The following is a 288,358-nucleotide window of genomic DNA, read 5'->3' on the forward strand; positions in this document are numbered from 1 at the left end:
GTAAAGGAGAATATGAAATGAAATCCTGATAGCAGTATTTAATCTTTAGTGAAAAATTATTCCAATCTCTTGACATGATAACCATATGACCACAGAATTAAACCCCTAATAGTATTTCCTTACATTTTAGCCAAAATGCCATTTTAGAGTCAAATGAGAGTAAAAGCCAGTCTTGTAATGACTTAGCCTATATGGTGGAGCTGACTATAATTTTCCTCTTTTACCTTGTCATTCTTGCCTCAAACATGCCAGCGTACTACTGCTTGAGGGATGTTGCACCTTTTATTTCTGTTTTATTTCTTCTGTTTGAGGCATTATTTTGTAGGAATTCTCATGGTTTATTCCCACACCTTCTTAATGTCTCCAGTAGTGTCTTCTCTGTTGACTTTCACAGACAACACAATTTCTCACTGTACCCTCCCTAGTTATTTCAGTAGCTGCTGTCATTTCCTTGCCCCTTTCTGGATATATTTTGCTTTACAACAGTATTGTCATACTTGTTAATCATGTCCGTTGCCTCTTTCCTGACCACCACATAGTGAACTGCAAGGTTCAAGAAGTTAGGGTTTTTGTTGCCTGATAAAAGTTCAGCATGTCGTACTTTGCCGGGCACATAGTAATGTACTCAACACAAAATAGTGGATTGAATAAATGAAAGCTAATAAGTCTAATCTGCTTGAGAGTAGAGTAGGGTGCTTAAAAGAGGTTGAAAAATATTCTATTATTTAGGTCAAAAAGACTATAGATGAAAAAGCAGGAAGTAATGGTTGGCCCAAGACTCAAATGTATCTGCTTGATTATAGGACTGTGCTACTTTATACCATTACAAAATAATTTTAAGGATGTCATTATTTATTTTTTTCAGTACTGGTGCTTGAACTCAGGGTCTACACCTTGAGTCACTCCACCAGCCCTTTTTTTGTGAAGGATTTTTTCGAGATAGAGTCTTGCTGGCTTTAAACTGCAATCCTCCTGATCTCTGCCTCCTGAGTAGCTAGAATTATGGCGTGAGCCACCCACCTGGCTAATGGTGTCATTTTTAAAACAATCAGAACAAGTTGGAATGATTATGAAGTCTCATAGAAATTGTGAGGAAGAATTTAAATATAATTATATATTTATTAACAAAATATACCATAGACATCACCAACAATCTGCCATTATCTTATTATTAACTATAAATGCTGCTGAAAACAGTACAATATATTTATATTTCAAATACATTAAACTCTCTCCCAAAGCAAGTTCTCTTTGGGAGATCTTAGGGTAGGATATACATGGGTTTATTATTTCTTTTGAAATGATTTAGATAGAAAGGCAATTGTGTAGTGAGAATAGAAGAAGAAAACATGTATTCAGTAATAAAGGATTTTTTCCACTGGAATTTTGAGGAAGAGCTGAAGAGAAATATGGATATAAAGAAGAGAGCTTCACCACAGAATGAAGATGCTCTTAAGAACTGTCGGAAGATTATATACTCTGACTTCTGGGGAGAAAGATGAACAAAAACTGTGAAACTCTCTGCTCCTGGTATCTTAGCTGCTTTGATATCTGAAGATAAGGTAGAACCAACATTGATTATATTTACCTGTAAGAAGTTCCCAGGAAACAGGACATCAGAGACAGGAGTCAACAATTTAAACAAAATGCAGTGACTATTAACTTAGTTTGCTGTTTTTCTTTTTCCATTATTTTAGTGGCTATAAAAATTCATAAAAAGTGGACGTAAAAAGTTCATTTTATTGCCCATTTCCATTTTTTCCATAAAGCCTATATTATTTGAATGTCAGTGGGTTTAAGTAAAAATAAGCAACTCAAGGTGGCTCAAGAAGACAAAAAAAAAAGGGACAGTATTATAATGTTACTGCATTATGTTGCTTTATGTCACAGAACGCAGGACGTGAACAGTCCTGGGGCCCGGAGAGAGGGGTCAGGATCTAGAACATAATTAGGAACAAGGGTGCAGGGCATCGCTGTGTTTCCTGTTTTCTCTCTCAATGCACAGGTTTTTCCACTCTGCTTTTCTGCCTTCTATCTTCACAGTAGAGCTGAGCTTTCCAGCAGCTCCCAGGTCTACATGTGAGAGTTGTAGCCATATGCAAAGACTCACCACTTTTCTGAGTTCCTATTCCAAATTTGATTTACTTCTATATTTGAACATTTCTTAATTCTTAACTATGCATTTATTTAGAAAACCTGCTCAGGGGAGAGGAAAATTATTAGTGAAGTAAGTTTCAGTTGAAACAACTGTGTATTTCATAAAGTACATTCAGAAAAATATTTATCAAAACATGCTTTGTTTAATGAACTTATCTTGAGACTACCAAGAACCTAATTCTTTGAAAAATGTCACATCTATTAAATATAACATTACCTTCACTTAGTATGGTAATATAATTTGAGGTTCCTATTAATCAGTTAAGTTAGACAAATGAATAAATTATAAATGTGTTTTTAACAAGTATTTTATATATTTATTATTAATACTGGCTATTTTTGTTCAACTCATGGAGTTGAAAATGAGTGTAATACTCGACCCACATTTCAAAATGAAAATTCTGAAAACTATTTCTAGCAACAAGAGAAAGAACTTACCAGAACCTGACAGTCTTTTCAACATTGCATTCATGTGAATTACCCATGCGTGTTATCTATCAAGACACAATTCCCTTACTCAAATGCTGGTTCTGACTTTGCATTGCTGGCACAGAGCTCAGGCAGCTCCACTCTGGGTTTAGCTAAAGACCTATGGTTCTTGCTAAATTAATTTGTTTTAAGATTAATTTGTTTTATTAAGATAACCTTAACTTTAGAACTATTACATAATTGATGATAATATATATTTGAAATGCTCCCTTTTTTCAAAAGGAAAATTATGATTCAATTAAATATTGCAAATGCTTCATTAGATCTTAAAATGATCTTATTTAAATAATGAACATTTTTAGAATACTGAGATGGCAATTTCTCCATGATTAAAAATGCTATCTCCATTCTTAAAACTTTAATTTCAATCATTATCCTGCAGTTGTCTTTTTGCTGTTAAGGGAACAGCACAAAGTTTATTAATAACTTCTTAGATAAAACTCTGAACCCAACAGGTCATTTGTGGAACTGTCTTGCTTTGGTGAGTGCTCATAAATGTCAGTATTTTCCCTTAGGAAAAATGTTCTGTGAGCAATAGCACAAGTACCCCATTAATTCTATCATTGGCAAAGTGTAATAGAGGTGACCCATCAGAGATATAAGGTTTTATTTGTAAATGAATGAATACTTTCATTCTGACTGGAAGGCAGTATCACTTGATAATGCTGACGATCACTAACATATCCTCCCCCAGGGAGCTTTTGAGATAGCCATGGGGTGCAAATAAATATGTATTTTTCATTTTTGCATCTCTCTTTCTTGGACTATTTTCAGGAAGCAAGTTTGTTTAACTTTTATTTCTTATTTTACTCAATTTACTTTTCAGCTCACTTTGTGTATGATGTCTCAGGGCTCTCACACATTCCTGATCCTGGTCCTGTGTCTTCATGCACATGGGCTGCCAGCAGTGCTGAAGTCCCTCTTCAGACTGGGTAGGCTCTGAGCACCTTTGAGCGCCAAGGCCAAAGATGAAGCCATTTCAACCTCCTTGGCCATTTCTTCTGGCCCTTGAAAAACCTCTTAATAATCAGGGTAGTCTTTTCTTACACAATAAGATATGGAGTTTTAAATAAAACTATCAAAAAGAGCCAAATTTTAAGCTAAAATTCACTGCCAAGGCATGCATGACTGACAACAGGTCTTTACTCTGGAATAAGGAACACTGTGTTTATTTGAACAAGATGACCTATGACTGTTCTGACAACAATGATCAATGATCCCCAGCTATAGTTTTATTCTTTCTACACAAAACATTAATTATTTCTTTGCTTTCACTGTTAAAAATCTGTCCAGAAAAATCAGCGTCTTTTTTTTTTCCCTTGCAGTGCTAAGTTTCAAACCCAGGACCTTGCACTTGCTAGTTAAGCACTCTATCCCTGAGCTAAATAATCCCCAGACTTTAAAGTAAGTCAGCATCTTCTCATGGATCATTTGATTCACATTAAGCCATGGAAATGGCTAAAATTAGAAAGCAAGTACTTTTTTGGATCACAGACTGTAGAACACCAGTGATAGTAACTACTACAAAACAGTGCTGAATATTTTTAAGTGAGAAAGTGGGTCCTAAACTGAGAATCTAAAGACAGCACTACCAGTTCTAGAATTTTATATGGTAGGCTCTAATCTCTTGGAAGCTTGGTTTCTGTTTTAATACAGAGATAATAACATTTACTCTCTTACTGTGTAGATTTAATTGTGATCATTCCATAATGAAGGCAATCTGAAATATTAAAAGTTATGGAAGGAAAGAAATAGTTACAGCAGCCAGACAGAAGTAATTCACTACCTTTACTGTAGGGATGCTCCAGGGAAAAAGAAAAGAAGGCCAGTAACTTGGTCTAATTTTCTTGTCCACAGACCCTCTGGGCAAATAGACTAATGATACTTGCTAGAAGGAAGAGAACTTTTCTCCAAAGTGTCCATAGCAGAATTCCTAGAACAAGAATTACTTCTAGTAAATAGAACCCAAAGTCTGTGATGCATAGGTCCCTGGAGAGTGCCAGGTAGACTGCACAACTCTCCAGGGATAAGGAAACATGATACATTAACTGTTCTCTACTATGTGAGGAAACCCATTAACATCTCTTAGAAACTTTGTCTATTCTGGGCCAGAGGTACATTGTGACCAGAGGAAGTGGCTGGGAGAGGCTCTCAAAGTCTAAACCTTTTTCTGTTTCTCTAGGCCATTTCAATACTTGTGTCTCTACAATAAGAAGAACTCCATGAGTCATCTCTCTGATTTGTGTGAATTTGATTTGATAATACTATCCTATGTGTTTGCATACTATAAAATATTGCTGTGGTAGTCCTGTATATCTATCTATCTATCTATCTATCTATCTATCTATCTATCTATCTAATCTGTCATCTATCTTCTATCATCTATAAGTTTTTTCTTGTAAATTTATAAGAATTTAAAAATTTATATGTAACACTTAAAATAAGTGGAATTTTGACCCATAAAACATAGGGCTATTAGTGGGGTTCTTTTAAAAGAACAGTTTATGCCATGTTTAATCTGTCTTATCTCTAATAAATCTTATAGAAACTTTATGAAATTCCTTCATGTAATAATTACCATCCCTTATTTCTTGATTCAGATTATTTCTACATTCATATCTATGATCAGTGAGTGAGGATTGCAGTGGGAGGAAATCTGTGGAGGAAGGTGAATTTAGTTAAAAAATAACATTAGAGAACCATTTAAATTTAAATATTTAAATTGTATTGTGTAGAAAAACAAAGTCTATTGTAAAATGCTTAAAGTAAAATAATGCTAGGAAGACTATTTTAGGAAACTATAAATAAAAGCAAGTATGTTTTTTTAAATTGTGCTGGATGGGGGTACATTGTGACATTCATAAGCATTCCTATAATATACCAAATGTATCATATTTGAATTCACCCCAAGTATCATTTTTTTGATATCTTCAGACAAAAATCAAGGATGAGAATATGTACCTTATGTAGTATTTATTATGAGCAAAAAACTATCTTATGTACCTTACAAACATTATTTTATTTACTCTGTCCATCAGCCTCATGAGGTATTATTATTACTATTTCCATTCTATCATTGAGAAATTATGGCACTAATGAGTTATCAGAACAATTACACATACCTCATAAAAGAGAAAGGATTAAAATCTAGCAGTCCTAGATTGAAATACATTTTTCAAAACCTTGGATTTATTAAAAGCTATTTATTTCTTTTTGATTTGTGTAGTGTTATATTTATTTGTAAGTGGTATGCTTCTGGCAGGGTACTTTGTGTAAATTTTCAGAGAGAAAAGCTCTGGAAATCAGAGTTTGAAACCCTGAAGTTGCAAAGTGTGCCATTCAACAAACTCCTTTCTCCACATTGATTAGTCCATGCGTATAGGCATGAATGCAGGGTACAGACATGTAGCAATGCCATAGGATTGTGAGATCTTCAAAATGGAACAACTAATATATTTATGGATGTCTGAAATGCTAAGGGCACTTGTAGCACCAACTCTGTTTCAAGGTATTGATTATGGCAGAGATAGCACAGATCTATGTATCAATCAATCATCCATCATCTCTGAAGTTTGTATTAATTTACAGAGCAGTTAGTCCACATCCTACCCAGTCCACTGCAACTCATTTATTTGACAAAAAGAAAACCTGTGTGAAAATGTAAAGCACAATTTTGGGAATAATAAATCTTATTAAGAGTGTACTCTTGTCTTTTTGATATTTTCTCCTGTGGTCAATCTTTGTTCTGGTGAAATATGATAAATAAAAAGGGGAATAAGAAGGTCCAGTCAGGATTATGGGGAAAGAATTCCTTTTCATAGCCAGGCATGGTGGTGCATGATTATAATCCTTGCTACTAAGGAGGAGCATCATGGTCTGAGGACACTTTGGCAAAAGTATGAGACCCTATTTGAAAAGCAAACTAAAAGGCAAAAGGACTGGGGCATGGTTCAAGTGACAGAGTACTTGCCTAGCTCGCAAAAGTCCCTGAGTTTAATACCAAGTATGGTCAAAATAAAAAAATAAAAGGAATTCCTTTTCCAAGTAGTTACTTTAATCTAATTCTGATTGTAAAGTCACAGTGTCATGTCAATCAAAATTAGATCAATTCACTTCCTTGATTAAGCACTCATCAGAATAACAGCTCTAAAAACCAACAAGATAGTTTCTAAGAAATAACTTCCATAAAAATATGTGTGAGAAAAAGGGTCATATTTGTGAGGAAGTGAAGAGGAAAATACTGCTGAAGAATTAAGTATGTACTTTTACCTATAAGAAAATATTTCAAGGAGATCACTGGAGACAGATAAAAGGAGGAATTAAGTTATCAGAGACTAGAAGGGAAACTGAAAAGTGATATATTCATTTTGGATTTTAAATGATGCTATACCCATAACTGTGGCATTAGAACACAATGCCACAAACATCTCATGAACCACAAAGAAGTTTTATTGGTGTTCCAAACTTTACATTCAAAATCTTACCATGACAGAACTTTAGGTTATACTTTTAATAAATTGATATATTAAATAATTGACAAATTGTTAAACCCATAAAATGGATGATTTGGGGGGTTTTTTTGGCATTAAGGAAAGAAATTTTATCAGGAGAAATATAGCAGATGCTCAAACTTAGTCAATAATTTTGGAGAAATATCTGTCTGGATGTTGTCCTTAGGCAAGCACCAATTAGTCTTGCTCTATGGTGGATGACCTGAGGGGCCTGTAGTATCTTTAGGTGGTACGTTCCAAGATGAATTCATAGAAGAATAGAATGTAACTGAGTGTTTTAGAATTTGTGACCTCCTTTTCTCTTTTTCTTCCTCCTTATTTTTCTTTACCCTCTTCTCCCATAAATCCTGCCATAGAAATCTGACCATTTATTTGTTAAGTTGAGCAGAAAACACTGCCCCGCCAAAGTTATTTCCTTTCAGACTCTTCAGGAATTGACATAAACAATATACATCAAAGACTTGAATCTCTCTGTGCTTTATAAATCAGGTTGCATTTCTTATTTCTTTTCTACATTTTAGTACCACGACTTACATAGAGAAAGTACAAATAATTTTCCTCTGTGTTTTTGGTTATCTCTAGTAGAATTTTTGTGAGTCAAACAATTCACTACTTTATTTTTTAAATAAATAACTTTTAACATAATATTTAGAACAGATTTAAGAGGAAACACATATTAAAGTCCACTTCATAGCTATTATGCAGATTTTATGAACTATAAATTGAAATTATATAACTTACATTTTAAAATACTGTAAAAACGTTGCTTTAAACCAGATAAAATAAGTATACCTTACAAAAGAGAAGATAGCCTTTAGATATAAAAAAAAATAGATAAATACATCATTTGAATATTTGAAATAGATGACAGGCATATACTGGGGGGGTGTACTGGACATACAAGGTGAATATTAGAGACTACCTTATGATATAAAATGTAAATAAGTAAATGCATTGATCCTGTGTTATGACATTTTTATCAATCACATTTTCTTATTATTTCTTAATTCATATGTTCACAATAGTATGTGAGGAACATGAAACTGTACAGATCTTTTCTCATAAGACATATTTATTCTGTTAATAAATCATTTTTCTAATCCATTTTAGTAGTCAATTTTACTTTTCTTATCTTTATAAAAAGGATCCATTTTAATAAAATCTCAGTATATTTTCAATACAAACCATCAGCAATTTCTACTCATATAAAATGTTACATAATGATTATAAAATTTATAAAAAAAGGAAAATGAACTATTTAACAGAAAGTGAGTACATGACTAGAAATCTAAAAAAATATAGTGTTTCAGTTAAGGATAATAGAACAACCATTTCAAAATTGATTTTTATGAATTCAATGAAGTTGATATGTACATACTTTTTTATTAAAATGATTAAAACTGTCAATGATATTGTTTTAATAATACATGAAATTACAGAGATAGGATACCAATTCAAAATAGCATTATCTCAACTGAGTAAAAATGCTAAATTTAATGAAAATCCTAAATAGTTCGAAGTAAAGAAGTGTCAGTTAATAGGAATAAAAATTTGTTGGTGTTCTGGCAAGATTTTAAAATTTATTTCTGGTGATTTCTTTTTTTTTTACTAGAAGAGCAAAATAAAATATTTTTGTAGAATTATGTTTTAAACTGTTTCCAGATAAGGGCACTCTGGTATTGCTGAAGGACTGTATTGCATTTATTATTTGTTTGCCTCCATAACTCAAGAAGCCTGCAGAGACTGGAGCTAAGTTGGGATAAAGAACAATAAATAATAAATAACAATAATAATTTGCATTTATCCGGCAGCCTCCAGCTGTAGAAGCCAAAGCATCTCACATCATTGATTAAACGTCACAAGATTCCAGCAAGGGAAGCAAATAGTGCTTTCCAGATGGGGAAAATAAGGAAGTTAAGTTTTTAGGTAAAGGTCACAGATGCATTTGAAATATTCCTCAGGTTTTTCACATCGAAAGTCCTCTTTCTAACTTTTGATTACATCTTTTTATATTTTTCAAGTATTGAGATTAATTTATGAAAGAAAATTTTCCAAATATGTTTGGTCGTCAAAATCACTGAGCGACAGTTGGAAGCTTATTCTTGACATTTTATTTCATATATAATAGGTTTGGTTCCAGTTTCCATGACTATTAAAATGTAAATACCATTTTCCCTACTCTGTTTATGATTGGGTCTGAACTCAGAAGGGAACCAACTCTATGAATAGTTTGATAGATAATGTTTCTTACGTTAGTAACCACCTATGAGGTCTTCAGTTGTTAAAATATTGAAAATAGCAATAAAATAGGTTAAAATTTAAGAAGTCAAGTAAACATTTGACTATCCAACTTTTCATTTATCTGATAACTCTGCCACTGTATTAACTAACAACACATATTTTAAATAACAGGAACTAATATTCTGAGCTGCTCAAATATAAGTGACATTATAATTCATTTATAGATTTCAGAACACTCCTTATTGAGGATGGGGAGGGGATTTGACCTGGCTGCTATGTCTATATAAAAAAAATTGCTATGATTGTAGCAAGGAATTAGTGCGCTTAAGTATATAACTGTGGTTTGACCAATGAGAAATGTGATATTTTTCATGTTGCAATTTGGCCCTCGTTAATACATTCTATAATGTCAAATAACCACACATACACAATATAGCAATAAACTCTAAAGCTGTCAGAGTTTTACACTAAAACACTTAACGTTTAGTGTTTTATAGCTAGTGTAAGAAAATTAACTTAATTAGCACCTGATTGCTCTATGTACCAATTCATTCATCACAAAGATTCTTTTCTAAAAGCAAGATCATCTAGCTGCTCATGAGAGACACTTAACCAATAGAACCTCGCTGAGTGTATATAATGCTTTCATCAGGCTGTTTTGCCAACTGTGAAAACACTATTTGGTTCAGCCTAGCCATCTTCCTAAATCTGAAATGTCTGCTTTTTTCAGGTTAGAAAATTATGAACAGAGATAAAGAAAAGTTACGTTTTCTAAGGTTTTCTCCCAGAATCAAAGAATGCAAAATTAAGTGGGGTTGAGGAAATGTTTGTTACCAAGGGCAAAAGCAAGAGAATGTAAAATCAGGACAGTGGGGTGACTGAGGAGTAATTTTTTTTAGAAGAGAGTAAAGGAGTTAGCAAAAAGTTTGAGGCTAGAGAGACTTCAAGCCAATTCCCATATGACTGTTCCATTAATTTCAACTCTTTGGCTAATGATCTACCTTTACATTTCAGAGGAAAAATAGTTTCTCAAACCAAACTTGGTCTTTTCATTCTAATCTATACTGAATAAACATAAATTCAAATTAAAACAAGCATACATATATAAACAGATATATATGTATATGTGTGTATAACAAATGTGTTCTTTTCCTCAAAGACTTTGTAGACAGCAGACCTGAATTCTTTGCAAATATACAATAGGTGCTCTATGTACTTTCTCTAATACTAAACAAGGAAACACAGAAAAAATATCTTCATAATGCCCACATACACCAAACAGAAATAATCACAGCTTGAGCAATTAATGTATGTCTGATTAAGAAAAATTGAAATAACAAAGTAAATACCTAAAGAACAAGATTGTGCAATATACGTAATTTCATTTCACATTATTCTGAAAGATGTCATAAAATTGTCTAAATGGATTTTAGCATTAGCATCTCTAATATTTTCCAGAAAACAAATCTCTGATTTCTATAGATTGTTGAGCATAAATTTTCAAGGAATATTGAGTTTAAGTAGGACAGTTCACCAAAAGTGATAACATTTAAATAACATCAAAAATGATGTTATTTAATATTGAGGATGTTTCTTGGGCACTATTTTGATAGTTACTCCATTTTGACTCTGGAGTGAACCTCTGTATACTTGTTTTAGCAATGAAAACGATGAAGGCACTAAAATGTCTTTTAACATATATTGTCACACATGTAACTTAAATTAGCAAACTATTCACATATTGTTGGAATTCAGGAAGTGTTGCAAATGAAGCACACTTTTCTTTTGTAAACTGACATAGAATTCTATAATTTAGGGGGTGCAATGCAACAGTTATAATATATATAAATGATCACAATGATCAAGCTAGTTGACACTTCTATTAGCTCACATAGCTAGCGTGTGTACATGTACATGTGTGGGTGGTGAAAACACGGGGGGGGGGCGGTGTAGTCTTGAGATACTGATTTCATTTCCTCTGGATATATGCCCAGTAGTGGGGTTACTGAATAATATGATAGTTATACTTTAACTTTTTAAAGAGCCTGCATACCATTTTCCACATGATTGTATGAATTTACATTTTTTACTGAGAATGAAAAAGTTTCCCTTTTCTCCATATCCTGCCAACACTTGTCTAGGCCAAATCTCCTTATGCTTTTGCCTTGTATTTTCTGGATGAAATGCCTAGTGGTGTTGAACATTTTTTCCATATGTGTGTTGTTCAAATGTGTGTTTTAAAAATTGCCTATCCAGGTCCTTCACCCATTTTTAAATTGGATTATTTTTAGAGGAGAGCAGAGGAGCTGGGTGAGCTCCTTATGTATATATTTGGGATAATAACTTTTATTAAACATATTTTTTGCAAATGATTTTCCTTCATTCCATAGGCTGACTTTTCACTGTGCCGATTGTTGCATTTGCTATGCAGAAGACTTTACAATGTGCTAAAGTCCTACTTGTTTCTTTTTACTTTTGTTTTCTATGCCATTAGTGTTGTAACCAAAAATGCGCTTCCAAAATCAATATGTCAATGAATGTTTCCCATGCTTCTTCTCAGAGGGATGTCCACCCCCTTTTATGATTTCAGGTCTTACCTTTAAGTCTTCAATCTATTTTGAGTTAATATTTTTGCATGTATGTAATAGGGGCTAGATTCCAATCTTCTGCATGTACATAACCAATTTTCCCTACTATTTATTAAAAAGAATATCATTACCCATTGTCTATTGTTGGCACTGTCTTCAAAAATCACTTGACAGAATAGTCATGAGTTTATTTCCGTGTTCTATATTCTATTCCATTGGTCTATATGCCTGTATTTAGGTCAATACATTGTTCTGGCTACTACAGATTTTTAATATAATTTTAAGTCAGAAAGTGTATTGCTTCCTGCTTGTTTTTCTTTCCCCAAATTGCACTGTTTGTTCAGTCTCTTGTAGTAGTTCCATACAAATTTTAGAATTTTTTTCTATTTTTTTCTTAGTTAGACTAGAAAAAGATTTGCCAATTTTACCTAACTTTTCAAAAAAAAAAAATCAGCTCTTGATGACTTCTACTGTTTTTCTCACTTTTATTTCATTTTATTTCTAATGTAGTTTTTATTATTTCCTTCATTCTTCGACCTTTCTGATCATTTCTTTTTTTCTTCTTTTATTAAGGTCTTGTACAAAAGTGATTTATGTATTGACAAATTCATTTAAATATCTTAAGGGAAGTCAGGTGTGGTGACTCACACCTGTAATCTTAGCTACTTAGGAAGCAAAAGTAGGAGGATTGTGGTTTGAGGCCAGCCAAGCCAAAAAAGAAAGTTAAAGAGAACCTATCTCAAAGGCAGATACTGGCGTATGTCTGTAATTCAAACTATGTGGGAGGCATAGATAGGAGAATCACTGACTGAGGCCAGTCTGTGTGAAATGCATAAGATATCTGAAAAATAACTAAACCTGAAAGGGCTGGGGATGTGGCTTAAGTGGCAAGCACAAGGGCCTGAGTTCAAACCCCAGTATTGGCAAAAGCCAATAACTAAAGGAAAGAAGGATTTATTTTGGCTCATGTTTTCAGAGTTCTCAGTCTATAGTCATTGACTATGTTGAGTCTGGGTCCATGGTACAGAAGCATATGGCAGAGGCTACTCATTTCATGGTAGGCAGGAAGCAGAGAGTGAGAGGAGCTTGCGACAAGACATGCATCCAGGAACCCACTTTATCTAGCTAGGTCCCACCTCCTAAAGTTTTCAGAACCTCCCAAAATAGTCCCCAGCCAGGGACCAAACCTTCAACAAGCCTGTGGGGGACATTTCATGTTCAAAACATAATATTATTCTCTTGGACCCCAAAGGATCATGTCCATCTCAAAATACAAAATGGAATTAGTCCATCGCCTCCAAGTTCCCATATTTTTTTTTATTTGAGATACTAGGGTTCGAACTCAGGGCTTCACACTTTTTAGGCAGGCACTCTACAACTTGAGCCACTCTGCCAGCCCTGTTTCATGTTGGGATTTTTTGAGATAGGGTCTCATGAATTATTTGCCCAGGCCAGTTTTGAACCACCATCCTCCTGATCTCTGCCTCTCAAGTAGTTAGGATTACAGGCATGAACCATCCATGTCTGGCAATTACCATATTCTTCATGGTTCCAACATTATTCAAAAATATAAGTACAAAGTTTCTACTGAGACTCAAGGCAATCTCTCAGCCATGAGCACCTGTAAAACAAAAAACTGTTTATAGATTTCCAATATATGTCACAGAGTAATCATTCCCATTCCAAAAGAGAGGATTGGCAGCATAGAAAGGAGAAATAGTACCAAAGCAAACTAAAACTCAGTAGAGTAAACATTCTTATAGATCCGTGTCTGACACCCATGGCATGTGGTGGCATGATACAAGCTCCATTGGCTTGGGCAACCCTACCCCTATGGCTTTGCCGTTTGTAGCCCACATGGCCTCTCTCTTGGGCTGGCCTCCCCTAATTGCCTGCAGTTTTCCTGTGCAGACATTCCACAGTCCTGCCACCTGCAGCCTCCTGGTATCATCACTGCATTTTCAGTTTCACTCATCTTCTTCTCAGGAGATACCTGCTGGGATCTTGACTCCATCAAACATTGCCTGGCTTCCCAAGTCTTCATTTGAAATCTGTGTGGAAACCTCCATGATCTCATAGCTCTTGCATTCTGTGTGCCTGCAAACACAGCATCATGTGGACAGTGACAAGGTCTGCCATCAGCTTGAGTAGTAGCTGTGTACTCTTGGATCATGGTCACAGCAGCCTCTGAGTGCCTGCAAAATTGAACAAAGTGAAAGGAATTGTGGGGAAACAGCTTTCTAGGTGGCCCTGTGTGAGAAATGCATCTTTCAAATGAGTTTACTCTTTCATATCCTTGAGTCTTCAAGGCATCTTTTCTATTGTCCTGTGCAGAATAGCTAACTTCTTAATAGTGTTAATCTCTTCAATAACTTTATCTTCCTTAGTCCTAATGTTACACAGACTTTTCTGACCAAACTTTAATTTTTTTCAAGTCTTTCTGCTTTGGTTTTTGCTACCAATTATCGCTATAAACCTGGCTAAAACCAACCAGTAATAATTGTGCCATAGTCTGAATGCTGGAATGCCTTGAAATTTCCTCTGGCAGCATCCCTCAAAGTTTTAGGGAATAGAAAAATGTGTAGCTGCTCTTTTGCCAACATAAAATGTGAATAACCTCTACTGCAATTCCTAACATACACCATCTTTCTTTCTGAAGTCTCATAAACCCAGTACTGACTCAATCTTCCTATCAGGATTCTGGTCTTGGGAGCTTCTACCAGAATTGCCCATTAATTTCTGCTTACATCTTATGCCTTCTAAATTTTTCCAAGTTCCTACTGCAAAGCAATTTCAAAATCACATGGTCAGGGATAATTATAACAATGATCCCACCTCTCTGGTGCCAGTATTCTGTGTTTGTCAGACATTTTGTTGCTATAACAAAACACCCACCTTAAAGTAGGATTTATTTTGGCTCATGGTTTCAGAGATTTTAGTCCATAGTCAGTGACTCTGTTGATTCTGGACCCATGATGAGGCAAACATCATGGTGGCAGAGGCAGTTGGCACTTGGCACTTGAAAAAGGCAGTGCCTTTTTCACCTCAGGCTGGGTAAAAATCAGATAGTGACAGAGAGGGGGCCAAGACAAAATACAGCTTCCAATGACCTGATGTACTTCCTTCAGCTAGGTCCCACCTTCTAAAGTTTCCAGAACCTCCCAAAATAGTGCCACCAGTTAGGGAGCAAGCCTCAAACAATAAACCTGTGGGAGACATTTCATATTTAAAACATAACATTTTGCTTATTTTAGATAATTTTTCTTAACATAAGGATTTGTTGCTATAAACTTCCCTCCTAGTACAATTTCTGTCACATTCTAAAAGTTTTGATATGTTGTGTTTCCATTTTTGTTTGTCTCTAGATTTTATTCCCCTTTTGAATTTTTTGACCCATTGTTTCTTAAAGAAAGAGTTATTTAATTTTCAACATATTTATGAATTTTGCAATTTCCTAACATTAATTGGCACTAATTGCATGACAGTATCATCAAAAAAGATACTTGGTTCAATTTCAATTTTCTTACACATGCTAAGACTTTTTGTGGTTTAATGATCTAGAATGTGGAATGTTCAGTGTGTGGTAAGAGTAGATATTTTGCTGCTGTTAGATGGATCATTCTGTGTGTGTATATTGGGTCCATTTGGTTGATAGTATTGCTACAGACCTCTTGTGTTGTTATTGATTTTCAGTGTGGATATTTTATTCATTATCACCAGTAAGGTATTGGGTCCCATTTTATTATTATATTGCTATGTATTTCTCCCTTCGGTTATTAATATTTGCTTTACTTATTTATTTTATTTGAGGTTAGAGACATATATCATAATTACTATTATTTCTGCCTTATAAATTGACCACCTTATCATTATATAGTTACTTTCTTTGTCTCTTGTGGCAGATTTTGACTGGTCTGCTTTGTCTGATGTAAGTATAGCCACCTCTGTTATCTTTTGGTTACCATTCTCATAGAATTTTTTTTTTCTGTTCTTTCACTTTGACTCAATGTATGCCTTTAAATCTAAAGTGTGTTTTCATAAAAAGCATGTTGTTGGATCTTGTTTTCTAATCTATTCACTGCCATTCTGTGTTTTTTGTTTGGAGAATTTAATCCATTTGTGTTTAAAGTAATTGTAGATTGGTAAAGAATTGTTACTGGTAAGGATAAGTAACGAAATTGTATTGCCACTTCGTTAATTGTTTTCTATCTTTTTTATTGTGCTTTTTGTTCCTTTTGTCTTCTTTTGTAGTTTGCATTTGTTATTTGTTGTTTTTTTAGTGGTACATTTTGACTCTTTTCATTTCTTGCTTAATGGAATGTCCTTTGTAATTGTCATGATATTTACATAAAAGTTCTTATAGTTCAATCCAGCTTAAACTCACACAATGATCAACATTCAAGTACTCTACACATTTATTCCCTAGGACATATTTTGCGTTTCTACTGTCACATTTTACATCTTTTTTATATTGAATATTCTTTACAAATGATTATAGTTACAGTTCTATTCAATATTTTAATCTTTTATCCTTTAGACTAGAGTAATAAAGTGATTTACCAACCCCTGCTATAGTATGAGAGTATTCTGAATTTGATTATGAATTTATCTTTACCAGACAGTTTCACACTTTCATGTATTTTCATAGTCTTAATTAACATCCTTTCATTCAACTTGAAGAACTTCTTTTATTATTTTTGTAAGGCAGATCTGATGACAAAATGCCTCAGCTTTTGACTTTCTGGGGATATCTTTCTCACTTGTAATCTTGTCTGGAAACAATTTTTTTCTTTCACTACTTTAAATACATTATCCTACTCACTCCTGGTTGCATGGTGTCTGCCAGTAGATGCATGGACATTCCCTCATAAGTGATGAGGTGCTTATCATTTGTTGCTTTCCAAATTATTTTTTAAAATTTTTGGCATTTTGATTATATTGCATCTTGGAGTAATCTTCTTTGGAATGATTCTACTTGGCATGCTTGAGCTTCATGTTTCTGGCTACCCACGTTTATCCCAATATTTGGCAATTTCTTTAAACAACTTTTCCTCCTTTTTCTCTCTTCTCAACTGTAAATTGAGGTTATATAAAATGATTATTTTAATTATTTCTTATGCAAATCATGGATCTCCAGTCTTTTAGATACAGCTGCTAAAGCTTCCTTAGTTTCCTTTGGTCATACACTGCTTGGTTGATTCCTCATGATCTGCGTATATTTGCAGTTTTATCTGTGAATTTGAAGGAGCAATACCTTTCCTAGTCTTTACAGACTGCTTTCAACAGGTACAGACTTTCTCCTGCCAGATTTCTGGGTTTATAGGATTGCCCTTGTTATTATGGATGAGTTGGATTAGATCCAGGATATATGGCTATTACTAGACTTTCTATGTAGGTCTTGTTATAGTAGCTCAGGTGGGCTTGTCCCTGTCTATGTAGACTGCCTTTTGGACCATGTTCAGTCAGGTTAGTGCTGGCACAATTGTCTTCCTCAGGGTCTTCAGTTGAAGCAGTAAATAGTAGGCCTGTTACCAGATGTGCAGGAGACCAAGGCTTATGCCAGACCACTAAGTGTGTCCCTGAGAAGGAAGGACCTGACCTAGGCCACAGCAGATCATCCCTAGAATTGAGCCACAGAGCTGCTCCAGGATGCATAGCTTAGCTTGGATAATGTCTTCAGGCCTGTCTCTGGTGGTAGAGATACATGTGCCCCCTTCATGTCTCCACAGAGTCCAAGAGTGCTCCTGGACTATGGATGAGAGGGTCTGGATCCTGGTTATGGGACCACTTATAGTTGTACCATGGTCAGTAGGACTGCTTTTGGTGGCACACAAAGCATGTTACTGTGAATCTTTGGATAGGGAAGATTTCTCCTGGGTATATCAAAAGGCATGTCTATAGTTGATCTTTGGGCAGACGTGGCTGCTGCGAGGGTCTGGTGACAGGTTATAAGGTTCCATTAAGCTGTACAGTTAGGCCTGTCTTTTACTGAATAGATGGAACTAAGCTCAACAGTATATTTCATTTAAAATTTTTATGGTACTCATTAGAAATCTTTGACAACACACATTAATTTAGTCCATTAAGTGAATTTCACTTTTTCTGTGTTTACCTTTTAAACTAAATACGATGGAAAATTTTATAGCCATATAGAAGGATCTTTTTTCCTTGGGCATGGTGGTATCACACTAATGACAGAATATTTACTCCCTAATGTGATCACTATAGACCTATTTTTTCTGTACACAGTGTCCAATTAACTACACAGCATGCATGCCAATTTTCATACTAGTATAGTCTCCTCAGAAACTGTTATTTATCATTTTCAATCACATAAAATTTAGAATCCAATTGCTTTAAATGTTTTTTGGCATTATCTTTGACAGTACTACTGCTTTTCCTGAATGTATGTAAGTCAACAAGTTATTTTTAAAAAACTAAAATAATCTGTACTCAGGACATATTGATGAATTTCTTTAGGCAATAAAACATGGTTGATTTTTTTTTACCAGAACAGCAAAAATCTTACACTGTAAGAACATTTGTAAATGCTACAGTGTACCCCCACCCAGCAGAACAATAAAAAATATATACATATATTTAATAAATAAATATTTAGGTTTATCATACTACCTACGAATATTTTACTTCATTAAAACACATGTTTGTGTTAAAGTTTGATGCGTATCATTCACCATACAGTTTCCTTTTTGTTAAAAAATTCCAAGTAACTTAAGAAAACATTTTTACTGTTTGCAACGCCATGTTATTGAGTCACTCAACAAATACTTACTGATTTATATCTAATCTTCCTGATAGACTACCACAGATTCTGTGGCAGATCTTATTCTGTTATCATTAAACTGATGGTTGTCCTTGAGACATGACCATTTTCATTGCCAGTCTGCATCTTGAAATCAAGGAAACAATGTTTGTGCCATGATGGAAGACATGAATCTTCAGAATCAGAAAAATGATTCCTTCTGTATGTGATTAAAAAGAAGTAAAGAGATCTATCTCTAACATGGTCCTAACATAAAACTAACATCACAGTCAAAATAGGGATAAGACAACATTCTAACCAATGGAAAAAACTAGATTGACTGGTGACTTCAAAATAGTAACTGTAATAGTTATATAATAATAATAATTGCTACTAGAAGGAACCTTAAAATTCAGAAGATACTGACTTCTTAAAAGTTCATCTAAAATTACACATGGCACTAAATTATTACAGAAAATTAAGGATGAAATTAAATTATTTAAACAAGTAAAATGCCAGCCAATTTATCAGTCATGGTCAATTAATAAGGAACTAATACAAAAAATTTTTTAAAAAGGAAGAAAAGACAGATTTCAAAGACAATATTGAACAAAAAATTGTCAAATATGTCAGCAAATCTAGATAAGTATGTTTTGAATATAATTATAATAATTATGGCTATTTTCAGATGTAGAAAAGCAAAATGAAATGAAAAAGTTACATTAGTATACAAGCTAAGAGCATAGTGATGGAAATTAAAATGTTCTAATATTTTTTGCTGTTTTTGAAGCAGGTAGATTAGTAAGTAAATTAAATTTTGCTGTTTTTTAAAGTAAAGCATGCAAGTAAAAAATGTGACCTTGCCTACTAAAATTCTTCTGACTACTATTACTGGCTGAAATTTACTTGCTTGCTTATCAGGGTATATGGTCAGATTAGGCTATGATCTATTTGCACATTAAGTTAGATTAAGTGTACAATTTCCAGAGACTGCTTTCAACCACATTTTATCTCCATATATAGAAGCCAGTTTAGGCCAATTTTCACATTCTTTCAATAAGAAGGGAAATGATTTATCTTATTTAAGATATTTTTAAAGTCTTCTCCATGTCTAATTAACAAACAATCTGGAGATGCAAAGAAATCCACATCAAAATCCTAATGACATTCTTTGCAGAAATAGAAAAAATAATCCTAAAATTCTTATGGGAGCAGCAAGACCTTGAATAACCAAAGCAATTGTGAGCAAAAAGCATAATGCTGGAAGTATCATAGTACCTGACTTCAAACTATACTGTAGAGCCATAGTACCCAAACCAGCACAATACAGGCATAAAACCAAACAAATAGGCTAATAGAAAAGAAGACCCAGAAATATGCCCACACAGCCACAGCCATCTAACTCTTGACAAAGATGCCAAGAACACACATTGGGGAAAAGTCAGCCTTTTTTTAACAAGTACTGTGAAAACTAGATATTTACATGTAGAAGACTGATGTATAGATCCCTGTTTCTCCCTCAGTACAAAAATAAATTCAAACTGGATCAAAGGCCTTAATGAAAGACCTGAAATTTTGAATCTACTAGGGGAAAACAATTTAAGATATAGCTATAGAAAATAAATTTCTGAATAGAAATCCAATACCTGAGAAAATAACATCAATAATTAACAAAAAGGATTGCATCAAATTAAAAAGCTTCTGAATAGCAAATGGGCACAGCAAAAGAAACAAGTTTTAGAATGAAGAGACAACTTATAAAGTGGGAGAAAATCTGCCAGCTATCCATCTGATAGGAAATTAATATCCAGAATATATAAAGAACTCAAAAAATTAAACACAGAGCAAATAATCAAATAATAAATGAGCAAATGAACTGAACAGACACCTTTCAAAGGAAAGCTCCAAAATGGCCAATAAACACATAAAAAAGTGTTCAACATTTTAGCTACTGGGGAAATGCCAACAAAAGTATATTGACATTCCATCTCACCCCAGTTAGAATGATTATGATCAGGAAAATAAAAAAGCAACACATGTTGGTGAGGATGTGGAGAAAAGGGAAACTTATATACCATTGGTGGGAATATAAATTAGTGCATCCACTATGCAAATCATACCAGAATTCCTCAAAAATGAAATAAATAGAACAACTATGTGGTCCAAATATACTGCTTGTGAGTATATACCCAAAAGAATCAAAGTCAGTTTACTATAATTATGCCTGTATACCCATGTTTATCTTGGCACTACTCACAATACTAAATTATGGAATCAGCCAGGATCATCAACAATGGAGCTTTATTTATCCAAAAGAAAAAAAAAGAATAAAATCATGTCATTTGCAGAAAAATGGATGTTACTGGAGATGATCATATTAAGTGAAATAAGCCAGTCATATAAAAGTGAATGTCACGTTTCCTCCTGTTAGGTCCCTGGCATTCTTGGGGCAGGCGGAAAGTCCCAAGACCAGCACTGAAACCAGACCCCCCTGATTTATGACTGCTTGCCAAACTCCCCTGCTTGCTTGTTTCTCTGCTTACAAAACTCAGGAACTTCCAGTTACTCAACTAACCAGGCATGTTGACCTGTTCCATCTGGTGATGACAGATAATCAGAGACCAGAGACTCTCTCCCTCCCCCATGGCTTGGCCCCTCCTATAAAACCCACTACTTTCAGCCAAGCCACTGCACTCTGAACCCGAGAGTGACAGCCCTGTGGTCTGGTTCCAAATAAATCTTCCTTTTCCACACCTGGCATGGTCTTTGTTCGGCACTTCCTTACACTGCCTATATGTGGAATTTAGGGAGGGAAAGGCTATTAGGTGTATGGAAGCCCAAAGAGGGAAGGAAGAATAAGAAATGGTAACAGAAGGGACAAATGTAATCAAAGTACATTATATACATATGATGAAATGTCACAAAGTTATCCATTACTTTGTACAAATAGTAAAAGCTGATAAAAACAGAAAAGCAAAAATAAATGTAGAAAAAAGCTATGTGAGATTGTGGGTTCATTAATAAACTTGACTGAATCATAATACAATGTAAACATGTATCAAAACCTATATCATACCCTATAAATATGTATAAATATTATTTATTCATTAAAAATTAAACTTAAAGTGTCTTATTACCCAGCAGACACTTCTTAAATATTTACCTTTTTAAAGTTTCCCAGTGTGTATTTAACAAAGAAAAGATTTAAGAAATAAGGGATGGGGTTAAAGAAAGTGCAGAACACATTTCAACCTTTAGTGTGGCCAGAAAACATAACTTTCTTATAAGTCAAGGGGGATTATTCTTTGCCTGAGAAGTTTTCAAGCACTAAAATCAAGAAAGTTAAAAAAGTCATCTCCAGTAACAGGAGCTGACATGTACTGGATGATGTCAGTGTGGAGACAGATTTCCTACATTAAGAAATAGCTTCTAGCCAAGATGAAATAAGCAAGACTATATTTATCATTCTGCATGAGACAACTAAAAACATGACAAAATATATGAAATAATAGTTTTCAGACACTGAAAATTAGATAGCAGAGGTTAGCAATCACTGAGGAGAAACAAAATAATTAATCCTATGATGGACCCATTTTGCTGCCTGGAGAGATTTTTTTAGGCCAACTAGCTGGAGGAAGCAAATGAGGCATGCCAGGGGTCTCCTTGAGTAAAGTAGAGAGAGCTGACTGTATGGGTAGATGAAGGTAGCCAGAACTTGCAAGACAATGGGGAGCTTCATGAATTTGCAGAGGGTCTTCTTTGAGTCTTCAACTAAGAACTGATCAAGAAATCAGGCGTGGTGGACTCACTCCTATAATCCCAGCACTTGGGAGGCAGAGGCAGGAATTCCAGTCCACCCACCCTGCACTACATAGCAAGTTCCAGACCAACACGGGCTACATAACAAGACTCTATCACATAAAAAACAAACAATAAAACCCAATTTAAGAACAAAAACACAAAGGAAAAAGAACTGATCAAGAAATTGATCTGATACGAAGAAATTATTTGATGCCAGGAAAAGCAGAATCATGAGGTCACGTATGGGCTGGGTTTATGAGTTTGTGTTTCAAAGAGTCAGATTGGAAAACTTTAAATTCACAGCACAATGATAGGTTATGCAGAAAGTTACTGTCTCATTAATGGAGAAAACAGTATGTGTTCTTTTTGTGTAATGTCTTTTCACAATCACTATGTTTTTGAGATTCATCAATGTTCATACTATAGCAGTTCTGCTGAACTGTATTTTATTGCATGAAAATACCACAATTTATATAGTGAATGCATTACTGAACAATATTTGGGTTGTTTCCTGGCTTTGGCAAAAACATATACAGCTTTATAAATGATCTTGTTAATTCTTATTTGTATCTTTTGGTAAAGATATGTATGCAACCTCTGCCTAATAACATTTCTTTTTCCAAAGCATTTGTATCAGTTTATGATCCTCAAATACAGTATTTTCTGTTGCTTCATATAACTAATACTAATTATTTTACTTTACCTATATTTGAGAGGTGGGGAGAGAAAAGATATTTTAGTGTCATTTTTGTTTTAATTCATGATTTCAATTTGTTCATCTGATTTTCATTAAGAATGTTTGGAATTTGGAAATGCTTTGCGAAGTTCTTGTTCAAATCATTTGCCCCCTTTTTTATTGGTTAAATGTGCCTTTCTTATTGGTTGCTGACATTCTCCTTTATAGTCTGAATGTTTGTCTTGGTTGTATTTATTGAAACTATCTTTTCTTTCTCCAGTGCTATCTTGTCACCACTTATGCTATTTGGTGAACAGAAATTTCTAATTTCAAGACAGTTCAATTAACCCATTTTTCTACTTATTTACTTGATCTGGGGATCTTTGGAATACAGAAAATACTTTGAGGGAAAACCTAAATATGGTATGCTTAATGTTCCTTTTTGTTGTTGAGAACTTGGTCTTTTCACTTTGGCTTTTTTTTTTTTTTGACAACTGTAGACTACAATGTTATCCTTTCAGGCTAGTCAGGTTGAAAAGGTATGCTGTAATTTCCCTTGGCACTCTGCCTCTAGTTAAGCGGCAAAATGGTTAAATAACCTGTGGATAAAGCAAATTGGAGATTTTAGGATAACCTCTCCATGATGACCTTGTAGACTGGGTAGCTCTCCAAAGCTGCAAGCAGATGCTCTCTCTCTCCCCTCTCTCTCTCTTTCTCTTCCTCTCTCTCCTCTGTCACTCTCTCTCTCTCTCTCTCATTTTAGATGTAGGTTTACAACTGTTGCAGTTTCCTCAATTGTTATGGTTATGTGTAATTATCTCCATTCCAAATGACACCATATTTTTTCTCTTTCCTCTCATTATTTTGGAAAATATATGCTTATTTAACTATATCACTTTATCTTTCGTTTGTCATGATATTTTTCCTGCCATATAGGGAGATAAATAAAGTGATGGCAAGGTGCACTTACTTCATGAGCAAGTTTTCCACAAGTTTTAAAGAAATATCCTGTGTCTTTCACTGACAATTAGATTCTAAAATACTGCAACTTTTTAAAGAATGTTTTTGTCTTTCTCTTACCTTAATGTGTAGAGTTCCAAGACTTAGTATGGTAGTTTTGCTCAATGTGATCACTGTCGAAGGAATCCTTCTGTCTGTTGCTTTACCATTCCCTGTGGTGTTTTTGTCTGCGTGCTAAGAATTATTTCACAAACACTATATAAGCACTATATAAGCTTCTAGTCCATAAAAAAGCATAAAGCATAAAGAATTCAGGTGGAAATTGGGTGCTTCTCTTTTTTTTTTAAGTGTCTCTTGAAAGTGCAACACATCCCTTCTACCAATAATTATTTGACTGATAATTGATTAACCACAACTAATAGCAAGAGAAGCTAGGGAATGGTGCTTTAGCTGAAAGCTTGCTCTGCATAACACAGGGAGGCTATTATCAAATCTAATTGATGATAATGGATACCAGAGGTCAATTATTAGCTTTTTTGCTTCAAAATGAAAATACAAAATTATCTCCATGTTGCTCCAATTTAGTATTCTTTTACTTCCCATCCCTGCCCTTAAATTCTAAGACTTACTGATGGCTTAATACTTTATTTTTGGTAAGTCATTTTAATTGGTTTTGAGTTTAGTGCCAAGATCCTTTTTATTCATACTTGTCTCTCAAGTGTATCAGCATAACCATTTACATTTTGGATATGCAAGTTTCAAGATAGTTTTTCAAGGTATATTCCCCAAAGAGACATATACCTATTTGTCCATTCACTTCTTCTAATTTTTCTTAAGTACCAAGAAACACTATTAAGAAATGATCATCAAATGCTCACTGGAATACACCAAAATTTAATTCTGTTATAGGACATTTTATGCCTCAGGGCCAAACTCCTGGGTTCCATAGGTCAGGTCCAGTCACTCATCCGAAAACACCAAATAACAAGATGAATGATGGTGATAGACAAAGAAAGGAAGTTTATTACATGGTACAGGAAGCTATGGGAAAAGGAAAAGTTGCATTTCAACCCGTCTTCCCAGAACAGACATTTGCTTTAGGTTTAAATAGAAATAAGAATTTACAGCAAGGTATGCATAATTTCTAAACAGCCCCAGTCACATGTGTGTTCCAGTGATTAGAGGTGGTTGCAGGTGGTCTGGCAGTTCATTGCCTCTGGATTGGTCAGGTGGAGTCTTGTTATAATGTGAGCCATTACTGCCTGGCAGGTGGTGCGCCTTGTGGAGGCTCTGCTATTCTTTTTCTTGGGGGAAGTCTCCTTCATCTCTATCTCTTGTGTTATCAGTCGGTCCTGTCCTTCCTGGACTCCAATATGGCAGCAGGAGAGAATGGTTCAGAGCAAAAACACAGAGATAAAAATGGAGACTGAGATGTCTAGCTTTTATCCTGCTTTCAGTTAATTTGTGTATCCAACTAAGGAATCAGTTCTCCTCAGAAAAAAGCAGATTTGGGGTGGATGGAGTGGCTCAAGTGGTGAGGCCTTGAGTTCAAACTCCAGTGCCACCAAAAAAATAAATTAAATAAAAAGAAAAAGCAGATTTTAAGCACTTATTTCAGTTACATTAAAATCTATTTGATATAATAAAGGCATGTTGCAGGGTAAGGCCCTTCAAATTCTGAGTGAATGGGAAAACACTGCATAAGGACAGAATAAGAATACTTACTCTGCATCCCTGCATTGTTTCCAGTTCCTTATTTCTCCCTTCTCAATCACAGATGATCCCCAGTTTTTGATGTCTTAATCTGAGATTTTTTACTCTAAAATGCTTCAAAGAAAGAACGTGCATTCAGTAGAAACCATATTTCAAAATTTGAATTTTAACTTTTCATAGGCTAGCAGTATGCTATATTCTTTTCAAATTCTGGGCCCCAGCAATGAACCACATTTCCAAGGTATGTTTTACTCTTGTGATAGCAAGGGTAAATACCTAATACACTATAGAATATTGTGTCAACACGTATTTTGGGTATTTGTACAAATATTCACCCTCATTTCTTTTGGGTAAATAACTATGATTACAATGGCTGCATTATATACATGATACATATTTACCATTGGAAGGAACTGCCCGAGTTTTCTACCATCCTTAAACCTTTTAGCATCCTCAGCAGTAGGATTCTAAACAGTTCGTGGATAATCTCACTTGTTCCATATGCTCATCAACAATAAGTACAGCTAGAATTTTTAAATTGATCCATTTAGGACAGATGGCCAATTTTAAAATTGGCCATATGTTGTGATAATAATTTACATTATTATGAAGAAAACTATAGAGCATCTCATGTATTCATCTTTTGTACACTTTCTTTTGTGAAAATTTGTTGAAGATTTTTTCTGCTTTTATTAAATTCATATTTCTTACTACTTGCATATTATTGAATTGCAAGAATTTTATACATATTATGGACATAAGCTTTTGAAATATATATATATATTACAAATATTTTATCAGATTCCTTGTTTGGCTTTTTAGTTGATTAGTGCTGGCTTTAAGGATTAAATTTTACATCTTGATAAGTACTAATTTATTATTTTTTACTCCTCTATCATTCATTTTTTTGTCTTATATGAGAGCTATTTCCATTTCAAATTTCTAAATAACTTTCTCTGTTGTTTTCTCCTGGAAGATTTATAATATATCTAATAATAAATGTTAGGTCCCTGGCACTCATGGGTCTAACTCCCTTTCCTCCCAGGGCCAGTGGTCTCCCATGTTGGTTCCCCGCACACATAGCACGAAGTGACATTTAGTGTCTGGGCTATAGATTCGGACAGTGTGAGGAACAAGTTTTTAGTTGAAACAGAAATGGGAAATTTATCTGGCATTTCCTCATAAAAGTAGTGGAAGACCTGGCATGAGGAACTCTCATGGGTGACAGTTGTTAACTTAAGGTATAACAGGGTCCTGGAGTGAAAGCCTTGGTCATCTATCCTTATGCTAATTATCTGTCCCTGTGTCCAATCAGATGGCTTAAGTACAGTGAAATTTACAGGGTTGCAGGTGCCTTGATTGCAGTTAAGGGTAGTAGTGCCCTTTTGAAGGAGGGCTAAGTGTGTAGCCCCGTGCCATGTGGCCCATGAAATGCAGCTCCAATAAGGGCAAAAATGATAACCCTCATTATTAGATGGCCAAGAGTTGTCTCCCCAACACATATATTTTTCATTTGATGTATAGGTCCTTTCCCAACCCAGGCCCCCACAGCCACAGCCTGTACCTCCACCTAGTTTGTCTATGGCCACACATGCATCAAACAATAATGACACTGGTTTTTCAGGATCAAACACCTGGGTTCGAATAACAATGTTCCCAGCGACGTGGCCACTCCTGAGTTCTAACCATTGCTCCACAGGACAATAAGTGGGGTTGAAGCAGGTAAATTGATTATCATGGGAGCACACTTGATAGATGGTGTGATTATGAGTGGATGACCTGATAACAGAGCTGCACAGGAATAGTAAGTGTGGAACAGTAAAGTCTTAGTAACAATAAGTCCTGCCCTCACAATGCACATGCATGGGTCACAAGAGGAGGATTTCTGGGCTGTAAAGGGAAAGCAGATTGAGAGACAAATGAAGACTAAGAGCTTATGCAGGAATGGGAGAGAGTTTGCAGGAGAGGTGTAGCCACGTGGGACCCAGCAGTACTCAAGAGTACTCATCCTTTCTTGTAGTTGAAGAGTCTGAAGTTGGTAGGCAATGTTTTATCCTTGAAAGGTGCCTCCACTGGGTTATCCCATTGACCTTGACAGCGGTGGGTGTTGTGAGGATGACCAGAGGAGGGCTGGTCCACTGAGGTCCCAATGGAGAGAGGGTCGAAGATCCTTTAGGAGAACAAGATCCATGGTTTAATTGAAATTGTTATAGCGTGGGGCAGGATCTGGTCCACATGCTCTCTGAGAAGTTCCCAAAGGAGGTTAAGATAAGATAGTCAGCTAGAGGAGCAGAGTCTGTTGGAAGCAAGTTTCCCAAGAGAAATGGGTGGCCATACATTAATTCAAAGGGGCTCAAGAAGGAAGGGCTTTGGGGAGTCTGTCCCTTTAAGAATACACCGAGGTAGGTGATCTATGGGAAGCAGGGGCTGATTGTCAGGATTTTGGTTAAATGTAATACTTTTGGATAAAAGGGAGATTTAGCTCATTATTTTATATGAATCTACATTTTTAACTTTGTAAAGGTTTGTACCATATTTAAGTAAATTATAGACACCACACTATTACAAGATAGTCATTTAAGACACATGAGCATATATGTAAATGAACTCTGATTTAGTAGTACTTAAAGCTTGACAAGATCAGCAGAAAACACAAATAATTTCTTTGATAAAATATAACAGGATTTCTTTGTAGCTATTACTCAGAGCAGAACAATATTAAGATAACCTTGTTATTTTATAGACATAGAAAATTTGACTTTAGTTTGACATGACCTTAAAAAATCTTTTTGGCAACTTTTAGATTATAGTCAAATTTAACTTTGTCACACATTGAAGTTTACCTATCTATATCCTTTCCAGTAGTTTACTTTTTAGCTTGTATTTTAAAATTAACTTTTATAAGAATTTTAATTTTAAATAAAACTGTCATTCATTTTTGGCTGGTGAAGGAGACCATCCACCCCCACCATGGAGATCTGTGAAGGATAAAGTTTACCCAAGAAGTCAGGTAGCACCAAGTAGGTGATTGAGGCCTACCTGCTACTTGGATGGTTACCCTGGGCTCCTTCAGGGTGATCTTGATGGGGGCTGAGGTCCCAGGGCTGCATCAGTCTTCTGCTGCCAGGCCCAAGAGGTCCATGAGGCCTTCACTCTGTTGAGAGTGGAAATGGGAGACTGACCTACCTTGCAGAGACAAACATGGGCAGGTGTCTTTCCAGTGTCCACTTTGGCCACATTGTGGACAGGGTCCTGGCAGTGGGTGAGGTGAAGGGCAGTTTTTTACCCAGTGTCCCATCTGGTTGCATTTGAAGCAGGCCCCTGGAAGAGTTGTTGTCTGGACCATCTTGAAGTTGGACGAGGTGGCCTCAGGGCAGCCGCCAAGAGCTGGGCCTTTCACTGGTCTCAAGCCTCATCTCTGTTATTAAATACCTTAAATGCCATTTAATCCCTCAAATCCCTGGGGGGTTTGAGGGCCATCCTCTGCCTGTTTAAGTTTTCTTTGAATATCAGGGAAGGATTGGGAAATAAAATGAGAGTTGAAAATAATTATTCCATCCTTGGAAGATGGGTCTCATGCCAAATCATATCATATGCTTGGGTTAGGTATTTAAATTTTTTAATATAAGAGGCTGAGTCATTTGAGAAGGAGTTAAGTCTCTTTTCAATTTGAGAAAGGTCACTCATGGAAAAGGGCACATGGGCTCTGCTAATGCCATCAGCTCCTGCCACCTCCCAGAGTGCTTATAGATGGGCTGGGTGTGCTTGGGAGGAGGTATGAGAGCAGGTATGGAATGCAAGTAGGGAAAGAAGGGTGAGGGTGTAGCAGGGGCTGAGGGTAAGGCTGGCAGTGTTGGTTCCTGAGGAGCTGATGGCTCAGGGTCAATTGTGATTACCATAGAAGGGGAATAGGGTGGCAGATGTTTGGGAGAGCCAGCAGGGGTGGAAGAAAGGGGGATCTGAGTCATGGGAGGATAAGGTGGGAGAAGAGATTGATGTAGAGGACTGGTGAGAGGAGTTGGGAGGCAGGCAGACAGAGCCTGTGAGGTCACAAGTAAGAGAAGAGTTTTCTGGAGAGGAGTTCAGTGGGAGGGAGAAACATAGACTTTGAGAGGGGTTTGTCGCTGGCAAGGAAGATTTGAATGGCATTACAAGATTGGAGCAGGGAGGGTCAAAAGCAGAGAGAAAGGAAAGCTTGGATGAATGGAATTTCAGATCACTTGCCACTGCAATGGCAGAAATTGTCAATATCTAGAATTATGTGAAAATTAGTCACTTAGATTATGTAGCATCTTGGAGACCAAGGGGGAGGGTGCATAGAAGGCATCCCAGTGGGTGTGTCTAATGTAGACTGTGTGGTCCCCATAATGTAGAAAGAGAGAGAGAGAGAGAGAGAGAGAGAGAGAGAGAGAGAGAGAGAGAAGAGAGAGAGAGAGGCAGGTGCCTTGGCAAGTTTACTCTTCAGGCCAATATAGATCTAGGTCAAGATCTAGCCTCCCTTATGTGACTCAAGCAACGAAAGCAGAATCATCTGGTTTCTGTTTGGTCAAAGTAAGCTGGAGGGGCTGTCGAGCTCTTACCCTGGGCAGAGGAAAGGAAAACAGGGAGGGAGAGCAAGAGAGAGAGAGAGTGAGAGAGTGAGAGAGAGGAGGAGTGTCACCCAAATAGGTTACCAAGGTTGGACATCCCTGGCCTGGGTTGCCGTCCAACAGAGAATATCCCAACCGGTTATCCAGGTGTCCCCGTGCTAAATGGTGTCCCCTCTCCCAGTGGGCGGGAGAGGTGTACCTGATGTAGCTATGACTTCCAGACCAGGCAAAGCAGGTAGCCCTGGCAGGAGAGTGACACTTACTAAGTCTGTGGAGTAGGTCAGGTGGAGAGCAGTGGAAGAGAGAAACTAATGATGGATGGGAAAGCCAGCAAGGAAGTATGGTCTGAAATCCACAGTCTGGAGGCACATGGGATCAATTCAGCAGTCTGGGTCTGGGAGAGGGCAGGACACAAAGGCCAAGGGAGCAGCTCTGGGTTGCTGTTTTATCTGGTTTTCCACTCTTCTTTTATCCTATGTTATTCTTATATTGCATATCAGTTCAATCTTGTTTTTCTTTTTAATTTCCAATCATTCAAAGTCTATTTTATGGGTATGCCTTCATTTGCAATTAGCAAGTATAGGAATGGGCCTATCTAGAAATTTAAGAGTTCCAAGAAATTGGTGTTTCAGCACCAGATGTAAGTAAGGTACTGCTGAATAAAGACCACGCCACATGTGAAAAAGAAAGATTTATTACAGACTGCTGGGCTGACCCTCAGGTTCAGGGTGCAATGGTGTGTCTGAATTGGGTATTGGGCTTTATAGGAGGGGCCAAGACATGCAGGAAGGAGAGAGTCTCTGGTCTCTGATTATCTGTGACCACCAGATGGAACAGGTCGGCATGCCTGGCTAGTTGAGTAACTGGAAGTTCCTGAGTTTTGTAAGCAGAGAAACAAGCAAGGAAACAATTAGGGGAGTTTAGCAAGTGGTCATAAATCAGGGGAGTCTGGTTTCAGTGCTAGCTCCAGGACCTTCCGTCCGCCCTAAGAATGCTAGGGACCTAACAATAAATATAATAATATGCATAATTTATTTAGATTTTACATTTGAGACTATGATTCATTTTCAGTTATTTTTTTATATGTCTTGAGGGTCATGTTAATATTCATTTCCATCTATGTAGCCAACTATTGGAGTACCATTTGTTGAAATAATTTTCCATTCCAATTAAATTTCCTTGCATCTTTGTTGAAAATCATTGATTTTCATTGATTGTCTACTTTTAATTTCTCTGTCCTGTTTCCTTAATGTTATTGATACTACTATGCCTTGATTACTAAATCTATATAGTAAGACAATGGAGTCTATAGTTTCTGAATATATTTAAGTTTTATAATGTTATTGTAGCTGCTTTATTTTCTAAATTTAGACTGTTTTAAATTATATGTTATTTTAAAATTATGATACACATAACTTTTTGATTTGTCTTTAGATATGTTAGATTTTAAATATTTCAGATTTTAGTTATATATTTTTATATGTATTTATAAACATCTATGGAATATACAAATGTGTGTACACACACACACACATACATGAGTATACAGTCATGGTCTTAAATTTAAAATCTAAAAGTAGAGTTTTCTAGGGGAGGAAAAAAAAACAACAAAGAAAATCTGTGTAAAACTGAGTAGGCAAATTCTCTTACATTGAAGACAAAAACATGAATCTCAATAGCCCTCTCCAGTGCTGCTGGCCTGGAATACAGCATGTTTTACTACTACAACTTTAGTACCTGGTATCTTCCCTCACTGCCATGACTGCAGCTTCTCTCAGGGTGAAGCTACAATGTACTAGGGCAGAGCTTACTTCATACTTTTCATAGCCCCAGGTTTTATCTCCCTTCCAAATTCTGCCAGCTCTCATTCAGTCACTAGTCTTCATGTGTGCACTAATGAAGTTTATTGCTTATAGTTGTTTTCATGATAATAAAGCAGACACCACTCTAGAGTTAGTTCCACTGCAAAGTTATTCCCTTTGTCCACTGCCTTGTAGGTGGTCAACCAAGTTAGCATATGGTGGTGTTCAGGGCAGGCAACACATCATTAATACTTGGCTTTCTACTCTTTGAGGGTGGTCCTTCTCTCAAAATCACTCACTTGGTTTATCCTCCCCACCTGCCACACCTCCATTCTTTACATCATCCTCCTTTTCAGAGGAGCAGAGATTGTGTCTTTGGTACAATCTAGATTATCTTTATTTTTATTTTATTCATTTATTTTACATTAGTTAGTTAGTTATTTTGGTGGTACTGGGACTTGCTAGAGAAGCACTCTACCATATAAGCCCCATCCCTAGTCCTTTTTTTTAGTTTTAGTTATTTTTCTGTTATTCTCCTACCTCTTCCTCCCCACTAGCTGTGACCACACACCTAGCTTGTTTGTTGAGATGGGGTTTCCCTAACATTTTACTCTGGCTGGTCTGGCACTGCCATCCTCCCAAACTCTACCTCCTGAATAGCTAGGATTACAGACATGAGCCACCCTGCTTGGCCTTAATCCTACTTATTTTAACAATTTACTCAGTGGTATCTATAGCTGGATTAAATGCCTCTTTATTCTCAGGGAAAAAAGACAATTGAACACTTTCTCTTTAGAGCATAAGACCCATTCAAGATAACAATTAATAATAATTTTGTATTATAAAACTTTAAGTATACAGCCTGGAGGAAATTATTTTAAAGTATTTAACTGCTCAGTACATATTTTATTTTCTACTTCCTATTAATAAAATTTGATTTTCAAATATTTCCCAAAATCACAACTCATAGCTCACTTCCAACTTGTTTTATCTGGTTTTCCACTTTTTTTATCCTATGTTATTCATATATTGCATATTAGTTCAATCTTGTTTTTCTTTTTAATTTCCAATCATTCAAAGTGTATTTTATAGGTATGTCTTCATTTTCAGTTAGCAAGTATAGGAATGGGCCTATCTAGAAAAGTAAGAATTCCAAAAAGTTGGGAAATTTACTTTTCTCGTAGAAAAGCAAATACTCTTGATTTATGTGACATGTTATTCTTGATTGGAGTTAGTCAGAAGTTCATGACATTTGAGCATATAGTATTCTTCCTCAACTCTGATGTCAAAATAAATGCTATGTCAGTAATGGAGGCTTTTGCATCAGGATGCTGACATTTGCTTTCACACATATCTGAACTTTTCAAGATCAATCTTTTGTAAATCCATGCTTACAAATACTGTGATCACTTCAGGAAGATCATTCCAGCAGCACACTTTTCAGTTGAATATGGCATGTCTGTTTATGCCCTCAGAGTAGCTACACTTTACAGTGAAACAATGAAGCATAATGAATTTTAGTCTCAATTCACTGAAACACCAAATTATAATCAACTAAAATAATACAGGAATTATGCATTTTGAAAATAAGAATAGTTTTTAAACAACTGAAGAAATGTTCAGCCATATTTACTGAATGAATGCTGTGACAAGGGAGTCTATATTTATGTCAGGCTACACATCTTCCAACTATTTAAAAAAAAGTGTTACTGATTGCAATACCTTATTTAATGTCACAGAGTACATTCAAATTTAGTAAGAATACAATAAAAACCTTAGATGCTATCTAACTGAATAAATGTTGAAAATGAGCAAATAATATAAGTGGTATCTAGCAGAAGTTTTCATCAAAAATGTCACTTGTAGGCCCCAAAGTGACCACGTGGAGAGGAGTGATCTGGCCAAGAGATTCTTTATTGCCAGGTGGGAGAGGGAGAGAGCCGAGAGAGAGAGAGAGAGAGAGAGAGAGAGAGAGAGGTGCAGGGGCTTAAATACCCCTCAGTGAGACTCAGCATGATCTGATTGGTTAGGATCTTATGGTTCATGCTGATTGGAGGTTGGGGCATATGGAGAATTCAAGCTAGACTTGAGGCAGGACCGTGACCCTGGGAAACAGAAGCTTAAGGGTGCAGTAAGAACCTAAACCTATTGGCACCATGATTGCCAACATTCCTCCCTTTTTTGTTTGTTAAGGAAGGGGGGTGTTGTGTTCACTCTGACTTCTTTGAGCTGGCAAGGGGTGGCATAGGGGAAGGGAGGGTTAGTTGGCAAATAATGTTGGACTGGTGAGTCTCATGATGGCATACACCCAGGCTCTGAAAATGAAAATTTCTTCTTCCCTGAAGTTGATGAAGGTCCCTTGCAGCCACAGGTCATAAAAAGTCTTGAGCCAATCCTCTGACCTCCTCATGGTGGGTATCAGCCAACTATCCTCATAGTAGGGAGTTGAGGAATTGTAGCAGGCATCCTGTAAGGGGGTCTTGATGTAACCTGGTGCCCTGGTAGGGTCCATTATAGGTGTCCTCTGGTTGTGCTATCAGGGGTTGGTATCCTTGTAGGAGAAGCTGGTTAAAGGTTTGGTTAGAGATTTTGTTGTCCTGGGTTTGTAGAAACTTTAACAGACAAGGTAGGAGGGTGCAAAAGGCAATCAGCATGAATATAGGCCCAAGGAAGGTTAAGACCCAAGCAACGAGATATGCTGGAAGGGAGTGTTGTATGGGGCAGGATCCTCAGGTTCCTGTGTCCTGGTGGGGGCCCTCATAGCAGTCCTCTAGATGGTTTTGGAGAGGTTGGTATCCCTAGAGGTACAACTGGTTAAATTTTTGATTAGCAATAGCAGACATGTAGTATGATTCAAGAGAGGAAGCTTAAGAAAAGAAGAGCAAGAAATGTAGGCATTAGGATGGGCATTGGCCAGGAGAACCACTGTGAAATGTTGTTCCCTACACAATTTCAAGAGACCTCCAATTCTCTTCTCCATTTTTCTAATTGTTTCTTGAGAGGTTCGACCATTGGGGGATCCCATTGAGCTTGACAGCAGTGGGTGTCATGAGAATGACCAGATGAGGGCTGGTCCATCGAAGTCCCAATGGAGAGGATAGAAGATCATTTTTGGAGAACAAGATGCCCTGGTTTTTCTTAAAGTTTTTTCAAGCTTTATTTTACCTCAGGATCTGTTTACAAATTTCTAGATTGCCTGGAAATTCACTCATCCTATATCACTATTTCTTTCTTTTATTGCTTTATTATTCATATGTGCATACAAGGCTTGGGTCATTTCTCCCCCCTGCTACCCCCTCCCTTACCACCCACTCTGCCCCCTCCCTCTCCCCCTACCCCCTCAATACCCAGCAGAAATTATTTTGCCCTTATTTCTAATTTTGTTGTAGAGACAGTATAAGCAATAATAGGAAGGAACAAGGGTTTTTGCTGGTTGAGATAAGGATAGCTATACAGGGAGTTAACTCACATTAATTTCCTGTGCATGTGTGTTACCTTCTAGATTAATTCTTTTTGATCTAACCTTTTCTCTAGTTCCTGGTCCCCTTTTCCTATTGGCCTCAGTTGCTTTTAAGGTATCTGCTATAGTTTCTCTGCATTAAGGGCAACAAATGCTAGCTAGTTTTTTAGGTGTCTTACCTATCCTCTCCCCTCCCTTGTGTGCTCTCGCTTTTATCATGTGCTCAAAGTCCAATCCCCTTGTTGTGTTTTCCCTTGATCTCATGTCCACATATGAGGGAGAACATACAATTTTTGGTCTTTTGGGCCAGGCTAACCTCACTCAGAATGATGTTTTCCAATTCCATCCATTTACCAGAGAATGATAACATTTCGTTCTTCTTCATGGCTGCATAAAATTCCATTGTGTATAGATACCACATTTTCTTAATCCATTCATCGGTGGTGGGGCATCTTGGCTGTTTCCATAACTTGGCTATTGTGAATAGTGCCGCAATAAACATGGGTGTGCAGGTGCCTCTGGAGTAACCTGTGTCACAATCTTTTGGGTATATCCCCAAGAGTGGTATTGCTGGATCAAATGGTAGATCAATGTCTAGCTTTTTAAGTAGCCTCCAAATTTTTTTCCAGAGTGGTTGTACTAGTTTACATTTCCACCAACAGTGTAAGAGGGTTCCTTTTTCCCGGCATCCTCGCCAACATCTGTTGTTGGTGGTGTTGCTAATGATGGCTATTCTAACAGGGGTGAGGTGGAATCTTAGTGTGGTTTTAATTTGCATTTCCTTTATTGCTAGAGATGGTGAGCATTTTTTCATGTGTGTTTTGGGTATTTGAATTTCTTCTTTTGAGAAAGTTCTGTTTAGTTCACTTGCCCAGTTCTTTATTGGTTCATTAGTTTTGGGAGAATTTCGTTTTTTAAGTTTCCTATATATTCTGGTTATCAGTCCTTTGTCTGATGTATAGTTGGCAAATATATTCTCCCACTCTGTGGGTGTTCTCTTCAGTTTAGAGACCATTTCTTTTGATGTACAGAAGCTTTTTAGCTTTATGAGGTCCCATTTATCTATGCTATCTCTTAGTTGCTGTGCTGCTGGGGTTTCATTGAGAAAGTTCTTACCTATACCTACTAATTCCAGAGTATTTCTTACTCTTTCCTGTATCAGCTTTAGAGTTTGTGGTCTGATATTAAGATCCTTAATCCATTTTGAGTTAATATTGGTATAGGTTGGTCTACATGGATCTAGTTTCAGTTTTTTGCAGACTGCTAACCAGTTTTCCCAGCAGTTTTTGTTGAAGAGGCTGCTATTTCTCCATCGTATATTTTTAGCTCCTTTGTCAAAGACAAGTTGGTTATAGTTGTTTGGCTTCATATCTGGGTCATCTATTCTGTTCCACTGGTCTTCATGTCTGTTTTTGTGCCAGTACCATGCTGTTTTTATTGTTATTGCTTTGTTATACAGTTTGAAGTCAGGTATTGTGATACCTCCTGCATTGTTCTTTTGACTGAGTATTGTCTTGGCTATTCGTGGCCTCTTGTGTTCCCATATAAATTTCATGGTAGATTTTTGATGGGAATTGCATTAAACATGTAGATTACTTTTGGGAGTATTGACATTTTTACTATGTTGATTCTACCAGTCCATGAGCATGGGAGATCTCTCCACTTCTATAGTCTTCCTCAATCTCTTTCTTCAGAAGTTTATAGTTTTCCTTGTAGAGGTCATTCACATCTTTTGTTAGGTTTCACCTACGTATTTGATTTTTTTTGAGGCTATTGTAAATGGAATTGTTTTCATACATTCTTTTTCCGTTTGCTCATTGTTAGTGTATAGAAATGCTAATGATTTTTCTATGTTGATTTTATATCTTGCTACCTTGCTATAGCTATTGATGATGTCTAGAAGCTTCTCAGTAGAGTTTTTTGGGTCTTTAAGGTATAGGATCATGTCATCTGCAAATAGGGATATTTTGACAATTTCTTTACCTATTTATATTCCTTTTATTCCTTCTTCTTGCCTAATTGCTCTGGCTAGGAATTCCAGTACTATGTTGAATAGGAGTGGAGATAGTGGGCATCCTTGCTGGCTCCTTATTTTAGAGGGAATGGTTTCAGTTTTTCTCCATTAAGTATAATGCTGGCTGTAGCTTTGTCATATATAGCTTTTATAATGTTGAGGTACTTTCCTTCTATTCCTAGTTTTCTTAGAGCTTTTATCATGAAATGGTGTTGAATCTTATCAAAGGCTTTTTCTACATCTATTGAGATGATCAAGTGGTTTTTGTCTTTGCTTCTGTAAATGTGGTTTATTCCATTTATTGATTTTCGTATGTTGAACCACCCCTGCATCCCTGGGATGAAGCCTACTTGGTCATGGTGCATAATCTTTTCAGTTTGCCATTATTTTGTTGAGGATTTTTGCATCAATGTTCATTAAGGAGATTGGCCTATAGTTCTCCTTTTTGGAGGTGTCTTTGCCTGGTTTTGGGAAAAGTGTAATACTGGCTTCATAAAATGTGTTAGGCAGTTTTCTTTCCCGTTCTATTTCGTGGAACAGTTTAAGGAGAGTTGGTATCAGTTCTTCTTTAAAGGCCTGATAGAATTCAGCAGAGAATCCATCAGGTCCTGCACTTTTCTTTTTGGGGAGATTCTTGATTGCTGCTTCAATTTAATTTTGTGTTATAGATCTATTCAGGTGCTTAATTTCCTCTTGGTTCAGTTTTGGATGATCATATGTATCTAGAAATCTGTCCATTTCTTTAAGATTTTCAAATTTATTTGAATATAGGTTCTCAAAGTAGTCTCTGATGATTTCCTGGACTTCCATGGTATTTGTTGTTATCTCCCCTTTTGCATTCCTGATTCTACTAATTTGGATTTTTTTCTCTCATTTTAGTCAGATTTGCCAGGGGTGTATCGATCTTGTTTATTTTTTCAAAGAACCAACTTTTTGTTTCATTAATTCTTTGTATGTTTTTTTTGGTTTCTATTTCATTGATTTCAGCTCTTATTTTTATTATTTCTCTCCTTCTATTTGTTTTGGGACTAGCTTGTTCTTGTTTTTCCAGGAGTTTGAGATGTAGCATTGGGTCATTGATTTGGGATCTCTCAGTCTTTTTAATATATGCACTCATGGCTATAAACTTTCCTCTCAGGACTGCCTTAGCTGTGTCCCATAGGTTTTGGTAGGTTGTGTTTTCATTTTCATTGACCTTCAGGAACTTTTTAGTTTCCTTTTTTATTTTATTGATGATCCATTCTTAAGTAGTGAGTTATTTAGTTTCTAGCTGTTTGCATGTTTTTTGTCATTACTTTTGTTGTTGAGTTCTACTTTTACTGCATTGTGATCAGATAGTATGCATGGTATAATTTCTATTTTCTTATATTTGCTGAGACTTGCTTTATGCCCTAGGATATGATCTATTTTGGAGAAAGTTCCATGGGCTGCTGAGAAGAATGTATATTGTGTAGAAGTTGGATGAAATGTTCTGTAGACATCAACTAGGTCCATTTGATCTAGTGTATATTTTATATCTTGGATTTCTTTATTGATTTTTTTGTTTGGATGACCTCTTCTCCTTCTTCGATGCCCATGATTCTCAAATTTGGTCTTTTGATGGAGTCAGTGAGCTCTTGTATTTTCTTTTCACAGATCTTGAGTTGTTTAATTAATAGTTCTTTGGTTTTTTTCTTTAATTACCATTTCATCTTCAAGTTCTGAGATTCTGTCTTCTGTTTGTTCTATTCTGCTGGATTGGCCTTCCGTTTTCTTTTGCAGTTCTGTTTCATTCTTTTTTTTGATGTTTTCCATATCCTGGGTGGTTTCCTCTTTAATGTTGTCTATTTTTGTCCTGAGTTCATTTATCTGTTTATTCATCGTGTTCTCTGTTTCACTTTGGTGTTTCTACAGTGCTTCTATGGTTTCCTTTATTTCTTCTTTTGCTTTTTCAAATTCTCTATTTTTGTTGTCTTGTAATTTCTTGAGTGTCTCCTGTACATTTTGGTTGACCATATCCAGTATCGTCTCTATAACATTCTCATTGAGTACCTGTAATATGTCTTCTTTTAAATTATTCTTGTGGGCTTCATTGGGTCCTTTGGCATAGTTTATCTTCATTTTGTTGGAGTCCGGATCTGAGTATCTGTTTTCTTCATTTCCCTCTGGTTCCTGTACTAATTTTTTTGCTGTGGGGAAACTGTTTTCCCTGTTTTTTCTGTCTTCCCGTCATCGTCTTTGGTGTTGTTACTGTCCCTGAACTGTGTGCAATTAAGTATTTTCTAGCTTGTAATAATAACAATGGTAATATTTGGAATGGAAGGGTGAGAGGAGATGGAAGCAAGAAGTTAAAGAAGAGGGAAAAACAAATAAACAGGCAAGAAGGAGAAAACAGAACAGGGAATCAGACAAGAAAATTTCAAAGGTATAAACAGCGTGCATTAGTGTACTAATTGACAGTAAGCTGTACAGACATTAGAGAGACAGAGAGAGGATTGAAAATTAAAACTAAAAAAAATAAAGAAAAGAATAAAAATAAAAAATAAGTAAATGAAAAAAATATCTATATGTAAAAATAAATTAAGATAAAATGAAAAATAGAAAATTAAAAAAACCCAAAAAACCAAAAAACAAAAAAACTTCCAAGTTCAAATGCAATGAAGTTTCAGTCTTAATAATTTGGGTGTCTGTCTCAGTCTCCAGTCCTGGAGATGGTGCCTCAGAAGTTGTTCTGTAGTTGTTTCATCAAAGGGGATGCATAAAGTAGAACAAAACTACACACACACACACACACACACACCCACACAAAACCCACCAAGTGTCCCAAGTTCAAATGCAATACAGTTTCAGTATGTTTTTCAGCATGCATGTGTAATTTGGTTGTTCTCTCATCAAGGGTAGGGGCAAAAAGAAAAGAAAAGAGTCTGGAGACTGTTCTGAGAATGGTATCTGTGGCTGGGCTTGCCTGCCCGCTGCTGTCAGCCTGCTGTTGCTGGAGACGTTATTTATGCAGATCTCAGGGGTGAGCTTAGCACTCACCTGGCCCTGCAGGCTTTGTTTCCTCAGAGTTCTCCTGTGTGTGAGCCTCTGCTACAAGCTTTTCCCTTTCCAAGCTCACTGGGAAAGGTGACACTGCATTCATTTTCTCAGGCCTGTGTGTTTATTTACAGTTCATGTGGGAAGTGGGTCTTCCCCCCTCTCCTGTGTAGTTTGCCTCCCACCACCACTTTTACAAGCTTTCCTGCTCCTGATTACTGGGCGGTGCTGCTGCTCCTGCCAGCCGCCATGTTTGTTTACAGCTCAAGTGGGAAGTGGGTCTTCCCTCCTCTCCTGTGGAGTTTTCCTCCCTCTGCCACTCTCACAAGCTTTCCCACTCTTGGTTGCTGGGTGCGTGCCCCCCCTCCCACCAGAGCCTCTCCGGCCCACCCGACTTGTTTATTTACTGTTCCGGGAAGGATTCCTTTCCCCTAATCTTTGGTGCACAGTGTGCCCCACCCTCTTTCCCATGTGTCTTTATTGTTCTTATTGCTTATTAGTCAGTTTTTCTTTTTTTCCCGGGTGGAAGTCAGTCTGTCCAGGGGGCTATGCTGCTCTGGCCCAGGGTTGTCTGTGGGAGTACCGCAGTACCGCAAAACTCACCTTGTCTGCGTCTTTCCAAGCCATCTGAGCGCGGGCAACTGGCAGCCCGGGGACCCTCCTTGTTTTTCTGTTTAATGTGAAGTGGAGATTCTCTACGCTGGTTGGAGGTGTGGAGGGGTCAAAGTTTTGCCTCTTCTCAGTGATTATGCCTGCAAAGTGTGTCTCCAGCATCTCTCCAAGATTTCACTATAGGATGCTCGCTTTCGGCTTCCTCCCTCTAGCGCCATCTTGGAACTCAAGATGCCCTGGTTTAATAGAAATTGTTATAGGGTGGGGCAGGATCTGGTTTGCATGCTCTCTGAGAAGTTCCCTGAGAAGGCAGGTAGTCAGCCAGAGGAGCAGAGTCTGTTGGAGGCAAGTTTTCTAAGAGAAATGAGTGGCCATACATTATCTAAGACCCAAATAGGAATATTAGGAGGAGCATAAAAGGTGTCTGCTCACAGACTGCATACCTAGAGATCTAAATTCTGCAAAATCCTATAACTGCCAGGAAAGCTGTAAGCTGTCTTGTGGTGTAGGGGTTGGGAAACAGAAGATTGGGTTGATGCATTTATGACTCAGGGAGTGAGTCTGTCCCTTTAAGGCCACACGTAGGTAGGTGACCTGTGGGAGGCAGGGGCTGTCAGGATTTAAATGTAACACTCTTGGATAAAAGAGAGCTTTAGCTTATTATTTTATATAAATTGATACTTTTGAACTTTTAAATGTTTGTACCATATTTAGATAAATTATCACATAACACTGTTACAAGGTGGTCATTTAAGACACATAAGCAAATATGTAAATAAACTCTGATTTAGTAGTACTTAAATCCTGACAAGATAAGCAGAAAACACAAATAATTTCTTTGATAAAATCTTTCTCTGTAATGGATTTTTGTAGCTGTTACTCAGAGCAGAACAATATTAAGATAACCTTGTTATTTCATAGACATAGAAGATTTGATTTTAGTTTGACATGACCCTAAAAGTCTTCTAGGCAACTCTTAGATTATATTCAACTTTAACTTTATCACACACCAAAGCTTTTATTATACACTTTTCAAACTTACTCAGACCTTCATACAACATACTAAACCCTTTGATGGTTTGTCCTTATCCTTCCTATTTGAAACAATCTTTAGGACAAACCCTTCTTTACAAAATCCCTTCTCATCTAAAAAAGCATTCCATTTTTCCTTTAACTTCTCAAAAAATACATTTATTACCTATCTATATCCTTTCCAGTTGTTTACTTCATAACTTGCATTTTAAAATTAACTTTTATAAGAATTTTTAATTTATTATAAGGGCTGAAGCAACTAATTAGTAGCCCTTATTGTTTTAAGGAATTTATGATAGGCATAGGCCTCATCATCTCTCAGGCTTGAGGGATATTGTTTTAAGTGTGGAAACTGTGAGGGATTTTTGAGTTTTTTTTGAATAGGGAGGGCCGTCCTGGCTCACCCTACACTCATCTCATCAGTCCACACTGTGAAATCTCTTTGTTCCTGAAGGAGGGGGCAGCAGAGATAGCTGCCTGGGGGGAGGAGAATTTGAGCTTTTAAATGAGATAGTAAATCTTGTCCCAGCAGGGACACTGGAGTTTTAGGTATTATGAGGAAAGAGTGACAGAAGAGGAGGTCTCCCCAAGAGCAGGCCAGAGGCCAGGTAAACTAGCACTCTAGGGGCTGGCCAGATTTGCCCCAAATGATAACTTCTGTCATTGGACTGGGGACCAGGAGAAAAAGATAAAGCAGGGAAATGGGCTCCACTGTCTAGGAGGAAAATGGCCTTTTGTTTTTCTGACATTATGGCTCCTCAACATTGATGCCAAGAAGTGGAGTGTGAGACAGGAGACTGGGACCCATCAATCCATAGAAGGTGGCACCTCACCTTCCATCTGGTGATGCGGGCACTTAGACCTCCAGTGGTTATCCTTGTAGAGGGCAGAGTCCCGGTTCAGGGCAAGGCTCTCTCCCGGGCTGTCCACCCTTAAGCATTCTCTGCAGAAGTGCCCCTCCTGCCCACCATGGTAGGAGGTTCAGGATACAGGCCCCAGTAGGGTGGGGCCCTCTCTGAGAGCAGCAATGAGGCCATGGTGTCTCTTATCTTTTTCTCTCCTATTAGTAATGTCCCAGACAACAGACATAGCTATAAACACAGACATGGCTAGCTGTATTACTTGGCTCAATGACTTTTCCCTTCAGCCACAGTCTGAGTTTTTTACAAATATCTGGGGCTGACTGTTAGAAATTTATCTTTGAGGAGAACCTCTCTCACCTGTGACTCTGAGTCCACCCTGGTTTACTTTCTGATAGCATCCTTAAGATGTTGTAGAAAGGTAAGAGGATTTTTTTTTTTTAGGTTGTTGCTGTAAAGTAAAGTTGTTATTTCATATTGACACCTGACACTCTGGAGAGCAGATCTTTGAACTGTTGTGGGCCTCAGTTTCTTCACTTGAAGAATGAGGGATCTGGTCTAGGTTAAACTATGTTTTTCTACTATGAGATGGCTGAAGTGACATTAATGCCACTTTTCTTCTTTACCATTTTTTTATTTTTTTAGTAATGCTGGGGAATTGAACCCAGGGCTTTGCACATGCTGGGCAGACATTCTCCCATTGAGCTACATCCTCAGCCCCAAATATTATTATTATTATTTTTACTTTGGCTGTACTAGGCTTGAACTCAGGACTTTATGCTTGTAAAGCGGCACTCTACTGCTTGAGTCATATAATCATTTCCAACCTGAGTGAACTTGGCCAGAACCCATTGCTTTTCTAATGAGAAAAGAGTCTGGTCTAGTAGAAACATAATATCCTTTCATGTCAGTTGAAAGGTTTGGATCACAGAGATAAAGGCTTGAATGTATTTGTCTGGGCATCAGTACAGCTGTTTAGATGTTTTTAAATATCCCTTAGATCTAATAACTGGAAGGGGACATAAGACTTCCCCTCTTCCTACCATTGCCTGTTGAAGAGGGAAGCACTCGTTAAGAGGTTCTGAATATTGGAGTGGCTTAGAAGGTAGAAATTTGTATAGGGGACCTCAGTTTACTTTTTTACTTTTATAGAAAAGGTCTAATTAGAGTATGTTATTGTAATTTAAGGAACCCTGTGAAGGCCACTTCTCTTGGTCACCCAAGGCATGCTGAGGCCAACCTCAGTACAAAGCTTCCAACATCTACCAGCCAGAAGACTGGAAGATGCAGATCCCATCTAGAAAGAACAAAACATTAGGATCCTGTCTTTTAGCTAACAGCAGGCAGCCTCTTTAATAAAGTCTACCTTTTTAACAAAGAAGTCATTTGTAAAGTTAGAGAAGGGCATTCAGAGGGCATTTCAAGCCAATAACAGTACCATACGGGACAACTAGTGTTAATATTTGGAGGGAAAAATTTATGTTGAGGCCAAAGGTATAGAAAATTCTAAATGAGAAGTTTATAGACCACAGTAATGTCTATTTTGTTATTTCTGGAATTATAACCTTCAGCTAACAATTGGCTTACAAGGTCTGGGTCTGATGCCCTGAGGTGTAAGGTAGGGTTAGGAGCAGGACTTGTGCAAGATGCCACTCCCTCCACACACACCTGAGACAAATGACCCTGACTGCCTAGGCCTGATCCTGTGGCCTGTCGCTCCTCCCCCCTTCCTGTGTACTCTGTGTGCGTTTATTCTAGGAGAAGTGGCGGCGGGCTGCAGCCATCGCCATGTGTGGCTGGTGACCCAGGATGTGCTGGGTCCTCTTTATGGATTTTCTTAGCTATGGCAGGCATTTTTGCTGTGTCCAGAAGCCAGCATCCTGTGCACAGTTGCGCCTGTTTGCTTTCCTTCCTCCCCTTGTGGGGGTAGAGTTACAGTGTGAGTGTGGCAGCTGCAGTTTTTTGTAAGTGCTTTTGTAAAGCAGCTGATTCAAAGTTACTTTACTCTGAGAGGCCTGGCAAACTAGTTGGAATAACTTAAGTCATAAAGTACCAAGGTACAAGTTTTTCATGGGAGGCAGGGTCCCAGTAAGCCCAAGGAGGGGAAGGCAGACAGAGACAAAGGACACATGGTGAGACCATGGAGGAGGCAGAAAAGGTGTGCTGACATCTTAGGTAAGGGAGGGGAAGGCGGAGCCTGGAGGCATGACACACGCCTATGGGATTAGCCATCACCTGTGCCTCTAGATTGCTCCCATTTATTGGTACTGGCATGCTTTCAGCAAAACGAAACCTCCACTCTCCAGTCACTGTCTCAGGAAAAAGGGATATTAGATGGGAGTGGGGGTGGGGAAAGAAGCAGTCATCAGATGCCATAATCAAACAGGACTCCACCAATGTAGCATGAGGCGTACCCGAATAAATCCAGGGCTTTGTCTCAGCCCACAGGAAGGGAGCATGAGCTCTCCCAGAGCTGGAACCACCTTGAAGCCAGAGTTGGCAAGGAGTAGCTTGCTTAACTCCATGATGGGGAAAGTTTTTCAGGAAGATAGGAGGAGATAGGTATGGTAAGCAAGAATTATGTTTACATTGGGAAGGAGGAGGTTTTGGAGAGGAATTGGCTGATTTAGAAACTGGTTTACAGGGGAACAGAAAGAATAGAGGGAGGGTTTGAAGTACATGTTTTGGTTTGCAAGTGCTGCAGAGAACCAGATTTAGGCGGAGGTATGAAAAGCTTGGACATATGGAATCTCTCCACATCATCCTGATCACTCACAGTAGTTATATGTCCTGTAAAAGGTTGGGATCTAAAAACCCGAAAAGGGGCCAGTGACTTTGGTTGCCTAAAGGATAAGTGGGCCAGATTTGAATGCAAAAGAGGACTAAATTTTTGGTTTCATATCTGGGTTCAAACCCAAGGTGTCTAAATTATTGAGGAGGCATCTGAGTGGGGAGTCAGATGGCAAAGAGGAGGTGGCCCCCATGGTGGGAACCAGTTGGAAGGATATATGGAATTGCAGGGCATCCCCATGTGGCTTGAATATCCTCAGAATGGTACAAGGTGCATGAGAAGCAGTTGTCACTGTGTTCAAGTGGCTTGTAGGGCCCCTGGGGCCCAGAGGCTGTGGGTCACCCAGCACCAGGCTTTGTGGATGGGCAGTCTCCAAGACTGATGACAAAAATAGACTCAAGCCGGATGGAGGGAAGGGAACCCCCCTCTACCGTCTGAGTCCCAGAGATAGCCAAAAAGGGGGAATGTTTAAACCCCAGAGGCACCGAAGGGAGAGACCACAAGGGGAGCCCAAGAAGGGTAGGTGGACTCATCAAAGGATGTCCATTGTTGGATGTGAGCAAGGGCAATTGGGAGGATGAGTCCTGGCCAGTAATGCCCTTGGGGTGGTTGTGGGGTGAGTTGTAATCAGGGTTCCACCAGGATTAGTAGGGAGACCCGATCCAAGTCATGGCACCAAGTGTAGGCCCTAAAGAGACCATGCAGAGAGTAGTGATCTGGCCAAGAGATTCTTTATTGCGGGGTGGGAGAGGGAGAGAGCCAACAGAGCGAGAGAGAGAGGGGCAGGGGCTTAAATACCTCTCAGTGAGACTCGGCATGATCTGATTGGTTAGGATCTTATGGTTCATGCTGATTGGAGGTTGAGGCAGAAGGAGGATTCAAGCTAGACTTGAGGCAGGACGGTGATCTGGGGAAACAGAAGCTTAAGGGTGCAGTAAGAACCTAAACCTACTGGTGCCATTATTGCCAACATCACTTATCTGAGTTTAGCTGCTAACTCCTTGCTAATAAAATTAAGTAGAATGCTGAACATAAAAATAAGAAATATTAATCCCATGTTTAAATCATATAACAAATGAAACTTTGCTTTCTGAGTCACAGGTCTTACAATCACTGATCATTTTTTGTGCACCACTATGAGATCTTAGACTAAGGACCACTAAGGAGATTTAAGTTAGGGAGTTCTTCAGTATGAGAATATTCAATCTACTCTTTGTACTAGTTTTATACAAGTATACAGAAAACTAAATTATGAGGTATCTCTAGTCTCTCCTGATTCTCTTAAATTCTCTATAAAGTCATGAGATTCTGTCAAGGACTCTTCCTTCTTATGCATGCTTCTCAAATGCTAATAAGGTCTGGAAAGCATTCTTGTCCCTCTTCATCCTCTCATGTAATGATCTAATAATCACACTACCAAATTTCATCCACATAAAGGGCTGCAATTATTGTCAGTGTACTCTGCTTGACCCCTCTTCTGAATAATGTACTTTATTTCAGATTGTCTTGCACTGTACACATCATAAAATTACTAAATTGACTTGACTGTAACCCCCCAGCCCCCCACACACACTTTGCACAATCCAACCAGCTCCTTTTTCTCCTGTTTATTATGTTTTAGTGAATGTCACCATTCTTCCTATCACTCAATTGTCCACTCAGAAATTATCTCTGACTTCTTCTCCATATTCAGCTAGTTACAAATTCTGTCTTTTTATCTACTCAGTGTATTTAAACTTAATAAGAATACAATGAAAACCTCTTAAACATTATTTAACTGGATAAATGTTGCAAACGTGTACATGATGTAAATGGTACCTACTACAAAAAGTTTTCATCAGTAAAGCCACCTACCTCTTCCTTTTCCTGCCTCTACCTTTAATGTCTAAATCCAATTCTTTTTCTCCCTCATATGGATTACTGCACATTGAAAGTAAACTGTTTTCATTTATATACCAAGTATTCACTGAGCACCTCCTCTGTCTGTTTTAGATTTTAACAAAGTGGGAGAATAAAAATAATGAAACCAAACCCATATCAGTTGTTAGGACTAGAGATTTCTAGGTAAAACAATAACTAAGATTTACTACTATGAAATAGAAACCAGGCACTTCACATTCAGTATCACTAACCATAACAATGATTCTACCAGTAGGCATTATTAATCCTTTTCTAAGGGGAGATTAAATTGAATTCTTTGTTTTAAGGATAACATTCAAACCTTTGTCTGGCTCCAGTGCCTTTTGTTTTTTCATATACCTTTCAAGCTTAATTTGCAATGCTTTACCATGCCTTTGTCCTTTTAAATAAAACATTCAGACATCCTGGAATACTTTACATCCTATTGGTTACTCATGAACTCTGATTTGTCCTTCAAAGTTTGCCCTATGTATCATGTGCTCTAATTAACCTTCCATGATTGCCCCAGGATAATTTACACATATTCTTCTAAGTGTGCTCTTTCAGTTTAAGCTTGTACCTAGAAGAAAATAGTATAATGCATTACAATTATGTTATTTCCTCAGTTTCAAACAACTGGACTCTAAGAAGGCATAGACATTTACACATTTAACCCTATCTTTCTATCAGCTGGAATGTGTCATGGATTTCAGAGCCTTCAGTTGGTAAAAGAATTTACCAAGATATAGAGTAGGAGAAACCAAAGGTTTCTTAGGATGCCATTAAAAGAAGGGAGAATGGTGCACAGTCTGCTAATATAAAGTTGAGAGCAGTTAGACTAGCTCTCTTTTTGTGGACCTTACTGATTGGTTGTGTTTTTCTTGGATCAGGGTTTAAATTTGGGGGCACTGAAATATATCTTCAAGCTTGGCTTTTACTTCCATATTCAATCTGACAAGCTATTGGTGCTTGACCTACTTCAATGTTCTATCTAGCCCCTTTGATGGGCTTGGTCTACTTCTGCTTTCCATCTGTTCCTTAGTATTTCTTCATCCACCATGTCTCCTTAAAATGGCAGACTCCTCCACATTCACCCTGATAGGACAACAAAACTAATCCTGGTTTTAGTGGGGCAAAGGTTTCATCTCTTTATAACTGCTTTGTGCTGGATAGAGTCATAGAGATGTCTTGCTTACATATTTGTTGTTCTGGGAGAGGATTATAAAGCAGTCCACAAGCATACAGAGGGATCCAACTGAATATTGGAATAAAATTGTAAAGAAGCCTAGTCCAGGTGAGGTCAGCTGGCAATAGAGATTTTGAGATTCTGACTGGTACCATGAGGCATAGCTTTCCCCAGTGCATTTCATGGTAAACTCCTTATCTCAACCCAATACTATTGTTCCCAGTTGTAAATTTCTTTTCAATTGTGAAATCTTAGCAGTTGCAGAGCCCTTTTCAGTTGTAAATTCTCTGCAGTTGTAAGACAGGAAGCCTTAAGGAAATTCCATCCTTGATTACCTCTCAGGAAACAACCCTTTGCTTAAAATGTGACTACTGATTGTGCCTCACTGATGTAATTTAAATACCTGAGAGCCAACATTAGTGCATGCACAGAGTGTCCCATGCTGTATGACGAGACCTTGTCAATCAAACCTGTCAATCCTAGCCCAGCCTGCAAAAACTGCCCAGATTTTTCCTACACTTTGACTTTTCAATTTATAAAGTCCCTTTGAAACAAAGTTGTATGCACTTCTATTCTGTCTGGAAGGGGCCCACCACTGCTTTCTCTTGTGGTGACTTTGTTATAGGAAACTCAAACAGAGTTATGGGACTCTAAGGTGAGGAAGTAACACTTTTTGTGCAGGCACAGACTCAGCAGACTCATGTCCAAAGCCTGAGCCCTGAGAACAAAGGGGTCTCATCTTATATACCCTTGCAAGCAGGTTACAGAGGCAATAAAGTAAAAAAAATTTAAAAAACAAGGTTTAACCCATATATGATTATATGCAATTCTGTAGGCTATTTCACCATAGTGCTAAGTGCCCCTCTAAACCTAGTGTTATGTGACCTTTTTTATATTCAGATTCTTTAGGTTTTATCTCTCTGCTATGCCATCCCTTTCCTCCTGCTACTTTATTGGAGCAAAGGCCTGTCTGTTTCTCTTCTGGTCCTCCTCCCTGCTACATTATTCCCCCCTTTGATGCTTGGACCCTCCTATGGTCAGAGCATCACCTTGATTTAGGGGTTTATATTTCCATAGCATCATTACATGGGAGGCTGTTTTTCTTTCCATAATGGTCCTGATAGATTGCAATACCTGAGGAACCAGGCAGGGTAACATCAGACACACTCCCAGGATTAGACCCATCGCTCCTATCACAGTTTTCAATCTGGCCAAGGCAGAGAACCACCCACCAAACAGACTGTTTGAGTCCCATCCTTTCCATACCTGTACAGGTACATGTGCCATCTTTCTAATATTATTGGCAATTTTTGTTATTGCTTGACCATTGTCATCTGTGTGGAGGCAACAGTCTGATTGGTTGAACTTACTACATACTCCCCCTTCCTCAGCTAAAAGATATTCCAGGGCCAGGCTATTTTGATATATAGCAGCTCAAATTTGGGTCTGTTGCTTAGCCAGTAGCTCCAGGGCAGAGGCAGTCTGGTTGGTAATAATTTCCATGACTGCCCATAACCTAATAATTCTGTTGAATACAGATAGGAGTCGAATAATCCCAGCTCCCATCTTGTGCCCAGGTGGCTGGTCCATAGGTCTCAATAATCCTCTGTAGAGGCCATTCATCTTCTCCCCATCTGTCAGCCTCCATCTCGAGGTCCCTTTTTATTCTGGGCCCAAGTTTCATAAAGGGGAACCACCAGTTGTTCCCCTTGGAGATTGGGCAAAAGGAAGAACCCAGGCTGGATAACTCTTAAAATGCAGCTTCCCTTCCAAATTCTAGGGAGTTTGGTATAAGCTCGCTTCCCACATATCCAAAATAACCCATCTGGTGCCCTCCACCACTCCAGGTCAGTATTGGTGAGGTTATTCAATATTTCTCAATTTCAGGGATGCCTGAGAATGGATTTGCTTTGTTGGTAGTAGAACAATTTAAGAGGCTGTCATTGGTTGGAGAATCATGACATTGGGAACTGTTTTCCAATGGGGGCAATGTCCAATATCATTTAGACTCATTGGGCCACCAAGTTAGAATAGTTCCATTCCAAGAAAGTACCCTTTTACAAGAGGTTTCCCCCACCCACTTTCATACTCTGACCCAGTTGTTTTTATACATTCTTCCCCTATTACTGTGGATGTGAGAATCCACGACTGAGGTCGGTTACCCTCTTGTCTAGTTATAGATTGGTTCCACAATAAAAGTTGGTTTAAACTGGTCCCTTTCCAAGGCCCACATGAGGGAGGAGTCCCTCATGTGGGTGCGTACACACACCCAGCAGTTTGAGATATTTAATTCTTTAGCAATCCTTTCTGCCAGGTCTACAAAAAATTTTTTTCCTATTGTCAGGAGGTCCAATCCTTTACCTAATTCATCTCTGATTTTATTATACAGTGGCCCAGTGCTTTGGGTGGCAGCTGGCACCAATCTGGGTGAGAGTACCTTTGACACCTGGTGTGCTGTGTCTTTAACAAGCTGTTCCTGAGCTATGTCCTGGACTCCCCCACCATCAGAGCTTCCTCAATATCCTAAGTAAGCCCAGCAGACCCATTCTCCCTGCTTTCCATGACAAATGTAGCCTGCATTGTTCCCCTTACTCTGGGACTTCCAGTATCACCTACCAGAAACCTCCAAACCTGAGGAGTATATGAGCCAATGTAACATCCAACCTATTGGTGGGTGTGTGATACAAAGTATGGCTGTGTGGAGGTACCAACAAGGTTCTCTTATAACATTCAGTACATGGGGGAAACCTTGCAAGGTCCAGTTCAAATAGTAAAAGTCCAAGTGTGTAGAAGAAAACGGGTGCATCCCATGTTTGAGCTTCTGCCACGCACACACCAGTCAGCTTCTGGAGTGACTAGAGCAGGGCTGTTGTCTCATTGTTCATAGTCCCCTTCTGTATCCTGGACAGCAGGGGAGGTGCGATGTTGTGGAGAAGTTGGGTTAACTTGACTGTAATGGATCAAAGGAGCTATCTCTGCTACTTTGATTGCAGTAGGGGTAGACAAAATAACAACAAAAGGGCCTCTCTAATGAGGCTTTAATCATTGGAGATTCCATTCCATTACCCAGACGGCATCTCCTGGCCTGTAAGGGTGCATGGGAGTTGTCAAGCTGACAGGAAGTCTCTCCCAGACCCAGTCATTGATCATTGAGAGAGTCAATTTAAAGGCCTGCATCTGCTACCTCAAGGTGAGGTCACCTATTTCCTTAAGGTCCCCCATTATGCCCTTGATCGAGGGGGATGGGCATCCATAAAGGACTTCAAAGGGTGAGAGCCCTGTCCACTTTGTGGGACTAGACCTAATCCTTGGTAATGCTTTGGGCAGTAATTGATCCTACTGCAGATGAGTCTCCTGACACAGTTTTCCTAACTGTAACTTTATGGTTCTATTCATGCACTCCACTTTTCCTGAACTCTGGAGGTGGTAGGCCTTATGCAACTTCCAGGTGATTCCTAGGCCCTTAGCCATCAGTTGTACCACCTCTGCCACAAAGGCTGGCCCATTATCTGACCCAACTGACACAGGTATTCCAAACTGAGGGATGATTTCCTTTAACAGACATTTGACCACCTCCCAGGCCTTTTCAGTTCATCTTGGGAAGCCTTCCACTCATCTTGATAAGGTACAAACACCAACAGATATTTGCTTCCTTAAACTTGTGGCATTTCAGTGAAGTCCACCAACACTCTGCTCCTGAAGGAGTGCTCTCAGCCCATGTCTGGAGTTATTTTAGCACATGGGGTACATCTCTCACATGCTGCCTTGCTTATGCTGGAGAGCTTGGGGACATAAAAGTGCTGAGCCAGGGTGGTCCCAAGGGCTGTTCACCCTGAATGAATGAGGGCCACTTGTTTGGTCTCTTTATCAGCTTTCCAGTTTCCCCAGGAAATTGTTGCATCTCCCTTCTGGTGCCTCGGCAGTGTATAACTGCCACCTGTTTAGGGACCCACACAGCATCTAGCAATTCAAGGATTTCCTGCCCATACTTGGGCAGGGTGAGACATTAAGTAAGGGATGGAGCCCACATTTCAGGATCATTTATAACATTATGGCCTTAAGGCAGGAAGAAATAAATCTGGTTAAAGCATTAATAAAACAAATAGCAAAGGCAAAAAAGTAGTAAAATAAATATTAGAGATCCCCAAGAAGGGGAGAAGCCAGGGTAACCGTGACCAGGCATTTGCCCTTGAGAGTCATCCTGAGGTGGCTTGTTTTCTAAATTGAGAGACTTGGTGAGTTAGTTCATGAATATTAACTTATACATAGTTAATTTGTAAATCTGTGAGGGTTCAAGATATGCTGTGTAGGACATTGGCTATCTCTAGTGACAGAATTTTGTAGATTAGGAAGAAATAATTCTCCCATTCTGGTCCTTATGCCTGATCTAAATTTGAGGACTATTAGCAGAGGTATGAGTTGGATAGTCCTCCTTTTTAAGAGGTTGTGAATGTCCATACATAAGAAGGGGCACCTGGGATTTTACTAAAGTTATAAGAATAGCAAGTGAGTTGGAAGTAGACAGGCATGGGCTTAGACTTAGGTAACCATGTATATGAACCATTTCTTTACAACCTCTGTGCTCTAATTGCCTTGGAAGGTCTGGCACAAGTGACTCTAGTTGGAATATGAGGATGTTCCTCTTGTTTTAATAGTTATGTGGGGTTTTATTTTGTTGTTGTTGTTGTTGTTTTTGTTAACTGTCTCTGAATAGTACCTTACCCCTGGGGTAAACTCTGTCCCGGTAGGTCTTTTCTTATTGCCAGGATGAGATGTCCATGTTGGAGGAGAGGTGACACAAAGGTCAGATGAGAGTTCATGCCAAATTTAAGCAGCAAAGAGGTTTGGAAGCAGTGAATCTTAGGTTGGGCTTACTTGGATTCCACTAGGTTTAAGTTTGTTAAACTTGTTTTATAGGTGACATCCTAGTATCTGAAAAAGACAATTGCTCAAGCTGTGATTGTTCGAAGCTGTGCTCAGTAGAATGTTGATAGATAACAGTTACAAAGTTTTACAAGGGAACTACAAAACAATACCTACCCTAAACAAGTATTTAAAATCTCACCAGTTTGATAGATAAGTATTTGCTAGTTATTTTCCATGTGTTTGATTATAAATATTCCAGAAGGGACAAAACTGCAGTGACAAAAGACATAGAATAGCCATGGTTAAAATATTGAAAGACAGTTTAGTAGTGCACAGGTCTATTTGTAATTTTTTCTTTTTAAACTTGCATTTTGAAATAATTTTTCTAAAAATTTGAACTTACACAAAAATTTTTAATGAAATAACCAACTTTTAATGTCCTATTTACACACAAGCTCCTTTTAGACAGCCAAAACAGTTGCTTGCATTTTAAAATGGCCAACTTTTTTTTTAGTCCAGAGCCTGAGAGTTAATTCCTAAATGCCTGCATTTTAGTTAGACCTGATTAAAACAGATAACCAATTTTTAGAAGTGATAACAGAATTTACATATCTCTTTTGCCTGTTTATAAAAATAACACATATAAATAAATATATTAGTTTACCATACTCTCAAATAGACCTTTTAGCCATAGATTAATTATAATCCTCCTTAGGGAATAACAGGATGGTGCAGACCTTGTGCCTGCCCTCCCTGTGCTGTTATATCTGTGAAGTTGGGGTGTTGGAGGAGCCATGGCAGCCCCTGCCATGGTGACATCTCCCTGCTGACTTCCCAATAATGAGTCTGTGACCACAAGGTTTCCCTAAGGGCTTTCAGGTAGAATATAAAACTATGTTACATACAACATAGAAGCACAGAACAGACAATAAATGGGAAATTTTCTATTTTCCTTTTGTTTGGGCTCCCACAGCTGAAAGGAGGTAGAGCCAATTTAAGGCTCTCTGAAACTAGAGAGTCTTGTTCTAATTTCTGATAGTGTGGGGAGCAAGAAAAGATAAATGGTAGACTTGTGAATCTGCCTGGACTTTCACCAGCAAAACAAAAGGGAAAAAAAATCTGAGGATAGTCAAAGACATTTCCTCCTGGGAGAGAGTGGAGCACCGAAGTTTGGGAAGTTTCCATGGGAATGAAAACAAGTAGGGGAATTTAATTCCACAGGAAACTTATCAGAAATGGACAGGGTCCATTGGACCTATATGGAGTTTTAAAAGTAGAGAAGGTCTCCGTAAAAACAGACCATCAGCCACTTTTTGACTAGAGATGAACTAATTCTATAAGGTGGATGAGAGAAACTACAGAGAAAATGCTAGAAGAGGGAAGAAAGACCAGGGGACTGTAGATGGTGGCAGGTAGAACAGAAGAGATCTGGGGTCATGTTGATCTGGCATGGTGTAAGCTGATCATACCACATTACAAAGAATGTAGCCTAAGGGTGAGTCAGAGGGCATCAAGGGGTAAGGGAAAGGTTTTCTAACACACAAGTTTCATTGGTGTCCCACTAAGAGAGAAGAGGTTCATGGGAGGTGTGATTTGTGATAACAATGTTTGGTCTAGCATTAGGACCTCCAATGGTAGAGTACAATCCTCAAAAAAAGAAGAGACTCCAAAGACTCAATATTTCGATTTTTCTAAGTCTCTTTGGGATGTCCCACAAAGAAAGAAGGTACCTAAAATATATACAGGGGGTCAAATTAGGGTTAATGTCCTTCTAGGGCTTCCCACCAAGTCAGAAGGAGCCCAAAGTCAGGTAGCAACTCCCAAAGATAAGAGGCTGGCCAAGGTATCACTCTCAGAGTCGAAAGGAACATGAAGTCAGAGTGCACATCCTGACCAGAGAAGGAGAGGGACTAAGGGAAAAGAGGAACTCACCATGTTAGAAATAAGACCCCCAAAGTCACAACTGAAGACACAGAAATGGAGAATTGTCTCAGCAAGGCAAAATTTACTTCTGCATAAAGGTGTACAGGCACACGGGCACAACATTCACAAAGGGGTAGACCTTAGGTCTGCATTTTTATCCTTGGTGTGGTGGGGCCCTGCACCCTTTACTCAGCTTGATCAAGTTCGGGTGCACAATTTGCTCATGATGGCTAACTCTACACTTGGAATTTGTGGTGGGGTAGGTAGTAATTTTAGCGTGAAAACAGAGCCCAGTGAACAAGAACCCGGAACTCCAAGCAGCTAAGATGGTGACACACTTGATTAAAAAGACTGTTTTCCTCATAACCCCTAGCTTGAAACATCTTCCACAGAAAGTCGATGAGAGGATTTGAAAGTACAAGAGGATGGAGAGAATTAGGGTCTCCTACAGCATAAACAGGTTCACTGGACAAGCTTCTACTGCCAACTGTGTCAGGTGTTACAAGTGGTTACTTGAAAATGGAGGAGACAGGCAGGCTCTTCACCCTCATGGACTGCAAGAATAGATCCTGTTTTCCCAACTGATTTTTTTGGGGGAGGGGCGGGGTTGGGAAGTTCACCAGAAAGTTGCCCTGGCTAGAGACCTACAAATTTCAGAAGTAGGTCATTTGACCAAAGGGTTTGTATAAGTCTCAGTTCCTTCATACCTGTGTACAATGGGTTTCAGACACCTGTGAAGAGACTTTGAATCTCATGTTTTATTTCCATCTTGCTATAACATTATCCCAGCATGATGTTATCAGGTGGGATGGTGAATTATCATTGACCTATTTCCTGCATTCCTAATTGAATGTAAGCCCCATGAGGCTAGTGCATTGCATATTTGGTCCATGGATTATCTTCAAAGCCTAGAATAGATCCAGGCACATAGCAATCCCTTAGTAATATTTACCCAATGAATTTTGAATAACCATATACAATACTAAGACAATGATCATGAGGCAGGCTAGCAAAACGGATGTTGGGAATCTAGCAGGCACCTTGAAATGTTTCCCAGTGCATTTCATGCTAAACTCCTTACTCAGCCCAATTCCATCCTTTGCATGGTTTACACAGGGTTCTACCACCTTTATGTGTTGCCATTACAGTGCCCTCTTATGTTAAAGCCTGCAAAAGTGTAAAAATTCTAGAATTCAAAGGATGTCCATTGTGTTCTATTTTTCCTCTGTGTGTATGACTGAAACTTTGATAGTCCTTAATTAAAGAACTCTGTAACTCTTCATATTATAATGTTTATATTATAATATGAATTAATAATCCAATCATACTACTACAATCATATTTAGTCACTGAGCTTTTTGTTACACTTTAAAATGTTTTATTTGCTTCATTTGATTAGAAAATCCAGTTGGATAAAATGTGTCTTGAATCATCTTGGTAGGTGCCTTAACATTCCAGCAAACTTGCATGTGCCCACTGCAAGTTGGTTCTTAACACTACTTCTGGCTTTATGTCAGAAGAATTTATAATCATAAACTGAGTTTGCAACATTACAATAGTTCAGGGAACATCCATATGTCATTTTTCTTAAAAGAAATATTTATAATAAAACAATTATTAGCTAATTCAGCCACCATTTCTTAATAAGAATAGAAAATCCTCTGTTCAATGTGTATCTTTTCTCAGCTGTAAACAATTTTTGGTGATCCATCACTGTTACTTTTGAGTAATATAGTTATTAAGAGGTACCATAACTAGAAGTCACCTGGTAAGTTATACAGACCAGCCAGCCTTTTCCCTCAAGGAAAGAAAATATAAAATAAGCCCTAGCCTGTGCTAGCTCCAAGCATGTTCTCTGGCACAAAACTACCTTTGAACAGTGTCATGTGCCTGATCTTCAGGTACAGGCCTCTAATAATTGTAAAATTCTTTACATTTTTGACACTGTCTTCCACGGATTACTTCAGCACAAATTGGATGTTAATTACATATTCTGAGTACTCCTTTTGGCTTTGTTGGAGCAACTAAAGAGATGAGCGACTACTTGTCATAGCCATTTCATTCATCTCTGTATACAGATAGCGCAAATACGATTTTCTTTTAAGTTACAAAATGCAGGGTGAACTAAAAAGAGACTGAAGGACATTTCTTGTAATAAAAGGAACACAACACATAAAATCCTCTATAATGGATTCAGGGCTGGAAGTAAAGATAAATAGCCCCTATCTGTAATTCTACTTCAAATGTATCTCATAGTGCAGTGTAACGCCATGATGGAGAGACTTTACTTCAGGTGAGAGAAATGGCAAAGATGACAGTAAGAGTGCTGGCCTTTTTGTCCATGATAACTTCCCCTGCAGTAGAGTTCATATGAGGAGACTTTCCTCTAAAGCACTACACCATCTCTTTGCAGCCAGAGCAGGAGAACACTGCTCATGCTGGGTTGAAAAGCATTCATACTGGTTGCTTTCTTCATGTTCTTGAAAGTGCTATTCATTTCACTCTTCAAAAGCGATGACTTCCCTCGACTTGATTTGTAAAGGAAATGTGAGTGGCTAAAAATGCATGAGTACTAAAAAAGAATTGAGTAGAACTACCTTGTTCTTTCTGATTTCAAAAAGATCTTTTCACTAGGCATATAAAAGGGGCTTTAGAAATCTATTTTGTTTGTCAAGGGTGTGTGCAGTTTTTAAATGTCTCAAAACAGCTGTTTCTATCTTCTTGGTTTTTTTAAAGTGAAATCATGGAGGCCTGATGCAGCATAGGTAAACCAGATGGGAGTTATCATCACTCATTATCTCTCCATTTACCCTTTCCTGGTGTACATTCACACCTAGGGACACTGGGTGAGCTGTTAGAGAGTCAGAGGCATCACCTACAAATATCATATGTAAATTGACCTCTGGTTTCTTTCTTTCACTACCCAGTCACCCATGATGGATTTGGAAAATGATATTTTTATGGAACAAATTTTGTAGCTATTTAGGTGAAAATAAGGAGATCCTGCATTTTCCAGGTTTGCATACCATTATTTGTATGATGTTATATCATTTGGGGAAGATAGTCTATACCATAATGGCAATTTTCTGTTCATAATAAATTACAAAATTTAAAGGTATGAAAAATAGCACCGAAAAAGAAAATCAATAGTGATATGCCAAGAGTGATATAGTAGAAGGCTGGTTTACCCTAAGTGCAAACAATAAAGGAATAATTGCACGTAGAAAATTTAAAAACAATAAAAGTAACATGAGTAGTTTTTAATTGTTCACATTCAACAATAGTAAACAATTCCAGTGATAAAATCTTCCTCCCACCAAATAATTAGGAAGTGATGTACTCTAAGTCCTAAACAGTTGGCTACACTCAGAATCACCTGTTTCCATTCTCCCACTCTGCTTCTGAGAGACCATTGGCAAACCACACACAAAGAATTAGGTTATTAAGTTATTCATGCCTTTTAACTTTCAAATTTTTATTGATTGAGGTTAGTGCTTTTCAAATTTTAATGTGCATAAAATTGCTTATTGTTAGTATGCAATTTATTATTTAGTTGTACAAGATTAGGTATTTCTAAGAAACTTCTAGATGACTACTGCTCTGGTTCACAGAACACAATTTGAGTATCAAGGGTCTAGGAAATATTTACTAGGAATATTAAGAGAGCAACTACTTAAAACTTTCAAAAAGCAATGAACACAAAATCAGTAGAAGGTCTGGCATTTTCAGTTTAACTTGTTGAATAAAAATGTGTATCTTATGTCTTATTGATCAGCTAATATAATTCATTGGACTGGATTGTATTGAGTTATATGAGTTTTCTTTCCCTTTTTTCCTCTTCTTAATCCTTGATTTAATTTCTTATACATTTAGCCAAGTATTTTGAGTATATACTGTGTTTCAGATTCTACTTTCTTGTTGTTTGCTTGTTTAGCTATGTAGCTATGGAACTTGTGATCTGCTTGTCTCAACCTCCCAAGTGCTGGAATTATACATAGGAACCTTTACAACTGGCACTTTTCTGGTCTGGGTTTTGAGATGACATCAGAACGCCCCAAAAGTCATATTCCTGCACTAAGAAACTTACTTTTTTTTTTTTTTTTTTTTTTGGTGATGAAGGTGGGGTGGGATACAAACAGTAAACAAAGAAAACACAAAGAATAAACTATATCACATTTCAGAAGGCAAAATATACACAACTCTAATGCGGCAAATTACTAAATTAATATATGAGCAAACTCTAGGAGACAAGAGAATGGTTATGAGGACTTCATTTGAAAGTTATCCTATGAAGAGTCACTTGCCAGGGCACAGGCTCTGAAGCAACAGGTATCTGGTATATTCAAAAACACAGAGATCCCATACTTCAAAAGGAACAATGGAGAAAGAAAGAAGATGATTTCAGAAAAGTAGTATTTGGCCAGATCTTGTATAGCCATTAATGGCTTTGTTAGAATTCTTACATTTACCCCAAGCAAAATGGAGATCATTGGAGGGCTTTTAGCCAAATAATTATATGAATAATACACATTTGAATAGGATTGTTCTAAGTGGTCTTCAGGATGGAGTCTTGGGAAACAGGGAGGTCTGGAAAGAGTTCATTATTATCTAGGCAAAAGATAATCTCCTTAAGAGTATTCTGATTTTTGTTTCTGAGACTGTTTTGTGAATCAATTTTTCTAACAGCAAAGATAATATTAAGAAACTATATTTTTGTCATCCAAAATAAAAGAAGTAATGGCATAGCAAATCTTTACAGATTTAACTTCCTCCAGTGAATTTAACAGAAATCAAAACTGTAATGTTCCTAAAATAAAGGGCATTACGCATTGGTGCTATTAAAAGAGTAACACTGTTAAATATGCAACTTTTAACTAGTAACATTTGCAACAAATAATGAAGGTTTCTAGGACACATTAATTTAAAAAAGCATTTTGAGTGTTCTTTTGTAGGATTTAAAGAGCTATTTGTATAACAGTGAAAATATGCAAAAGTAAAATTGCTTGCCTATTTGTTAATCTTAATTCTATTATAATGTGTGAGGCTCTTTGTTCCTTGTCTGACAAAGAGGATAAAATGACACTTGTGCTTCCTATACTTTGCATGAAGATGTAGTCTTAACAAAATACAGATGTGAATTTACTTAGGCAATTCGATGTGAATAATTTAAATATACATTGCTGATGCCATTAAATGATAATGTGGTTATAATCAATTTAAATCACCCTTTTTCCATTGTCAAGTTTTCCCAACATTTATTGAACATTTACTATATGCCAGCTATGGCACTGTGTGTATAGAAACAAAATAAATAAATATTGATTCATCTAAAGAGTTAGTTGGACAAATAGACAACAAGCAGGTATTCAAGGTACAGTGATGATGATAATAAGAGTGTTAAGCCTCAGATGCTGTTAGAATATATACGTGTTATATAACCCATGTACAGTGTCAAGAACGACTGCTGTTTTGAAAGCTATAAAAATCCAGTCAGAAAAGAAGCTGGTAAAGATAAGGAACAGAGGAGTAATACACAGGACATTCCAAGCTGAGAAAACAGTTTACACAAAAGGATGAAGACATGCAAGGCACAGGTGACTTACTGGAAGTGCAGGGTGGAGGAGCATTTTGATGACTATGAACTGAAGAGTTACAGACAGTTTTAATGGTTTTATTGTAAACCATTCTCATTGTAAGAGTCTTGCTCTTCCTACTAAAATTAATCAAAAGACACTGGTAGATTGAATAGTGTGAGAAATTATAGGTGAGGAGACTAGAGAGCTCTGTAAGAAATCAAAACAAGTAATGCAGTAGCCTGAACAAATCCATTTAATGCAGATATGTTCTCAGTACTGAGCTGAGAGGCAGTAGAAGTGACCAGAATTGAGGACTAGATGCAGGATGTAGCACATGGAAAAGGAAAAGCTGGCTAACCATTTCTGAAAGAAATAAAGGTTTCTTTTCCTCACATAATATGCCAAGAGATAAGGATTGCTGAAGCTCAGTCATGCAATTAGGATCAAATTTTCTCTAGCTTTCTGCTTTATGATCCTTATCCTGCTTCCTTTTTGCTATTGCTTATGGTCTCATAATCACAGGCTTGCTGTACACTGGGCCCCACAACCACTCTTTAGGCTAGAGGAAAGAGGAAAGGGACAGGGGCACCTCAGAAATTCTTCTGTATTTCATTGGCTGGAACTATGTCACATGATCAACCAATATTGGAAGGGAGGCTAGGAAATCAAGCACCTTTAAAGGCTGTTTGTTGTTCATTGGGAATTTTGCCTTGGTATATACCTGTACATGTCTTGTGCTTAAGTCAATCTTAACCTCCTTCCACTGCACTTTCTCACCTTTCCCCCCATACCCTGCATTGTTTAACAGTTTTCAGTGTGTTTTGTTCCTGCACAGATGTGATACACTTCATTATTATTCATTATATTTCTTTCCTTCTTTTCCTTGAGAGAAAAGAAGTGAACAGAAGATGGTATTTGCCAACCTATGCTTTCTATCCCAGGGATATACAGAAAAGTGAGTAATCACTGAAATGACAACCTCACACACATGACAGGGGATGACATGTGAAGCATATAAACAAACAATCTTAACATCTTGGAGTACATGTGCTTTGCTGATAAAGAAGATAGGTGCCAAGAAGATACAGGCTAAAGCAATTAAAGAAACTTACACAACACATTGCAATCTCTAACTACTTTGACTATCTACAACATTGATTGACTACTAGTTGTTTTAGTGGTTAAGAAAGGAATTCATTGCAATGATCATTCCTGATTCCATCCATATGTGGGTGAGTGACTGCTGTGGGTATGTGCATGTGTGCGTGTGTGTGTGTATATGTGTGTGTTGTGTATGTGTGCAGGTATGTGTTTTCTCTATACTTATAGTGAGGATGTGTTTCCCTCAGCATAGAAAACCAAGGTAATGCAATTTGTTTTTACCTCATTACACATGTAGAGATTATTTTTCTAATATACAGCACTTGAGTTACATAAAATCAACTGTAGGCAAATGATTTCATAAAGCACATAAAATGGGTTTAGAGATGTGGAAAATTTTTACATTATGTAAGGAAAACAAAGTCAGAAAAGAATCCAAGTAGAATGTGGTGTAAATCATATTCCCTGGTGATGTGTAATGTGGTAGTTCTGAGCACAATGCGCACAGCAGCCCTCCAGGGGACAAAGACCCTGGCTTTTAATTTCAAGAATTTTTGTGTTTCCTCTTGGCTCAGCTCCTATTGTTTGATATTATTTGCACTGCTTCTTTCTTCATTGCATGATAATTAGAACTAGAAATCTGTTCAAAGACATAAAAAAGCATCAGAATCCTAATACAATGTTTGTGTATAATCATGGGCTATTTAAAAGATTTAGAGCCCATGCTAATTTTTGCAGTATAAAAATGTGCACTGATGTAACTCATGTTAATATGTATAAGGTGGCATACTTCTGAAGGGCACATCTCTGAGAATGTTTTCCAATTACTCTCCCATGTAGCACATGTTGCTTCTTTTTTAACACCAAAGAACATTAAGGAAAAGTGGGTTTTTTTTCCCCCCTGGGCCACAAAGAAACTAAAAATGCCAGAAACTAGAAAAGAAACAATGTATAACTTCTGTACAATGGGTTGTTAAAAATGTAAACAAAAATTGACCTTGTATACAGACATACATGCATATATACCTCAAAAAAAGAAATAAAATATATAACTAAGGGTTGTAAGTATAATGAGATGCAATCATTTGGAAAAAAAAGTATAAAATGTTAAAAGCATTAGAATCACTCTTCCATTTTAATCTTGTATTATTGCTTTTAGTATTCCTGATTTGTCATATATTATTAGAAGTGAGTGGATATTGCCCACTGTACTTATAAATATTCTTATCTATCATTTAAGTTATAAGTATTTAGTTACAGATTTGAAGCTACGCTATAAAGTTAACAAACAATTGTAATTATTATTTTACATCATTTATTCATTTAAAAAGCAATTTTTTAGCTCTGTTTTACGTTAGGATTCCAGGCAAAGAGATCCTGAGGTAGAGATTTTTGTTTAGAAAGCTACTGGAGGCATCTCTCACATGCCATACCTACTGAGGAATGAAGGAAGCCAGATTGATAGAGAGGGAAGTGTGGCTCAGATGCAGGTATAGCTGTGGCCTCACCTGGTCCTGTGGGGGGCTCAGGATCCTCTGGTGATCTCTCAGAGCTGTCCTGAGTTGGGGTGAAGAGAGACTTTACATCTTCACCTCATCTGGGCATGGGACTGGGGCTCCCTGCCATGGTGGCATGATCTTGGGCAAAGTAGGTCTCTTAAAACTGAGGGTTGGCCTAAGAGATTTTTGTTTTCTGGGTTATGCTGATTTATATGAAAATTTATCTGTGCTTAATATCTGTAGGATTTGAGATGTCAAAGTCCTGTTCTTAGTTCTATTTGTGATTTCCATTAAGTTTTTCAAGGTTGATATTTAAGCTTATATTTCTCTCATCACAAAAAATAGAATACATAAAGTGATTTATGATAATCCCATTGCCCTGTCCTCTGCTGACAGCTTCCAGTCTTTGATAAATTAATATCTGCTCATGAATGTAGACTCTTTTTACACATTGTTAAGAAAAAAAACCCCATATTAAATAGTTTTGATTGAATTCTACTTTGTAACCAGCCTTTTTGTTTAGTTATTTTTCAGATAGGGTCTTCTACTTTTGCCTAGACCAGCCTTGGACCTCATGCTTCCATTTTCCCCTTACACCTGAGTATCTGGGATTACAGGCATGTTCTACCATGTTAACTTGATTTTTTGAGATAGGATTTCATTAACTCTTTTCCCAGGCTGGCCTTGAACCCAAGTTCCTCTGGAATTACAGTCATGAGCTATCATACCTAGCCCAGACTTTCTTTTGATGTCTAAAATTACAGGAGAAATGTCGAATATTAGCTTGATTTTTGCTTCTTTATTGCTACACTGTATTGTATATAAAAGTGACACTTTAACATTGCAGCAAAATGTTTGATCTTCAAGAATAAAGGAATTGATTTATAGCCAAAGTTCACTCTTCCATTTGGAAAATTTATCTTTAATTTTGTCTTTGATTTTGATTTTGTTTCTACTCCTCTTGTGATGAGTAGTAGAAACTTCTTGTGATGATTACTTTTACTTATTGCTGTCATTATTTTGTCATTTTCTGTGGTATTTTGGAATGGTTTCACCCTTTATGTTATATGTAATTTTATACAGAGTTAAGTTTGTTCCTTACTACCTTGATTGCAATTTTTAAATTTTGTTCTTTCATTTTGGGTTGTCTTACAATTTTATCCTTTCTCAAAGTGTTTTCCATCTTTTCGGCCTACTAACCGATCATATTTTGGAGAAGTTCATCTAAGCTTTTGGTGGACTCAAATGTCTACTAAAATTGTCATCAGTTTCTTATAGGAAAATAAGTTACGTAATGTGCTTTCATCATGTATCAATACATTGTATTATTTTCAATATGTTGTATGCTTTGGGAAGAGGCTTGTGCTTTGTGTTTATCTTGAACAGAGACAGATCTATTGACATTTGATGACTTTCAATTTCCAGTGCTTAATAGCCATTCATCAAAAAGTTTAATTGCAGGCATCACTACAGAAGTGCTAATGCTACAATTTATAGTTTCCTGTGAAAACAACAGAATAATTTCCCTATATTTATCCTGATTTCAATACATTTCCTTCAGCAAGTTGGCTTCTAGGTGTAGCACTTAGAGTTGTTATGAATTGAAGGGACAGATGTTTGGGGAGAGGAATGGACCAGACAACATGCTCATCCTTGTTTACTGAGACAGATGAGGGAAGAGAATGCCCATACTCCAGACATGGATCAGCACACTAGGTGAGTTGAGGTTAGCATAAGTAATGCCTTTCCCTGAAATACTTACTCTGTTCTGATGCAAGAATTCAAGTGTATAGTAAACATTTCAAGTGTATTATTCTCATTGCATTGTAATTAAGAATATAATTAACAGAAAATTATAAATCAACTCTGCCACAAGGTCTTTAAACTGTGTTTTACAGTTGTTTAGAAAATTTCTCCTAGATTTGGCTCCATGAACTTTTAAATATTCAGGTTGAATAAACAGACACTTTACTTCTAACTATCATCATGTTAACCTAAAACTACAATGAAATGTTTTAAGAAACAAAAGGATTTTAACAAAATACAGTTCCCAAATTTATTCTTCATACAAGTTTATTTCTATATTTAGTTTTTCAAGTATCACAAAAATTCCTTAAATCATCTTCTACAATCTGCTCCTTAAGCTAAGTTATTGTGGAAGGTGCAATAGAAATAGATTATGTAATTTTTCCAGGACGATTGAGCAATATGGAAAGACTTAAGAGTTAGAGCTCTTACCTCAGTTCATGTTCTCTGTACTCTACATTTTTCTTCTAAAATAAGATACATCCATAAGTATATTTAACAAATATTATACATTTTGTCACTTTAGATCACAAATAAAAATGTTCAGACAGTTCTTTTCACATGAAGATTATTGCCAATCTTTAATTTGGGTGTACTTAAATTTACCTAATAATTCCATCAGTATTTCCAGATGATCATATTACATATACAATATTAACAATTTAGAAAAACATTCACATATTTCCTACTCCATATGATTTTTGTTATAGAAACGTGCTATAGTAACCAGTAGAGGACAATTACTATTCTACTTTCATATAATGCATGCTTCTAAATTCTTTCATTTAATTTCACTCTACTTTTAAAATTCTTCAAATTCTTGATGGATGCTCTTAGGTTTTTATCTTCATTTCACATAGTTTTGCTCTGATAATTAAAATTTATCAGACTTTATAACATCATACGGTAATTTAAAAACCCCAAATACAAATAAGTATTTATAATGGTTACTATTTTTGGACAACTTTCTATCATTTAATGAGTAAGTAAAGTTTGTAAGGAGAAGAAAGACAAATGCACAAAAAGAGAGGAAACATGCAGAAAGAAATAGATACAAATTTTGTCAAAAGTTTTCCTTAAGACCTGAAATTTAGCTGGGTACAGGTGCCTCATGCCTATTATCCTAAGCTTCTTGCTACTTGGGAGGTTGAGATCAGAAGGATCATGGTTCAAAGCCAGCCTAGGCAGATAGTACATGAGATCTTATCTCAAAAATATTCAACACAAAAAAGGACTGGTGAGGCAGCTCAAGTGATAGAGCCTCTGCCTAGCAAGCAGGGCCCTAAGTTCAAACCCCATACCACCAAAAAAAAAAAAAGACCTGGAACTGCTCATTTTCAAATGAGAGGCAGTCTTGCAGTTATAAGGATGAGAGTCCCCAAACTAATGATGTAGGTCATCTGTAGGATGTAATAAGTTGAGGCCTCTAAAATATTAGACATGAGTATTTCAACTGATTAATTTTTTCACTGACTTTGGTTTAAACTACTCAAAGGGTGTCAACCAATGATTTCAAAAGAAATACCTAACTTTGCTGCAAACTTTCTTTTAATCTAAAATCTCAAGGGGGGGTTAGAATAATAATATATCTGTAATCACCACTAAAGGGACCATGAGATACTTTACTTCATTTATTTGGCTTGCTTGTCTAACAGTGTGTTTCTCTCATTGGCAGAAATGGCATTAATATTAATATTAGAGCATCCATCCATACAGAACAGAAATGGCATTAATATTGGAGCATCTGTCCATACAGAATAGAATTTTTGGATAATGGCAAAGTGATTATGTTTAATTGATGGAATGTATACTTTGTAAATAAATGAATAACAACAATGTTGTTTCAAAAAACACTCAAAAAGCTAAATTACGGGAACACCCCCACATGCATTTACTTAATTCTTTGGTCTGTGAGATTCTTAATTATCACTAATCATATACAAGAATTTCCATGTAAGAGAGCAGATAATATTAAAATTTGATTACGGACTTGCAATCATATTAAGAACTTGGAGGAAAGATCTCTTTGTCTAATTTAGAGTAGTCAGAAAACAAATGTGGTTGATTAACATTTTTGTCCCTAGCCCAATCTAATTATTCTTGAAATTCTGTTCTTCCTTCAAAAATATCTTGCATTCTTAAAAATGTGCTTCTATTCTCCATTTCCCCTGCAGCAACCTTCATTTAGGCTCTGACTTCCTTATACACTGATGTTTGTCATAATGTCTTACTCTTCTTCCTGACTCTTGATTCTCTATGCTTTGCCCACTGCCAACAGATTCACTTTCCTAAAACTTTTTGTGATGTATCTCTCCTCCTCCTTAATATTAATTTAATTCTTTATCCTGATAGAAATCCTTCTGTTCTGCCAATCTGTTGCTGATGGGGTAGTAACATAATCTCTTCCTAATATGGGTAATTCCTATTTGCTCCAACACTATTAATGAAATCTACTTGTTCTTCCTCTCTCCACTGTCTGTCTCTAGCAGTACTTGCTCCGCTTTTCTCCCACAGATGTTCAGCATTCCTACCTGAGGTAATTCCTTGCTCAGAATAATTTCCTACTTTACATTTCTTCACAAATTATCATATAGTAGTGTTTTTTAAATCATATTTTATAAATATATAATCAATACAAAAAAGGTAATTAAAGTATTTAAATAAAAGAAGCTTTGATAAATCTTCACAGTAAAGATTAATGTTTTGAACTATATTTCATTATTAATTCTGTATTTGTTAGCATGTTAATCACTAAAACTGACTTTCAAATTTCAGAGGTACAATCCAACAAAATTTTATGTCTTGCTCATATAACATTCCTATATTGCATTAGTCATGATTTGGGGTAGAACTCCATGTAGTTTTGGAGTGCCCATAAAGACAGATATTGCCATACTGTACACAGAGCTTCCTAAATTTCCTTGGGGATTGACTTGTGACTAGTAGAAAAAGGAATAGAATGGAATAGCAAAACATGGAAGAGATTCCTAATGCAATGTCCAGTCTAGAAATGGTACACAGAAATTGTCCTCACATTCTATTGCCTCAGGCCTAGTCATATGGCTATACCTAACTGCAATGGAATCTGGGAAATTTAAACTCATTCTGGGCCTTCATCTCCAGAAAAAGAATTTCTTTGTATTTGAACAGGGAAGTTGTATTTTTGACAGCTGACTCTTTTCTCTGCTACAGCATCCATGTAGAGTTATATATGATGTATATTTAAATGATGTATATTTAAATATCTGGGAATAATTATCTATTTCCAAGTTAGATTTAAAAAAAAAAAAGCAATGCTAGAGACAAGAATACATTAACCTGTATTAAGACAAGGCACTCATCTGCTCCTGTTACAAGAAAACCTGAGAGTACCAGTTTTATTTTGTTTTAGTATTTTCTCAAACTCCCACAATATTATAGGCTTTGGTTTATAAGAACTATTTTATTGAAAATAGTATACAGTATTTTTGTGGACTTTTGCTAAAATAGATTTATTTTCAAAAATATTTGATTACTGAAGAATATAAAATGCATAAACTCCCACTTGGATTTAGTCCACCTCTGTTAGGAATCTGAAATCTCTGTAAACAGTCAACTCTTTTCTATACTCAGTGGGATCTCATTCTTCAGCCTCTTGGGAAATTACTTTCCTGTCCTACTCTGGCTTCATAATCTCTGCTAAAGTTAAAATAGTACGTGGTTCTTTAGAGAAAGAAGTTTAAAGTACAAATGGAACAAACTCCTAGTACATACTTAACTTGCTTTTATGAAGATGATTTGATATGCTTGGAAAGTACACTGAGACAAATGTTATTTTATTAGGCTTTTGACTAATCAAAGCTCACTGATCACCTAAAATAATCTTGTGCTGGTGGAGTGGCTTAAGCGGTAGAGTGTCTGCCTAGCAAGCATGAGGCTCTGAGCTCAAACTCCAGTACCATCAAAAAAAAAAAAAAAAAAAAAAAAAAGAGAAAAAAAAACCTCACCAACACATAACCTCATAAAACAAGAACGGTAGCCTGCATTTGATATGGAATGCTGTCCTCCACACAAAATTAAAGGTAAATGATCAACAAGTGTGACATTCACACTCTCCAGTAAACATAAATGTACCTTATTTTAATCTTTCAAATCAGTGAGATTCTCAAATTTTATGCTGAGATTATCTGAGAGGAAGTTTAAATTAAACTAAGGAAGATTAGATGAGGCAGACATGATTGGAGTATTTTTATGTTAGAAGAAATCTGAACATTAGATTTATTGCTACATTCAGTGATGAATAATGATATCATTTTTATGCTTTATAGGCTTAATATGTGAATAAAATGAATTAGAACAGTGCATTTAGAATAGTACCTGTTTCATAAAACATAGCCTATTAATGTTAACAGAGATTCTAGCACATTTTATTTCAACTCCTTGGATGGGGAATCAATGGCCTCCTTTTCAACTGGGATTTATGCCCTCTTCTTTCTTTCATTTACAGATATTGACCCCCAGCAGTGATGTGAACAACTTGACAGTCACTCAATTTCCTCTCCCCCTTCATCATGACACCCAAGTTCCTTTACTTGAAATATCAGAAATAAAAGATTCTAGTTTAAGTCTGAAATGGTGCATTTAAAGGAGAAATTTTAAGTACTCAATTGATGGAGTAAACCATTTCCATTTATACTGATTGGGTACGGAATCAGACTTGTCAAGAGAGAAGACTAATCAGTTATTCAAAATATATTAAAATATATGAAAAAATATAGGAAGTAGAAGGCAGAAAAGTCCCCAAACTATTAAGATCTTTAATGTGGGTTCTTAGTTTATATATAAAGTTGGATTATAATTTTCCTCATTTTCTTCCACATAATATAACTTGAAGAATTGGTTCTTACAATTTATAATGATTGAGCTCTCACTATACTACATCATGAGAACATGGGTAATGTGCAGGTAGAAAGGTTCTCAGAGTGTGTAGTAATCTTGTTTATAAACCTAGTTTATTCCAAATATAATTGTGCATGAAATTTATTTTCTCCTCCAAAGAATATCTCCAAAGGAACAGTGGTCCTTGTCATTACCTCAGTTAACATTGCTATATAAAGAATATATTTGCAACATTTCTCTTGACATAACTCTGTGAGCTCTTTTATGGTACTGGACAGGCCAAGTTGTCGAATGTCTACCTCACTTTCTGGGAAAATTTGACTCTAATCCATCCTGTGATACCTAAGAATTAATATGTTGCACCTCAAGACTTCAGCATATAGGCTCTCAAATCATAGACCGGCTCGTGTTGCACCTTGCAGAATGGGAGAACTGAATGTATTGACATAGTACCCACTCTCTCCAGAATTCGAACTAGAAAGTACCAATTCTATTGTAGACTAAGACTGAAAGTGGAAGATTTCTTGGGAAAGAGTTAAAGCCATTGAATTCATTGCATGTTATTCTACAACTACTGGCTTTTCTGCTCAGTCCTTCTAACCACTTCTCCTGACGGGTGAATTTCCAGCAGTCCTACTGCACTAGAGCCATATTTAAAATTGGAGACCCTCTCTCAAATCTGAATTAGAATTTCAGGAAGGGAGGTTCTTTGTATTGTTGGACTTTGAACATGGGTTTGGGAACTCTAGGGGGACATATTTCAATATAGCTAGGAGAACAGAGGAAAAACAAAGAACAAAGAAAACATATGATGAGAAGCAGAAATGAATGTTCAGGAAAAATACTACTGGTTTCCATTCCTAAATACCAGCTTCATATTTTCCTTCAGGGTCGTATTATTGTACATTTTTAACATCTCTGCTCCTCTTAAATTTAAGTTGTTTATAGTTAGATGTTCTTATATGCAATCAAGAATCCTATTATAAACAGCACAGGAAATTTTTTTTTGTAAGCAACACAGACTATCATTTAAAAAAAAGCTAAGCTATAAAGAGCAGAAATATAGGCGAATTATCAATATCTAGAAGGAGATGGAAAATTTGTACTCAAAAGCAGGAATAACCCAACAGATCTCATGTAGCCAAAGAGAGAGTGAATAACTAGTCCCTAGAGAATGAATAACTGGTTTCTTGCACCCAATTTTCTTAATGAAATCTCAGTCCAGAGATTTTTCTAAAATACTTGCAACCTTTTTTTTTTGAGGTAATTTTAGGGGGAGCAACTTTATCCAAAGCAAAAGGAATAAAGTTTTCAGCCACAGAAAGATTACAGAGAAAAAAGTGCTTTGATCCTTTACAATTTTCACAGTCCATCTCTCAAATTGGATATATAAACTACAATAGTACACATACCTGATTAGCAATCTCCAAGTAAATATTATGTGTAGATATTCTTTGGGCAAAATGTCACAAACTCTAGAGATACTCTTAAAGGAAGAGACATTTTTAGTTTAAGACAAAAGAAACATAAACTTTACTATTTGAAATTTTGTTCCCTTGAAATTAACTTTATGTACTTGCTTCCCAGTATTTAATACTTCAACTTCTTTTTAGTGTTGGAAAGGAATACAGAATAGAACTTTTAGGAGGAATTGTAACTCTTTTATTAAGAAAAGTAAATAAGAAATATGAATGTTAAATTAGTTGTATCTTTTTCTCTCATACAAGTTTAGCATTTTAAAATGCCATTTTCTGACAAGAGAATAATGCTTTGTATCTGAGGGCACAGGTAATCACATCCAATTGTATTAAAACACAGAGCTAATTAGATTCCTAATTGCTGTAGGATCTATTTCTTTTCCTCTGTGTATTGTACAGTGCCACACCCAACATTATCAGTTTGATTTTGCCAAGAAGGAAACTTTCATTTAGTGGTAGAATTTAATTTTTTTAGTGGCACATAGCCAACATACATATAACTACTGCTGCATAACTGAATGGATTTTTTTTTAACTAATCCTGTACTATGAATGTTCCCTCCCTAAATTCATGTTGAAATTGAATTGGCAATATAAGGTATGAGGAGGTGAGGTATGAGGACATGAGGGCTCTGCTTTGAAGATGGATGAAGGCTGTTATTGCAGGTGTTGGTTAGCTATCATGAGAGTGGATTGTTAGAAGCAACTTTAGCCTACTTGACTTTCTTTTGATCCTGCCCTCTGTCTCTCAAATGCTCTCTCACCATAGGATAAACCCCTACTTTGTTAGATGCAGCAAGAAGGTTTTCCTAGACATGGGCATCTTGATATTGGACTTCCTGACCTCTAGAATAATAACAAAAAAATTTCTTTTTGTTTTTTAATAAATGAGTCAGGTTGTAGTGTTTGGTTACAGCATTAGAAAAAAGACTAAGATATCATGGAACTATAACCTAGATTAATGATAAATTATTGCTTCCCAGACCCAATTATTGTTCCCTTTCAGACACAATATTCCCTCCTCCCTAAAGTTAACTACTATTCTAATTAAACTCCAAGGGTTATCTCTGTCTGGCTTGTTTTTAGAGAAATGCAGCTGAACAGTCTATACTTCTGTGGTCTGGCTTTTTTAACTTCAGTGTTATGATTGTTAGCTTCATTCATTTTTTACATGGTTGCAGTTCATTGATTTTCATCACAGCTTAGTAGTTTATGATGAAACTATCCCACATTTTATTTATTCATCTACTGGCAATGGACATTTTCTTTTTTGGGTTTTAAATCTGATGATTGTGCAGGGTTTTTCATCTAAGCCAGAATCTTGTATTTGAACATTAGCTAGAACTTAAAAAGAAATTTTTGAGTGTCTTAAAGATTGAGCACCACATTGTAGAATCCTGATTAGATATCAGATTTGGTACCAATAGATATGACAATGTGTCTAGTTCTGGACTGACTGGCCAGCCATGTCCTTGTCATGGAATTTTGAATCTGTTGCCACCTCTGCACTTGTGAGAAGAAAGTGTGGTTCAGATTTCCCCTTCCCTACTACAATGATTCTTCAGCAGTTCCTTCAATAAGTGTTTTTACAACCATTGGTAGGATAATTTTAAAGAGAAAGTACAACACATAAGGCAAGTTTATAAGAAAAAGGGGAAAGCTTGAATAGCAAAACGGATCTCAGAAAAGTCTTTTTTTTTACTAGCTTATTTCTGAAAATATTTACCTACTCCAACCTATGGAAAAACACAACCTTACTCCAATGAAGGCCTTATATCCTGAGTACATTAAAGGCCTCTGATTTGTTGCCCAATTGTGATTCATTCCGATTTTTAGAATGAAATTATCTTTCTGAAGAAGTTGCCTTTAAAAATTACCTGGATAGGTACATCCAGGATAGTACTTGGATAGGTACTATTCTGGTACTACCTGAGTAAGGTACGTGCAGATTTCAGAGACTGGCTTCTGGGCCAAGAGCATCAGTGATATCTTACTGGATTTCATCTTTTACTGGTTGTTCTGTTCAATTAAGCATATGCAGTCCCCAAGCAAGCACTGCACTTGTCATAGTTTTTGATGCTGATAATTGAGAAAAACTGTGTCCTCATTTAATAAAGCAATCTGTACTTTCTGTGAACCAGTAATCCTCATTTATTAGAAATATAGCTTTTGTGTTTTGTTTAAGAAGATACCTACCAGAATAATAAATGCACTAAGTTAACCCTCTCATTGTTGTTTTAGAAAGAGCATCGTACTCATATTTTAAAATTCTAATATCTTCTTTGTCAATTTTTCTCAGTAAATTTTATTCTACATTATTATTATTAGTTGCTTATGTTTTCTAACATTTCAAATGTTAACATCTTTGATATATATGAAATTTGGAAATTGTGGATCATACCACGTAAGTTTTTAGGTAATAGCGTCATATACAACGCAGGTGCTCAATATTCATTGGCTGACTATCTGTACAATTTTAGTATCTCATGAAGTGAAATCTCACATTAAAATAAATGAAAATCAAGAGGAGAACTTTAAAAAAATTTTAGAGGACTAATAAAGAAGACATTTAAAAAGACATAAAATTATAAATATATAAGTTTAAATCTTCTTGTTTTACTAATGTGACATATTGTTTATTACATGAAAGCACATACATGTGAATGATTTTTTCATGCACAAAGTAGTTTCCTCTTTCTATCAGGAACAGAAGTAGTTCCACGGATTCCAGGTATGGTGGTGCATATCTGAAATTCCAGCTACTCAGGAGGGAGAGGTAGGAGAATTACAATGTAAACCATCCTGGGCAAAAGCACAAGACCCTATCTGTAAAACAAACTTCAAAATAGTTAAAGAACCAGGGGCATGAGTGAAGTGTAGAGCACTTGCCTACCAAGAGTGAGGCCCTGAGTTCAATTCCCAGTACTACCAAAAAATAAATAAATAAGTAAAAATGCACAGAAAATCCTAAGTAATAATTACTCCCCCCCACACACAAAGTTAGCCATTGCAGTGATTGCAGAGGTACAGAAAAGTTAATATGCATTATTCTTGATGTCAACAACAGGGAATACAGGCAACAGAAAAGTCATTAGTTTACTCATTAAGTGAGTCTATGTGATGTCAATAAGGAGAGTAGAACACCTATATTTGTTTGAAGAACAGAGAAACATCGTGATTTTCATGGAGATTGAGCTGAGACCAAGGGGTGAAGAATGATTTGCTAAGTGAAATGGTAGAAGAGTGTATTTCAGGCAGAGGATAAAGAACAGGAAGGCATAGAGGCAGGAGGAACATGGCATTCTCGAGGGATTACATGAAATTCATTAGTACTAGCAATTACTATTCAAGATGTGATCCCTGATGCTCATTATGCAGTTCCTAGGGTTTATAGACTCAAGAATAGATTCTAGAAAGAATGCAAAGTTTCAGTTTGACCTCATTCTTAGTAATAGCTAGATTACATTACCACACAATGTAATATTTAGAAAGTACATTTAAGGTTATAGGTTGTTTCACTATAGAGTAAAAAATACTAAGATCTTAGTTGGATTTGCACTATTCTCCATGTATAAGAATTGTTGTCAGAAAAATGGATTATTGAAAGGACATAGAAATCCTGATCTGAGAAAAAAGACCTGCATTGCCTCTATCCCTAAGAGACAAGGAATTTGCAAAAGTTGTTGTCAGGGCCCAACTTAATCTGATCAGGATAATCAAATGACTTCTCCCCTCAATGATCAGCTTTCCATAGCAAGAATATGTTAGTACTTAACACACCTCACATATGGTGGTTGTATTTTGTGGAGAAAATCTAAGCCTAAGCCTTATTAACTGAAGATGATAAAGGTCTAATATTGGTTATAAATATATTTTAAGAAAATCTTTATACTGTATCTGTTATCTTCCAAACTATATTTGGAAGATACTTGGATACTGATGCAATACTGTCTTCCTTATATATCCTTAAACAAACTTCCACTAGTAGAGGCTTACTCTGTGTGCCTTAATTCCTTGCTACTTAAAGAAACCAACACAATAAATATAATTATTTCATTTCTGAAGAGCAAGTGGCTGGTTCTGTAATTGGACTTGCTGAGACAAACAAGATAACAAGAATAGCTATATCACACAAATTCAAGAAATAAAAAGTCTAATGTTTGATGGGGTTAAATGACTCATCCACAAGCTTTGGAATATATAGTAGGGGAGCATGAACATAAGCTCATTTCCTTAGTCCTTCAGTTACTAGATTGTATTGCTTGTAATCTTTCGTTTCAGGTACTGCTTTAAATATTACTGTTTCTATGTGTTATCATTGCTGTTATTAGTATTATAACACTATTGTTATAGATACTGCTGTTGTTATTTGCATTATTAACTTGTTATTATATTGATGAGTGTCTTTCATGTGCCAGGAACAATGCCTTACATACTTTATTTTAGTTTCAAAAAAAATCCCTCCTGGACCACCAATATACACTTAAAAAAAATGAATGGTAGGAGGGTAAAACAGATCTATTCCAGGAATGGGTACCAGTGGAAAAGGGGTAGGTATAGGAAAGGGTGAATGAAGGTGAATATAGTGGATATATTTTGTATTCATATATGGAAACAGAATAATGGAACCAGTTGAAATTATTTTAAAAAGGGAAAGGGGGAGAGGGAGAATGACGGAAAGGATAGCTCTAGTAAGATATATTGCAAGCACATATGTAAATATCACAATGTGCCCCCTGTACAGCTAGTATATGTCAATGAAATTTAAAAAAAGAAATATCATGAGGTAATATTGTCACAGGATTTTTTTTACTAGTTTAGATTATGCTTTTTGAAAGTAAATGGAATATTTATAACTTCTACATCCTGTGGAAAAAATACCTTCTTTTTCTACTTGGCAGTTTTTCCTCCTCTTAAACACCGTGATGTTTTAGACAAATACACATCGTCATGTAATAAATTATTACGTATGTCATAGGACATTTTGGCAAACATATTTCTACCTCATTAGATATGAGGCTCCTCAAGTACAAACTACATTAATAATGTGGGTTCAATATCCCCTTTCCCAAAGGTGATGAAAGTAGCAATCCATCACCTACTCTGATTTGCCACCCTAGTAACTTAATTTCCCACTTCAACTTAGAATGGCTTAATTTCTTTCTTCATTGATCCTTTGTTCTTAAAGAAGATAGATTTATCTTCATTGAAACATAGCATATTTTAATGGTTGTTTATTAGCTACCTACAATTTTAACTTTTTCTTCATTCTGAATTAAAAATAAATCCTTATTCTTTCATGACTTTTTAAAAATACAACTCATTGTTATTTCATTTTTCTTGTTCACCTTCCTAGTTGAGGCAAAATCTACAGCAAATACACACCAACACAACCTGCATGCAGGTTGTGTTCTAGTTTTACTCTGAAACCTAACTCTTAAGACAAGAAACTGTTTTTCCTTTTAAACTACAACACTTTTTCTTCTTCTCAGTGTGTGTGCTCAGTTCTTCAATACTTGACTTTACTTGTCTTCAAGGTTGATCTTTCTAAAGTTGTAAGATTTGTTTTGGTGCTAACTAGTTTGCAGTTTGATTTCTAGATTACTGTATGTCAGATTTAATCATAATGCTGTCAGTTGGTCAAATGGCTCAACCACATTTTTCTACTCCACTGATTTTCTTCATTCTAGCTTAAGTCATCATTCCCTGTAGGGGATTTGACAGACTAATTCCAGAAGTCGGCATTTGAGTAAGCCGTTATTCCTGTGTCTGTTTCATGATGTGAATCACATGGTTTTAAGTTAATATTTAGATGAATTTTATTACTCATACTTTTGTGATTCTATTTTTACTTATTCTAATCATATAAAGTTATTTGAAACATATAGAAAAAAATGTGAGAGCTGGGTGCCAGTGGCTCAGGCCCGTAATCCTAGCTACTCTGGAGGATTGCGTTTTGAAGTCAGCCCTGGCAAGCAGTTGGCAAGACCCTATCTCAAAAAACGCTTCACAAAAATAGAGCTGGTGGAGTGGTTCAAGGCCCTGAGTTCAAGCCCCGTTACTGCAAAAACAAAAAAAAGTGAGAAATTTATTAATAAATTTAAAATCTTTATTTTACATATTGATGTTGGCAGTCATTAAAAAATTTGTGTAGTTTTAAAAGTAGTGATAAAGGCAGAACAGGACCTGCTTGGAACTGAGGGAGAGAAGGGGAGAGAGGGTGGAGGAGGGCAGAAGGGGGGAGAAATGACCCAAACAATGTATGCACATGTGAATAAAACAATAAAAAAAACCCTGAATTTATTTTTATATAGGGAATATCAAGGAAGCACAATCTTACCTTTTGTAAGCAAATATATATATATTTATATTTAAAATATTATAAAATAATATTTACTACTGAATTATAATGAAACTTTCCCAATATAAGCAACAGATGTTATAATTTCCCTTGTAATTATATTTTTGAAAGTGAATTGAAGGAAAATTGCCATTTTTAGCTCTTTCAAATGTATGAAACTTGTGTGTATGTTTGATATATGTGATGAGTTACATTCAAATACACTAAAGAAGCGGAAAAGAAATTGATAGTTCCCTTTACTCTGCACATACAGCCCAATCAACTTCTCAGCTTAGGCAAATGTACGCTCCTATTGGGAGCAACACAGAAGAAATTATAAAGTAAGAGATTTTGGACAAAGCAGTGGTAGTAGAAATTGGAGTCCATTAGCCTAGCGCCCTGCATCTGTTGATGAAAGTCCACACAGTGGTGACTTCATAACTATTCCAGTCCTGGTATATACAGAACTTCTCAGTATCTCTGAACCCCCGACCATTTTCTTTAAACTTCTGTTGATTCTGTGAACTGCCCAATGGATAAGCAGAATTGGTTTTGGTTGTTTTCCAATCAGAAACTGTAACAAGTATCTTATTTCTCTGCTCCCTAAACTTGTAAACAATCTTGTGAATGTTCCCCTTCTTCTTTCTTGGGCTGACATGCACACCTTGCTTTGTTTTTAAATTCCTTCTCTTAGTTATAGAATAATGTTTCAGGTAAGTACTCAGATATTCACAATAAAGACCGGAACACTCAGGTTCCATTAGAGCTAAGAATGGTTATGTATGAAGGTGTGTCCAAGAAGATGCTAGTGAAAATGATGTGCACACATTTCCCCTTCCTTTCCTTATTTTCTCTTTTTTCCACTTACTGGAATGTAGGCATGGTAATAAGTCATCCTGGAAAAGAGTGCAAGCCTTACATTGTAGGAATAGAGCAGCAATAAGTTCAGAAAGTACATGCTTTTTTTTTAATTTTAATTTTAATTTTTTTATTGTTTTATTATTCATATGTGCATACAAGGCTTGGGTCATTTATCCGCCCTGCCCCCACCCCCTCCCTTACCACCCACTCCGCTCCCTCCCTCTCCCCCCACCCCCTCAATACCCAGCAAAAACTATTTTGCCCTTATCTCTAATTTTGTTGAAGAGAGAGTATAAGCAATAATAAGAAGGAACAAGGGTTTTTGCTGGTTGAGATAAGGACAGCTATACAGGGAATTGACTCACATTAATTTCCTGTGCATGTGTGTTACCTCCTAGGTTAATTCTTTTTTATCTCACCTTTTCTCTAGTTCCTGGTCCCCTTTTCCTATTGGCCTCAGTTGCTTTTAAGGTATCGGCTTTAGTTTCTCTGAGTTAAGGGCAACAAATGCTAGCTAATTTTTTAGGTGTCTATCCTCACCCCTCCCTTGTGTGCTAAAGCTTTTATCATGTGCTCAAAGTCCAATCCCCTTGTTGTGTTTGCCCTTGATCTAATGTCCACATATGAGGGATAACATAAGGTTTTTGGTCTTTTGGGCCAGGCTAACCTCACTCAGAATGATATTCTCCAATTCCATCCATTTACCAGAGAATGATAGCATTTTGTTCTTCTTCATGGCTGCATAAAATTCCATTGTGTATAGAAATCACATTTTCTTAATCCATTCCTCAGTGCTGGGGCATCTTGGCTGTTTCCATAACTTGGCTATTGTGAATAGTGCCGCAATAAACATGGGTGTGCAGGTGCCTCTGGAGTAACCTGTGTCACAGTCTTTTGGGTATATCCCCAAGAGTGGTATTGCTGGATCAAATGGTAGATCAATGTCTAGCTTTTTAAGTAGCCTCCAAATTTTTTTCCAGAGTGGTTGTACTAGTTCACATTCCCACCAACAGTGTAAGAGGATTCCTTTTTCCCCGCATCCTCATCAACACCTGTTGTTCGTGGTGTTGCTAATGATGGTTATGCTAACAGGGGTGAGGTGAAATCTTATTGTGCTTTTAATTTGCATTTCCTTTATTGCTAGAGATGGTGAACATTTTTTCATAAGTACATGCTTTTTGACTTAACAGAGCAGCTACCATTCTTCTTAAATTTTGAAGTGATAGAATAATGTCTTTGAATTCAACAAATGTATAATAAATGATACCCAATCTCACCAAATTTAAACTACCACCTCTCACCTCTGATAGACTTTTAACCTTTCTCCCAGATTTTAAGTGAAGAAAGAAATAGTTCTATTTCTGATAAAGGAAAATCATTTACTTGGAATATTATTCGCAAAAATATAATCTCCTCTGTCATTCTCCTAATTCTCAGTCCAAATATATTACCTTTTCTATGTGCTTATATATCTCTGAATGGCAATCTACACTATCCTTCTGATTCTGCTTTTCATGGCATATTTCTCCTGTCAGCAATCCTTGCTTCCTGAAAAATATTGCATACTTGCTTTTTCCTTGAAAGATTCTTTGTTTTCCAGATACTTTCTGCTCTTCTTCCTAGCTTGGGCTGGGTTGGCCATCTTCTTTTTCTATCCCTTTCTCTTTGTTTTAACTTCCTGTGTCTGATTTTCTAATCTTACAGCATATCCAGAGTCTGGCTCTTTTAATTATTTATCCTTTTGACATTATTATGCATCTTTCTATGTTTTTTATTTGGTGCTACTTATCTCATCCTTTTAGATAATATTCTAAATGGAAGGACTCTTTAACTTGTAAGATATAAAGAATAGCACAAAGACCTAGAATTGTGACAAACACACAGCATGTCTAATATTATTTACTCTCACTCAAACCAGCTATAGATTTTTACATATGCCTAGTGTTTCATTTTCTAGAATAAGCAGCTAGATAACCATAATGAGAGTAATGCACACATCTTGGCAAGGAGGGGGTTGGGGCCCAGTGACAATTCTAATAAGCTCACTCTTGGCTAATAATCACTGAGCATGTCTTAAACCACTGGCAAATAATTCCCCAGATGATATGTGTTCTGTCTTCAGCCATTGGCTGGATTACTGATGAAAATCATCCCTAAATTGAAGAGGCTCTAGTGCTTAATTATGAGGCACACTCATTATTACTGTAATCTGGTGCTGGTGATTTCTGAATATTGGCTACATAAATTTAAATGGTTCTTGCTATTTTCATGCAGATAGAGGAGATGGTAAAAGTAAATACTTATGTTCCACTGGAAATAAAAATTCACCTTAGAAAAAGAGGAAATCTTATTTAATTCAGGTAAGAAAATTTCCTGACTATTTAAGGATCATTTTCTAATGAAGATTTAAAAATAAAAGAATCTGACAGTTTTAAAAACCCACAGTTATTTTGGTGACAGTCTCTGATGAAGTTTGAATGTAGCAGAGAGGTTTAATTTTTCAAGATATGGTTGGTATGGATAATTCATATATTTCATAATAAGTTTAACAATTCAGGGCCCAAAGCTGTTAAATAATTGCAACTGGATTGCCAATTGGCTTTACTGAAACCTAAAAGGGGACCTTTAATGTACTTAATATTTTGCTGAAACATAATTCAGTCTCAATGACTTTGAAAGGGACATTAATAGTTTTCTGAAAATATAACCTTGAAAATTAAATCCATTATATATTTCCAAGATTATGGATGGAACTACTCTGTCAAATAAGTCATTGCATTAGCATAATGAGGTAAGAGGGGAGATATAAGTGAGAAACAGCAAGCAAAGGTACTTTGTACCATAATTTGTCTACATTTAACCAAAATGACCTTTAAAAGCAGAGCTGAAGGGTCAGGTTTATCATCACTTTTCTAGCCTTCAAGCAATATATTTCTATTTAGCAGAACAATTTGCTGAAAATTGCTGTATTAAGAATTATGCTTGGTCCAGCTCCCTACCTGTAATACTCAGAGTTGGAATGGAAGGAACTTTCATGAACAGCAGTTTTCAGCCATCACTTGCCCGAAGCAAAACACCTGAAGAATACACAGGGCTATCACTTCCCTCCAAAGAGCAGACAGGTCATTAAAAACACATTCTGGAGTTTACATATGTTGAAAAAGAAAACAGGAAAACATGAAAAAGCTAAATGGTGTGTATGTCTGTTTTACTGACGCTGACAAATGTCAAATTGCCTGGACATTCAGCTTTGAAGATGTTTTTTAAGCGTTTGCCCACAGAATATGTGGACATAAAATATTCAATTGAAGATAGTAGATTAATGGTACCAAGTGCATTTTTTCATGTGTAGTATTTAAAGGAGATTCTCCCTTTCCCCACTCCCAATAGTCTGGATATTCGTTGACTTGAGAAAATACCTTCAGTTCAAGGACAACTGAGAAAAATAATGTCCAGTGTGTCTGACCCACAGCAGGCATTGGTATTGTTGAGTGAATATTGAATCCATGAGCACTGATTAACTTTAAAAAAGGCATCATGTTCACAGATGACTTTGGTTAAACAAATGATTGACAGAATCCTCTTGGGGTTTACAAGGTATTTTTAAGTTTTTACCATTCTATAAAAGTGATATTGGGAGTGTCTTTTCCCATTTGGTAGCTCTTGTGTGATAATGCTTGTCAAAAACATCAATTTCTTTGCTCTGTCACTGACTTTTAAGAGAGGACAAAATTGAAACTGAATCCACACATTGTAATGGTGTTGATGATAGGGATAAAAGAGATCCAGTGAAGCTGTTCTCCTTGACCTTTATTGGTAGGTTTTGAAGTTAGGTAATCACTACAGCAAGAAATCTTATCCTAGTCCACTGTGGACTTGAAATCAGGATGGGAGGAACCACACTGTTTATAGATCCATAGCATCATCATGAAGTTACTTTTTTATTTAATTTGTTCCTACATTAAACTCACTTGAGGCAGTGTATTAAAGAAACTAACTGCAAAATTTCAAAATATAATCCAAACTGGGTGAGAATAGAAGTAATGCAGACTCTGATTGAATGTATAATTAAAAGAGCTGTCAGTAAATGCACTGTTCACTGGATGGTATAGCTCACCAGTCTGAATAGTTTCAGGTAAATGAGATGTAGTAAAATCAGAGGTACAATTCCATAAGTCATAAAAACTCTGTTATTTATAGAGCCATAATAAACAATAATGGTAAAATGAGTAATACAGAATAAAAGATTTTAAAAGTATATGGCACTTTTAATTTGCCTTCTGTCCTTTGAGTAGTGACACTTAACTTTGGTAATCCACTGTGGTTTTGATCAATTTATATGATAGTGACAGTAAGTTATTGAACAATGTAATTATTTTAGACTTAGAGTATTTCATATAATAACCCCACTTGTTCTCATGAATACTTATAAGAGTTTGCTTCACTGGAAAGGGAAAAAAATAGAGAACAAGAGATTGTATAATAACCTATAGCCCTTTGTAACTCTTGAATGTCTTTTAATCTGGTAAATTCATGGAATATTTTATTCATATATGTAATTGACATATGGATTTTAAAAGAAAAAAATAATTTATTCATGTTTTACATACCCATTTTCCCTATGGTGTGAAATTAAGCCAAGAAGGGGATTGTACCAAGTTCAGTTTGGAACTCTCTGGCAAGCAAATTTACCATCTTCTTCATTTCTGTGCTTCATTGTTCTTGAAATAGTTTCCTTTCCTTTGCATATTGTTAGCTTCTTTTAGAATGAGCCAGTAGTGAACGTTCTTCCAAATTATCAAGCACTCATAACAGCCATTAAACAAAACACAAGTGTATGAATTAATTAAATGCTTTTTAAAAAAGTATTTTCTCAATCGTAGACATGTACTAGAGCTTTGGAAAGCAGTTTAATGACCATATGAGGCAAATAATAGTAAACAAGCCTTTAGTTGGAAATTCTAAAATTCAGACTTATTTGAGATCACAAAAACAAACAGAGTTGGTACTGAAATTGATCTCTGCGTAGATCATGGAGCTTATCACCATGATGAAAGTCTTGGATTTTTCTTCCTGGTTACTTATTTGCAACTATACAGTAGGTAAAAATAGAAAATTGGGAGCTACTATGGTCTCCTTATGAACTTCCTTTTTTTCCCATACCTGTGAGATCTTCTATGATCTCCTATTTTAATTGCTAATCCCAGAATATGTTATTCAGATTTTTTGGTGGTACTGGGGTTTGTCAAACTTGCAAGGCAGGCACTCGACTGTGTTATTCATAATGGAAGCTCTTCACCTTAAATCTAGTTGAAAGCATCAGCTTAGGCTGGCTGAAACTGACAACCCGTACTAGAAACTTAAAGATACTTAATTATTTTTCATTTCCCTACACATAAAAAACTGAATATTGTTCATCTTATAATACAATTTAAAATGAAAGATTGTGCTAACTTACATTTTACCTGTAATTTATTATTTACCTAGTAAACCTATAATTGTGGTAAAAGAAGAAATAAAGTAGGTACATAACCTGCAAAAAAATCTATGAACAAAATTAGAATTATAATTCTACTCACCCCTATAGCAATAGTAACTTGATCCAAGATTATATCTGCAGTAGTTCAAAGAAGTTATAATTTGTTAGAAATCTAAAATCTTTTCACAAAGAGATCAATAAAGACTCTTAAAAGAATAGAATGGCATTTACTTTTTATTGCTCTAAAGATACAGATTGTTTGGGGTTCACTTTTTTTTGGCAGTAGAGAGGAGTGTGATATAAGGAAATTCATAGAGTCATCAAAATAAATCTGAACAAATCTGAGCAAATCCTGAACAAAGTGTAACTAGAGGAAAATGTTTTATATCTAGAAATTTGAAGATTGTTCCATTAGAAGATTAAAAAAATGCTTAAATTGCAACAACTTTTATCATTATTTATAAAATTTTCCCTCAAATGAATTCAATGAGATTTATGTTTTATTGTATACAGATATGTCTAACTATTAATTATCTTAGTAATAGGCAACAAATGTGATCACCTAAGGCTCCCAGGCTAAAATTAATTACTTTAAAATTTTCTTAAGAATTATTTTTTATATTTAATTTATAATGTCTACTTTTTATGATATTTTATTGTAAATAGAAACAAATTTAAATATATTCAGAAGAAAAATTATTGAAATCACACTAATTACATGTATGTTCCACTTCTGCTTTCTGTCTTGTTCAGTTTCAAAATAAAAACAACCTTCTTAAAACATGAAAATCACTTGCTTCTTGTGATTTCTAAGTAACTAGGAGTGAAGAACTTATATTAGAAAAACATCTGATGTTTGCCTTATCTCTGCAAATGGAAAGATTTAACAAACACCATATATTTGTACCGTTAAATTTTTTTAAAGGTAGACTGTATCCTGTATCATAAGACAAACTATTATAATTTAAAAAAACACAAAAAAGTTATTTGACTATGATGGAATTAAACTGAAAACAATCTAGGAAAGTTTGTAGGGAAATAGTCAATAACTTGGAAATTAATTAATAGAATATTATATAACCCATAGAAGTAAAGAAGAAATCTCAAGAGAAGTAAGAAAATATTTTGAACTAACCAAAAATAAGTTCAACATATTAAAATATGAGGAACATAACTAAAGCATTGCACGGGAGAAATTTACAGTATCAAATATCTATGTTAGAAAAGAAGATACCACACCAATAATAAAAAGTTGTGCCTTAAGTTAAAGAAGCAAATGAAAAGAGAAGTAAATCCAGATTTGCTAAAAGACAGGAAAGAATAAAGAGAAGAGATCAATGAAATTTAAAATAGATATACAATAGAGGAAAGAAACAACAAAATCAGAATCTGCTTCTATAAAAAGCAATCAAAACAACAGATAAGTCTCTAGCAAGACAAAGGAGACAGAACTACCAATATCAGCAATGAAGGAAGATGTCACATTAATTATAGAGATATCTGAAGGATAATTAGGTGATATGTACAACTGTAGGCACATGGGGCAACTTAGATAAGCTTGATTCATTTCTGATAAAGCACAGTCAATCTAAACTGGGCAGAATAAAAGAGAATTTCTATGATTATGATAGAAATTTATTTGTAAAATATTCTTTAAAAGAAATTACTAAATGATTTCACTGACAAAATTAAGCAACCTTTACTGCACAGCATCATTATTCATTAAGGAATACAAAAGTAAAACATGATAAGCTATACCGCTGTTAATTAGAATAAAAAAAATTGTGGCAATGGAAAATACTTGAAAGGATGCTGGGCAAATAGATTAATCATTGATATGAACGCATAGTAGTACAGTTGCCCTGGAAAGAAGTTTAGCAGTTGCTTAAGCATGTGTTTACTATTTGAACACTATTTACTCTAGGGTAATAAAAAGTTATGCTCTCACCCAAAACCTGTATGTAAATATCCATAGCAGCTCTACGCATATTGCAACAAACTGAAAATAACCCAATGTTTCTCTGAAAGGGTAAATGCGTGGACAGAATGGATACAAGGGAACACAAATCAACAATTAAAAACATCAGAATCAAGGCCCACCAACTTGATACATGAAACAATTTGGATGAATTCGAATGCTTATTGAAGAAGTCAGTTTCAAGTGTTTATACAGGGTGTGATTTGATTTGATTTATATGCTCTGCTATCAAAAATTATAGTGACTGAGCGCATATGAGTGTGTAAAAGGGGAAGATTGTGACCATAAACAGATAATTCAAGATCAATTTTAGGAGCCAGATAGCTATTTGGCATCTGATTTTTGGAATTGTAACAAAAAGAGTCAATTTTATTGTATGATAAATAAAAATATAAAATCAAAAGATTATCTCTGCCTGTAATGTACTACATAAAAACAAATATAGTTTTGACAAAAACCTTTATTATGTCAAAGTTATTCTAGATTTATCAAGAAGTAAGGCAGAAATAAAAGTTTGATTTTCTGTTGTTTCACATAAGCTGATATATTCTACATGAGATAATGATCATTATAAAAATTACTGCAGATAAATTTCTAATTGGCATTTGAACAGTAATATCAATATTTGTTCAGTTTTAAGGAAAGGGGATTCTGGATTGCTGTGTTTTAAAATGCTTTCCTTACTCTATCCTGACATGCAAGCTGGAAGTTGATTAATCCATGCATTACCAGTATTTGGGCAATTTGATTTTACTTATTTTGCAGCTGCAGACTTCTTCTTTCCAAGGCTATGGAATATATTGATATGATCTTTTTTCAAAGAGATACATGCTAAATTAAAATCATTTAAAGAGGTGGTGAGACACGTAAGAAATGCAAATGTGAGCTTTGTTACAATGATAGGGTGTATTTTTTATTTTGTATTATATTGATTACTAAATGGTTTATGTAGTAATTTTAGTAAAACTTGAAAATAAGAATTATGCATTACATCTAATTCTGTTTCCAACAACATAATTATACATTCTGTAGACACGAATAAACTCTGAAAGTAACTAAAGGTGAGATGTTCTTATTGAAATATTTGAGAAGAATTAGTGTATTTCTTGTGCTTAGATGTCTATAACAAGGGATTTTCCTACATGGAAATCTATGCAGTAGTTTCCTATTTTCCTTGCTATAGCACTTAAAGATACAAAGACAACATTATTAGGTGAAAGAATCATTTTTATTAGTATTATAATAAGGAATTATAAAATGAATTACAGTTTTAGGCTGGTTATTATGGAGACAAGTTCATTCAGTAGTTCTAAGATGTGAGAATACTTAATTAATATTCCAGAGGACTAAAATCAGAATAGCAGTCCCTGATTATAATTGTCAAAGAAACATTTTAGTATCAGCCATGTGAAGTGGGAAGAAAATGTGATTATTGACAAAATGATTTCAATTAAGTAAAGAGAACAGCTTAAGTTTTCAATGTCTTTTTTTATTAAAAGATTTTTTTCACTTCAGACTTTTCTTAGCAGACCCCTGTTTCTAGACTTCTAGTCAAAAACTGCCAAGGATACTGAGAAAAAAGTACCTATGTTAAAATACAGTGTTCAGTTTCAAAAAGAATAAATTATATGTGTGACTGTTATTGCTTCATTTTACCATTGATCAAGTTCCAATGCCCTCTTTTGAGGTCTAAAACTAATCTCCAATGCTGTCTTTCATTCTGGCTTCTCATTTGATCTATTCAATGTGAGGTACCATTAGGAGATACTAGGAAGAGAGGAAGAAGCATTTGGGTCCTTAGTTTCCTGCTGCAATCATGGTTAGCAGTGGTTGTGTTTGTTTTGTTGTCAGTAGAGTTCCTGCAGTGAGGTGCTCTCCCAAGACTACAACTTTTGTCTAGTTTCTGGTTAGAATATTCCATACTTTTGTCCTTATATACCTAGAAGTGTATACACTCATGGTCTCTTTCTATTCTTAATTACTGTATTTCATAGTATAGTATTGTTTCTCTTATACTTGACTACACATACCTTTGAACATAGTTTCATTTGAATTCTCTTTATTTGACCCTTTAAATATGCTATATCTAGCATGACTTTGGACTGATAGAGAATGAATGAGTGGGGGGCATTCATCTATTCTGTGGTTAATGATTTTATCTATTGTATTTCAAAACTTAAAGCACTTTTAAATGAAATATATTTTGATGTATGTCATTTGATTGTGAATATAACCCAAATCTTCTTATTTGCTGTTTCAAATCTATTCGAATGGGAAAACTTTTGCAACAAATCTTGAAATGAAGATACTTCTAAGAAAGCACTGGCTTTACATGATCTGCCAGTATTTTTCTTTTACACTAGGGTAAAGCTGACCTTTCTTCAAACCTTTCTCTAATGGATGACATTATGAAGAAAAGCATCTTCTGCCTCAAAGGGCACTGTTTGGTCTGGTCTTCATTCAAAGAGTATAGAGTCCAAGATGAAAGTAAACCTGGCACTTTTACCTGAGTCATTTGGGGGAAGATGCCATTTAATCTACTGGATAATGATGGGAAGAAGTCCCAGAGTCATTTCCTAGAATTAATGAGAAAAAGGCATGAGGGCACAGCAAGTTCCTCCCTTATTTATTTTGCTTAATTGGCATACATGTTTGTTTGGGGAACTGTAAAAAGAAACTTGGCAATAGATATGTGACCACATAAAGAGATTGAAGCTTGGATTGCTTATTCTTCTGTGAGAGTTAAAGCTGGCAAAAGCACTAAGTTTATTTTATAGCAATTATTTGGAGACCAGCACAAAAAATAAACCTTCCTTTATATCTTTCTGGCTTAGTGCATTCCTCTTCTAATAAGCTTCAAAGACTAGTTCTTCCCTCAGGACATAAATTACATATTTATGTTATTAAATTAATTGTTTAATTAAAATAACATTTAAATTCTATATCACATACATAATAATATTTCTGAAAGAATGGTATTTTAATGTGATTTATCTTAATGGCAACCTTTTACTAAGGAAAGTATAAAATGCTATTGATATTTAGCTCCTCAATAGAGATCAGGTATAGACTTGCAGAAAAATATATAACACAACACAGATATAATAGTATGGATATACATACTTTATTCTTGAACATATCTGTACAAATAAAGAAAGTGGGTTTTTAAAAATTATTCTATTTGTAGTACATTTAATTATTATGAGAATATTCAGGTATGTTACTAAAATGTAGGCAAGAATTTAAATAATCAGCAATAACCCTTTAATGGTCAAATTTTCTCTGCTATATATATAACTAAGCTAATTAAACCCATAAATATGAGATTGGAATAGTAATTCTATGGTTGAATTTTCTGTTGGTGTGAGTAAAAGGTTGTATGAGAGACTAACCTTCAAATATTAAGCTGGGGACAGTCTTTCAAAGAAATGATAGTGATAAGACTTCAGGAGAGAGAGACAACAGTAGAATAAAAGTTCAACATACCCCAAAGGATTCTGACAGTGCATGATGGCTGGAGGCCTAAAAGCTAATAAAAGATAAACTTTCTACAGAAGAGCTGTTGAAAATAAAAGAAAAAAAGAGCAAGAAAAGTGACTAAGAAATAGCCCCAAGAAGGAAAACCTGGGCAAGCTCTCCTTTATAGCAAAACAGAGAAAAGATTATAATAAAGATACATTAAACTATCATATGATTTTCTACGTTTTAAAATGCATTTCCTAGAAGTGACCTTTACAAAGTTTATGTCTACAGTATGTCAGAGTCAAGATCACTGATAGAGCTATCTTAATTCTTCAGACTTTTGTGAAGGAAGGAATAATGAGGGCAGTTTTTCTATATTTATTTGGAAAGCACACTTTTATGAAGCCAGAGGGAATAGTAAGGGAGTGGGTCAGCTAAACATTGGATTATTCTCTTTTGAAGCACCTCAGCCAGGCCTAAGCCAAGGAAAGAAATGGGCTGTTCATTTGTCTTGTCCATGTGTACTGGCTCACATAGTGTTTTTCATGTGTTACAGAATAGTTCTCTGATCTCATGTCTTGGAAATAATCAGTTCAATAGAAAGAAAGATGTATCCTGTGCTATTAGAATGGAAAAACAGTCAGAACTTCAGAAAAAGTTGGATTGGAATTGAGCGAGGAAGCTGGTCTGACACTCCTAGATTAGTGGAAACTAGCTTAAAGAGTCAGCCAGGGGACCAGGTCAGACTCAGGCATGTGCCACCTATCTAAGATCCTGTGCTTAGACAGGCCCTGTGCTTAATTTCAGGCTCTGCTCTCTCAGTCCTGAAAGCCTTAATACTTTTCGAACAATGCAACTGCATTTTCATTTTGTAGTTGATTCTGCAAACTATGATATGGTTTCTGTGTAGAAAAAACATAAGCTTTGTTAACTGGATATATACTGAGCAAACTTAACTGTTTAAGGAGCATTTCCTTCCTCTTGTCAAATACAGGCTATTCTTGGCCCCAGAACTTGGGTATAATTGTGGCCAACACATTTCTTTGGGTATCTTTTCCTTCATACTTATTTCAGAGGTTCAGCATTTTACTTAGTGCTGCACTGGCCAGAGGTTCCCTTGACGGTAAAATCTTTAGGCATTTACAATGAAACCCTAGGGTCTAAGCCTTTTGTCTTTTTCTCTATCACATTGCAGTGGTGTGTGATGGGAAGCTGATAAATCACAACATCTTCAGTGGAAAGTCACATTCCTTTTAAAGCTAAATGAGAGAAGAGTCAGTCAATAGGAATTTATTGATCCCCATGGGCAGTTCAGCGGTATAGCAAGTGCTATCCCTACCTGTTTATACTTCTTTTTACTATGGTTCTTTTCCCATGAAAGTTTTATGGTCACATAAAGGTTCCAAAAGGCAATGAGGCAATATAGCATATTGGTTAAGAGAATGAACTCTTAAGTTGGAGGACTTGAGTACAATTCTTTGAGCCAGTACCTGCTAACTGTGTAACCTTGAGGAAATTCTCTTTTCTCTATGTTTCAGTGTCTTCTGCTATTAAAGAGAGTAAATAGCAGTACCTACTTTCTAAGTTTATTGTAAGATTTAAAAGTGCTCATATAGTAACTGCATTTAAAACTTAAGTATTATCTGCTATTACAATTATTTGTATCATGGAAATTTCAGGCAGGAGTTTTACATGCTTTTGATTTTCAGGTACATGTAAAATATTCCTATCCACTAAAATAATCTGATAGCAAGATTGAGTTAGGAAATGTCACAGTTTTTAGCAGCTTATTATAATATTAAAGATAACCATATATCTTAAACTTTTTAGAACTTTTTAGTAGCTTTAGACACAGAAATTGAAGAGTTATAGTTTAACTGTAAAATTAATTCATGGGCTTCTGCAAGAGAAAAAAGGTGTCTCTTTCACCCGCCAGTGGCCTATAATTGACTGTAATTACCAGTTTGCATAGGACTATATTGGTAGGAGGGTCAAAGATCACCAAGAACTTTCCCACTGCTCAGCCTCTAAAGGGACACAGCTGCAAGGGAAATAAAACCGTATAATTAAACTTTAGTCTCTTTTGTTCATTTCTTTAAGAAACATAGGTTCAATTTTCCTGTCACCAAAGAGCTAGGGAAGAAATATTCATATACTATAGGGAGAAAGAGTCTTTTGAGTGGTGAAGTCTTTTTCATCTGGGATACTCCAAGTGGCCTCCACCAACTTTTATTGATTAAATTCTGACCTTGGTTAACTGTTCTTTGGTTGGGAGCTATTCTTAAGATGCATTAATATTTAAAGTATCTAAGAAAGAATAAAGAAGGAAAGAAAAATCTTAATATTCCAATAGATCCTCCCTTTTCCTTACCATCCAGTTTGCAAGTGTTATCTAATCTCCACATGTCTGTGATCTACAGAATGAAAAGTAAAAGGACTGAATGTGTTAGACATTTTCTAAATGTTGTCTTTTTCTTCTTCTTCTGAACATAGATGAGTCTTCCTTCACCATGGAAATAATTTCTTTAGACAGTAACATAAAATCTCCTCACATCATTACTAATTAAAGCACCTGTACTCAAGCAAGCAAATTTCATAATTCACCAATGATCTTTATGAATATACTTTGTTTTATAGTCAAATATATTATATAAAAACTGTTACTTCCAGGGAGTTGGTTACTTGAGAGCCAATCTCTGTTCTGTAAACCATTACCATTTTTATTAGATGTTAATTTTATGTTTTTTTCTGATTTTAACAGTAAAACACATTCATTGTAGTAATTTCAGAGGTTCTCCCACCCCTTACAAATAGGAGGATAAAAAAAATAAAATTTCCTACCTAGAAAAATATTTTTATTGATGGATATATTTCCTTACACTCCTATGTACAAATACACCTATAAAGATATACACACACATGCACACTCACAAATGGGATTTATATTTAGCTTATGAAATGCATATATTTAAAAGAATATATGATTCTACTCTGTTATAATACATCATACTTTGATAATTATATACTATAATAATGACTTATTACATGAAAACATAAAGAAATATCTAATGTTTGTGTAACCTATGCAAGTGGGAAAAGAAGTTATTTAATTTTTTATTCTTGGAATAGAGATCATGAATTTTTAAAATCAATTTCAGCAGAGCTCAATCAGTGAAAATGTTTTTACTTTACAGGCTAGTGGTTTAGGGAAAGTTCATTCCTCTGGAGATTAGGATAAAGTTCTGGTGAAAGTAAAGTGACTTTTGTGACCTCCTTAAGCTGATATTTTAGCCTTTTCTCTTTCCTTTTGCTTCACAAGTCAGCCATGCTCTCCATTTCTGGTTATATTTTCTATGGCTTTCCTAATGAAATCATTCTTGTTTTCCTACTATTCCGTTTTCAATACTGTGTACAATTATTTACTTCTATATTAAAATTTGCATTCTCCTTTTTAAATAGTACATTGTTACATAATCACATCTAATAAACATACATTTCTTAATATTTCTATTTCTTAATAGAAATAACAAGGTATTGAATCAAATGATATGGGGATTTCAGAGATGAGCTATGCACTGTCCTCTTCTCAATAAGCTTATTATTTCTCGTGTAAAAATGTCCCAGATAATCATAATAAATGAAGGAGTAGGATCAGTGCAATAAGTGAGGACAAATACACTTCTGTGAGAATCACCTGCCAGAGATGATTAATTATGGTTTGATGAATGTGGTGGGAAGAAGCTTCCACAGAAGATGCACCATTTCATTGAAAATGACAAGGCCATAGGAGGCATCGAATCTCTCTCTGGGCTTCAGGTATTTTTATTTTTAATAGACTTTTTAGAGAAGTGTTATGTTCACAGCAAAACTGAGCAAAAGACACAGAGATTTCCCGAATGGAGTTATAACCACACATTCACAGCCATGCCTGTTATCACCAGAGTGATACATTTGTTACAACTGATAGGTTCCAGGTTCTTTAAAAAACAAATAACTGCAAAGTGTCAGGAATTATCTTATGGTAAATATAAATATAATCAGACCGAGGCCCCCTGAGTCATTTGTCTATGGGGACTCAAATGTTGTATGTATCATGTTGATGACGTCTATCAGTCTACAATTCCTGAGGCCATACTTCTGTACTCTGGAACACACTGACAGTCAGTAGACCACCATATACGTTAGCTGATCTCTGCAAGATTCTTTCACATGATTTCTCTTATTGGAAATCTAACACTTCCCTGTGGACACTTGTTTCTCTGGAGTTCTCTCAAAAAGAGGTAGCTTTCCTTCTTATACCTTTCATACTTTTTCCTGAAGACAGGTGAATCTTCTTCCTGATTTTCTTTATTGCTTCCTTTTCACGTTCTCTTTTCCATGAAGCCTCAGCAAATGTCATCAGACATTAGTCATCAGACAATGTCAGTTTGACATTGTGTTGCTGTATTGTGATTTCAAAACCTGGGTCATTCTCCCACATTTTTTTGTTTCTGGTCACTGTCACTGTCTTTCATATTGCTACCATAATTCTTAGTGGTTAAAATCCCCAGGGTGGTAATTTCAGTACTCAAGGCCCTCATTCCATTGAACTTCTAGCCTCCAATAAATAAACTTCATCTCCACTTTTACTCAGCTACTTATTCAGTGGTCTCCCCTTAAATGTCATCATTTCAATAATTGCAAGTTCTTTATAATTTCAATTTCTATTTTCATTCTCTTACTCTACTACCTCCAAATTTTTTAGACCATGCTTTCTAGTGACCTCACCATTCCAATACTTCCCCTTCATTAGTCCAAATCTGTCATTATATTATCATTATTCTCACCTCACTCCTATTCTTAATCTCCCCCTTATCTTAAATTGCATGGTTAATGATTATAATCACACTATTCTGCTTTCTTTTGTCTTTGTCCCTGTCTCATTTCCTTGTATTTGTTTTTGCAAAGCCAATATGGTATTAAAATAAAACTCTTCTTACTCTTTTCCTAAATGCAGCAGCTCCATTTAGATGGTGTGTTAGCCAGCTTTCTGTCACTGTCACAAAATACATGAGGAAAATTAATGTAAAAGAAAACAGGTTTATTTTGGCTCATGGTTTCAATTCATAGTTATATAGCTCTGTGGTAAGGCAAAACATCAAGGCAGGGAGCATGTGTAGAGTAAAGATGGTCATCTCATGGTGAAGACGAAGAAGAGCCAGGGACCAACTATATTCTCCAAGGGCACACCCCCAGTGACCTACTTCTGAGGCCCCACTTCCTAAAATTTCCATCTCTTCCCAATAGTGTCACCAGCTGGGGGCCAAGACTTCAACACATGCATCTTAGAGGAACATTTGAAATGCAAACTATTATATCCCAGCCATAGACCCCAAAGGCTCTTGCCTGTCTCAGAATGCAAAATGCATTCAGTCCAACTCCAAGAATTCCCAAAGTCTCAACAGTTCCACCGTTGCTCAAAAGTCCAAGTCTAAAGTCTCCTCTGAGACCAAACACAAGGTCTTAACTGTGAGTCCTGTAACAATCACAAAATCAATTTACTTACTCCCAAGATTCAATGACACAGAGTAAACATTTCTATTCCAAGAAGTAGAATTAGGAGAATACCAAGGAAGAATCAGACCAAAGCAAGAATGAAACCAAGCAGGGCATACCGTAAATCCTGACAGACTGAATATGGGTGTCTAAGGACTTAGGTGGCCTCATTCCTATGGCTTTGATGACTGAAGCCCATACCGCCATTCTCTTGGTCTGGCTCTGCTTGCTGCCTGCAGCTTTCTTGGACAGACGGTCCACATTTTCAGTATCTCTAATTTCCTGGAGTCTCCCTTCCTCCCTCCTTCCCTCCTTCCCTCTCTCCCCTCCTTCCTTCCTTCTTCTTTTTCTTTCTTGAGGTAGTGGGGTTTAAACTCAAGGTCTCACCCTTCCTAGGTAAGCACCTTATCACTTGAACCACACCCCCAAACCTTTTTGGCTTTCATTATTTTTCAGATTGAGACTCACATTTTTGTCTAGGTTTGGCCTTGGACTGTGATCATTCTTACTTACCTCTTGTGTTGCAAAGATTATAGGTATGAACAACCATCACTACCTTATTTGTTGAGATTGGGTCTCTGCTACCTTCTTACTTGGTCTGACCCCTTAAGCCCTATGTCAACTTCTCTAGTAGCAGGAATTACAAGTGAGAGTCCCTATACCTGGTAACATCTTTCTGATTGTCTCAATGCAAAAGTATTTGGCTTAATTTTAATGGTACTAATCTCTGCAGCAATTATGTCCTACTTGGCTAAAACTTTACATGTACTTATTTTCTGGCCAAACTAAAAGGTTTTCATGTCTTACTCCCAATTTTCCCTGTAAATCTGACTAAAAGTAGATAGCAATACCCTTCCCACAGCCTGAATGCTGTACTGTCTTGACATTTCCTCAACCAGATAAACCAGCTCATTGACTTTAAACATAGCCTCATGCAGTCTCAGGAATGGACAAAATGAACACAAGTCCTTTGCAAAAATGTGACATGCATGGCTTTGAGTTCAATTTCTAATAGATTTTTCACTGGCATTTGAAACATTATCAATGCAGTCTTTACTACCCATCTTCCTAATAGCATTCTAGTCTTTTGCAATTCCAAAACAATCACCCATTATGCTCTGCTTACAGCATCTAAGGTTTCTTTTGCCTGCATCTCCAAACTTTTCTAAATTCCTCCTGCATACCAGTTCCAAAATTTTCTGAAACACCTTATTTAGGTATAGTTACAGCAATAACCCCAATTTTAAGATCAATTTTCTGTGTTTGTCAGTTTTCCAGTATGACAAAACGTCTGAAAAAGTTCAACTTAAAAGAGAAAAATTTTTTCGGCTCAAGGTTTCAGATGTTTCAGTCCATGGTCACATAATTTCATTGTAACTGGGCTGTGGTGAGGCAGATCAACATGTTATGGAGCAGAAGTGCTCAGCTAATGGTGGTAAGAGAGATATCTGTAGGAAGAGACCAGGGTTCCTTACACCCTTCAAGGGAAAACTCCCAGCAGCCTCCTTCCTCCAACTAGGCCCCACCTCTCAATGGTTCCACCACCCACCTAGGGATCAAGTCTTCGATTCATAAGTAGGTTGTGTTATTCCAGATCCAAATTATGACAGATGGGAAGAATGCACAGCCATACTGACTGATATTACTAAAAATTCATGAGTTTTCTCCTCTGGTGGGCCATTAATACTACCAGGATATCCATATTTTCCTTGTCAATTTATTTTCTCTCTCCTCTTATTGCATGTATCCTACTTACTCCTCAAATCTCAAGTTCCCAATAGCACATACAGTTATATATTTCCCTTATGCTGAGAAAATACAGAAGAGAGTGTCCACATGTTATAGGAAATACCACTTCTATCTCCCTACTTAAATCTCATGTGACCTCTGCTTCACTTCTCATTTCTATAATTTAGCCATGACCAAACCATTCACTGATTTATAACATCCCTTTTGTTCTCTGCTCTTCAGGACATTGCTCCTATCATTATCACTCTCTCTCCTTCATCATAATTTTTACATTTATAATGAATAATCTTCATTTAGTGTACATATACATTATTTTCCCATGTTTAAGAAAAACAAAATGAAAATATCAGCCCTTATCTCAAATCTTTTCGTATTTCACTCCTTTTATTTACAGAAGAATTTCTTAAAAATTATCTGTACTTCATCTGCCTAAGATTAATCCTCCAATTGTGGTTTTAATCCACTATAATGAGACTTAGATCCCACTCTTTTATCAAACTGTTTAGTAAGTTTACTGATGACTTCCATATTTTTAATTTTAGCAGTTATTAATCCCTCTTCATCTTGTGAATCTTCAGTGGCATTTGCTTTATATTAACACTTTTTCTTCATTTGCAAACTCATTCTTTTAATGATTTCATCCAGTCTGACTTTGAATATCATTTATGTAGTCATATGTTACAAACTTATAGTGGTAGACTAGATCTCTACACTTAATTACAAATTTTTATCTTAGCTTGTTCATTAATCTGGGGACATCTGAGGTATTGTTGGGCATCTCAAACGTGACATACTCAAAATCGAGCTCCAGCTATTTCCTTTCATACTTATCATACTCATTGTCTTCTCATCTTAGTGAGTGGAAACTGTCCTTCCAGTTGTTTAGGCCCGATGCTCACCCTTCACTTATTTCTTTATTGAGACATATTCAGAATAACTGAAAATTTGTTGAATGTAGCTTCAAACTCTTATGCAGAATCCGAGAAGTTATCATAACTAGTTGTGCCTATCATCATTTTCTCTCATTTAGAATGCAGCAATAGCCTTGTAACCTTTTCATCATCTGCTTTTTCTACCTCTCTAGGTCAATTACCAGGACAGTGCCAGAATAACCCTGTATGAACTTAAATCAGATTGCATCATGCTTTTGCTTAAAACTCCTTAAAGCTTTCCATGTGGAAAAGAAGCCAAATCTTTACCATGTATTTCAAGGTCCTGCACTATATGGTCTCATCACTTTTCTGACCACATAGCCTAACATTCTCGCCTGTGCTCACTTCATTTTAATTTTAACTTATAAACACAGAAGGCTTGTGCTTACCTCAGAGCCTTTCCAATTTGCAATAATTCTCTTGGCATCTTCTTCTCCCAAATAAACATATGGATCGCTCCCTCAAAAAAGTCTCAAACTTTTACCCAAATGCCATTTACTCCAAGATTTTTCACTTATCATTCTAATTAAAATTACAATATTTCACCTTCTTTTCTCCTTCCTAGCTTTATTTTCCTTGATGATAATTAATACCACCTAGCGTGCTTTAGCGAGTATGAATTTTTTAAGGAAACTTTTATATGTAAAACAAAAAAGTGCACACTTTAGATTATAATTTATAGTCCCAGTATGAATAACTCAAATGTACAATTAATACAAATAGAGCGAAATAGAGCGTTAGACATAATGATTGGATATAAACTGGAGAAGAGGAGTTAAATGCAGATGAAGAGAAACCTAAATGATTTGATTTCATTTAGTAGTCATTGGGGTGCAATTATATTTTGCAGAACCAAGATAAAAAAACGAACTATTGGCTAACATATTACTTTAAGAATATGAGCACTAACTTCTACTAATGTGTCCAAATTTATAAATTGATGCAATACTATCTTTACAGAATGATTTACAAAAAATATTGAGAAATGGACTAATGCCAACATTTGAGCTGTTTTATAAACTACTTTGAGAAAGTTTGAGAAAGTGTGTTTCTGAAATCCTTCAAATCATATCCCAGTTGAAGAAAGTGAACAAAACCATGGAATGCTGATGGTGACAGTTTAGGAGCAGAGCATTCACCTCAGGGTGTAGAACAGCCTTGAAAACCACCTACTGTTCATGTTTGCACCCAGTTGCAAGAATATTGAGTTGAGCAGGCCCCCACTCCCAGAGGAATAATGTAATGCCATGTTTAGCAGTACCCATTCTTAATATGATTTGTTCTGTAGATGTCAACTGAAACAATTTTCATAACTTATCTGTATGCCTTTTCACACATATACCAAGTGGTAACTTCTTTATTCTTATCAATTTACATTTATTATTTTTTTAATTATAAGATTATATTCCTGATTTCTGTAAAAGGAAACTCACTACTGAGTTGTTGATGTATGTGTTTTGCTAATGAAAAACCAACATAATGGTGTTGGTGGTAAGACTATCAGGACTCTTGTAGGTAGCATCTTGCCTGAGGACTTAGATTTTATGCTAGTCATACAGATAGACTGTAGGACTTAACAAAGATCATAAGGCAAGTAATTATGAAACATTGCAATTGAAGGGATTTTAGAAATCACATTCTTCAGCATTTCATGTGAGGATCAGAGATACAGAATAGTGTTTAAGGCCCGTAATGATTTGGTTCTCATAAAACAGTGTTGAAAAGCAGTGGTTTATTTCCATTGAGACACCATTTTTTTCTGAGGCTAGCATATTTGCCTTTGAGATTCTAGAGCTTTTCAGAAATATTTTTTTCTAGTATCAGAATACACAGCAGGTGTGAAAAACTAAAATATCCAGATTAAATGTATTGGTTTACTATTGTTATAAAAAACCATCCCAAATCTTAATGAATTGCCTAAAAGAGCATTTATTTTTACAATTTGTGTGAGTTAGTTCAAGCAGCTCTATTTATGTATGTGGCCCAGCTGTGCTTTTTGGGAGATATTCTGGACTCTTCTATGTGTCTCATTCTCTGTGGACTGAAAGTTATAGTTATCAGGTATGTGCTATTTTGCTGGGAGATAGCAGGAGCAAATAAGAGTGATGGGAAACATTCATTACCTCTTACAGTGTTGGTTTAGTGTTGGTTATGTTACTTCTGTTCAAATGTGATTGACCAAAATAAAAAATAAGTAAGCTGGCTAAAGGGTAGGGGCATGCAAAGGTGCTTTACGGTAATCCAAACTCTCGTAATTTATTTGATATTTGAAATTAACTTTGCGTACTTATATAATAAATAGAGCATTTTCTTTTTCCTATGGATTAACAACTTGTCTATTGAAAGACTGAATTCAGATCTTAGAAAATCCATAAAACTTCTCATATCCCATTGAAATAATATCTTAATTTTCTATCAAATGTGCCTTTTGCTCATTATGTAACAAGAAAGAGTTTCTTTCTTCTCTGGGCTTTCTTTTCTTTCATTTGAATTACTTTATTTATCATTCTTTTTTTTTCCCCTTGAAGAAAACCTCCCCTGGCTTTTCCTACTCTCATCTCTCATCTCGTGTCAGTAGAAAGTTAGTTACTAAATGGGGAAGTGCACAGAATTAATGAGGCTATAACAGTATTCAAGCCTTCATGTTGAAGAACAAAAATCTATTCTAAGGTCACAGTTTGCATACCAAGGCCCAGATCTTTGTGCTAATTACCCACACTTTTTGCTTTTAAATCATGAATGGCTTAATCTTAACACAAACCCAATAAAACAACTGAAAAAGCACACATTCTATTGAAAATAGATTAAAGTTGTCACCTATGGAACCAATTGACAATGTATTTATTATGCCTACGATCATCCTTTGCAGCATGTAGTAGAAAATTTCCTCATTCTGAATGCAGAAGTAGTTTTCTACATAACCACAGAGCATCATAAAAATGATTCTGTATCAGATAATGTCAGTGCTCTGCACATAGACCCTTGAATTCCTTTAAGATTTTTATGCACAATCCATAATGGTGCTTTCATTTAAAAAGTAAGCATCAGAATTTCATTGTCAGACTGCTAGAAACCACTTTACTTTTGCCCACAGATATCCAAATATCCTTGTAAATCTACATATCTACCTGAGGGACAGGAGAGTATGAGTGGAAAAATCTGAGGTGAAATCTATACTGTTTCCATAGTTCCTCCCCCAAAGTGAACCAAAGTTTATACTAGTGAACTTTACTTCATACTATAGAAATTCTTGCCCCTTCCCTTCTTAGTCCTCTTTTCCAAGTCTTGTATAAGTAAAACATCCTTAAGATCCATTCTTTGGTATTCTTTCTTTTTTTTATTATCATGTATCAACTCCTGTAACCTTTTTGATCAGTGATTCCTTTATTTCTTTGATGAGTTCTAGCTTTCCCAGTAGTCTTGCTGAAACATGACCTAGTCATTGGATGAATAGCTATGAAGAGCAGATGTCAGATTATGAGAAAAGAAATTTTGAGCTTAAATTATGTACCTGGCACATTTGAATCATCTGTGTAATTCTCAGGCTTGAAGCAATGTTATTGTATAACTAGACATTTAGGATGACCAATAGGGTCCAATATTCACCCAGATGTTCCTTTCCTGAGTCTCAGAGCCTCCTCTCCTATCTGGACTGTAACATTAGCATGAGAGACTTGCTGAGGTTGTGAATACAGCCCTTATTGAAGTTCTGCTACTCTGTCCACCAACCCAAGGATTGAGATAATTGATCTGGTCATGTTATACTATTAGAATGACTCTTCAAAGTTTGGAAAACTGATGGTTTATATTAAGGGAAGCAATGATGCCAGAAATTCCCTAGCAGTATGTTGTAGAAGGAAAGAAAGATAGTCTAAATAAGGTGGGTATGATAAAAAAACCAATTATGAAAGACCCAGCAACCTCAACTTCCTGCCCTAGTTGTCTTTGTTCTTTAATATGACTCAGAAGACACAGCTTTCATTAAGGTTATAAGGAATTAATTGGGAGGGGGCAAGTGCAGCATTCTAAAGAATCCTTCCTATAGATTAGCATAAATGGTAGAGGTTTTATTACGATCCTGGACTCACCACTGATAATGAATCTAACAAGATTATGTGCTATCAGGTCTAAGTGGTAGCAATAAACCTTTAAAGAAAAGGGACACTGAATTGCTGTAGTATGAACATGGTACACTAACTTCCAAGTAGTTCTAAGATATAGAGTTCATACCTTAAAGGAGAGTATGAGTGTGCATGAGAAAGGCTACTCATGGCAAGTGACTATGGTAGGAATTCCTCCTGTCTGTCCCTAAAGGAGACAGATGTGTGACAAATTTGTGACCATTTGCTCACACAGCTGTTTCAGATGTGTTGTTCTGACTTGAACAGACCAATATGGCATCTGTCACTTGTATGCAAAATGATATATAAATGTGTTTCTTAGAAGTAGTGTGAACACATGGGATGGCCATTTATACACATTTATAGACTTCACATGATGTTATAGTTACTTGCCCTTTTTCTCCCAAGTTCCCATTCTCCCTTTTTCTTTCCATTTTGAGTACATTTTTTAACATAGCACTTTTCATGAATATTCTTCATGAAATGTTCCATTCCATGTGGAAACATTTTTTTTTTTTTTTTTTGCAAATTGGCCTAAATCAATTTTGGAAGAAATTGGGCAGTAATAAATAAATGAAAAAAAAAAAGAAAACATTTTCCTCTATATTATGAGATATTCCTGTTCACAGAAACTATATTTATTTTGGTCTTTTTAATGGAACACTCACACTCTGGCTCTTCTACCACACCAAATGTTTCCAAATACAGTCCCTAAGATCCAAGGAACGTTTCCTAGTGTGCTGTATCTCAGATTTAAAGGAGCTTTTCTCTTCCTTTATGTCTTCAACAAACAAACAAACAAAACTTAAATCATCTGTGGGTTCTAAAGAAAGCAATAAAATTCCTTAATTTAAAAGAGAGGACATGAGTGCTTAATGAATGACCTGACAGTAGCACTAGGACATCAGGGTGCATCATGCTTCATTTGTCAATGTAGATATTAGCCCTTGGAGGATTAATTTTCAGGTGAAAAGTAAAAGACCAAAAGCAAAAAAGGGCATTGCCAATGACATCCCTGTGGCCTACAAATACTTTATTGAGCAGGGCCTCAATAGTCCATGAGAAGTCAGATGAGTGTCTAGAAACAGTTGGCTGTACAGGGCTGAGAGCCCAATGGATGGACCACTTCCTCTTCATCATTTCCTTCCTCTGCATAGTCTCCTTACACCCCCAAAATACCTTATTTGCTTTCCTTTGGACAGTAAAAGATATCCCAAAGGGAGGTAAAGAACAACATGGATGGGCTCACCATGGAAAATTATTTGTTGTCATGTTTAGAGTCTGTTAGAAAAAAGATACTTATATTGGGCTTTTAACATGATGTATCATTTAGTTCAGAATTTTCTCCTTTCCTCCCCTCAAAATAGCATGTATTTCCTAATTGAGATCAATTGACATTGATCATTTAGGTGGGTGGGTGGTGAATATTCAAATAAGGTAGAAATTTTACATTCTTCTGGAAGTTGCAGTCATTTTTATAAACCAAAGCAAGCTATGAAGATTAGGCATTATCACATTGTGCTTAAATGTACTCTTGGTGTTTATTGAAGATTGTTGTTAGAGTTCAAAAAGCACCTTTCAAAATGTGCATATTTCTCTCTTTTACTTTGGCTTTATTAGCTTCCTATAAACCCATAAATCCAGAATACATAGTCCTTTTGTTACTGTGCATAGCATTTGTGGCATGCATTTCGACTGAATCGGACCTCAAACTTAAATAATGTTTGTTGTTCCTTTGTGACTTGATGGTTTCTTTCTGTTTCAAAAGACAAATGTGAAGATTTACCAAGGACAGCAATGGCCACTGTAAATCCACATTAAAACTGTTCTACTCTTTTTGTCATAAAGAATCATTTTCTCACAGAAAATAAAATCCTAGTATATTTCTAGCTCTGATAAACAAATGAATTTGGGTCACCTTTCATATTTACTTATGTTCAGAAATTTGAAATAACAGTAATTGGCCATGAGGTTTTCTTTGACAGCAGTAATTCCACCTTCCTGGGGAACTGTTTGCTGCTATTTCATTCCACTGTAAATTTAGAAAGGAGAAGGTTTCATGCCTTTGTCTATTGGTTTTGAGAGTAATGATCACTAAAAGTATAGTTGAAAAGAAAAAATAAAAGAACTCCTCCAAACTGAAAAGAACCAAAAAGTAACCCCTTTCTTATTTGCTGCTGCAACTTCAGCTACTGCCTTTGTCAGGCTAAGCATTCATTTTGTCAGACACAAAAAGCAACCTCTGATACTTAATCAAGAATTATTAAAATATTAAGATTTTGTAAACATACAATATTTACATTCAGATTTATTTTATTTCACTTTTTACCTTTGGTAAGAATCCCGTTTGCATTCATTACCTTATTCTTATAACCTTGAGTGGAAAATAGTTACATCCACTTATCAGAAGAGTTCATGGAAGGCATGCTAATCATCCATGGAAACAGATAAGGAAGAGGCAAAGCATGTGATACATTCAGCATCCCTCTCCTCAAAGCAACACCCTGCTTCTGCATGGAGTAGAGCATCTGCCTCCACCACAAAATGAGTAAAAATATCCCAGCAAAAAACTCATTTTTGTTTTCCGTGCAGATTGCACAATTTATCTCCAATAGCACACATATTCATCGTCACCAAAGCTCAGTGGAATAATTACGAGTATTTACTGAATAGACCATGCAAAGCCATATGCTGTTGGTGGAAAGAATGTGGAAGAGATACTGAAAACTGGCACAAATAATAAGACTGCAAAGTCAGCCACTTACAGTTGTGCAGCATTTGAAAATCATATATGCAAGGAGAATGGTCTATGGCTGTAAATAATGTCCTGGATTTCCATGAGGTAGAAATAGTTTGATAGGAAGGGACAGGAGGTTCAAAATTTCTGTTACAAGAAAAAGAATTTTTAAAAAGAAGTTATTAAAGTGATATGCTAAAATAAGTTATAAATATACACACACATATATATACCCATACAAGAGAGAGAGATGTATATCTATATTTTCTACAATCTTTAATAGTAAAGAGTTTGAAAAAGAAAGCAGAAGTCTGAAGATATGGTAGAGAAAAGCAAAATTATATGAGTGTTAAAAATACCTTGCAAGTCACTACTAGGTAGCAGTGAAAAATAACAATATCATTTATTTGCATTGAACTTTCTAGTTTTCACAATAGTTCTCTATGTAGGTTCTCATCTGATTCTTTCAATAGCTGAAATATTATTTTCCCGCATGCAAAATAAAATAGATTCATAGGATTTTAAGGATTTCTTCATAGTTACAAATATGTAATCATTTACTAATATGTAAATGGAAAAAACACTGTCCACGAATCAGAACTCTATTTCTATAGATTTTACAAATACACAGCAGCTGAGATATAAAGGGAAATGATGACTTCTGGAATTGCAGGCCTCATACAAAATGCAAATGAAAACTTTTGGGGGCACCAATTTATTGAACACATTAGAACACAAACTTCCAAGATAAAATGTTGTATTTATGGCCCATGGGAGCAGATATAACATCCACAGATTGAAGCAGTACCATTGTTACTATGCTTATTTTCTATTTGTAAAAATTACAATTCTTAATTGTCCTTGATCTCTCCTAATAGTCAACTAGCTCCGATTTCTTTTAGATTTTGAAGCCAGATTATTTAAAAATAAATCATAGAGCTTGAAGAAACTTTATTTTTGAGGCATTCCTACTGTCCTTTTAAATCAGTTCTCTCCTAAACTACTGCATTTATAACAAATTTATTTATAACTTTTTCTCTGTTTCTTTATCCTATAATATAAGCATCTTAAAAGCAAGATACTTGCCTTATTATTTTTAATCACTGCTGTAACCTCAGTGCCTAGAGATAACCCTGGTATGAAGTAGGCACTTATCATTTCTGAAATTTGTAATGGGTGACTATGAAGTCAAATTGTGAATTCTCCCTATCTTTTTCTCTAGGTCTTTCTCATTTTCTAGCTCCTTTCCTGTGGCAATTCTATGAGACTCAATTGTTGGTCTTTTACTCCTCTTTTTTCTTTATTTGGTAAAGCTAATTCATGACTAATTCTCATGTATTTAATCTGCAATATGTTTTTCCACTTCTACTGCCTGCTGTCATCATGCTGTATTATAGAAAAAAATCTTATTTCTTTTTATACCTTTAATCTTTCTAATTATTCATTGTAGCCTGTAGTCCATTTCCATGCCACTATTCCTAGAAGGCCATTTTAATCAACACACTCTGTTCTTCAGAAATGACTATTGGCTCCTGGAAATCTCAATTACTCTGTGACAGTATGGAGCTTAAGACAATATTTAAAGACTCTTTTAGTGCAAAGAAGGCCAAATCTATGAGGTTTACCTAGATTTGCTGAATAATGTATCTGCCTTCAGCTTTTATGCTTTGGAGAAATTATAATTTTCTACAGCATAGTACTTCTTACTCTTGCCTAATACTCTTCCATTTTCCAAAAAGGGAAAAAAATAACCCATTAGAATTTTATTTCATTATATTATTGAATTGTCTAAACAAAATTTCTGAAGTGTTGAAAAAGAAAAGGGAGGAGAGGCTGTGATTGTAGATGAGAAAGGCCTGCCATTTTGACTCTGTGAATGAGAAGAGAAAAATAACAAACAGAGACAATATACTGAAGCAAGAAAAAAAAGGGAGAATTCCAGGATCATGAAAGAGGCAATAGATTGCATGGCCATTACAAGCCAGAATAGGAGCTCCGGGTGATCCTCACTCACTCAGGGTTGTTGTAGAGGGGAGTCTACTTAAGAAAGAGAAATACAAACCCTTAGCTGGGAAGAGCAGATTATCCCACAGTGTGTACCCAGAAAATTGGTGAGGATTTAGATTGTTTCACAGAAACAAAGCTGCTTGATTGGAGAGGGAGAGCTGTGCATTGTTCCATCACTGGAGTGCGTATTTGCTGCACTGGGAAGAACAGGGCAGGCTTAGCACAGCACAATTCTTGGGTAGACGGAGTAAACAAAACACTTTGAGCCACCATTTAGAGGAAGGAGCACAGTCCATAGAGTTAGATGTCCCTATTCAACAGAAAAGTCACAGATCTGGAAGTACAACCTGCTTGGACCTGTGCCTCAGGTCTGTAAGTAGTACATTTTGGTTAAAATTTGGCCATGAATTCTTAGAATAAGAATAAATTCTTATTCTATTTTTTATTGTTTGATAAAAGTCTGCTCATTCTATCTAGTCAACTAATCATTTGCTTAATTATTTGTGTGTTTTGTACGCTCATTTGTTTATTAATTTAGCTGAAATATGTTGAAGACCTTCCTATAAAAAAATGAATGAATAACAAGTGTTAATTTATATTTTGCAAGTCCTGAATTTGTTGGTGGTCCCTTACTCTGCAGTTGCTGCTAATTTTCCTTAAACCTTATTTTACTTCACATTGTATAGCCACAGACTGTGCTTCATGTGGTTTTCTGCAAAGTTTATAAACTTCCAGATTCACGTCTACTATTTATATGGTCAAAGTTAAATATTTGAATTATTGGTCATTAGTTTTTACTTTTGTTTGTATGCCTCCTAACATAATTTCAATAAGTTATAAAGCTATTATAATGCAAAATTTTCAGCCTAAAATTTAAATGGTAGTGAAGTACACGGTGCCTCTTTGTTTTAATACTGAGATTTCAGAATAGAAATGTTACTTCAGATTTAAAAGAGTAATCAATAGAATCCTAGCGAATTAATATATTCTTTATCAATGCAAAGTTTTGGTCAGTCTTTTGTCACTATGATAAAATACATAATAAAAATAAGCTAAAGAAAGAAAGGTTTACTTTGGTTCATGATTTCAGAGGTTTTGGTCCATGGTGGAATGGCTCCATTGCTTTTATGCCTGTGGTAAAGCAGAAACACAATGGCAGAATGGCATAGCCACAGAAAATTGCCCACCATAGCAGCCAAAAGCAGAGCCAGGAAGGGACTAGGGACAACGTATACTTTTCAGAGGCATGCAGCCAGGACTTACTTCCTCCAAATAGGCTCCACCTCCTGATAGCACATTCAGCGTGAACTCATCAGTCAATTGACCCATTGATGAAGTTAACTCCCTCATGATCCAATAACCCCTCAATAGTACCACCATCTGGGGACCAACTGTTCAACGTATGAGACTTTTTAGAGTGACATCTTATATGCAAGTCATATCAAACTTCTTCTTCATCCCTCTACTGAGGGTTGAGTCCGGCTGTCACTAGCTCCTACGTGCATCCAACAGAAATAATGGGTAATGTGCCTGGGAGCAGTAACAATAGTCTGAGTAACACAGACATTCAAGTTGGTGTGCACAGGATTGGTGAAATGCTGATTGCAAATGGTCAGACAAAACCGTAGCAAAGGTCTGTGATACAGTAGAACAGAACAAACAGGATGAAAGCTAAAGTTGCCCTAGCAAATACAAGAGGGATCTACACAGAGAGGGAACTTCAGAGATCTGTAGAAGGCCTCCTCAAGTATTTAACTGAGTGCTGCTTAATTCATGCAGGTGAGAAGAATCTCTGAGACTAAAGAAAGAACTGTCAAACAGGTTATCACACAGGCCTTGCAGGAATGGAACAGACTCCACCACCAGTCAGACTGGAAAAAGTTCATGATTCATCAGATATTTGTAGAATGTTAAGGAGGATATTAACAAATCTAACAAGTCTTAAAAGCAAGATCACACTTTTTCTAGAAAACAGCACCTCAGAAAAAAAGCTCAAGAATATTTATAAGAATAGCCCAAAATAATAAATTTCATCATTTCTACCATGAAAACTGCTATTTATTACTATATAACAAACTATCACAAATTTATTCAGTAAAAACAGTGTCAGTGAATCAGTAATCTAGACATTGCTTAGCTACAGACTCTACTTTAGCATGTGTCACTCACAGACTGACTGCAGTCAAGGTGTCAACAAGATTCTCATCAAAGAAAAGCTCAATGGAGGACCATTTACTTCCAGGCTCACATGAGTATGGGTAGGATCACCTCACAAGCAACTGTTGTGATGGTGACCTCTGTGGCTTTCTTCCCATCTCTTGGTAAGAAGACACCCGCAGTTCCTTGCCACATGGTCCTCTACAATATAGTTGCTTGATTTTTGTTTGTTTGTTTTTGGTGGGCCTGGGATTTGAACTCAGGACCTCACACTTGCAAAGCAGGCACTCACAAAGCAGGTGTTTTACTGCTTGAGCCCCACACCAGTTCATTTTTCTATGGTTATTTTGGAGGTGAGGTCTTGCAAAATATTTGGTGAGGCTGGCCTTGAACCATAATTTTCCATACCTCAGCCTCCCAAGTAGCTAGGATTAAAGGCATGAGCCACCTGTCCATGGCCAATGGCTTCCTTCATCAAAACATGAGCTGAGGAGGCAAAAGAGTCTTCCAGAAACATGGAAGGTATAGTGTTTTATGAAGCCAGCAAAGAAGCAGCACTCTATCACTTTTTGTCATATTCAGTTGGTCAGAAGCACGTCACCAAGCCAGACACTATACACCAAAGGAAGGGGATTATATAAGAACATGAATAACAGTGGCAGGGATCTTTGGGTGCCATTTTGAGATTCACCTGACCCACAAGTTAAACTTTTTTAGACATGTAATGTAGTGGGGGAAATATGGATGAAAAGAATAAATTAATCAAACTATCCTTAGAATGGACATAATAAGAAAAAGAATTAATGTAATTGTTTAACAAGTGTTCAAAAACTTAGGTAGAGTGATGGAAAATAAAAAGTATCAATTCTAACTGCAAGATAAGAAAAATATAAGACTTAAATTGAAAACAATGTTGAGTAGATTAATGACAAACTAGACCCTGCAAAAGAAAAGCTTAGTGACTTTTAAAACATAGCAATAAGCAATATCCACAATGAAATAGAGACATTTAAAAAAAACTCTGGAAGCAAAAATGAGCAGAATGCCAATGATCTATGGGGGAAAAATGAGCACCAAGGAAGAATATGGGTGAAATATTTTCAAATGTGACAAAAGCCAAATATCTGCAGATTCAAGAATATAAAAACAAACCAAGAAGCAAGAAATATAAAAACAGTCAATGGCATAATAGTCAAAATTTTCAAAAATAATAATACTCACATAAAAGTAGCCACAGAAATAAATATACTCTGTGTACAGAGTAACAGAGATAAGAATGACAATAGTTTTCTTGCAGAAAGAAGTACAAATAAAGAGACAAGAAAACAACCCACTGATATTACTGAAAGATACAAAATTATTAATGTTGAATTATATACTCTGATGAAGTCTTTCAATGGTAGAAAAATATTTACATGTGTACATAAGTTTGGCCTTCATTATATATAAAATAATAAAATATATGGCAAAATATATAAAGTTTGAGGTGGAAAAAGGGAAGTATAATTTTGAAGATTCTTCTTCTAAATATAAGTAATATATTACTACTTGAGGGTAGACAGTGGCAAATTTAAGATCTATGTTATATTTACTGATATGCAGCTCTCTACCTGTTTTTACAACTAAAGTTTTATAAACACACAGAGATGCCCATTCTTTACTTATTATGTACTCTAACATTTATGCTACAACTACATAGTGAATTATGGCAGAGATTGTATAACCTGTAATCAATACATTTACTATCTGACCCTCTACTGAAAAATTTTGCCAACTACTGCAATAAACACTAGCCCAACCTCTAAAACAAGACACAACTAAAAGCATCAGAGCTGATAAATCAACCGAGGAGATAAAAGTGAATCATTCAATGTACTAATTTAACCTGAAAGGAGGCAGAAAAATGTTAAAAACAGACAAAAGAACAGGTTTGGAAAATAAGAATGAAGGACAAAATAATGGACAAATATCAAAATGAGTCTATTAAATGTAGACATTATAGACTAGTGCTTCCAAACAAGATGAAGCTAAAGGGATTGGATTTAAAACAAACAAAAGGACAAGTTTTATGAAGCAATGAATTGCAGAACACTGAATATTAAATAAATGTCAGTGATTCCTAGAAGACAAGCAATAAAGGTGATTTCTATGATTTTTGTGTTAAAGGGGTTTTCAGGCTAAGGGAAAAAATCTAGAGCAGAGCTGGATAGATTCTCGAACTAATGATCTCAAAAGACCAAAATAAAAAGGATAGAGTGTAAGCTCCTAGAATTGAGTTTAACAAGCCCTGAGCATCAATTCAATATATAAAAATCAATTATACTTCTATATTTTACTGATGAACAATAAGAAATTAATTTTTCAAAATATCAATGCATAAAAATCTGAGATATACAGGAACATTTAAAGATATATAAGTTCTTTAGAAACTAAACTCTTCTAAAATCAATGAACCAATTAAAAAATGGGCAACTAAACTTAATAGAACTTTCTCAAAAGAAGAAATTCAAATGTTCAAAAAACACATGAAAAAATGCTCACCATCTCTAGCCATAAAGGAAATGCAAATCAAAACCACACTAAGATTCCACCTCACCCCTGTTAGAATAGCCATCATTAACAACACCACCACCAACAGGTGTAGGTGAGGATGTGGGGGAAAAGTAACCCTAATCCACTGCTGGTGGGAATGCAAGCTGGTATAACCACTCTGGAAAAAAATTTGGAGACTCCTTAAAAATCTAAACATAGATCTGGCATATGATCCAGCAATCCCACTCCTGGGGATATACCCAAAGAAATACAACACAGGTTACTCCAGAGGCACCTGCACACCCATGTTTATTGCGGCACTATTCACAATAGCCAAGTTATGGAAACAACCAAGATGCCCCACTATTGATGAATGGATCAAGAAAATGTGGTACTTATACACAATGGAATTTTACTCAGCCATGAAGAAGAATGAAATCTTATCATTTGCAGGTAAATGGATGGAAATAGAGAACATCATTCTGAGTGAGATCAGCCAAGCTCAGAAGACCAAAAATCATATATTCTCCCTCATATGCAGACTTTAGATCTAGGGCAAATGCAGCAATGTGGTTGGACTTGGATCACATGATAAGGGGAGAGCACAGTTGGGTGATATAGAATTTGGCAGAAAACCCAAAACATGAAAGCGTTTGATGTCCCCACTCCAGAGGAAATAATACAGAAACTTTAAAGCAACAGAGGTTATCATGAGAAGGGAATAAGTAACCAGGATAAAGATCAGTTAGAGATGAATCAACATGGGTCATAACACGTGTACACGAAAGCAATGCTAGGAATATTTCTGTATAGCTATCCTCAACTCAGCTAGCAATAATGCTTTGTCTTCCTTATTAGGCTTATCTCTTTTCTTCAACAAAACTAGTGATAAAGGCAGAACAGGACCTGCCTGGAACTGAGGTAGGAAGGGGGAAGAGGGTGGGGGAGTGGGGCAGAGGGGAGAAATGACCCAATGTATGCACATGTGAATAAAAGAATAAAAAATAAATAAAGATATATAAGTTCTGCACACTGAAAAGTTTAAATGTTTCACAGAGAAATTAAATAAAACTTAAATATAGGGATAGATGCCCAAGATACCCTATACTTATAGGTCAAGAGAATCTGTATTGATAAGATGTTGATTCTCTGCAAATTGACAATCTTTCAATGCAATTCCACTGAAAATCACAGCAGGCTCTTTTGTAGAAATTGATAGGCTAATTCTAAGATTAATGGAAATGGAAAGACCCTTGATAGTTAATATACCTTAACAAAAAAAGGAAAATATTAGAAAACTAACATAATGTATTTTCAAGGTTTATATTAAAACTATTGTAATAAAGATTATGTGTGTCACATATGAACAGATAAAGCCCAGAAATATATACAACACACACAGACACAAACACACACACACACATCATCTTGGTTTATTTGTGACACGTGAAATTGATTCAGTGGAAAAGAATAATCATTCAATTGGAAAATTTAGAAGGCAAAACAAAACTAACACACTCACCTCAATCACAGTATCTGTAGAACTGGGTGTAAAAATGTGATCTCAGTGTGAGACCAAAAGTTATAAAACATGTAAGACCAAATCTTAAAAGCCTCGGGTCTGGAAAAGAGTATAATACAAAAAGCAGGAGTTATAGAAGAACCATTTTTTTATTGTTTTATTAATCATATGTGCATACAAGGCTTGGGTCATTTCTCCCCTCTGTCCCCACCCCCTCCCTTACCACCCACTCGGTCTCCTCCCTCTCCCCCCTACCCCCTCAATACCCAGCATAAACTGTTTTGCCCTTATCTCTAATTTTGTTGAAGAGAGAGTATAAGCAATAATAGGAAGGAACAAGGGTTTTTGCTAGTTGAGATAAGGATAGCTATACAGGGCATTGACTCACATTAATTTCCTGTGCGTGTGTGTTACCTTCTAAGTTAATTCTTTTTGATCTAACCTTTTCTCTAGTTCCTGGTCCCCTTTTCCTATTGGCCTCAGTTGCTTTTAAGGTATCTGCTTTAGTTTCTCTGCGTTAAGGGCAACAAATGCTAGCTAGTTTTTAGGTGTCTTACCTATCCTCACCCCTCCCTTGTGTGCTAAAGCTTTTATCATGTGCTCAAAGTCCAATCCCCTTGTTGTGTTTGCCCTTGATCTAATGTCCACATATGAGGGAGAACATACGATTTTTGGTCTTTTGGGCCAGGCTAACCTCACTCAGAATAATGTTCTCCAATTCCATCCATTTACCAGCAAATGATAACATTTCGTTCTTCTTCATGGTTGTATAAAATTCCATTGTGTATAGATACCACATTTTCTTAATCCATTCAATAAACCTATCAAATGCCTGGAATTTATAAAATATCTCAATGTATAAATTTTTTATCAGAATGAAATTAATTGGTAAGGAAAATTGATCACCAGTGATATATTATGGAGTTTAATTCAATTTTTAAGGAATATTAAAAATAAAATAGTTCTTTATATGTTACCTGTCCAAAAGCACCAAGATCTATGGGTACATGTAGTATAAAATGTTTGAGAATAAAAGCGTTTTGATTCCGTGAATGGGCTTGTGGGTGGGACTGAATTTAGCAGCGCAAACCTCAGATGCTCATTTTTCCCACAATGACTAGTTCAACATAATCAAACTAATTCCAGAAGTTTTAATATACTTACCCTCCCCAATTTCATTAATCACCTTAATTAAGAAATGTTTCCATTCCATTTTCCCAAAATGTGTTCAGATTAAAATCTTAGAACTCTTACATGTCTTTACATGTATTTCTCAGTCCTGATAGTCAGACTTCACTTTTAATGTGAAAAAGGTCTTGTTTGTGTGCTTTTAGAGAATTTCTTTGTAGGAAGAAACAGACTTTCTTTTAAAGTGGTAAGTAACAATAATAAACATGACATGAATGACTCAGTCAAAAATAGTCATTGAATTTCAGAAAATAAAACAAAGGAAAAGATAAGCCTACCAAAATAAAGGAAAAATAGGTAAATTATTTAGAAGTAATTGAGCAAATCATGTATGTTAATGATATTAGAATTTCATCAAACATTTCTTTATACAGGTGTTAACATTTGGATAACTAGAATTAGGTGGCAGTTTCACAGAAGCATGTGCTGTTTAAGCATCTTCTTAAGGTAATTTATTGCTTGAGAGAGCTTTGCGTTGTAGGGGCATAGAAACATCTATGATCTTTCAAATCAGGCCCTGCTTACCAATTGAAAGTGAGTCAAATTTAAAGATTCTCTTCCCTGTCATTAATTACTTTGGGATGGCTGAAAGCCATTAAGATAGTCACATTTTAAATCCCGAGTAAGCTTCCTAATTACCTCTGTTCTCTCAATTGTTAGACTTTTCAAACATATTGTAGTCACTTCACTTTTACAATGTGTCATAAAACAATGTGTCTTCATGTAAAATGAAGTAGTGAGGGAGTAGATTTATTATATTTCAGTTAAAGTAGGGATTTTATTTCAAAATTACGTGAACCTATTATGTAATTTCTAAATTGCTTTATTCACACTTCCATGCCAGGGGACTATCTTTTATTTTTAAGTTAAAATAATGCAAATGACAGGCTGAATGTTAAATGAGAGACATCCAGAGACCAGAGGCATTTGGGATTTCCACTATAATTTATAGTCATGCAATTGAGCCTATCAAATCAGATCTTTGGAACTAATGCTAAGGCTATCTTTTTATATGATTCTAAATAATGACAGGCTCAATGAATTGTTGGCAATTATGACTGACAAGCAGATTTGAATAAAGACAGAAAATAGAAGTATGTAATAGACAAGAACGATTGCTAATGAATGCTATTGTATAGTTTTCGGGGCACCAGTGACCCGAGGACTAGCTCATCCGTCTCAGGAGCTTGGTGAGTGTGGAGTTCATCATAAAAGCTGTCATTTTGTTATTGCATCTGGAGGCACAAGGCAATTTTTTCGATGACAATATCTCTATGTAATATGAAATGTTGTATAATAAAAGTAATAAATTGCTCTGTTGTCTTCACATTACCAAGTTACTTAGCAAGAAATAAAATCAGCCAAAACTAACTAAAGAATAAGAACCATATTGTTCCAAAGGTCAGTATAGCCTCCTTCATTCTCTTTCAAAATTGCTCATTTAAAGATAAAGTTGATTCGTATTATAGTTGTAACCTGCCTTTAAGGAAGAGATTAAAGCTATGCTGAGGCTGCTTTCTTCAACATATTCAATGCCTTGCTTAATATAGACATATTTTATGTCTTGATTAAATTCATATTTTTCTATCATTTCCTGCAGTTTCCTCCTTCCAAAGATAGCTTTGAAAAGGCCAATGAACTAACCTTCATTGCAGCATTTTCATTGTCTCCTCAAATATACATTAGAGTGCTATTAACCATTTTCAGAAATAATTTTGAACTTCATATATGCATTTTAAATTTCATAATAAAATACATTAAATCATGAATATCTGTCATACACACATCATATATATAGTCCAAAATAAATTTTAAATGAATTTTTAATTATTTTTGTAATATAAATGAGGATAATAAACAATGACTACCATGGCTTTGTAGCACTTGTAATAGCACTAAAATAATTGAAGCTATTTGATGCCTACCTTCCTCATTAGGTGATCAGTTTTATGAGTGCAGTATACCTTTGTTCACAATATACCCATCACATGATAGTATATATCAATTTGTTATTAATCTATCCCCAATTGATTGAATTTATTAATTTTGAATTGGAAATTAATTTCTGTTTGTCAAAGCTACATTATGAGTAAGCTGATCACTGTGCTCTACCTCCTGGTTCTCAGACCATGAATTCTTTCTGTGAACATAGTATTATAGAAGGTTTATAGAGTTAAAATGGGCAGAAATTTTACAGGTTGGATGATCGCTGTGAATTCACAGGGTATATTTATATACACTTTAGTTTGATAATGGAAGAGGATATGATCTGGCGTCAGAAAGAAAGTATAGGCAAACAAGAAAAGGTCAAAAAACTTCCAGGGACAGCAACCTTGATTCTTTGCATGGCACGCACATTGTCTTTGGATCATGACCCACCAAAACACATCCAAGTTTTCTGCTCTCACCAACTGCAAGATATGAGTTTACTTTGGGTTTGTTTATTTTAAAATATAACCCACTGTCCTGTGTAAAAAAAATGTGAACCACCATTTAGTAAATTTTCAATAGATAATGTAAATAAGTTAGAATAGTATGACTTCAGAGGCATTCAGATTTTAGACAAATCATTATAAAACACTAGCTGTTATATTTTCTTCTTGTTTGGACCAACAAAAATGAGACTTGCAGTAGTATGTAGCTCTGGAGAAAAGCACAGATGTATCACAGACCAGCTTCCTTACATGTGAAGAATTGCTTTGTTCTGAAGAGTAGTTTCCCATGCTTACAGGATGTCATCTCCACAGATATAATTTTGAAGCCTAAATTTAGTGCTTTTAAAAATTCATAATAAAACATGAAATCATGGATGCATTTCATACACACAACATATATGTAGCCAAGAAAAAGCTGCATACACAAAGAACGTTCAAATGTCAGATCCATCACACTAATAGTCTGGCAACTTCTGGGTTGTGTGGTGTTTAATGGGACGCAGTGTCTCATGCATGTAGACAATGGCTTTACCATTGAGTTGCATTCCTATCCTGTTAGTTAAATATTGAGAGGTAAGAAGTTGTGTTTCTTTAATTTGTTTTACATTAGACCTGGTCTGTGCCTAGACAAACTCTGTAACTTGTATAACACATCTTTCCACCTTACTTCTATAGCTCTAGTCACATACCAAGTATGTTGCTATACTGTGGTCTTTCTACTTGTTGCTGCCTCAAGCAGAAACATTCTTCCTTCACATATTTGCCTAAATTGGTTCAGCATTTTGTCAAACCTCTTGTGGAATGACCTCCTATTCGTCTCCCTGACAACCTTATCTGAAAAATAGCACACGACGATCATTCCTCAATACCTCATCTTACCTTTTTTTTTTTTTCATTGACATTATATTTTGGCGTGAATGACCAAACATTCACTCAGTAATGTGCTAACAGGATTCACAGATTAGAAGTAGTTATTCTCAAGTCACAGCTTACTACATTAAAAAGGTTACATAGAGAACAACAATGACAAATGAATCAAGTGGAATCAGGAGAATATCAGTTTCAGGTTTCAAAAGAAATGTTGCAGAATATATTTGTATTCCTTTGCAATGAACTACAGCAACACATATGAAGTGGTTCTGCTCAGGGAAGCCAGCTTGAGTTTAAGAAACTAGAACAGATATAGAAGGCTGCTCACGTAGGTAAATAGTTCCTACTGACAGTTATGATTACTGAAACTCCATAGCCAGAAGGAAAACAGGTGTTTACCATATATCATATTGTTTCCACAAACTAGCTAGACAAGTTAATATCATATGGTTTAATGCCATAGACATAGACTACAACCTTCTCAATTAGTGACAGAGAGGATTTTCCAGAGGCTTAATTGTCAGTTCCATTCACCTATATAACTAAGTTCTGAAGATAGGAAAGAGGTGAACAATATGAGGTCAGCTGCATTAACTATTTTCTCAACACCTTATCATCCTTAATCTATGGCATGTACTTTATCAGTTTCAGTCTATCCTTCCCACTAGCTGTAAGCTCCATGAGGACTGTGTCTCCTTTATTTGTTGCTGTATGCTTAGCGTAATGAAGGCTGAGAAAAGTCATTTCTAAACCGTTGTTAAAAGTCCAAAGGAAAAACACTCATTGATGTGTGCCTGGTAAGACTAGGGTAAGGAATAGGGAAAGAAAGAAAAGGGGAAAGACCTGCAGAAGATGCATATGTTGGGAATGAGATAATCAGTACTTTTTCCTCATTCTGTGCTAAAAAAGTAGAAGGAAAATTCAATCCCAGAAAGTAACTTAAACAATGTGGGTGACAATAATGAAATGCTAAAAATCTAAGGTGGTTATAAGAAGAAAGAGAACAGCTGTTCACCATAGTTTCTAAAATGCAAAAATGGGCTTTAATTGTGAGCTGAATTCATACATAACATAAAAAAGACAAGTACGTCAGGCAGCTACAGTACTCACTGTGGAAAGCTTTGAAATCTTCACAGACACCATGATAAAAAGAAAAGATCACTTTTTATCCTGATTTCTTTAGCTCTGATTTTTGCCACGTTATGGTACAGACTAACAGGTCTTTTCAAAGCCTCTTCTCATCATAAGACTGTTGCTAAAACATTTGCTTCCCCTCCTCCAAAAATAACCACACATATGATAAATATGATTCAGGAATTCATGAGTCAGTAGAAAACAGAAAATGCATATTTTTTCAGTTTGAGATAATAAATAATTTAAATTTTTATGGCTTTTTTTTTATGTTTCAAACTCTAAAGTTAATTTAACTTCCCTGAAATGAAATTAGGATGTCTTTGCTGGACTTTAAGAATGTGAACTGTAAATGATGGAAGAACCTGAATGATGTAAAATAAAGATGGAATGAGAATCCTGCATTTCTACAAAAGGTCACATAATATAAAAAAAATCAATAATTGCTAAATTTCCAGGGATGAAAAGGAGACCCTACCTGAAAAATAACTAAACAGCATAAAAGGGCTGGGGCATGATGCAAGTGTTAGAGTGCCTGCCTAGCAAATGTTGGGTCCTAAGTTCAAACCTTAGTATGGAAAAAAAAAAAAAAAAGGTGAAATAGCCCTATTTGAAATAGCCCATGCTTAAAAAGAACAATGAAAAGCAGCTATTAACACACCTACTAGGAGGGAGAGGATATAAGAAAAGGGTGTAGACAGTGATTATGGTGGAAATATTACGTACACATGTATGTAAATGGAAAAATGAGATCTGTTGAAACTATTCCAGGAAAGGGGGAAGGGGATATAAAGGAGAATGACAAATGGGGTGAATTCAACTATGACATATTGTAAGAACTTTTGTAAATGTCACAATGTACCCCTAACACAGCAATAATAAAAAATAAATAAACTTACAGAAAAAAAGCATTCTAGTGCATAGAGATTTTGTTATTTTCCAGGGATGATTTCTCCAAAATTTATTGAAAATAAACTAAATTGTGCAAACTTTTGAGAAAAGCATATGTTGGAAGTGATTAAAAAGTAAATATTTTTGAGCTGTTTTGAAGATATCTCTAATATCTAAACCCATTGTAGCAGAACATATGAACTTTCTGCCCTTCCTATGAAGAAATAGATGATTAACTTTGAAAATACTTCATAGAAAATACTTTAGTAAGAGTTGAAGAAGGCAAGGCTTCTAGGACCCGCACACACTCTCTCCTCTGCTGTCTTTGTTCATTACACCTTCAGTTTTACTAGCTTTGGTCACAAACACAACTCAAATTGTCTTTCTTAAAAAGATTCTGAAACTCTAGCTGTTATTCAACCCACAATAGTGGAGAAATGTTATGCTTCATATATTACTTAGTTTAGTGCTTCCATGTGATAATTTTAGCATAAATTTATACCATTAATATCGATATTTCATAGATGACAAAATTTAAAATATTATGTATTTAGTATAATAGCTTGAGGAAATAAAATCAGATAAGAAACAATATGGTAAGTATTCTAATAACTGGCATTCATATCTGATTTAACTAAAATAAGTTAAATGAAGAAATGCATCAAATATAAATCTTTTCTCTGAGAATTTAATATGCTAATTAATTTTATGACTTTTTTCCATAGGAATGTTTAATCTCAGTTTCTGACTTATGAAATAGCATTGCTATAGAGTCCAGCTGTCAATGGCCTGCATTCATGCTTTCTTCTTTTATTCAAACTAAGATTAATTTTAAGAGAGAAATTTCTCCTCCTGGTGATCTTCTTTCTCTTTTCTGTTTAAACCAGCAGCTATCATTCTCAGCAAAGTTAAAACAAATAAGAAGGAAAAATTGTCTGGAAAGACTATTTTCATTGTAGTTCTATGTATTAGTCAGTGTTCTCCAAAAAATAGAATACCGATCAGAGGTAGGTAGATAGATAGACGATAGGGAGAGAAAGAGATGAGAGAGAGAGAGGTGATAGATAGATGATAGGTGGGTAGATAGATAGATAGATGATTGATAGATAAATAGATAGAAGAGAGGGGATTTATTAGAGGAATTGAATCGTGTAACTGTTGAGGACCAGAAGTCCCATGATAAGCCATCTGTATGTTGGAGACATCCAGGGTACCAGTAGCTTGCCTCAGTCCAAGTACAAAAACATCAAAACTAGGGAAGCTGACAGTGTAAGCCCAGAAAAAGGCATGAGAACTCTGAGTCTGTGGAGGAACCTCTTCCTGCAAAGTCTTCCAGAGGCCAGAGGCCAGAGGACCTGGAGTTCTCATGTCTAAGAGCAAAAGAAGAATGTTGTCTCAGCTCCAGGACAGAAAGCAAGAATTTGCCTTTCTTCTGCCCATTGTTCTATCCAGGTCCTCAGGTAATTGGATGGCATCCACCTACACTGAGGGAAAATCTTTCCTAGCGATTTCAGTCCACTGATTCACATGCCAATCTCCCCTGGCAACACTCTGCCAGACACACTCAGAAATAATGCTTTACTAGATCTCTAAATACCCCTTCATTCAGTCAAGCTGACACCTAAAATTAACCATCACATTGCATAAAGCAGCTCCTGTTGTTTCAGTGATTCTCCTGCTATTCAGCTGCCTATTGTTATAACATGAGATCTAGTTGGAAATCCTTAATATGACTGAGCATGCATCAGTCTGTGAGTATTTCAGTGTTACACAATTAATTGACCAGATGCATCTCATTAATATGATTGGCAGCTGCATGATGAAGCTTTGATGCTCCAGAGTAATGAAAACTAGATTGCCACCAAGCCAAACAATAGAACAAGTACTCTTGTCTTGCTCACTTTCACCAAAGAAGTACAATGCTAGGAATCTCTCTGTATAGCTATCCTTATCTCAACTAGCAAAAGCGCTTTGTCTTTTTTATTATTGCCTGTCTTCTCTTCAACAAAATTAGAGATAAGGGCAGAAGAGGTTCTTCCTGGAAGCGAGGGGGGTGGGGGCGAGACACTGGGGGTGGGGGGCAGGGGGGGAGACATGACCCAAACAATGTACGCACATGTGAATAAATGAATAATATAAATAAATAAATAAAATAAGAGTTGCAAACTCAAAAAAAAAAAAAAGTGCAGTGGGCAAACCACTGAAGTGCCTGCCTCTCACTAGAAGAAAATGTTTTGTATACAGGTGAATGTTATCAAAAATGATGTAAAGTTTGGTTATTTATATAAATGTAATTAAATGAAAGCTTTGTGATTTTACTGGCTCTTCTCCTCAAGAATATTACCCAAGTGCTATTGTGAATCTGTGAAAGTTACTATGGCATGAAATTGCATCACATCCTTAATTCCACCAATGTATGTGTTTTTAGCTTCAATTCTATTTTGCTTTGTGTTCCATTTTCATCTAAATCATAGGTTAAAGAGAACATTCAAAAAGCAGTTTTATTATCCTTCTATGTTTGCAAAAAGGTTAATGAAGTTCAGCACTTTAGCTGAATCTCAACATGAATGAAAAAAGGTTGATTATTGTAGTTTTAATTTGAAACCACTGCACAGTCAGGCAAAATCATTGCAATATCCATGCCTACAAATAAGCACAGGGTAATTATGTGAAATTCCTTCCTTTTTAAATATTTCAGTGTGTTTTTATTTAGTGTCTACTGTCCAGGGGCAAAGCAGTCTCAAGTGTTAAATGTCTCACAGAACAAGATACATGTTCTCAAAAAATTTATTCAGAATAACTACTTTTATTCAAATCAGCTTTTAATGGGGTGTCTGGGGATAGCTACTATTCTTACATTTATGGTAAAATATATTTTCACTTAATGCAACTATAACTTAAAATATTAGAAAATTCATGTACACATTGGTAGTGTTGTTCAATGAGTTGGAATATGGAAGAGTGGTTTCTATTCAAGCTCCACTAACTCTTCATGGATAATTTTATAAAATTTAGGATTCAAAAGGGTGTTCATCACATTCAGAACTCTTGCATTGGACTTATATAATGCAAATCTCAGGATCAAAGAAATCACAAAGGAGATAAACCAGTTTACATACTCTAGTTGTCAGCTGAATGAGGGTTCTAAATATCATGAGTTCTTTGGTGAGACATAGCAGAGGCTTCCCTTCTATCATGGGTTCTGCTGTTGCTCATATAGAAATCAATAGAGTACTAGAACTTTCATCCATAATGCCCTGACAACTATTACAAATGAGTGAGAACTTGAATAATAATGCTGAAGCTTTTTACAAGTTCTACTCACACTGATGTCCAAATGAACACATACCCTACTTCATTCTCACTACTATGATATGGCAGAATGACACAAGACTCCAGTAGACCAACCATATAATTGTTCCTTGCTTTTAGAAACTGTCCTCAGTTTTTGAGTAATTTCAGATGCTCTTCAAATGTTTAACTAAGGTACTTTATGAAATAAAATTTTGGTAGATTAGTTTTGCTTATATGACCTGATAGAAACATTATTTCTTTTGCTGAAGCATATTGCCATTTTGTTTCCTGAAAACAGTGCTTAATATGATCCAAAAATAATGTCATCAATATGACTTAGTTTCTAAATAATATAGGTTATAAGAAGTGGTTGGTATGTATGTGTGACAGAGCTAGCTGTAGATTCATATTCTTCCACAAAGGAGTCCCAAACATATTATGAAGAAAATACAGCCTCTTCAACAAGTGCTGCTAGGAAAACTGGATATCCACATGTAGAAGACTGAAACTATATCCCTGTATAGGGGATTCAAAGTTTCAGGATCAAAGACCCTAACATAAGGCCTGAAACTTTGAAACAATTACATTGGTTTTATTACTATGAATAATATGGGCTCAACATTGTCATCTTCTGAATTTTCAGGAAAAATCCAGAAAGTCAGACTATATTTACAAATTCTGTCAGTCAGAGTGAAATGTTCACGAAATTCAACAAATGAATGAATATTTTCTAAAAGTTTTATAGGCATACCCAAACCGATTTGATTATCTCACGATAATACAAAACAGATAATACAAAGGAGATAGTTTAGTACTAAAATATAAGACAGTAAAACCTCCCTTCACCTCCAAATTTACACTTAGAGTATGTGAAATTTATATCAGTTATTTACTCATTTAGGACTTGTGATAATTGAAGTGTTTTATTTCTGAGCTCAAATGTTGATCTTGCTATGTTCTAGTCAAAATCTAATCAGCTACTCAGATTACAGTTATATAATCACACACACACACACACACACACACACACACACACTCACCTTACTGCGTATTAAAGTATATTTTCCTTTTCAGGAAATTATAAATACAGTGTATAAAAGTGAAAGGAGAAGAATGAAATACGCCAGTGTTGCAGTGAACAGAACTAAAAGAGAAAAATGAGTTATAGGTGTCATTATACATCATTCATGTTGAAAAGAACTTTTTGTAACATGAATATTCAATTTACAAAGCCTTGACATAAATCAGCCATCATCAGTGAAAGATTTATCTTACTTGCCTGTGTGCTATAGTAACTCATTTCTTTATGAGAGAAAACTATAGAGTAAATTGCTAAATTCATTAAAAAGTTATATATTACTGTCTAGGAAAATACCAATTGAATGAAAAGTGCTAAGCCATCTAACGTTTAATTCTTCCACAGAGATACTTTAATGAGCCCTTATTACGATAGGTATTCAGATACAGTTACAAAAGTTGAAATGATGCAATGTGAGATTAACAATTTCTTATTATTCAGAGAAAAATATTTGGGAGGATGCATAAAGATTTTCTTAAAATTTTGGTGAAGGTTTTATCACATTTGGCCTGAGGTGTATACTGTACAGAGACTCTCAGCACCAACCCTGACCCTATGCATATAAGTCTCACATTTTGGATTGGTCCTCTGATCTTTTAAGTTCAAGGAAACCCATTAATATCTTGATTTGAGAAGAGAGTGAAAAAGCTACAGGCCAGATTTCTTTGATTTCCTTAAAAAGAAATGCATAAAATGCCAACCATGAAAACTTCCCTTCCTGGTTTACATAGCAAAAATAGCCTTTACATGTAACCCTTCTTTGAATGCCATCTATATTCCTGGTTTTTAAAATACCACTCATTTTATAATAGCTAATCTCCTTTAGCCATTAAAGAAAATATCAAAAGTTGACCAAGACTGAAATAAAACTGGTCTTATGTTTACTTAGAATTAGATCATTAGTAGATGGGCTATGGCTACCTTTGCCTGTGCTGAAATATAGAAATAAGCAAGAGACAACTGGAAATGTACTATCAAGGGCTAAATTAATAAAACATAAAATCTGAATTTGTAACATAGCAAAGATTCAATGAAATAAGTCACATGCTGTCTTGGGAAATAAGGTTAATATTACCTAAGCAAGATGTGTGCAGCTATGTTAGGTATATATTGCAAGAGGAACTGGGAAAAAAATTTACTTTATGCTGTATGTATTTTTGTTGTTTTGTTTCATTTGTTTTGTTTTTTTCTTATTTCAAAGTAATTAAAGCAACAATAAATAAAGTAAGGGATAATTAGCAAGTGAATTTTATTGCTGTGTTTTCTGTCCCTTGTTTGATTTTCAGACTCAGATTTTCCTTTTTCCTCTATTTAGCAGTGGAATAAATATTTTTGAGTTTTCTCCATAAGGAGAGAGGCACATGTTGTGTTGAGGTATGCATTATCCAACAGAATCATGGTTACTACAGGCTGTCCTGTGAGCTTGCAAGAGATTGTAAAATGCATAAGGGCTAGGTCAGTATCTTCCTCACGCCTTATCTTTATCACCTAGCAAAACACTCAGCATACTTATCAAGCATTATATGTGAGCTGTCTTAATGTTTTAGGAATTAATAAATGAATGAGTTACAAGGAATGAATTTTCCAATGTTTTTCAAGTTCCTTTGTTTACATATTAATACATAAAATTATATATGTTCATCATGTACAAAATGTTTTGAAGTACATATACATTGAGGAATGGTTCAATTTAGCTAATTAGCAAGTGTATCATTACCTCACAGATATAACTGTTGTGGGTGAGAACACTCAATATTCAGTCTCAACATTTTCTGAGAATATAACTATATAATCACCACACTGCAATATAACTCTTGTATTTATTCCCTTATCTAATTGCACTTATGTATCCTTTGTCTTTTCTCAAACCATCCTCCCTCTGCCAAATGCTCTAGCTCTCCTTGGTTAAATTTATTGCTATTTTGCTTTGTAGCTCCTAAAAATAAGAATATGTTCTTGATTTCTTTTTTCAGATAGTTTCCTGTTGTGTGTAAAACACTTCAGATTTTTTACTTGTTGACATGTCTTATTTGTATTAAAAATAATATTGAAATCAGTTTCTTGAATTAGATCAACTTTGTTATTTGGGGGACATTCTATAGCCCAATATTACAATAATCTAATAAAAATTCATCCCCAAATCAAAGATAAGCTTTAAAAAATTTATTATTTATTTTTAATTGGCATGTAATATTTATGAGTTACAATACGATGTTTCTATTCATATATATATTGGGTAGTGATCAATTCAGGATAATTAGCATATCTATTACTTTGAACTTTTACCACTTCTTTATTCTGAGTACATCCAAATATCTTCCTTCTACCAATTTTGAGACATACAATGTCTTATAGTTAATTACATTCATTACAGTCTGCTGCGCTATAGGATACCAGAATTATTCCTCCTTCCAAAAAATAATGATGTACCCAAAGATCAACTTCTCCTCTTCCACCTTCCATCCTATTCTTTTTCTGTTATAAAAGTTTCTTATTAGGATATATTTATTATGCAGGGGGGATTCATATTGACAATTCTGATTAGGCTTATATTGTACATTGGTTAGATTACCCCAATCCTCTCAACCCCTCAACCCCTTCTCCGTCCCACTTAAAGCAATTACAAGAGTAATTGCACCTTCCATCCTATTCTTCATTCTCTCATAACTACTACTCTGCTCTCAAATTCTATGAGATCAACTGCGTTAGATTCCATTTATGAGTGAGATCATGTGGTACTTGTCTTTCTGTGCTTGACTTATTTCACTTTATTCAATGTCTTCTAAATCTATGTTATTGAATTTTGTATCCACAACTTTACTAAATTTATTGGTCTGACAATTTTTGAGGTGTAGTCTTTAAGGTTTTCAATATATAAGATCATGAAATTATTTTCAAATAGTGATACTTTTACTTCTATCATTCTAATTTGGAAAATTTCAATTCTTTACTATTTCCTCTGTCTAGGACTTCTAGTATTATTTTGAATACATGTGACAAAAGTGAATGTACTTTTCTTGTTTCAGATCTTAGCAGAAAAGCTTCTAATGTTTTCCTACTCAGTTTGATGCTACCTGGGAATTTATCATACTTAGCCTTATTTTTTTGATGTGCATTCCTAATTCATTGAGGGTTTTTATCATTAAAGACTTGCCAAATGCTTTTCCTGCATCTATTGAAGTGGTCCTATTGCTTTTTCCTTTTATTTTGTCAATGTGATGCATCACATTGATTGAGTTAGATATAATGTTGATCCATCCCCAAATCCCTAAGATGAATCTCACTTGATTGTGGAATATGTTATTTTAATGTACTGCTGGATTTTGTTACCTACCATTTTGTTGAGGAGTTTTGCATACAGCTTATCTGAATGTTGGCCTGAAATTTTCTTTTCTTTCCATGTTTTTGGTGTTTTTTGTATCAGAATAATGCTAACATTATAAAATGGTTTGAAAGTGTTCTCTACACTCTATTTTTTCAAAGAGTTTGAGGGAAAATGGTGTTAGTTCTTGAAAGGTTTCATAGAATGCAGATATAAAACCCTATCAAAATTAGGGTTATTCTGATGGAATAATTTTTTTATTACTGATTCACTCTCCTTCTTTATTAATGATGTGTTCATATTTTCTATTTCTTCATAACTCAATCTTGGTAGGCTGTGTGTAAGATTTCTTTTGTGTTTAACCATGGAGTATTTCTCACTCTATAATTGTTTCTTAACAGACTGTTTGCATTTCTGTAGTAATGGTTTTAATATCTTGTGCTTCATTTCTTATTTTATTTATTTGAATCTCCTTTCTTTTTTTCTTAGTCTAGCAAAAGGCTTACTGACTTTGTTTATCATTCAAAAATCCAACTCTGTTGCAATGATTTTTTAATTGATTTTTTGTACCTTCTATTTCATATATTTCTTTTCTGATTTTTATTATTTGCTTTTTTCTACTAATTTTAGGGCTAAGTTTTCTTTGTTTTTTATTCTCTAACTTCTTGCATTGCATATCTAGATTGATTATTTGAGATCTTTCTTCATTTTAGAAGAAACTTCCTTCTTAGAAATGCTTTTGCTCTATCTCATAGATTGTGGCATTTTGGGCCTCTAATTTCAGTTGTCTCAAATTCTATTTCTCTCTCTCTTTACTTTTCATTACTGTCCCATTCGGGAGCATGTTGCTTGATTTCCATGTATTTGTGAAATCTGCAAAGTTTTTCCTATTATTATTTTCTAGTTTTATACCACTATGGTTGGAAAAGATACTTGATAATATGCTGAGTCTTAAACTTAAGACTTGTTTTGTAGCCTAACATGTGACCTATCTTGAGAATAATCCTTGTGCAGTTGAGAAGAAATTGCATTATACAGCTCTTGAATAGGATATCCTGTACATACCTTCTAGACCTGTGTTTGTTCTGGAGTGTAAATTTAGTATAATGTTTCCTTATGGAATTTCTGTCTTGATTCTCTCTCCATTCTTTTAAGTAAGATATTAAAGTTCTCTTTTCTTATTATACTGAACCCTTTTTCTCCATTCCATTCTCTAATATTTAGGTGTTCCAGTGTTGAAGACATCTATATTTACTGATTTTCATTACATAATGTAATTTTGTCTCTTTTTATAATTTTTTATTTAAAATTCATTTTTATGATGGACTTTGTGATGTAAATACAACTACTGTTCTCTTTGGTTTTCAGTATCAAGGAGTATTTATTTTTCATCACTTCACTTTCAGTCATTTAAATGAGTGAGTTTCTTGTAGGCAGCTTGTGGTTGTGTCTTCATTTTTATTCATTCATCAGTTGTCTTTTGTCCAGAGAATTTAATCAATTTATATTCAAGATGATTATTGATAGGTAAAGATTTATTATTACTATTTTCTTAATTATTTTCTGGTTGTTTTATAGATTGCTTCTTCTTTTCTTCTTTGTTTTTATTTCTGTTAGTATCTTCCTTTGTAGTTAAATGGTTGTCTCTCTATATTTTTATGTATCTACTACAGGTTTTTGCTTTGGTCTTGGAAAAAATATCTTGTAATTATAACAGATTATTTTAAACTAATAACTTTGATCACAATAAAAAATCTACAAATTTACTCCATTCCCTCATTTTGAATTTGATATCACAATTTACTTATTTTTACAGTACATATCCATTAACAAATAATTATAAAAGTTATTATTTTTAAGAGTTGTATCTTTTAACTTTCATGCTAGAGTTATAAATACTCTGAATTTAACTGTGAACACTCTTTTATCAGTGAGTCTTGCACTTCCATATGTTGTTGTGTTACTCATTAACTTTTTTTTGTAAACTTGAATAATACCCTAGAGCATTTCTTATAATGCAGGTCTGGTTGTAATAAACATCTCAGTTTTTGTTTGTCCTGATCTTCTCTCTATTTTTGAAAAGTAGCTTTCCTATTTACTCTGTTTTTGGTTGGCAGTCTTAACCTTTTGATAATCTCATATTCTGCTTAGATAAAAAGAAAGAATGGGAAGTTAAACTAGTGAGTAAAGTCCTGTAGTGTATTGGACATGGCTAGCTTCTGTCCTCATATCTCACTGCAAACACTGAGAATCTCTGCCTAGGTGATAGGCTCTTAGAATGAAAATTTTATACAGCCCTCAGGAAAGTGACAGAATAGTGGCTCAGAGAGGCAGCTAATAACAGGAAAATGGAATAAAGAAGGGAAGGAAGCAAATCCTCAACTGTGAAGAATACAAATATTCTTGAGTCTTATATTCATGTAACATTATATAAAAACCTTCCTGCAGTCCTACAAAGGTAATCAGAGAAGTAGATGATATTATTCTAGGGAATAAAAAGTGATCAGCCAGGTGCCAGTGGCTCATACCTGCAATCCTAGCTACTTGGGAGGCAGAGATCAGGAGGATCATGAGAGACCTTATCTAAGAAAATCCTTCACAAAAAAGGGCTGGTAGAGTGGCTAAAGGTGAAGGCCCTGAGTTCAAACTCTAGTACTGCTAAAAAAGAAAGAAAGAAAGAAAAAGAAAATGATCCTATCAAAGGGCCACAGCTTCCTTTCCTATTTTCAGAAAATACAGGTAGCTCATCTAATTTTGGAATTTTCTTGTTCTTCCATTACTTTTCTTAGATTTCTTTAACTTTTCCCTCTTTCTACAGGTTTCATTGTATATTCCAAAAAACATATGCTAAAGTCCTATCCTTAATACCTTAGTATGCGATCTAATTAGAACATGTGGTCTTTTCAGAAGTAATCAAATTAAAACAAAGCTGTTAGGTGGGCCCTACTCCATTATGAGCAATGTCCTCATAAAATGGGGAAATTTGAACAGAGAAACACACATAGTGAAAATAATGTGAAGAGATATAGAGGAAAGATGGTCATGTGACTGGAGTAATACATTTATAAGCCCAGCAGCATCAAAGACTGTCAGCTAACACCAGAAGCCTGAAGAGATTCAGAAAAATTCTCAGGGAGAGTACAGTCCAGCAAAACTGGAACTCTCACTTTCAGAACCTGAAACATTAATTTCTGTTATTTAAAACCATTTACTTTTAGCTCTCTTGTCATAGCAGTGCTAGGAAACTAATGTAGTTCTTTCAGTTTTACATTAGAAGTTACTTTCTCTGGTAAATTTTTATTGACAAAATTTCTCCATATTATAGGTATAAGTTGTCTTCTAGGGCATGATGCTTATCAAAGGTACACAACAGACAGTAAATATGAACTTAATAATGAATTAATTATAAAAATGAACAATTGGTTAATTCCTGGAGAAGGTTAAAATCCTTGTGGAGAGCATTTGCATGTGAATATTACCCTATGAACCCCTTACAAGATGTTAAGGGCTGGGTGGCACGTAAAATAAAATATACACTTTTATTAAATTAAACTATCATTTTATAGTTTCTTATTATCACATATAATTTAACTAATTGTATTGGTACCACTCAACATTAAACATAAATTTAAGTGAAGAGACTTTTGGGAATAGTGAAGGTTAAAAGGTTCACCTCAAAATAATTAAGGGAAATAAATCAGAAATGTGGCAAGATGTTTCCTAAAAAACAAAATGAAGATATTGATGTTTGGTAGTAGTATATCGGGCAGAATTCCTAAAACTCTTGAATATTAGATGAAGAATCAAGTTTCTAAATCATAAATAGTATTTTGGACCCACCAAGTACTTTCTAAAAGGAATAAAAAGTAGTCTCATACTAAAAACCCATATTGGAATGTTCACTTACTGAAGAATGTCTTAATTTTCCTGGGAGATTTACTCCAGCGCTGAGTGAATGAGGTTTTGTAGTTGGGACAAAAGTACTTTGACCTAAATTACTCATAGTTTCCTTTTTACCTTATTCCTCTTCAAAGAGTATACAAAGTCTTATATATTTTATTAAGACAAACAAATTTTGCATCCTCAACTCTCTATTACATTAGGAAAATAATTTCTTTTACTTAGAATAAATTAGAAAGCAAATTTATTTTTGATGGATTTAAAAGCAATCTTTAATTCTCAGTATGTCTTGTCTGTGTCCATTTCTCTTCCATCTCTGGTTGCCAAGAATAAGGTTTTTATTTCTCACCTGGCTTTCTGTATTAAAATTCTATTGAGCCTACCTTCTTCTATGTTTGTACTCCCATACTCATCATCCACCATAATTGCGTTGAGTTTTTAAACAGCTGACAATGTTTTTAAACCCAAATCTTATGTGCGAATTTCTTGGTTAAAACATTTTCATTAATTTGAGTAGAGTCTTTATAGGTGGTAAGGATGGAAGAAGGAGATTTCCTGGAAGGTAAAGGAGCCATGAAAGGGAATGACTGCCACAGGAACTAGAGACAGATATCAGTTTATATAGAACATTGCAAGCCAAATCAAAGAATTTGGATATAAAAAGTTTAATATAGTAACACTTATAAAGACAGAAACACTATTGTTTAGGATTTTCTGATAAGCAGAAAGATATCTTAGCTGATTCCAGTTATTTTTCTGGCTAACTTTGAGACAAATTATCATCTTATTTAAAGTATCTTTGTCAATAAGAATATTTTAATCACTATATTTACGGAACAGAAAAACAGAAGCCCTCAGTCTTCTAAATTCTCTGTGTCACACACCATGTTGGAATATACATTAACATTTAAAAGTGTCCACATAAAAATATCCTTTGTAGTCTTCAAATCACACATTTGACCTAGAAGAGTATCACAGTTGTTAAGTGGAAAAGTTTCTAAAAACAACAGAATTGGCATCCTCTATATCTTCTCAACACTAGCTGCACTTTATTTTTTTTTTCAGTTTTATTTATTTATTTATTAATGTTGTACTGGGGTACAATGTGACATTTACAAAGTTCTTACAATGTATCAAAGTTGAATTCACTCCCTCCATCATTCTTCCTTATCCCTTCTTCCCACTGCACTTTAAAACACTAAGAAAGCTTCAAAATCAATTAATAGAAGATACTCAACCTGTATTTCTAGTGTTGATTTGGACTTTTCTTACTAGTTTAAGAGACTAACAACAAACAGTACAATCTGTACTAATTATAACAATAATTCATAAACATTTGGAAAATATAAAGATATCAAAATAAATCTATAACTAGTGGTTTTTGAAAATGATTTCTCTAAATGCATATTCTTTGTTTTACATTCTTAGTCAGCCTCATTCAGCTGAGAAAAGGGGATGTTCAAGACACCTCCATGATGTTTGTAATTCCAGTTCTTATTATTTGGTGAATATATTTATGATTATTTCAATGATTATGAAGAATTGTGTTTTGCATACCTCAGTTTGCAATGCTCACCTTTTTCGGATTACATTAATCATTGAATTAGCCATCAGTGTTTTTATTATTTCTTTATGTATTTATACACAGATGTCAGTATTTAATCAAAAATTCAGAGAGACATTGACTTAATGACATCCTATGTGAGAATCATGAACTTCAAGTTTGCCACATGTTATTATGCTGGTGGTTCTCCCTTGATGTGATTTCAGAGTCAATTGACCTGCCTTCTAAAAGTGACTACAATTTATACTTAATCCTTTGAGCTTTATCTTCCTCCAAAATTTAAAGCAGTTTTCCTATAACTCATAGTCACTGCCCGCATATAAATATCTACTTCCTAAGAGATTTGAGTAAACATGATTTCTGTTGTAATATCTAGGAATTATAAAAATGTTTATGCGAAACTGAATTATATGGGTAAGGGCAACTTAAATGGAAAATTCAACACTAGCATGTTGACAATGTAAAAATTATTCCATCATCACTTTTCCTAAAATTCGTATGATCATCAAATATTAATTTACATTATAATCCATGATATGTATAAGTTAATAAGCTTGAAATTCTTATTTAAAAGTTGTAGCTTTATAACTGCCAAGGTCCTTAGCAATAAGATCTTCATTTGTAGATGAAAACTGTTAGAGGCTATCAGAACACTGAAAATTTTCCTAAAATACATTTGTCCCATTCTACTGTTTTTTCCTGAAAAAAAAATCTGTACTTCTTTCTTGTTTCACAATAAACAGACCTATTAAAATGTTTGGATACATAATTTATTTTTAAAATATTTTAATGCTTTTATAAAGTTAGTATTTCAATAAACAAATTCTTCTCACCTTAGGTGCTTTGCCAAACGGTTAATCATATGCAAACACACTACAAAAAAAGTTGCTTTTCAAATAACATGAGAAATGTTTTCACATTGAAAATAAATAAACGTAAATTTTTTTTATAATGTTCACATTTTATGAATTAGATTGAAGTAATCTATCTATATTTAGCATTAAACAAATGTTAACTTCTGGCTGCAACTCGAACAAAATTTTAATAAATGATATTGGTCTAAAACTCATCAAATTATTTCCAATAACTTATAGTATTTTCACCTTTAAGACTTCTTGAGAAGTTTAATTAAAATATAAGTTGGCCTTTTGAGCTATACTTGCATGAGCATGCACGATTTGAACTTCATAAGGCAAGATAATTTGGGGGTCCTGTGAGAGGAGCAGTTTGTGTGAAGATGTACTCTGGATCAGACTCAAAATGTGACACTGTCTCTCCTTACAAGTCATGTGACTTACAATGTCATTCTTTAGGCAGATGACACTGCTCAGTTGGATTATCACTCATTCAGCTTCCTGCCAAAAGAAGATTGGTTCTTGAGAGTTGCAAAGTTCAAGAGGCTGAGCAATATAAAAAGGGTGAGAAGAGGAGAAGTTGAAAGTTTTAGCGTGCTCTTAAAGCCCTCTCCAGACTGCTTGACACAGTCAAGGTGAGAGCCATACATTCCCCTGTGCACTTGAGATGAAAGAGAATTTTTCTGGTGCTCATTAGAAAGTATTCTCAGAAGTAGGTGGAGTGATTCTCAGCTATGCTGTGATGACTAATTCCTTAGCTTGTCTGTTCATATATTTTTTAGTTTTAAACATTAAAAACATTGTTGAAATATATTTATACCACACAGGTTAACTAATAGAATTTGTTTCAAATCTTCAAAAACTTCTAAACTTTAAAAATTCCAACATAAAAATATAATTTCTACAGATGGGGATATAGTTCAGTGTCCTGGCAGCAACAACAGTGAGAGAGAGAGAGAGAGAGAGAGAGAGAGAGAGAAAAGAAGAAGAAGAAGAAGAAGAAGAAGAAGAAGAAGAAGAAGAAGAAGAAGAAGAAGAAGAAGAAGAAGAAGAAGAAGAAGAAGAAGAAGAAAAGAAGAAAGGAAGGAAAGAAAGAAAATAGCTAGAGACAGACAGACACAACATTACTTATACTGCAGACTGTCAATGAAATGTTGAAATCTTATACAAAGGACAATTGAATTGGTGTTCTTCCTTTATAAACAGAAGTAAACATAAACAGAATGTAAGTGTAGGAAAAACCTTAGCTATCATCTAGGATTAGCTTTATTTTCTTTATATCCGAGAGAGAGAGAGAGAGATGATAATTGAGAAGTTATTGATTTCTCAAGATCATACAAAAAATTCTATATGGTGTTGTGATCTTGGAGCAATAGCTGGCATTCCTATTCATTGGCAACAGAATAATAAAATGAGACCAACATTTCTACCAGACCTTGATTTTCTAAATCCCATCTAGAAATAAGAAAAGATAGATAAGAAAAGAGGAAACCAATGAATATTTATATTTAGAGTTTAAGCAAGTAAACACAATCAATACATTAGTAACACTGGTTTTAAAAAAGCTAATGTTTTTTGTTCACCACTTATATTTTTTTATTATTTAATATTTTATTGTGCTAGTGGCATTTACAAAAGTTCTTGCGATATATCAATTATAATATACTTGAATTCACCCCCTCCACCATTCTTCTTTATCTCTACCTCCCATTTCTGGAACAGTTTCAACAGGTATCATTTTTCCATTTACATGCATGTGTGCACAGTATCTGTACCATATTCACCCCCCTACATCCTTTCTCCACTTTCTCCCCGCCTCCCACCATTATCAGCTCAACCAGGCAGGACCTGTTCTGCCCTCCTGTTCTCTCATTTTGTAAATGAAAAAGAAAATGACATTTTTGTTTGTTTAAGATAGCTATACAGGGAGTTTCCTTGTGACAGTTCTGTATACACACACACACACACACACACACACACACACACACACATACCTAAATTGGTTCATTTTCTCTATTATTCATCTTTCTACCTTAATCCCCCTCTTAGGTTATTTCAACACCTTTAAAAATTCTATATGCATTCTTGTATAGAGTACGTCACCCATATTCAACTTTTTAACTTCCTTTTTTTGCCCACCCCCTTTCATTTGTGAACTCCCCCTCATGACACTTGTTCTTCATAATATTGCTGTATTTGCATTAAGTCTATATTCTATATAAGAGAAAACATGCAGCTTTTGTCCTTCTGAACCTGGCTAACCACTTAAGATGGTGTCTTCCAGTTCCATCTATTTACCTGCAAATGACAATATTTCATTCTTAATTGTGGCTGAATAAAATTCCATTGTATATAAGTACCACATTTTCTTAATCCAATCATCAGTAGTGGAGCATCTTGGCTGTTTCCATAGCTTAGCCATTGTGAATAATGCGGCAACAAACACAGGTATGCAGGTACCTTTATTGTAACCTGGCTTACATTCCTTCAGTTATAATCTGAGGAGTAGAACTGCTGGTTCATATGGCAGTCAGTGCTATTGTTAGTTTTTTGAGGAGCCTCCATACTTTTTCCACTGTGGTTGTACTAATTTACATTCCTACCAACAGTGTATGAGGGTTCCTTTTTCCCCAATATTTGTTGTTTGTGTTCTTGATTGTAGCCATTTTAACAGGAGACAGGTGGAATCTTGATGTGATTTTGATTTCCATTTCCTTTATGGGCGGGGATGTTGAGCATTTCTTCATATGTTTTTTGCCATTTGGGCTTCTACCTTTGAAAAATCTCTGTTCAGTTCATTTGCTTATTTCTTTATGAGGTCATTGATTTTTTTGGGAATTTAGTGTTTTGAGCTCCTTGCATATTCTAGTTATCAAACCCTTGTCAGATGTATAGATGGCAAAGATATCATCCCATTCCATGGGCAGCCTCTTCATATCTGATCTTCCATTCTGTTCCACTCTCTTCATATCTTTTGTGCCAGTACCATGCTGTTTTTATTGCTATGGCTCTGTAGTATAGTTTGAAGTCAGGTATTGTGATTCCTCCAGCCTTGCTCTTTTTGCTCAGTGTTGTTGTGACTATTCATGGTCTTTTGTGCTTCAAAGATGAACTTTAAGGGTAATTTTTCAATCTCTGTGATGAATGTCATTGGAATTTTGATGGGAATTGCATTGGACATATACACTGCTTTTGGTAATATAGCCATTTTCACAATAGTAATTCTATCAATCCATGAGCATGGGAGATCATTTCATCTTCTGTAGTCTTCTTCAATGGTTGTAATTTTCCCTGTAGATGTCTTTAACTTCCTTTGTTAAGTTTATACCTGGTATTTTTTGAGACTATTGTATTTAAGTAGAATTATTTTCCTATATTCTTTCTCAGTCTGTTCATTGTTGGTATATAGAAAGACTACTGATTTTTGTAAATTGATTTTATATTCTGCTACTTTGCTGAAGCTGTTTATAGTGTCTACAAGTTTTTGGTGGAGTTTTTCGGGTCTTCTAGGTATAAGATCATGTCAGCTACAAATAAGGATAATTTGACTACTTCCTTTCTAATTTGTATCCTGTTTATTTCTTCTTCCTGTCTTATTGGTCTGGCTAGGAATTCTAAGATGATGTTGAATAAGAGTGGAGAGAGTGGACAACTTTTCTCATTCCAAACATTAGAAGAAATGATTTCAGTTTTTCCCCATTTAGTATGATGTTGGCTATAGGCTTCTCATATATAGCCTTTATTTTGTTGAAGTACATTCCTTCTATTCCTAGTTCCATCAGAACTTTTATCATGAAAGGATGTTGAATTTTATTGAAGACTTTTTCTGTATCTATTGAGATGATCAAATAGCTTTTGTCTTTGCTTCTGTTAATATGCTGCATTGCATCTAATGATTTGCATATGTTGAACCATCTTGCTTCCATAGGATAAAACAGACTTGATCCTGGTGTATGATCTTTTTGATACAGCACTTATATTTGCAAATGCTAAGTTTATCATCATTATTATTATGACTAGTATTACTAGTACAGCTGTCAGAGTAGCAATTTCCAATTTTGGTTATATCCATAATGAAATGTTAATGTTGGTTAACACTGAGATGTTAATGTCAGATTTTTCATCTCTCCAAGATATTCTCTTCTTCCTTCCTCAACTACTTCATCCCGCCTTCCCCTCCTTCCACATTAGTGAAATATAATTGGCTAATAAAAATTTCACACATTCAAAATATATGACTTCGTGTTTGGATATATGTGGACATTATAAAATGATTATACCAATCACTCAAGGTAATTAGCAGAGCCATCTCCTCACATAGTTATCTATAAGGTTGTGTGGTGAGAATGCATAAATCCATTATCTTGGCAAATTTCAAATACACCATGCATGTTTACCTTAGTTCTTCTGAAGTTTTTCATCTTATAATTGCAAGTGTTTACTCTTTTACCAGTGTACCCCAAGTCCTCTACCTTTCTATTCTCTGCTTCTATGAGTTTGACTTTTTTAGATTTCACATATATATGAGATTATGCAGATTATGCAGTGTTTATCTTTCTGCATCTGACTTATTTCAGTTAGCAGGTTGTTCTCCTGCATCATCCATGTGGTCACAAATGTCAATATTTCTTCCTTCCTTAAATCTGAGTAATATTCTGTTGTATGTATAGATGTACGATGCTGTCTTTATCCTTTCATCCATTAGCAACTAACTTAATCTTAAGAGTTCATTATCATTAAAGGGTGTTGAATTTTGTCAAATGCATTTTTGTATCTATTAAGATAATGATACTGTGTTTTTCATAGTGTTAGTGTATTATGTGAAATATTGCTCTGCAGAGGCTCAATTATCTTTGCATCCCAAAGAAAAAATTTCATTTGATCATGATGTAAGATCATTTTATATGAAACTGAATATTGTTTGACAGTATTTTGTTGAGGAGTTTCACATCTATGTATACCAAGGATATTGCTTGTGATTTTTCTTTTCCTGTAGTGACCCTCCTTACTTTTAGTGGATCATCCTGGCCTCAAAAAAAGACTAGAGAATGGGTATAGTCACAGATGTCTATAATCCCAACACATATGAGTCTGGAACAGAAGGATCACATGTTCAAGGTGGCCTGGGTTACATAGCAAGACCCTGTCTCCTAAACACAAAAGTGAAAAAAAAAGTTTTGGAGTTTTCTGCACTCTTCAGTTAGCATTAACATTAATTCTTATTAAATGTTTATGGAATTTAGCAGAGAATTCTCTCTCCTCTCTCTCTCTCACTTTTATTTCTTTTATATGAGGATGTTCATTGCTATAAACTCCCCATGCTAGTAATTAACTTCTTTCAGTTTCAATTTAAAGAGCTCCCTTTACAATTTTTTGTAAGGCAGGTAGATTTTTCTTGGTAAGGTGAACTCCCTTGACTTTTGTTTGTCTGGAAAGTCTTTCTCTCTCCTTTATTTCTGAAGGACAGTTTTTCTGGATCAAGTATTCGTGTTAAAGCTACTTTTTGCTTCAGCAATTTGACTATATTAACCCCCTCTGTCCTAGTCAGCAACATTTCTGTTGAGAAACCTGCTGATTAACTTAATGTGAGGGTCATTTTTTTTTCTCTTCTTGCTTTCATGATATTTTTTTTTTGGCTTTCACTTTTCACAGTTTGATTAAAATGTGTCTTATTAAGGTCTTCTTTGGTTAAAACTGACTAGAGAATTTTGAATATCTTTCTCCAGAGTTGGGTCTTTTTCAGCCATTATTTCTTTACATGAGCTTTCTTTTTCTTACTTTCTCCTTTCTTCTCCAGCTCCTATTCTGTGTATACTAATTCTCTTATTGGTGTCCAATAAATCCCAAAGCCTTTCCTAATCCCTTTTTATTCTTTTTACTCCTTTCATTCAACTGATATGTCCTTGAGCTCAGTCTTTCTTTTATATAATCAGTTTTGCTGCTGGTGATCTTTTTCATTTTTCATTTATTTTCTTATACTCCTCAGCCCTGAATTTCTGTTTGATTCTTTTTTTTAAATGACTCCTATTTCTCTGTTGAAACTGTGATTTTCTTTGTGTACTGTTTTCCTGATTTCATTATCTGTGTCCTCATCAGGCTTACTTAAAACATTTGTGATTTTTTAAATTTTTGGAAGATAATTCATAGCTCTAATTCTCTGGGGTAGTTACATGAAAATTTTTATGTTGTTATAGTAGTAACATTTTACCTGGTTTTTCATGTCTTTCATTGTCTTCTGCTGATGTCTACACATTTAATTGAAACAGTTACATATTCCTGACATTCTAAATTTGTTTTAGGGGAAAAGAGCTTCACACATGGGTGGTTATGAGGGCAACATCTCCAGGATGAAGTGGGTCTGGTTCCAGCATGGGCACAGAAGTGTAGTCTCCATGTAGCTCTGTAAGCTTAGTTCAGCATCAATACATATTGTAGGAGTCCTTAACAACCCAGTCTGTGAGCATCCATACCTCTGCTGAAGGCTGCTGGGGTCTTTGGACCATTGAAGTCCTCCTGATCTCTTTTTGTTCTATGTGGAAGTCAAGGCTAAGAAGATCATTCTTGGTACAGTGACTTTCAAAAATGGAGTTCTGTGAATTATGTGTTAAAGAATACAAAGTACTTTTTAGGAAAATTCAATGAGTTATAAGGAAAGAGAGAGGTCAACACTCAGGGAACTGATTTCTAGAGCACAGGTACTCTAAGAGCTACAGAAGGGTCTGGGCCACCAGTGCTCCCTCTTTGGTTGTAGCTCCAGAATCCTGGCAGGAATTGCTTGTGCAGCCTTGGAATTTGGGTCTGAGTGTAGAGGTCTTCAGAGCTACCTCTGTTGTAGTACAGACCCACGTAGAAGAACAGTGCTACTGTGGCAGTGGTTCTTAGGTCTCAGACAAGACAGTTTACTGGGTAGCAACAGAACTAGAGTTCGGAGCACAGGTATTTGCAGAGTAACCATGAGAAAGTATAAAACTAAAGACTTGTTAGTTTTTTTCCCAATATTTCTAAATATTTATATTTAAGTACGTTTGTTTCAGTATATAGCATGCTAGTTTGTTAACACAATTACAGCCACTCCCCACATCATACACTGGGTAAATGGAAATGCAGTACTGAGAAGAAAAGCAGTGAAGCCCCAGCTATACTGCTTGAATTTACACCCAGGGTTGTAATTGGTCAAAATCCAAACATTTTATCAGCCACAGGAAACTCACTTTCAAATTTTAAAGACAATCGTTTTTTTTGATAATGGCTTACTTACCACTACAGAGAAAGTAAAAGTAGCCCCGGGCTAGATGAAGATTGTACATAATTTGTTATATTTTGTAACTGCAGCATTTGCTAAATATTACTTGACTGACTGAATAAATTAATGAGTATAGAAATGAATTTCTTAAAGAAAAACAATATGCTGTATAAAGTAAAATAAAAATCTTGTCTTCTCTTGATTTATATTTAGAAATCCACCCAAATTTTGAAATGTATCTTTTTTCTGATTTTTATCTCATCTGTTTTAAGTGATATTAGTACTAGTTTAAATACAAGTGTATATACATATATATATATATAATATATGTTTTAAAATTTTCTCTCTGTACATGCATTTTCCATGTTTGAATTGTACTATCTAGAGAAAAATGAAAAAGCATTTTGATTCATCAAAAATGATCAAATTCAAACATCTGTTTGGATTGAGTATTAAAATTTCAGATTTAATTCTTGGCCCAGATTATTGTGTTTTATGTATTTGTTTGTTTATGGGACAGAATCTTGCTATGAATCCCAGGCTGACCTCATGATCCTCCTGCCATACATGCCCTGCTCTGTGATTTGTATCTTTGACTCAGTGCATTAAACGAGTTCTTCTTGCTGTGCATTTTGTGAATAGCTTCTTAGGCTAGGTGCAAGCACATGTTTAATACTTGTCACCTCCCAAATGTCACAAAATTGGCTGGTATTGATTAGGGGAAAAAAAGCTCAATCCCTTAAAATATACATTCATGTGATCTAATTTGCTCAATGGTTAATTTTGTAAGCACTTTGGTTAAGGTTAATGGAACCAAGATTCCTGATTCTTAGTTCATAGAGCAAAACTGTGGTTCAGACTCAAAATTATTGAATACAATCACTTTAAAACTTAAAAAATTTTTAAATCAAACAATGTTTTAAATTCATAATAAACCTAACATCAATTTTTGTGTGGACATTATTTTCAGTAGTTGAATATTGTGCAGTATGTTTTGCTGCACAAATATTATTGTATTTGATTATGACAACTGTCACAAATACATACTACATATCTGTTCTCTAGGATGATCAAAAAGTCCTAAATTATAAAACATATGTGGTAAAGAGTAAAGAGTTTGGGATGTTGTAATAAATCTGCAGATCACACAAGAATTCTTATTTCTCCTATTGATTTCTAAGATCCACTTTTTTCTTGGTGATACTGAGGATTGCACTTGACCTCTCATTTGCTAGGTAGGTACTCTAACCACTTGAGCTTCACCACCAGTCTTCTTTCTGTTGGTTATTTTTGAGATAGGGTCTTGCTTTATGTCTGGACTAGCCTGGATTAAAATCCTCCTATTTGTGTTTCCTTTCATAGCTGGAATGACAGACCCATATCACTGTGGCCAGCCATTGGTTGAGATGGGGGGGGTCTCTTAAACTTTTTGCTCAGGCTGGCCTCCAACTGCAATCCACCTTCTGAGTAGCTAAGATTATAGGTTTGACTCACCATGCCAGGTCCCCAGCTAACACCCACTTTTAATGAACGTGGAAGTCTCACCATAGCTATAAGTTTCCCAGATCATGTTGATTGACTATTGTTTAAAATCATATCTGATGGTTTTAAGATATATAACTATTTCTTTTGGGTTTTTTCTTTTTTGGCAGTACTGGGACTTGAATTCTGGACCTTCTGCTTGCTAGTCCAGTGCTCTATTGCTTAAGCCACACCCCTGGCCCTTTATTTTTTCACTTAGAATCTCCTGTTTTTGTTCTGGGTGGCTTCAAAGTGTGATAGTTCCGATCTCTACCTCTTAAGTAGTTGGGGTTACAAATGTGAGTCACCATGCCAGGCCCCAGACATGTTTTTGATATATGTGGATAGTAAAAACAGGATAGTCCTAATCAGACCCTTGAAGAGAGGCTGCTCAGCAATTGGCTGACCTAATTTTTTTTCTCTAAAGGCCCAAAGAGGAGTCTCTATCTGAGATCAACTTCCTAGGACACTGAGTGGTGTATGAGAGGTGGGGAGTTCCCTTTCCTTTCAAGTGTGATCCAACATCACAAAAGGTTATCATATCTATGCTCAACTTCATCCAAGGCCCCCCAAATCTTCATCCACAGCTGACTTTCATATTCAGATACATGGGTGTCTAAATTTAGCTCTTGCATATAAGTCACTTCTGAGATTTGAATAAGAAGGTAAAAAAGAAAGAAGAAGTAGTTCCTCTTAATGGAATTCCAGGAACTAAGAAAAAGAAGGATCTACATCTATTCATTTCCTTCAGAATACTCACAGGATACTTGACTAAGCATCACAGTGGATCAATTGATCAGATTTTTAAAAACTTTCTTGCCCTATTTTTCCTCATGAACACCATCCTATATATTTGAAGGGAATGACGAATAAAAGATTGATGTCAGTTGCAGTATGTGCTTATAGTTTGCAACATTCAGTCACAAAATTAATACCAAGAACTTATTCTGATTGTTCAGTGATAGATACTAAATACCAAATAATCATGTAACTTCTTTTCTCACTATGTGATTATTCCTAATGAAACCTGTCTATGCAATATATATACATATATATGCTTATTATGATAAATCAAATATTTAGTTCCTTTAACATCCCTTCCCAAATCATAACTTTGATAACAAATGTATAAGTGATATATATTTTATAAATACATGCATATTATATTTATTAATACATGTTGCATATGCATTTATATGTATTATATACATATATACATATTTTAGACATATATATTTATTAATACACGTTATAAATTTATGTAATTATGTATGCAATTTTTATTTTAATAAAAATACCATTGTATAATCTTTTCTCTATTTTCAAACAAATGTTCACTCCAAAGGTCAGGTTTTAATTTTTTTCTGATCATGTGAAAATTTAAAAAAATTTTTAACATAAATTCTTAAGCATTATTTTATGAACCACAGAATTCTAGTACCATCATTATATAGTTGCACTTACTTTTGTCATGATAGTACCACTTTAATCATATACATTGTGATTCAGTTATTAATTTTAATGAAAAATCCAATTCCCTACAAGGTGAAGAACTTGTGCTCATTAAGAATAAACCTAAGAAGTTGTTTCAGGCTTAAGGAACTTCCCAAAGTAGAACAATAGCAATATTTTATAGTAATTTTGTGAATATTCTTTTCTTGAACTATGTAGATCCAGTAAGATATATTTCTTTATTATTACTAATCAGAGTTTTGCCTGCTATTGCTTTGGGAGTTGCTGCCATGAAAGATTGAACCAATATCTTACCTGCCACCCTCACAACAGAAAACGAAGCCTTCATTTCTTACTTACTGAAGTCCCCTGCCAGAAACTAGAAACAGCCTTGCTATGAACTCAGAATCTGTCTTTATCCCTTCCCTTCTCCCAGTTGCCCTTATGTCTGACAGTCTTAGGAAGTTCTGTAGGCTACATTCTCTCAAGTAAGACACAGCCCATTCATACATGGTCACAGTTGAAATTCTTTTCTTGAGATTTTCATGAGAATTTGTGAATGCACATAAATTGAGTGGCAAGAAGGCAGCTTATCTAATTCTATAGGCATGGTACATTTGAGTGATAAATCTAAAATCCTAAAGCATTCATATATTTACATGAAAAATATGAATCTTATTAACAATGACCTTGAGAAGTGGCTTTAAACACTACCTTGTGGTCACACACTAAAATTACAGGACTCTGTTGCTAGACTCTCTTCTAAATGTTCTACACTTATTACCATATTTAATACTCAAAACAACACTTTATGGAAGATACCAAAATACTCAGATGCAAAAACTAAAGAACAGAATATTTAAGTATTTAAAGCTATGGTAAATGGCAGAGCCAGGATTCAAAACCCAGCATTCTAGTTCTGGAATTTTTACTTTTAGTCATGTTAACTAGCAATATATATAAACTGTTATTACAACAAAAATATATTGAACAGCCAGGTGCCAATGGCTCACACCTGTAATCCTAGCTACTTGGGAAGCTGAGATTGGGAGAATTGTGGTTTGAGGCAAACCCAGGCAAAAAGTTGAAGACCCCATCTCCAAAATAGCCAGGGTAAAGTGGACTAGAGGTGTGGTTCAAAAAGTAGAGTACCTGCTTTGCAAGTGCAAATTACTGAGTTCCATCATATATATATATATATATATATACATACACACAATGTAGTAGCCATTTACTTTTAATTATTGTATCTGACCTCACATTCTTATGACTATCAGGTAAACTTCTCAGAATATATTTTTAAACTGAGCAGATGCCTAGCCTCCACCATCCCCAAAGCTAAGAATGCTTTCCCCCTTGTAACCCATAGATTTCCCCCACTTTACTGTACCGTGCCTGTGGAACAAATACCAATGTATTTGTTGAAAGCATTAATTTTTGAGCTTTAGGTTCTGTGGCTATACAAGTTCTTATAATCTCTTCCATGGTGGAGCATCTCATTCAGGATGACTTGAATTCATTTTCCAAGACTTTGGTCACCCATATTTGGCTCACAGTAAAAATCATTTATTTCCTTTGAAGAAGAGCTGTGCTTTATGTCAACGAAAGTGTGTACTGCTTCCGTGTAGCAACTGGCAAATAAGCTGTATGTACTATTTTCAGGCCAAATATTAAATTGTCTGATTCCATTGCTACTGTTAAATAGAGCTAAAATCTATAAAAAGGTAAATAGTTTAATTAAGAGAAGAATAGCTTACTTATAAGAAAACACATAGTTTTTGCACTGGAATGATATAACAATCTTTCAGCAAATATGTATTGGACATCTAATGTGTCCATTACTATGGTCTAAGAATTAGGACAGATAAAAAATCATGTAAAAAAGTAGACAAGTATTCTTAAGATTTTTCAAGTCACAAACATATTTTATACATATTAGATATAATGGTTCTAACATTGTAATAAGTTTCTAGAGACAACAAATCTGTCACTAATAATTCAATGACAATATATTGCTGTTGTTTGGAACATTCTAGTATCTATTAGTTTAAAGTAATTTGAAAATATACTTTTTTCTTATTTTAAGATTTTAACTTTATTTAAATTACATAGCATATACTTTATCTAAAATGACATTCAAGATGAATGCCCGCCATGTGAACAGTAATTCACAAATTACTGTTTTATCACTATTGATGTATAATCAGAAATATGTCAACATTCATTTAGTTAATAAACACTTATTTTGTAGCAAAATATCAAAGTAGACTTCAAAAACTTATTTTTGAAAACAAATTTCCTCATAATAAACTGTGTATGTAAAGTCATTTTTCTCTCATCCTGAGAGTAACTCTCGGCTAATAATCTTTTATGGTCATGGACAATCTAAGCCATGCCACTAGTAGATTTTTGGACAACATCTTCATTCAAATAAGATAATGAGCTTATCATTTCCAACAGAAATTCCTGGCAAATAAACGTTATATTTATCAGACTTCTCAATCTCACTGGGAAACAAGTATTGTGTTTATTTTACAAATAAGAACACATCTCTTCAGTTCTCCCACAGAAGTAGAAATAAGCAGAAGTAGAAATAACTAGAATTAAAAAGAGAGATTAATTTAAACTAAGTTATAGAATGTAAATTGTAATCATCCCTTATTAATGGAATTTAAAGTCACATAAATACACTATTAGATAATACATGATGAAAGGAAAATTATTAATAAACAATTAAAATGAGCTTAAAGAGACATAAAAAATCCTGCCAAACCCTTTTTTTGTGTCAGACTTTAATTTTATTCATTTTGTTAATAGTAAAAGCTAAGCAATCTCCTTCTGCCTCTTGTCTTCCTCTGACTTAATTTCTTTCTTGTTTACAGGCAGTATAGGGAAAGCAGAGGCAGGAAATTAATACTTGATTTGTAAGTAGACTGCTTAGGAACAATAATGGCAACAATCATTCTACCATCTATCTATCTGTTTCTTCAGGAAAGAATACTTCCTCTTGAAGAAATGTTCTTTGAAAGTTACTTTTATAATTAGTGTGTTCATATACTCCATACAGATTTTCTCATGATATGTATATTGTCACTATGCATTGCATGATTGTTTAAATACCTATGCCTAAGCCAAAAATGGCTATGCAAGGAAAAATTATTGGCCATTCCCAGCTTTGTATCCTATAGATATGCTGTCACTTAACCAAAGATGGCTAACCCATCAGATATGTACATTCATAAAGGTTCCTGCAGCTGAAAGAACCAAGACAACCTCAGTCTCCCTTCCTCTGTCTCTATCTTTGTCTCTCTTATTGTGTGTGTGTGCATGTGTGAGTGTGCATGTGTAAGTGTGTGTGTGTGTGTGTAGTGTGCAAGTTCAAAACTTCCCCTTTGAAAATTTAGTAATTGAATCTGCTGACAATAAGCTGACTAATAGGAGGAACAACGTGCAGTTTTATTAATGTGCATAAGCAAGGAAGCATACAAATCACTGAACTCAAGAAAGATCTAGATAGTTGAGACAAACACACTTTCTTCATTGGAGAGAGTCAAGTGGGTGCTGAAGGCAATTTAAGATGAGTAATAAATGATTTTTAATTAGTATATTATAGCTGCACAGGGGGATACACTGTGAAACTATCATATGTACATACAATATATCTTAATTAGATTCATCTCTTCATTTTTCTCCTTCATTTCCCCACCCATTCATTCATAGAACAATTTCAACATAATTCATTGTTCTACTTTCATACCTGAAAACAAAACACAGCAATCATATTCACCATTTCCTTATGCCTTCCCTCCTCCCACCACTACCCCCAGGACCTGTTTTACTTTCCAATACTTCCTTTTTGAAAAAACATTTTTGTTAGTGTATGATAGTTATACAGAGGGGTTCTTTATGACATATATGTATATATATACATGTATGTATATAATATATGTATCATACCCCAAATTGGTTCAGAACTTCCATTATTCTCCTTGCTACCCTATTCCCCTTCTTAATATGACTTCAACAGACTTCAATGTTCCATATTCACACTTGTATGCAAAGTATGTCTCTCATTTTCACTCTCCTTTAGCCTCTTCATTTACCTTCCGCCTCCCACTAGTGCCCTCCCCTTAACATGTTTTACATTCCTGTTCCTCAGTGTTTAGGTGATTGTTCATTATTCAGTGGAGATTTTGCCTTGGTATTTTACCTGTACATATATTGTGCTTTAATCAGTGTAACCCCCTCCCCATTGCTGTTCATCACTCTTTCTCCCCTATCCTATATTGTTCAACCATTTTCAGTGTGTTTCACTGTGTCTTCTTACACAGATGTGATATATTTCATTATTACTATCTGTCATTCTTTATTTCCTTCTCCCTTAGTCTCTTCTAACAGTCCCAGTTTTGGAAACATGTTCCATATGTGTGTGTGTGTGTGTGTGTGTGTGTGTGTGTTTGGAAACATGTTATATATATATATATATATATATATATATATATATATATATAAAATGCTTGTATTTGTATTAGATCTGTCTTCCACAGCATTTGTCTTTCTGAACCTGGCTAACTTCATTTAAGATGACGTTCTCCAGTTCTATCTATTTACCTGCAAATGGCAAAATTTTCATCAGTTGGGGGGCATCTGGGCTTTTCCATAACTTGGCTATTGTGAATAATGTGACCGTAAACATAAATGTCCAGGTGTCTTTATTATATCCTGATTTACATTCCTTCAGATATATGCCTAGGAATGGTATTAGTTCTGTTTTTAGTTTTTTGAAGAGATTCCATATTGTTTTCCATAGTGGTTGTACTAGTTTACATTCCCACTAACTGTATATGGGCATTACTTTTCCCATACATCCTCCCAACATTTGTTGTTTGTGTTCTTGATGATAGCCATTCTAACAGGAGTGAGGTGGTATCTTAATGTTTAAAATTTTTAATGCAGAGAATGATTTCAGAGAAGAAACAGTGGTCTGGGACAAAGTTCCTCTGATTTCTAACATAATGTTTGATTTTCAGTTTCCCTCTGTGATATGAGTTTATTCTTTCTTGGTAATTGAAATCCCAGTATGAAGATTTGAAGTATCTTGTATTTCCAATCTTCAGACAGATACAAGAAAGATCTTCCCTGAACTTACTGCTTCTCTGCATTTGCTGCCCCGTATGTGCTCTTAGTTCAAAGTGGGATATGTTGAGGTATTGTTTCCTGAGTCCCAACTATCCATCTATCTATCTATCTATCTATCTATCTATCTATCTATCTATCTATCATCTACCCATCATCTATCTATCTAATCACCTACCTCTCTCTTTAAATGTATATCTCCATCTCTCTATCTACCCATCTATTTTCCCAAACACATTGATTATAAGGGAATGGTTCACAAGATTATAGAAACTGAGGAATACAGGCCCAGGAGAGTCAATTGGACAGGTGTGATCCTAATCCAAGTGTGATGGCAGAACACCAATGACCGAGCTCTCAATGAAGTAGAATGAGAAACTTCTTCCTCACTCAGTCCTTTATCTTATTCATGACTCCAAAGATATGGATGATGCCCATTCACACTGGTGGTGGCAATGTGCTGTATTCAGTCTACCAATTCAAACATTAATCTAATCCACATACCTTCACATACACACCTCAAAATAATATTTAACCAAGTATCTGAGCAGCCCTGGCAAGTTGATAACAAAATTAATCATCATGTAATAAATGGAAATCCAATATAGACTCTTATTTGATTCATTTTATCCTGGCTTAAATAATCAGACTTATTTCTAATAAGAAAGTAATCATTTTGAGATAGTCATAGTCAAGTTTATTTGCCTTTACTTATGCTCATATTTTGATCCTTCATTATGTACTACTTAGTATTTGTGTGGTATTTTCATAGAAAATATTATTTCATAATACAGTTTAAGTATATCTTATCTGAAATGCTTGGGACCAAGAGTGTTTTGAATTTTAATTTTTGCAGATTTTAGAATATTTGCATATGCATAATAACATAGCCTGGGGTTAGAACCTAAATCTATGCATTAAATTCATTCATATTGTATATATCCCTTATATATATCACCTAAAAATGATTTCACATCATATTTTTATTGTGCCTACATTTTGACTGTGATAGCTCACATGAGGCCACATGTGGAATTTTGTAATTGTGATGTCATGTTGGGGTCCCAAGAGTTTCAGATTGGATAGCATTGTGGAATTCATATTTTTAAGACAACATTTCAAATAACCCTGAGCTAGTTATTTTTTGAAGAAATATTTCATTAGAGGGTTATTTGTGCTACATTTTCTTTGTATCAGTAATAGTGCAACATTAGAGCCAAAAATGTTTTAACATATCAGAAAAGAGAGAATCTAGATATATTGGCTATTCAGATTATCTACAAAGTATTCATCTATGATATTTCAGAAAAATTGCATACCAAATACTTAGCTTTCAAATTATCTGACATTAAAATTTTAATTTAAAAGGTGGCACTGGAAATGAGTGAGCAATGGATATAAACAGATACAAGATGCAGCAAACCCCAAGTTTGCAACCTTTAATCCCAAATCTATGGATTAAAATTAAATATTTACTTATTTGTGATATGTTAGCAGTAGTTTACTTCAATTCAGAGTATGTATTTTATATCCATTACTTATTTATGAATTAACAATTATTTTTAGATTCACAAATTTCTATGTCTTGGCTAGAGGGGACTTCTGTGTCAATATCATGTAACCCATTTACATTCCAATAAAAATTAGGCATGCCACTGATAGTTAAGGGAGATATGTAAGGACATACAACCAGTTTGAGACAGATCCTGTACTATAATCTGAACCACCTAATTTCTACTTCTGTGTTCTTCTCATTGGCTAGATGCTTTTGATGTTTTGGAAAAGACATTGGTTCAAACACAGTTTCATCATTCTCAGTCACCAAGCTCACTAGTGCTAATCATTTTAGGAAAATTGTTATTACAGAATCAACATTTACACTCAGAAATGCCAACTGCATCCACAATTGTCTTCAGAGGAATGGAAATAGTGAGCACTCCCTACAATATGCAGCCATTACCTAAGATTATTTAAAACATTTGCAATGTTATCAGAACATTTGCTAGATTATGAGAAAAGTCAGAGAGCTAAATTTGAGTTTTCAACAGTCATACTACTTATTAACTTTTCCTTCTAAGATATTTACCCAAGTGAGTCAAAGTTTCCAGTGTAATAAAGGCATGGTCAACACAGCACGTAATGTCCAATCTTCTGATGTTATAACTGCATTCTCCAGTTCACTAGTTTTCAGTTGAAAATAGTCAAAATTCAGAAAATTTGTCTTCATTTTTGATGCAAACATTTCTTCCTATTTCTTATTCTTTCTAGAGAATTTTTTTTTGTTTTTATATATCTTCATAAAGAATACACAATGGACTTTAATTATTCCTAATTAAAGTAATTGTTACAATATAACTTGTCACTCAAGTATTGTGCTTTTGTCTAATCCTCATTATGCAGCATAATACACTATTAATTTAAATACATTTATCAAAACAACATTAACCTAAAAATACGTTTTTACCTGTAGTGCTTATAAACAATTCTAATATCTAGGATATTCATTCTCCAACATTTTGCATCTCAGCCAGCCCCTCTTTTCTTTTGAGTTTTATTTTTATCTTTTTATGTTTTTCTTTCTCCTTTTATTTTATCATTTTTACATTTACTTACATGTGTATACATTGTTTGTGCCACTGGCCGCCCCCCCCCCCCACCGATCTCTTCTCCAATTTTGTTGAAAAGAAAACATAAAGAGATAATAAGAAAGACATATCGTTTTTTGCTAGTTTGGGATAAAGATAGCTATACAGAGACCTTCCTAGCATTGCTTCCATGCATTTGTGTATTACAACCCACAGTGGTTCATTTCTACCAGACCTCTTCCCTATTCCCTGGTCTCCTTCCCATTGTGGCCTCTGCTAATTTAAGATTACTACATTCACTAGTCAACAGGGAGCACATCAACTACATTTGAGTTTTAGGTTTCCTTTCCTGTCTCTATTTCTCTCGTGCATGCTCTCCCTTTAGTGTGTGACCCATGGCCAATAATATTTCTGCATTTGTTTTAGGTCTATAATCCGCATATGACAGACAACATAGGATTTTTGACCTTCTGAGCTTGGCTAACTTTGCTTAAGATAATGGATGTTCCATCCATTTACTTGGGAATAATAAAATTTCATTCTTCTTTGTGGCTGAGTAAAATTTTATTGTTTATAAATACTACATTTTCTTGACCCATTCATCAGTTGTGGGGCATCTTGGCTGTTTCCATAACTTTCAGCCAGCCCTCTTGACAGATTTTTTTACTTAAACGCCTACATATATCCATCCATGCATCTAACAGGCTTGCTTTTTTCCCCCAATTTTTACTTTGTTGTTCCTTTCAAATTGTCTTTAAAAATCTTCACTAGTGTGTGAATAGAGTCAGAAAGACAAGTACCATGTTTTTCTTTCATATGTAGAATCTAGTTCTAAAAGCAAAATAAAAAAGTATATACAAAGGGAATTGTTGTGGGGAACAAGCTAGAGGTGGGAAGGGTAAACTGGAGTATGAAGGGAGAATATGATGGAAGCACATTGTATGCTCATATGAAAAGGACATAATGAAACCCATTTGAAAATTTATAAGAAAGTCAAAAATGGTGAGCTAGAAGGATGGGTACAAGAAAGAGTAATAGAGGAGGTGAATATGATCAAAGTATATCATATGTGTATACCGAAATATCACAATGAAACTCCTCATATTGATTTGTACAAAATAATTTTAAAAACACATACTGACTCATAGAAAAAAGGAAAGAGAATAAAAGGACTAAATAAAAGGTGATTCAAATGGAGTGGTCAATGTTAATCTATACTAGTAATAGGTAAATGAGCAAAGGCACCAAATGAACAAAACAGGCAAGAACTGCAGCTTAGAAATAAAATCACAGAATACTTGTAATTCACAAAAAGCCCACCCAAGATCTTAACTTGTCAGACCAGCAAAGTTCAGGACAAATGACTTTTAGTTCTTGTCTACATACTTACTGAGAGGAAATTATGTTAAAAACTTTTACTTCTAATTTTTATCAATCTCTACTATAAGACAATATGCTATAAGCCTAACTCACTTGAATTTATGCTTTTTAAACTTCTTTTTTGGGCATTTCAATGAAAATCTCTCTTCACAGTATTCTTATAGTAAGAGGCAACTTAATAATCTTTCCTGTATTTTACTTAGTTTAGAATGAAGAAAAATTTTTATTATTAATATTTATTCATTCCAAGCCAACTAAATATATGTATCTTTGTAGAGGGCATTTTTTATTTACTATAGGAAATTTTACAACTCATGAGAACTAACTATGTTTTATCCCAAAGTATAAAAATGTTAAGCCTTCCAATGAAGTAAATATTTAAATAAGGGTCTGTCTATTTGATGGCTAGGAATAGAGACCTTTATCTGGGTTCATTCACTTGTGCCTTAATTCAAGGTAAGGTTAGAAAGAATTTTTAAAAATTCTTAAATATACAGACATGAATGATTAAAGTATGAATAAAATGTGATGGGGATATAGATTATAGGAAGGCAAGGCTCATCAGCTAGATTTCTATTACACATTACAGGATAAATCATTGACTATGATTTATCCTAATATGAATTTATTTTACTTATTTTGTTTTATGTCATACTCAGTCTTACTGAATTTTTCAATATCAATATTTAAATTTTCTTCCAGTTCTTAAAAAATTGAAACACTATATAGTCCTTTCCTCAATTATTGACAGCTGTTCCTCCTGAAACTCTCTTCAGGCAACATTGAAGCTTTTATGTCTGTACTTTCTGTCTTTCAACTGTCTTTCAACTTGCAGCAATTGTCATGACTTTACATCTGTATCTATTCTTTTTTTTTTAATTGTTACTTCTTTTACTCAATGTTTTTCAAAGTTACAGAATCATCTACACAAAATCCAATCAATATGGACCATCAGGATAGTGTATATTTGTTTCAAGATAAATATTTTGCTCTGTCCCATAATTTCAAAAAAGAGTTTATATAATTCGTTATTCCTAGTGACATACATGTTGAGATTTTTCAGTTACTGGGAAAAGCACTGTTTTAGGAAAGCTTATTGAGACATTGGCATGGTTAAACAGGAAACAAAACATCTTTATTCCCACCACCTATTTCTCAGTAACAATTGAGAAAACTAAAAGTTCTGGGCTTCAGTTTACGCTCCTCAGAATTCTTCCTTCTCTCTTTCATTTGCTTGTACTACAATGGTATTTATAAAGTTTCAGGCCTTATACTGATCACTGAAAATGCAGAGATAAAAGATGGCATCATGGACCCCAAAAATTACATGCTTGTTGGACAGCACACAAGTAAGCAAGTGAATAAAATGAATGAAGGTATCTATTCTTTATATTCTCTGGTACATCTTCCTTCCTAAATTCCAGCAATGAATTTTCTTTTCAGGATTATCTATAGTCTACTATTTATTTTGTATAGTAATGACTTTTTTCAAAAATTTATTTTCCTCTGCAAGATTTCTACAAAGAAAAGAAATGTATATATTAAACTATTTTGACTGGAGGCTCAAGATAGTATAATTTATTATAAATAGATTATAATTTTGGTCTGAGTGTTATTACTGCTGCTTGGTCATTTCAAATCCTATAAAAGTCACCTGAAAAGAAAAAGTCATCTGGTTGCTTTAATGCCTTGTCTTCTAATTTGGCATCAAGCATCTTCTAAATTAATTTCTTTCACACATGGAGAGCAAAGTTCTTTGTTTTAATTGATGAGAAACATAACAATGTACAATAGGACAATTGTATTGTTGTTCTCCACCATGTTGAGGCTGACACTTTAATAGGTATCATGTCCATATGTCTTTATTAACTTTATATACAAAATTTAACCAGAATGAAAAAAATCTAGACATTGTAGCAAACATGTTTTATTCTCCAAAAGCACTAAGTAATTGTGTGACAGGCACTGAACTCATAAGCAGTTTAAAGAAAATGACATCTATAAAGCTGACTTTAGTACAATCACATTCAGTGACTCATATTGTTTTGCTATCTAACCTCTGCTCTTAAAAACAAGCCCTGAGAAGGTCATTGCAACCTTAAATGATGTTGATTTTCTTCAGATTATGTTATAACTTGACAGAAGCCATAAGAAGGCCACATTGTAAATGATTTGCCTTGGTTACTAATGTCCCTTTCTGCTGGTACCCAGACAGTTTTGTCAAAGCTCTGAAGTGGATAATGCTTTCTTACTCCGCTGAAAGATGACTGAAAATGGCACCCCTTGTGGTACCAAAGTCCTAGAAATGTTTTTCTTTAGATAGTTCATGTGTGGGGACAAATCCACAATTATAAAAAGGATAAGAAAGCTATTTTTTATCCTTTTGCTAATACAGTATATCCATACACATGTATACATATATAAATTGAAGAAATTTTAATATCATATTTTTAGGGGTTAAATAATTTTTCTCTGTGTGTTTGCTTATTTTTAATTATATAATTTAAAGTAATGTAAATATGACAGAAGATATGTGGGTACCATTTTTCCCAATGAGAGTGAACATTTAACAAAAAGAAATACAATAAATAGTTGATTTCTTTCTGGTCTGTGAAAGTTACTTAAAAACATTAACACATGTATTAATGTGTTGTCTTAATTGTCTATATTTATTTTTGGTGTATATTGAACCAGTTAATCATAGATTAGCATTTATGTTTTCAGACTTTTAAAAAATAGAAAAAACAAAAATGATGTTTTATAGTTTTCTTGAAAAAGGACTTATTACAAAAGCTCTTTCTAAGTTGATGACACATTTTTGAGCAGGTTGTTCTCATACCAAAGGTGAGAATTCATGTTATTCAGCACTCCAGGATTTCATAATGCTTCAGCTGTAAGAATGTAAAAATCTTTGATGGAGGTAATAGTCTCATTCATTTTGTATGCCCAGAATAGCACAAGATAGGGTTGGTGCAAAATAAATATTATGTGACAAATTGAACATGAAAAATAAGCTTCTAGTTCACTCTATAATTCAAACATAATAAAAGGTATCCTACCATAATGTGTTATCTTAAAAGAAGGTAAAAAAGAATGTCTATCATTTTAAGAGGGAATTAACAATTCAGTAATAAAGCCAATTGCCACTGAACCAGTTATAGGTGAGTCTTCCACAAGTAATAAGTAATTCACAGAAAGCTCATAGACATTTTAAAAGAACATGCCACTAAAATGGCATGTCATCAGATTATAAAAATGTAATACCAACATTTTATAGACAGATGAGACTATAAGGAACTTAGATATCTTCTAGTTCTATTTCAAGCACCTGGAAGATTTATCTTTAATTTGAACTGGCACATAAATTGAACATTCCTGAGAGGTCAAATTATACTTTTGTAAAGATGGAAGATCTGATGAATAATAATAATGATCACACTTTACATTTATGCAGCATTATAGGCCATTTAATCTCTTTTTATATCTATAGCTCTAGAGCAGATTGCAAAGATTTCATAATCTCAAAATTATGATCTGGCTTTATCTTCCATTTATTCACACTCTGCAACTTACATGCCTGCTGTACTGTCTTCTCCTGGATATGCCAGGAACTCTTAATGCTAAAGTTGTTCAAGATTTGAAAGTCAGAGCTGTGATTATAGACAGTATAGTCTGTGTATATGAACACATTTTTTTCAATATAAAGAATATGTTCAGATTGAAATAAGTAGATATATTTATATTGACTTTTATAATGATAGAAATGAAAACAAGGAGCACCCAAATATACACAATTTCACATTAGATGCATTACTTAAGAGTCTAAGTGCATATGTGATAATATAAAGATAACCTTGAGGTCATTCTTGGAAACCAGAAATGTTGCAGTGACTATTTTAATAACTCTTTGCTTTTACCCATTGTCAATATTTAAGCAATGTCTACAGTAGCTACTATTCTGGATGCAAATGCAGAAAGGATGTAAGTACTCTCCAAATTTAAGAATTTATTACTTCAGTAATTTTGCTTAGCAAGCAGACAGAAAACCATCTCATGTTCTTCACTATGATAACAATCTTGATAATAAAATTACTAGTGCAATCTTACTAGTATTTCATTCTGATTGATGTAAAACACTTTGATACATATCCTAAGACTTCATGAACTTTTTTCAATACTGTTATTAAAAATAACTATGCTAAGTCTCTTCATATAAATATGCTTAAAGTACTTCTTTCAATAAATTTCAGAATGGTCAAACAATGCCATTGAATATAATTTTGGTTAAAAAATAAGTCTCTAAAAGAGTAAAGAAGTTTCTTCTGTGACAAAAGATGAACTGCTGTTACAAATGTCACCAAATTGGGTACCATGCTTCTTAAGAAAAAGGTAGCTAGTGATATGTTTCAAATTTTATAATTTCCATCGACAATACACAATTGTGAGTACCATTAAAACAACACACACAAAAAAACCAAACAATAAAACCTCTTGCCATAACTAGAAAGTAAGAGACATTTGAAACTACAAATCAAATGTACATATTAAAACAAACATCAAAACTCAGTGAGGTCACTTTCATGATTTTGCCAAATATTTTTCATTACCATATAGACACTCCTTCCCCAGCAAGAGACATCAGGGAGGTTTGGAACAACTGATACAATCCAATCGCAACAAAGACCCATCAGAAAAAACCTCTTTGTCCTAGCAGGCCCAAGTATCCCTTACTTCCTGAGGCAAAGAAACAACCCAGCCTGGGAACCATTTTTATTCATCTGGGTCTGAGTCTCTCCTCTCCTCAGGGAGACAGATCTTATGGCCCCACCTTGAGACATCCCCCCTGCACAAACACCTCCTCAGGCAGTGCCAGCTGTCACCCATGAGAGCTACAATAGTATCATATGAAACAGCAGGGCAAAATATTATTGCAAATGTCTGAAAATTAAACTGCAATTAAAATTGCAATCTACAAAGGTGGTCTAGGACCACATACTAACCTAAACCAGGGTAAATTTCTGCTCATTTTTAAACAAAAAGTTATAAGGACCTACATCTTCTTAATATAAAAGACATAATGTTCACAATACAGTTAAAATTTATGTCACACCAAATCACAACCCAAGCGAGATAACAAAAACCATCAGTCACATCAACATCACATTAATCAGATGTGGGAATTATCTGATCAGGATTTTAACGTAGCCTCCATAAAATGTTCCAACAATAAATTATAAATTCTCTTTACTTATAAACTAACTTTTTATTTTAGAACAGTTTTAGATTTACTAAAATGTTTCAATGATAGTACAGAGGATTCTAGTATATGTACATTCAGTTTCACATACTACTAACACCTTTCTTTAGTATGATACATTCATCACAATTAAGAAACAAAATGATACATTATTGTTTACTAAAAATCGATTCTTTTTCAAATATCTTTAGTTTTTTACTCATTTTTTTTCCTGTTCTGTGATTCAGTCCCAGATATCACATTATATTTATCCTCTCCACTGTGACAAGGTCTCATACTTTCCTTGTTACTGATGACCTTGACAAATTTGGTGAGGTATTTTATAGAATTTCCCTGACTTAAACTTTGTCTGATTTTTTCCTCATGATTTAACTGGTCATATGAGTTTTGGGAAGGAAGACCACACAGGTGAAGTGTCATTCTATAACATCTTATCAAGAGTACATGCAATCAGCATGACATCACTGGCAACCTTAAGCTTTGGCACATGCTTTAGCTAGTGATTTTCAGACTTTTCCACTGTGAAGTCATTCTCTTCTCTTCCTCCTTTCAATAGTGTACTCTTCGAAGGAAGTGCTTGGTTCAGCCCACACTTAATAGGTGGGCAATTATGCTCCAACTCCTTCAAATTAATAAGGAATTTCTCATCCAGATTTTTCTTTTTCCTCCCATTTATTGATTCACTCACTTATTTACATAAGACTGGACTCCTGATACTTATCTTATTTTTTGGTTTATAACCCATTGCTGCATTATTTATTGCGTTGATCAAATTGCTCAAGGTGTGGCCACCGTAAGTTCTTTTAGTTGGTTCCTACACTTTGTATTTTTTCTGTGTATCAAACAATTCCTCACCTTGAACACTGGTACTACAAGATGTTTTAGGCTCATCCTGCATAATTTTATCTCCTAGCATTAGTTTCATCCATTTTTCCAAGAAGCTGGAGAGAATTTTCTTTCTCTTTTCTTTTATTGGGAATGGGACAGTGTTAATTTCTCATTATATAAAATCATGCCCAAATCTAGATATTATTAATTTTCGGAAATGTGTTTAGCTTTTCTTAGAAGTCTAAAAATGTTTTATTTTTGAAAATGATTCTAGTGAGTTTGAAAATAATATTTATATTATGTAGTCGAAAAGCTTACTGAACAGAATTTTCAAAGCTTCTATATTCTTATTTTGAGGTCTTCTTAAGATATTTATTTCTGAAATAACTCCATTCAAATCTCCAAAATTTATTAAGTATTTAGCATGTACTTATAAATTCTTCCTGCTATTATATAAAGATATATATCCCAAAAGAATTCTGTTAGATACATAACTTTTTATATATTTTTAAATTATACCTTCCCAGTGAGTATTCCTTTTATCAACGGGAAACATGCCTGTTTTTTAAAATACATTTGTTATTAAATATGTGTTTATTCAATACTGACATTGTTACACTTGCTTTCTTTCTTTAGGCTTATTTTGTACTTTCACACATTTTAGCATTTTTATTGTGGCAAATTATAAATGATACAAAAGTCATCATTTTATCCATTTTAAGGTTTACAGTTCATTGGCATTTAATACTTTCATGATGTTGTGTAACTATCACTAATACCATTTTTTGTATTTTTACTTGCATATATTTGTTGCACACAGGGGTTTCAAGGTGAGATTTACATATGTGCTTACAATGCACTTTGATTAGGTTCAACTCCTCCATCATTTTCCCTCTTTTGCCCTTGCCTCCTTCTTAGAATTTTCAACAGATTTCATTGTTCTACTTTCATACACATATACAAAGTACATTAATCATATTCGACCTCTCTGTTTACCCTCTCCCTCCTGCTTGCACTTACCCCCAGAGAGGACCTGTTTTGCCTTCCTGTCCTTCTTTTTTTATTTGTATATTGATTATTCAAAGGGGTTCTGCCTTGGTGTTTCACATATGAATATATCATATGTTAATCAGATTAACCCCCTCTATTAATCTTCTCTACCACCTTACTCCTCTATTATTGAACAGCTTTCAATTCATTTTGTTATACTGTCTTTATACACACATGCAATGTATTTCAATATTATTCACCCTCTATCATTCTCTTTTCCTCAATGCAATCCCCTCAGACAGACCCACTATTACAATAATGTCCTCTGTGTGTGTGAATGTGTATGTGTTTGTGTACATCTATCTTTTAAGTCTATTTTCCATATATATGAGGGGAAAATGTGGTATTTGTCCTTCAGACCCTAGCATAATTTCCTTAACTTGATGATCTCCAGTTCCATCTTCCATCCATTTACATGCAAAAAACATAATTTCATTCCTCCCTATTGATGAAAACTACTATATTGTGTATACATACCACATTTTCTTAATACATTAATCACCTGTAGGGCATCTGGGCTGTCCCTGAACATTGACTGTTGTGAATAGTGCTACAATAAACATGGTTGTGTAAGTGGCTCTATTGTATCCCTACTTACATTCCTTTGGGTATATGCCCAGGACTGATATTGCTGGATCATATGATAGATCTATTTTGGGAGGGTGGTGTTGGTGGTACTGGGGCTTGAACTCAGGGCCTCATGCTTGCTGGGCAGGCGATCTACCATGTGAGCCACTCTACCAGCCCAGTGGATATACTTTTAAATGTTTGAGGAACCTCCATATATATTTCCATTGTGGTTGCACTAATTTGCATTCCCATCAACAGTAAATAAGGGTTCCTTATTCCTCGAATCCTCACCAGCATTTGTTGTTTATATTACTGATGATAGCCATTCTTACTACAGTGGGGTGAAATGTCATTTTGTTTTGCATTTCTTATGTCTAAGATGTTGAGCATTTATTTACATATTTGTTTGTTCTTATTCTTTTGAGAATAGTGCCTATTCAGTTTATATGCCAATTTATTGATTGGGTTATGGAATCTTTTAGCAGTTAGTTTTTTGACCTCCTTGAATAGTTTGGTTTTAATTCCTTATCAAATGTATAGCTGGCAAATTCACTGTGTCATTTGTGTTGAGAAATTTATGAACTTCTTGACGTTCCAGCTTCCTGGAGTATGTTTTCAAAATGTTCCTTTTGAATTTCATTTGTGTTTGTTGTATATCCCTTTTTAAATTTCTGATTTCATTAATTTGGATCTTCTTCTTCTTTTTATTTTTCCTTTATTGTTGTGCTGGGTGCAAGACAAACTTTCTTGCAATGTATCGAATGTATCACATTTGAATTCAACCTCTTCACCGATTCCTGGAACAATTCCAACAGGTATCATTTTTGCATTTACATACATGTGTACACATTATTTGCACTGTATTCATCCTCATACCCAATTTCTCCTCCACTGCCCCCTCCCACCGGTGCTAAACCCTTCTCCTGCTCCATATTCTTTCTTCTTTTGTTATTTTTCTAAAGGTTTATCAGTCTTGCTCATTATTTCAAAGAACCAACTTTTTGTTCCATTGATTCCCTGTATAATTCTTTTGATCTCCATTAATTTCTTTCCTAAGTTTTATAATTTCTTTCCACTTACTACTTTCAAAGGGATTGGCTCGATCTTGTTTTTCTAAGAGTTTGTGGTGTGTCATCAGATTATTTGACATCTCTGTAATTTTCTGATGTGATTGCTCATGGCTATAAACATCCATCTTAAGAATGCCTTTGCTGTGTCCCACAGGTTCTATTAAGTTGTGTTCTTAATTTTCACTTGAATCTAGGAATTTTTTTAATTTCTTAATTTCTTCTATGACACATTTTTTATTCATTTATTCACATGTGCATATATTGTTTGGATCATTTCTCTCCCCTACCCCCCAACCCCCTCCCTCACCTTTCTACCCCCTCTGGCTTACAGGCAGAATATGTTCTACCCTTATTTCTAATTTTGTTGAAGAAAAAAACATAAGCAATAATAAGAAAGACAAAGCATTTTTGCTAGCTGAGATAAGAATAGCTATACAGAGAGATTTCTAGCATTGCTTCCATGTACAAATGTGTTACAACCCAAGTTGATTCATCTCAAACTGACCTTTTCACTAGTTCCTGATCCCCTTCTCTTATTGACCTCTGTCACTTTAAGGTTTCTGTATAAGTTCCTCTGCAGTGGGGACATCAAACACTTTCATTATCCCCATACCTCCCATATGAGCTCTCCCCTTATTATGTGACCCAAGTCCAACCATATTGCTGTATTGGCCCTAGATCTAAAGTCAGCATATGAGGGAGAACATATGAATTTTGGTCTTCTGAGCCTGGCTAACATCACTCAGAATTATGTTCTCCAGTTCCATCCATTTACTTGTGAATGATAAGGTTTCATTCTTCTTCATGGCTGAGGAAAATTCCATTGTGTATAAATACAACATTTTCATAATCTATTCATCAGTAGTGGAACATCTATGCTGTTTCCATAACTTGGCTATAGTGAACAGCACTGCAATAAACATGGGTGTACAGGTGCCTCTGGAGTAACCTGTGTCGCATTCTTTGTGTATATCCCCAGGAGTGAGATTGCTGGATCATATGGCAGATCTATGTTTAGATTTTTAAGAAGCCTTCAAAATTTTTTTCTAAAGTGGTTGCACCAGCTTGCATTCCTACCAGCAGTGTACAAAGGGTTCCTTTCTCCCCACATCCTTGCCAACATCTGTTGTTGGCAGTGTTTTTGATGATGGCTATTCTAACAGGGGTTAGGTAGAATCTTAGTGTGGTTTTGATTCTACCTCATTTCCTGTATGGCTAGAGATGGTGAGCATTTTTTCATGTGCTTTTTTGCCATTTGAATTTCTTCTGTTGAGAAGGTTCTGTTTAGTTCAGTTGCCCATTTTTTTATTGGTTCATTGAATTTGGGAGAGCTTAGTTTTTTAAGTTTCCTGTATATTCTGGTTATCAGTCCTTTGTCTGATATATACCTGGCAAATATTTTCTCTCACTCTGTGGGTGGTCTCTTCAGTTTAGAGACAATTTCTTTTGTTGTACAGAAGCTTTTCAGTTTTATGAAGTCTCATTTGTCCATACTTCCTTTTAGTTCCTGAGCTTCTGGGGTTCTAATGAGGAAGTCCTTGCCTATACCTATTACTTCAGTGTGTTTCCTGCTCTTTCTTGTACCAACTTCAGAGTTTTGGGTCTGCTGTTAAGGTCCTTGATCCATTTTGAGTTGATGCTAGTACAGGGTGATAAACATAGATCTTGTTGCAGTTTTTTTGCAGGCATATAACCATTTTTCCCAACAACATTTGTTGAAGGGGCTGTCTTTTCTCCATCATATATTTTTAGCACCTTTGTCAAAAATAAGGTGGGCATTGCTGTGTAGATTCATACCTGTGTCTTCTATTCTGTTCCACTGGTCTTCATGTCCATTTTTGTGCCAGTACCATGCTGTTTTTATTGCTATTGCTTTGTAATATAGTTTGATGTTGGGTATGTGATACCTCCAACATTGTCTTTTTACAGAGTATTGCCTTGGCTATTTGTGGTCTCTTGTGCTTCCAAGTGAATTTTTAGAGTAGATTTTTCAATCTCTGTGATGAAAGTCATTGGGATTTTGATGAGAATTTCATAAAACATGTAGATTGCTTTTGGTAGTATAGCCATTTTTACTATGTTGATTCTACCAATCCTTGAGCATGGGAGATCTTTCCATCTTCTGTAGTCTTCCTCAATCTTCTTCTTCAGGGGCTTGTAATTCTCCTTGTAGAGGCCATTCACATCCTTTGTTAAGTTTACTCCCAGGTATTTGATTTTTTATTTTTAGGCTATTGTCAATGGAATTGTTTCCATGTATTCTTTCTCAGTTTGTTCATTATTGGTGTTTAGAAAAGCTAATGATTTCTGTAAGTTGATTTTGTATTCTGCCACCTTGCTGTAGCTGTTTATGGTGTCTAGGAGTTTTTGGATCTTTAAGGAATAGGATCATGTCATCTGCAAATGGGGATATTCTAACAGTTTCTTTACCTATTTGTATTCCTTTCATTTCTTCTTCTTGCCTAATTGCTCTGGCTAGGTATTCCAGGACTATGTTGAATAGGAGTGGGGATAATGGGCACCCTTGTCTCCTTCCTGATTTTAGGGGAAATGGTTTCAGTTTTTCACCATTAAGTATGATGTTGGCCATAGGTTTGTCATATATAGCCTTTACAATGTTGAGATATGTTCCTTCTGTTCTTAGTTTTCTTAGAACTTTTATCATGAAGTGGCATTGAATCTTGTTGTAGGCTTTTTTTGCATCTATTGAGATAATCAAGTGGTTTTTGTCTTTGCTTCTATTAATGTGCTGTATTACATCTATAGATTTATGTATGTTGAACTACCCCTGCATCCTGAGATGAAGCCAGATTTGTCATGGTGAATGATCTTTCTGAAGTGCTGTTGAATTCAGTTTGCCATTACTATATTGAGTATTTTTGCACTGATATTCATTGAGGAGATTGGCCTATAGTTCTCCTTTTTGGAGGTGTCTTTGTCTGGTTTTGGGATAAGTGTAATACTAGCTTCATAAAATGATTTAGGCAGTTTTCTTTCCCTTTTTATTTCATGGAACAGTTTAAGGAGAGTTGGTATTAGTTCTTCTTTAAAGGTCTGAGAATTCAGCTGAGAATACATCATGTCCTGGGTTTTTCTTTTTTGGGAGACTCTTAATTGCTGCTTCAATTTCATTTTGTGTTATAGATCTATTCAGGTGATTAATGTCCTTTTGGTCCAATTTTGGATGGTCATAAGTATCTAGAAATCTGTCCATTTCTTCAAGATTTTCAAATTTATTAGAATATAGGTTCTCAAAGTAGTCTCTGATGATTTCCTGGATTTCCATGGTGTTTGTTGTTATCTCCCCTTCTATATTTTTAATTTTACTAATTTGGGTTTTTTCTGTCCTCTTTTTAGTCAGGTTTGCCAAGGGGTGTGTCAATCTTGTTCATTTTTTCAAAGAACCAACTCTTTGTTTCATTGATTCTTTATATATATTTTTTGATTCTATTTCATTGATATCAGCCCTTATTTTTATTATTTCTATCCTTCTGCTTGTTTTGTGATTTGCTTGTTCTTGTTTTTCTAAGAGTTTGAGATGAAGCATTAAGTCATTGATTTGAGATCTTTCTTTCCTTTCAATATATGAACTCATGGCTATAAACTTTCCTCTTAGGTCTTTGCTGTGTCCATAGGCTCCAGTAGGTTGTGTTTTCATTTTCATTAACTTCCAGGAATCTTTTAATTTCCTCTTTTATTTCATCAATGATCCATTCATCACTGAGCAATGTGTTGTTCAGCTTCCAATTGTTTGCATGCTTTCTACTGTTGTTTTTGTTGTTGAGTTCTAGTTTTACTGCATTGTGATCAGATAGAATGCATGGGATTATTTCTATGTTCTTATATTTGCTAAGGCTTGCTTTGTGCCCTAAGATATGATTAATTTTGGAGAAGGTTCCATGGGCTGTGGAGAAGAATGTATATTGTGCAGAAGTTGGATGAAATATTCTGTAGACATCAGCTAGGTCCATTTGATCTATGGTGTGATTTAGTTCTATAATTTCTTTATTGATTTTTTGTTTGGATGAATTACCTATTGGTAATAGGGGGGTATTAAAGTCTCCAACTACCATTGTGTTGAAGTTTATATATGTTTTTAGGTCCTTCAAGGGTATGTTTGATGACGTTGGGTGTGTTGACATTGGGTGCATATAGGTTGATAATTGTTACTTTCTTTTGGTGTATTTCCCCTTTTATTAGTATGGAATATCCTTCTTTATCTCATTTGATCAATGTAAGTTTGAAGTCTACTTGGTCTGAGATACATATTGCTACCCTTGCCTGTTTTCGGGGACCACTGGTTTGGAAAATCTTCTTCCAGCCTTTCACTTTCAGCCAGTGCTTGTTTCTGTCAATGAGATTGGTCTTCTGTAGGCATCAGATTGTTGGATCTTCCTTTTTAATTCAGTTTGCTAAAAGATGTCTTTTGTTGAAGAGTTACGTTCATTAACATTCAGTGTTAGTATTGATAAGTATGTGGTGATTCTTGTCATTTAGTTGTCTTTGTTGTTTAATAATTTGATTTTGTGCAGCTGAATCAATGTTACTTTCTGATTGCTTGTCTTTTTTCTCCTGTGGTTTGGTATTGCCTGCCCTTTCATGGTTTTGTTTTCTTTCATTTTCTGTGTGCAGAATTCCTTGAAGAATCTTTTGTAGTGCTGGCTTGGTGGTCGTATATTGTTTTAGTTTCTGCTTATCATGGAAGACTTTTATTGCTCCATCTATTTTGAATAATAGTTTTGCTGTGTAGAGTATCCTAGGGTTGAAGTTATTTTCATTCAGTGCTTGGAAGACCTCACTCCATGCTCTTCTTGCTTTTAAGGTTTCCATTGAGAAATCTGCTGTGATGTTGATGGGTTCACCTTTGTATGTTATTTGCTTTTTCTCTCTTACAGTCTTCAATATTCTTTCTCTATTCTCTGTGTTTGTTGTTTTAATGATAATATTTCTTGGGGTAGTTCCATTTTGGTTAAGTTTGGTGCCCTGGAGGCTTCCTGTACTTGAATGGGCATAGCTTTCTCTAGATTTGGGAAATTTCCTGTTATTATTTTGTTGAATATATTATGAATTCCTTTTGCTTGCACCTCTTCTCCTTCTTCAAGGCCCATGATTCTCAGGTTTGGTCTTTTGATGGAGTCAGAGAGTTCCTACATATTTCTTTCACAGGTTTTAAGTTGTTTGAATAATAGTTCTTCAGTTTTTCCTTTAATTTCCATTTCATCTTCAAGTTCTGAGATTCTGTCTTCTGTTTGTTCTAGTCTGCTGCAGTGGCCTTCCATTGTGTTTTGTATTTCTGTTTCATTCTTTTTTCTGAGGTTTTCCATATTATGGGTTACTTCCTTTTTAATATTGTCAATTTTCATCCTTAATTAATTTATCTCTGAATGTTCACATGGAGATGAGCTCCTGTGCTCTCAGTGTACCCTGCCTCCTTTGCTGCCTGTCCTTTTCAGTTCCTTTTTTATTATCCAGTTTTTTTGTTTTTTTGTTTTTCCTGGATGATGGTCAGACTGTCCAGGGGGCTATGCTGGTTTATCCCAGGGGTAGCTGTGGGAATACTGCTTGCTGCTTATTTGCTCACCTGTTGGTCTGTGTCTCCCAAGCAGGTTTGGAGCTGGTGTCTGGCAGCATAGGAGCCCTCCTGTTTTCTCAGTGTAACGTGGCGTGGAGAAGCTTTGTACAGTCTGGGGTTCGGGGTGTCGGAGTTTTGCTTCTTCTTTGTGGTTTTTTTTCTGCCAAGTGTGCCTCCAGCATATCAGCAAGATTTTTGATTTATGGAGCTCACACTGTCTGCTTTCTCCTTCTAGTTGTCATTTTGGCTCCTCCTCTTCCATGACCCATTGCTAATTCCAACCTGTATTATTCAATGTACATGAGTTTTTATGATTTATCTAGTATTCATTGACATTTATTTCTAATTTTATTTTATTATGGCCTTTTAGTTTTAAGGGGACTATTTCAATTTTTTTATATTTGTCAATATTTGCTTTATGAGCTAGGATGTGATCTATTTTGGAGAAATTCCATGGGCTGTTGAAAAAACGTGTAATTGCTGCTGTTGGATTGAATTCTCTATGAATGTTTTTTAAGGCCATTACAGCCTTGGTATTGTTTAGTTTTAGGATATCTTTGTTAATTTTTTGTCTGGATATTCTGTGTATTGATGAGAGTGGGGTGTTGAAATCTTCCACTATTATTGTGTCTGGATCTATCTGTTCCTTTATGCTCAAAAGTATTTGTTTTATGAACCAATGTTTATAAAGGGGCACTGATGTTCTGTGCATATATATTTAGAAGTATTATATTTTCTTGCTGAATTTTCCCTTTAGTAGTATGTAGTGACCTCTATTTTTACTAACTAACTTTGCTTAAAAATATACTTTGTCTGTTATGAGAATAACTACTCCTGTTTGCTTTTGCTTTTTGCATGCCTGGTATAACATTTTCCTATCTTTCACTTTTAGATTATGTGTGTCTTTCGTTGTGAGGTATGTTTCCTGTAAACAACAGATTGCTGGATTTTATTTTTTGATTCAATCAATCTGTGTCTTTTGATCAAAGAGTTAATTATTTTTACATTTAAGGTTATGATTGAGACATATTCAGAGATCTTACATTTCTACTGATTTTTCCTATGTTGTTTCTCATGTTTATTCTTTAGTTTTGGCATTGTTCACCTTCAGATTTTATTGGTTTATTGTGTTGGTCATGGTTGATATTTTCCTTGCTGTCTTGGGTTCATCAGTTTCCCTTGTGAGTGTTATTCTTTCCTGACCTCTCATGTTTGTGATTCCTTCTCTACCATAGCTGCATGAAATACACTTGAGTATCTTCTGTAATGCAGGCTTTGTGGACATAAACCACTTTAGCTTATCCTTATCTTAGAAGGATCAAAATTGAAGAACAGCTTTGCTGGATTTAGTATTCTGAGTAATTATTCTCTCTAACAGCTTGAATTATATGGCTCCATGCTTTCCTGGTTTTTAGGGTTTGTGCCGAGAGGTCTGAGGTGATGTTCATGTGTTTACCTTTGTACTACATAAGCTGGCATTTTTTCTCTTACAGCTTCCAGTATCCTTTCTTTGTTCTCTAATTTTAGCATTTTAATTATTGTATGATGTAGGGTTGTTCTTTTCTGGTCATGTATTTTGGAGGTAGAAATGCTTTCTATACATGGTTGTCTATATCATTAAATAGGGTTGGGAAATTTTCTGCTATTATTTCATTGAATAGGTTTCCTGTGCTTACAGCTTGTATTTAAACTCCTTCTACCCCATGAATTTGGGTGTTATCATAGGCATTCTTTGTTTTTTCTGTGATTAGCTGCATTTAATATCTTCTTGATCTTGTCCTTCATCTCTGATATGCTTTCTTCTGGTTTATCTAGTCTGCTGATAATACTATCCACTGTGGTTTTTATTTGATTTATTTAGGTTTACATTTCTAACATGTCTACTTGGGATATATATATATATAACTTCCATTTTCTTACTGAATTTCTCTTCCATGTTTCTGACTTTCTTGCCTACATCTTGGATTGATTTCCTAACTTCATTTATCTGTTCATTCGATCCTCTTTGAGGTTACTGATCATTTTATGAATAAGTTTCTGAATTCTCTTTCAGACATTTCATCCAATTCATTATCCTTGTGTTCAGTTAGTTCTTTGTTGTGGGATTTTGGAGGGAAGACCTTGCCTTTGTTTATCATATTTAAATTTCTATGTGATTTATGTGTCTGTTGGGCTCTGTTTCTTTTTACTTCTTCACATAAGTGGAGAACCTCTGTGGTATCAATAATAAAACAAATATTTGAATTGAGTAAGTAATATTTGGAAACTTTATCTGTCTCCCCAGTAAGGTTCTATGAGAGCAAATCTCTGGTTTGTAGAAGTATGATTTAGGTGCTTAACACTGATTGAAAGGTACAGGAATTGGAAATTGAGTAATATAGATGATGAGTGTGGGGAAGAGGTAGGAGTGAGAAAATAGAAAGTGAGGTAGGTATAGTAAAGAAAAGTATTAAAGAGCACTATATAGTTATAACAGAGAAATAGATAATGGTTTGGAAGATACAGAGGAAAAAATTAAGAAATAAAAAGATTCAAACAATTAGAAATCAAATTTTTTAAAAAGAAAGAAACAGCCCAACAAAAACAAATTAGATGAAAAATAAATTAGATGAAATTATATGGAAAAACTTTATATTTCTCACTGAAGAAAAGTGTTGATATTCCCTGAATTTTGTCCAAGTTAGTCCCTATTGCTGTGGTTGTTGTGGGAACAGTGTCAGGAGGGAAACTGTAGCTTAGGGTGCAGGAAAGGCTTTGGGTGGATGTTGCAGCTTGGACTATGTGTATGACCCACTCCATGGCAATTCCCTTAACCAAATGCTTTGCCATAGGGTTTGTTTTCTATGCATGACTTCTTCAAATAGATGGGTGAAACTTCCTGTTCAAATGTGGAAAGATCTGAGTAGAAAAGGCCATTCATTCCATGGTTAGAGCCGTAGTTAATGGAGCTGCTGTGACAGATAAGGTAGGGCTACTGACCTCTGAATCTATTGCTGTTTTTCAGATTGTCCCAATCCAAACCTCTCCTTTTCTGTGTGCACCTTTGGTGACAGTTTTCCACATGGACACTGGCTGCAAGACCAAGAACTCCCTGGACTCTGATCCTTTAAATTCTCAGGGTTACTCAGTCTCAAAGCTCAACTACCTGCAGGGAGATTTCACACAACTTCAGTAACCTTAGCTTTCTGCTAGTGGAGACTGGGTGCTTTGTTTTTGAAACTGACCTTACTCAATGGAGATGCTGTTGATGGATAATGCAGGGCCTCTGACCTTTTGTGCTTTTCATATTGCCCCCATTGAAATTTCTTCTTGTCTATGTCCACCTCTGGTGGCAGTCTTCCATGTGGGCACTGTGGCTGTGAGTCCTAGAACCCCATGGGCTGAGATTTCTCAAATTCCCCAGCTTGCTCAGTCTCAAAGTTTGCCTGCTTGCAAGCTGTTTTTACACAGCTTCTCTAACCTGTTTTCTCTGCCAGCAAGGCTAGGTGCTTTGTTTTGAAATTTTCTACAGGTAATTAGACCAGAGCCATAACTATGCCTTTCCCTTCCTGAGCACCATATAAATTCTCAGCTCAACCCAAGTCAAAGCCTCTCCCACTTCACCAGTCATTCCCTCTCACACACTGTGGCCAAGTGTATCAAGATGCCCTGAGCTGCAATTGCTCCTTGCCTTCAAGACTCTCACTCCCCAATGGGAGGTGAGAGTTTTGTCACAACTCTCTGAGGTATGAGGAATGAAAGGTTGTCTTGCATGATGTTGACTTTTCATGCTGGGGAAGTCACTGTTCCACCAAACCCCCACACTGGAGCTAGCATTCATAGGAGGTATGTTTTTGTCCCACAACTACATCAATCTGTTGTAGAGGCTGCCTACCTGGCTTACCTTGGAGTGGAGGCTTCAGTTTCCCCTCCCCCCAGGGGAGCAGAGTCTGAAACCTGAAACTGCTTCTTAATTTTCTCTTTCTTCTTTCTGTTTCATTGTGTTTTTCAACTGTTCTTCCTTTTTTTGTGTTTATCAGTGCTCTTCCTCTCTTTTGCTCTTCTATATGTAGAATATTCATTATCCACTCTTATTCATGGGGTCTGCCATCTTGCCCCATCTTCACATTGTATATAACTTTTAATAACTTTATTTATGATCATTTTAAAAATAAGCTCACAAATAGTACATAGATTTCTTTTCAGTACTGGAGCTTGAACTCAGGGCCTACACCTTTAGCCACTCCACCAGCCCATTTTGTGAAAGGTTTTTTTGAGATAGGGTCTTGTGAACTCTTTGCCTGGGTTGGCTTCAAACTGCAATCCTCTTGATCTCTGCCTTCTAAGTAACTAGCATTATAAGCATGAGCCACCGGTGCCTGGCTGAATTTTTTTTAATTAACCATTCTGAGAATCTTTTTAAATAAATAATATTAAGCAATTTATGATTCACATTTATCATGAATAATGACACATTTGAAATTATTCTTTTCATCTTATTAGTATTTCCTATGCCTATATCTTTTTCCTACCCTTCCTCATGTTGGATGTAAATGTTTTGGGGACATTATATGTTATCTAAAATGTTTGGAGAAAAGTAATATTTTCCATTATTAAAAAAACTTTTGGAGGAATAATTGATATTAAAATTGTATTTATTTAATAAGTATAATTTGATTCAATTGGTATTTAGTTTATATCTAACATTTCCTTTTTTAAAAAACAACTTTTGGAAAATAATTGATATTTAAAAATCACACACATTTAATACGTTCAATTTGCTGCAATTGAGAAAGATCAGTGTTAATTCTTCTTCACATGTTTGGTAGAATTCACAGAGGAAGCCATCTGCTCCTGGGCTTCTGTCAGTTGTGAGTTACTGTTTACTGATTCTACCTCTTCTCACATTATGCATATGTTCAGATTTTGTATTTCTTCATGATAGAATTTTGATAGGTTGTAAATATTTAGGTATATATCTGTTCTCTTTTTGTGATATACAGTTTGTTGTATTATTGTTCATTATCATACATAATCCTTTATATTTCTCTGTCATCAATTGTAATTCCTCTTTGCTTATTTCTGATTTTATTAATTCTAGTTTTATCTCTCATTTTCTTAGCCTAGCTAAATGTTTACTAATTTTGTTGACCAATAAAAATAATCTTTAGTTTTATTTTTTCCTGTTTTGTTGATACTCTCTAGTTCATTTGTATCTGCTTTAATCTTTACTATTTACTTCTCTTTGATAACATTTGGCTTTTTTTTTCTAATTCTATGAGGTCTAAGATATAGTTGTTTACTTGAGGTCTTCCTTTACATTTAACACAGCCATTCACAGCTATTCTTACATTGTAAGAATCTGTATACCCCCACCCAGCACAACAATAAAAGAAATAAAATAGAAAAACAGAAAGGGGGGCTAGTTGAAGGAAGTAAGGTCCTTGGGAGAATGCTCTTGAAGCAGAGCATTATCTTTGGTCTAAAGGCAGTTGTGCCAAGTGACCATGGATTGATACCTCTGAAATTATATTTCAAAACAAATGTCCATCCTTTTAACTTGACTTCTTCAGGTATTTTGTCATAGTAGTGGGAAATCTAACATAACAATCTATAAATTGAAAGGACTTGTAAATTCTACATCTGGTAAGGTATTAACATCCAGAATAAATAAAGAACTCATAAACCTCAACTACAGAAAAGAAGCAATCCAAAAGATGGACAAATCATTTGAAAATACATTTCTCCAAAAATAGTAAATGAATGGCCAATAATCACCTGAAAAGATGTTGAACATCACTAATCACTAAGGAAGTACAAATCACCCTGTATGAAATGTCATGTCATACTCATAGGGATGGTTACTATGAAAAGTAATTGTTGATGAGGGCACAGGGAAATCAGAAAACTTGTTCATTGTTGGTATGAATGTAAAGTGGCACAGCCACCAGGGAAAACAATACAGCAGTTCCTTAAAAAAATTTTAGGAGCTCCAAGATGGTGACTGGGACAGAGCTGCAGACCTTGTGAGCTCCAGAACCAGGGACCCTGCTGAGATACTGGAGACATGCTTTGCTGAAACTATGCTGGGTCCCAGCCCCATTCTGGATCCATGCCCCACCAGGATTCCTGCCTCTTGGGCCATGCTGGATCCATACACCACTGGGATCCCTGCCCCTCAGCTGCACCAGACCCCAACACTGAGCAGGATCTACACCCCACTGGGACCCCTGCTTCTAGGGCCATGCCATGCATCAGCTCCATGCCAAATCCACACACCACCAAGATCTCTGCCCTTAGAGCTCCCCGCCTCTCAGGCCCTGCAAGGCCCCAGCTCTGTGTGGAATGACCAGAGCCATACCCCACCAGGATCCCTACACCTCAGGCCCTGCTGGATCCCTGCTCCATTGGGATCCCTGCCCCTCAGAGCTGGGCACCAGCTCAGCATGAGAGAGACACATACCAAAGTCCACCAGGATCCCTACCCCTCAGGTAGAGCAGGGCCCCAGCACTACAGGCTTTCCATATAACTACTCCACCAGGCTCCTGCTCTGGCCACCACTAGAGGGCTCCAAACTTGCCTAAGAGACACACACAGACAGGATTGGATACTAAAGGAGTAACATCAGAACAACTAAGACTGCAATTCTACTGTTCCAGAACTGGTGATTTATTTTATTTTTTCTCTCTCTTCTTTAAGGGTTTGGCTGCCTGGTTTGCTGTTTGATAACACAACATCTCTCCCATTATTTTTTTCCTCCATTCTCTCTTCCTTCTATTTTTCCTTCTCTTTCTCTTCTTTATCCTTCTCTCCTGGTTTTGTTAGTATTAATATTGTAACCCAGCTAATACTAAATTTCACATAGTCCAGGGACAGAAATCATACCAAGTGGAAATATGGGAAGAAGAAAAAAGGATGGAAAACATTCTTCCCCCAAAAATAAAGCAGTACAGGATTTAGAGCAAAATCAAGAAAATGGATACCTAGATCCAGACTCCAACAAAACAAAGATAAACTATACCAAGGAACCCAAAAAAGACCACAAGAACATCCTGAAAGAAGAAATTCTACAAGTAATTATGAGAATTTCATAGAGATGCTACTGGACATGGACAACCAAAACGTACAGGAGGCAATCAGGAAATTCCAAGACAACAAAAATAAAGAATATGAGAAAACACAGAAACAAATAAATAAAATCATAGAAGCCCTAAATAAACACCAAATTGAAACTGAGATCACCATAAACAGAGAGATAAATGAATTAAGGCCAAAAATTGACAATATTAAAGAGATATGGAAAACCTCAGAAAAAAGAATGAAACAGAAATATAAAACACAATGGAAGGCCACTGCAGCAGACTAGGACAAGCAGAAGACAAAATCTCAGAACCTGAAGATGAAATGGAAATTAAGGGAAAAACTGAAGAACTATTATTCAAACAACTTAAAACCTATGAAAGAAATATGTAAGAACTCTCCGACTCCATCAAAAGGCCAAACATGAGAATCATGAGCATTAAAGAAGGAGAAGAGGTGCAAGCAAAAGGAATTTGTAATATATTCAACAAAATAATAGATAATTTCCCAAATCTAGAGAAAGCTATGACCATTCAGGTACAGGAAGCCTTCAGGATACCAAACAGACTTGACCAAAATGGAAATACTATTATCATTAAAACAACAAGCACAGAGACTAGACAAAGAATATTGAAGACTGTAAGAGAGAAAAAACAAATAACAAAGGTAAAAACAATAAAATCACAGCAGACTTCTCAACGGAAACCTTAAAAGCAAGAAGAGCATGGAGTGAGGTCTTCCAAGCACTGAATGAAAATAACTTCAACCCTAGGATACTCTACACAGCAAAACTATAATTCAAAGTAGATGGAGCAATAAAAGTCTTCCATGATAAGCAAAACTAAAACAATATACGACCACCAAGCCAGCACTACAAAGGATTCTTCAAGGAATTCTGCACACAGAAAATAAAAGAAAACAAAACCATGAAAGGGCAGGCAATACCAAACCGCAGAAGAAAAGGCAAGAAAGTAAAGAGTAACATTGATTCAGCTACACACAATCAAACCCTTAATCAACAAAGACAACATGACAGGGATTACCACATACTTATCAATACTAGCACTGAGTGTTAATGGACTAAATTCCCCCATCAAAAGATGCTGATTGGCAAACTGGATTAACAAGGAAAATCCAGCAATCTGCTGCCTACAGGAGACCCACCTCATTGACAGAAATAAGCAATAGCTGAGAGTGAAAGGCTGGAAGAAGATTTACCAAGGCAATGGTCCCCAAAAACAGGCAAGGGTGGCAATACTTATCTCGGACAAAGTAAACTTCAAACCTACATTGATCAAATGAGATAAACAAGGACATTCCATACTAATACAAGGGGAAATACACAAAAAGGAAATAACAGTTATTAACCTATATGCACCCAATGTCAATGCACCCAATTTCATCAAACATACTCTGAAGGACCTAAACACAGTGATAGTGGGAGACCTTAATACTCCCTTATCACCAATAGACAGGGCATCCAAACAAAAAAATCAATAAAGAAATCCTAGAGTTATATCACAACATAGATCAAATGGACCTAGCTGATATCTACAGAATATTTCATCAAACTTCTGCACAATATACATTCTTCTCAGCAGCCCATGGCACCTTCTCCAAAATTGATCATATCTTAGGGCACAAAGCAAGCCTCAGCAAATATAAGAAAATGGAAATAATCCCATGCATTCTATCTGACCACAATGCATTAAAACTAGAAATCAACAACAAAAACAGCAGTAAAAAACATGCAAACAATTGGAAGCTGAACACATTGCTCAATTATGAATGGGTCATTGATGAAATAAAAGAGGAAATTAAAAGATTCCTGAAAGTTAATGAAAATGAAAATATGACCTACCAGAACTTATGGGACACAGCAAAGGCAGTCCTAAGAAGAAAGTTTATAGCCATGAGTGCATATGTTAAAAGGACAGAAAGATCCCAAATCAATGACCTACTACTACAGCTCAAACTCCTAGAAAAACAAGAACAAGCATATCCCAAAACAAGCAGAAGGAAACAAATAATTAAAATAAGGGCTGAAATCAATGAAATAGAAACAAAAAATAACTATATAAAGAAACAATGAAACAAAAAGATGGTTCTTTGAAAAAATAAATAAGACTGACAGACCCCTGGCAAACCTGAGTAAAATGAGGAGAGAAAAAAACCCAAATCGGTAAAATCAGAAATGCAAAAGGGGATATGAAAACAACAAACACCACAGAAATCCAGGAAATCATCAGAGACTACTTTTAGAGCCTATACTCTATTAAATTTGAAAATCTTGAAGAAATGGACAGATTTCTAGAAAGTTACAACCACCCAAAACTGAACCAAGAAGCTATTAATCACCTGAATAGACCTATAACACACAAAGAAATTGAAGCAGCAATCACGAGCCTCCCAAAAAAGCAAAGTCCAGGACCTGATGGATTCACTGCTGAATTCTATCAGATATTTAAAGAAAAACTAATACCAACTCTCCTTAAACTGTTCCATGAAATAGAAAGGGAAGGAACACTGCCTAACTTGTTTTATGAAGTCAACATTACTTTCATCCCAAAAGCAGGTAAAGACACCTCCAAAAAAGAGAATTATAGGCCAATTTCCTTAATGAACATCGATGCAAAAATCCTTAATAAAATAATGGCAAACCGAATCAAACAGCACATCAGAAGATCATACACCATGACCCAGTTGGCTTCATCCCAGGGATACAGGGGTGGTTCAACATATGCAAAGCTATAAATGTAATATAGCACATCAATAGAAGCAAAGACAAAAACTACTTGATCATCTCAATAGATGCAGAAAAATCCTTCAACAAGATTCAACACCACTTCATGATAAAAGCTCTAAGAGAACTAGGAATAGAAGAAATGTACTTCAACATTGTAAAGGCTATATATGACAAACCCACAGCCAATCTCATACTTAATGGTGAAAAACTGAAACCATTCCCCCTAAAATCAAAAACGAGACAAAGTGCCCACTATCCCAACTCCTATTCAACATAATATTGGAATTTCTAGCCAAAGCAATTAGGCAAGAAGAAGAAATAAAAGGAATACAAATAGGTAAAGAAACTGTCAAAATTTCCTTATTTGCAGAAGATACATACATATTCTCTCTCTCTCTATCTATATATGTATAGATAGAGAGATAGATACAGATATATAGAGATGTATAAGGTATATATCTATACCTTAAAGACACAAAAAAACTCTACACAAAAACTTCTAGACACCATAAATAGCTAAAGTAAGGTGGCAGGATACAAAATCAACTTACTAAAGTCATTAGCTTTTCTATACACCAACAACAATCAAACTGAGAAGGAACATACGAAAACAATTCCATTCACAATAGTCTCAAAAAAAATCAAATACCTAGGAGTAAACTTAACAAAGGATGTGAATGACCTCTACAAGGAGAATTACAAACCTCTGAAGAAAGAGATTGAGGAATACTACAGAAGATGAAAAGATCTTGTGTTTATGGATGGGTAGAACCAACATAGTAAAAATGGCTATAATACTGAAAGCAATCTACATATTTAATGCAATTTCCATCAAAATCCCAATGACTTTCATCACAGAGACTGAAAAATCTACCCTAAAGTTCATTTGGAAACACAATGGACCATGAATAGCCAAGGCAATACTCAGCCAAAAGAGCAATGCTGGAGGTATCACAATACTCCACTTCAAAGTATATTACAAAGCAATAAATAAAAACAACATGGTACTGGCAAAAAAACAGACATGAAGACCAGTGGAACAGAATAGAGGACCTGGATATGAATCCACACAACTACACCCATCTCTTTTTGACAAAGGTGCCAAAAATATACAATGGAGAAAAGACAGCCTCTTCAGTAAATGTTGCTGGGAAAAGTGATTCCCTGTCTGCAAGAAACTGAAATTAGATCCATGTCTATCACCCTGTACTAGTATCAACTCAAAATGTATCAAGGACCTAAATATCAGACCTGAAACGCTGCAGTTACTACAGGAGGGAGCAGGAAACACTCTGGAACTAATAGGTATAGGCAAGTACTTCCTCAATAAAACCCCAGCAGCCCAGCACCTAAGAGAAAGGATGGACAAATGTAACTTCAAAAAATTAAAAAGCTTCTGCACAATAAAGAAATTGTCTCTAAACTGAAGAGACCACCCACAGAGTGAGAAAAGATATTTGCCAACTATACATCAGACAAAGGACTGGTAACCAGAATATACAGGGAACTTAAGAAGCTAAACTCTCCTAAAATCAATGAACCAATTAAGAAATGTGCAACTGAACTAAACAGAACCTTCTCAGCAGAAGAAATTCAAATGGCAAAAAAGCACATGAAAAAATGCTCACCATCTCTAGCCATAAAGGAAATGCAAATCAAAACCACACTAAGATTCTACCTCACCCCTGTTAGAATAGCCATCATCAAAAACACACCAACAATAGATGTTGGGGAAGATGTGGGGAATAAGGAACCCTAATACACTGCTGGTGGGAATGCAAGCTGGTGCAAACACTCAGGAAAAATAATTGGAAGCTCCTTAAAAATCTAAATATAGATCTGCCATATGATCCAGCAATCCCACTGCTGGGGATATACCCAAAGGAATGCAACATGGGTTACTCCAGAGGCGCATGCACACCCATGTTTATTGCAGCACTATCCACAATAGCCAAGTTATGGAAACAATCAAAATGCCCAACTACTGATGAATGGATCAAGAAAATGTGGTACTTGTACACAATGAATTCTACTCAGCCATGAAGAAGAATGAAATCTTATCACTTGCAGGTAAATGGATGGAACTGGAGAACATCATTCTGAGTGAGATCTTCCAGGCTAGAAGACCAAAAAATTGTATGTTCTCCCTCATGTGTGGACTTTAGATCTCAGGCAAGTGCAGTAATGTGGTTGGACTTGGATCACATGACAAGTGGATAGCACATACGAGAGATATAGGAATAGGTAGAAAACCCAAAACTTGAAAGCATTTGATGTCCCCACTCCAGAGGAACTAAGACAGAAACCTAAAAGCGACAGAGCTTATCATAAGAATGGGATCAGTAACCAGTGTAATGATCAGTTAGAGATGAATCAACATGGGTCATAACATGTGTACACAAAAGCAATGCTAGGAATGTCTCTGTATAGCTATCCTTAACTCAACTAGCAAAAATGCTTTGTCTTCCTTACTATGATTATGTCTTCTCTTCAACAAAATTAGTGATAAGGGCAGAACAGGACCTGCCTGGAACTGAGGGAGGGAGGAAGAGGGAGGGGAGGGGAGGGGAGGGGGGCAGTGGGGAGAAATGACCCAAACAATGTATGCACATGTGAATAAATGAATAATTAAAAAATTTTTTTTAACTGAGTTATCATATGATCTAACAATCCCATGTAGAATAATTGAATTCAGGGTCTTGAAGAACTATTTATATACTCATATACATAGTAGCAGTTTTTACAAGCACTGTAATGTAGAAACAACCAGAGGATCCAAAAATAAATGAATGGATAAGCATGATGTAAACAATACTTACAATGAAACGTTATTCAGTCTTAAAAAGGAAGGAAATTCTGGCACTAACATGACTGAAGCTTTAAGATATCAATGTAAGTGAAATAACCCAGTCACAGAAGAAAAATACTGCATGATTTTACCTGTGTGAGGGTCCCAGGAAGTCAGAATCATAGAGACAGAAAGTAAAATGGTGATTATCAGGTGTTATTGGGATGGAGTTATTGTTTAAATAGATATGGAACGTCAGTTTTGTCACATGAAAAAAGCTATGGATGGATGGTGTGATAGTTCCACAGCAATGTGAATATACTTAATACCATTGACTGTAACACTTAAAGATGATGAGATGGCAAATACTGTGATACTCAAATTTAACCATAATTTAAATTTTTTGTGTGTGTTATAGGACATTTGGTTTCATCTAATGCATGTGAAGAGTACATGGTACCTCATTCATGTCCTGGTGATAAAGAAACAAAAACACTTAACAAAATGAAATCAATGAATTTTCTGGGACCCCTCTGAAAATTGAAGTCACAGGGCAAACCGCCCCATTGAAATCTACAATGACATGGGGATATAGAGAATCATGTCAAAAATTCAATGTACACGAACAGAAGCTACTGGAACCACAAACCAGTAGAAACACTCAAGTGGTGATTATGATGAATTGTTGGAAGTTGTGTATGGAGTAGAATGAGACTAAGAATTCCCAAAGAGTTCAGCCTTCGTGGACACCCAGCAAAACTACCATTCTCTCAATGCAATAAAAAAATAATAATAACCTTAGTCTCTGGTGCAAGGAGGGAGTGATTATGTTGAAATATGTTCAAGTTATTCTTGTAAAGAAATATCACTTTCCAGTGAAAAAGATTTTCCAACAACCTTACTTTAACCCAAAGAAGGGAATTTTCCCAACTCTAGTCATCTCTCTTGATCTAAGAGGACAAAAAGGGAAGACGTGCTCATGAAGGACACAGCTAAGGCTATAGAGACACAAAAGTACTGAGACTTAATTGCATGATTGTGGAATGTTTCACCACTGCCAGTTCCTTACCACCACTCCTATGGGACACAGATTTAATAGCCTCAGCCTCTTGCTACTCTGAACATTCTTCCTCAGATTAGAAAGTATTCTCTTTGGCAATAGTTTCCTGTAGTTTTGTAAGTGAAGTTACTCCTACTAAAGTTGGAAAGCATACAGTCCCCCTCATCCCATTCATCAAACTATATATTGTTCTGTGCTTTCTCTGGGCAATCTTACTGTTACACCAACTTGATTTTTCAAAAACCATCTCTCAAATAGTTAAGCAAGTTGGGCATGGTTGTACATCCCTGCACTGGGGAGGCAGAGACAGGAAGATCTTGAGTTACAGGTCAGGCTGTCTCAAAAATAAAATAAATAATAAATTTTAAAATAAAGCAAATTCACTCTCTATAGAACGGATGTTGAATTTTTGTCAAACTATATTGATGTTTGCAATATCTCTTTTAAAAATGTCTATATAAATATGATTTATATACACACATATTTGTATATTTTCCACTTCTGATGAACTTGAAGTAAAAAAAAATGGTTGTTTAAAAATAGTGAAACACATTTGTTGGCTTGTGAATCTGAGATAATCAGTTTGTAAAATTGCTCTTCACTTGGCACATAATAGGTAAATTTAATAAGTTTATTAGCAGGAGGTTCTCTTAACAAGTTCACTCTTACTGCAACAACTAAGTAATAGGTCTTAAGATTCAGTTATGCAGTATAAACATAAATATACATCAGAAAATGAAGCTCTTAACATGTAACCAGTCAGCCAGAGACATTTATGAAAACATGTTTGAAAGATATTTCAAACTCTGGATGAAATTAATTAGCACCCGAGCACCACTCAAGGAAATGCTTCCTTACAAGAGGCTACATCTGTGACAGTTCTAGGAAATTATAATGTGGAGAGTTTCACACTGTGCCTGTCTTTTTGCTGAAACTCAATTCTGTTCTCAATTAAGATATTCAATACCTCATTGAGATTTTCAAAAATGGGTTTTTGTCCCTTTCTAAAAAAGTTAGTTTATTACTTAGAAACCATTTAAAAAAGAAATTCTTTTGATAAAATCCATGTAATTTTTTTGGGGGGGTATCATTTAATAGAGCATGCAAATGACAATAATTTGTCTTTAAAAAGATGTACTGTGTGCTCTCTAACATACACAGTTTGGGATGGAGGAAGATTTGCTTCTTGCTTGACCTGTACTTTTGCCTTTGTGTGCTTGCTGCTTGGCCCCTCTATTCTGTATAGATGTGTATGTTTGTGGGGGGGTATTTCTGTTTGTGTTTGTGTTATGTAAAGCCTTGGTGTGACCATGTTACTGTTGCTGAATTAGGGAAACAGGATTTTTGAGATGAAGATGTTTTTAACCCATGGAATCTGTCATAGTGCTAAATGTGAGGAAACTGACAAGAGTTTGGAGAAAAATTTTTCCTTATGAGGTTGATTACGAATAATACTTTATATATTCTTGGGACGTTATGTTATAGAAAGTCTTTTCTACATGCAATGATTCAAAAAACATTATTACCCTGATGAGGCAATCCTTAGAATGAAAACTATTCAAGAGCCAGAGGTACTCACTTTCCTACCTATCCCCGCCACTGTCCTTACTCTGCAGACTTAAGGGACTCAATGAATTCCTACATTAAAAAAAATTATTTGCTACTTGAGGACAATTAAGTGTACAAGATGGCTGTAAAGAAAGACTAAAGGAAACACTTCTAAAGTTCTTCTATGATGCTATAGAGCCCAGACTGGACTGAAACATGCTATGTAGCTGAGGATGGTCTCAAATTTGTGAGTCTCCTGCCTCAGCATCCCAAATTCTGGGGTGACAGGCATGAGCCCATCTCTGACACTGATATGTTTTATTTGGGTTAGTTTTCTTTCTGTTATTAAGTTCTGAATGCTCTTTATACAGTCTAAATGCACATCCCTTATTACATATGATTAGAAAATACTGTCAGCCAGTCTGTGGGTTATCTTTTCATCCTCAAGTGTATCATTTGTGGTGCAAAGTATTTTAATTTTGATTACATTGAAATTAACTGTTTTTCTTACTTGTATTGAATTTGTTATCAAGTGCATCTTACTTGAATTTGGTATCATATCTAAGAAAGCATTGCTTAACTCGAAGTCATGATAATTTACTCCTATGTTTTCCTCTAAGATTTTTATAATTTTTAACCTATTTTTTATATTTTTTATTCATTTTGAGATTATTTTCACTTATGGCATTTGGGAACAGTTCATCTTCATTAACACAAGAGTATCCTTTGTTTCAGCAACATTTTCTGAAGAGACAATTATTTCCCACCAAGTGCTCTTGGCCCTCATGTGCCATAAAAGTGAGCGTTTTCTAGCCCTTCAATTACATTCCATCTGAGTATAAATTTATACTTAAAAGGAAGAAACATTTATTTTGGCTCAAAGATTCAGAGGCTTCTGTCTGTGGTACCTAACCCTTTACTCTGGGCCTGAGATGAGGCAGAATATCATGGGGGTGGGAGAGTGTGGCATAGGAGGTTAGCTACCTCATGACAGCCAAAGCAGACAGACAGAGAAGAAAGGATGGGAACAAGTCACATCTGTCCAAGGCGTGTCTCCACTGACAAATTTCTTACAACTAGGCACTTCCTAGTTTCCACCACATCCCAAAATTGCTATCATACTATGAATATATCAAGGAATCCATTGATTAGGTGAGAGTCCTCAGGATCCAGTCACTTTCTGAAAGTCCAACAGCGCTAACCAGGCCTTTAACACATGAGCTGTCTGGGGACATTTCATATGCCTAATACTCTTAACAGAAAGATATTCTTTATGCCCACACCCTACAACATTGCAAAATTCACCTTTATTAATCGTACCACACACTAGTTTTCCATGATGACCAAATTTACCTTATTTGTAAACTTGATAAGACACTGAAAAAAAAAATCCCCTGATGTGTGAATTTTGTCAACAGGTAGAAATTGGGCAGATGATTTTGGGGGTAGGGAAGTGATGATGACTCTAATGAAACATAATGATAAAAATGAAAAAGATAATAAAACAGTATCTGAACTCCCTTCTTCTGAATATAATTCAAAAGCAATGGGGAGAACAATGAAAAGAATTTGCCCCAAACTCCAAATTTTGAGAAAATAGAAGATAAATGTAAAATCCAGAAAGCAAAATACAAATGAAGCCATTTAAAAGAAGTGTAAGGTCAGTACAGAGAGACATTTTAAAACATGCCACAATGAGAGGACCTCACGGCAGAAGATCTCGGAATGTGCCAACAAAAGAATATTGACTGAAATCATCTTTAGGTCCACAGTCTGAAGTGAAAAAATCTAAAATCCATGCTTGTGCCTGCTAGTTTAGAGAAGTAAAGGATTTATAACTACCCAAAGAATCATACTGGTGAGACCACATAAAATAACAAAACTGGCTTAACAGTACTGTAATGAAACTCTGAATTCTGAAAACAAGTAGTTGTGCTGTTCCTCAATTCCATGCCCCCACCCTACTGAAGCATGTGGGAAATCTACAGATAACTGGTTCAGGAAGACTAACACATTTAATTATGAATGATAATTCATTATCACAGCAGTTACGTAGGCACTGAGAATTACAAGATAAATATCAATCATTCTGTTCAATAAAATCTTTCGGAAAAACTATAGCTATATGTAAGATAACAATTTTGACCAACGGAAGCTGATAAAATATGTTTGACTTACAATTACAAATTCATTTGTAGGAGCATGCCAAATAGAACCACAGTTACATATTTACAAAAATGTACCCTTATCACAAATATCAAATGCTTATAGCTACACAATTTATAATGTCTAAAATTGTAAAATATTTATGTACCCTTAACAATAGAAGGGAAACATAGATTATGGTATGTTTGCACAGGAGAATACTGCACAGAATAAAAACAAATTACATTACCAAAAGAGGCAACAAAATTATAAACTCATAAAATATTGAATTAAATAAACCTGATTTGAACAAAGTACATAGTACGTGATTCTACTTATTGAATCTCAAAAGCAAGGTTAATCCATGTCATTGGAAGACTTGAAGGATATACAAACCATCAAGAACCATTTTTAGAGACTGATACTGTGTTTCCTGATTTATGTATAGATTACATGGATAACTTTATTTGTAAAAGATCAGTAAGATTTAATCATATATTCATATATGTGAGTTTATATAAAGTATCTAGAGAACTGCAGTAAAAGTTTATGTTTGTAACAAAATATTTTGTAACAAATTTAAATCACTGCCTGTCAGTTTTAAGTAATTGCCTGCATGCACTACTATAACAAAATGCCATAAATTGAGTATCTAATAAACAACAGAAATTTATTTCTAACAGTTCTGGAGGCTGAAAAATCTAAGATTAAAGCACTGGCTGATTCAGTGTCTCGTATGGGATGCTGTGTCCTTTCATAGTGGGAGGGGAGAAAGAGCCTGTGCTTATCTTAATAAAAGCACAAAGAAAATGCCATGAGTTCAGGAATAAGATAATGCAATAAAAGAAGTAAAGATAAGATGTAAGGTAGAAAAATGCAGTCGAGAAGTTGGAGCACAGAAAAAAATCATCAAAGAAATAAGAAAATAAGAAGTAAAATTGAGATTAAACATCACATAATCACAGGAAGGTACATAGAGTTTAGAACAGAGTAATACAAACAAAAAGAACAAAGACCTTTAAAAGATTAAAGGGGAATTTCCAATACAGATGACAATCCAAGAAAATCTAATCTATGCACAGCTGAAATCATAGAAGATGAACGTAAAATCTTAGACCTAAGTTATTTAAACATAATATTACAAATGTGAGAAAAAGGAAAATGGAAGTCTCAATATTGAAAGGCTGCACTGTGCTTCTTATATGTCAAGGAAACTATAAACCCAATGATCAACTATGTGACCACTGCCTCATGATGTCAAAAAAGAATTGTAGCCAATCAAAAGATTATGGAATATAATAGTGTTATTCCAAGATTTCAGATCCTCTTCCATAGTATTTTTCTGTAAAAGAGGAATCATTAATAATATCTTCAAAGAGAGAATATATTGCCCAAAGACTTTTTATATAAGCTACCTGTTCATGAAATATACAGGATACACAAAGAGAACATTGAACCAAGGCAATGCTGTTATCATGAACATGTTTTGAGGGTATTACAAGACATAATTGACCCCACTGGTTATGGATCCTGAATAATCTATCCCATTATAGAACTAGGACTACAGACAATATTAACCACAACTAATAAGATTCCCCTAAGAGTAAGTCATTCAGAAATACATAAGCAAATTCAAAGAATACAAGTTTTAGTATCTCTCTGGGTTGCTATAATTGAATATTGTAGACAGAGCAGTTTACAAACAAGAGAAGTATATTTGTCACACTTCTGAAGGCCAAGCAATCAAAGGTCAAAGCACTGATAGATTTGTGCCTGGTAAGGGTCTCACTTTCTTTTTGTCAAAAAATATTATATATTTGTGTCTTCACATGGTGGAGAGGGTAAGCAGTCTCCCTCGGAGTAAGGCACTAAAACCATTCATGGAGTCTCCACCCCCATGACTTAGCTTCTATAAGTCTTCACCCCATAACATTGTAAGGGAAAATAAACATTCAGGACTATGACATGTACAAATGTGTGATAATATAAAATGGGAGAGAAATGCATAATTTGTTGATCTCTTAACTTACAATAAAAACAATCAAACATTGTGGTTTGAAGCTGACTCTGAGATGGAACTTGAAGTACAAGATAAGAATATTTTCAGAACCCATAAATGAGAAAGAATAGACCAAGAATCTATGTGGAAGTTTAATCAGAGATAAGGAGAGTTAAGAATGTCAAAGTATAAATTTGGAGACCAGAAAATAATCACTAGGGGTGTGTGTGTGTGTGTGTGTGTGTGTGTGTGTGTGTGTGTGTGTGTATCTAGTTGACCATCATATAGTCACTTTTGACCATGACTCTGTTCACTGGCCCCATGTGTTCATACTCTTAACATGATTACATAATCTCAAGGTATCCAAGTCAATTCAGAATCTTTGTTCAATTGTCCATAAAACAACTATTCCCTTTTCTCCAGTGCATTGTGTTGTAAATAAATGACTTTAAGTTTGGACTACTTGGTGGACTGACTGATGGTCATTACCACATATGATTGCCACGGTACTGCAGTATTGGTTTTTCTGTTAAGTAGATTTCAGGTCCAAAATTAGTCCATGTTCAGAAATTCCCAAGGGACCATGAATTTGTATTCAGAAATTCACCTGCAACTTACTACTTTATCCATTCTTGATTTATTGTATAAAGTGGGTGAAATTCCGGGGTTTTTTTCCTTCTCCTTTTTTTTCTCCTGAGAATACTATGTTCCAAGACTTTTTTCTACATAACTCTCTGCAGGTCAGACTCTCTTAATTTGTAATATGACCTCTTCAATTATTATAGTATCACCCTTGAGTTTTCCAGTTAAGTTTTGCCCTCTTTCCTCTATTGTCTTGGAGTCTTATTGTTCCTATTGTAATCAGTAAACTAACTTTAGTAATAGCTACAAAAAAATTGTAAGAGGAAGCTATCTTTAGTGATTCTGGTGGTCTTACCATGAATTCCTTATTTGTTTCATGAATGGTGTATTCATCAGGCCCTGCTACGGAATGTAACTATGTGGAGAATTGCCTGTACTTTAGCACATACGCTCCAGCTGTCCACTTCTCTGCCTTAACCATCAGCCACAACATACCTCAGCATGGACAATCACTTTCCCTGCTTCTGTGAGCCATTATAGTAGTGTTTGTATAAAAATATATTCTTCAAATTATATTAACTTCTTTTATTACATTAGCACATTAACTTTTCTAATATTTCTATTCCTCAAATAGAGGAAATAAAAGTAAATCTGGCAGATTTAGAGATTTTTCTTCTCAGTTTGTCTGTTTGTTATGAAAATAATTATTTAGTATTCTCACTTACATGAGAATACTTACTCCTTAACATTTTTTATGTGTCTTTCAGAATTTTCTGTCATCACTTTCCCACTGGGAACACTTCCCGTCTGTTTCATTTGCTTAAACACAGCTTGAGATCCTCTGTCTTTTCTATGAATACAGTGGTTCAGATAGCTACTTCTTTATTACCATATATTCTCTTAAATATTCAAAGGATATTATGTATACAGCCCTTGAAGAATAAGCCAAAATTACACAATGAAAGACAAATCTTGAAAGAAATAATGATGACTTTAAGTTTCAAAGAGCAATTAATGCTCTTCCATGTTTATATTACTCTTTGTCCTCTTGGTTATATAAAGGAAAATGCAGACTTTTAGTGCCTTTTAAAATTCATTTAGAACCACTTTGACAAACTCCAATTATAATGAAATTTTAAGAAGCATGTTTAGCTTTCCATCTCTTAAGGCTGATATCTTTTCAGCAAGCTTTCAATAGCTATCTGTTGTAATTTGTTTGTATTCAGTAGTGGTAGTAGTTGTTGTTCTAATTTACACTTAATAAGTATTCATTGAATTGAACTTAATTAAACTACACCTTTTAAAAAGTAAAACAAATTGTTTTTCTTTTTTCCTTATGTTTTATTTCCCTCACTTTTATATTCATATTTTTTCAGCAAAAATTGTACAGTTTACCTACTAGTCAGATTTTTAAATTCTTTACAAGGTTGAATAAAAAAATATAAATTTGAAGTCATTGCACTTGAAGGCAATTATATATTATAGTTGCTTATCCCTCTTTGGTATGCTGGGAATGTAGTTCAATAGAATGTTGGAAAATTCTTGTTACTCTTCCTGGCAATCATTTCTTATGATTCTTTGTATTTTCTGACTTAATTTTCTCATTGTTTTTATTGAGTTTATGGCTTTGGCTGCTGTGATGAGAGGCCAAAAGAATAGGCAAGAACTCAAAAACCAGATATTACAAAGATTAAAGAAGTCAAGAATTCATTTCAACTTCCAGTAATGTACTATACTCTATCAGGCATGCTAATTCAGAAATCTTTATCTTACTGCCAGGCAGTTAAATTAATATACTATCATAAATATTCATGATTGTATTGAGAAGAGATAATTGTACACTGTTCAACTTTTCCTAGTAACTTTTCTAAAACTGTACCTGCATAGCCCTTCTTAGATTTATATACTTGAAAGATAAAATTGAATGGTCCAAGACTTTTTAAGAAAGTTAGTCCAGTGACTTTAGGACAATGTAAATGATTTGATGGTCTACTGGTCCCATGACTTGCAAAAAATAGCTTCTTCTCATTGTAACCTTTCAGAGTACAGTTGAAATATAGTTTTATACAGGGAGACCTTTATGTAATAACCACCTGAAAACTTTACAAATGAAATGAATTTATACATTTTGCTTCACTTTTTTTCAGTGAAAAAAAGTGAAAGACTCAAAGTAAAACAGAGATAAATCACTGTTCTTTGACAGTTTGAGGGATATGGAGAAAGATATTCTATTTCCTACCAGGTATTTTGAGGCAATACTTGTCAACCATGCAGATTCAAAGTAGCATCTTTGAATACTAAGAAGGCTAACATGAAGGGATTTTTGGTATTCAACATTCATTTTCTTCCACTTGATTCATTCCCATTGCTTGAAGACAATTGTTTATTCAATTGCTATGTCACATAGAATTCATATGTCTCATATGGCAATAAATAAGAAAGAAACAATTCTGACTCATCTAACCGGGCCTTCTTATGCAATGTCATCAAGATTAAAAACAAATACATGTGCAAAGTTAGCTTTTCAAAGAAATCTACAAAATATACCTAAAATAATCTATCATATTTTTCTGTTAAATAGAAATTAAATAGTGGTGATTTAGCTTTTTATGGGACATTACTAAGGTCATTTATGATACATTCCAAATATCAAAATATCAAAAATGGAAGATAGGAAGGAAAACTCATCCTGTCTGGTAACTTGCTGTCTCATCTCTTAGGTAAAAGTGACTCTCTTTAAGGGATAATTTATTAATAGAAAGGATTAACGGAAAGGGCAAAGCCAAACTGCAGTACAAATTTACCAATGAATATTTTTTAAAGTAACTTTTCTGAATATTAAGAGCTATAATAACATAGAAAAAACCATACTAGATTCAGTCAATACATTTTAAATGCAAGAAGCAGTTGATAATGTAATGTGCAATGTTATTGATTATGCAATTTGGAGTTTCCAAAAAAAATTAAAATAGTATAAGTAAATTTGGATATTAATATGGACTTCTGCCTTAGAATGTAATCAACAAACTCATATCTTGGAACCCTTTGATTATTAAATTTTTGAATTCTGTATTTTGTATAATTGTTTGACCTATGATTTGTTTGTAAGTCTTCCTTAATCCTTTCTTCCCAATTCAAGATAAATTTTTCTGCTTAAATTGTCTCTCAAGTCCACTTCCATGGTTGTTAATTAACTAAATAAAAAGCCTATAATGTATAACTCAAAAGCATTTTCTTTTCTCCTGTCTGTCTTGAGAAAGGCTTAGTACCTATCATTTTGGGATTGATTGCAGGTGATTAGATGACATTTAGAAGTTAACAAGAAATCATTCCTTAAGAATAGCTTCTCTTGACACTGAGTACCACAAAATACTGCATTAGCACTTGTGGTACTAGGAGAGTAATATAAAGTCAATCAATAAGAAAGCATTTTTTGTAACACCTAAAACTCTGAATCTAATTTATACGAGTACCTTGATTTTCTACTAGCTGAACACCAGAACTTTTCCTGAGCTCCTCTTGATTACTAGATATGTTTATATAAAATTCAGAATCAGGTTGATTCTTCCAATTGCTACTAAACAATTACTTTTGTAAAGTAACTAAAAAGATGGTCAGCTTATTATCTTTTTTTGATTTCCTTTAAATTCAAATATTTCAGTGTCATTGGTAAGGAAACTCCAATCATTATATGAAATTTGGAGATTAATGCTGTAATATTTTCATTTGCGAATATAATAATTCCAGCCTTTCCAGTGTTGTTTCATATGTGGTGAAATATGCAATTGCAGAAAACCAGAATTCTAATCTGATGTGAGAAAAAAATCCTTTTGACATTATTAGGTTATATCCAGATTGGAGGGTTGTATATGATACTAATTTTCTGGCTCTGACAGTGGCACTTTCAAATATTAATGAATATTAACTCATCACACAGAGGGAAAAAGGATGAATTTAATGACTTTCCGTATGCAAGTTCTTAAAGGAGAGCTCTCACATACTTTGACTTCTCCAGATTTTTCTGCTTTTATTCCCACTGCTGCCATTCTTTCCATCCATATCCTCCAAACGTTTATTTTAGTCTCTGGTTTTACACTACTGTCTATCATTTCCTTTTCACAAGTCTGTGTTTCTTGATATACTGTAAGCATTATAATTTCTCTTGGGAACCCTACTGTTGATTTTATCTTCCCAGATAATGATTTTGATTGATAAATCAGTATTAGCAAGGATAATATGAGTTTTGATTCTCTATTTGCTTTGATTATTGACATAAAGTTTCTTTTTCCTCATTTACTCACTAGCCAATAATTGCAAGCCAATGTCTCAGTGTGAAAACACATTTTAAATAAATGGCTACATCTTGGTTTTTCACCTATTTTCAGGTTTCACTATTTCCTTCTCTGATATCTCTCCTGTGTTTTTCCAAACTGCTGAAATATTCCCATGAACACTGAGATCCTCTAAGGACCTTTGATAGTCTGCAAAACAGAGTTCACCATGTGGATTTAAAGAAAAAAAATTCCACTTAGTTTCTTCACTGTTTCCAGTGTAGAGAATATGGTTGTACTAAAGCAAAAGAAAGGCAGAGGAAAAAGACTGAAAGCTGAATGTGGGGAATTCAGGATAGCAATGAATAAAGTAGAGAATGACAAAACAGGATTTATATTCTCTGCTTCATAACCAAGATTGTAGAGTAGCAATTCCAAATATTCCAAATAAATATTAGGTGAACACATGAGGTTTTTTCTTAATTTCCTTCTCATATGTCAATATTGTCTGTAAAATACCACTGATTTAGACATATCTATTATGCAAGATACATTCCATGATTATTCACTAGGCCCTTAAGTCATGTAACTAATGTGTACTGAGTGCCTTATCTACTCATTGCATGTTCTGGTAGTGCAATTATGCTAGTGGCAGTGGAGTCTGTGATTAGAAGACTTCCAAATTATTTGTGTCCCATGGGGAAGAATCCATGGCAGGATATGTGGGTGTTAATGGAATTTACTAAAAGTTAGGGAAGGGTAATACAAAAGGGAGTATGGTGGGTGCAGGTGGAATTTGGAGGCCAAGCAGATGTGTTTCTCCTCTCTAGGTGTTTTTTTTTTTTTTTTTTTTGTGGTACTGGGCTTGAACTCAGAGCCTTCACCTTGAGACACTCCACCAGCTCTTTTTTCTGTGATGGGGTTTTTCAGGATAGGGTCTCCCAAACTATTTCCCTGGGCTGGCTTGAACCACAAACCTCCTGATCTCTCTCCTGAGTAGATAGGAGTACAGGCATAAGCTCCAGCTTAAATAAACTATTTATGTATTTTTTTCCCTCTGAATATTTTTAAATATCTCTGTGCTTTTTGTTTTTGTTAGGTTTTTTTTGGTGGGCCTGGGATTTGAACTCAGGTCTTTGCACTTGCAAAGCAGGCACTCAAAGCAGGCGCTCTACTGTTTGAGCCACACCTCCAGTTAAGTTATGCTGGCCTATGGGAAGGGAGGAACAAAGTGATTTCCTACAATAATCAATGAATGGCGAGGGGGATAGGCATCAGATGAGGGCGGTCTGAGATGTCCCTAGGCGACGCTTGGGCAACCTACACACACATATGATATTAAGCTGTATATTTTTTTAATGAGTCCTGAACTTTCCCTAACGCTAACCTTCTCTGAGAAGTTAGACATTCTCTGATATGCTTATGATCCTGTTATTTACACGGCCACTGACCCAATCATTGGAAGGCATCATTATTCCAGGTAATAAAAGTATCATGTGAGTTTGAGGCAGAATAGCTGGGATTCAGTCACATGAGAAATCAGGAAAACATTAGGAAGAAAAAATCCAGACACAGAAACTAAAACTAAGGTTTGCCAAGGCACAAGATTAACAATTTCAGACAACACATGCTTTGTTTTCTTTTTTTTAATCATGTACTTCCCTTCCTTTAGATGTTAAGTGAGTTTTAATTTCCTTAGATGAGTAATTCAATCCATAAACTGCTTGGTTTAGTAATTTTTTGACCAGGACATAATGCTTAAGCAAACAGTCACCCATGTCTCAAGACCCTTTGAATATAAAAACCCTAGCCTCAGTATCTCCAGGCTTATGCTACAATAGCAAGATGCTTAGAAAGTTACTAGGCGACCACATATCTAGGAAAAAGATTAAACAGAATCCCCCAGATTAGTCAAAAGATACCAAGACTCTTGGGAGGAAGAACACCTATTGGACCCTAAATTCCCACCCTCTGCGTGTCACAGGGTGTTACTCTTTTCCTTGGTCCTGCTTTACTCTGCATTACTAATAAAAGTTTTTTGGCTACTTTACTTGTGATTCTCATCTCTGAACCTCTTTGAAATTCTTTTTGTCACTGAATTTAAGGCCTTGGATGGGGTGGGCAATTGAGGAGGAGTATCTCTTAGTAGGATACTCCTCCTCCCATATTCTCAGTGACAAGTTCATCTTTATAACTACATGAAATACAAACAGGAGATAATTTTTTTGTTTTGTTTTGCTTGGTTTGTGTTATGTAGCTAACATAATACCTTATTTTTTCAAACTTTGCTAATATAATTTATACTTTTAAAAAATAGGCATTTGTTTTACCTTTATGGTAATTTAGGCTGTGTTAGGACATTAACCTCTGATATTTTTGCCACCCAGAGTATGAAACTACTGATGCTCAAAATTGGTTACAAAAATGCAATGATTACAGAAATTTGATCTTTAAGATAATAAAATAACAATATTAAGCAATATATATTGTATTTAAAACTTTAGTTTCTTAATTGTAGCCTAATGTTTTAATATTATCTTAAAGGTTAGTAAAAATCACTCTTCATTTAAGCAAACTTTGGCAACAAAAATAGACGTTGCCTCAGTATATGAGACTTAAGCTTATTGATCTCTCTGGCAACAAAAGGAATTTAAAAATGTTTTATTGATACTGTAAAATAAAGCACAATATGCAAATTCAGTTTTAATAAAATATTTACTGTAACTAGAAAGTATTGTAGGTTATACACTATTATTATTATTTCAGAATAAATGTTATTTTTACTTTAGTTTTGAAATAATCCACACTGAGGGGGAAAGAGTGGGGAAGAGGATGTAGGAGGGTGAATATGGTACAAATACTGTGTATACATGTACATAAAAATGGAAAAATGAGACTTGTTGAAACTATTCCAGGAATGGAGGGAAGTGGGAGAATGATAGAAGGAGTGAATTCAACTAAGATATACTGTAAGAACTTGTATAAATGTCATGATGTACTCCCAGTACAACAATAAAAATAAATAAAAATTTAAAAAAGGAAATAATCCACCTAAGACAATATAGTAATCAAATAAATCTAATAAGCAAACAGAAAGTATAGGTGACTCTTAAAAATAATATGGATATAATTTTTAAATGTCTAAATTTTCTCTTTTAATCATGTATATTATGCTAGGTAAAGACTTGGCATCTTCTTAAATATTATATGTTCCAAGATTTATCTCAATGAAATAAAGCATACAATCCTGTTATTTGCCTACCTGAACAACTTACTAAAATTTGAGTACAAAAGTGAGCACAAATGAGCAAATGACTTTTAGTTTCATATAAATCATTCATAAACCAGAAAGAAATTCAGTGTTTTCCTTTATAACTGAAATATTTTTATTTACTAAACTATATGTCCTCTAGGGCTGGGATGTAGCTCGGTGGTACAGCGCTTGCCTAGCATGCGTGAGGCCCTGGGTTCGATCCCAGCACCAAAAAAGAAAAGACAAAAAAAAAAAACCTCTCCCCTAAACTATATGTCCTCTAAAAAAGCATATACAAAAAATCAGATAGACTGCAGTGTTGTAGAACTTATTTAAGAACTTTACAAGTATAGTCATGTCCTGCAATTTTTAAATTTGCAAGTATCACAACAGTTATAGTGTTTTTCCACTTCCGTAGTAATTTTATGGCTTTTAACTTTAGAGATGAGTTTGAGTTGGAGCCAGTGCTAACCACATTCATTGACTTATAGAGATTCCTTTCATAATATTCAATTCTTCAGTTTAAGAGGAATCTAGTTTTCCTTCCTGAGGGCTCACTTTAAATATGAGTTAATTTAAAATTGTATCACAGATCTCCCCACAAAGTTTCTTAAATGCTTGGGTCACTAAAATGGATTTAGTATGCAGCAAAAAAAAATTCCAGTAATTTTTAATTCTTATCAATCTTAATTACAGTTGTGCCATTGTTTGTGTAAAGAAAATCTAGTCTAATTTATTATGATAAGCAGACTATACAAGGGAAACATATTTTGGTTCATACAACTGAAATGCTACATATAAATACTAAAGGGAAGTTTTAAAAGTTAATGCAAAGAGAGGAATTTAGCTTTTTAAAAGCTGGTGAAAAGTAAAAATTTAAATTGTTTGCAAATTATGCTTTTTAAAGAATTATGGAATGCTAAGTTTGAATAACTAACCATATGAGTCATTGTACATATTTCCTAAGTACCATAGGGGCTGCCCTTTAGATATTGTACTTTAACGATTAGCGGTTCAAGTTGTAGAACAGTTTTCCAAAATATAAACATGAGAAAAGTCCTTCAAAATGTCTTTCCATTTTCATTTTATTCTGATGCTCTTTTTGTGTACTTGATGTCTGATTAGGTTACTATGTAACTTTCATTGTTTACTGTTAAAATTGTTTATTTATTTTATATATAGCCTGACTTTGCTATTCTTATTAATGTAAGAATGATTTAAGTACAAAAATCTGAGGTTCTGTAGCTTTAAATGAATATCATGTATATATACTAGATCAAAAATAGTTGCCTAAAACTCAAATGTAATAAACAAATTTATGAAATGATAGTCTAACTCTAAATACTTCTCAGTCACATAACATGTCACTGCATTCTTTTCTGAAGTCCCTTAACTAATGTTTCTGGGAGGTTCACTTATCAACTGTAATTCCCACTATTGTTATGTTTTTATAAACAACCAAATACACAACCGCAGAGGAAAATAAGCAGGATTCATACAATAAACAACTTATTTAATCATTAGTAAATGTAAAAATTAGGTACATATTACTTATAGGAATGGGTTATTCAACCATTACAATAAAGTGTTAATGGTAACATTGGATTGACTGAAATATGGTAAACCACATAGCTTATACTCATCCAAAGAATTCAGGATACAGTCAATGCTATCGGATGTCAGGAACATTATCTCACACAAGGCAAGCTGCAAAACTATGCAGTTCACTGCAAGAAGAACCTAGGACCATGGCACTGTGAGGTAAAATACTTCCCCAGCTTTTCACTCACCAGAAATAGAAGAAATTACTGACATAGACTGTGGAATATAGTGTTTGGAGGTGTGTGTGTGTGAGTATGTGTATGTGTGTGTGTTTATGTGTGTGCATATTTGTAAATATTTTATGTAAATCTCCTAGGATGATATCGGAAGACTTTTATGTAGCAAACATTGATAAGCTGATACTAAAATATATACCTAATTGGATTAAAATTGTATGTAAATCTTCAGAAATTAAGATAATTTAGTACTGAAATAAGTGTGAGAAATTCAACAGTGCAATAAAATAAAGAACTTATAAACAGTACCCCTTTTATACAGACATATGATATTTGGCATTTATCAAATATCAAACAGGGAAAGGGAAAGGGAAACCTTTCAAGTTCAAGTTACCATGCTGGAATAATTTGATATTCATATATAAAATGATAGACTTCATTCTACATTTTATGCCACAAAAAAGTTATCTTAATGAGAATTGTGTACCTAAACTTAAACCTAAAATGATTTGACTTTTTAAGAAATATATAGGGATGGAGGAATGGCTTAAGTGGTAGAGTGCCTTGCTAACAAGTGCAAGGCCCTGAGTTTAAACCCCATTACTGTCAAGAAAAAGAATAAAATATTTTCATAATTTGTGAATATTTAATAGTTTCTTAATTGTTTCTTTGATAGTCAGAACTATCAAAGAAAAGTGATATTAGTAAGCCACCTAAAATTTGAAATTTTTCTAACCTAAAGATATCATTATTAAAATGAACACAAGAATGATAGACTAGGAGAAAATATTTAGGAAATATTTTTCAGATAAAGGATTGGCATCTTACATACCTACAACTCCTACAACTTAAGAATAAAGAGGCAATAATCCAATTTAGAACAGTAGCAAGATTTGAAAAATTTAAAAATATATACAGACTTCAATGAGTCCATGAAAAGGTGATTATTATTACTAGTCCTGAGGGAAATGCATATCTAAACTATATTCCTACCAGTATACCTGAAGTTTTGATCACATTGAATAGTCACAGCAGTGTGAAACCACTCAGACTATTACACATTATTGGTAAAAGCAAAAAAAAAATAATACCATGATTTTAGAAAAATATGTCTTTTAATTTCTTACATAAATAGTTTCATGCTACAATATATCTTAGCAATTATTTCCTTGGTATTCACCCAAGGGAGATGTATACACATGTTTGCAAAAAGCCTTGTAAAAGAATATTCATAGTATTTTTAGTTATAACACCTCCAAACTGAAAACACCCTTGAAGTCATCAAAGGTAGGGTGGCTAAGTAGGCTCTTGTACATCCATATGATAAAGTACAATTTCTTAAAAATGAAACAAACTATTCATGCAAAACTGAAAAATACTATACAAGATGAAAGAAGTCTTACTTACACAAGAGTACATATTGTGTGATTTAATTTCCTAAAGTTATCTAATAAGTACATCTGATTTATCTGGAAAAAATATGAACAGTGATTTTTCTGGGGTGAGGGTAGACCACATAGGAAAGGAATTAGTGAATATTCTGGGGTCACAGTAATGGTTTAAATCTTGATTTAGTTTGAGTTACATAGTATATGCACTTGCAATTACACCTAATACTTGTATTTTTTCATCAAAAGAAATAGGGCTCTGTAAACAAATATAGAAATTTAATTACTGATGTGCATGCTAAAGTAATTACAAAAAGTGTACACCTGTCTGTAATTACCTTTGGAATGTGTAAGTTAATAAAATGACTGGCAGATGGTGATAGGCATAGGTAGAAGGACAGATATGTGATAAAACATATAGCCAAATGTTATGGTAGAATTTAGGTAGTCAGGTGAGCTCTGTAAAATTATTATGTTGTTATGCTTCAAAGTTTTTATGATAAAAATGGATCTACAAATATAAAAAATCAATTAAACATAGTATGTACTAAACCTGAGCATAACACCTTATAATCCCACAATTCTAGTTCTATTTATCCATCTAATGGAAGTAAATACACATATTCAGAAACATTCATCACAGTAATCCCCATAATTTATCCAAATTGCGAATAATTCAACTCCACATTAATAATATATTGGACAAATAAACTGGAGCATATACACTCAAAGGAATACTAAATAGAAAAGAAAGTGAATGAGCCGCACTTAAGGTATGAAAATCAGAATACTGGCTATACAGGAAGTGTAATGACCAGCAGAGGGTGAAAGGAGCCTTCAGGGGCTTCATGTGTTTTGTAAGCTGTATAATTGTTACATCTGAACACTTCATTTTGTAATCTACGTATGTTACATTCTAATTAAAAGGGCTACTTTAAAATATTCTCTTCTGGTTTTACCCATCACTCATCTCTTTCTCTTAGACCCTATCAACAAACCCTATTGAGTCTGCTTCAAACTATGCCCAGAGTTTGACCACTTTCTACCGTCTTCAATGTTATTACTTTGATCATCTTCTATCAACCATTATTCAAATTATTGTAATTGATTATTAACTGTAAATGTATTTTCTACTTCTATACTTGTTTTTCTTTCAACACATTGTCAAAGCAACCACCAGAAAGATCATGTTGGTAAACAAGTCAGACCTTGTCAATGTTGCTTAAAACCACTTACGAAGATTAGTTATTTTCTATATACACTTGGCTGGGCCACAGTGCCTAAGTATTAGCTCAGACATTATTCTAGATGTTTCTGTGAGGTGTGTTTTGTGAGTGATATTAACATTTAAGTCAGTGAACTTGGAGGAAGTCAAATTGCCCTACATAATGTGGGTGTGCCTCATCCAATCTGTTGAAGTCTTTCCTGGAACAAAGCCTGATCTATTTCAAGCATGGAGTAATTTTGTTGACCCACTACTTATGGATTCAAGCTAGTACAACTTTCCCAAGATTTCAGCCTGCTTGCTTCCTCCAGCAGCATTTGAATTTACCAAGCATCCAGAATTACTTTAGTCAGTATCTTAAAATAAATCTCTGAATGTTAAACAAATATAGTGCTGGGTCCATTTCTTTGGAGAATGTGTATTAAAATATCCCCAATTTCTTCTTATCATGTGTTACAATACAGAGACTTTCTAATAAACCCTAAGATCTGACCTGTTCTGTGCCATTGCCTCTCTGACTGCATCTCTCTCACACTCTCCACTTCAAACACACTGGCCATCTTAAACTCTTGACTAAGGGAATGGCAAGTTACTTTCTGGATAGAGCACTTTCTTAGGTATGTGTGTATTTGTGTAATTTATATTCTTTAAAATGGTCTCAGCATTCACAATCTGCATGCTCTACTTTTTACCACTTTTACATATCTTTTCTCTTATCCATTGATGCTTTGCTTATTGTCTATTTTCCCCTCTAATGATAATATATATGGGGATAGGTTTTTTTTTTTTTTTAGAATTTGTTTTCTGCTATAGCTAATACATAAGTTACATTGTAGCTGTTCAATAAACACCCGGTCAATGATTGAATGAGTAAGTAAATACAAGAACACTTCAGAAATCAGAAGTCTTTAGCTAAAGTAGATTAAAGTTGATGATATATGTTAACTGTGAGGGTGGAATAAGTGGAGTTAGTTGTATTTCTCTGCCCATGATTATACATCTCCTCTTTTCCCACCCTTATCCTCAATAATTTGAGGGATCTGAGTTTAATGTATTTTTTCCTTTAGTAATGTGTTTAGTGTATATTTTTTCTCAAAGTCTTCAAATATATTCATTTATGAATGTGTTTACTTTCGATTTTCTTTAACATCTGTCCTAATTCTCTTATTCTCTATTCATTGCAAAATTTCAGATGTTCACAGTAACTCTTGCTAGTTCTGGGGAACTAGAGACTGTTTTATCACCTCGTTGCTCACTGGAAATTTCACTGATTTCTAATCTAAGAAGGAGAATATCAGATTGCAGTATGAGAACTGCTTATGATCTCAAATTGTCTTTAAGCAAAGATAAACAACAAGGTTACTCCCATTGGTACCCTAGTATTTTCCAGTCAAAGATGGTTTATCTGCAAAATAACAATCAGCATGTCAAATCCCACAGCAAATATGATAATTCTTCAAATATGTGCACAGGATGAATCTAGGGAATATTTTGAGATGACTTGAGCTATGAAATCTTTCCAAAATTTATCTCTTTGCTTTAGAATATTTCATTTTAAATTTGTAGATAAACTGAAAAACTTGGAAACATTACTTTAGGCAGCCTTTAATGCAGTAACAAACATGTGAACTGGAAAAGGACAGATTTAGCAACACATAGGAATTCCTAAGGAAGAATGTGTGCAACATAATGCTGGGTTTCTTAGGCTCTTGGTAGAGATATACTGGTGCTGTTGCATGAGTAACAGCTTTCTGCAAGTTTTGACATGTAGTAACTAGGAAAATCACCTTATTGGTGCCAAAGGCCACATAATAATTTGCTCCCAGCTAAATGAGTGACAAGTTGATTTTTATTGTTTCACCTAAATATTCTAAGAAGTATTAAATATATATGATTTTACTGTGCAATTAATGTTTTTTACAAACACAAAATATTACAAAGTAGGAATAATCTGAAGACGTCAGTAAATACCTAATACCTGTCTCAATTGTATGTGTCTCCTGTTTTTCTTAATTGTTGTTTCCTTTTTGCTGTGTCACATGTCACATCATAAATAATAAAATGTTCTTTAATGAGGAAATGGATCTTGACAATCATGTCTTACACATTTGGAAGGAAAAATGATTTTTTTTAATACAAAAGTATTTATTTTATAAAATTTGTATTTAAAATAAACTTTATAATCTGTCTACTCACGAAACCTACTTTAAAACATGATACATTTCTCCCTAGCTGACTTGATGTTACTTTTTTACAAACACTCATTTTGTAATTATTTTATCAAGAACCTGTACTAAATGAAGATTTTGTTTTATCAGAAAACATTTCCCTTTTATCCTAAAGAGTGCTTCTTAAATGAAGGCACCAACAAGAACTACTTTCAGATGGTACAGAATTTCTTATTTCTTGAAGACTCTGGTTGACCACTTCTTCATTAGTTACCTGCAGCAAGACACCGTCCCACGGCAAATGGGAAGAAGTTCAATATCGGCTCCTGCCACCATAACCCCCACTTCCTCCCCTGCCTCCTGGACCATAGTTTCCTCCACCATGTGGTCCCCCCATGTTCCTGCTTCCACCAAAATTTCCACTTTTCATTGGACCATAGTTAGAAGGTTGCTGGTTATAATTTCCAAAATCATTGTAATTTCCACTTCCATAATTTCCTCCAGGTCCACCTCCATACCCATTGCAGCCATCACCAAATCCACGTCCACTACCATATCCATCAGATCCTCCTCTAAAGTTACTTTCTGGTCCTGGTCCAAAATTTCCACCACCACCACGTGAATCCCCAAAGCCAAAGTTCCCTTCTACTTCTTCTCTTCTACTCCTAGAACTTTGGACTTCCTGCATTTCTTGTCTAGACAATGCCTTTCTCACTTCTGCATTGTGACCATTGATGGTGTGGTATTTTTGCAACACTATCTTATCCACAGGATCGTGGTCATCAAAAGTAACAAAGCCAAAGCCTCTTTTCTTTCCAGACTGCCTATCAGTAATTATCTCAATGGTATCAATTTTTCCATATTCTTCAAAGTAATCTCTAAGGTGACGTTCCTCAGTATCTTCTTTAATTCCACCAACAAAGAGCTTCTTCACAGTCACATGAGCCCCTGGTTTTCCAGACTCCTCTCTTGCTACAGCCCGTTTTGGCTCAACCACTCTCCCATCAATTGAATGAGGCCTTGCAGCCATGGCAGCATCAACCTCAGCCATGGAGGAGAAAGTCACAAAACCAAATCCTCTTGATCTTTTGCTTGCAGGATCCCTCATAACCACACAGTCTGTGAGCTTTCCCCATTGCTCGTAGTAGTTTCTCAAACTTTCTTCTGTGGTTTCAAAGCTCAAGCCACCAATAAAGAGTTTACGGAACTGTTCCTTTTCTCTCTCCATCGCGGACTCAGTCGCTTCAGCCCGATTTCCCGCAGCCGAGCGAGACGAGAGAGATCTCCGCGGTGGACACGAACCGGACTCGTGCTGGCGCTGTAGTGAGAACTGATGCTGCTTGAGAAGCAACACCGGCAGGAGAACCGCCGCTCAGGACCCGGCGCTGCTGCTACTGCCGCTAGAGCCGCTGCCGCCGCTTTTCTAAACCCTTCCCCCAGTCTAACGCGTCTAGGAAAAATGATTTATAAGAGTAAAGAATAAACTATTCAACCTACAAATGGTGTAGAAAGTCATTTCCCTAAACTAAACCCCATGGATTTCTAAGAACTCAGTATTTATTATAATTATCTTATTTATTTGTGTATTAATAATTTTTATGGTTCCATTACATATACTATTTCTCACTCATTTTCCTTGATATCAAATTCCATGCTACTTTTGATCAGATGTCTAGTGGATAAGATTGGCATGATATCACAGAAAGAGCAAAAAACTCTGTCTTTCTTATCACTCTGAGGCATTCAATACAAGGCCTTGGTTTTTGCCTTAATTGGGCAGTCACCTGAAATGAATAAATTGGTGCTATGTGAAAAGGAAAAAAAGCTACAAAAATATCCAAGTGTTCTTACTGAATTAATCTAAAACTCTTGCCATGTGAAAATGTTTTGTGCAGTTTATATGGATTTCATCTGATTGTAGAACTGTCAGAATTTATTTGGAGAGAATATGGATTACCAAATAATAGGCTCAGAATAATTACAGTCAAGTGCTAATCATGCATAATATTGAAGATTTTTAAAAATGTTTTATAAAGGAGTACTATATAAACCAAGCTCTTTCAAGTCATCAAGTACTTCTCTACAGTGGAAAATAGAATTTGCTTAGCTGTATAAAGGATAAATTTAACATATTAGAAAAAACTAGGAATTTATGTTCCATCTTGTAGCTACTTAGTTTCATCATTATTCTGAGTCTATTTCTATTGCAATTTATTTTCTCTATTTGTTAAAAGTTTCATGCTTTGCTTAGGTATTAACTTGAATGGTTTGCTAGTAAAAAGCTAGTATATATAGTAATAGTATATTTGTGCTTTCCACAAGAAGTGATTCAAATTTTAAAATCTAACAGCATGTATTAGAGTAAGGTCTTCATAGGGTTCTCTTTCATCTATTAATTTTCATACATTAATTTGCAAATCATGTATTTCAAGATTTGACTTACATATAAAATATGTTATTACTATTGATTCTATCTTTTACGGAATTTCAAAATTCCGTAAAATTAGGAATTAGGTTCAAAATTAGGTTCTAGTGTAACTATGGATTTATAAATTCTTCCTAAGATATCCAGTGAAATGAATGAAAACATCAAAAAGGAGAAATAAACTTCATCCATGTCAAAGCTGGTACATAGGTATAGAGTTATCTTATAAACTCTAAGGAATAATTTACATATATAATGAAGTTAAAACAGATTGCAAAAATAGTGAACAAACAACTTCCCCACTCAAATGAGGGCACACTATGATATATAGTAAACACATGTATTTCTAAAATATCCATTCATATCCTATAGTTATGAATGGCATAGTTTGGGGACTGATCTGAAAAAGTGAATATAAAAATGATCCCATTTATACCCATTCCCAAATTGTGAATGAGCACTGTTATCACAGACAAAAAAACTGAACAAATTATACCAAACTATGTTTGTCTGTTCATATCATCTTGGATATGGGGAGATGAGAAAAAAAATCAAAGAATAAATTATAACCCAATTTTGCCATTATAGAGCAACTATCCAGAATTAATGGATAAGCATAGAAAAATATATTCTAATCCATAAAATAAAAACACATCAGCTTCATTCAATTTCTCAGTTAAGTAGCTAAATTCACTCTAAACCAGAGACAAAAAAAAAAAAGAAAGAAAAAGGTACAAATGGGGCACTGAGTCAAAGTAGGATACAGAGGATGAGATTCTCAGGGGAGAAAGCTTCAGTATATAAAGAAACCAATTAGAAACAAAGTATAGTGAATGCAATTGCCCGCAGACAAGAATACACGCCACCTTCCTTTAAGAATGCTGAATGACAGAATATGACCATTCAGGCCCTTAACACCAGAAAAGAAGATTAATTGCAAGGGATAAACTAAATTGGGGCAATTAGGACCTATACAGTTTTTTTTTCCATTCAGATATCAAGAAACATAAGCAGGGAATATAACACAGAAGAAAAAGTAAGCAAATACATATTATACCAAAATTTACGGTGACCATACCTGAGGTGCATGGCTGAAGTAAGTATTTTTGTATCTTATTTTTAATTAACTCATTTATTTCATTCATCTATTTACAAAGAATATATCCTGGCATAGGAATAAAATATGGTGATAATATAGTAAGCAAAATCAGACATAGTCATTGTTTGCATGTAACTTTCCCTCTGTACAAATATATGAATGTATAAGAGTAAATGTGTTTTATGCCATAAAGAAGAGATGATATTCTAAGTGTATAAAAAGAAGGATGCAGCCTTCCTTGGGATAAAAGAAAGTTTCCCTGAGTTGAGTTTCATGCCACAGAATGATAGAATTTGGTTCCAAATTCCAAATTAAGATTAGAATCTGAAATGTGCCCAAAGCTCAGGTGTTAAAGGCTTGATTGCCACCTAATGGGCTTTTGGAAGGTGACAGGTTCCTAAGAGCTCTGACCTAGTCAATGGGTTGATCCCTTGATTGAGTCCACAAATTATGGCATTATTGGGAGGTGGCAAAAACTAGGAGGTAGGGTGTAGTTAAGAGGAATTAGATCACTGGAGATGTGGCCTATAAAGATATGCCCTGTCTCTAGACCCTGCCTAGTTCTCTCTGCTTTCTGGTTGCCATGAGGTTAAGCATGCTTGCTCCACTACATGGTCTTCCCATACTGTCCTGCCTCACCACATCCTAAAAGCAATGGGGTCAGCTGATCATGGACTAAAACCTCTAAAACCATGAATCAAAATAAGTCTCATTGAGTTGTCTTCCTAAGATATTTGTCACAGCAATGAAAAGCAGATTAATACAGTTCTGTAACTAAGGGATAAAAAATTATAGACATATACAAAAGAGAGTATGGGAGACATGAGAAATTACTAAGTGAACAGTGTAGCTAAATCTAATTGATAGATTTAACTACATTAAAATGTTCTTTATGATAAGAACATTTTAGCAACAAACACCTTCCATCTCTTAAAATAGTATTGAAAACATGAAATTTGATTTTATTAAATGTTGAGTAAATTACATAGATTTATCTTAATATTGGAAAAAAATTAAAATTTGATAGAAAATATGAAACAACAACCTTCAAAAATCAGTCCAGAGATCTAAAAGACAAATTAGCAGGACAAAGTGGAAGGAATAATGAGTAAACTGAATTTAAAGTAGGGCAACAGAAATGAGATTTTGATGAACTTGAAAAAAAACAGTAGCTGGGCATAGTGATACAAACCTGCAATCTTAGCACTGAGGCAGCAGAAGCTAGAGAATGGAAAATTCAAGGCTATAGTGAATTCCAAGCCAACCTAGTTTATACAGCAAGACCCTGTCTCAAAAACAAAACAAAGCAAAGCAAAACAAAAACAAACAAAAAAAACCCCAAAGAAACATACACCAAAAATTAATAAAATTAAGCACAAACAAAGAAGGAAAGAAAAGAAGACAATAGAATTCAACCTATGTCAATGATTATCCTCATTTGGTTCCAACTTCAGGGGGAATAATCCAGAAGTCAACTGCTAGCACTCTCCTCTTCTGTAGGGGACTAAGAGGAGGCCTCCATTGTTACTGAGTAAAACAGTAGGGGATAAGTAGAAGAAAAAATTGGAAAGATATAACAGCTTTAAATTTCTCTATGCCCCAAGACTTAACATCTATACATTTAAAGCAAAAACAATATAGCACTAAAAATAGATAGACGAATTAACTCATAGTGTATTTTTTTTTCTTTTATTATTCATATGTGCATACAAGGCTTGGTCATTTCTCCCCCCTGCCCCCACCCCCTCCCTTACCACCCACTCCGCCCCCTCCCTCTCCCCCCCACCCCCTCAATACCCAGCAGAAACTATTTTGCCCTTATTTCTAATTTTGTTGTAGAGAGAGTATAAGCCATAATAGGAAGGAACAAGGGTTTTTGCTGGTTGAGATAAGGATAGCTATACAGGGAGTTGACTCATATTAATTCCCTGTGCATGTGTGTTACCTTCTAGGTTAATTCTTTTTGATCTCACCTTTTCTCTAGTTCCTGGTCCCCTTTTCCTATTGGCCTCAGTTGCTTTTAAGGTATTTGCTTTAGTTTCTCTGCATGAAGGGCTACAAATGCTAGCTAATTTTTTATTAACAAGTAATGTAAAAGCTAAAAAAAATAGAAAAGATTAAAAAATCCAGACATGATTTTCCAAAATTATATACATATATGTATGTGTGTGTTTGTGTATATATCTTCCCAATAATTTTAGTATGCTTCCTTTTAAAAAAAATTTTCTTATAAATCTTACTACACTGCCTGTGTTCAGCAATTAAACAATTGCAAACAAATTTGTATTAATTGAAACAATATACAGCTTGCCCTCTGAGCATATATTAAGCTAGAAATCAACAGCAATATAAATTACTAGTGTAGCCTCAAAAATTAAGAATATAAGAAATTAAAAAATGAAGTTTTGGCATGTCAGTAGGACAGACTCACATATTTACCAACAAGACACAGACCAATTCCACAATATCTGCTCCTGGCACAAGTGGAGGAAAATCCCCAAAGGTAAACTCTCCCTAGGGAGTGAAGAAGCTAACTGGACTAGACATCCAACATTCTGACTTTTCAGTGACCTGAAGAAATGGTTTCTGTCTTGACTTAATGTCATGTTAATAGGAAAAGAATCCAACCTGGCAGCTGCTGAGAAGAATGGCAAAATTTTACAAATATACCAGCCTCTTCTCAGTATTGGATGAAACCTCTCAAAGTCCAGCTTCTCTGTGGAAAAGGGAAAGTTGGAGCATTCATTTAGTATTCTGGCTTATGGAAGGGCTACCCAAGGGACTTTCTGCTAAATTACTTGTCTTGGAGCATTAATAGGACCTGTCATACTCCAGGTGTCTAAGAGCTGCTTAAAACAAAGGCAAGAGTTTGGAATAGCACAGACTTTACTGGCAAGGTCCCTGTTCTGTCTCAGTGGGATGTTTTCTGGAAGCCTCCTGTGGCCCTGGTATCTGCCTGGGAAGGGAAAGAGAAAGCTGAAAACTATATTCACTATTCATATTTTTGGGTGGTTGCCTTCTGTCTTATCAATTTCAGAGTCCTGATGGGATCCAGATGATCCAGATGCCTGCAGACCTCTGACAATAGAAACAAGAAGAGTTCAGCAGTGGGCACAGTAGACAGATCAGTCAAAACAAGATATTACAGAATCTTAAGAGAAGAAAATGGCAGAATTCCTTAGTTGGAAATTTACAAGCACAAGTCTAAATAAGACACATCTATAGAAAAGTTTTGATGAAGCCGTTAAAGAATGTGAGAGGTGGCTATTTATTTTTAAATGCTGAGACATCACTAAACATGTCAGTGTACACCAAAACAGAGAAACATGTTCCAAACAATACAAAACATTAAAAGTATGGAAGGATATGAATTGGTTGACAAAGAAATTAAAACCCATCATAAAATTCTCAATGAGCTAAGAAAAAATTATTAATGAACAAAATAACAAGTTCAACAAAGAAATGAAAATATGAAAAACTATCAAATGGAAATTTTGTACCTGAAGTATATAATGACTAAATAAAAATTTTACTCTAATGATTCAATATTAGATCTGATAAGGAAAACATCAACGAACCCTGAACTAGATCATTAGAAATTATCCAATTGTAGTAGCAGAAAGAAAAAAAAAAGGAGTTAAAAAGACTGAATGAAGCTTTCTGAATTTATGAGAGATCATAAAGCTTACTGAAATACATGTTATGGAAGTCCTGAAAACACATGAGAGAGACAAAGGAGCAGAAAGTTCTCTAAGGAAATAATGACTGAAAACTTCCCAAATCTGGGGAAGAAAATGAACATAGTTGAAGACAGCCCGAAACTCCTAACAAGGTAAACACAAAGAAGTCCACATTAAAATAAGGTGTCAAAAGTCAAGGATAACTTTGACAGCTGCATGACAAAGATGTCTTATCACATACATGGGAAAATCGAAAATTATCATGTCAGAAATATAAGCTAAATTATACTCAGGTTTAAGAATATGTTGTAGTATTTAGGTGAATAAATTAGATTCCATAAGTCAACATGAATAAATCTCAAATCTAAGTTGAATGTTAGAGCAAGATTTTATTCATGTAACTCTAATAATAAAATACAAAATATATGTGGGAATTTTACTGATATCAAATCATAATGGTTATTTTGAATGCAAGAAAGCAAATTTGAATGACTGTGTGTTTATCTGTATGTTTAAACTTTTATTTACTTACAGAAAAATATACCATAATATGTATAAACAATGTTAAACAAGGAACAATTTATGTTATATTATACTACACGTATTTATATTTCTTATATTTTTCTATTGAATTCACATGTCATAATTTTTACTGGGATGGAAGGCCAGGGATCTTTAGATACAGAAGTAGTTAATTGCTGGATTTTTAGTAAAATTTGTTTTTCTAAAACTATACATAGCTCACATTATGTAGCAGACTGATATAGTAGGGCTGCCAAACTACTATGGCTGTGATTGCAGAAAATGGTGACAGAAAATTGCAGCTTTAAAGGTGTCACAAATCAGCATTGAGGGGTCAAAAAAACTGCTGGAAATGTACTAGAGAAATGTCAGTTAGACAATTGCCAGGGAGTGAGAATCAAATTCTCAGCATAAGCTCCCCAAACCCTGGCTGACAGCTAACATGCACATCCATGAAGTGGGATTTCCAGAGAGGCAGGCAAAAAAGGGAGGTAGAGATGAGAGCAATCTAATCTCAAAAAACACTACTACATAGAGTAAGTCTATGACTCTATTTAGTGTTGTTAGTCCACATAATAAAGATGACAAATAAAGAGTTAAAGCATTTCAAGATAGATCAGTAAATGGTGCCTCACCATATTGCCAAAAGTTGAAAATTCAAGAGCAGTGAATTAGTTGAGTAATATCAAATGGCAAAATATTTGTGTAATTGAGGCTCAGAACAAGAAATGAGACATGGGTACAATGTACACTTGAGAAAATAATGTGTATAAGTTCCCACATTTGATACAAACATCATATATTCTATATAATTTCCTTGATTTTAAATGATAAAACATAATGCTGTACACTTTAGGAATGTAGGATAAAAATATTAAACCAAGAATGCATACAGTGTCAGGATTTACCTGATGAAGAACTGGACTGAAAAGTGACACAAGATTCTGTGGAGAAGTGATGGAAAATTTCTTGATTGTGAGTAGTGACTTCACAGGTATATATTTCTGTCAAAACTCATTGCATTGCATATTCTAAATATTTACAACATGTTGCATATAAATTACAAAAATAAAAATGAATAAATTGTAAAGGTCAGAGTAGTTTACCAACGATAGCTATTTAAATAGGTAAATTAAATATAATAAAAATTCAAGTGTCATGAATATTGAATAAATTGCATGATATGAAATAAGACTACCAAATTTGGAGGCTTCTTAAAAATCTAAACATAGACCTGCTATATGATCCAGCAATCCCACTCCTGGGGATATACTCAAAGCAATGTGAAACAGGTTATTCCAGAGGCACCTGCACACCCATGCCAAGGGGAGGGCACATACGGGAGATTTGGGAATAAGTAGAAAACCTATTCCAGAGGAACTAATACAGAAACCTTAAAGTGACAGAGGTCAACATGAGAAGGGGATCAGGAACTGGTGTAAAGATCAGTTAGAGATGGTTCAACTTGGGTTGTAACACATTTGTACATGAAGGCAATGCTAGGACTCTTTCTGTATAGCTATTCTTAACTCAACTAGCAAAAATGCTTTGTCTTCCTTATTATGCTTATGCCTTCTCTTCAACAAAATTAGAGATAAGAGCAGAACATGTTCTGTCTGGAAACGAGGGAAAGGAAGGGGATGGGAGGAAGGAAGCAGTGGGGAGAAATGACCCTAACAATGTACACACATGTGAATAAATGAATAATAAAAAATTTAAAAAATAATTAAAAATGATAGTATTTGGTGTTAATAGTATCTGATAAATAACTTTTAATATAATCCAATTTATATAATAAATTTACACAATAATCTTCATCTTTTAAGTAAATGATACATTAAAAGACATATATGCAAAGTTATTAACTGTATTCTTGGTAAATGCAAACAATCCCCACAATGGAGCAACCTAATGCTCTTTGGTTAAATACATTCCAGTTATAAAGTGTGGAACCATGAAAGCATGGGCAGGGAGTTCATTGCTAATATTTGTTCTTACACTGGAATTGTGTAGCATTTGAAAATTAGGTAAACTTTCTGCTTGGTCCTCTTTGAAATGTGAGTGATATTAGCACATTTTAAAGCAATATTAGTTCCAAGTGGCTTTAATCCACAGTAATTTGATGTTTCCTCGCTTTGCTTAGCATGTATCTGCACACTGGTTAATAGTAGCGATGAACACGCTAATAAAAGGCAAATAATCTAGAAAAATTGCAAAACTGGGCCAACATCTCAGAAATCAAGCAAGAGTTAAGAAAATTAGTCATAGCTCCTGTTGCTCTTTTTAAGACAGCCTACCCATTTAAATCAGCACATCAGCAATGAAATACATTGAATTTATGTTCTCACAGAAAATAATCATTTGTCTAAAACTACATGTCTGCAGAAATATCAATCTCACAATTACCAATTAACATTTATTGAGCAGAGTTGTAGATATCAGAAAGTGTGCAACCATTCACATTTGTAACATTTACCAAGTTGCTACCACTTTGAGTGAAAGGAATCAAAGATACAATGAAAAAAAGTCTCAATTTCTGCAATTTCTACAAGAGTTTATCATCTACAGAGTATTGACATTTGAAAAATAATTGAGATGAAAGAGACTAAAATAGACTAAATAGATATGTCTATCTGCCTGGAATATATTATATACGTTTGGTGATATGTGTGTGTGCACATGTGTATGTGTGTGTGACAAAAAAACTTTCTCAGCAAAACAGACCTATGCCAACAATGGTGGCAGAAATGACTTCAAAAATTCTTACAAAAGATGGCTTTTGAGTTGGTTATTAAAGAATAATAAAGCTAAAGAAGAAATTTCTCAAGCCAAGAGCCAGTGGCTCATGCTTGTAATCCTAGCTACTCAGAGGCAGATATTAAGAGGAGCGTGGTTTGAAGCCAGCTTGGGCAAATAGTTCATGAGACCCTGTCTTGAAAAAAACCTATCAGAAAAAGGGCTGATGGAGTGGCTCAAGGTGGAGGCCCTGAGTTCAAACCTCAGTGTCACAAAAAAAAAATAAAGAAATGAAAAAGAAATTTTCCAGTGAGTGAAGTAAAACCTATATGAAACACAGATAGAGGAAAATGATGAAATTTTCAAAGTGCTTTTAAAGTTTTGATGTATCCAATTTCTTTCAGTGCATAAACTAGGATTAACAGGAGGTTCCTTATAAAGAGAACTTTTGTTATATATATATTTGCATAAAAATGATCCTATAAAAATTGTTCTAAGTTTCTTTTTCTTGTGATAACTGGAGTCAATACCTAATGCAGAATTTTTAATGGCCATTTGGAGACCTGCAGATGGAAAATCTCAAAACAAGAGGATGTTTGCTTTTGTTGTCTGACTTAAACTTGATTTCCAGTTGTCATTATCACTTCACTGGCAAATTAAGTGATAAATAAGGTAAACTAATCATTTAACTTGGTTTTTCTTTTTGTAATTTCTATTTGTTTTTGTAAATGGTCACAGATGTATTAAGCTATATTTTTAGCTATTTTTATGAATAGAATAAATAATAATAGAAAATTTTTCCATTAAAATTCTACATACATGTGAGGTAGAGAATATTGTTGACAACCTTGTTGAGACTGTCTTTCCTGAGGGTATATTTTGCCTGATCAAGAATAAGTAAGTTTAACTACAAATATACCAGTAAATAAGATAAAGTTCAAATATTGCTTGAATGTAAACTCTTCATCAATAAAGCAATTTGTTAGTAAATGTCAGTTCTTATCTGTCTTTGATTCTTGACAGGTGTTCTGACAGTGTTCAGGATAACAAAAGAAAAGATGTGCTCTAAATGATGACATCACTAGATCAGGAGGAGGGAGCAATTGAAACAAGACACTTTAAATATGGAAAATTTTCTCACTGCCTGAGTTAGGAGATTTAAAGAACCCTGGAGGTTATCTAGTCAAATATCCTGATTTTACAGAAGAGAAAAGTAAAGTTCAAAGCTTTAAGTGATTTCAACTGGATAAATCACCCTTAACTTACAGTCCAGTGCTGTTTCAATTGCATCAATCTGCTTCCACAGTTGGTTATAAAATATCTTCTTGAATTTAAAATAGCACTATATGAAAATGCATATTCTAATTTGAAATATAATGTAAGCACATAAAAGTATTAACATATTTCTTGAATCCCATGATATTAAATCTTCCAATAAGAAGAAACCAATTTTTCCCATCAGTCATCATTGCCTTTAGAAGATAGCAAAGGTAATTCTATTTTACAGTAGCAAAATATTCTTAGAATAGATTATTATAGAACACTTACCTGATATAGTCAGATAGTTTTTAGTGTGATTCCTATTCTTTTACAAATGAAAAGCAGGCAGACAGGTTAAATAACCTGCCCTGTGTGACAAAAATTGGAAATGGTAGACCCAAGATCAGAACCAAAGTAATGCTCTGATTAGTACTCTTTGGCAAACAAGTCTCTGAAGAAGCCTTCTGAAACCTTACTACACAGATGTCAATCAAGACATTGTTTATGGTTGCCTGAGTCCAGCTCAGTCCTCCCTTTTCTCCAGTACCTCTTCTTTCTTGGTACAATACTGTAATTGTAAAAGGTGATCCCACTGTGATCAGTCTCCTGCCCAGAACTTTTAGGTGACTTAGGAAATTATTTAGAATGAGTTTTCAAATATCTAGTTTTCCCATGTATATATATAGTATATATATAGTATATATCTGCTAAAATGAGCAGGAAAACTGAGGAAATCAGGAGACTTAGTTGCAATTCTAGCTTTCTCATCCTATTAATACTCCACTGTCATCTGTTTCTCTGACTGCAATGTGTGTAAAAATGAGTGGTGGTCTTATAGGATATGGTAATACTTCACAAAAAGAATTAGTATTTCCTTAAAATAAAATATAGGACTAAATACTGGTGTCCTGGGGACAAGCAATTTTTTTTGTTGACATTTCTCCAAAAGCACAAATTCAGAAAAAATGATCAGTAAGTGTAACTTCATCAAAAGTAAAAGTTTGGTGCTTTAAAGACACTACCAAGAAAATGAAATGAAAAAACAGAGGGTGTGAGAAAATATTTACAAATTATACATATATCTGTAAAATAACTTCTTTGTGGAATATAGAAAAAAATCTTATAATTCAATGAGAAGAACAGTTCAATTAAAAATGGAAGCAACATTAATTATTTTTTATAATAAACTTAATTCACATTCACTAAAAAATGAAAATAAAATAACTAAATAAAAATTCCTCCAAAGAAGATAAATAAATAGCCCAAGATCACATAAAGGAATGTCTAACATTAGCCATTAGGAAAATGTAAATCAACACCACAATGAGACATTGCTTCACAGCTATTAGGATGGCTATAGTAAAAAAAGACATACAATAAGGAATGTTTAGGAAGATGTGGAGAAATGAGATATAACACAAGTTACTAGTGTGAATGTAAAATGGTACAACCATTTTGGAAAACTGAGAGTTCCATGATATGTTAAACACAGAAATACCAAATGACCCATTCATTTATTTCAAAGAGAAATTAAAATACAGGTCAACATTAAAAAAAAAAACTCTACAAATGTTTACAGTAGCACTTGTCATAATGACCCCTAAGCAGAAATGCCACAAATGTCCACTAATTGAAGAATAGGTAAGCAAAATGTGACACCACTGCACCGGGATGATTAATTTACATGGCAATTTAAAGAGGATTTCATGCCACTTATTTGGACAAATGGTGGTCAAATGTGGCTCTGTAAAGTACTTTGTGGATGTGATTAATTTATATAATTAGTTGGTTTTAAGTAAAACAGATTATCTTCCACAATTTGCCTGTGCTTTACATAATCAGTTATTGGCCTGAATTGTAAAAAGAGAGGTAGACTCCAAGAGAACCAGAAATTCCACCTCTGGATGTATTACAGAAATATTGTCTTAGTTTTCTAGAGATTTTAGAATTGCCTGCCTTCATAGTCATGTGAACCTATTCCTTATGTCTCTCTTTCTCTTTCTCTCAATATAATATCTTAGCTATTTCTATGGATATGGTTAACATTACATATATAAATATAAGGGTATATATATACAATTTTATATATATATATAATATACATAATCTGTGAAGTTGCTGATAAAAACAACCCTATGAGCTTCCAATCATATAAAAGCATAGTACATATGATTATGTACAGCATCTAATACTTCATAATATAAATGAATGACTTGCTGGTTTATGTATTTACTGTAATAGCTTTTAGTTATTTTGGAGTATAGTCCTACTTATAAAAGTCTATCAAAATAATAGATGTTATATGAGTAACATCACTTCATACATACTGTTTTCCACATTTCTTGACTGCATCAAGAGACTATGTGCAGTGACTAACTTATACCATTTATGTTTGTGTAAGTACAATCCATGATGTTCTCAAAGTGATGATAGTACATAATGATGCATATCTCACAATGTATCATTGTCTTTAAGCCACACATTTTACACACACACACACACACACACACATACATGTAAGTAAAATAGAGTACAAGTAAAAATGAAGAAGTCTGAATCAAGTGAGCGGATTGATCAACATCAATATCCTAGTTTTGGTTTATACTATAGTTTTACAAAATGTTACCATTAAGGTAAGTTGATAAACTGCAGGGCATCACTCTACATTTTTTCAACTGTTTATTCATCCATGATTATGTTCATAAATATTCCAGTTTTATAAAATACTGCTTGCAATATGGTTGCTAACTGTATAAAGTCACTTAAAAAGAGACAAGAGATAAGCATTTGCCTAAAGCTGGGGGAAGGGAAGAAGAGAAAGTGATTGCTAATGGCTATGATTTTATGGTGCATTAATTATATCTCAGAGAAGCTATTTTTAGAAAAAGAAGATTGAGAAAAAATTACAACATTGAATTTCTGTGTCAAGTTTTTTTTTTTCTCCCAAACTTGTTGAGTTTCCTAAATATAGCTTAGGTTTTAACCCCATTTAAACTGACTTTTTAGGAGATTCCAAGATGGCGGCTAGAGGGAGGAAGCAGAAAGTCAGCCTCCTATAGTGAAATCTTGGAGAGATGCTGGAGACACACTTTGCAGGCATAATTACTGAGAACAGGAATAACTTTGACCCCTCCACACCTCCAGCCAGTGCAGAGAATCTCCACTTCACGTTAAATGGAGAAACCAGGAGGGCCCCCGGGCCACCAGTCACCCATGCCCAGATGGCTTGGGAAGATGCAGACCAGGTGAGCTTTGCACTACCACAGTGCTCACACAGACAAGCCTGGGCCAGAGCAGCATAGTCCCCTGGACAGACTGACCTCCACCCAGGGAAAAGAGAGAAACTGGCTAATAAGCAATAAGAACAATAAAGACACCCAGAAAAGAGGGTGGGGCACCCTGAGTGCCAAAGATGGGGGGATGGAAATCCTTCCCAGGACTGTAAATAAACAAGCTGGGCGGGCCAGAGAGGCTTTGGCAGGAGCGGGGGCGCGCACCCACCCAGCAACCAGGAGCGGGAAAGCTTGTGAGAGTGGCGAGGGAGGAAAACTCCACAGGAGAGGAGGGAAGACCCACTTCCCACGTGAACTGTAAACAAACATGGTGGCTGGCAGGAGCAGCAGCACCGCCCAGTAATCAGGAGCAGGAAAGCTTGTGAAAGTGGTGGTGTGAGGAAAACTCCACAGGATAGGGGGGAAGACCCACCTCCCACATGAACTGTAAATAAACATGCAGCCTGACAATGTGGGTGCAGTGTCACCTTTCCCAGTGTGCTTGGAAAGGGGAAAGCTTGTAGCAGAGGCTCCCACACAGTAGAACTCTGAGCAAACAAAGCCTTCGGGGCCAGGTAAGTGCTAAGCTCACCCTAGAGATCTGCATAAATAACCCCGCCAGCAACAGCAGGCTGACAGCAGTGGGCAGACAAGCCACAGCTGCAGATACCATTCTCAGAACTGTCTCCAGATTCTTTTTTTTCTTTTTCTCCCTACCTTTGATGAGAGAACAACCGAATTACACCTGCATGCCGAAAAACTTACTGAAACTGTATTGCATTTGAACCTGGACACTTGGTGGGAGTTTTCTTTTGTGTGTGTGTGTGTGTAGTTTTGTTTTACTTTATGTGTCCCCTTTGATGAGACAACTACAGAACAAGATCTGAGGCACCATCTCCAGGATTGGAGACTGAGACAGACACCCAAATTATTAAGACTGAAACTTCATTGCATTTGAACTTGGAGGTTTTTTGGGTTTTGGTTTTATTTATTTATTTTTTAAAATTTTCTATTTTCCATTTTATTTTAATTCATTTTTATATATGGATATTTCTTTCATTTACTTATTTTTTATTTTTATTCTTATCTTTATTTTTTATTTTTGGTTTTCAATCCTCTCTCTGTCTCTCTAATGTCTGTTCAGCTTAATGTCAATTAGTACACTAACACTCCCTGTTTATACCTTTGAAACTTTCTTGTCTGATACCTTGTTCTGTTTTCTCCTTCTTGTCTGTGTATTTGTTTGTCCCTATTCTTTAACTTCTTGCTTTCCATCTCAGCTCACCCTTCCATTCTAAATATTACCATTGTTATTATTACAAGCTAGAAAATACTTAATTGCACACAGACCAGGGACAGTAACAACACCAAGGACAATGAAGGGAAGACAGAAAAAAACAGGGAAACCAGTTTCCCCACAGCAAAAAATTCTGCAAGGGATTCTGCACACAGAAAGTGAAACCCAACTTAACCATGAAAAGACAGAGAGCACCAAACAACAGGAAAAGTTAAAGCAAGACAGTAGAGAGTAACCTCAACTTAGGTACACACAATCAAACCTTTAAACAACTAAGACAACTAAATGACAGGACTACCACATAACTATCAGTACTAACGCTTAATGTTAATGGACTTAATTCACCCATCAAAATGCAGCGCTTGACGAAATGGATTAAAAAGGAAGATCCAACAATTTGTTGCTTACAGGAGACCCATCTCCTGGACAGAAATAAGCATAGGCTAAGGATGAAAGGCTGGAATAAGATTTACCAAGCCAATGGCCCCCAAAAACAGGCAGGAGTAGCAATACTTATCTCTGACAAAGTAGACTTCAAACCTACATTAATCAAATGAGATAAAGAAGGACATTCCATACTAATAAAAGGGGAAATAACCAAAAGGAAATAATAATCATCAAACCGGTATGTACCCAATGTCAACGCACCCAATTTCATCAAACATACCCTGAAAGACCTAAAAGCATATATAAACGCCAACAGAGTGGTTGTGGGAGACTTTAACACCCCATTATCGTCAATAGATAGGTCATCCAAACAAAAAATCAATAAAGAAATTCAAGATCTAAAATATGCAATAGATCAAATGGACCTAGTTGATGTCTACAATATACATTTTTCTCAGCAGCCCATGGAATCTTCTCCAAAATAGATCATATCCTAGGGCACAAAGCAAGTCTCAGCAAATATAAGAAAATAGAAATTATACCGTGCATACTATCTGATCACAATGCAGTAAAAGTAGAAATCAGCAACAAAAGTAAAGACAAAAAACATGCAAACAGCTGGAAACTAAATAACTCATTACTTAATGAAGAATGGATCATCTATGAAATAAAAGAGGAAATTAAAAGGTTTCTGGAAGTCAATGAAAATGAAAACACAACCTACCAGAACCTATGGGACACAGCTAAGGCAATCATGAGAGGAAAGTTTATAGCCATGAGTGCCTATATTAAAAAGACTGAAAGATCCCAAATCAATGACTTAATGATACATCTCAAACTCCTAGAAAAACAAGAACAAGCAAATCCCAAAACAAATAAAGGAGAGAAATAATAAAAATAAGAGCTGAAATCAAAAAAATAGAAACAAAAAAAACCATACAACGAATTAATGAAACAAAAAGTTGGTTCTTTGAAAAAATAAACAAGATCGATAGACCCCTGGCAAACCTGACTAAAATGAGGAGAGAAAAAATCCAAATTATAGAATCAGGAATACAAAAGGGGAGATAACAACAAACACCATGAAAGTCCAGGAAATCATCAGAGACTACTTTGAGAACCTATATTCAAATAAATTTGAAAATCTTAAAAAATGGACAGATTTCTAGATACATAAAATCATCCAAAACTGAACCAAGAGGAAATTAATCACCTGAATAGACCTATAACACAAAATGAAATTGAAGCAGCAATCAAGAGTCTCCCCAAAAAGAAAAGTCCAGGACCTCATGGATTCTCTGCTGAATTTTCTCAGACCTTTAAAGAAGAATTGATACCAACCCTCCTTAAACTGTTCCACAAAATAGAAAGGGAAGGAAAACTGCCAAACACATTTTATGAAGCCAGTATTACACTTATCCCAAAACCAGGCAAAGACACCTCCAAAAAGGAGAACTATAGGCCAATCTCCTTAATGAACATTGATGCAAAAATCCTCAACAAAATAATGGCAAACCAAATTCAACAACACATCAAAAAGATTATTCACCATGAACAAGGAGGCTTCATCCCAGGGATGCAGGGGTGGTTCAACATATGAAAATCAATAAATGTAATAAACCAGATTAACAGAAGCAAAGACAAAAACCACTTGATCACCTCAATAGATGCAGAAAAAGCCTTTGATAAGATCCAACATCATTTCATGATAAAAGCTCTAAGAAAACTAGGAATAGAAGGAAAGTACCTCAACATTATAAAAGCTATATATGATAAACCTACAGCCAGCATTATACTTAACGGAGAAAAACTGAAACCATTCCCTCTAAAATCAGGAACCAGACAAGGATGCCCACTATCTCCACTCCTATTCAACATAGTACTGGAATTCCTAGCCAGAGCAATTAGGCAAGAAGAAGGAATAAAAGGAATACAAACAGGTAAAGAAACTGTCAAAATATCCCTATTTGCAGACGACATGATCCTATACCTTAAAGACCCAAAAAACTCTACTCAGAAGCTTCTAGATACCATCAATAGCTATAGCAAGGTAGCAGGATATAAAATCAACATAGAAAAATCATTAGCATTTCTATACACTAACAATGAACAAACTGAAAAAGAATGTATGAAAAGAATTCCATTTACAATAGCCTCAAAAAAAATCAAATACCTAGGTGTAAACCTAACAAAAGATGTGAAAGACCTCTACAAGGAAAACTATACACTTCTGGAGAAAGAGATTGAGGAAGACTATAGAAAGTGGAGAGATCTCCCATGCTCATGGATTGGTAGAATCAACATAGTAAAAATGTCTATACTCCCAAAAGTAATCTACATGTTTAATGCAATTCCCATCAAAATTCCAATGACATTCATTAAAGAGATTGAAAAATGTACCGTGAAATTTATATGGAAACACAAGAGGCCACGAATAGCCAAGGCAATACTCAGTCTAAAGAACAATGCAAGAGGTATCACAATACCTGACTTCAAACTATATTACAAAGCAGTAACAATAAAAACAGCATGGTACTGGCACAAAAACAGACATGAAGACCAGTGGAACAGAATAGAGGACCCAGATATGAAGTCACACAACTATAACCAATTGTCTTTGACAAAGGAGCTAAAAATATACAATGGAAAAATAGCAGCCTCTTCAACAAAAACTGCTGGGAAAACTGGTTAGCAGTCTGCAAAAAACTGAAACTAGATCCATGTATATCACCCTATGCCAATATTAACTCAAAATGGATCAAGGATCTTAATATCAGACCCCAAACTCTAAAGTTGATACAGGAAAGAGTAGGAAATACTCTGGAATTAGTAGGTATAGGTAAGAACTTTCTCAACGAAACCCCAGCAGCACAGCAGCTAAGAGATAGCATAGATAAATGGGACCTCATAAAGCTAAAAAGCTTCTGTTCATCGAAAGAAATGGTCTCTAAACTGAAGAGAACACCCACAGAGTGGGAGAAAATATTTGCCAGCTACACATCAGATAAAGGTCTGATAACCAGAATATATAGGGAACTTAAAAAACTAAATTCTCCCAAAACTAATGAACCAATAAAGAAATGGGCAAGTGAACTAAACAGAACTTTCTCAAAAGAAGAAATTCAAATGCCCAAAAAACACATGAAAAAATGCTCACCATCTCTAGCAGTAAAGGAAATGCAAATTAAAACCACACTAATATTCCATCTCACCCCTGTTAGAATAGCCATCATTAGCAACACCACCACCAACAGGTGTTGGCGAGGATGTGGGGAAAAAGGAACCCTCTTACACTGTTGGTGGGAATGCAAACTAGTACAACCACTCTGGAAAAAAATTTGGAGGCTACTTAAAAAGCTAGACATTGATCTACCATTTGATCCAGCAATACCACTCTTGGGGATATACCCAAAAGACTGTGACACAGGTTACTCCAGAGGCACCTGCACACCCATGTTTATTGCGGCACTATTCACAATAGCCAAGTTATGGAAACAGCCAAGATGCCCCACCACTGATGAATGGATTAAGAAAATGTGGTATCTATACACAATGGAATTCTATGCAGCCATGAAAAAGAACAAAATGTTATCATTTGCTGGTAAATGGATGGAATTGGAGAACATCATTCTGAGTGAGGTTAGCCTGGCCCAAAAGACCAAAAATCGTATGTTCTTCCTCATATGTGGACATTAGATCAAGGCAAACACAACAATGGGATTGGATTTGAGCACATGATAAAAGCGAGAGCACACAAGGGAGGGGTGAGGATAGATAGGTAAGACACCTAAAAAATTAGCTATCATTTGTTGCCCTTAACACAGAGAAACTAAAGCAGATACCTTAAAAGCAACTGAGGCCAATAGGAAAAGGGGACCAGCAACTAGAAAAAAGGCTAGATCAAAAGAATTAACCTAGGAGGTAACACACACAGGCACAGGAAATTAACGTGAGTCAACTCCCTGTATACCTATCCTTATCTCAACCAGCAAAAACCCTTGTTCCTTCATATTATGGCTTATACTCTCTCTACAACAAAATTAGAAATAAGGGCAAAATAGTTTCTGTTGGGTATTGAGGGGGTAGGGGGAGAGGGAGGGGATGGAGTGGGTGGTAAGGGAGGGGGTGGGGGCAGGGGGGAGAAATGACATAAGCCTTGTATGCACATATGAATAATAAAATAAAAAAAATACACTGACTTTTTAGATTTGAATATGTTCCTCAACAATTTTTGACCTTACCAACTGAATGGACTGAACTGAATAAAACTCTGGGAATGAATTGTGAGGCCAGTTACTCAACATATGAGAAATTGAAATGGCTTTTATATAACACATTTCTGTTCATACCTCCTCAAGTAGCCCAGGTTTTATTATTCTCTGATATAGAGAGACTATTGAGGTAATATCATTTCTGCCCACTTTTTCCTCTGATAGGTCTTCCTTTATTTGTTCCAGTACCAGTAGAACCCTATCTTTTTCATTAAGTATAAAGTAAATACATTGTTTTTAGGAATATAAATTGGTGCAGTCACAATGGAAATCAATATGGTGGTTCCTCAAAAAACTATAAATAGAACTACCGTAGGATCCTGCTATACCATTCCTTGGCATAAGGAATAAGTCAGCAGACAACAGAGAGAACCTGCACACTCATGTTTACTGAGCGCTGTTCACAATAGCCAAATTATGGAATCTGACTAGGTGCCCATCAATGGATGAACAGATAAAAAAAATGTGACTGATTTACACAATGGTGTCTTATTCCACCATAAAGAAAACCAAAATTATTCTGTTTGCAGGAAATCAATGGAACTGGAGATCATCATGTTAAGTGAAATAAGCCAGATTCAGAAAGACAAATATCACATTTTTCTCTCATATATGGAATCTAGATCTGAAAAAACAACAACAAAAGGATATGAACATACAAGAGGACTACTGACAGGCAGTGGAAGAGAAGGTGACAGAGGATAAATATGAACAAAGTATGTTGTATATATGTATGAAAATGCCACAATAAAAATACTTTAACAATAAGGTAAATTTTTTTCACAAAGCAAATTATAGTTGAGTTTTACACCAAAATTGGCTTTTTTATAGCACTAAAAATTAAGTGTAATAAAGTTGGGTACCTAAACTAAATTATAAAGATTAGCTTAGTTTTTGGTGTGAAATGAATGACAATATTTCAGGAATGATATGACTGTGGAGACCAAGATTCACCTGTTTGTGTGCTTTTTAATAATTGCAGTTGAATATTTTGATATGATTCTTTCTATTATATTGAATGTCAGGGTTTGTTCTATTTATATAAAGTAATACATAGTAATAATTTACTTCTTAAAATTTGCAAACTGAATTCTTTTGAGCAATGACAGATTGGTCTAATTTAAGAACAGTGTTTCAACTTTTCAAAACTTAATGCTATAAACAAAAAAAAAAAAGAATGTAAATTATTTAGCTTACCTTTAATTTTGCTATACATTGTATGATAGGTGTTTATTAAGTGCTTACAAAGTAATGAATATATAAAAGCCTTAACTATCATAATCTCAAGTTTTGGACAATTTAGGAATAAATTAAACATACTAATTTATGTGCATTTAAGGCAATTCTAACAAACTAAATACTACTAGTATGTTTGAAATTTTGGTGAGCTCAGCTGGTGTACTCCCAAACTTACTCTTTCAAGCTGGTGTTTCTTCTGTTTAGAAGTACAATGAAGCAAGCCCTAGCTAGGAAAAGGTCTGTTGCTTACTGGGAACATGAAGTAGATAAAGAGCCAAAGGATGCTTTCAGGTGGAGATGAAAGCCATAAAGTGTGTTAATTAAAAGGAACAGATTCATTTATCTTTGTCTTTTTACACCTGGACAGAGATGCTAAGAGCCATCTGTCAAAACTGCATGCAATGCAATAAAGGGCATTTTGTTGATCTGCAAATAAATTAAATGACTTGGATGGGATTTTAGTGAAAATATGCACAGCTGAAATTTGCAAACAGTCAAGTTTGGCATTTCCTTCTACAAGCCTTGGATGGGCCTCTTTAGAAGGCTACTCTAGAGAATTTTCCTTTCCTCTCTTCTTGCAACATGGCCATTCAGTCTATTTTTTCCTCTTAAATACTTGATGCATTCTGGATCAGTAGGGAATTAGAAAAGAGTTCTAACCAATCACCACCATGAAAGCTTTGCCTGAAATGAATTAAAATGGAGAAAATATGAGTTTTTATGATGTTAAGTATGGGTTTTCAGTAAAATTGATGAAAATGAATTTTTTCGGATACTGACAAATTGAGTAAGTCACTCACAGTAGGATACTGTCCCAATTTTTGACATCTTACTTTTTACTTTTCCTTTCACAGAATAAGACATGGAACTCTGGAAAAAGAGAAATCATTTTTACTATCTCTTTCTTCAACTTTTGTTTAAGAATGAAATGTAGGAATAAAAATGACAAATATTAAAGTAGAAAACTAAATTCGAAAGTGAAATACAATTTACAATAAAATATTTCATTATGGAAATAATAACATAATGTTTTAAAAATCAGAGCTCATGAAAATCATGCTGAAAATTTCATATAAAATGTCCATTTTGCTGTATCTGTTTACATGTTTACATCTCTTACATATAAATATCTGTTTACAGGAGTGTTTACAAAGCTAAAAACATTCATTGAAATAAAATATTTCTATGACTTATTCATTTATGCCTAAATATTTATAATTGTATATATTTGGTCTCTTCAAGAAAGAAGACCTGAAAATAATATAATTCTTTCTAAAGAAAATCACTAAAAATAGAGAAATTTAAGTTCTTATTGGTGATATATTCTGAGTTTTCTTAAAACCGATAGATATAGAATCAAGACATTTCTTATCTTCTTGCAGTATATTAAAACATTAAAAATACATTTACAAAGAGTAGAATTTTCTGAACAGTACAAAATCCCAGAAAACTCAGTCCTCTCAAAACATAATTAGAATGCTTATATTATAGAAATCACCTTGGTTTATTTACTAATACCCATGAATTGCTTGCAAAAGCATTGTACATATGTAATATATACAGTGTTTTCAAGGTTAAAAGGGGTTTTCTCAAAAAGAATGTAACATTCTTTGTGACCTTGGGCAAGTTATTTCTCTTCTCTGGGCATCAGATTCCCTGAGGTGCAACATTTCATGGCACAACAGCTTTGAAATTCATAAAATGATTTTTCACAATGTTGAAAAATAGCTGAAATTTATTATCTCAGGACTGTTTATTCAAGAAAAGTGACTGAATCTTGGCAAGAACATTGGGTATTATGGCATTTTAAATTGCCTTATTTGGTTCAATGGTAGTCTATAAAACTGTAGTCATGAAAACAGTAATTGTGAAAAACAGTATTCCACCTGTCATGATAGACAGGCAGATAGGTCTGGAGCCTCTCACAAAGGACCATCTTCAGAGTATTTTCACTATTTTACCTACCTGGCTCTCTGGGATAACTATATACTTATGACTTACATTGAGTTGAGTTGAACTTTCTCTATAAGGAAAGTTCTATTCTTAGGACTTTTGTCAAAAAAGTTAAGGACAATTGTTAAATCTTGCAATTACCAAAGATAGATCAAACCAATTTGGAAAAAATAAGAGATTTACCAAAAAAAAAATAGGATCAAAAGAGGAGAATGTTATTACCAGGGAGATATGAGAACTCCGTGTGATAGAAGACTTAGAAAAGTTCCAACATATCTAGGAATCCATATGCATGTGAAAGGCGGTGCACCTGCCCAACCAGGAAAGTCCTTAATCATTCATAACTGGCATCTTTTGAGACCATTCATAAAACAAAGTGAAGCTGATTCTGAGTTTTAAAAGTTTCAAATGTGAAAGCCTGTTTCATCATACAAATGCAGCACCTTGTAAGATAGGCATTACAGGGATCTCTGCCTAATAACTAGCTTATTATAAAGTAACCAAATAGAGAGTTCACTGGCAGATTGGAAGAGGGAACAGAGACTATAGAATTACTCCTGGAAAGTCACAAAAGAAAAAACAGAAAAACAGAAGTAATAACAATTAAAGCAAAAATAACAAAAACAGCCAGACACTGGGGGAGGGAAGAGGAATATGAATTGTTATTTGCTACATTATATTTTTTAGATGTGGTTTTAATAGAACAAAAAGAGAAAACATGCAAAAAATGGGAAATCATGACCTATGACCTATGCAGGGTGGCAAAAAAAAGTGAATAGAAACTGTCTTTAGGAATACAAATTTTAGTCCTTTAAATAAATGTTTTTGAATCAGTTACTATAAATAGAGTAAATAACTTAAAGGAATTGAGTTTTCAACAGTAAAGGCAGTGATATCTTATCAATGATATCTTTCTATCAATAGATAGAAGTTGGATGGAGAGTCAAGTATCTTGAAGATAACTCAAGTGACAACACCCAGTCTGAAGAACAGAAAGAAATAAAGAATAATACACAAAGCCTTGGTTTCCTCTGAGACATAACTGACAAATGAAGCTATGCATAATGGCCAACCCACCAGAAGAGGACAAAGACAAAAAAGTCATAAAGAGTCTTTGACAAAAAATTGTTCAGGTGTTTTTTTGTTTGATTTTTTTTTTTTTAATTCATCTCTACATCATGGACGTTCAAGATAAACTTTAAGTTGAAGAATTATTCTCTGGTGACCTTAGACTTACCCAGTTATTCCTCTTTTTTGCTTGCAGCTCAGCAGGATAAGTTGAATGTGCTAAACATGAAATATCCTGCGATAAGGAGAAACTGCCTAAAATAACCCAGACCTTGTTCCTGTTCTTCCTAGACAATGTAATATCTTCAGTTAGGAGACACAGGTAGAGATAGCTTAAGATTTGTTCCCCTCTCCCCAGAAGACAGGATGTCCTTCAAAACTTTGCCTAGTTAGTCACATGGCCTCTGAAGTATATAACCCAGAGTAGATGTCTTTTAGGGTCCTTCAGCTGTGGTACAGGGATGCATGTGGAGTTAAGCCTCCATCTACCTGGGGCAGCTTTCTTGAGTCTTGGAGAACAAATTCACAATGGATCCTTGGCTTCTTTTGTCCTGTGTTGCCTATCCTGTAGGAAGTAAATGCTCCTTATATAACTTGTTGGATATAAACATGTTCTGTCTCACCAGACTCAAGCAATGGTTACACTGCAGGGCAGGAAGTAGTGGGGAGAAGTGTTTTAACTCCTATTCTTGGCATAGTGATGATCTCTGCTATATTCCACAAAATGGGAGTTCTTCCTTGGGATTGATATTAGGGAACCTATTTAACACAAATAGGGTCGATTCAAGGAGATTCATACCTAACACATTAGAGTCAAATTTTTTAAAGACAGGGAGTAATTTCTTGAAAGCAGCAAGACAAGAATGACTCACAGAGTACAGGAAACCTCAGAAAGTCAGGTAGATAACTTCCCATTGGGAATAATGGAGGTAAGAAATCATTGGGATAACATATCCAACATATTGAAAGAAAACAAATGCCAGTCAAAAATCTTACATCCTTCAAGATAATTATTCAGAATGAAGGAAAAATTAAGACATTCCCAGATTAAAAAAAAACAATTTATTGTGAACGTGCCTGCTTTACAAAAAATAGTGAGAATCTTAATGCGAAATGAAGAAATATTAGATAGTAATTGGAATCCACATATAGAAATAAAAAACACAGATAAAGGTAATTGTGTAGGTAAATATAAAAATACAGTATATGTATTTTGTTTGTATTCTTTTATCTGATTTAAAAGACAACTTCATGAATAATAAGTACAAGAGTATTGATATGCATATAATGTATAAAAATCTAATTTGTATGAAAATAATAAGAAGGGAAAAGGAGGAAGTAAACCTATATTGGAGCAATGTTTTTATGTATTATTAAAACTAAATTGGTATAAATTTGAACATCAATGCTTTAAGATGCTAATTGTAATCACTTTAATAACCACTATGAAAAATAAAAATGTGGTAAAATATAATAAGAGTATTAAAATGGCATAACCAAAAAGATATATTGAACAAAAAAGTAATGTAGGGGATATAGAAAAAAATTACATACACACATACAAATAATAGCAGTTGTCAGAAGAATATCTTGTCTTTTCCGTCATTAGATTAGTATAAATTAGTTAGAAACTTCAATGAGATGCAGAGGTTAGAGGAGTAGGTAGAAAGATCATTTACATAGTGTATATAAGAGACACATTTTATAATCAAAGTTACTCATGTTGAGAGTAAAAGAATGGGACCTGATATACCATGGAAACAGTATCCAAAAGAGGGGAGGAGTGGCTATAATGATGACATACAAGGTAAATATTAAGACAAAAATTCTTACAAGAATCAGAGGGATATTTCATAATGCTAAAGAGCTAATCCTTTAAGAAGATAATGTTAAAAACACATATGCATCTAACTAAATAACCTAAAAAGAAATGAGACTAAAAATTATGGCTATTTATTACTATATATCTCTTGTATCCTAACCAGCTTATCTTTCTGAATTTCTAAGTTCTTGAGTTCCTCATGTGATCTTAGCTATTGGGATGCCTTAAGGTTAACATTACAAAGTAACTATTAAACACTTTTTGAGCAATAATCAATTTGTATGTTGTAAGCATCTTAAATTCTATGTAGAAAAAGTTTCAATGTTTCCTTAATTGTTTCTTAATTGGTAGCAATGAGATGCTTTTTAATTACACTCTAATAGCTCAGAAAATAATGGCAAGAATCGCCAAATGGAATTGTATAAATTAATGTTTCTGCACAGAAAAGGAAACAATTGCCATCATGAAAAGAGAGCATACAAAATAAGAGAAATCTGCCAGTTAGCCATTTGTCAAGGGATTAATATCCAGAATATATAAAGAGCTCAAAAATTAAATAACAGAAGAACAAATAATACAATAATGAACAAATGAATAAATCCATAAATGGGAAAATGAAATGAATAGATAATTCTGAAAAGAAGAAGTACAAATGGCCAATGAATACATGAGGCAATGCTTACCATCTTTATCCATCAAGAAAACAGAAATCACAACTACACTGACATTCCATCTCACCCTAGTCAAAATGGCTTATCATCAAGAAAATAAACAACAAAAAAATGCTGGCAAGGATCCAAGGAATAAAGAACACTTCCACACTTTTCATGGGAATGTAAATTAGTATAGCCACTATGGAAATAGCTATGGAGGCTCCAAATAACTAAAACGAAGATAGAATTGCCATATGATCCAGTTAAACCCCTCTTAGGTATAAAGTCACAGGAAACTAAAACTTCATGCAACGGAGATATCTGCACACCTATATTTATTATATTATTCACAATATCCAAGTTATGGAATCAGCCTAGTTTCCTATCAATACTTGAAGGGATAAATATAATTTGGTATATCTACACCTATATCTTATATACACAATATATATACATACATACATATTTACACACAATGGAATATACACACAATGAAATGATAAAGGAAATGAAATGTTATATTGTTTTCAGGACAACTGATAGAACTGGAGATCATCATGTTAAATGAAATAAGCCAGACTCAGATAGAGAAATACTGCATTTCCTTTGATATGTGTAATGTAGTTATTTTATTTTATTTTTTTAAATAAAGACATGAAAATAGAAGGGGGAATATTCAGGAAGGGGAAGAGAACCACTGAATATGGGGTGGGGGACCAAGAAAGGGTAATGGGAGGAAAATATGATCAAAGTAAATTATGTACATGTATGAAAATATCATAATGAAACACATTATTTTGTATAATTTATATGTGTGAAATATATTAAATTAAAATACTTGTAAAAGGATTCAATAATAAAAGAACCCTTTATGGGCAGTGGGTTCCCTATGTGAATATATATTTTTTATGTAGATAAATAGATGAGCATCATCATCTATTTTTTAGTGGTTCCTCTAAGTATCTTTTACAAGTACTTTTTTGGCATTAACAAGTGTTTAATTTACTTTAATAGTTCTGTTTATTGTTATTAAAACTTGCCCTTATGATAGCAGCCTAAATTGTTCTACTATGGAATGTTTATACATGGTTAAAAATTTTGGTCTCATGTTTAATGTTAGCAAAAATAGTTTGTTTTATTAATACCTGATAACTGTTCTGATTTATTTCCTTAGCTTATATTTCTAACAGAATTATTGGATAAAAAGATATGACGTACTTAAAATTCTTGCTATATAGAATCAAACTGTTTTCTTGTCATATTCATTATTTTGTAAATAACTACACTTATCCTAAGTAACATGCATATATATATGTATGCATATTTAATGATGGTACAATAATGCCTGCATGTCTGTCTGGATAATGGGTGGTACACACATGAGAGAGATAGGAATAGCAGTATAAAGGCTTTAAAAATCAAAATAATCCTGGAACCATAACCCACACAGGAGGCTGATCAAAACTTACTTGCTAATGCTAATCTGTTTTATTACCTACTGAAATAAAATATTAATATTCAGTATAGAATTACATAGTTTTGTTACATAAAATTTAAAATTTCAAAATATGATCCCAAATTACTAAACATATGTTGAGACAGGAAGTTCTCAATTTACTTGAGTAAAGACAATCAAATTGTGTCTACACCAAAATTATGTTGAAATGAGAGTTATCTGACAAAGGATGCAAACCAAATCTTCTAAAATCACAATAGCATTTGATTAATCACAATACTACTAAATGAATGGAAAAAATGAAAGTCTCACAAAAAAATAGAAGATATAAAGAAGAAAATGTGTTAATTTTGAAAATGAAGAAAAAATTCTGGATTGATAGCCAAATGATTGATTAGTATAATTGAGGTGAAAAAAGAAAGACATTGAATCTGAAAATAGATCAATACAAATTATGAAATCAGAAAAAGAGATTCAGCATAAAATATATAAAGCTTTTGGATCCATAGAACATTAACAAAATATCTAACATTGGTGTCACTAGACTCCCAAAAGTAGAGGAGAAAGATAGAAATGTCAAAAAAATGTTTTGAAGAATCAATACTGGTAAATTACTCAATTTGGTGAAAGGCATAAGCCTATAGATTCAGTAATTTAAGTTGAACCCCAAACAAAATAAAGTCAAAGACATTCAAGCTCAGCAAAGCATACTCAAACTGGTGAAAATTCTTCAATAGGCAGTCTTGAAAAATGATTCATTATCTATAGAGGAAAATGATTTATGATGAAGTAATTTCTTACCAGAAATATCTTTACAGTGATTAAAGACACAAGCATTGTCAGAAGAGGAAAACAAAACAAACAACCATGGCTATCTATAAGAAACTCACTTTGAATATATTAATATAGATAGCATAGCGAAGTTCTTAACTAATGCAAGCTCTTTTCTGCTGCCCAATCATATACATTATAAGAAAGCTAGAGATCAATATCCCTAATCAACAAAGATGAAAAGTCTGCTACAAAGTATTAGCAAATAAACCCAGAAGTACATAAAAAGGATTGTACATTGGGGTTTATCCAGAAGTTCAATTTTGGTCCTATAATTGAAAATTATTTTATGACATTAATCAGTTAACTATTAAACCCTTTTAAACCACATAATTATTCCAATAGGTGTAAAAAAACTTGACAGTATTCAATATCACTTTCAATAAGAAAGACAAATAAAAAGTTGATAAACAAAGGGAAATTCCTTAATGTGATAGAATTAGTCAATGTCTGAACTGTAGTGTTGTAACTGTTTTTGCTTTTCAAAACTCTAAAACTTCACTACTGAAATGAATGAGATTACTGGATATAAATTATATCTTAATTTAAAAGACAAAATAATGAAGATAAAGCTATAGACCCATCTATCTATTCATGTACAACTACATGTTAATCAATGTTTTACCCTTAAAGTTCTAAACAAAAATTCTTATGAATATTAAATGTTTCAAATGTTTTCTTGGAAATTTAACTTAAAATAATTAAAAATTCCATATTCATCCTATTGAGGGATTCAGTTTTATTGTACTCCTGATCACTTGGTGATATCAGATCTCCTTAATAACCAAAATGACCCATATTTATTTTTTCATTCCTAACTCTAGGTTTTCTGATCACAATCTTTCTTTATAAAATTTCCAAGAGCCAGGAGCTTTGATCAGACAAACAATTAAGAAGCATATCTATGGAAGACAGAATAATTGCCTTAATATAAAATATAGTATGAAGAACATAGAAGTGGATACATACATAGTGTGACAAGAGTTTTTTCAAGCACAGCATGCTAATCAGATATTCCATCTCTAGTGATCCCTTCAAGAACAAATTGCTGATATCCTGAAGTTTGAAACTGAGCTCATTAGGAGTCAATGCATTTATTGACTTGACATCTATCATTTTAGCAATTAAAGAGAATAAATTAACTCCAGGACAGACAGGCTAAAATATACTAGCATATCCTTCCCATGTAGACGATACACTTTTTAACTTACCGTCAGATTAATCCTTCTAAAATGTCATTATTTGATTATTTGATTTTGTGTTTAATGTTGTAGTTCATGTTGAAAAACAGGGTTTTAGAATGCATTAGCTTTCAAGTTCCTTTTTAGTTTATTAGATTCTTCATTAACTAATTCTGGGCCTTTTTGTTCTACATTCTTCCCTTCCAATTTTTTCCTTATGATTTTCTTCCAACTACTCTTGGCCATCCAAAATGCATGATTTTTACTTAAGCTATTTTTGATTGGCTTGTTTTCACTTTGAATAGGGTCTTGCTACATAGCCTGGACTGGCCTCAAGCTCATTACATAGCCCACGCTGGTCTTGAAGTCACAATTCTCCTTCCTTAGCCTCCCAATTTCTAGGATTCCAGGTGTATTCCACAAAATCCATAGGCCATTTAATAGGACAGCATTCTAGTTGCAAACCTAACTAGAAGTAGAAGAGGTGCTCAAATGGGCATTTGAAGAGAGTTTAACAATCAGAAAAATGGTACGCTAAAAATATGAAAAGATGATGAAGCCTCTGGGACCAAAAGTGGGAATGATCATTTCACCTAGACCTGAAAGGACAAGGGAAGGGACAGTTGCTGGAGTCCTATGAGGGGTGTTTTCTTACAAATGGGTTCCAGAGAGAATCTATAGCTTGAGAAAAAGAATGTAGGAATGGCCTCCTACAGACTGAATGGGAAGAAATAAAGGGACTAAATTTCTAATGTCTCTTCCCTGCCTCTAAGACTCCCATGAATCAGGTTCAAATGGAAACGCTACAGGTCAGGTCCACTAATTCTAACTTTTAGCCCTGAACTTGTGCAATCTGACTTCAGATACCGATGCCAGATATTGACAATTGGTTTATTGCATATGTTGTATTCTATAGCACAGCACTATAACCTTGTGGGACTTTTCTCTCAACATTCTCTGCAATTGAGTATTCACTATTACATTTCATCATTTTCTTACATGCAGAGATTCAGAGCAAAGGGTGGGTAAGGCATTGAATTCTTTGAGTATAAGCCCAGAGATAAACTACTTTCATGTAGGATAAGTGCTTCAGTCAAAGACAATACTGTATGTGAAGAATTAGCCATTCTAAAAGTTCACAAATGGCAATGGTAGTATAAGTTCTGAATCAGAATAGGCAAAGTCATATCTCATTTTTGTATGTTTCTCTGGTGGCCCCTCCAAGATGGAAACCATTCTTTGCAATTGGCTGTCATACTGTCAGTCTGTCTCCCAGTGGTGTGTTGCCTCACCTCCCTGTAAATGCTATCATATAGGAATTAGTGTTGGCCTCGTCTATGGACATAGATGATATTTATACCCTTTGCAGTCAATTCTAAAATGTTTACCTCATACCTCCCTTATAATGAATATATATGTATATGAATATATTTCAAGAGAGATAAACACATACATGCATTGCATATATATGAATACACATATGTATATACATATATATATATATATATACATACATACATATATATAGCTACATGATAAGAAAATTCTAAATCTAACCTTTCTCTTCTCTCCCTCCACTGTTACGGTCTTCATATCTGTCTTCCCTCAGGTTCCCAAAGCAACCTGACTTTGTAAAACTTGACAAAATATCTCTTTATTTATTATATCCAAAATTGTTTTCTTATGAATAACAAAATTATCTTCTCATTCTATTTTACTTTGTGGGTAAAGGACAGAATTATCAAAAGAAAACGTTCATCACATTGTCATATTTTACACAAAATCTGCCTGACATTAATGGCAATGTCTCTTTGTCACCCAGATGCATCTGCTATATTCTGACCTCATCATAGCAGTGGATGAAGTGTGGCAAAATTTGTATGTGTTTAGATGATTAAAATTTTCTACAAAGATTTAGGCAATGTGAGCTGTACACATTGATTTATGAATTTATCTGAACATGGAAAAATGTGGCATTTGCTATATAAACCCCAAGGGTTGGAAGCCAGGATTTCTTTGGGTGAACACCAGTGCATAACTTATTGCCGATGGAAAGCTGCTAAGTAAAAAGTTTACCAAATTATATTCATAGAGGTGAACAAAGTTTTGCTTCCATTCCAGCCAGTTATTATTCTTCAGTGATGAAATTAAAAACCGATTTGAAATGAAACATTTTTTACTTGACATAGTCAGTAAAACTGGGTAGGGTTAGAAATATAATATTAACAATTCTTTTTATCTGTTATCATTAATGTGTATATATGGCCTTGTCAATTACACACATTTTTATTAAGGAGTTAAATGATTTTGTTAGTTTTTTCATTGCTACTAAAACCCGTCAAATTGACAGGAAATCAAAACTTCCATTTGAGTTTTGAAACCCAGTGTTTTGTTTTGTCAACAGGGAAAGAAGATGCACTTCCTCCTTTTCATCTATAGGCATAGATTACACATTTTGAAATTTAAACAGCTTGCAATGTGGAGTTTTTGGCACAGTCATTTAATTTTTTTTTATGAGGCATTGCCTCTAGTTAACAGCAGTAAAATGTTAATTTAGTCTTTAATAGGACATATTTGCATTATAATTCAGAACAGTTTTGGTATGCTAATTCTGAAATAAAAATAGTTCTGATTAATGAAAGAATCAATAAAAAAAGCTAAAAGATATCTGAAATGACAGAGTGATCAAAGATGCCACAACTATATGATTATGTAAGCATAATGTTAAATGCATTCCCAGTATTATATGTTAAGTGATGTCAGGGAATTATAAATGAAACTCCTAATTGATAACATCTAAAAGTATGCACATTGTGCTGTTTTCCATGCTATTACCTACTTGTACACATTTTTTAAAAATCAATGAATACATTAAAGTGTGTCTTTCTAATGTACTGACTTTATTTTGTAAATAATAGGAAAAACCATCATTTTAAAATGTCAATTGTTTTCTTTAGTTTTCGCTGGTTAAATTCATAAGACTTTAAGCAGAGATTGTTGTAATAAGGAAATATGAAAATAAGGTTTAAATATTTTCTCTTACTTTTAGTTGGTAGGCTAAAATGGTTTATTCAATTTATTTTTATTGGTTTCAAATTGGTTCATAAAATACAGATGTAGGAGAAATCCAATAGCCATCATATGTATGGCTTTTTCTCTACTTCTTCTTGGCTCACACTTACATTTATTAAATTTTCTTATGCTACATAGTTATGATTTGACATGTTCTCATAATTCATGTCCATAATTTCTATGGCACTCAGAGTATGTTTCAGTCTTAGCCTGTCTCCTGAAACATTGCAATCCTTAATAGCTATAAGCCTTATTTACTTTAGATTCTATAGGTATATCTTAAGTTTGTACTTGAAAAAAACAACTTTTGACTTATTTTTGCATGAGGCAACAAGTATCCATGAAATTGTAAATGTAGTGTTCTTGTTCTACTTTTCACTAGAGATTTTCATTGAATTTATAGGTTTGTAAGAAAGGGCTACTTCCATATCTGCCAGTACATTCAATTCCACAACGTCATACTTACTTCACAACACCTTTGATAGAACTCGAGGTGAAAGTATTGTACAATCTATTTGTCAATTGAACTCTCTGTCGAAGATAGTTTGGCTCTCATTTCTCTTGTCAATATCCTTGGTAAGTGGATCTTAACTGAGAACACTAATAACTGCATGTGCTGAGATGATAAGAGGGCAAGAAAAATAAATAGGATATCCACTTGTGAATATAATCCACTTGTGAATAATAATTAATTAGTTATGAATGAGAATTAAAGGACTGTATGTGCATTCTTGCTTTCTGATATTAGAGCTTAAAACACCAGTAAAATTGTGCTTTTGACTTATTAGGATCTTTCTCTAAATAGTTTAAAGTAATTTTAAATTATTATCTTATTCACTATTTGAGTTTGTGCATTCCTAACCTTCCTACATGGTAAATTTGATGATATATCATCTAAAAGAATAATATATTCTACATAATATATAATATTCACTGTTTACATTTTCCAAATATATTTGTTTCCTATATGATTTATATTATTCATGATTATCTGTTATTCTAATTTTACATAGAATATTAGCTGATTAAAAGAAGGAAATACTGTAATTATACTTTATTTGCATTGGTATTTTCAATTTATCTATTTAGTGATTAACCCATTGGCAAAGATTACCTTCTTCCTCATTTCATAAAACATTTGATTTCCAAATCTTTCTGAAAGTATTTCAGCAAAAATTTTAAATTCTTAACTATATCACAATGTTACATTCTTATATCTTATCAGTGTTTATGAATTGGGAATCAGAAAACTAGCTAGTAGTACATCTGAGTGAGGCAGAAAAAAGATACATGAGTCTTTTGTAGGAAAGATGACAGCAGAAATGATGTGTTTCTCACAGCAGTTACAGCTGCATCAAAAGAGGACTAAAAGGTTTTGGGTAAGGAAAGGGATGCACAGGGAAACTTCCTGACCACCTTTAGGCCCAAACAGTCAAATTTATGACAAATAAGTCGTTCAAAATATCTGTCATTGATTCTGGATGCATCCTTACTTAATTTTCGCATAAGAATGTTACAACAGAAAGGAGATATTGAAAGTGATGGGATATTTCTCATATCATCCTCCGCGTTGAGGCTATCCTGAAAATACCTTTATTTTTTTCTGCCAACTTGAGAAATGTCGATTCTCTATCTTATTAAAGTATTCCACGTGCTGCTGTCTGAAGACATGGAAGGTCACTTAGCAGAACTCTGAGTAGTACTGGCTGCCAGTCTTACAAGTGTGTGTCACCTAAATGATAGTTTTGAGTTAAATAGCTCCATATTTCTTTACTACTCACTTGATTTCATTGAGATAAGAAATGTATAGACTGAGAATCAACCAAGGAACACATCACGTATAGCATACATGCATCATAAACACTGTATGAAGCAATTTAAACTGTCATTGCCATGCAGTTCTAGGGTATGAGAATAATATCAAGGACCATGTAAATGTATACATGCATTATTCTGTAACAGGTTGTAGTCTTATTAGTTGAAATCTCAAGTAAGCCTCAAGAATTTTAATGTACTCTTTTATGTCTATTAAGGCTTAAAAGCTACAATAGAATAAACATTTAAAAACAGACAAAAATTAGATTAAAATGACAAGCCTGAATTGAAACTCATTGCCTGGTCCTTCATAACCTGCATTATGCATTGTAGGGAAGAAATGAAAATCTCAGCATCATTTATGATTTTGTCCTTTCCATTGTTGTTCATTTGAAGTTATTTTTGTGTGGTAAAGTGCATACTGAGGCCTATGGGTGAATTTAATTTTTTCCTGTTTTATGAAATGGTTAGATACCCAAAAGACCTCTCTTCAGAGAGGTCTGTATAGCAAAAGAGAACTGAAGAGAGAGGTCTTTTGGGTATGTAGAACAGATTCATTCCCTGAAGAGAGAAGGGCCTGAAAGAGCAGACCCTCTGCAGCACTGGAGGAAAGTCAGAGTGCAGACAGAACAGCATTGCTGAATGCTGTATGGTAGAAATTGGCAGCTGGTATTCATATCATAAATCTACCAAATGCTGAGGATGGGAAGTTGAGAGATAACAAGAAAGCAGAGTCCTTCAATGAAAAAACCCAAGGAGACATAATACTAGATTATGGTAGCAGGCACACAGACTTTTAATTTTAAGTTCTTTCTCAGCCATTTTATTCTATTCAGGCCTTCAATAGATGGGAAGAGGTCTTCCCACACCAGAAAGGGAAATCTGCCTTCTTCAATATACCAATCCATGGGTAATTTCATCCAGAAACACCCTCATACATACACACAGAAATAATGTGTAGAAAAGTATCTGTGCACCCATGGTCACAGTCAATTTGAAATATATAATATTAACCACCACACCTTGTTTCCTTCTCTATTGAAAAAAAATGGAACAAATCAGAATAGAAGCAAAAGAGTCCCCACAAACTTCCCACATGCCATCCATCACTACCAACCTTTGTGGCAAAATGCTCTGACATTATACCTGCTACATTTGAATGCTCTGCATGCTATAAGCTAAAGACAACCCCTGAAATCACACAATACATTACATCTACCCTTGTCTTTTCAAAAAACATTTTTATTAGCATGTATTTATTATACAAAGGGGTTTCATTATTATATTCCATACACACATACAATGCACATTGGTCAGATTCAGTTCCTTTATTGCTCTTTCTTATCCCACCTCTAAGTCTGCTGGATTTAGTGGCTTTGGGATTTGGCAGTGATTTGGTTCAGCAGTAACTATTTATAGAGAAACTGCTGTGCACCAGACATTGATCTACAAGCTGGAAACTCAGAAGACCTGGTTGCTGCCTTCATAAAACTTACCACACAATTGAGACAACAGACTTATGTGATTAAACATATGCAAAGTTTATTAAATAACAATCAGGCTAAATAGAAGGAAAAACAGAATGGCCAATGTGAAGGTGATTGCTTCATTAAGAGAAAAAAAATACGGCAAATCATTATTTGACATTATTTGCCAGAAATATATTTCCTAGTAATAAATGGGAAGCTTTTATTGAGATACCAGTAAGTTGATTACCACTTATTAGATAAATGATTTGCCTCTGAAAAAAATAATTTTAACAGGTTTCATTCTTCTATTTTCATACATTGTGTACAAAATATTTCAACTATATTCATGCCCCTTTAGCCCTTACCTCTTGCCCTCATCTCTTCTGCTGGTACCTACCACCAAACAGAACCTGTTTTACATTCCTGTCATTAATCTTTAAGGACTAGATTCCATATGTGAGAGATAACATGTGCTATTTGTCTTTCTCAGTCTGGCTTATCTCTCTTCATATATTGATCTCTAGTTCTGTCCATTTTCCTGAAAATTGCATAATTTAATTCTTCTTCTGAGTAATACTCCATAATGCATATATACCTCATATTCTTTATCCATTCATTTGTTGGCAGGTACCTAGGCTGATTCCATAATTTGGTTCTTGTTAATATAGTTGCTATAAACATGGGAGTGCATTTATCTTGAATATATGTTAACTTAAACTCCTTTGTATATATGTCCAGGGTTACTCTTGCAGGATCATATGGTAGTGCTATTTTTACTTTTTAAAAAAACCTCCATCGCTATATCCATAGTGGCTCCATTAATTTGCATTTCTACCAACTATAAGGGTTCCTTTTTCAGTATATTCTTGCCAGCATTTGTTGTTTGTTTTCCTGATGCTAAACTTTTTAACTGAGGTAAGATAGACTCTCAGTGATGTTTTGATTTGCATTTCTTGTGTGGAATAGAATGTTGAATATTTCTTAATGAATTTATTAGCCATTTAAATTTCTTCCATTATAAACTGTTCAATATATTGGCCCATTTATTAATGGGTTCATTCTTTTGGCATTTAATTTTTAGAACTCATTATATATTCAGGATATTAATCCTTTATCCAATGAATAACTAGCAAATATTTCCTCTATTCTATAAGGTTTTTTTTATTCTGCTAATCATTTCCTTTGTTGTGCTTTTTAATTCAATGCAGTCACATTTTTCTGAGCAGTTGGGATTCTATTCAGAAAAGCTTTATCTATGCCTGTATTTTCAAGGGACGTCCCTATATTTTTCTCTAGCAGTTTCAGAGTTTCAAGTTGTACATTAAGATTTTTGGTCCATTTTGAATTAACCTTCATATAAGGTGAGAGATAGGGTTTTAGTTTCAGTCTTCTACATGTTTTCTCAATACTATTTGTTTAAAGAGTTGTCTTTTTTTCCAAAATGGGTTTTTGGTAGCTTTGTCAAAAATCAGATGATTCTACTTATGTGAGCTTATTTCTAGATTTTCTATTCTATTTCAATAATCTACATGTATATTTTTGTGCCAGTACCATGCTGTTTTCCTTACTATGACTTTCTCATATAATTTAAAGTCCGGTATTTATAGTACCTCTCCAGCATAGTTTTTTTTGCTCAGAATTGCTTTCATTCTGTAGGGTCTTTTGTTCTTACAAATGAAGATTAGAACTGACTTTCTATTTCTGTGAAGAATGGCATTGGAATTTTGATGGGTATTGCATTCAATCTTTAGATTGCTTTTGGTAGTATAACCATTTTCACAATGTTAATTCTGCAGATCCATGAATATGGAAGATCCTTCCATCTTTTAGTGTGTTCTCAATTTTCCAATCAAAAGACACAGACTGGTGGATTGGATTGAAATACAAGACTCAACCATTTCTTTCAGAAAAGAAACACATTTCATTTACAAAAGTAAACATAAGCTTAAAGTGAAAGGAATGAAAACAAGTTTCCAATGAAATGGAGCCAGAGAAAAAACATAAGTAGCCATACTCGCATCTGACAAAGCAGACTTCATACCAAAATTAGAGACAAAGAAAGTCATTTCACATTGAGAAAGGGAACACTCCATCAGGAGGATATAGCTATTGTAAACATACATGCACTGATTGGCACATTCAATTTCATAAAGGACTAGACATAAAAGCTCAGGTAGACCTCAACACAATAATTGTGGGTAAATTTAATACATCACTCTCAGCCATCGTTAGGTCATCCAGACAAAAAAATCAATAAGGAAATTTAAGAATTAATTGACACTGTAGACCAGATAGACTTAACGGTCATCTACAGAATTTTCCAGCCGACAGTCACAGAATACACATTCTCCTCAGCAGTCCAAAAAACTTTCTCCCTAAAAAAGCAAATCTTAACAAATACAAAAAATTAAAATACCTTTCCCTATTTTATTGGATCACAATGGAATAAAACTAGAAATCAATAGCAAGAGAAATACAGAAAATATTCTGACACATTGATTCTGAGCAATTCACCTTTGAAAAATCAGTGGGTGATTCAAGAAATAAGTGACAATATAAAAAATTACTAGAAACAAGTGAAAATGAAAACACTACTTACCAGAAATATAAGGACACAGCAAAGGCAGGTCTTAGAGGAAAGTTTATATCCATGAGTTCCTACATTAAAAAAATCATACATACTTTACAGAGGATTTTAAAAGGTGAACTGTTACTAGAAAGCAAGATCTCAAGCTTGGTTTAGATTCAGAGGGAAGACTTCATATACAGAAGGGAACCTGGCAAAAAAAAGATCAAGTCTGGATCTTTGTTGCTTTTGTCCAAAACACATTGTCAGGACAAGCAGGCATTTATACTAAAATAAATCAAAACAGGAATGCAAAGTCATAGTTCAATTAGTTACATAACACGATGGCCTTCTGCTAATATCAGTGACAAATTCCTTGTGTGTATCAGCTCCAATTTTTTCCTAGAAGTTGAAATAGAACTCTGTGAGGGGAAGTTGGTAAAACTGGGAAAACTTTATAAAGGTCTCAAATTTCTTAGCTGAAAAATGGATATGATAATACTACCACAACATTCCTTAATAGTTGTGGGAATTTCAACATTTTAACATTTTCTATACATGTGATTTGTTACTTGTGTTTTCTTATACTAAAGACTGCTAGATGTTCATCAGCAGGAATTTTTCTCTTCTGAGCTCATCAGTTCACTGAGTCTCTATCCTCTCTTTATAGATATATGTATCTGCAATGAATCCAGTGAAAATGTGATTTGTGTCACTTCTGGACCAACAATAAAGAAACAAGTGCTCTTCTCCATGATCTCAGCCCCTTTCTATTGGGTGGCTATGAATGGGAGCCAGACATTAAAGGATGGTAAATGAAATGATCTATATCCTTGAACTTGTCATGCAAGGGAGCCTCTTACTAACCCAGGTATCCACACCAGCTTCTGTATATCTGAGTAAGAGAGAGATATCTTCTTTCTATTGTGCACACTAGAGTGATTTCAACACCACTACTTCAGTTGAACTCTGCATATCTTACAATTGAGTTTTAGTAAAACAATTATTACATTTCTATTGTGTCTTTTTAAAGTGTGGTATCCTCTTTCATCAGAAATCACTAGAATTCTTCCTTTCGTTGCTGCCCTTTTCTGATTAATCTTATAATGTGGTGTTTAGGCAATCACTCTAGATTATTATTATACTTTATATTACTTTATTCATTGTTTTGCATTTTTTCTTATCATTTGCTTATTAATTTACTGTATTATTTTGCTATATTTTGTTTATGCAAATAAAATGATAAAAATCCTAATTCCTCAATCATACTCATTTGTTAACATTTTTACTTATATGAACTATATGTAAAATAGATATAGAAATATTCATCTGCCATCTGTATAAATATATCTTAATGAAGGTAAATATTAACACTACTGATGGCTTTGTGGTATTATTTCAACTTTAACTTACATTTATTGTGGAGCTATGACACTACATCATGTGCCTTTCCTATTGTTCTTAAAAATAAAAAGATAGATAAGCAAATAAAAACAGTTCTTTTAATCAGATATTTTTTAGAATTCTAGCTTACAGTTATTCACATATCTTTATATTTTTGTTTTCTTTTGGTGTCACATAAAATTCACCTTTGTCAATTATCCAGATAAAATACTCCTAAAAAGCCAGTATTCTAAAAGATACATATTAAGATTCTTTAAGGGTTTAGAAAGCAGAACGGTAGCAATTTGCCTATAAGTATTTTACATCACAGAACTCTCAGCTTCCTTCCGCATGAGGCTAGGAATGCCACCATTTAGAAGACTATTCAACTCTGACACTCCAATCCAGAGATATCTTGTAGTATTGGGCAAAGATGTAAGTTGTCAAAAGCCTGCTCCACCTTTAATGAAAGAGAATTTAAATAGTGAGGTTTGATACAGAATTGCAAAGGACATGGTGATGATCCATTCCTTTACGTCTCTCATTTCTGTCTCCCTAGTTTATGAGGAACTTGGCTGTGTACATCCTTTAGCTTCAAGGAGACACGCTCCCACAGAGACATAATGCAATTGCATATCCACGAATGCTATTGGCAATTGATATAAGAAATGGACACATAAAACCAGTTTTTGCTCTTCATGTAACTGCTCCTAAGGATACTGCAAACATCCTTTCCAGAGAAATCAATGCCATAAATTCCCTAGCATTTAGGAGAAAAGCCTTTCTCTCCTAAAGTAATCGATACCTGTGTAACTTATATTTCTAGTTTTACTTGGTTGCCAGTATTCTCAAGATGTACTATTTCTAAATTATAATCATAAGACATATGATCTAAATTTCTGATTCAGTGTTTTTGTTGGTATTATTAATATTGTTAACAATACTCTACTTTGTTTAATGGAAAAATGATTTTTGTCATGAATCTCTTCTTTTAATTTTATATATATTCAACTTTATTGTTTAGATTTTCAAGTGATGAATAAGTGGTGTTAATTTTGAATATTTTAGGAAATGTTAACTAAAAGATTGATATATATAGATATAGATTATATCATATGTATTTCTACAGATAGCTATAAATATAATCTAAAACAATTATGATTTATAATGGTATTCTCCAACGTAGGCTTAAAAAGATTTATTTTTAGCTAACATTAAGTGAATTTCCATATTTTAAATTCATTTCAGCTAATTTAGTTACACCTCATCCTACAAATGAATCATTTTTGTGGCAATTTCTAGACTGCTGCATATTTAGCCTTCTTCATGAAATGTAGTGGTAATGAATCTATCAATCCTATTTTTTGTGCTGGGTTATTTCTTCAGATATCATATTTTAGGTTAAGCTACTGGGCCGAAAACTTTATGCCTTTTTGATGTTCTTCAAACAATGACAATCATTTTATATAAAAAGCATAAATTAGTAGAACAAAGATACATTTTGTCAACTTCTAATGACACTGCACATGCTGTTTGATGCTGTTGTTGATCTTATACCTGCTTCTGTGAATCCTTCAATCTGTTTTGTGATTTTATTTGATTTTTGCTCTTATGCTTTTAGATCTAGAAGTATATTTTCTTATATAAGTTGTTTCCTTTCATAATTATTATAAATATTTCCTAAAATATTTTTATCAAAATATTGCTGTATCAAAATATTTTTAGTTCTGATACAAAAATAATAGTGTACTAATTATATTTTCTCTAATGTAAACTCAAAGGTTTCCTTACCTTGAAGCCCCTCTAGAAATTCCTACCTTAGAGTTATATCTCAATGGTAGACTAAATCACGATTATAATCATATCTTTATATTTTTTTAGCATTTCACATTCGTATACAAATGTCCCATTCTTATTTTAGTTAATATTTATCCTTTGATTTTTACAACTAAATATATATGTATTTCTTTTGCATGTAGATTATTCATCACTGTTTTGTTTCATTATTTTATTTTATCCCTGTCATAGTCAATAGTACATTACTTTGCCCGTGAAGTTATTTTGGTAGGAATTTCTTATGCTATTATTCCACTGCATTTTTGCACATAGTAAGTGAAAATAGATACTTCAGATGCAAAGGTTTCTTTTTAAGGTTTGCACTATTTTGATGTAATATATGCATGACATCTAAACCAGTGCCTTTCTAAGCAAAAATGTCTGTATTTTACATATAAACAATTATGGATGATACATATTATGAATGATTTAACATTAAACATGTGTTTTCTTGCCCAGGACATTACCATCAATGAAAGAATGGTGAAGTTTTCCAAAATAAAATATTGAATGTAAACTATATCCTGGATAAGGTCAGATAAGTATTGAAATGAAATTGGGACTTAGAATTTAAATCCTGCAGGCATTTGTGAATCTATGTCATTAATTCTGTTTAGGAAACTTTGTTGTTTTATACTAAAATCAAAATTTGAAACTTTCAAGGTTCAGAGAGCAAACCTTGAGGGTAGTAGCATATGCAGTCCATGCTTACTGTGCAATCATGTAACTTTGTTTCAGAAAGATCTCTATTTCCCTTTAGGATATTTTTTTTTTTGATCGAGACATCTCTTTCCTTGTGGAAAACAGTGTTTTCCTGCTAAAGAAAATCTATCTCTGTACCACTGTCTTCTTTGTAGAAACCAAATAAATTTAGCTTTTAAAATTAATATATCTAAAAAAATTTAAAAGTCTGTCATCAGATTACTTTTACAGAACACTTCCAGTTCTAAAATACATTAGATAAGACTCCAATGACTTTGACCAGTGTTTTTTATTAAATTTGATGTGAATTTCCTCATAACTTAGTATTTCAAACTCTGGATGTATTTTCTTCATTCCTGTGAAAAGTAGGACAGCCAGGAGTACATATTTGAGATTTTATACAAATGAAAACAAAATGAAACAAAAAAATGGATTAATTTGTTTTTAGATTTACTACTCCTATTCTTAATATACAGGATTTGTTTGAGAATATAAATCATGTCTTACTTACCAAAAATAAACTCTTCTATGGCTATGAGACTGTGAAGACAGTCTTCCACTTTTGTTTGTTATTGCTTTTTGCAGAGCCTAATAATTGTCTTTGAAGATTATTTATCACATCATAGAAAGACACCAAGCTAAAAAAGAAAACTGAAATGATAGTCTGAAATGAATTATATCTAAATTCCAGCAGTCAATCTGGAATAAATAAACTGGTGACAACTGGTTTCCTTCATTCATCCTAAAAATACACAAATGATTTTCATAAATCTAAGTTTGGAATATTATGCAGCATTAAGTAGAATCTGATATGATCATTGGTTATTCAGTGTTTCTTAGTCAAAGGAAAGTACAATCAAATCCTGTTATGAGAGTCCATTTTCTGTTGCCAATAACAGACTATTACAGACATGGGAAAGGAAAGATTTATTTTGGTTTCCAGTACTGTTCCAAGGTCAAAGGTTCACAACCACAATGACCTTGATGGTACAGTCCCAGAGCAGTTCAGGGCATTATAGTACAAAAGACAAGAAGCAGCTGTATGTGTTGTGGTCTCTCTCTCTTCTTAAAAAGCCATCAGTATTCAATCCTAGGCTGTCCACCCTGATAACTGCATCTAATCTTAATCAACTCTCAACTGGCCACTAAATATCATAGTCAGATTAAGTTTTTCCCAATGTAATACCTCATAACATGAATTAAACTTCAACTGAGTTTTGGAGGAAAGAAAATTTATTTAAAACATAGCACTCATGTTCTTGTCCAGGGATTGTTAGAAAGTTAAATGAAAGCAAAACAGCAACCAATTGGTCCATTTATGGGCACATGACATAGTTGACCAATCAAACTGCAGGAAGTTACTCCTATTCTGTGATTCTTGGTTTTAGTTGTTGCTGAAAGATTTCTTGTTTTCTGTTGGAGACACAGTAAGAACAAACCAACTTCTCAGAAGTGAGTAAAATCAAGAGGAACACAGTGAAGTGGAGCCAGAGCTTTGTTCTTACCCTACCTCCTTTGGATTTTTCCATCATGTGAAAATCTACCATGGTGGTTCAGGTCTACAATCCCAACTACTCCAGGGGCAGAGGATGGAGGATCTTGGTTCAAGGCTGTCTGGGCAAAGACCCAGAGATTGCATCTGAAGAAAATCTAAAGGCGAAAGTACTAAGGCAAGCTGAACTCACGCTTATAATCCTAGCTACTCAGGAGACAGAGATCAGGAGGATCATGTTTTAAAGCCAGCACAGGCAAATAGTTCACAAGACCCAAAAAACCTATTACAAAAAATAGCTGGTGGAGTGGTTTAAGGTGTAAGCCCTGAGTTCAAGCCCCAGTATTGAAAAGAAATGTATAGGACATGGCTTAAAGGGATAGAACCTTTGCCTAGCATGGACAAGGCTGAACCCAATCTACATGCAGTACCACCACCACCAAAAAAAAAAAAAAAAATGATGATTGTATTAGTCAGGCATCTCTAGGAAACAGAACCAATAGGATAATATGCATATATGTACATTCTACAAGCAGACACTATATATGCATCTGTTATATGTACAAATACATGTGTATTTGTGCATTTTTTGTGTACATACACACATAATAGATTTGGAGAGACAGAATTTGTAGAACTCTTAATTTGTGTTTCCTATTTATAACTACATATACATCTATTATACATACATTATGTATATAGAGAGAGATATAGCGAGAGATAGAAACAGAGAGAGAGAAGAGAAAGTTTATAGAACTCTCAACCTGTGTTTGCTCACACAATTGTTTTGCAAATTGGAGCCCCAGGGAAGTCTGAAGGCAGAATTCCTAGGGACTTGAGTCTTTTCTCTTAAAACCTTCAACTGATTAAATGAGGCACACTCACATTAGAAGAGTAATCTACTTTTTCCAAAGTCCATTGATTTAAATGTTTATTGCATCTAAAAAATACCTTCACAGCAACATATAGACTATTCTTGACCAGACAATTTGTTACTATAGCCAGTCAACTTGACACATAAAATTAACCATCAAACTTTTAAAGCCAAATTGAATGGGATTTCTGATACATCAAAAAAATTGTCCTAAATACTTCAAGGACAAGTGGGAAAGAAACTGGAGGAACAACAGTAAAATTGGTTGAAAAGACAGTGACAGAAAAAGAATGAGTAATATGATAATATGTGGCCTACCATTATATCATTTGTATTATGTTTCTGTGAATTTCACAAGACTATAGATTTCTTCTTTAATTTGTTGTATAAGTATAGAAATTCCTCTTTGTCCATGCATTAGAATAGCAGTATTCTTCGGTTTGTATCCAGATATGTAGTTCTATCAATTTAGGAAAGGTGCTGATTCAACTGATTGCAAGCTCCAGTTCTTATATTAACACTTCTAAATTTTATATGGCTTGATCTAGTGAGAAGATAGACACAGGCAATAATGATAATGCTGTATTTGATCTATTAAACACTTGTTCTTAAGTTTCTTTTTCACTAGACTCAATTATTAAAATATACATAGTCTATAAGAGAATAGTAATTCTGAATGTGTCTCTAGAAAAAAAATCTCATTTATAAACTTCATTATTACATAAGATGAATGAAGTATTATAAAAAAGCAAAACTGTACTTTCCTAGGAAGCTATGATCTTAGAATAAGTGGGAGGGAATAATAGGATTCTATTTCTCAACTGTAAATATGCCCTGAAGAATGACTTCATTTTTGTCAACAATATTGTCTTTTTCTGTCTCATAGCTTGGTTACAGAAGCTGGATTTTGTACATAATCTATATAATTCCAGACATAGTTTCTGAAATACTAGCATGTACATTCATCCCTGATTTTTCAAACACTAAATTAGTTTATAGTTATTCCTACTATAATTTTCTTCATTTTCTACCAAGAAAGCAATTGTATATATGTTAGGGTTATACTTTAAACATTACTACTTTTGCTTTAAAATTCCATAAACCAAAAGATGATACAACTCATAAGGGCCTTAAATAGACTATTATTATAAAGAATAATGTACATTCTATGATCACATATTTCTCTTATGTGTACATGTGTCCTTGACCCAGAACATACCTTTTCTGGTCAAAACAAAAAGTGTGTTTCCATAAGTACAGAAGTGAGAACTGGATTTCCCATTCAGGATTTCTGTTGCTGTCCATAAAAACTGTTGAATTATACTTTTAAACTTATAATTCCTGTAGAATGTTACTAAAGCTCCTAAAATCTGTCTTCAGAAAAGTAGTCATAAATTAAATTCCCAATTTGAAAGGGTATTCAAGGATTCTCGTCAACCAGGTTCTCTAAACACAGGAAGGTTTCCTATGTTAGGCCACACAAATAAAAGGCCTTAAAATCAGGCTTAGCATAAGAGGTCACAGTAAAAATATGGCAGATTCTTTTGTGTTTGGATTTTATTTTAAAGCAATTTTATTCTTCCTGGAAATATTTTAATTAAGAAATCTAAATAACCTTGTTAACTCCTTTTGTAAGTAATATTGCATTGGCATAGCAAAGAAAAATCACAGGCCAATTATCATTACTTAGTCTTTTCTGAGCTAAATATTTTACAGACAAGGGAATTTCTTGTTTATAAGGGAGGTCCTTGCCGAATACGCAAATGTTATACTATAAATTTTCCTAAAGCTCTATTAAGTCCTTTAATATTTACCAATGCATCATCTATCACATATCTTTTGCACTTGAAGCAGCTCAAAATTAAGTAGTTTTCTTAGATGAAAGATCATCTAGAAAAAGTTTTAAAATTAGAATTTGGTAATTATTTTAAAAAATATTTTTAGTTTCAAAATTATTTATGCATTTACTAAAGTGTTATGTATTTTATAAAATTTTAGACTTTAATTGCTACTAAGCCAAAGGTTCTTAACTTTCAGTCTATTGGTTGGTAGGGGGTTTTCTTACATATGGAGACAAACAACTAGGGTCAGTATATACTGTTTAAGTAGTCAGGTCAATTTAAAATAGGCAGGATAAAAAATATCTTGCTAAGTGGTCTTGGAAGAAATAACATAATGTACAAACTTTCCTTCAGTTAAAATATTACTTTATTCAAAAACAGCATATCGATTCTCTCAGCATAGAACAGGTGTTAATGACTCAGCTCTTGTCTGTCTTCTAGCTAACATACACAATATGTCAAATAGAGATTAAACGTTGCTATTGTTAGATCATTCATCTCCCAAATGGGAGCTCCCTGTTGTATGGGCAGGAATACAAAGTCTAAAGTAAAGGACTGGTTTTAATATAGACTGAAGTCAAACTACAGAGAGAATGGAGTCTTCACAATACATTGAGTTCACATGTGCATCTGATAAAATTCAGAAACCCAGCTGCCAGCAGCACAGATAGTACAAGAATGAAACAGCTAGCCACAGGTTTTACTATTGTAAAGGATCATGTAGAATGCATCTCAAAGATGTCAGAGCCCAGATTCTGTCTAATCAAGTTAAAATACCTGCTCCAGTGGAAGCAAAGACAAAGTACACAGTCAAACCAGAGGAGTTTGTAATGTCCCCTACAATCAGTGGCAATCTCCACTCTATCCTATGGAAACATCTTTCAACGCTTTACAGTAACAACAACATTTACTGTTGTTCTTACTATTAGTTTTTATACTTTTTAGGCAGGTTATAACTAGACCCTGAGAGAAATGAGTATAAACTATAATTTCAATAGGAATGCCTTCAAAAATAAAATCAGCTACCTACACATGTAAAAACAGAGCAAAAGTACAGTCTGAAGTAAAGTGAACCTTTTCCCACCTCTAGTTTTTGTCTCTTATAATTTAGTAAGAGAATTAAAATCAATAGTGGATAGCATAATGACCAGACTCACTAAAGCACAAAGCTAAGCCAGTGCTGTGGAGACCAAATTTGAAAAAATTTACCAAAGAATTCAGAAGAACAAGCGATGGATTTGTAAATGAAACAGACAATAGAAAAAAAAAATTAAACAGATGTGATGAAAATGGATCTGACTAAGTGAAATATAATTATCCCTAGAATTAATTACAGGAGTCACCCTCTGCCATTCATATTGAAAAAACTGACTGGCAATAACTAACTTTCAGGTTTTCCATTCAAGCAATAAATATTAGAAGATAAGGATGTAACTTTTTTACAGGAAACATTTGTAACACAAGAAATGTATATCCAGAAATGATCCCATTTCTAAAGAGAGAGAGAAAGAGAGGAGATTCTAAAATGTTTTAATGGTCAGAAACTAAAATAATTCTTATCCTTTAGAAATATACTTATTAAAGATGTGTTCTGGTTAACAATAATGAAAATAAAAATAAATAACTCAAAGAGAAAGTTTTGTTCTCTGAGAGCTTCCAAGGAAAGCTAACATTTGTAAAATAAAATTATATAAATAATTATAATATGAAATTAGAAATGGATTTATTGAAAGAGAAGACATTTATTTTTAAATAGCAATTGTATTAAAATAATTTGTTTAACAATTCCAAATTATTTCTTCATTGGAATTTTATATCACAATTAATTACAAGGATTACTTAATAGGTTCTATATGTACATAAATGTGTTGTACCTCATCTCAAGCAAAGTATAAAACATTCCATCATAGCAGAAATTTTCCTTAATCATTTTCCAGGAAGCTCTTAGCTCTTAATAATGAAAGTGCTGCCATCTAGTATAATAGATCCTTTTTGCCTGTTCTTAAACTAGGCATAGATTAAATTATATATTAGGTACTATTTTTGTTTGGGGGAAATTCATGCATGTTGTTACATTTTTAGTTTACTACTGAGTAGTAATTTGCTATTATAACAAAATATTTTATCCAGCTTTGTGCTGATGAAAATTTTTCTTTTCCGCTTTTTTGGTAATAAAGAATGATGGCATGAACATTTATCTACAATTCATTTTTGGATATTGCCTCAGTTCATTTTCACTTGCTGTAACTCAATACCACAGACTAGATAATTTGTAAAGGAAAGAAGTTTATTTTGGCTCATGGTCTGGAGGCTGGAAAGTCCAAAAGCATGGCATCAGCTAGGACTTTGTGTTGCCTCAACTCATGGAAGAAAACAGAAGGGAAAGTATGCAGGTGGATGGCCACAGTTTAAAACACCCGGCTTTGTCTGAGGGAGATTTCATTCCTGCAAGGAAGGCACTCACTCCTCTACGGATCAACTCACCTTCTAAAGGTTCTACTACCTCTCAGTAGCATTAACATTCGGAATAAAATTTCAACATAAGTTTTGGCAGAGACAAACCATCTTGCAACCATAACAGACATACAGTTTGATTTGTCTGTCATAGAATACTAGACTGCAATAGCTGAGACATTGTGTAGATGCATGTTTCATTTTCCTTAAAAGAAAAATAAAGCCAGTCTTCCATAACAGTTGCATGACTTTTCATTCCAGCAGTATTTGAGAACTCCACTTGTTTCACATCCTCACCAACTGTGCTAATGCAATTTCCCTTTGCTTTAAATTTTAGCCCTTCTGGGAAAAATGAATTTCCATCTCATTTGGATTTTAGATAACCTCTCCCTAATAATTATTGATACCTGCCTTATAAAATGGACACACACTTGTAAATGGCACTATGTTACAGTTCTAAAATTAAGCAGGAATTCTCATTGGAGTTATTTTGGAAATTTTGCATAGAACTTGGACCTTTTGCTTTTTTATACATTTTAATTAGTATATATTCATTATACAGGGTATATAGGGAGATTGATAGTGACAATTCTTTCTTTCTTTCTTTCTTTTTATTGTTTTATTATTCATATGTGCATACAAGACTTGGGTCATTTCTCCCTACTGCCCCCACCCCTTCCCTTACAACCCACACCACCCGCTCCCTCTCCTCCCACCCCCTCAATACCCAGCAGAAACTATTTTGCCCTTATCTCTAATTTTGTTGAAGAGAGAGTATAAGCAATAATAGGAAGGAAAAAGGGTTTTTGCTGGTTGAGATAAGGATAGCCAAACAGGGAGTTGATTCACATTAATTTCCTGTGCGTGTGTGTTACCTTCTAGGTTAATTCATTTTGATCTTTTTCTCTAGTTCCTGGTCTCCTTCTCCTATTGGCCTCAGTTGCTTTTAAGGTATCTGCTTTAGTTTCTCTGCGTTAAGGGCAACAAATGCTAGTTAATTTTTTAGGTGTTTTACCTATCCTCACCCTTCCCTTGTGTGCTCTTGCTTTTATCATGTGCTCAAAGTTCAATCCCCTTGTTGTGTTTGCCCTTGATTTAATGTCTGCATATGAGGGAGAACATATGATTTTTGGTCTTTTGGGCTAGGCTAACCTCACTCAGAATGATGTTCTCCAATTCCATCCATATACCGGTGAATTATAACATTTTGTTCTTCTTCATGGCTGCATAAAATTCCATTGTGTATAGATACCACATTTTCTTAATCCATTCGTCAGTGGTGGTGCATCTTGGCTGTTTCCATAACTTGGCTATTGTGAATAGTGCTGCAATAAACATGAGTGTGCAGGTGCCTCTGGAATAACCTGTGTCACAGTCTTTTGGGTATATCCCCAAGAGTGGTATTGCTGGATCAAATGGTAGATCAATGTTTAGCTTTTTAAGTAGCCTCCAAATATTTTTCCAGAGTGGTTGTACTAGTTTGCATTACCACCAATAGTGTAAGAGGGTTCCTTTTTCCCCGCATCCTCGCCAACACCTGTGGTTGGTGGTGTTGCTAATGATGGCTATTCTAACAGGGGTGAGGTGGAATCTTAGTGTGGTTTTAATTTGCATTTCCTTTATTGCTAGAGATGGTGAGCATTTTTTCATGTGTTTTTTGGCCATTAGAATTTCTTCTTTTGAGAAAGTTCTGTTTAGTTCACTTGCCCATTTCTTTATTGGTTCATTAGTTTTGGGAGAACTTAGTTTTTTAAGTTCCCTATATATTCTGGTTATCAGTCCTTTGTCTGATGTGTAGCTGGCAAATATTTTCTCCCACTCTGTGGGTGTTCTCTTCAGTTTACAGACCATTTCTTTTGATGAACAGAAGCTTTTTAGTTTTATGAAGTCCCATTTATCTATGCTATCTCTTAGTTGCTGTGCTGCTGGGGTTTCGTTGAGAAAGTTCTTACCTATACCTTCTAACTCCAGAGTATTTCCTACTCTTTCCTGTATCAACTTTAGAGTTTGGGGTCTGATATTAAGATCCTTGATCCATTTTGAGTTAATATTGGCATAGGGTGATATACATGGATCTAGTTTCAGTTTTTTGCAGACTGCTAACCAGTTTTCCCAGCAGTTTTTGTTGAAGAGGCTGCTATTTTTCCATTGTATATTTTTAGCTCCTTTGTCAAAGACAAGTTGGTTATAGTTGTGTGGCTTCATATCTGGGTCGTCTATTCTGTTCCACTTGTCTTCATGTCTGTTTTTGTGCCAGTACCATGCTGTTTTTATTGTTATTGCTTTGTAATATAGTTTGAAGTCAGGTATCATGATACCTCCAGCATTGTCCTTTTGTTGAGTATTGCCTTGGCTATTTGTGGCCTGTTGCGTTTGCATATAAATTTCATGGTATATTTTTCAATCTCTTTAATGAATGTCATTGGAATTTTGATGGGAATTGCATTAAACATGTAGATTACTTTCAGGAGTATAGACATTTTTACTATGCTGATTCTACCAATCCATGAGCACGGGAGGTCTCTCCACTTTCTATAGTCTTCCTCAATCTCTTTCTTCAGAAGTTTACAGTTTTCCTTGTACAGGTCATTCACATCTTTTGTTAGGTTTACACCTAGGTATTTGATTTTTTTTGAGGGTATTGTAAGTGGAATTGTTTTCATACATTCTTTTTCAATTTGGTCATTGTTAGTGTGTAGAAATGCTAATGATTTTTCTATGTTGATTTTATATCCTGCTACCTTGCTGTAGCTATTGATGATGTCTAGAAGCTTCTGAGTAGTTTTTCGGATCTTTAAGGTATAGGATCATGTCTTCTGCAAATAGGGATATTTTGACAGTTTCTTTACCTATTTGTATTCTTCTTATTCCTTCTTCTTTCCTAATTGCTCTGGCTAGGAATTCCAGCACAATGTTGAATAGGAGTGGAGACAGTGGGCATCCTTGCCTGGTTCCTGATTTTAGAGGGAATGGTTTCAGTTTTTCTCTGTTAAGTATAATGCTGGCTGTAGGTTTGTCATATATAGCTTTTATAATGTTGAAGTACTTTCCTTCTAGTCCTAATTTTCTTAGAGCTTTTATCATGAAATGGTGTTGGATCTTTAATTACCATTTCATCTTCAAGTTCTGAGATTCTGTTTTCTGTTTGTTCTGTTCTGCTAGATTAGTCTTCCATTTTGTTTTGCATTTCTGTTTCATTCTTTTTTCTGAGGTTTTCCATATCTGGGGTGGTTTCCTCTTTAATGTTGTCTATTTTTGTCCTGAGTTCATTTATCTGTTTATTAATCATGTTCCCTGTTTCACTTTGGTGTTTATACAGTGCTTCTATGGTTACCTTTATTTCTTCTTTTGTGTTTTCAAATTCTCTATTTTTGTTGTCTTGTAATTTCTTGTGTGTCTCCTGTCCATTTTGGTTGACCATATCCAGTATCATCTCTATAAAATTTTCATTGAGTACCTGTAGTATGTCTTCTTTTAAATTATTCTTGTGGGCTTCATTGTGTCCTTTGGCATAGTTTATCTTCATTTTGTTGGCATATGGATCTGAGTATCTGTTTTCTTCATTTCCCTCTGGTTCCTGTACTAATTTTTCCTGTGGGGAAACTGGTTTTCCTTTTTTTTCTGTCTTCCTGTCATTGTCCTTGGTATTGTTACTGTCTCTGTACTGTGTGCAGTTAAGTATTTTCTAGCTTGTAATAATAACAATGGTAATATTTAGAATGGAAGGGTGAGAGGAGATGGAAAGCAAGAAGTTAAAGAAAAGGGAAAAACAAACAGACAGGTAGGAAAAAACAAAACAAGGAATCATACAAAGTTTCAAAAGTATAAACAGGGAGTGTTAGTGTACTAATCTACAGTAAGCTGAACAGGCCTTATAGAGACAGAGAGAGGATTGAAAATAAAAAATAAAAAGAATAAAGATAAGAATAAAAATAAAAATAAGTAAATTAAAGTAATATATATATATAAATAAAATAAAACAAAATAAAAAAAAAACCTTCAAGTTCAAATGGAATGAAGTTTTAGTCTTAATAATTTTGGTGTCCGTCTCAGTCTCCAATCCTGGAGATGGTGCCTCAGAGTTGTTCTGTAGTTGTCTCATCAAAGGGGATGCATAAAGTAGAACAAAACTGCACAAAAAAATAAAAATAAAAAACAAAAAACAAAAAAACCCACAATGTGTCCCAAGTTCAAATGCAATACAGTTTCAGTATGTTTTTCAGCATGCAGGTATAGTTTGGTTGTTTTCTCATCAAAGGTATGGAGAGAGAAAAAAAAAAGAGTCTGGAGGCAATTCAGTGAATGGTATCTGCAGCTGTGGCTTGCCTGCCCATTGCTGTCAGCCTGCTGTTGCTGGAGGCGTTATTTATGCAGATCTCTGGGGTGAGCTTAGCACTCACCTGGCCCTGCAGGCTTTGTGTACTCAGAGTTCTTCTATGCAGGAGCCTCTGCTACAAGCTTTCCCCTTTCCAAGCACACTGGTGGAGGTGACACTGCATCCGCTTTCTCAGGCTTGTGTGTTTGTTTACAGTTCACGTGGGAAGTGGGTCTTCCCTCTTCTCTTGTGGAGTTTTCCTCCCTCCGCCACTGTCACAAGCTTTCCTGCTCCTGGTTGTTGGGCACGCATCCCTGCTCCCATCGGAGCCTCTCCAGCCCACCCGGCTTGTTTATTTACAGTCCCTGGAAGGATTTCCCTTCCCCCACTCTTTGGCGCTCAGTGCGCCCCACCTTCTTTCCCGTGTGTCTTTATTGTTCTTTTTGCTTATTACTCAGTTTCTGTTTTTTTCCCTGGGTGTAGGTCGGTCTGTCCAGGGGGCTATGCTGCTCTGGCCCAGGGTTGTCTGTGGAAGTACCACGGTACTGCTAAGCTAACCTTGTCCACGTCTTCCCAAACCGTCTGGGCACGGATGACTGGCGCCCTGGGGGCCCTCCTGATTTCTCTGTTTAATGTGAAGTGGAGATGCTCTGCACCAGCTGGAGATGTGGAAGGGTCAAAGTTTTGCTTCTTTTCGGTGGTTTTGCCTGCAAGGTAGATAGTGACAATTCTGATTAGACTTATATTGTACATTAGTTACATTGGCCCCATTTTCTCTCCCCTCTCAACCACCTCCCTACCCCACTAAAGCAATTGCAAGAGGTTTCTTAGCTCTGTTTCATAAAGGTGTATGAAGTCCATCTACCATATATTGTCACCTAAATCTCCTCATTCTCCCTCCGCCTCCCACTAGTACCCCCCCCCACTGTAACTATTTTATAATCCTGTTTTTTGTTATTAACATTTAGATTGATGGTCAAAGGGATATCTCAATGTATGCCCACTGTGGGTATACTTTACTTTGCTCTGTTCAACACTTTCCATTACTCTTTCTTATCCCTTTACCTCTCATCCCCCATTTTTCAACAGCTTTCAATATACATCCTTGTATCCTCTACCTTTACATCTTATATTATGTGATGTTACTGATGCTCTTTCTCTTTTCCTTTCCCTCTTTCCCCAGGTTCCATAGAGTAGTTCCACTGTTACAAACATGTTTTACATCTGAGTTTGTATATGATCATGCTTAATTTTATGTATGTGTTTAATCTTTGAATCTATCTTTCACGTATGAGAGAAAACATGGTTTTTGTGTTTCTGAGCCTGGCTCACTTCATTTAATATGCTGTCCTCCAATTACATCCATTTACCTTCAAACTGCAGGTCATTAATCCTTATGGGTGAGTAATACTCCATTGTGTATTTATACACAATGTAGGGCATGTGGGTTGTTTCCAAAGCTTGGCTATTGTGAATAGTGTCATGATGAACATCAGTGTTCAGATATTTGTATTGTATCTTGTCTTATGTTCCTTTGGGTAGATGTCCAGAGGTGGTATCACTAGATCATATGACAGTTCTACCTTCAGCTTTTTTTGAGGAATCTCCATGCTGCTTTCCATAGTGGTTGTACTGATTTACATTCCCACCAGCAGTGTATTAGGGTTCCTGTTTTGCCACATCCTCTCCAGCATTTGTTGTTGTTGTTGCCCTCAATTATAGCCACTAAAACTGGGGTGAGATGAAATCTAGGTGTTGTTTTGGTTTGCATCTCTTTTATAACCAGGGAAGTTGAACACTTCATGTATTTGCTGGACATTTGTATCTCTTCTTTGTGAATTCCCTATTTAATTCATGTGCCCATTTCTTTATTGGGGTGTTGATTCTATGGGGGCAGAATTTTTTGAGTTCCCTATAGATTCTGGATATTAGTCCCTTATCAGATGAGTAGCTGGCAAAGTAGCTCCCATTCTGTGGGCTGTCTCTTGAGTCTGGTGAATGTTTCCTTTGCTGTGCAGAAGCTCTTTAGTTTGATGCAGTCCCATTTGTTCATTCTTTCTCTTATATGCTGAGCCTTTTGAGTTCTGTTTTGGTGTATTTCCTACTGCTTCTTGGAGTTCTTTTAAAGTTTCAGGCCTTATATCAAGGTCTTTGATCCCCTTTGAGTTGATTTTTGATACAGAGTGAAAGACGGATCTAGTTTCAGTCTTCTATATGTAGATATCCAGTTTTCCCAGCAGCATTTGTTGAAAAGGTCGTCTTCTCTCCTTCATGTGTTTTGAGCTCCTTTGTTGAAGATCAGTTGGCTGTAGATGCATGGGCTTATGTTTGTATCTTCTATTCTGATCCATGCTGTTTTTATTGTTATGGTTCTGTAGTTTAGTTTGAGATCAGGTATTATGATGCCTCCAGCATTGGACTTTTTGCTTAGAATTACTTTGGCAATTCATGGTCTTTTTTGTTTCCATACATATTTCAAGATTGCCTTTTCTATTTCTGTGCAGAATGTCTGGAATTTTGAAAGGGATTGTGTTGAACATGTAGATTGCTTTTTATAATATGGCCATTTTCACAATGTTGATTCCATTGATCCATGAGCATGGAAGGTCTTTCTATCTTCTGATGTCTTCTTTTATTTCTCTCTTTAGTGATGTATAGTTTTCATTAAAAAGTTCTTTGGTTTCTTTCATTAAATTTATTCCAAGGTACTTTATTGATTTTGAGGCTATTGTAAGTGGGTTTATTTCCTTGGTCTCTTTCTCAGTCTTCTCATTGTTGGTATATAGGAAGGCTACTGATTTCTGTATCCTGCTACTTTGCTAAAAAAGTTTATGATTTCTAATCTTTTTTTGGTGGCATTTTTAGGGACTCTTTGGTATGGGATCATGTCATCTACAAAGAGAGAGTTTTACTTCTTCCTTCCTTCTTTGAACCCCTTTTATTTCTTGCTACTGTCTTATTGCTCTGGCTAGGAATTCCAAAACTATATTGACTAGGATTAAGAAATCAGATAGCCCAGTCTTCATTCCTGACTTTAACAGAACAGTTTCAGTTGTTCTCCATTTAATATGTTGTTGGCTCTAGGTTTGTCATATGTAGGCTTTTTATGTTGAGGAACATTCCTTCTATTCCTAGTTTCTTCAGAGCTTTTATCATGAGAGAGTGTTGAATTTTGTCAAAGGCTTTTTCTGTGTCTATTGAAAGGATCATGTGGTTTTTGTCCTTGCTTCTATTTACATGCTGTTTTATGCTTATGGATTTTGGACCTTTTTCTTATCTCATATCTATGTTGAGGGGTACATAACCACAATTGTTTTATTCATCCAAATTTCACTTTAATGGTAATGCAATAGAGTTAAGCACATTTCTACAATGAAGAAAAGGGCATAAACTGAATGAAAAGGAGGAGGACTATTATTTCAAAGCTATAGTTACTTAAAAAATCAAAATGTTCTTTAAGTCTACATTGTAATATCTCCATTAAAACGTGAAAATAGTCTTCCTTTTTTAAAAAAATAGAGGAGATACTGAGTTCTCTAATCTGCCTTTTAAAAATTTGCTTTTGTGAATATGGGTTAATTAAGGACCAATTTAATTTTAATCATACATTATACATTTTCCTGAGAGCATAGTGGTCTAAAATCACAAATAAGAGAATACTTAATATTAAAAAAAAAACCAAAACAGATATACCTTCTGTTCAGTTGGCAGTGGTTTTTGAGTTTTTTCCTTAGAAAATAAGAACTCTGTGGTTTGTTTTCAATAACTGCATTTGCAAGGAATAGAGAACTCATTTTTATACTCTGAATGATATACTACAGTCTTAACCATTTTTCTGATTGTTCAGGTAGATTTTGCCTTTGATCATTTCTTCAAGATATCTATCTCTTCATCATCATGAGATATTCATGATAAACCCTATCATTAGTTGCAGTAAAAGAGTCTCTTGTCCAATATATCTTTTTCTTGTAGCACAATTCCTCAATGTTTTTCAATTAGTATTTCCAGTGAATGAATTGTAGTTTTTGATAGGTTTTTATTATAATGGTATTTCAATAAAGACTAGAAAATGGATCACGATGCATTTAAAATACTTTCAATTTCATATGAGAGCTTGAATCATAAAGATATTTCATTATCATACATTACAATCTTTCTGCTAGCAGGAGAGTAAACACTACTTCAAATTTGTCTCCTGTTATTGGAAAAGAACGTTTCCTTAGCTTTCAGTATGCTTTGCTTTCCCTCTCTCTAACACTAGCAGTATATTGCAGATTATTAAGGAAGCTCAGAAATCAATCACTAAGAAAAGGAAATTGGAATTAACATGATTGAGTTGATATTTGACCATCTTCCAGAAGGTGCTTTTTCCCTGTCTTGGATCTGGACCATAACTAATTCTTAACCTGGGTTCTAATCCCTCATTTTTGTGATTGCCTATTAAGGTCCATAGGGTCTGAGGAGAAAATGGCTGTAAAAACTTTATCACTATGGACTTAAGGTTTCCACATCTCTTGCTCATGCATACTTAAAATCTATAAATAATTTTAAAACTCTGCCTGGATTATTTGATTAATGTCTTTGTTGGATCTAGTTAACCAAGTTCTAGACTCTTCTTTCTATCTGCAAGTGTCCCTCACTGATTATTTGGTTGCCTTGTAAAGTTAACTCTATGACAGATTCAAGAAAATCAACAGACTAACAGTTTATATCACTTTTTAAATGTAAGATTGTAAGCAATGCTCTTTCAAGCTCTTTATATCCCACACAGAAATTGAAAGTCTACAGCTCATAAATTTTAATGTTATATTAGACATTATGATTATATGTTGTAGAGATCCTGGTGTCTATTATCTTCCTCTAAAAATATCTTCCTCTAGAAAGTATATTTTTGTGTGGGAAGGTGATAGTTACTCCAATTGCTAGCTGGTTAGATTGATCAAATGTAAGCTTAGTCTTAAGTTTTATGGGAGCAAATCTGTGAAAAGTCCAATGTTTTCCTGTATGCTCTGTGTTGGGACTCATTTCTTATATTACATACCCCTTGTAGCTCTTGTCTCATGTTGGCCTTAAGCTTTGTTATATTGTATCAAAGTATGATCAAGCACATTTTGAGCACATTCTACTCAAAAGTATAGTCCTTAATCATACATGATAGTCATTATCCCATTTCTAGATAGCACTGAGTTTATTTACTGATTGATGTTAGTTTTCTATATACTACTTCTTAGCATTGACACTGTAGTATGCTGTAATTTTGCCTGTGCATGTACAACCACATATTAGTCAAGAATTCTCAGCAGTCCACCAATAAACTTCTGTAACTCACATTGTCCATGACTTCCTCTTCATTGCACAACCACACAGATACCAATGGTTTCAATGCTTCTTGTCTGATGTTTGTGTTCTCAGACAAAGCTGAAGACTATATTCTGCTTGGAGAACACCTTGCTGCACAAAGTCAAAACACTGTCTCCAGGCAAAGACCCAAGGAAATCATGGGACTTTTACTGCCATTTTACTCTCAGTGATTATAATCTTGTACAGCCTATTATTTCATGCTATGCCAGGTACTTCAACTGAATAGAAGTCTCTGTATTCATTTTGATTGTGTTTTCTTCTGTCATTGCCACCTAATCAAATTAAATGAATTGTGCTTGTATTGACTATGATCAAGTATTTTACTTTGAGACAAAGGAATGACATTTTAGGAAATATACACAATGGTGGTCAATTTGTTTTATACTGTTGTTCAGTCTTCTATCTTCTTTTGATCTTTTCCCCACCTGTTCTTTTCATTATTAGAAGTGGGGTATCAAAGTCTCCACATATTATTGTAGAACTGTCTATTTTTACTATCAATTCTGAGGTCCTATGAATCTGCTCTATGTCATGTCTTTTTGTTTATTACTGCCTTCATTTATAAGTTAATCATGTCTAGCATATTATTTTAATTATTTTATTGCTTTTTTTCAATGGCTTCTGTGCTGCTAGTTTTCATGACTGCCAAGGTGACAAGGGTGTTATTTCTCACAGCTCCCATGGAACTGGGGAGTTAAAGATAGGAACTGGGCAAGCTAAATGCCACAAAACTGCCTGTTGTTATTGAGATTTAGTAACACTTCCTGAATTAATGCTCCTTGGATTGTTGATGGTCTTTGATTTCTTCCAACATTTAAAAAAAGGCAATTTTCTAAGTGTAGTCTCTTTTCATAGAGAAATGGATTTTCAAGGAAAGCTCCATTTTATAAGAAACTTACATAAAATTGTTTGAATTTAGATTACCTGAACTTATTTATGAAAGCAAACACACAAGAAGAAATCTGAGCAAAACTGCCTCCAGATGAATTGAGAAGTTTTTTAGTCTTATATTTCTCTAGAGAATTGAATCAATAACAAGAAATAGTCCCATAAAAACATGTAGACCCAGATTGTTTCACTGATGACATTTGATAAAGAAAAAGAAAATAAACTATCAAAAGAACAGATAACCCACAAAGGTCCCAAAGTTTATCCATGGTTTTTTAGGATAAGAAAGTAGAATTACTCAAACATAGTTTTATGAAGTCACCTAGTCTTATATCAACACTTGCCAGAGACAACACTGAGAGTAATTGAAATCCAACTCATCACTAGACACACATACAAACATCCTCAAATAGCTCAAAAATGAAAATTGATGTCAAATGAGAAATTCAGTTACAGAAATTTCCTAAAATAACTGTTGGAAAGAAAAAAAGCATTAAATAATTTTCACATGTAACAAAAAAAGCATTTAATAAAACTCAAAAGCTATTCAAGATTTTTTTAGTTCCACAGAAACTAAGAATACAAGGAGATTTTGTTATTCTGATAAAGTTTATATTCCTTAAAATCTGCAGCAAACATTTTTAATGGTGAATCTTGGAAATATTTTGTTTGAGATATAGAATAAGAAAGTTTCTGTTGATCACTGTTGCCATTTTACTAAATGTCATAGCAAATGTATGAGGCCAGAAAAATAATATAATGTATAAACACTAGAAATAAATGAGGATGATCTTTGGAAATTATATGACTGCATATAAAAAATGGCCAGTGAAGTATTATCATTAATGAGAGTTTAAAACTCAAGATAGAATTTATTTCTACATGTCTCAGCACCAACAAAAATCTTCAAAATTTTACTAAAAATAAATCTCATGCCAAAGTTGCAAGGTCTCTATGGTCTAAAATGTAAACATTTGTTGAAAGTTACATAAAGTAAAGAATGCATAGTGAATATATTGGTGTTTTATAGAGTATCATGAATATACCATCTCTACCACATTGGATTGGATATTCAGTGCAATTTTAATCAAAATCTTGTATTTTTTAAGGAGAATTGTCAAGCTAATTTTAAATTTGTATGGAAATTCAAATGTCAAGACTATCCAGGTCATTCTTAGAAAAGAATAAGAAAATTGAAGAACATGTTCTATTAGAAAATAAGAAATCACACTTTTTAAGACAAATATGACATTAAGTTATGACTTATAGGTTGGTAATTACTGAAACAAAGCAGATATCTCAAAAAAATCTACATACTTTGGACACTTGTTATATGACAGAGATTTACTGTGGTACAGTGAACAAAAAGCATTTGTTAAAAATTGTGGTGCTAATACAATTTGATCTCATACAGAAAAACAACAAAAATAAAGAAAATATACCATACAAGTCAAGAAGAAGGTTATAAGCAAATCTAAAAAATTTGCTTATGTAAGTATTCACAAGAGAGGAGCCCAGTAAACTCTGTAAAAAAAAAATGTTCAACACCATGATTGATCATGACTGAAATGCAGTTTAAAACATCAATGATTTAAGTTGGGTTATGATCAGAAACACAGATGTATAATTTTGATAACAGCAACTGCTTGCAAATATGTGAAGCAATGGAAATTCTTAGATACTGTTATTCAGAATCTAAATTGTGCAACCATATTGGAAAGCCATTGGCATTATTTAATAAGGAAGGTAAGTACCCTATGATCTACCAATTCTATTCCAAAGTGCATACAGAAGTTCTTGAAGGGAGCAGCCCCACAGCAAAATCCACAGCTGGCTAAGCACAAGTGATGTAGGGGCCCAAGCCCAGTGTTGCCACCATTTCAGACACCAGGATTGAGATTTTTCAGGATTTTCCAGCCAAAACCAAAGCATTTGAAAAGAGCTCAGAAATAGGAGTGGATTAAGATGGTGGGTTGTTGACATTCTTATCCCCTAATGGTGACCAACTACCCCAAAAATGGAAGATCAAAGGACCCCAAAATGTACCCATGGGGTCCCCTAACCAGCAAGAAGCAAAACCTTCTCCAAATCCACAAATAGAGAAACAGTGAAGGTCATTTCATATTAATGAAAGGAATAATTCATCAAGAGGAAATATAAGTTCTTAATATATATGCACCAAACACAGGGGCAATCATCTACATTTAAAAAAAACTGTAATCATTCTGTCAGCACAATTAGACACTATACAGTGATAGTGGGAAACCTGAATACCTTACTGTGACCAGTAGAAATATAAACAAAGAAACTTCGGAACTACTACACATATTAGACCAAATAGACATGGTTGATATCTACAGAGTAGTTCTCCCAAAAACTAGGCAATACACATTCTTTTCTGAAGCTCATGGAACTCTCTTCAAAATAGATGAAATCTTAGGACACAAAACAAGTCTCAAAAAATTTAAGAAAATTGAAATAACCTCCTACATCATATCAGATCACAATGGAATAAAACTAGACTTCAGCAACAAAAGAATCCCCAGAAAATAATCAAAGACATGGAAACTGAACAACAGACTGCTAAAAAACCAATGGGTGACTAAAGTTGTAAGGGAAGAATTCAAAAAATTCCTAGAATCCAATGAAAATGAAAATGAAGCATACCAGAATCTGTGGGACAAAGCAAAGGCCATGCTAAAGGGAAAGTTTATAGCTATAAGTGCTTACATTAAAAAAATAGAGACCTCTCAAATAAACAATCTAATGATGTACCTTAAGCTCCTAGAAAAACAAGAACAAACCAAACCCAAAACTAGCAGATGGAGAGAAATAACAAAGATCTTGGCTGAGATTAATGAAATTGAAACCAAACAAACTATACAAAGAATCTACAAACAAAAGGTTGGTTTCTTGAAAAGATTAGACAAGATTGACAAAACGTTATCCAACATGACAAAACTGAGGAGGGAGAAGATCTAAATTAATAAATCAGGGATGAAAAAATGTACATAACCACAAATACCAATGAAATCCAGAAAATAATTACAGAGTCCCTTGAAAACTTATATTCAAGTAAACTGGAAAATCTAGACAAAATGGATAAATTCCTAGATGCATGCAACCAACCAAAATTGAACCCAGAAGATATTAACCACCTAACTAGTCCTATTAAATGTAATGTAATTGAAACAGTAATAAAGAGTCCTTCTACAAAGAAATGCCGAGGACCTGATGGATTCCTGACTGAATTTTACCAAACATTTAAAGAAGAACTAATACCAATACTCCTCAAAGTTTTCCAGGAAATAGAAAGGGAAGGGACACTACCAAGCTCATTCTATGAAGCCAGCATTGCACTCATTCCAAAACCCAATAAAGACATAACCAGAAAAGAGAATTATAGACCAATATCATGAATGAATCTAGACTTAAAGATGCTCAATAAAATATTGACAAACAGAATTCAACAACACATTAAAAAGATCATACATCATGACCAAGTCAGTTTCATTCCAGGATGCAAGGATGGTTTAACATATGTAAAACCATTATGTACTGTATTATATAATACAGTACATAAATAGTTGCAAGGACAAGAACCACACAATCCTCTAAATAGATGCAGAAGAAGCCTTTGACAAAATGCAACACCCTTTCATGATAAAAGCTCTGAAAAAACTAAGAATAGAAGAAACATTCTTCAACATAATAAAGGCTATATATGACAACCATAGAGCCAACAACATACTAAATGCAGAACTACTGAAAACATTCCCTAAAATCAAGAATGAGATGTCTGATTCCTTCACCTTTAATCAATAGTTTTGGAATTCCTAGCCATAGCAATATGATAAGAGCAAGAAATAAAAAGGAGTCAGATAGGGAAGGAAGAAGTCAAACTATCCCTATTTGTAGATGACATCATCCTACACCTAAGAGACCCCAAAAACACTACAAAAAATACTAGAAATCATAAACTCTTTCAGCAAAGTAGCAGGGTACAAAATTAACATAGAGAAATCAGTAGCTTTTCTATATACTAACAATGCACAGACTGAGAAAGAAATCAGGGAAACAAAATATCACTCACTATAACCTCAAAAACAATAAAGTACCTCAGAATAAATTTAACAAAGAAACCAAAGATCTTTTTCATGAAAACTATAAACCACTGAAGAGAGAAATTGAAGACTTCCATGCTCATGGATCAGTAGAATCAATATTGTGAAAATGGCCATACTACCAAAAGCAATCTACATGTTCAATGCAATCCCTATCAAAATTCCAATGACATTCTGCACAGAAATAGAAAAAGTAATCATGAACTACATTCAGAAACACAAAAGACCGCAAATAACCAAACCAATTCTGAGCAAAAACTCCAATGCTGGAGGCATCACATTACCCAACCTCAAACTGTACTATAGAACCATAACAATAAAGAGTATGGTACTGGCACAAAAACAGACAGGAAGACCAATGGATCAGAATAGAAGATACAGACATAAGCCCACACATCTATAGCCAGCTGATCTTCAACAAAGGAGCCCAAAACACACAATGGATAAAAGACTGCCTCTTCAACAAATGCTGCTGGGAAAACTGGATATCCACATGCTGAAGACTGAAACTAGATCCCTATCTTTTACCCTTTACCATAATCAATTCAAGGTGGATCAAAAACCTTAATATAAGGCCTGAAACTTTGAAACAACTCCAAGAAGCAGCAGAAAATACACTAGAACAGATAGATATAAGGAATGACTTCCTAAACAGAACTCCAAATCTAAGCCTCTAAGAGAAACCATGAACAAATAGGACTGTATTAAACTAAAAGCTTCTGCACAGCAAAAGAAACAGTCACTAGACTCAAGATATAGCCTACAGTGTGGGAGAAAATCTTTGCCAGCTGCTCATCCAATGAAGGTCTAATATACAGAATCTATAAGGGATTCAAAAAACTCAGTCCCCAAAGAATCAAGCACCCAAATGAAGTAATGGGCACATGAATTAAACAGGGCATTCTCAAAGGAAGAGGTACAGATGGGACAGTAAATACATGAAGAAGTGTTCAACTTCCTTGGCTATAAAAGAGATGAAAATCAAAACAACACTTAGATTTCATCTCATCCAGTTAGAATGGCCATAATCAAGGGTAAGAACAACAAAACGTGCTGGCAAGGATGTGGTGAAACAGGAACACTTATACACTGCTGGTAGGAATGCAAAGTAGTACAATCATTATGGACAACAGTATGGAGATTCCTCAAAAATCTAGAGATAGAACTGTAATATGATCCAGTGTTACTGCTCCCGTGCATCTATCCAAAAGAACGCAAAACAGGATACAGTAGAGACATCTCCGTACACCAATGTTCATCATAGCACTATTCACAATAGCTAAGCTCTGGAAACAACCCACGTGCCCAAAAACTGATGAATGGATTATGAAATTTGTGATATATATACACAGTGGGATATTACTCAGCCATAAGAATAATGACATAGAGTTTGAAGGTAAATGGATGCAATTGGAGAACATCATGTTAAGTGAATTTAGTCAGGATCAGAAACACAAAAGATGCATGCTTTCTTTCATACGTGGAAGATACATCCAAAGATAAACATATACATAAAAACAAACGTGATCATATACAAACTCAATTGTAAAACATGTTTGTAACAGTGTAACTACTCTATGGAACTCAGGGAAAGAGAGAAAGGAAAAGAGAATGGTAGAGGAACAGTAATATCACAAATCAAAAGATGTGAAGGTAGAGGATATAAGAATGGGTATTGAAAGATGTAGACAAAAGGGAGGGTGGTAAGTAAAGGGGAAGGAAGAGTATTCTAAGGGATTGAACAAACCAAAGTAAAGCACACCCACAGCGTGCATACATTAAGACACACTTCTGAACGTCAACTCAAATATTAATTATGCAAACCAGGACTGTAAAATAAGCACAGTGTGTGTGGGTGGGATGTGGTACTAGTGGGAGGAGGTTGGTGAACTAAGGAGATAAAGGTGACTTCTATACCTATATGGAACAGAACTAGAAAACTACTTGCAATTGCTTCAAGTAGGGTGGGGAAGAGGCTGAGGGGGGAGAGACGATGGGAGCAATGTAACTAATGTGCAATGTAAGTCTAATTGGAATTGTCACTATGAACTCCCCATATCATGAATATATCTTAATAATTTGATTTTTAAAAAAAATACATGGGACAAAAAGGCACATAAATACATTATTTATAAGCAGTCCAGGTTATGATTAAATCAAAGTTCCATTAAAATTGAATGTACACATTGTTGAATAATCCTACAGTAGGAGATTATATAGTAAAGAAATTAATGAACTGTAGTGATATGTATGAGCAATGTTTCATTTTACAAATATAATGCTATGTAAAAGAAATATATCAAAAAGAATACATATTAAATTATTGCTTTTATGTATGGTTAAAAATAAACAAAATTTATCTGTACCATTTATGAATGTAATTTGGTAAAACTATCTAGAAATTCTAGTCAAAATTTTCATATGACAGAGGATAATAATGGTTACCTGTATGGAGGAAAGGGAGTGGATATGAGAGGGGGAGGATAAAAGAAGGAAGTTAAGATGAATGTGGTTGATATACTCTGTATACAAGAATGAATATAGAATTTTTAAACCAGTTGAAGCCATCAACCAGTTGAAGCAGGGGACTAAGGCAGAAAGAAGAAAAATAGAGGAGATGAACCAAATTAGGATGTAATACATACATTCATGGATGTACCACAAAGAAATTCCCTGTGCAGCTGTCTTAAATAAGCAAAAATGTCATGTTTTCCCCATACAAAATCAGAAAACAGGAAGGTGGAACAGGTCCTACTAGGGGGGGTTGGTATTAGTGGGAGGGGTAGGAGCTGGGGGAAATGGTGAAGGAGTGTAAAATATGGTGCAAATACTGTGTATATATGTATGTAGATGGGAAAATGAGAACTGCTGAAATGATTCCAGGAATGACGGGAGAGTGTGTGAATGGGAATGGTGGAGGTGTGAACTCAAGTATGATATATTTGATATATTGTGAGGATTTTTATAAATTCCACAATGTACTTCCACCCAGCACAACAATAAAAAAGAGTAAAAAAAGACAGCTACTGCTGTTCGTAATATCATCACAAAGAATTAAATTCAGATCAAACTTTCTGACAGTCAAAGCAACAGAGAAAAACATTACTTGCATTATTTTATATTAATGATGATACCAGTTTGTATTATTACTATTTTTAAAGATAAACTGTTACAGGCACTGAAAAAACACATTGTGGCATAGCTCCAACCAGTCAGGTGTTTATATGGAAGTTACCTGATAATATTTGTGAATCTGGATATACATGCAGATGTGTCTTTTCTTTATATGTTGCAGTTTACCATAAAGTTGTTAAAAGTGAAGCAAAGTTTGTAAAAATTAACTGATTCTTAGAATCAAGCTATGAGCACTTTTCTTATTATTTCTTTAAGGGGAAACAAAATGTGGAGGTATGAACTATAGTATATTTTCTAAATTGGTGTCTGCTGTCTGATTCTGTATCAACTACTGCTGTCTTTTCTGTGTCTAAATTTTTTGTCCAGAAATCCTGCTTGCTCCACCTCACTCATCTTTGACCTCCTGTCTTTTTTCACCTGTGGAGTAGCTATTTCAAACTTCTTCACTCTCCCCTTTCTAATCAACCTCTGTCATTTTCTTTCTGCTTTCAAGTTTTCCAGTGATCCTTGAAATGCTTTTGTTTGACTTATTTATCCTCTCCTTTTATTGTTCTTATCATGTTTTCTTTTCAATTCTAAATAGTTGGACCTCTAGGTTTTCCTGGGCTTGCTCTAAATTGGTTTGTCTGAGGCCACACATGTAATGGTATCCAGTGCCCTCTTCTCCTTAAACTGCCCCAGTGTTTGTACTACAAATAGCATGGTGAGTCATTCTTCCCAATGTCAGTCTTTCCAGGTTCAATATTTATTCACTGTCCTTAGGATTTATTTTTGTATTTTCTTCTTCTGTGCTTTCTAATTAAAACAAGAAACTCACCACAGCTCTCTTTAAATCTCGGTTCTTTGCATTACACTTCCTTTCTTATTTAGTTAATACACCACTGGATTTTTTAACCATAGAGGATTGATCTACTTATTTTTCTCCATTAAATCTGTACAAAATACATCTTGTTTGTACAGCTGCAACAAAAGCAAAGAAGAAAAGTATTTTGCATTGTGCACTGTTAAATGTACCTGTTATACTCCATATGCAAGCAGTAATGGAATTTTCTACTTATTTTATCGGTTGAGGTTGTATCAGTAAGAGTTCAAGCTGTCTTAAATTAGCCAAAACAGACAACAAAATGCTTCAGTAACAAACTCCAAATCTCAGTGGAGCGTAATAACGGAGGTTTGTTGCTGTTTATCTATACTGGACTAGCTTAAGCCTTCTCCACCTTGACTTTGGTCTATAACTACTTTGACCAAAAACAAAAACAAACAAAATAAAACAAAACCCTTCTATTCTGGAGCAGAGACATTCTTGTGACACAGGACAGGCAGCACAATAAAAATTAAACTGGCTTTTAAGGCATCATTCCTGGAAGGATTTCATTCCCACTCAGTTTTCATTAGCCAGAGCAAATCATATATAGACCATGGAATTCAAATTAACATTATGAAGTGGTGTACGGTAAAAGTAACTAAGAGAAAAGAGGACTTTCTCATATAATAGTTCCATTTTAAGCAATCCATGTATGAGGGACCACTCTGTAACCCACCATTAATTAGGTCCCAGGTTGATTCCATTTTGTTCCTCACTAGGGCATTATCACATCCTGCAAGACTTAGGCTGAGTTGTGATGATCAGATTTCAAGCAATGGAAAGAAGACAGTGAGCAGGGAGCTTTGACAGGAAGTATACATACAGCCACAAGACCCCATCCTGTAGATGACTCATTTCATATCTATTCACATTTTATTGGTATGAAATCAGACACAAGATTTTCATAAAAATTATTGAGAATTTAGTTGACACTTTATAGATATATTTTGTTAGACATGAGATATTAATGAGATTAGGCTTCCAAGTCATTAGTATAGAGCAGCTCTCTATTTATGTAATTGTATTTTAAATAATACATAATGCCATCATAGCTAATTGCAAAGAATACTGGGGAATGTCTCTCCACAGTCTTGAAAGAATTGGATTTGTAGGATACTAATATCTCCATCTTAATGATTCAATGATGACGACAGAAAATGAAACAGTAAGTTTTAGAAGGTAAAATTTCAAAATCTCTAGTCTCTTATATAGAGTTTTCAAAATTATATCCAAAGTAAAAATGTTTTAAAATATATGAAAAGTAAAATATCAGATCTAATTCATCATTTTAATTTATATTGCTAGGTTTTCTTATTAAATATTATGAATTTTTTAGTACATATACCTTCACTAATTTATTTAAAAGCCATTTAGTGATTTTCATTAAAGAAAAGATAAAAATATTTAAACATATGTGAAATAATATTCATTTTTTTCAAATTTTTTATTTGTTATAATATTTGGATACTGAAATTTACAATAAAAACGAATGAACATCCCTAAAGGTGAATATAAAATGTGACTATGTCATTGCTTTTCTCCTTGTTTTCATTAACAATTTCAAAGTTTTAAGCAGCTATAATGACAAAAATCTGTTTTACTTTTTTACTCTATTGCTACTTCTGTTATTATTTGCATCATTATATCTTATATCTTGACCCCCTGTGAAATCAAAAAAACTGTTCCTTTCAGAATATAATGCAACTTCTCTCCAAGGCCTTAAATATAGTCTCAAAAACTATCATTTTAGTCTTTAAGATATCTTAATATTATTATTATAACATGTTTATTTTTTCTTCTTTGAGCCATTCAAAACAAAGACTTGGGGATGTTATTTGACTTCATGTATATTTCACCTACTCCTAAAAGTCTAAGAATTGTTTTTTCTAAACTGCCACAGAAATTTACAATAGAAACTACTATTTTTATAAACTGAGTTTCAGCACTAATAAACAAAAATTATAACAAAATATTAATAAAACAAAGTCAACATTTTACTACACAATTTTGAGTATTAGTGACAAATGTTATACAAAGTCAATACTTTGAAGTAACCATTAGTATTTTATAGCCAGTTCCTTGAGAATGAAATGTTGTCTGTGTAATAAAATAGTAAGCCAGTGCATAAATCAGCATAAGCACATTTAGACTTTATTATGAAAATACTTATTAATGTATTATCTCAAAAAGTCCTTCTAACTGTAGCTCTGTAAAAGATGGAAACAACAAAGAATATCTTGAACCTTTGTCTCTGCCATACTCATTTACCCAGAAAACAAATTGCAAAGTGATAACATTAGGAAGCTTTTCTATATTTAATAAGAAATAAAAGGTTCATTAAAAATAATAATCCTGTGTGATTTTCTAATCTAATTTCCATCAATGTGTGAATTATTCTAAAAGAGAAAATAATTTAACAAAGGTTTACATGTAGCTGAGAATGAAACAATGAAAGTTGTAGTAAAAATGCAGGAATGTTGCTTATGGTGGATATTTCTGAGAGAACTCTTGTTAAGTAAACCAGTAGAAATTTCTAAATGTTGGAAAGTTCAGATTCCCAGATGCTATCTTTCTTGAGAAAAGCAGCTAATTTCATAAGTAATTAATAAGCATCCACATTTTTCTGACCTCTAGCAAATCTTTATAAAAATGATAGAATGGAGAGATAGAGAAATAGAAGATATTTGTTTAGATACAGATATTGGTGAGATATAATTGCTTCCTGTTAATTTTGAAAATGAGCTAGTGACTTAGCATGTTTGAATTAGAAATATGTCAGATTTTAAATAAATAGTGAAACAATTTAGGTAATAATAAACAATGATTTGAGATGTCCGTGGCAAAGAGACATAGGCGACACTCACATTCTCACTCAAAAATTCATTTTTAACATTACTGATGAGCAAGTTAGCTGATTCTGGGAAATTTTAAAGAAAATCTATGGAACAATAACTGCATTACACACACAACACACACACACACACAAAATGTACATATGTGTGTAAACCCAATAGCTCTTCTCCTAATAAGACTTTTATAGGATTTTAAAAGTAAATTACAGACTGTATCCCTAGGTGAAATCATATTTTGCCCTTTTATAAAACAGATTTTCTGTCCAAGCATCACTGCTATTTAAATATTTCAATGCTATGTGCATCATACAAGTTTCTGACATTCTTTTCCTTATTTGAGACAATGAATCAGTGGCCTCTGCCTTTTTATCTGAGTTCAAGGTCACCCAAACCCAAACCTTTCACCAATAGTTTCCTTATAGTGTGAAAAGTTTATGAATGGTATACAAAATGAATGTTGAAAACATTGTTTTCCATAATAGATGACCTTCTACTTCTTCAGCCCTTATTCCCCCTAAAATCAGGAATGAGACAAGGATATCCACTCTCTCCACTCTTATTCAACATAATTTTTAAATTCCTACCCAGAACAATAAGACAGAAAGAAGAAATAAAAGGACTTCAAATAAGAAAGTAAAAAGCAAAATATCCTTATCTGCAGATGACATGATCTTGTACCTAACAGACATGGGAGACTTCACCAGAAAATTCCTGGACATCATAAACACCTTCAGCAAAGTAGCAGGATACAAAATCAATTTACAAAAATCAGTAGCCTTTCTATATAACAACAATGAACAGAATGAGAAAGAATATAGGAAAATAATTCCATTTACAATAGCCTCAAAAAATCATCCTGGGATATAAGCTTAATGAAGGAAGTGAAAGACCTCTACAACAAAAACTATAAACCATTGAAGAAAAAATATGAAAAAGACCACAGAAGATGGAAAGATCCCCCAATCTGCTCATGGATTGGTAGAATCAATATTGTTGAAAATGGATATATTACCAAAAGCAGTCTACATGTTCAGTGTAATCCATATCAAAGTTCCAATGACATTCATCACACAGTTTGAAAAATCAACCCTAAAGTTCATCTGGAAGCACAAAAGACTATGAATAGTCAATGCAATACTGAGCAAAAAGAGCAACACTAGTGAATCACAATTCCTGACTTCAAAGTATACTATGTATATTACTATATACATAGTAATAAAAACAGCATGGTACTGGCACAAAAGCATATATGAAGACCAATGGAACAGGATAGAGGACCCGGATATGAATCTATACAGCTATCCCCACCTGAGTTTTGACAAAGCCTCCAAAAACAAATGTGGAGAAAAGGAAGCTTCTTCAACAAATATTGTTGGAAAACTGAATATCTGCTTGTAGAAAACTGAAACTAGATCCATATCTTTCCCCCTGTACAAGTATTAACACAAAGTGGATTGAAGACCTTAATATAAGACCTGAAACTTTGAAACTAGTACAGGAAAGAGCAGGGAATACACTGGGATTAATAGGCATAGGAATAGAACTGAAACAGCTCAGCAACTAAGAAAATAATGGAGAAATGGGACTGCCTGAAATTAAAAAGCTTCTGCAGAGATTGAAAAATCTACCCTAAAGTTCACTTGGAAACACAAGAGACTGCTAATAGCCAGGGCAATACTCAACAAAAAGACCAATGCTGGACGTTTCACAATACCTGACTTCAAACTATACTACAGAGCAATAGCAATAAAAACAGCATGGTACTGGCATAAAAACAGACACGAAGACCCAGAATAGAGGGCCCGGATATGAATCCACACAACTATACCCACCTCCTTTTTGTCAAAGTTGCCAAAAATATACAATGGAGAAAAGACAAGATTCTTCAATAAGTGTTGCTGTGAAAAGTGGTTACCTGTCTGCAGAAACTGAAACTAGATTCATGTCTATCACCCTGTACTGGTATCAACTCAGAATGGATGAAGGACCTAAATATCAGACCTGAAACTCTGAAGTTACTACAGGAAGGAGAGGAAACACTCCAGAACAAATATGTATAGGCAAAGACTTCCTCAATAAAACTCCAGTAGCCTAGCAACTAAGAGAAAGGATGAATAAATGGGACTTCATAAAATTAAAAAGCTTCTGCACAACAAAAGAAATGGTCTCTAAACTGAAAAGACCACTGACAGAGTGGGAGAAAATATTTGCCAGCTATACATCAGACAAGGGACTGATAACCAGAATATACAGGGAACTTAAGAAACTGAACTCTCCTAAAATCAGTGAACCAATTAAGAAATGGGAAACTGAACTAAACAGAACTTTTTCAAAAGAAGAAACTCAAATGGCCAAAAAAACACATGAAAAAATGCTCACCATCTCTGGCCATAAAAAGGAATGTGACACAGGTTACTCCAGAGGTCCCTGCACACCCATGTTTATTGCAGTGCTATTCACAATAGCCAAGTTATGGAAACAAACAAGATGTCCCACTACTGATGACTGGATCAAGAAAATGTGGTATTTATACACAATGGAATTTTACTCAGCCATGAAGAAGAATGAAATCTTATCATTTGCAGGTGAATGGATAGAACTGGAGAACATCATTCTGAGCGAGGTTAGTCAGGCTCAGAAGACCAAAAATCGTATGTTCTCCTTCATATGCGGACTTTAGATCTAGGGCAAATGCAGCAATGTGGTTGGACTAGGATCACATGACAAGGGGAGAGCACATACAGGAGATATAAGAATAGGTATAAAACCCAAAACATGAAAGCGTTTGATGTCCCCACTCCAGAGGAACTAATACAGAAACCTTAAAGTGACAGAGGTTATCATGAGCAGGGGATCAGAAACCAATGTAAAGATCAGTTACAGATGAATCAACATGGGTTGTAACACATTTGTACATGAAAACAATGCTAGGAATGTCTCTGTATAGCTATCCTTAGCTCAACTAGCAAAAATGCTTTGTTTTCCTTGTTATGGTTATGTCTTTTCTTCAACAAAATTAGAGCTAGGGGCAGAACGGGACCTGCCTGGAACTGAGGGGGGGAGGGGGAAAGGGTGGAGGAGGGGGCTAGGGGGGAGAAATGACCCAAACAATGTATGCACATGTGAATAAATGAACATCAACAAAAAAAGCTTCTGCACAACAACAGCAATGGTCACCAGATTGAAGAGGCAGCCCACAGAATAGGAGAAAATCTTTGCCAGCTATACATCAAACAAGGGATTAATAACCAGAATATATAGGGAGTGTAAAAAAAACTAAACTCTCTTCAAATCAGATATGATCAAACTGTCTACATGTGATTTGCTTTATAAGATTTTTGTGAGGGAGGTTTAAATCCCTTATAATTTTTAACATGATCAAGCTATTGTGACAACTGCTAATGAAAAGTGCTTCATTTCTCCGCCTGTCCAGGCTTGATGTTATACTTTATTTTCATTATCCAACATCTCTATAATTTCTAACAGGAAAATTGAAAGGTTGGATATTAAGGTGTTGTCAAACTCATATTGAAAGCAACATTTTGTCAATGTTGATCCTTTTTATTGTATCTTCCATCATTTTATCTTTTATTTCATTGATTTATGTTCTTGCCTTTAATTTTCTTTCTCTTGTTATTACTTTGGGATTATTAGTTTTCCAATTTTTCAAGCATTTAGTTTATTAATTTCTAATACAATCATTCATTTCACACTGTAAATCTAATATCACTTTATCCCCAAACTACATATGGTGTCTCATTGCTTTCAAATTTTAAATATTTCTAAATTTTCATGATGTTTTCTATAATGGGGCATAAATATGATGAAGGGTATTTCTTGATTTCCAAAATATATAATAATATAGCCATTAAATTTTATTTATAAAATCATTTCACTATAGACAAAAATATTGTATGATTTAAGTTTTTATTCTTTCAAGAAGTTAATGATATATTTTATTTTTTATTCTGTATTTTGAACTTACCTGAAATATGTGAATTATGTATTGCTGCCTATATTTTGCTACATATGTTTATTTGATTATTGACTGTGTTGCTAGATATTTATTTTATTTTTAAACTTAAAGTAGTATGTATAAATCTCCTCATGATAATAGACTTTATTACATTTCAGTTGTCATATTTCATGTCTATGTGTGTGGGCTTACCTAACACTTTTGAACATACTTTATGTTATTATCTATACAGTAACTTAAATTATTGAAAATTCCTAGATTAGTGAAATTTTATAATTAAAAAGTAGGTCTTTTAAATTTTAATAGTTTTTTAAATGTTTATTTTATTTATATAGCTAGATTACTTGATTATATAAATAATCTGCCATATGTTTGTATCTTCACCCCATGACTGTTGTCCTCACATGAATTTTATAGCACTTTCCAGTTAATTCAGTTTTTCTCTTCAGGCTATCCCACATTTTGTCCATTTGAAAGAAGTAGACTTTTCATTCAAATAGTACACTGCCATTTCAGTGTTAGGTGCATCACATGAGTTATCTCATGTTCTGTTCTTTGTTCAAATCAATGATTCAGTGGCCACTATATGCTTAAATATTTAAAATTTTTACATAGATATGGATACATATACAGCATATATTTATATTTCAACATTTCTTTGTATGTAATTTATATACATATTTTTACACATTTTTGAAAAAAACCCTGATTAATTTAAATTACCCAATTACTTATACTCTCTTGTTTTATTAGTACTTCCTTTGCTATTTACCTGGTTGTTTTTCTGATTTCTTAATTACTTTTGGATTTTTTGAGCATGTTTTGTTTGTATTTTTAAAATTTTTTCTAATATGGTGGAATTTATAAATTATTCTTGAATTCCCTGATAATCACCCTATACATTAGGACATGTAATCTGACTTTACCCCTTGTCACTTCTATCTTCTTGTTGCCATACATCTTAATTTTATGTATTTTTTCTATGCAAATGCTGTATTCTGTGATTTTTGGTTTTTTTCCTGTGACATATTCATGAACTTTCCTTCATTTTCATTTTTAATACTTACGATATTTTTATTGGTACTTTAAGCTAGCAATTTACTAGAAATGAAAGCCTCTTGTCTTCTGTGTAATTTTAGACTTTCAAATGAAATTTGAATATATACATATATATATACAGTATTAAAAATTAAATGGCACTATAGAATACTTGACAATTAAAAAACAAGTTAAATTCAAGAAATCCTATGCCTAATTTCTCCTGCTTTGTCCCACTTTAAAAGGTAATGTTTTCAAATATTTTAGGGTTTTTTTTCTGGTAATTTCCTCAAATTTCTAGGCAATATTCTGCATTTTTAAAGTTTTTAAGAGAAAATAGTATTTGCATTCTTATATTTCCTCCTATGTATAACTTCTTTCCTCCCATTCTCCAACCATATTGCAGCGTTCATCTTTTACCTAGTGTTCATCCCTTTACCCTTGGGATAGGTGTAATTTCATTATTTTCCTAGTGTAGTCTCCTAGGTAATTATGTTCATCTTTACTTCTCTTTCTGTCTTTGAATTTCTCCCTCATTTTATGTCTTTGCAATTTCATATATGTTTTTATTGTGCTTCAGGCAAAGAAAGTATCATATGCAAAGTCAAAAAATTCTATGCCACAGAAAATTTTGATAGAATATGACTGAGATTAGGTGGAGATTACTAAACTGGAAATCTGCAAAGACTGTCAGAATGCAGATCATGAAGGGTCTTTAATATACTAGGAGCCACATAATTTAACAATGCAAAATAAAATAACTTAGTAGTTGAAAGGCAATAATGGATTTTAAGTAGTGATAATTGTGTTGCCATCTAGAAATACTGCTGCAGCAGCTTGTATCAAGAATAGAATGGAGTAGATAGAAGAGCAAAACATTTTAAAATTACAGTGACCAAAGAGGTCAGAATAACTGTGACTATGAGGATAGAGCGAAAACAATTTTGGTAGGTGTATGAACTGTAGAACCAAACACTTGATGTTTGTAACTGACTAAACATCAAAAGTGATTAAAAGTCAGAAATCATAGAAGCTTAGTTTAAACAAGAAGCCAGCAAACTTCTTATATTCTTGGAGGAGTCAGTACTGGAGTTTGAATTCAGGACCTCATACTTGCTAGGCAAGCATTTTACCATTTGAGCCATGCTTCCAACTGTTTTTGCTTCTAGTTATTTTTCAGAGAGGGTCTTACATTTTTGCCCCAGATGGCCTTGGACTGCAATCCTCCTACATACACCTCCTGTATAGCTGTGATTACATCAGTATGCTACCACTGTGGCTGGTCTTATTTTTTCCCGCAAAAATTCATACTTTATCAATGCCTAATTGAAGCACCTGAGTGAATTCTGATACCCGAGACAGGCACTAAAAAGAAAAGTGTATTTGTGTAGTAAGATGATGTATTCAGCTTTGAATGTGACATAATAGTGAATAATATTCTTTATTCCAACACTCCACTTCTAGAAGTCAATGTAGGTCCAAAATAGTGTGTCTATTGCAAAAAGTGCTACTCTCAACACACATACCCTACTTTTACTTATAAACTTTATCATTTATAATAATTATTGTAATGGTACAAATTGTTTCTATTTTAAGAAAACAAAATACAATAATATTTACTTTGTTGATAGTTAATTAGTAACATGATGCTAGAATTTTTCAAATTTTCCTTTAGATAGACAGTTGCAGAATGGCAAGCAGGCTGTGGACACTTCTGAATGTTTTAAGTCTTGAGAAGAATACATACTCTTTTTTTATTTTGAAGGGTTACAAGAAATCAAAATATGCTCCAGACATCCCTCTCCTTCCAATATATCTAAATGAGGAATTGCACAGGTATAAACAGTGATGAGGAAGAAGATGGTAGATGGCAATTTCTTTGGGATATCCTTTGGGCAAGGCAATTCTGGTATTGCTATTGGGTGGTGATGTTTTGGGACTTTGGCATGATGGGAAAATTAGCTTGAGAATCTTTTCTTAGCCAAGGTTAAAGGATTAAGGAGGTAAATCAAGCAAATATCCAAGCAGAGAAAAATATCCTTGATATGTACTAAATCCCCAAAGAATATTTTTCTAATTATAAAACTAAGTAAAATCAATTTGAAAATGTAAAGGTGTGTTTCATGTTGTATTTTGAATGCTGCTAAGAGTTCTGAGAGGAAAATATACACTGTTCTTATTTATAGGCAATCCTTATCCCAGTATCTTCTCTTTAAAGATTAATTTTTAATCATTTTAATCCTTTCTTGAAATATGGGAAAAGTGTGTTTTCTTTTGAGCCAATGGAGCAATTTCAGCTATCATCTGCTTTCATTCTCAGTTCAAAGTAGTAAAAGACTTAGTGTAATGTTTAGTATGATTAAATCTTTGCTTTTTTCTTTTTGGGACTAGTTGCTCATTTAATATGTCAGACTGGAAATGAACCACTGCACAGTGCCAGCACGTTGGTTCATTTTGTCACACTATCAACCTGTTTTTCTGTTCGTATTTCTGAGCAGCAAAGTAAGACAGATTATGTTGAAAATACATAATTTATATGCAGTAACCATTTGACTGCCTTATGTTTCTTAATTGAAATTCCCCAAACCATTCATTATCTATGAAGGAATAGTTTGTCCAACTTCATCCTCACATTGATAGGATTTTGTTTTAAATAAGAACTGACAATGTGAGTCAATGCCCTGTATAGCTATCCTTATCTCAACTAGCAAAATCCCTTGTTCCTTCCTATTATTGCTTATACTCTCTCTACAACAAAATTAGAAATAAGGCAAAATAGTTTCTGCTGGGTATTGAGGGGGGGTAAGGGAGGGGGTGGGGGCAGGGGGGAGAAATGAACCAAGCCTTGTATGCACATATGAATAATAAAAGAAAAATGAAAAAAAAAAAAAGAACTGACAAACAGCTTTGTAGTTCAAAATGCTCTGGGGCAGTGTATGTGTGTGTGTGTGTGTGTGTGTGAATGTGCACAACACACATACTTTCAACATTTTAGTCAGTTATATTTTATGAAATACAAATGCCTAGCTAGATATTTCTAGCTATCAGTTGTAAAGTTACTTTTCTAAAATGCCATATTTTCCCTGCAAATATGCTACTTAAAAATAATATGCAAAAATTTGTACAAGATTCCTCAGTTAGATAATGTAAAATGACCTTGACCTCACCATGAAAAATTCATGTAAGAATATATGCTGTGCCTAACAATGCTCAATCAATGAATGTTTAATAAATTAATGGATAAATAGATAAATGATTTCTCAGAAGGCTTTAGAATAGTGAATTAATTTAATCAACATGAGGTCATTTAAATCTGTCACCTTGCCCTTGATATTAAGTAGAAGCTCCATAAATACAGACTTCAATATCTAATTGGAATGAATCTCATGCTATGTAAACATATGTTACTTTGTTCATATTTCATTATTGAAAATATCAATAAATTGAAAATAGGATAATTGACTTCAATTTATTTTATTTTTATAGATTTTTTTGTAATGATGGTGATTAGAATGATAAATCATACATACAGATAGAGAATGACAGATTTCAAAATTATGCTAGCAAAAATGTCAGTCTTTTGAGAAAGATTTGTTTAGGTTCTAAACATTTATTAAATATATTGCATGCTTTATTCTACTAGGTGTCCCGTCCTGCAGGACACATCAGCGTGGGTAGCGAACCTAGAAGGGGAAGAATGAAGGGACAAGAGACACGAAGGAGACAGCAAGACAGGAGTTCTGATCAAGCTGCAAAATTTTATTGTTCACACAGGGGTATTTATGTGCTGAGGGAGTGAGGGGTATGACGAGGTGCAGGCTGGTTGGCTGGTTCTGCTATAGGACTTCTGATAGGGTGCACGTTCGCGCCGGCGGCAAGGTAAACTCCCGGAAGAGAAGCAGGGACGGCGCCATCTTGTGCTGGAGATGGAGAAGTTGGGACAAACAACCGCAAAATGTTCCAGGGCAAGGTCAAGACAGAATGGCTCACAAAGGGAGCCTTGTCTCCAACAACTAGGTAAGTACTGACTATAAAAATGATTTTAAAATCATGTGGAAATGTATACAAGGACTTAAGATCTTCAGTTTTTCATAGAGAATATACTTAGATATTGAGATAGAGAACCTAGGAGAAAAACCACTTATTTTAAGAGAACAATTTGCTATTAAGTTTTAGATGTAAATCATTTAAGTCATATATTTTAAAAGTAGGAGCTGTGATGGTCATTTTCATGTCTACAAGGCTAGACTGCATTTCTTAGTGATTTGATTCATACTAATCTACATGCTTTGTTAAACTATTTTTTATAGATGTCTAATGTCTAGCACCACTTGGCTTTAAATAAAAGTGATTATAGAACACAGTCTGGGTGGTTCTGACTCAATCAGTTGATAAACCTTAAAAATCCACATGTGGCTGATGATTGCAGTTTGTGTCTTGATAGTTAATCTATATATTTCTTGATAGTTTACAGATTTCATATTTGTTTATGCAGATCTACAATTGCATAAGTTAATTCTTTGTAGTAAATCTCTTGTATATAATCTACTGGTTTTATATTTCCAAAGAAACTAACCTATATGTGGACTATAGAGTCAGAATCTCTAATTCAAACCCACAGTCTATCAAACTAGCTAATTTTGAACATCCCAACACTTTCCTCATTTGTTAAATTAAAATAGAATAACACCTACTTCTAATGAAGTTTTGAGATTTGAAACAATCCATATTTCCAAATTCATTGCCTAATGCACTACTTAGCACCAAGTAGGCATTTGACCAATGTTAGCTGCTCTTTTATTAAAATATTATTACTTACAACTAGATTTAGAAAAGGTAGTTGGACAAATGCTTGAAGTTCAACAGAGACACCTGGATATAGTTAAATTAGGGGTTCTCATCATGCAATGTAAATCAACTTTGTAACTTGTACAGTTCATGCAAGGATCAGTTGAAGAATGCAAAGGTTAAATCCAACATTGAACACACATGATTAATAAGTATTTAACCTTCACTCCATGTGGAAGTCCAAGCTTCATCTTATGATCTCCACGGATAAACTTATCTTTGTTGAAACTGTAATAAGCATGTACTCAAACAGTAACTCATGGAAAATAATGTAGCTTGCAGAAATGTTGCAGTGTTTGGGGGATATAGAAGCTAATGGCAAAGCAAATTCTTCTGACTTTCTTGTGCTCACTGCACCATGCAGCTGCTACCATCCTCTTGTTTGTGCTTCAGTGTTTTGTTTCTGGAACTATGGAAGATCACTCTGCTCCTGTACTCTCAAGTCTAGAAGTCCTTTGGAATTAATATCTACTATTCTATCTTGGAAACATTACTCAGTGACTCCCTGGGGTTGTTTTACTGATATCTATCCTCTTACCTGTGATTAAGGATAATTCTAGACATTTATTTTGAATCATGTCTCAGAGTTTCACCATGTTGTTAAACTGCAGTCAGCACTGTGATCACTAGCTTGATGGTGCACACTGTACTGTCTAAATTTTCTCCTGTCTTTCATGTCTGTGTCTTAACAGTGTCTCTTCCACATTTTAAATAAGCTATTTTCCTTTGCATACACACACATACAGAAACATGGTCAGTTTCTGTAGAACAGATACTAAGATGGGAAGTCAAAATTTAGTTAAACTGGGTGATTTAGAAAAAGCTTTGTGAAGGTTGACATCACATTTCTACCCTTTCATTGACAAGCAATAAACATCAATTTGGGTAGCCAAAGCATAAGTTAAAATATTTGATTCTGGCACTTATACAGCTGTCTTTGAGTTCTCTTACCCTACAGTGGCTTTTCTGTTTGTTAGATTTCCACAATCATTCACCGGGAGGTAGAAAGTCTCATGCTAAACAAACAATGTATACACATGTGAGTAAATGTAAAAATGATAAAATAAAATAGCTGTATTAAATTCAAAAAAAAGAAAAGAAGATTCTACAATTGTGCTGAAAGAATCTGAGCTTGCGGGGAAGAATGGAAAAGTCAGAGAGTCAAATATGTTGTGAAGAAACTTAAGCATTTATTACTATGATTGATAAACTGTCACTTTGGAAATTGAGTAGAAGGTAATTGCTTCCATTATTTTTCAAGATAGAAACCAAATTTAAATAAGTCAAAGTTAACAAATTCTGAATTATTATTAAAAAAATCTATATGAAATAGCTTTCCAAGAAAATGCATTAGACGTTAATGACTGCACACCGAGTGATGGAAAGCATTTACATTTACCTAAGAAAAATGTTTTTTAATGACTTCATTTATTCTTTTTTTATAACCCAGTGAAATTATCATGTAAAAATCTCAAAGAGATACTTTTGGGTGTGATGTTGAGAGGCAATTTCAACACCTATTATGGAACTTCACAGTGTAATATAACCTGTTGTGCCTCACTGCTTAATCACATAATGGTACTTAGAAATTGTTCACACTGCCTGCAAAGAATGTCTTTCCATAATGTTATTATGGCAGCATGCATTTTTATTGCGATTTTTACAACATGAGAAAACATATCAAGGCATGCATTAACATCTTAAGTGTGTAGCCATAGCAGAATCACCAAGCAGATCAAAAAGATTATGGAAAAAGAATATACCTAATAAGAATAACTTTCTCTAATAAGGCATGCCCACTATAATATATGCACATTTTAAGCTCTTCTAAAATTGGATTACAGAAGCATTATCACTGAAGCAAGGCCAGTGAGACTACTTACTGTCACATTATTGTATGCTTTGAAACAGAGTAAAGAATTGACAACAATTTTTGGTATAAGATAAAACAGCAATTATTTATAATATTCTACTATGGAAGCTGTAAAATAGACCAGAATATTTGTAGTAAGTTGCCTGTATTCAGATGTTGTGTATATCTTATATCTTTGATTACTGTAAAATGAAGATTAAACAAATTCTTAAAATGTTTAAACAATAAATGAAAGCTGGCTATATGGCAAAATAATATGTTTTGTTTTGTGATTTTTCATTCATAGGAATAACATGAATCTGGAGAAACCTATCATCAAAAATGTGTTGATTTAATTGTCAAACATTTGTGTGTTAGTTCTAAAAACATTGTAACCATGGATATTGTAATCTTAAAGAAATTTCTCTCATTATGATATCAGAAACCAACTAAATTAAGAAGTCATCTTTCATGAATCTAGCCTTAAGTAGTTATCCTTCATAGAGTTATGTATATTTTTCAAGATGCGGTGGGTTTTTTGTTAAGTTTTTGAAATGCCAAGTATTACTACAAAAGGCTTAACTAGGACAAGTAGGTAGACATTATGGATATCTATATTTTCATTCAATATATAGAAAGAAAAATTAAAAACCAGGACCTGTCATTGAAGTATTTAGGATAAGTCAGACCCATAGAAACAAAACAAAACAAATAACAACAAAGAAAAAAGTCCCTATAGTCTATTCCTAATTGTGAATAATTGAACTTAGCTAAAACCTCAACTTTTAGGTGTTTTTATTCCTTTGTCTGAAACATGAAAATATTAATACTTCCATTTCTAACATTCTAAAATGCTTCCCAACTTCAAATATAGTTCAGCTCCATTTTAGGAAAACATAAAAATTTAAACTAAAAGATTTTTTAAAAATATGCTTTGCTCAGTAGCCATCATTTCCTTCTGAGAGAAAACAAATGAGGGACTTTGGTTCCTTCTTGGTTTTCTCGTAGCATTACTCTTTAATCACAACAATGACATATTGACTTATCATTTTGACATGGTGTTGCACCATTCCAGTATGACATACTAACTGGGTTAGGCAAATATTTTATTGATAAACTGTGGCCTTGATATATTTTTAAATCTGATTTTGAGATGAGTTTTTATGTGGTACCCTCTTCTGAACCTGCTCTAATCAATTGCTTGCTGTCTAGTTAGTTATAGCATTCTTTGCTTAAAAATGCTTTCTTTCAGCCTTTTATTAACATTGTGCCATTGTTTATTGCCCGCTGTTGCTACAATGAGATTGATGCTGGCGTTTCCTAGTGTCCTTTGGGATGACTTTTTCATAATAGAAGATTTCTGTATTTTAAGTTTGTATTTGATGCTGTAAAAGTTGTGATATATCTATATGTCTGCCCCCTTTCCGTTTCAGTTTGATATTTGGTAGACACTGATTCTAAGATCTCATGGCTTAGGTTAGAATAATACTTTTTGTTGAAGTTTTTGGATATTTTTGCCACCTTGTCTCTATTTCTGATTTTGGAAATTAATTTAGACATATATTTAGAATTTTTAGATTTATCATTTTTGCCACTTAAATTTTATCGTTTCATTTATTTTTTCATTACAATAGAGTTACTCAACTTTATCTATTTTTATCTCACTATTCATTATTTTTTATTATTCATCCAATTTATTAGTAAATATGTTTATCAATTTCTAAGCTTGATCCCAGTTCAGACCCACATACTTTAAATAATTTGTTTGAAATTATTCCAGCTCTGTAGTCTTGAAAATCAAAATTCTGCAATCACAATGAGAACCAGCAGTTGGGGAGCTCCTTCAAAGTGTCATACCCAGAGAAATAATCACTGATTTGACCTCTCTGCCAGTTCTGTGGAAGACTGTACTTGCAGGGTTGTCTTTATGGAATTCACCTAGTACAAAGCCCTTTTTGGGCTTTTGTGAAAAAGCACTAGAGACAATTAATTTACTCCATGGCTGCCTAAGATAGGTAACAACAGCACAAACAAAGGCCTATATAAAGAACGTAAAAGAAAAATATGAGAAATGAGTGTCCATGAGGCTCTGAAAATCTCTGACATACTGCTGGTAATCTAAAAAAGACACACATATAAGTAGTACTGTCTGGGTGCACAGGCTTGTGTATGTGTTCTGGAAAGGTATAAAACACCCTAAGCTCTTACCTATAGTTGACCTTGAGGTTTATTCAAGAAGAAAGTGAAGCTTGAGGCAGAGTTACCAACTGCTTAGCTCAGTGCTAAAGGTACTCCAAATATACACTCAGAGCCCCTCAGCAAAGGTGGGAGACTTATTTTTTGGAGGTGGGCATTTAAATAAATCTTCCTCCTCACTGGCTGATCATTCAGCTTACCAAGAACAAACTTGAGTGGGCACAAACAATGAATATAAATAATACTGACTTCACAGAATTAGTTTAGAAAACTAATAATTCTAATAAGCTATGGTGATAATGCATAGCAGCATGATCCAAAAGTTGTCAGAACAATGAAGGGACATAGGATAA

General features: G+C 34.6%; 1 long non-coding RNA gene and 1 pseudogene across 7 annotated transcripts; both read right to left on the minus strand.

The window, feature by feature from the left end:
• Positions 1-8,382: 8,382 nt before the first annotated feature.
• LOC141423977 (uncharacterized) lies at positions 8,383-242,237 on the minus strand. Of its 7 annotated transcripts, none has more exons than XR_012448743.1 (8): positions 242,007-242,237; positions 113,698-113,796; positions 105,508-105,626; positions 28,939-29,053; positions 25,912-28,069; positions 24,307-24,420; positions 18,780-18,969; positions 8,383-14,181 (listed from the first exon to the last, which is right to left on the minus strand). It is a non-coding gene; the product is annotated as an uncharacterized lncRNA (long non-coding RNA). The 7 variants fall into 7 exon arrangements; XR_012448751.1 differs by having other exon boundaries at positions 24,307-25,547; XR_012448742.1 differs by having other exon boundaries at positions 24,307-28,069.
• Positions 201,856-203,334, minus strand: LOC109675280 (heterogeneous nuclear ribonucleoproteins A2/B1 pseudogene; annotated as a pseudogene).
• Positions 242,238-288,358: the final 46,121 nt, after the last annotated feature.

Source organism: Castor canadensis, chromosome 1 (genome assembly GCF_047511655.1).
Source record: "Castor canadensis chromosome 1, mCasCan1.hap1v2, whole genome shotgun sequence".
Taxonomy (NCBI): domain Eukaryota; kingdom Metazoa; phylum Chordata; class Mammalia; order Rodentia; family Castoridae; genus Castor; species Castor canadensis.